Source organism: Lagopus leucura, unplaced genomic scaffold (assembly GCF_019238085.1).
Source record: "Lagopus leucura isolate 7727_CA_CO unplaced genomic scaffold, USGS_WTPT01 Super-Scaffold_73, whole genome shotgun sequence".
In the NCBI taxonomy this organism is placed as follows: domain Eukaryota; kingdom Metazoa; phylum Chordata; class Aves; order Galliformes; family Phasianidae; genus Lagopus; species Lagopus leucura.
Window position 1 is genome coordinate 41,127,925 of NW_024962252.1, and position 267,851 is coordinate 41,395,775.

Below are 267,851 nucleotides of genomic sequence, written 5' to 3' on the forward strand. Positions count from 1 at the left end.
AGCTTGTTTCTTTCTTTTTTTTTTTTTTTTTTTTTTTTTTTTTTTTTGCCATTCCAATGTTCTTCTACCAGAACTGCCTCTTCCTCACTCCCTCATTCACATTCCTCTCTGAATAGGAAAAAGTAATCACAACTTCTACAATAGGTTAAAGAACAACAACAACAAAAAGTGTAGATGGCTTTATGCAGTTCCCACACTTACAAAAATGCCTCATTTTTTCAAATAGGAACATAATTTCTCCTTGTAATCAGATCTAAAGATATCCTTAGCACTAAAAGAAATTGTAAGGACAGAGACAAAAAAAAATATCATCATCATTTCAAGGAACCAATTTGCCAAAACATAGCGATATCATTTTTCCATCTTTCTTCAAAGAAGCTTAATAGGCATTACACACATGGCAGAATCAACATTAATGCACCAAAGATAGAGCCTTCAGGCTGCATTTTTAGAACACATTTAGAGAAACTTGCATAACATACAAGAGAATTCCTATATTTAAGTTAAAAGAGTGGCACTCTGACTTTGTGCAAGTTATTAGGAGATTTTCTTTTCTAACTTCTAAGGCTTATGACACAAGTTAAAATTTTTCAACAAGCTTGGTTTCTCTGTTTAAAAGAAAAATCTCATACATATTCAAAACAAGCAAGGAAGAATACTCTGAAACTTAAAAAGAAAGCACAGTAGTTTAAAATAGAAAAACATATACATATCTCTTTTGTACACTGTTATGACAAACTATACATAGAATACTTCCAGCCAAAAAATGGTCATTTATGTTCTCATAACTTCTTCACAACTGCAATCACTACTGACATGAAAGCTCTTACTGCAACAACTCTACTAAGCGCACAAGACCCCTGTTTAAACAATTTGGTATTTAGGATGACAAAGCAAACAAGTAAAGATCATAACTGCTAGTTGAGTTCTCCACAGTTCTTAGCAAGATTGATAAAGTTTTAAGTAATGGCACTGTCAATGCCCGTTAGTGTTCCTATATTCGCACTTCCTGCCTTCCATCAGGGCAAGTCACCGAATCTTTTACACAAAGCATTTTCATATGCATTCATTCTTAAATAAAGAAATGTTACCAGAGGTTAAAATGTGCAAACACAAAAATATCTTTGCTTAAGAGTATGCAAGAGGGAAGGCACCATCTTTTAAAGAAGCACAAATTTTAATAAGGCCATTTTTATTCTAAACCACTGAAAAAGTTGCAGCTTTCCACACCATCTGGAAACTACGCTACAAAAGGAACAAAGCAGACATTAAAAACACACAGATACCTTATAAGGAATCTCAGATCTCTCTCCAGGATGATTCAAGAATGTTTCTTGCCTGACACTGTAAACCTCATAACACATTAGAAAGCTAAAAGTCTGAAAAGGAACATTTAATGTAAGCTTGTTCCAGGTATTCTAATACATAGAGAAGCAGCAGGACTTTTTTCCTTGACACTACTTGCACCATTCTTCTTTAGAAAGACAGAGATAGCCTCCTACTACCTTGTCAGTCATTGTCCATTACTTTGGACCAGTTTTAACCTGAATGCAAGTCCATTAGAATTAATGTCACTTTTCAGATCCTCTCCCTTAATCTTCCTTGGCCTTCTTCGCACATCTGAGGATTAATTATGGTCCTTCTGATGTCATCAGCAGCTCTGCAATGGAGAAGCAAGGCTGCACTACTAGTTCTCCCCACTACCTGCAAGATGACTTTACAGCTAGCCCATTTGACATCAGTCATTCTACACTTGCCTGACACCAGCACAGATTCTTTCTGCTGCAGTGGCTCAAGCAGGAGTCAGGCAAATGTAAATTCCCCCTTTATCATTTGTTTACCATTAGTATACTCCTTCCTCCAGTTCCCCAGATCAGTTTGACATAAGGCTGAACAACTGTCAGAGCAGGCCCCTTGGAAATAGAAAAGATGTGTGAGCATTAGTATCCAGAAGCATAGGAACTACTACTAGATCATTTTAACTGTAAAAGGAAATGATGTCCTGCAATTCACACACATACCCCAGCTCAGGCAATTGTTACATCTTCCAAATTTCAGGGAATATAATGCCTTGAAAGTAAATAAATTCTCAACCCTCACCCTTCTTCTCTTATTTGCATCACTGCTTCCTCTTACAGTAGCCATTTGACTCTCAAAAAACAGCCAAGGTCACTGGTGAAGCCGAACAGAAGGATGTGATGCCACTTACAGCATGGCTGGCTGTGAAGAAATAGGTCAGTGGAATACAGCTGGGCGATCAATAGGATGCTCCAGCCCAGGCGACAAAGCCAGATGCCTGTGGAAAATGAGCATCTTGCAGGCAATTACACAGGAGTCTGCAGTTTTGGTCTGAAAGAGGGAATGGTCAGGACAAGTATAAACTCAGACATTCTCGTGAACTTGTTTATCCAAATTATCTCTATCTCATCTTCTGGCTATCCACTCTCAAGCCTCTGCAGCTGGTTTGCAGTCTCCCATGAGCCATATTTTGCACCTCCTCAATCAGTTCAACAGCAAGAAGCTCCCATTTGGGTAATCTTACCAGACCTCAGGATCCCTTCTAACACCCTCCTTTAGCAATGGCAGGAATATGCTACAGGGTAACACACAGAATTTCTGCAGGTCCAGTATTCTTCTCCACAAGTTGTACCAGGGTGGGCGTCATGGGCTTGGCAGAGGGGGCTGCAGTGGTGCCATCTGTGAGTAGTGGACGGGGCTGCCCCATGCTACACACAGCTGGTGGCATCTGCAATAAGTACATGTAAGAAAAGGCAAAGTACTGCCCACAAGTGAGGAAGTGAGAGAAAGACCCGTAGATACTTAGGTCAGAAAAGGAGAAGAGGCGCTCCAGGCTCCCATGCCGCCTTCATGGCCACGGCAGAGCAGCTCTGCAGCTGAGATAGGATCAGGCCTCAGCAAGTTTCATGGAAGACTGCATCCCTCAGGAGGGACCTGTACCAGAGCAGGGGAGAAGCATGAGGGGGAAGGAACAGCAGAGATTAACCATTTGGAATAGCCACAATGCCTGTATGATCGGGATGTGCTGTCCGAAGGGAAGATAGGCCCAAGAAAGGGAGCAGGGTAGGGAGAATATAAGGGTCTTATGATTTGCATGGGTTGGTTTGTTTTGTTTCTGTCTTTGCTTCTCACTGCACAAGTGCATTTTAATTGGCCATAAATTAAGTTCATTTCCCCCATGCAGAGTCTGATTTCCCGTGACGGTGATTGATCTCTTCCCTCAGATCCCAACCTGCTGACTCTGCCATCCTGTTTTTCCCCTAGTGCTGTGGAGCAGCAAAGTGAGAATGACTGGCAGCCAGGCAAGGTGAGTCCACGATAGAAGGCAAATAGAAAGTCACTTTTTGAGTCACATAGCAAATATCCTGAATGTGTTTTAAAACAAACTGCAGCCACAGTGAGATTTTTACTGCCAGTTTCAGGACACGTCTGAGCAGCTGACAAACAAATGACAACTAGAACCAAGTCAGCATTTTTTCAGTCAAAAGGCAACTAAGCACAGAAACTAAATTAGTTTAACTGTCCTACCATTAAGCCACAGGCAAGTTATTTAATAAAAGCAAGCATCCAAAGAACATGCAAGGCAGAGCATTGGTACTGGACACATCTATAGTACTGTCCCCCTTTTCCTTATTGGTCCACAACAAACAGGCTTTGCTTCCAACAAGGGCAGATGATCATCTGCTATAACCTCAATTTTCAACCATCCTTACCACCACATATCATTACCACTTTGGCCACTTGTCCATACTTTGAACGGCACAGGTCCTTTAACACTCCTCAAATGCCTGTTGCTAAAATCTTACCATGTCATAAACAGCAATATTCAGCAGGCAAATCCTAGATGTTCAGTGCCGAAACTACAGGCGCTCTTACGCCAGCAAACACCTCCCTTGCCTCCATCCCCCACTGCAGACATGATGGCTCACGCTGCCTTTTACTACATGCTTATTCTGTGCAACTGTTTCAAATCAATGCATTCTTCTTGAAATCATTAAGATGAACTACTGCTTCCTTTCATTAAAGTTCTAAAAGGATAGAACTGTCCTCTTGTGATGTGAAATCATAAGTTGATATTTCAGTAAACATTTAACACACAAGAGGTTATAACCACTGCTATCCCTTAAGAACAGCCATATAGTACATTCTTACACTGCTAAAATTATAGCAGGGATGCCTCCCACTAGACCAAGTTGCACAAAATCCCATCCAGCCTGGCTTTGAATGCTTCCAGGGAGGGGACATAAGAGTGTACGGGTCAATTTTTCTTGTCTGAGCAGCAAAACGTGTCATTAAATCCAATAGCACCCATCTAAAAGAGGTGTGCAAACAGAACAGCACAACTTTTCAGGTAATGTGCTCCTATCACATTGAAAAGCAAAATAAAAATAGAAATAAAAATGAAGTGACCCAACCTGTTACACTTTAAGAAAAATCAGAATTAATCCATATCTGTTACTGAAAAAAATATATATATAATTTCCTTATGCAGTTACAGAGCCAAATGCCTGAAGAATTCTGTAAGCAAATTGTAAGACTTTGAGTGAAATAGAAATTCTGATCCCATATCCACGTATGACTACCACACAACTAACAAAATATAGTTGTGCTTTTCAGTAATGAACTGAATTTGACAACAAAACTGTTGTATTCCCAAACAAATACTTAAAAGCCAATACCATCAAAATCTATATTGAGGAGCTGTTGCTAAAGAATTTAATTTTGAAGCCAGAGGAATTTTTCTTCTGATAGAATATGTTTCATTCTTTAACTCTTGCATCCTAGTAGGACATAACTGTGGACAAAATACTTTCCCTTGGACAGCTTGTATTCAAGCAAAAATAAACAAACCTAGTCTGTCAATAACACAATAGCACAGGATCTTTGTAGCCATCAGTTCTTCTTTACAATGCCTGTATGGACCTTAATACTTTCTACTTCCTTAGCACAGCTACACAATCTCACAGAACAACTTCTGGACTATTTCAAAGCAAGATCAATGATTCAACCATAATGCAGAGATTATATCTTAAGTTTAAGCTCCATTGTTATGCATTAGTTTTCTATCAACTGCTACTTCCTGTTATTCTATCCTACCTCAAATTGGAGGTTTATCTACAAAAGTTTTGCTACCTTACATTATTTCTTTTACCTAACTCATATACAAATATATTTTGAACTTCACATTAACTGCAAGTATTCAAAGAGGAGGAATGGGGGCCAAAGAAAATCAAAACACATTCTCAAATCTCACAGCCTACTCTGAGAAGAAGACTCTGAGAAAGTAGCAAAAGGAAAACATTCATCCAGTAACTAACTGATGAAAACTGCTATATGAAAACACTTTGGCTCCACACGCAGTAACAAATGGCCCAATCCAAAGTCATACAGCAAATGTAAAAAATGCACATCAGCAACCTTTTTAACAATCTGAAGCTAGCGAATGGAACAAGCAGTGCACACATGTGATACAGTCTTTTAGTATTCTTGCCCCAAACACAAATTGTCAAGAACCGAGACACTGAATTCCTGCAGTTTCCATCAAACTCACTGAGATCTGTGCACTTGGTTCAGGATATCCAATCTTGGCAAGCAGCAGCACAAAGATAACATAACTTTGCTTTTGTACAGGAAGCATTAAAAAAATCCACCACGCTTCAGCAAGGCAAACATGTTATACATAGAAATTAATAATAATAGTAAAGAAAAAAAAGGAACAATGCCTTCATTCAAATCATAAGGAGTGAACATTAGGCTATTTGCAGAGATTCAGGCAGCTGCTGAGAACATCTTAGCAGCTCTTGTATTTGCAAGAGAAGCGCTGTCAAGTGAAACCAAAACAATCCCTTCCATTTAAATACGTCAACCAACCAAACACACGTTATGCAGCCATACTTCCAAAGTCCAAAATTAAAACACAATGCCAAATTTCTGAATGAAAAAAAAGTATTACAAGAGTGTTATTTTTGCACTTGTAACAGCACTGCCAAACCAAACCACCGACTTAACACTGTGATCCATTACTTCAGCAAGTAAAAAGCCTCAAAGTATTCACAGGAACTCTGCTCACTGAATTTAGACCACAATGTCTTAAAAAAAAAAAAAAAAAAAAAAAAAAACGAAAAAGGCATCCCCCCCCCCAAAAAAAACCTTAGTATCTGGGCTTACCTATACAAAAACAACCATTACATCCCAAGCACTCTTACCCATGGGCCATCTTCCCTGCCAGACTAACACCAAATTTAAACTCCCCCCTGCCAAACTGTGGGAGCCGGACTCTAATCTAAAGCCCAGAAACCGAGAGCAAAGTGATGCAAAAAATAGGATTTGAACGATCTCGACAACCGGAGCAGGCTGCAACCTAAATAATGTAAAGCAAAAAGCACAAAAGGAAACAACGAGCCTTTTGCTTAGATTTTCTATCCAATGGCACAGTAACAAGAAAAAAAAAAAAAAAAAAAAAAAAAAACACTGAAGAAGAAGAAAAAAAAAGGCCCAATCCACAGAACGTGATTACGTGGGTAAGCGCAGCTTTGCCCCGGCGCTCCAGACACAGCGGGGCGCGCCGAGCGGCACCGGGGGAGGGCCTCCCGTCCTCGGCCCCGGGCAGGCTCCCCCCGCGGCAGGAGACACTGAGCCGCAATTTAAGAGAGAAAAATACCCCGATCAGCCCTAAAGATAGAAGCGGACTAACTGCATTAGCGTCCGCCGAGCCGGGGGGTCGTTCCCCGCCACGTCCCCTCGTGGAGCCGCTGCGGCGCTTCCTTCCGCGGAGCGGGGGAGGGAACGAAGGAGCCGCTTCTCCGCAGGCACGGGCGCTGCTGCGGGGCGCCGGGAGCACGCTGCAGGCAGGGAACGGCGAGACCGCGCCAGGCGGGGGAAGGGAAGGGAGGGGAAGGGAAGCGGCGCCGGCCCCGCGGCCCCCATCCCTGCGGCCGCAGCTCCCCCATCCCCACGTCCCGGTTCTTACCCGCCCTGTAGCCGCGAGGGCCGGCGCCGAGCTGAGGCTGCAGCCCACCCCACATGGTGCCGCGCTCCGGCAACGCGGAGCCGCTCGCTGGCCGGCCCCGGCCGGGGGACGAGCGGCCCAGTCGGGCGACAGGAATTAGCGGGGGACTGCCGCCGCGGCTCGCTGCCCCCGGGGCGCCGCGGCCATGCTGCTTGGCCGCGATCGCGCAGGCGGGAGGAGCTGACCGCCCCCACCGCAGACAGAACTTGCTTTATTGCGCTGCCGCCGCAGCCGCCGCCTGGTTCTCCGGAGCTGGGAGCGGAGCGGGGCGGGGCGGGGACAGGGGAGGGAGCCCGCGGATGCTGCGGCGCTCGGGGGCGAGCCTCTTGCGTAAGCCGGCCCACGGGGAGGGGGCGCGGGGCGAGCGGCAGCTGGGGCCGAGAGGGAGGCAGGCCAAGGCTGAAGGGGGAAGTCGGCTTCCCCGGGCCCGGCCCGCGGAGCCGCTCTGGCCCCGAGAAGGAGCTGGGCGCTGCCGTTTGCGTCGAGAGTGGGAACTTCCTCAGCCTGCCCGCAGGGTACATAGAGCTGGGGCGTGAGCGCTGCACTCCGTTCTGCCTTTTCTTCCCATCTAGACTGCGATCCAGGCAGGCAAATGCAGAGTCAGTTAGCAAGGACAAGTAAATATAACTGGAAACTGAGGGGCAAAGGGAAGCTGCCATGGTGAAGGAAGAGGAGAGCGGCAGAATACAGCACGGGGTCACTGCCCGTGCTCTGCCATGCTCTCCTCCTGGAGACGGGTCTGCAGCGCAGCTGCTGCCTCGCAGGCAGCTGTCTGGCCCCGCAAATACCCGTACGGCCGTATTCCACGATGATGGAAGTGAGTTTGATATCAGGGTCATCAGTAAAGAAAGGTGAAATGCTTTCCTCCTAAATTACACCTTTTAAAGAAGTGCCCCAGGCCTATACATCCAGGCTTACTAGAGTTTATTATAGTATCACAGTTTTCCTGTACTCCCTTCATTCCCTACTTTCCTACTTCATAAGGAAAAAAGAAGTGCAAAGGAAGAAGAATCACAACTTTCCCTTGAGTAGTTAATTCTGAGCATCACAATCAAGCTTAGGCCACAGGGCTGGAAACAAAATGCTCTTGTCAGCAATAAGTCAAAAACAGTATAAAGTTTCCAAACCAAGCTGTTCTGAGGCTGCCAAAATACATCAAGAGAGAATTCTGCCACAGCAGCACTCGCATTGCTGTTGCTGGTCTGCAACTGGAGCGCAGTGCTCCCCACTGCAAAATGCCTTCTGAACCTGTCAGTGATCGTCATTGCCCAACAGATTGTAAAATTAAGGAGAAAATACTTAGGTGTCTTCTACTTTTAATGTAACCATCCCAAAATTACAAAACCCACTACTATTACCAATGTATGAAAAATTTGGACAGCATTGCATAGCACAATGGACATTAAAGGGCTAAGAAGTGAGGTGAAACAGGAGCAATTCATGCAAAACATCCACAATTGATAAATCTATGCTCAAATATGCTCAAATACTTCCTGCTGACTCAGTACATTTTTAATAGTAGCTTTTTGTCACAGAATAGCTTTTATCTCTTTGGGAGATTTTATGTTAGATTTTGATATGTCATATTTTATTTACACCTAGCTACATATTCATAACGTACTCATTAAAAGAGAGGGCTCTGAAATGGTGGAATGAGCATGTAGAAATGCTTGCATATTGTGTTGTCCTTTTTCTTGTCTGCATACAGCCCTTATGTTCTCATCAAAGATGTGACACTCTGCATTCCTCACTAGCTCATTTAACCCAGGGAGCATAATTGTTTTGTAGGTAGAGTTGTAGAAACAGGCTTCAAAAGTAAATGCTGAACAAAAATCAACAGTACTAGAAGTGGTGTGTACCTGCTCCAGAAGATTCCATCAGAATATTCGGAATGTTTCTGGAGGCCTTCTGAATGACAGAAGGGTGGAAGCAATTTCAAGATGCCACAATGCAAGAGAGTAAATTATCAGTAACATCAAGCCAAAAACATGCAACCCTTCAGCCAACAAGCAAGCTTTGATACTGATGGATGTTAGTGAGAGCAAGGCAGGTAAACGTGAGTGTAAGAAGGGGCAGTAAAAGGTGTTATAACTTGTAAAGCACTCAGGAACAAGAAACACGTGAACAGCTTTGTTTGATATTTGTATAAAGAACTTGTCTAGGTGTAAAATCTGTTGCATGCTCTTTTGTTGAGTTTGCTCAACTCTGGGTAAGCATGTGCCAATAGTGTATTCACAACGGAACACAGCAGCCTGAGAGGAAACTGAATGCCGAGAAAGGCATGCAGCATCAGGTGAGCAGAAAAACTCCCCTATCAGTGCAGAGCCTTGCAGTTTGTGATGCTGTCCTATGATGGAGCTGCAAGAATCCAGTGGCATATTGTGCCACCAGAAAGCTGTGCGCCCAGAAATGCTCTGATAATAGTTCTTTTATCTCCTTATGTGTCACTGCAGTCTTGTTATGATTTTTGGCACTGCCATTCATGGAAGCTTTATACAGTTTCTATGTATCTCAACCACTTATGAATAATATTACAGAGAAAAAAAGAACGTGAATAAAGGAGATCAGAACACAATGGGTTTGGCTGGCTGACTCACTGCTGCCACGCTGCTTGCAGAGGGAGGTTGACTCAGCAGCTTCTTGTTTTCCAAGGTGTCTGAGCCCACCCCTTCATGCTTTTAAAATGTTACTGCTCAGAGCAGAAAGAAAGAAAGAAGAAAGAAAAACAAAAAGCCCTTTAAGCAGTTAGATAACTGAACCTGGGATACATTCATTGTTTTGATTGGATTTTAAGTTATTCTTATTGTAACGGAATTAAAGCAAATAACCTGTGTGTCTGCCTGGAAACTGGGCCAAACTGCAGTCAGTGGCTTTGCTCTATGAATACATTCAGCTGGCTAATAATTTATGCACTTTCCAGAAATGTTTTGCATCTGCAGTCTGCCTACGTACATAGTTCTAGACAGGGAGCAGAATTTGTCAGAGATTCTCAAAAACTTCTTTTAAAAAAAGCTATTGGTTTGGAATGGACCTCCTGCAAAGCCAAGCATGTGCTGTTTATTGCTGCTGTGGCACATCTTTTGCACGGACCTCACTTGTGGGTCCTGAGGATATCCCAAGCCATCCTTTGAGTCTGTGCTCTCCAATCTGCAGGGCGCAACTGAGCAGATAAGCTGGGTACTGCCAGGCCATTTCGTTTGTGCCTCTGCACCTCATAACGCTTACCTGCACTAAGAGCACTTACACAAGCTTACCACCTTTTAAATCCCTTGGACTGACTCTTAGGAGTATAGCAATCCCTGTCCCAATACAGCCCCACTCCAGAGGTGTATTAAGTTTAGGGTACTCTTAGAAAGCCACAGCGTGGTGCCTTACAAGTAAATCTATGCTAAGTGGAAACAGCCGGTATAATTGTTGTGAAATGCGATGCTCTAGACAATGAATGGACTCAAGTTTCTATTGTCTGCAAAGCCCTTTCCCCACTTCTTTCCTCATGACAAAAACCCTCTTGGAAGAATCAACAACAAAAGAAAGTAATAGCTTAAGTGCTTGGCACTAAACAGATGCTGTCTCATTAATGTCGTTTGCAACACATCTTACCCAAGGATTTGTGATCTATCTCTAGGTTCAGAAATCACATCTTTTTTTTTCTTGACTAAAATATATAATGATCTAAATGAAATTAAGCTGAAATGTAACCTCCGAATGCAGTCTTTTTTCTTTGATTAAAGGCAGAAATGTGTTCAATATTTATTCTACATGCTTACTTTTGCATTTAATAGAATTAAAAGATTATTTAAAAAAAAAAGAAAACAAAAACCTTTAATGCTAAATAGCTAAACATCATTCTAGGAAAATGCAGACTATTTCCACTGCCTAATTAAAACATCAAACATGTATGCATTCTGTCAGAACCAGCACGTATGCATTCTGTGAACACATCTTCTAAATTACTTGGAAATTAAAATCACAGATTTTTCAGTTACTGATTTTTTTTTTTTTTCACTAAGCACAGAAATCATTTTCCTCCACCCACAACTTCTGAAGCTGAACACCATGTCCCAGCAAAATCTAAGCGACCTTTAAAAAGCCTTAAAACAATTTCTCCTGGTTTACCAGAAAACAGCTATGTGTGTTACAAAGCAAGATGTTAAACTGCATTGGGGGGGATGTAGCTAACAACAGCTTAGCTTACTTCATAAACTGTACCCTGCTGGTAGGGGCAGGTTGATCTATAAAAGACTGAAATGTTCCACTAAAATTACATTGCATGCACTGTATAGCATCAACAATAAACTGTGCCAGCTGGTATCTGCAAAGCAGGCATCAGGAAATAATAGTGTTTGCGCTGCTTTTATTTTTGCCTTTTTCTACAAATAAATCAGGAAGCATGTCTTTCACAAAGGAGCAAAAAACTGATATGGAATTGAACCTGCTTTGCCCTGCTCTTTCAGTAGCAGCTGAAACCATGACAGTGAATAAAATGAAGAAGGTAATTGTTACCATAGCTATGGTTTTATTACAAGCCTCCTGAAATTTTAGATTCTTCTTAATATTATGGGTTACAGAATCTGAGAATCTCAGCCTGAAAATGTTCTGGTTTAAGCCATTGCTGGAAAACTCTTGGGAGTTATGCAGTTTACATGGTTCATTACTGATGGGGAGGACAATCATATTTTTTTCATCATAAGATTTTAAAATAATCAAAGAGATTTATAATGATAATCCCATAGTCATCAACTCTGATACCACAAGAAGAATACGCTGTGGGTGTGGAATCCAGTGGCATCTAATCAGGGTCTTGTAAAACAAACAAGGAGTTTCCCAGATGTGTTTTTCTCAAGGGGAATTTTTTTTAGTTCTGCTGTTCCACCTTCCCTCATCTCTATTGCCTTCCCGGAAGGACAAGAAGGGGAAAAATAAGTGGCCTGGAAGGGGATGGAGAGAGTATTTAAAAACCTAGAGGCAGCAGGCAGCTTCCAGGGTTGGCTCCTAACACATTCCATGGCAGACTGCCTGTACTGGAACAGCCAGTTTCCTCCCCTAGTACCGGTGGAGCTCGCTAACATATTCAACATCTTTAAAGACATAACACTTAGACAAAATACTACTTTTTTTTTTTTTTTTTTTTTTCTTTTTTAAATAAATTCATCTTCTGTTCCTGTTAAATGACTTTTTTTACAGTCTTTGTGGTTCTCTTGTTCTTGAACCCACTTTAATCTCCTTCCCTTCCTATGAACTGATATTCCTTTCCTATATTCTAGTGGATTGAGATCCCTTGGTGATATTCTGCATCTGTTCTGTTGCTGATACATCTGATAAAGGTCCTATTTGAGACTTGTTGCAGCCAACAGGCTTCTGTGATAATAATAAAGAGAAATGATAATTTTGTTCTTGACAGTATTTTCTAGTATTCTTCAGACACTAAGCCAGGAGATCACCACACCAGACAGTCACAGTTCAGTTTCAAAATGGTATTACCAAAACGCTTCTTGTTTGGAATTAAGAAAATACTGAACTTCTTTGTGTTTATTTTTCTGTGCTTAAACTTATGTTAAAATGTAGGAAGCTTCAGCAGCGCTGCAGGCCAGACTTTCAATCCAACTGCTGCTAGCAATGTTCCAGTTCTTAGAGTTGACATTTTACTTCAAGACAGTCTTCCTTGACTTCATGCTACACATAGATAAACCAATGCAAAAGGATAAACAATGGACGACGTTGCTATAGCACGATTTGAAGATTTTTTTTAAACTGCTTTACGTAGATTAAACTCCACCACAAATGGGAAGCAGCTGCCACATTGGAAGCACTGAACTAGCTTGATCTGTTTAGCTTGATCTGTTTAAAATCTACCTGTTTTAAAGTCTAATAAAAAAGCACGTCCCTTGTATTCGGTCACTGAAACAAAGGATCAGATTCCTGTTTTCCTTTTTTTTTTTTTTTTTGACAAACACCCCCACTGAATTCTAAAGCTGTTGAGAAATACAGAATTGAAAACAAGTGATTCTAAACTGGACAGCCAAACAAACTAGAGATCAACCAACTAGCAATGTGACTTTATATTAATATTTGCAAATGGAAATTTCTTCCAAATGCCCATCTTTGTCTGCTGATAGCCTAAAATACGGAGTTTGTTCACTCCTGTCAGTAATACAGCCTACGAACATTACTAGCAAGAAATTCTCTGGTCACTTGTGTTTGAGCCAAACCCTGTATTACTGCAAAGGGATGAAATTTCAGTAAAGTGAAAGCACTGTGCCAGTGCTCGGTTTAGTCAGCTCTGTGCTGTCATACGCCCATACGTAATAGTCACATGGAAAAAATTATTTCATGGTCTAACTATAAATATAATGTACTTTGTGAAGACCCTCACAGCCCCATTTTTTTCTGCACTGACATTGATTCTACAACAATTGCTATGCTGATTGTACAACAGTTTGTTGCTATACACTGTAACTGTTTTGTCTGTGTTGTAATACTTTATCTCAGCAGTGAGAGTTTCTTGACTGAAATGAGCGGGTATTCCACGCTGGTAGAACAAAAGCCAGTTTAATGGGACATTTTTAAGCCCACACAGCAAGCCACTTGCAGACATCTCAGAAGCAGCCCACTCCTTGTACAACACATAGAGGCTGGCAGCCACCTGCTCCCAGTCTGCTGGGAACGTCCTGGTGTGGAGAACCGGCAGGCCAACAAAACAGCCTCTACTTTTCCTATGCCTGAGGCTGCAGTGCACTATTTCCTTCTGTCTTGAGCTTCATATCTGACACTATTTTAATAGCATTCTGACATTAAACTGACAAGCATGTAGATTGGCATACACTTTCAGAGAAATCTAGTTAACAACAACAACAACAAAAGTAGAAAATTACCTAAATGAAAAAGTGGACAGTACTAGTTTGTACTGGCTACAATGCCCATCAGATTTGTTTCACTGGACCTCAGTTATTATATGCAATACATATGAATCCACCACAGTACTCTTAGACTGCTTTGCTTTTAAAATTAACACAGACGAGAGTGTTTACTAAAAGTAACTTTGAGACTCTAACTTGGCTGTAAGCACTTTCTCCAGTATTCTACTTATAACTCATTGCTTGAGTGATGAAATTGATATAGGAAGCAATTCAGTAAACACGCAACCTGATCTTTGATCGCAGAGAAAACAAGAAATTAGGCTTGTAAATGAGCATGTTTCTTCAAATGTATATATATAACAGGTATATAAGCATCACTGCTTAAATTGTTGCAGACTGTTTCACTAATTCAGGAATCCTGTGTTTTAAGAATTGCACATAAGTGAATGCCCAAGTTTACCATTCTAATTTCTTAAATAAGGATGTCTTGTTACATCAGTCAAAATTAAATTGAAGAATCATGATTTTAATTTTCTCATTAATACAGAACATTAATACATTAATATAAGATATTCTCTATACTTCGACCATTTTGTTCTCAACTTTACAATCTTCTGGGTCAATTCGAGAGGACATTGATTATCATCTGTTCACAAGGTAAGCAGCTTGAACCATCCAAATTAAATGGATTAACTGAAGAGATAAACAGCCTACCTAATAGTTAAGAATTGGATATGTCCTTGCAAACATTACAGCATTACGCATATGCTCCCATGAAAAGAAAGTACAAAGAAAAAAAGATACACTGAAATAGGACATGAAAATCAGTATAGAAAGATAAATGAATAGCAGCATATTAAGAAAGCACAAGAGACAGTTATTCACAGGATTCCCATCTGCAAACTGCTCCAGTAAATGCTGTGTTAATTCATTCCTGGAAGCCCTTGCTAGACGACACTGCTGACTACACACTGCACAAGCATTACATGATCCTGCTGGAATACAGCCCCAGCAGCCCCAGCGACAGGATCTTTACTTTAAAAAGCCAATACTGTTAGGAAATAGAAAGAGAAAATGAGAAATAAATGAAGAGGAAATAGACAATTGTAAAAAAATAAATAAATAAAATTGCATGGAGATACTGCTTGTCTTTTACTTCTGAGTTTGAAGATGATGTGTCATCTCTGAAAGTTGAATATAATAGATCTCTAAAATAAAACACTGAAAGTGTGTAATAAACTTTAAACTTAATCAAACAGTAACATTTCCTGTACGCTGTAGTAAATGTTATTTATCCTTGAGCTTATAGATTTCGATTTAAGGATAGAGGTTACATAGAGATAAGAAAACTGAGCTCTGTAAAAAACAAGCAAAACACAGAAAAAAAAATTAACTATGGTCTATATTTAGCATTTGGTGCATCTTGCTTAAATTACTGAAACTGTCTCTACAGAAGTATTAAAATATAACTACAATTTATTGTTATTATTATTAGCATCATGAGGCATATTAAATATTAAGAACAAGGTTTCCCTTGCAGTATTTCCAGGCCAGCTCTGAAGCACTAAAAAAAGTTATAGAATTCAAATAAAACCTAAAAATTTGTAAGACACGTTGAATCACTAAGTTCCAACCATCTTCTAGAGAGTCTCTGAACTGTATTTCTCTATCTAATAGTTTCTAATATTTCCCCACATTTTTGTTAGCATAATCTTTCATATTACTTTAAAATACAATTTTAATTAGGTAAATTGGGAGTTGGACTAGATTGTTTTCATAGGTCCCTTCCTACTCTAAGGATTCAATGATTCTATGAGTGTATATATGGACTCAAACTGAACCATACAGTAAGACTCTAAATTGCTAAAACTTTATTCATTTAAAATACAAACAAGAAGTGATTGAAATGGAATCTCCTGCATGGCCCTGCAGAGTCCCAATCAACCATACTTGCAGCTGGCCTCAGATATCTTTTTTGCCATTCCAAGTAATGACTGCCACTGTATCCAGACCTCAGTTGCTGCAAATGTTCCCACAGTTCCATGTCCTCCCAGCACGATGATGACTCCATATGGAGCAGCACAATACAGACTTGCAAGCCTTATGATGCACTGTAGTCTGATTTACCCAAAAAAGGGCAGGTATGAGTTATCAGTTTAGTGGAGAAAAGGGCAAAGGTTTAGGGTCCACATGGCTCTGGTGTGCATGGAGGCTTAGCTTGATACATCTGCAGGGTGTACAGACACACTTGAAAAAGCTTGAAAAATTGAATGGACCTCAATACCAACTCAAATGATTCTGTGCAGAAAGAATAAACGCACGGGACCATAGAATAAATTATCCAATTAGTTCGGCAACTTAATCACACAGCTTACCATCCCAGAAGACAACATTTACCAAAGGAATTCAGGGTCAGGTTTTCCCCTGTTCTCATCTTCCCATCTTTTTCAAAATCTGCCTGAGAGTGGGACTGCTTGGCAAAGAATAAAAGCCGACATTTCTGAATGAGCCCTTCCCTCATGCTCATCAGTTATCTTTCTAAGCACAAAATTAGCTCCATATAATTTCCTGAGATTTGACAGACAGTCTTCCTATTATAGATCTATCTAGAGAGTGGAAGACTTTGTTCATCTTTTTCACAGCACAGAAAAGAGAACTGTCCCTGTGAACGTCACAGTGTCATACAGCAGCACTTGTTGGATGGGAAATGGATGTGACACACATCTGCTCCAGTTCAGTAAACACACCACAGTGTTCCCATTTAAATCTTTCCTACAGGACTTTGCTAAATGTACTTATTAGCTGCAGAATTGTCAATTCCTAATTTAGTAATCTGAGTTTTTATTAAAAATGGAATAATATAATATAATATAGTATTATATTATATTATATTATATTATATTATATTATATTATATTATATTATACAGTGATGTTATTATTAATAACCAGTTTCAAGTCAATCGTTTAAACAAAATTATTCAAAAATTTTACAGGGAGAACCAAAACAGTCCAATTACTAACTATGCTGTGCATAGCTATAACAAAAAGTGATGAAGAATGGGTAAGATATACAATGAATTTACAATTACTGTTTTCATGATACTTTTAAATACTATTTTCTGAATGCTTTAATTCTACAGTACAGTATGTACAGTTGGCTAATAGAGAAAGAATAATCACACGTTTGAAAAGAGGCTTTTACTGAAGGCAGCTTCAATTTTTCAAACACCATGTGTTTTTCTTGCATGGCAGAATATCAGCTTGCCTGGTGAAATTATGTTTTCCGTTGGAAAAAAGAGAAGGATGTAAGATTACAATTACAATTCCTCTTGGCTGACTTAAACAGAAGTATTGGTGAGCATCTCTGAAAGGAGTTCTAATAAAAGCAGCAGAGTTAGTTGACCAATAGCTATACAGATATGTTGTTTGCTCTTGTGTTTGGAGACTGGTTCAGTCTCCAAAAAGGAAAAAGGAACTTCAAATTAGTAGCTTGCTAAATGAGATTTTGGACCTTTAGCAGATGATAACAAAGAGTCGTGGGCAATATAGTATAGAGATTGTCAGCATCTGTAGAATAGCAGCTCTGGGAATTAAGAAGACAGTTCTGAAGTAACATCAACTTCTAAACCACATTTAAAGCCTAGTTAGCTTTTCAGAAATAAGAAACAGGCTCCTGGTAGGAGGCCCTGAATTTTCATTTGTCTCTTGAACAGCTGGAAGTGCACTGTTAATTCTTACCAAACAACAGCAGTCAAATACGATTTTGAACAAAGAAACATGTATCAGTATTATCAAGTTATGCCTTTTCACAAAATTACTAGTGTCAGGTTTGTGAGTTTTCGTGTTCTCTTCAAGAAGTTGCGAGTTCAGAAGCTGTTCAAGCTTTTTTGATGTGAAATTTAGGCAAATAAGCAAGTAGAGTGACTAATCTTTCTTTTCTTGTTTCCCTTAAGGCAATCTGGACAGTCAGTCCATTTTGGGGGCCCACTTCTGTTCCAAAAGGAACTCTTTTAGGTCCTAAGTTCTCTTCATATAAAATTTAGTAGGCAATAAAACATAAAGGTAATTTGCCCGCTCCAGAAGAATGCAGTTGCTTTAGAAAGAGAGAATGAAAGAAAGAATGGCAAAGAACAGAATAAGGGAGAGAGTGGGTAAAGAGGCAAGAAAGTGAAAGAAAAAGAAAAAAGGAAAAAAAAAAGTAAAGAAAATGAAAAAGAAAACCAAAAAAAATGGAAAAATAAGAAATGAAAGAAAGAGACAAAGGAAGGAAAAGCAAGCAAGAAAGGAAAGAAAGAAGAGAAAGGGAGTAAAGGAGCATGAATGAGAAGTCTTCTCTGACAAAATGCAGTTTTGGAGAATTTTCCTCTTAAGTTTAGAAAGAGGGAGAGGGAAGTTTGGAGAGCAGCATTATACTGATTCCTCTTTGGATTAATTTATAGAATTAGATGTGCAGATAAATTACATACATGTAACTGTAAGCAAAATCAACCTGGAGATTACAAGAATCAGTAAACTGTACAGCCTCCAGAAGGCTCAGCTGTTCTTGTCTTTCAAAACACATCCTTGCTCAATGCTCTGCTGTTTGCTTACAAACTGATATCTTCTTTGTGACGGTAAACACACAAAGAGAAATTCAAACCAAGAATTTGACACTGCTCACTGGCTATGCATTGGGGTTTCTAAAAAAGAGGAAAAAATCCAGCTAGTCTGAAAGCAAAAGGATATTTCCTAAAGAATTATTTCCCTCCCCCAGTTTGTCCTTCCGTGTATGGATTCTTGTTAAATGAGAAAGATAAAATAGAAAGCCACAGGAAAAAAATATAATGGACATATTTCCTTGTGGGCATTAATATAACCTACTTTAGCTACCTCATTCATGATCTGTCCTTGTTTCCATTAGAAGCCACAGAGGTCTGCAATTCTGCTCGTAGTATCCCCCCTGGAGTTAAACACTCAAGCACCACACAATCTATATTTCTGTAAATCTGTATTTCCAAGTGACTAGATAGTACCACATGCAAACATTTTCCTACTGAAGACCTAGATTGTACAAACTAAAATTATTCCTTCGCTTTCTGCATGTTTCTATCTGAACTATTGCACATTGCCCAATTCAGTGATCACAGCAATAATCTCACCTAAAATGATTCTCAGGAGAAGTGTGGGAACAAGATAGGTGGAGCCTGTTTTAGCTCAAATGAATGTTTTACACAAGCAAGATCCAAGAAAGGATCAGAAACTTTGGCTCAGCAACTTTCTAAGCTAAGTGCAATTTGAATTTTTGGAGATTGAAGGCAGGATTCTGAATAAAGTCTAATACCTGCTAATGCTGCACCAACTGCATCTAGAAAAGTTCAGATGTTGTTTTTTGGGGGGTTGTTCAGATCATGTAGTGAAAGAGAGTCACAGAAATTTGGTTTAAGTTGCTTTGTAACAAGTCAAAGTTATTTTGAAGATGAAGGCTCGTTAACATTTGCTCTACCGTTTTAGGTTTGTTTTTTTTTCCTACTGACTGAATGTCAGTCCAGTCATAAAAGATTATTTTTTTCCTTCCTTTTCTACCTTGTGATGGCACTACACGGTTGGGTATCCTCATCTCTCTGATACATTCACCAATACAAAGAGAACTCATGCTTCTGTTCTTCCAGAACAGTCCAGAACAGCATTGCGTGCAGTATTCCAACCAACAGCATGCCTCCGCTTCTTAATGTAATGCAACACCAAAAGCACTGAACAGCAGTAAAACAAACACTTAGCAGCATTTATGGTTTAAACACATTTGAAACAAAGGTACTAAACCGTTTTACAAGAATAAACTAAGTTTCACAACTGGAATTTTACAGTTCCCACCACAAAGATTTTCCAGTTACACATATTTCTATTTCAAGTTTCAGCTGGGTAAACTAAGGTATATGCAGATCCTAGGAGTGTATCTAATGAAAACAATCAGTTTGTTTAAATTGTTTTCTTTTTTTTTCACAATTTAAGACATAACATATGCACAGATCTCCAGTGAAGGTACGGTGGTTAATTCACATTCTCCTATACATGAACAGAGTCCCATATCTTTATTCAGCACAGGGCTGGCTTACTTCAGCAGACTAGCACATATTAGCAAACTGTAAAGGAATGCAGCAGCCTATCTCCTATAAAAACCACTTGGCTATTTAAGCCTATGCTGCACTAGAAATAGACTTATATCTTACAAACACCATTAAATGTCAGAGCATATCATGTATTCATTGCATCTTATATTATTTTTCAAATGAGATTATATGTACACCCTACCATATAAAGCTAGAGAAATATTCTCATAAATTATTCACTTCTGTATCGAGGAATTTATACAGTTTCTGAATCAATTTACAGACTATGCAGTGAAGGTCAAACTGCAAGGGTGGAGATTCAGAATTTGATTTGGGTCCTACTCCTGTTTCAGTGACTGACTTACTGCTTGTTTTTCAATGCTGCCTTGCACTGGGAGTTCGCTGGCTCTGCTTTCTTTTTTCCTGTACAATTCTCATTTGATGTCTCCCACTTGCAAATGGTGAGATAAAGCCACCTCTTATTTTGCTTAAACTTTACATCTGAAATACTGTTTGCTCTGAACTGCATAAAGACAAAGAGCAACAGTATGCCTTTATGTTCATCCATCCACTGCTCAGTAATGTGCAGGCAAGTCACCAGTCTGCAAACCTTCCTTCAAATGCTACCTTCTTTTGGCCAAGTAAGGGCCATAATCACTTTCAGTGCCTGGACATATAGAGATGGTTCAAAAATGGTAAAAAAAATTACACTTTATGCAGGCAGGCAATGAAGCCTTAGGATACAATCCTGTCTAATCAATCTGTTTTGAATTGCCTGTGAAAAAACAGATGCTTCAGATTGCACAGTTTTGCACACAGAGGATGTGATCTGATCTTTTATGCCTCCTCCTCCAGTTAAGTTAGGTTTTCACACCGACAGCAGAGCTATTGTGTGCATGACATTTAGTGCTGGAAATGGATGCTGTATCTTGGCAATGAAAGGAAAATCTGAGCACAAGCAATGAAAAGATATCTTCACAGTGTTCCTTGGTCTCTTGTTAGTTATTCAGTGTAGGGCAATTCAGCACAGAGGAAACACACTGAGTGAATGTCAACGTTCTCAGCTCTCACAGAAAAGAAAAAAAAAAGAAAGAAAGCCAAAACTGATCTAAAACTGAATATGGACACTGAGTCTGCCAGGCCCCAGATTTTCAGTGCATACCAATTAAGAACTTTCTGACAGCAAAGAAATCCCAGGACCCAACTGGGGTTTATTTGGGAAACATACAATTTCAATCCAAGAGAGCAAGTTTGATGTCTGTCTTCAGGTCACATGGAAAAAAAAATTAACTACTTTGAGTGAATTGTATTTAGATGTAGATTTGTAATTTGCAGAGGAAAGCACAGTCTACAACCTAGAAAGCAGTTTCTAGAAAGCATCCCAACCAGAAATTCCTCAACTTTTTGTACCCTCATTGAGAACAGAGTCTGTTGTTTATGTTTGACTGGATCCCAAGAAGTCAACACTGGCTCTTTGTGCAGGTGCAGCTCTAAGGTGTTTATGTTCATCAGTAAGGCTTGCTTCTTGCCCCAGACTGTGGAATATGGCTTTGGAATCTAAATGGTTTGGTTTTATTTTTATCATTTTGCCCATATAGGAACATGGACAAGTAACTAAGGTATTATGGGGTGGCTGAATGTCAAATGCAAGAATAATTATCAATTTCTGTATTTTCAGTTCTTCAGTGCTACAGGACATGGAATTTTATCCATGCTTTTGGGTTCCTCTTACACTGAAATATCTCAGTCCCTAAAAGTTGTGTGCCCTACAAACACAGAACTGCAGAAATTCCAATACCAGTAACAATGGGGTCAAATGCATTGAATTGATTAAGCATGCCTTATACTACATAAGAGGGTGAAATACTCATGATTCTTTCTTTATCTGTCCTCTCTTTATCAGTACCCTCTCAAGAGAGAGAGCCCCTTTCCAGCTGAAGAGTCATGCACCAACCGCTCAAATGTAATTCCCAGACCACATCCGAAATGCTGTGTGTGTGCCCAGCCCCTTTGTGCAGCCTGGAACAGTGAGTGGACCAGAGACATCTCCTGTTTCTGCTTGCCACAGACTCCATCAGCATCTGACAAGTGCATAGGAGTCTCTTTTTCTTGAAACGGTTTCATAGATAACCATCTGGTGACGTACAGAATATAAATGAGCCATAGAGCAAAAGTCATTAAAATCTAACCTACGTTACTCATTATAGTGTATAATAAGTTGGATTTTAATCTAGATTTGCTACTTCTTTCAAGACAGAGGCCAAATAAAATTAAATAAATTGTCCAAAGCACAAAATAGTTCTTCCAGTCTTTCAATCCTTCACCATGTGGATGCCATTCAATAAGGATGACACTCTTCTCAATGAAAAGTATTGTGTAATGGTCATTTCTATATCAACTTTCCTGCAATTGGGTTGAAAGGTGCTGTCTAAAAAACCTGCCCAGCATTTATGCCCTATAATTTTCTTTATTTTTTCATATCTATATCTTGAAAAATGGAGAATGTAAGCAGTCCACTAAGGTGACAGTTTTGCTCCTTCTGCAGTACCATACCTTTTAAATGTTAATTCCAGCATCTGTAATTTTTCATTACATTTTTACTAAACTGATTCTAGAAGTCAACAAGCAATGACTATACAATGCAATTTTAAAACATGCACAAAAATATTACTATCCACAAATGTTTCTGTGGGAAAGTAAAGCTGTAGCAATTTAGTGTCACAGCACTAGAGTGTGAGGCTCTTGGCAAGTTTTTATACTGGATAAGCAATAAAATAAGGTTATCTAGAAGCAGCTGAGGACAGATAAAGTGAAATATTTAAATAGGCCAAAACCTAATCAAAGTGCTTGTTTCATTAAATATGTTTGTACGAGTACTAAAACCCACTAAGAATGCACATGAATGTAAACCCAGACAGATGCATTTACAAATCAGGTTCCAGGTCACCAAACAAAGGATGTTGCCATTGCACACAGCCACTGACCTCTTAAGTGTAATGCATAAAATGTTAGCCTGATTTCCACTAAGGAGTTGACATTGTTTTGAAAGCTCCATCACACCACAGGACCTTACATCAATATTGACATGTCTGTGCAGTAACAACCACTTAATACATAACAGATTTCAGACTTGAGTTTTCACCCCTAGATCTCTCCAAAAAGAGGGAAGGAATATTAATGGAAAGCCATTGTAAACTGTTCTTTTGGGCAGTGCACTTCTATTTGCTTAGCTTTCTGCCAAGTGCAGCATGAATAGACAACTGCAGTGAAGGTCCTACAGATACTACAGAGAGGAGAGAGATCCATCAGAGAAAATGCCATCAGGTGATGCAAAGCAGAAATGATAGGGCCAGCAGGGCCTAGTCTGCCTCCTTTGCACCATCAGAAAGTCGTCTGATGTAAAACAACTGCGTTATTAATGTTCTTCACATTATATCCAACCATGACACATATAGGCAAGGACCACAAATGATGGTTTTATGGTTTTCTGTTTTCAGTAAATTTCCTATACTATTCAGATTGGCATTCATACAATTAAAAAAGAACCAACATCAAGAAATCTCTTTCTCTCAGACATTTCCATGAAATGTAAACTTATTTACACAAACAGCATTTCCAGTGCAGTGTTAACTCTAAGAAAATAAAATTATTTTTAAAACCATATCTGCCCATTTCACAAACTGAATACAGATTTCACAAAACTGAATGAACCTCCAATGACACACCACTCCTAGTTGTTCTGAAATTTGTCAGATAAATTCTCTTGGCTTGCTTTACCAGAGGAGTCACTGCATATATTCCAGCTCAACAAATCACTGTGTAATTCATGATGGGTTATCAAAGAACTGATAGAAAGCATTGTATGCTCAGGACTAGACTAAATTTAGAGAGGAGAGGTACGAACATCACACTTTCATTGCTAAACTGGAGTTACTAGTGCCCTTACTAGTGCCTAATTGCTGGGAAAATAATGAGTTTTTTTCCTGGAAGGAAACATCAAGAAACATTTAGATTTGAGCTCATTCTCAGGCAGATCCCTGGATCTCCAAACAGCTGACTTGTTCCACTGCATCTTGAAAAGCTTGACTGAAGTCCCTGGCTCCAGAGATCCCTCAAGGCTGCCTCCCTGTACTCACACCTCAGTGGGCATTCGCCCCCTAACCTGCCTGGGGACCCCATGTAGCTGGGGTAGCCTGGCAGTGCACCAGGCAGCGTGTGTGAAGTCACCCCTGAGCCAATCTGCCTCTCTGCATTCTTGTTTGCCAAACTTGCAAGCAAAATGGACGTATTGCTGCAGTAAGCCTCAATTCCTGTGCATCAAGCAGTTTTTTGCCTGAAAGTCCTGCCAGCAAACATGCAGGCAGTGATCCTGCCAGATGGCGGAGAGCCGCTTTGAAGGAGCAAGGTGTCCAGACAAGAGGTGCAACTTTACCCTAAGAGAGAGCAGTAGACTTTCTGAAGGGAGACAAACTCTCCATGCACCAGGGTGTGCCCAAGAACACTGTCCAGTCCTCCAGAGACAAGAAGGCTACATGTTGTCTTTCAAGCCAGACTGGCCCAAGAATTGCTTATCACAAAACATTTTCCCAGGATGAAGGGCATTTTTAATAGCTTTTTGCTTTAAGCACTAGAAAAAGCACAGCTGGGAAGAGATATCTGTACACAGACTAATGGTAAGATTAGAGAGCAAATGGAAAATACTCAAAGATAAATCTTGCCTCTGTAGCAAGATATTAAAACATACATAGAAAATAAATGTGGTACAAACACATTCATGATTATTTTTTCTAGGGCACTCACAAAAGCTGTTTTATTTGGCAGTGAGTTTAACAGTCACTCATGTTGTTCAACTCTACCTTCAGATAACACTGCTGAATTAATTAGCTATATTATTTTATCTGTCTGCTTCATGGTGCTTCTGCAGGAAATACAACCAAAGCTATATGCACCTCCCATATTTGCACACTGTAAAAACAGTGGAACAGAAACAGGAAACCCTACTCCTTTTAATTCTGCACAGCCTAATGCATCTCTGAAAATAAGAGCACTGAACAAAACCTTCCTGTCACTTTATCTTTTGCTTCCATTGCAAAGATTGAGAGCCCTTTAGGGAACAGATCAATGAGAAGAATCCCAGCTGCAGAACATGCACCGGCTCCGCAGCAGACAAAGGCTGCAGTCTGCTCAACACCACCAAGTCTCTATAAGTTCTGTTTAGGAAAAGTCATACAAGCATCTCAGGAGAGATGCACTGTTTACTCGAGCTGTGCCGACCTTCCATCAGTAGCTTTATGGTTGGGTTGTTTTTTTGTTTTTTTTTCATTTTACATCATTCTTAGCTCTGAAATGAGCTAAGGCTTATGTTCAAAATCCAGGGACCTCTGTGAAAGGTTTGAACCAGATCTCTACATAAAGCTTGCCAATCCAAATGTGATTTTTCTTCTATATTTTATTATTTTTTTTCTCTGTTGAAGTAGCTCACATTTCCTGTAACCAGTCTAAGCACTAATGCAGGATTTCCCTTATAGGTTCAAATATTTCACTTACCAGCTCCTTGAGAAAATGGGTCACCTGTACTGAAAATCTTCCGCTCCTGCAGCCTTTGCTTCCTCAGCTAAATGGAAGGTACGTTTCATTATGAAGCATGAAGGGCCCTACCAACTCCTCTGTGTGATTTGAGATTGTGAAAGTGTTTTCTAAGTTTCCAAGTTATCTAAGAGCCAAAAGAAAGACCATACAAACCCTGGGATCTAAAGGAGGCCAAAAGAAGCTTAATAAATCAGACTCCTCTGGAGAACTTCTAAGTCTCCAGGGGCCTTGACAACAGACCACAAGAAGATAAAGACCACAAAATAGAGTAAGATTATACTTGTAAATCCTATTCTAAAATGCCCTACATAAAAAAAAAAACTAGTTACTGTAATCTCAACATAAAGAATTCACTACTTTTAAAGACTCTTTTCAGAAAGGAAACACTAAAATACATTTTGTGTATTAAGAAATGTTGGATTTTTCATTTTTTTCTCCTATAGCTATTATTTTATACTCTTGTAAATGGAGTCTTTTTTTTCTTTCTTTTTTTTTCTTTTTTTTTCAAATTGCAGACAAACTTATAGTATCTGCATAATGGAAACAAAGCACAATTAAAATCACAGAACCATATTCTGCATGTGTTTTGTAAAATTGTAATTTAGCCTTACCATTTCCAGCACTGCATTACAGAGTCATGGAACAAGAAAATAAGTCCTCACCATAGAGGTGAAATTGATACATATTTGAAAGAAAGTCAAGATTCATCCTCCAAAAAAAAAAAAACAAAAAAACAAAAACCAAAAAAACAACAACCCTGTTTCAAGTCAGGGTGTTTAGTATTTTTTTCTTCTACTAATACTGAGTCAGCTTTCAGTCAGCAGTCATGTTGCTTTAGGTTGAGGAATAGAATGAGTGGATAGGAATACCTCCATACCCAGAGAGTGGTGGTCAATGGCTCAGTGTTTGAATGGAGATCAGTGGCAAGTGCTGTTCCTCAGGGGTCTGTATTGGGGGCGGTTCTCTTTAATATCTTTATCACTTACATTGACAGTGGGATCGAGTGCACCCTCTCCAAGTTTGTGGATGACACCAACCTGCATGATGCAGTCGATACACTCGATGGATAGAATGCCAGCCAGATAGATCTAAACAGGCTTGAGCAGTGGATCCAGGATAACCTCACAAAGTTCAGCAAATCCAAGTACGTGGTCTTGCACCTGGGCAAGGCAATCCCCACTATCAATACAAGCTGGGGGATGAAAGGATAGAGCACAGCCCTGCTGACTTGAGGGTACTAGTGGATGGCAAGCTGGACATGAGCCAGCAATCTTCCCTTGCAGCCCAGAAAGCCAATAGTATCCTGGATTGCATCAAAAGAAGCATAGCCAGGTCGAGGGAAGTGATCCTGTCATTCTGTTTTGCACCAATATATACTGCAATATGGAATACTGCACCAAGATGTGGAGTCCTCAGTACAGGAGAGACATGGCCTGTTGAAGCACATTCAGATGAGGACCATAAAAATGATCCAAAGCGTGGAACACCTCTCCTATGAGGACAGGCCAAAAGAGCTGGAGCAGTTCAGCCAGGGACACCTGATAGTGGCCTTTCAGTATCTAAAGAGGAGCTACAAGAAAGCAGGGGACAAACTCTTTAGTAGCCTCTGTTGTGGTTGGACAAGGGGAAACGGTTTCAAACTAAAAGAGAGGAAATTTAGATTGGATATAAAGACGTTTTTTACAATAAGGGTAGTGAGGCACTGGAACAGGTTTCCCAGGGAGGTGGTAAATTTGTCCTTGGAGACATTCAAAGTCAGGCTGGGGCTCTGAGCAAATTGCTCTGAGCAATTTGATCAAGCTGTAGGTGTCCCTATTCATTGTAGTGGAGTTAGACTAGGTGACATTTTAGGATCCTTTCCAACTCAAACAGTTCTATGATTCTATACTTTTTTATCTGGCAGTGAGTCCACAGACATGGTGATGTATGTTTCAGACACATTTCCCCTATGAGGAACTTGATCTGAGCACCCTCACATCTGCCAGTGCAAGAACCCAAGATACATTAGGCATTCAGCAGGAACGGTGCTCAGATTTATAAGGGCATGTAACAACTGAACAAGGGAAAATGGTTTTAAACTGGAAGAGGATAGATTTAGACTAGATATTAGGAAGAAATTTCTTTGCTGTGAAGGTGGTGAGACACTGGAACAGGTTACCAGCAAGGTTATGGATGCCCCCTTCCTGGAAGCATTCAGTAGCACAGTTCCTTCTGCGAAGTTAAATGATGAAGCCCCCAGGAGGCTGTTAAAAAGAACTAGGTAAGATATAGATGCATTTCCAACACTGATAAAAATCAGGATGGAAAGCCAATAGGGCAAATATACATGGAGAGAGGAACACGCTACTGGAGAGACTGCTAAGGACAGGGGTGGCAGGAAGTCTCTTCTCCCCAACTGCTGCAGCTTCAGATAGAGAGTGTTGCAAGGATATGTACAGGCTGGGTAAGGTAACACTCTAGATAACCTTATGCTTTTTAACCAAAGGGCATCATTCAAAAAGCAGTTAGTTCATAATGGCGCAGAAAGCAACCTACTCACAGCTTCACCAGCAGCTACTGTGTAGAACACTTCACCTTCACTACAATTAAGTCATTGAGAAGAAGAAAAAAGAGTTGGTATAATTTAAGATTTCCCCCGAAAGCAAACAGTTATACATTACTATAGAAATATTTGGTTATTTGCTGAAAACGTGAACCTTTGCCTTGAAGTATATTTTTTCATAAATGTCAGAGTACTTATGTATCAGCAGGAAAATTGTTCTGTGAAAAGGCATATTTGTCATGACACGACCTTGCAAATGACACCTTGCATGACATCAGATTTTATTCCTGGCTGTCTGGCTGCTAGAGAGCCAATATTAAAACAATGCTCTTTTTAAGATCATTCTTGAATAAAAAGGTGACTTTTATAATTGTAAGGCTATAGAGAAACAAACAGCCTGTTTAAAAAGAACTTAAAATGTGGCACTTGATTAATGACAAGTTGGTCAAGTGTTATTTAACAACCTCTGATAATAATATTAAATCCTTTTCATTCTGTTTTTTATGTCAAATTAAAATCATCCTACTACAAGCCCATGTACATCATGTGTGTTTTTACCTCTTCACCTCGGCATTCAGTTTTACTAAACTATTTAGTTTGGTTTTAGCATTTAAATACCAAAGGAAGTTATTAGACCATAGAAACCACACCTTAGTAGATATGATCTACTAATTAAACACAGATTAATTATTTCTGCATTTATAGCCTTGACTAGTAACAACAAGCTGACCTTCATGTCTCTTCCATAGTCAACACAAAGAACTGTCTGGGGTGCTTGTTTATTCCTTTAGAACTGCTCTCTCTGAACAACCCCCCAAGCTTTGGCTCTTTCACAGTTCAGGGAAAGGTACTGGCTGCCCTCACAGCAACATTCTTGACTTCTCAATGCCTGGATTTGCAAATAACTCTGCACGTCCTACAAATAGAGGAGTTTAGGCTGAACAAAGAATAGACCAAAGAAAGAGGCCTCTCAGCTCATCACTTGGCTTTAGTTGCTTCCTCAACTTCCAGCAGCATGAGGCAAAAGCTCCTTGATGTACAAGAAGCAAGCAGGGCTTAGTAAACACCAATGGCAGATTCCTCCAGCCAAAACACAAAATGCTCCTTGAATACCATGAAAGAACCATACGTCACCTTTGCATACTAAAAAAATACTATGGAAATATAGTAGAAAATTGCAAATAAGCTGTATATTCACATCTCAGCTAAACACACACAAATACTTTGTATGTATTAATGTGCAAGCTGAGCTAAAAACTATTCAAGTTGGTACAGTCTGCTGTACCTTTTGAGCTTCAGCAGTATTTAAAGCAGAAGAACTAACAGGTTAAGGTGGGAACAGAAGAGGGAGGCACTGCACCCCAGTAACCCACATGAGGATCAGAACTCAGCTCTTCTCCAGGCTGGACCTTCCATCTCACTTTCTTCTGTGCAAAAGCTGGATGAGCTGTGCTGTGGTTCTGGTGCCAAGCCCTGCTCCTCAGTTCAATCACCCACTTTCCTTCTTCAGAACTTACCACAGCCTAGGGACTGCCCTAGCCCTGGCCCCAGCACAGCAACCCAGTCTGTGTGTGCCTCCTGAGTTCCTCCCAAACTGCCCTGTGGTCACCACAGTTACACAAATAAAGGCATTTCCAGTTTAACAAACTTCATTATTTTTGAGTTAAGTCTTGTCAAGTGCTTCTTCCTCGTGACGTAACTAATAGAAAATTCCAGGAAATCATTCATAAAACTGAGGAAAATATGAGTGGATATTTGGTCTGGCTGGAGGCAGGACGGTCTTGGAAGGCACACTGGGATGCTGCTCCAAGCTTTCAGAACTCTGTTTTGTCATAGATTTCATTCAGGATATGCGGTTTTCCTGTCACCTAAGTCATGGCATTTTGCCCATTTCTGGCTCGGTGGGAGGAGGATGAGATGAATGCCCCGTGCTACAGCCCAGGCCTCCTCCCTGCGTACGCTGCTGCCAGCCCACAGGGCCCAGCACAGGAATGTGTGGCTGTTGGAACACAGCACTGCTTCTCAGGTCGAACAGCAGAGAATAAAAGGAGAATGAAGCAGAAGGACAGTGCTAAGGTCTATTGTTATCTCCCAGGCTTTGCCACGTTTATTTGCTCCACAAAATTTTCAAAGCAAAAGTTTTCTGCTACTCTGTAAAGTCTCTTGGCTAAGGCTCACCACACAGCAGTACCAAGAATGCTAATACAGAATTACTCATCCTCGTTGTTTCTAGCAATACCACTCACCGGAGAAGTGCTTATTTCACACACGTAAAATAGATTTCCAAAATAAATGATTTAAACACATATTACTATTCTTATTTTAATACTGTGCTGATAAAGAAAAACAAATCCCCTTAAATAATAATGCAGTAAAACCGTACTATATTCTATATATTGAATACTATATTGAAAGCTATCAGAAATCAGAAAGCGTACTATATTGAAAGCTATCAGAAATAAGTGCTAGAAATATTTGTGTACCTACCAGCATTCCTGTCACTGGGCACATAGTTTGTGCTGTCTGGAGACTAATCCTGCTTATTGTTTTTCTGCTCACTTTCTCTCATGAGCCTGCATGGCTTCCCCATGTTCTTTCCTTCTCCAGATAATAACAGTCTCCGTTCAGCTTCCTCCTCTTTCTACCTTTACGACCACTTCGAGGATCGTGCCTTTACCCTCTGGCTCACCTTCACTCTGCTAGTGTTGTTTGCGTGATTGCTCTGAGGAGAATTCCTTTTGCTGCAGCTTCCTGTTGCTATGTGACCTCTGTGCTGGTGTTCTGCTCCACTGTGCTGTGTGTGCCACACCGTGCCAGGTCATACTGCGCCATTCTATGTTATGCCATGCTGTGCTATGCCATGCCATGCTGTGTTGTGCCATACCATGCTGTGGCAAGCCATGCCATGCTGCGTTGCCTGGCCCTGCACGCCTGCTCAGCCCTTTGTACCCTGCCCTTCTCCTGCACTCTCCAGGGCTCAGCTTTATCCCCAGCACTTTGGGAAGCTGAGTCACTGAGAGTGGACTGCATAATTCCAAGGAGTGAGGCAGTTCATATGAAATCCAAAGGTGTGCTTGTAAAGAATAGAAGACGCTGCGGGAATAAAGACACCTCTCAGTCTGAAAGTAAAGGTCTTTTAAGGTTGTTTTTTGCATAACTGCTTGCAGTGCTTTGTTTTGTAAATTCAAATTTCTATAATAATATAGAATAATTCCTATTATGTGAAACTGTAACACCCTCCATGTCACACAAGCTTTGAATTACGTGCTGAAAGCTCCAATTGCAACCACTTGAGCAGCAGGAGGGTAACTACAAAGTGGCTGGCAGCAGCAAGAGGCCTGGTTTGGTTGCTGGGAACAAAGTCATGTTAGCAGAGGGCTGCCAGAGTTCCCCAGCTTGGCTGGAAGGCAGAGCTCAGCTCACAGCTCAGCTTCTGCTGCAGGTTTATCCTAGATTTTGACGGGTGCCTCAGCAGCGCTGCACTCCCTGACTCCCTGCAGGGACAGCTGGTAGGCACCTGGTGATGGTATTACTCGTGCCTGTTTGTGTAGGAACCTCATGCAGCAGTGAGGGTAAAAACATGTGGTGAGAGAAAAGTGCATTCAAATAATGCAACTTCGCACACCCACACTCAAAAAAGGAAAATATTTATAAACAATTCTGCCTTTATTTATAAAGTTTCCATGGTTCTCCTTTGTCAAATTCCGTTGTGCTTTCCCTGAGACAGTTCTTACGCTGCACTTATTCTCTGCCTCTAATTTCTCAGAAAGGAAACACAATTTCATTCAGAGGCTTATCAAGGACAATGCATTTATGTAATACATTTTAAGGCTGGATATTAGAAGGGGACAAAACAGTGTCACAGAAGGCCCCATGTCTATGCCACAACAGCTTGAGGCACTGCTGTATCAGGTAATGCTACCTGCTCCAGTTTGGCTGTGGTGAATGAGGCTACTGCATGGAAGAGAGGTAGAACTGGTCAATCAGTTTCCCTGAATGTCAAAAGAAGAGCAGCGTTGCATCTCACAAGAACTAGTCTGGTCCTGTGCAGACTTATTCTCGTACATAGCACGCATTTAATGTGTCGGGCAGTGTTTCTACCTGCTCTGTGAACGTCGTTTTTACTGATTTGCATTGCCGTTATGTGGAAAATGGTGTCAAGCTGCAGGACCTTCCCTGCGGATTAATGGTGGAATAGGAGCAAATGCTGGTTGATAAGTAAGATGAAGGACATTAACTCAGAACAGTCAGTAAATTCTTAGGAAGTGTCCTGACCTCTGTTGTTTATTGTTATTAAAAATGTGGAAAAAAAATCCCATGCATTTTTTCTGTATGACATAGCCATCACTGGTATACAGAATATATGTTAGCAAGTCCTTTGGCTCTCCCTCAGCACTGCAGTCATCATAATTTGTTATTTTGAGAAAAAGATGCACAGATGTGCTGGGAGGACTGGGGGAAGGAAATCATTAGTTCTTGAAAGCTGCACTCAGAGATCAAGGTTCAGTTTTTTCATTTTCTGAAAAGTCTTTGCATCCCCATAGCTTCAGTTTCTTAATTTTTATTGTCATTTCAAACTTTAGACACCAGTTCTCTGAACTTCACTCTTCTCCTTGGAAAACTCCTATTAAAACTCCTATTTCTCAAAAGATTCACCAGAATACAGCTATATAGTATTTGTGTGACATACAAATGTGCACAGGAGGAAATGAGAGCAGAAATACATCATCAGCCTTTGAAAAATATCTTTACTGGACTCATAACCAGGAAGCAGCTACGAATGTATGTGGTAATGGACAAAACTAAACCTTTGCTATCAAAGGGATTTAAAAAGTGGAAGAGCATATGAGTCAGGTAATTACATCTACTTATTACTTTCAGCTCTTACTGAGATCTTTGCCTTACAAATGCTTGTTCCCTGTGCATTTCACCTCAGTATGCATTCCTCCTATCAATAACCTTTATGGATACTTTACTGACACACTTTTAAGAACTTCTCAGAAAAGGCTTTGGCTTGTATGAGGGCTACTAAGATTTCAGTACTTTATATCCTTGTTCCTCCCAAGACATCACTACACAAGCTATTCCAAAGAATGCTTACAAGGTGGCACCACTCTTGGTGCTCATAAATCTAAGGACAACTCTTGGAAAAATTAAACTACGAAGACTCTAAGCAATACAAATTAATTAAACAAGGTAGAGGAATATTTTAATAAATGCCTTCTGCCCACACAGCCCATCTATACTTTAAAGATAGAACAGCCTGGGTTGGAAGGGACCTCAAGGGTCATGAATCTCCAGATTCAATTCAAAGATAACGCTATCATATTTCCATCAGAGTCAGCAGTAGATGCAATCATCTTCAAATACAATCCTTTGCCTCCTGGCAGACTCTTGAAAAGGAGATGGAGGCATAACCAAAGCCTGACATGACTAAGAGGATGATGAAGGCTCTGCATAGTCCAGCCCCAATTTAGGTAACAGTGATGCACACTGGAAAATATTTTCTCTTTAAAAACCTTGGTAGCAACATTTTTAGATTCAAAACAAATGATAGAACTATTTTAATAGATCAACTTTAGTTATAGTGCCAGGAAGAACTGATGAATTTCACAGATATGATACTGTCATTTAGAGGGGGGCCTGAATTGCAATATATGATACACTTTCTGTCTTTTTCTTTAATCCCCTTTCCTACTCTCCCAGCACTGCTCACAAAAGTTAAGTAATTTACTGACAATGAAATCTGATTTTCTACATAACTTTTCCTGGACATTCCTAAGGGTTTAGTAAATCACAAGTTAAAAATTATTGATATCTCCTTCTGTCGAGGCCTTGCATAAGACAAGACCGCCTTTGCTGCACAATTCCTCATGATTTCTTTTAATAATTGCTAACCTATGTGAAGAAGCGGCCATAAGCTGGAAAGTGATGCCCATCAGCCCTGCCACTGCCCTTAATATCCACATAATTCTCTTTATCTCCTTTCCAGAAGGCCACTGTTTTTGCCATGCCTAGAACACATTGATAAGCTGGCCTAGTAACACAGCAGCCTGAAGAAGCAGTTGACTTTCCTCTTCAAATCTACATTCTCTCGGTTTTTTTGCACAAGAGATCCTTTTTGCCATTATTATTCCATTTATGAGCTTCTCAAGGAAGACCAGGAAAGCACTGGGAGCTAACAGATATCCTATCTACTGTGAGTTTTCACCTCATACTGGTTGCCTGGTCTGGGCTGTTGATTAAGATCACTGACCTCATAACGTCTGAAAAGTTTCTGGGAATCAACACTGCCAACCTCTAGTGATTCCAGAAAAAGGCTTTATGAACTCACAAGTGACGTGCTTTACCAAAGCAGACCAAACAGCTTCCAAGTCTTGTCAGCTCCAGACATGGAGCAGCAGCCTATTTTGCAAATAGTCTTCTCTGAACTGTGAATCTTTTGAGAAAGACTTAATCTCACTGAACAGCCATCTTATGGTGACTTGTGCAGCTCAACAGCTTGCCTTTCTTAGGTACTATTTGCAGAATTGATTTCCCTCATTCTTTATTTAAGAATCATTTGTCTTTCTGTGTATTACATAACACGTGACTTTCTGAACAGCTCCTTTTTCTATGCATCATCTTGCTCAGAACCACGTACTCTCTAGACCTTGTCTTCCTGAGACTTCTGGCCAGTGCTCTTGACTTCCTCCAGCAAAATGCAATCCTCATCATTATCATGCATGCAAATTTTGAATATTTTGAATGCTGGATAAATTTTGATTGTTTTGAATATTTTCTTGAGACCATCAAAGACAGCATTAATGATCTCAAGCCTGCCAGGCAATACTTCCTTCTTTGTCCTCATTATTTTGAATACCTCTCTCAGCTTGAATATCTAAAAATAACTTTACAACGTCAAAGTTCCTGACAGATTGGTTTCTTTTCACTTTAGCTGTTTGCTCAAGTTTTCTGCAATGTTTTTAAGGGTTTCCCTGCTTATTATGCATATGATTCTTCAGTATCCCACTGTATTTTCACAGGCCAGGATATCTTCTAATATCAACACACAAATATTTCTTGCAAACTGCTCTTCAGACTCTTGCTTTGATTTCCTGAATCATGCAGACAACTGGAGAGGATTTCATATATGTTAAGTACACGATGGACACAGAATAGCCATCCCCTGAGATGCCCTAATACCTTTTCAAGATCTTTAAAAAGCGAATCTGCATGTGGCAGTCACCTGGGTTTAGGAGAACGCAATGCTTATAAAATCCACATTTCATTAATTTATAGAAAAATTAATAATAGAAAAACAAAACTCAAAGGCATTAGACAAGAAAGAAATATTTTTTTCTATATATAAATTACTCTGTGTAAAAACTTTGCAGAAGCATCTAGTTCAGAACATGCGTGAGTTTTATGAGAGGTATAGCAAAAAAAATCTAATCTTAACTTACACACTTTATCAATAAATAAACATGTGAATTAGATGAGCACTGGGCAGGCAGACAAGTGCAGAATCGTATGGCTAACTAAATGCATTATTTATCAGCTAGTAGAGCTTCTGTAATACAACCCTGTACATTGACTTATTTATGAGGTGCAGGAAGAAAGACACTGAACTAGTGTATGAACAAAATACGTTTTTATATTCTGCTAATATGCAAACTAAAAATAAAACTAGCAAATATGAGCCAAAACGAGGCCATAATGTTCTATCCACACTTTAAGAAATATTAACGCAAATATGTCAAAACAAATGAAGGCAGGCACTTATAATAACTGTGAAAGATGACACCAAGCTTCTGGTTTCTCAAACCACCAAGGAGCTTGTGCATTGCAGGCATCAGGACTGAGAGCTTCCCTTTATATGAAACTCATCCTCCTCCTAAGCAATGATGGCAAACCATTCCCATTACTGCCAAGCTTGGCACAGATAGAGATTTGGGTTGGCACTGCTAAGACAAAGCTACAGTAATCCTTTAAATTAAAATTTGTCACATGACATCAGGAAGGTGACTCAGAATGCAAGTTTTCTCCACTCTTCTCTGTCCTCTTGGCCCTGCTGGCAGTGCCAGTGGCGATGCCCATCAGTGCCTATTCTTACTGTGGTCTGACAACAATCTTTTTGCAGAATCACAGGAAAGGATGGAGACCAACTAGGATTGAAAAATATCCTCTCACTTCTTTAAATCAGAGTCAGAGCGCTGGTACAGTATCAGTAACTCCTGGAGAACAGCTCTTTGGCATCCCACTGTCTGGAGTTGAATTTCTAATCCTGTAACTGAAATACCTAAGATTGCCTTGCACAGTTCACTGACATGCAGAGCAATGCCCAAAGGATACACTTTTCTCCCACTTTAACTAAGAAATGGAAATGGAAATTAGTTCCTATTACTGACATTGCCTTCATAAGACTCTGGTTCTTCATATGAACTACAGGAATCTTTTCGTGCTTTCATAAGCCACTGCACATCCAGTTACTGATATTTTAAGTTGGTGCAACTGTTTAGGATAGCATTCTAGTTTGCTTAAGTTTAGGCAGAATTAATTTTTAAAACAACAACCCCAACAAAGAAATTCAAAGTGTCACTGATGAGCATTCAGCTAAATTATTTTCTCAATTACCTGCTTCATACACTAAACTGTAATAATTTTTACTTTCATTTTCTTGCATTTTTTAGTTTTCAAGTTAGCAGCTTTCTTGCATTTTCTCAATCTCACTCCTTGCAGAAGTGATGACTGAAGCTTTGCATGAGTAAGCTGAAATTTAAAAACTGAAGACCAGAGATGTGTTAAAACAGGAAAAGTTTTTAGATGAGGGGAGAGAAGAGAGTAGCAGGTATTTTATCAGCTATAAGGAGTGAGGGCATGTGACATAAATGGTTTCCTAAATGTTCAGACACTGAGGAAAACTGAGTGCAAAGAAGTTACTGAGGCTCTCTGCTGTAACGTGGCCTGAAAAGAACAGTCTTTATGACTTGCTCTGCTTTGGCGAAGTTCCCATATTACCAGCAAAACAACTGCCTAGCAACGCAGACTTTCCCACAACATTTCCTCACACACATTTTATACCCAGAAAAAACTACAGCACCTAATATTCTCTCTAGATAATCCCCTTATTTTAGAGCTATATTTAGTTCTTTGTACACATTTGAGCTCTAGCTAACAGGGCAATTGCTGTCATGACAGACACTGCAGGCAAAGTCAACCTAGTCCTATCTGTGCCGCAAGCTGTGTAGTAACTGTGCACCCAGAGCAGGTTATCTGTGCATCAGACAGACAGCAAGCTTGCTGCTTCCCTCCACCATGTTTCCCCTAACAAAGGCAGGAAGCCATGACTGCTAGCAAAAAATGTACAAATATCCTTTCTATTGAAAAATCTGTTTCGTGAACAGAAAGGGAGGTCTCCAGCTTGCGCTTCACAAGGCTGGGGAAGGCCAAGTGAAGACATAAATAGTTCAGTAATTTAAAATACATGCTGGTTTGAACATGTGAAATTCTTTTTTTTTTTTTTTTTTCATTTACTGCCTTTAAGGAACACTTACAATCATACAGTAGATATACTAGTAATTATATTTTCTTATGTGATATCTCAGCTGCAGCAGCATCTTGCAACAGAATATTTAAGCTGTTTTCCTCACAGTTTCAGCAAGAGTTGCCTTTATCCTTCTACAGCTGATCCTGAGCAACATACTGATAGGACTGCTGAAAACCCCACCCTACCCCTATGTTACATGGAAGCACAGGTCTCTTCGTCCCTCCAAAAGACATCACTGTCTGAGAAACACTGTAGATAAGCTGCAACTGGCATAAATGAAACAGCACTCTTAATCATACACACAGAAATTAAGGCAGCAACTTACTTGCCGTCTTCATAACTTCCTCAGGAACACTCTTTTCAAATGAGTTCAACAGGAAATTGTGGTAATTAGGGGTAAGCTGCATGCCTGCAACTTAAACCACCAGCTGCAAAGCGCAAAGGCAGCCAGCACTGGATTGGTGAGCTACAAGCAACTGCCACCTCCCCTCCTTGCACTTTACATTTAAATCTTAAACAAGCAGCGTGTGGAGAGAAGTTCTTTTAACAAAGTTCTACATGAAATATACCTGTGAAAAGGCTTGATTGCTCCTAATAATAGCTCTATGCTTGGAACAGTAATACCTGTATGAAATGCTCTGAGACCTAAAAATGAAAAGCATCCTGGATGTCCTATCGTTTATTATTGAGTTTATCAGGAGTTGTGTTTTCTGTCTTTACTAAAGGCTACATTGACCTTTTGCTACCTCTTGGTCACATAGGTATGAATGTGAACAAATAGGGAGAAGTGGGCTGAGGCAGAATTTGGTCAGCAGTGATTCAGGGCTCTGATTCTACCACCTTCTTGCAACAGTTTCATAGAATCATTAAGGTAGGGAAAGACCTCTAAGATCATCTAGTCCAGCAACTGCTCACCTACCACTAATATTTCCCCACTAAATCATGTCCTTAAGTACCACAGCTACCCTTTCCTTCATCACCTTCAGGGATGGTGACTCCAGAATGTCCCTGGGAAACCTCTTCCTCGTCACTCTTTCTGGGAAGAATTTTTTCCTGATATCCATCCTGAATCTCCCCTGGAACAACTTGAGACCATTCCCCTTAGTTCTATCACTAGTTACATGCGAGAAGAGGCCGACCCCCACCTTGCCACAATCTCCTTTCAGGTAGTTCTAGAAAATGATAAGATCTCCCCTGAGTCCTCCAGACTAAACAATCCCATTTCCCTCAACCACTTCTCATAGGACATGCGACATGTGCTCCAGACCCCTCACCAGCTTTGTTCCCCTTCTCAGGACATGCTCCAGGGCCTCAATGTCTTTCTCAAAGACATTTAACACTTCCTTTTTTTTTTTTTTTTTCTTCTTTTTTTTCAGTTTTGAACTGAACACCCTACTGGAGGCGCGGCCTCACCTGTTCTGAGTACAGGGGGACAATCACTTCCTGCTCCTGCTGGCAACACTATTTCTGATACAAGTCAGGATTCCATTGGCCTTCTTCACTACCTGGGCACACTGCTGGCTCATGTTCAGCCAAGAACTGACCAGCACTCCCAGGTCTATTTCTTCTACAGTCTTCCAGCCACTCTACTCCAAGCCTGTAACATTGTCTGGGGTTGCTGTGGTCAAAGTGCAGGAACCCGCACTTGGCCTTCTGGAACTTCATCCCGTAGTCCTCAGCCCATCAATCCATCCTGTCCAGCTCCCTCTGTAGGACCTTCCTACCCTCAGACAGATCAACACCTCCCCTCTGCTTGGTGTTGTCTGCAGTCTTTATGAGGGTGCACTCAATTCCCTTATCCAAATCATCAATAAAGATATAGAAGAGGACAGGCCCCCAATGCTAACCCCCCAAGAAAACCGCTAGTGACCAGTCAGTAGCTGGATTGAGCCCCATTCATCACCACTCTCTAGTCTTGGCCATCCAGCCAGTTCTTTACCCAGCAAAGAGTGTGCTTGTCCAAGCCATAGGCTGCTAGCTTCTCCAGGAGAATACTGTGGGAGACAGTGGCAAAGTTCATAGTAAGGAGACTGCTAGCTGAAACCATGCCAGCTTCCTTCAGCCTTTAAAACAGGAATGACAATCTGTTTTTTGTTTCCAAATTAGCATCTAACAGATGCAAAAGGCTGCCACTAATATCCAGCTCACAGAAATATGCATCTAACACTGTGAACCCATGGAAAAGCTCTGATAACATCTGATACTGCAGGCAGTTTGGCATGACTTTAATAACTGGATTGCCTCACCAAGGTTTATACTTTCAAATCTGCATTTTTGTCAGTCCGTTAGCAATACCATTGGGTGATTAGATAAGGTAGAGACTAGTGGCAGTACAATCAAATAGTCATGAAACTGGATGAAATGCTGTTGACTAAGTCATAATTGTAAGACCAAATTCTGATTGTTGTGACCCCTGAAGAATTTAGCAGGTATGGTGTGGCTGTAGAAGACAAAAGAATTACAGAAAGGAGCAGTTGCACAGAATTGCTGAGGGGCAGAGCTAGCCTACAGAGTCTGTGTTTCTGGGCATAAGTCAACAAACCCACAGAATGCCCTTAGGATTACAGTCGGACTTTGCAGGGTGAGTTTTTAAGGAAAAGTATTTGTCTGTAAGCTGAGTCAGCTCCATGGCATAGACTTCAGGTCTGGCTTACGCTGTTACTTATCAGACTAAAAAAAAAAAAAAATCACTAGAGATACACATGGAAAAGGAAACATCTCTTTTAGCTACCAAAGCAAGTCAGCATTGCTCTGTTGCACGACACAAGTAAAAGGACATAGAGGCTCTGGGAAGGAAAAGTTTGCCTAGTTCAGTGAAACTGCATCTGGTTTCTTTGCATTTTCCCCTATTAAACATACCATAGTCCTTCCTTACTGCATTTTCAGACGGTTTAAGCAGTGCTGTCTGGAAAAACATAATTTGAACCTCTTGCCTCCACCAAATGCACCTACTATGCAGAATAGTTGCTATCATGTTCAACTCTGAAACTTCTTGAGGTAATTCAGAAGGTAAATACAGTGACATCTCCAGACCCGTGCTCCCTACTATCTTCTTATCAGCAGATATGTGATATTCAGACACTGTTTACTCAGGGCAGGGAAGAACAGTGAGTAGAGATATCTTTGATTATTGTGTATGCAGAGGAGGATGCACGACTGTGAGATGAAGAGGTTATAACAGGAGATCTGACAGGTACGAAGTGAAAAGGCTGTAGTCTGACACACCAGTCTTTCAGTAATTAACCTAGAGCAAAAGGTCCTTTTGCCATTGAGTTTCATCTTTTATTTCCTCTCTGTGTTTCTCTTGCTGCCTTAACCCTTCCAGTAATTTCTTTTCACCTAGCTCTTCAATTTCTAGCTTGCCAGGTTACTCTTCTTGCCAGAAGGATTTCTAGCAAGTAATGATATAATTGAAAACAAAATTAAAAGTATTTTTACGTCATAATTGTCCCCTTGTTCCCCTTTCTCCCATCTTCTTCCCTTCAAAACAAAATGTTTCATGCAACTCTTTGGAAGCTCAGGAACTTCAAAAGTCTCTACTTCTGTGTTTTTTTGTTTTTTTGTTTTTTTTCCTAGTATACCACTATAACCACTATATCAATATACACTATTATATACTATACTATATACTACATATATATATATATACTATATATACTATATATATATATATACTATATACTATAATATACTATATACACAAAAAAACAGCAAGAGGAAAAAAACATATATATATTTTTTTTCCCCCAAGTAAATATTGCTAAATCAGTAACAGAAATTAATCCAGGACTCCTGTTTTCTCTTAGCCTGTCACTCTCCTAAGGATCACCAATTCTGGTTTGCTGTAATGCACGGAGGTAACAGAACAGCAGTGTGAGGGAACAGAGAGCCCAGCTGCTACATGCTAGGGATCAGCTTCACAAAATGGTGCATGCATTGAAACAATTGTCTTTCAAGTAACCGGTTTAATTTAAACTCCAGAGCCCAAATCCCTGTGTGGAATCTACAACAAGAAGAGAGGCAGCTGAACTGCTAGCAGGAATACTTCCAGCCTGAGCACTGCTGGGGGTTCAAATGCAGGTCCTGATGACTGTTTGCCTACCTGCCTGTAAGATTCCCTGGACGAGCTGGGTCTCATGTTCCTGTTTACTCCAAGCAAGCATTTCCACCTTCTCTATACTCACAGATATGAACTCTTTCCTGAATCTAGGCACCTGTGCCAGAACTTCTTCACAAGCACTGTCTTAGTTGTGGACTATTAAGAATTAGAGATCTTATCTTATCACACTTGTTGGAACAGCGTATAAAAGGTCCAAATTCAATTTTTACCTCCTTAAAAAAAAGATTCCAAACTCATATTTTCCTATCAAAATGCTGTTATTGTCAGATGCTGGAACAGAAGCGTCCAACATTGATGACTTTAAATGCATATTAAAATTCCTGTTTGACTGAGAGCTACAAGTCATACGTAAAGAAGTGGAAGCAGTTCACAGGGAAGCGATACTAACATAACTCTGGAAGTTCTATCAACTTTGGCCTCAGTATCACCTGATTCTTCACTTTTTCCTGCAACACTTCACCCAGCTGCATCCCAAATGCCATTTTGCTTCTGCAGTTATGTGCCATAACTATGTAAATTGACTTGGAGGCTCCATTTATACTTATGAACATTGTATTGCTTAGGATTCGCAAACTAGTGTTTTAAACAACATCTGATGAGATTCTTTTTATTCTTCCTGTTGAAAACACTGGTCTTTATTATAAATATTTACACATCCACTGATTCTCTCCATAGCCATGAAGTTTAAGCTTTCAACTTTCAACTTCAAATCCATTTATTGCTAGGATATTTGATGTAAAGTATTCACAGGAGTGGAAAGAAAAACTGGAGACTTCTTTCCCTTCCCCTATCTGCACAAGTTGTGTAGTCACAAAATTATTATTCAGCTGTATCTTTTTCTTATTGTTTTGTAAAGCTGTTTATTTTGAATTAGAAGAGATTGAAACTGCCTCATCCTATAACATCCTACACCTAATTGAAGCATCCCTATGAAACGTGAGTTCAAAAATCACAAGATGAACAAGTGTTTAAACAGAAGTTTAAATGGGGAAAGTACTTGAAGGATACATGGAATTAAATTAATTGAATAACAAATAGACCTAATCTTACCAATGAGCTCAGCAAATATTTGCTTAAAACGAAAACCTCAGCATAGTTTAGATATGTATGAGGTAGCAACAGACTGTATACAAAACATGAATTCAAATCCTAAGAGAACTTTTTTAATGGAAACTTGGCACACAGAAACTCCCATTGGGCTGTGCAGAAGTACTGCATGGCTTTGTGGATATGAATTTTAAATCAGATACCCAAATCTTTGCTTTTTCTGATGTAACACTCTTGAGGCTAAATGAAACTCTGAAGCATTTTTCCTTACTAAGAGATGCATCTTCTCGTGAGATTATTGGAGCTTACCTAATGCCATTTTCTCTTGGGATCCAGGCAAATGTTCGTATGAACACTGGTAAGGAAGATTCCTACTACCACTGATTGTATTTGGATAATTTTATGTCATTACCTGCCAAAGCATGAATCCCTCCATTGCATTTATCCAACAATATTATCTCAGTGAGACATTTTCCTGTCCTCATCCAAACAAAGGGGATTGATTGCAAATGCAGCCATTTTCTATTTGCAACAAATTCAAACAGTTCTCAGGATGATCAGATCCACTGCATTAGACCTGTAAGTTAGGTCTGTAATTTAGGTCTGATAATGAAGACTGTAGAGGTTCACTGGGCTGAGAGACAAATACCCGTGGGCTAAATAATTGCTGTCAACAGTCATTTTTGACATACACTGAGTGGGAAAAAAAAAACAAAAAAACAAAAAAACAAATTCCTACTATAATTGTGGATCTCTAGAACTGATAGTACTTTCTGTACTAAACAGATGCTTATGCAAGTTTGTTTTACTGGTTAATAAGGAACTGTTTTGGAATTCAGTCTTTTTGTTATGCAAAGATCTTCCTTCACATTAGCTATTCTCATTAAGGAGCAACAGTCCTGAGTAACATTTATTAAAAAAAAAATAAAAAATTCCTTTTTAGTTTGTTTCTTCAATTAAATTCAGTTGCTTCATAGTGTGGGAACAGACAAGGATAAATTTAAAGCTAAGTATAACATGAAATACTCCTTTTTAAAAAGGGAAGCATTTTCAATTCAAAGCTCCTCTTGAGGAAGAACCTCTGAAAAAAATATCTGAATCACTGAAATGTTTTAGGGTGCTTCTCCTCCACTTCTTGTAAAGATTTATTCCCAGCAGTACATTTGCTAGTTCTTTGCAAACTAATGATCTGAGATCAATACTAGATACTTCCTTTTCAAATTCAAGAATGGACATTGATTTCAGCCAGTTGGAATACAATATCCAAACAATTCCTCATCAAGTTCTAAGAAAATTTATTATCACAGCTAGAAATATCACTCATAACAGAAATTCCTATTGTGCATGTTAAAGAAAAGAAGGAAATAATTTTCCAGGCCCACTGGATTGATTCAGATCATTGTAAAGAAAAGATTATAGGCTTAGATGAGTTTTAGAAATGTATCAATGCTAACTTCTTACTGCAGAAAGCGTATACAACATAAGCAAAATCAATCACTTTTGTTTTATTTACCTCAGCAAGGAGGCAAATATGGGATTTCTATCAGACTGATGTATTTCCAGCATTTTCAGTTGTGTACCCACATGGTTGAAACTACCCTTAGCACTCAGAGTAATTATTTAACTCTAGACTATGCTTCTTCTATTTTACTTTGCCAGCTCCTTATCTGTTTGTCTTAACCTCTTGCACAAGCCTATGTACAAGCTCAAAATCTATAAATGTCAAACTTGTCTTACTCCAAAAGTGAAGAGGAAGGGTTACACTTCTGTGGTTCGCTCTTCATAGACATTCTGTTAAGCTCATTGTTTTCACTGATAATGTAAGTTTTTTGTTTGTTTGTTTTATTAATTCCTTGAGGCCTGTAGAGATGACACTGTAGAAAAAGAACTCTAGATCCTGCTGTACATTATTCACGTTGAAAAAAATCCTTAACTTGACCCTATTTGCTTGCAATTCACAGAACCCAGTGCAAGTTGTAGCATTCCACAGGTTCCTTTCGAGAAGAGATTCGTTTGAAAGACTTCTTTAGTTAGTTGTAGATAATTTGTAAAAACCCAGCTAAAATACAGGTACCAAATTAATCTTACAAGTCAGGGAGGCCAGCCTTGTTCTTCTTTTATGTACATACAGAGTACCGATTCACTAAAAGCAACTCTTCTCTAATGGGAGGAAAACGTAGAACTCAATTTTAAAGTAACTGTTCAAAGAAGGAATATGTTTTGAACAGTATTCTTTTATTCACACAAAAGATTTTTTTTAAAAAAGGTGAGTTGAAAGACTTTTAAAATGGTTTTGCACTGATTTAGTAAACATAACATCATACACTGACATCAAATCTGTTTCATTAAGCATACGTATCCACTTTAGTTAGTGACAAAATATAATCTGCAACATATTTAGATGCTCAAAGTCCTTGACAGAGCAGGACACCCTATGAGAATCTACTATCATACATATATAAATAATTATTCCTGGGAAATGCAAAATAACATGTAATGTGAATTTAATGTGAAAAGTTTAGCCTCCCATTAAATCACCCCTCAACCCACTTCTTTTGTCAGAATTTAGATCAGTGAAGAGACATACCAAGAACACTTATAGGTGTAGTCTAAACATCAAGGCTTATTTCTAAATGTGTTTCACACTTCTAAGTACAAGCATATTCTGTAATTCAGATTACATGGCCTTTGCAGTAGCAGGATTTGAGATACAAGTATCAGTCAGAGATTTCCCTTTAATTCAATTCTAGTTGCAGGCCAAACCTTCTTCCACTGAAGGAACAAAGAACTTTTCACTTAGTGGGACGAGAAGTTACTTTTTCAAGAAAATAGTTTCTACATTCAGAATCTGCTCATGCACGAAGCGTTCACTCATGACCTTTAAAAGGATTTTCTTGGACAAGAACTGTTCTCAGGGTACATGAATCATCCCTAGATTCTCATTCTGACTTGTTCAGTGACACCTTACTTGCCGGTTAACAGCATCAGGTAAGATTTTTCTCACCTAAGTGATACAATTAAAAACTGTTATGATGTTTCCCTTTTTATCTTTAGCCCCAGCTTCTCGGTCACAAACAATCTTTTAATCACTGGTTCCTGCTTAGCACTGGAAGTGGGTAAGGTATTTTGAGTACTAGCAAGTGATCACACCGTGTATTTAAAGCACATATCACTGGAACGCTGGCATTAACGGCCTGCCTCCCCCATCCACTAAGTGCCTTAGTGATAGTAATTCCTGATTTTTAAAGATACACTTTACATTTTACACCTATTAACATATGCTTTCAATGTCATGAAAGTTATTCATTAAAATGACAAAAGCTTTTATTAATAACCAACAGAAAGTGACGTGCATAAATTGCTATGCATATGCACAACCTTGCAATGACAAAAAAAATGAAGCAATTAACTTAAAATGCAATCCTACAGCAGACTGAGGCACTTTCTCACTGCCAGTGCCTCAGTATATGGTATGCCCGTATTGCTCACTGTGTTACCTTTACATAAATAAGACTGCTTTTTGAAATAACTATTTCCCTAGTATAAATACAAATGAATATGGGAACACCCATCCAGGCCAACTCATTTGTGCCTGCTGGTTGATGTTCCCAAGTAGAAGTTATTCGTTAAGAAATACGGTGTTTTGACATCTATCAACAACTCCTATTAATAACGCTTTGCCGTAGGGTCTTTATGCAACTGGTGTGAAAGGATTCAGGCTAGGACTGCATAAGTTTCCCACTGTCTCAGAGCCAAGGTGTATTTTTTATCATCTGTAAACCATTGATTAAGTGAATAAACAGAATTACAATGATTGACTGTTTAGGTTAAAATGTTATTCCCAAGATTTTATTTACGGAGAATTCCTTGTGGGAAGTAAAATCAATTCCTAGGCGACGGGCCGTGAAAAGAAAACAAAGTGCAGAATATGAAAATGCTAAGAAGTGTGTACGTGCAACAGCTAAACACCAAGCATTCGGAAATTGAACAAAAGAAAGACAGGAAAATTAACTACTCCTAGTAATATTAAACGGGTACTTATTCTTCACTTTTTGGCAGTCACATTGCTGTAGTATATTCACCTTGGCATTTCCAAACAGGCCAATTTCTGTGGTACATATTATGCCAAGGAAGAATACAAAAGCAAAGTGCAAACTCCTAAAGAGATCCATCTGGGTTGACCCTTTTCACATTTGTCATTGGGGTTAACAGCCAGAGGATAAAAAGCCAATCCCTATTAGCTGCAAAAGCATATTTATCGCTTATTGAATTGAATGTGTTTGAAGATGCAAAAATTTACCAGCAGTATAGCAAGCAAAACAATGGCATTTGGGAATTCTTGCTCTACACTGACAAAAATTTGGTGTGGAAAGATCTGTAAAACAACTTACCGGAGGTATTTCATCATAACAGTGACAGCAGTCAAGTCTGACAGTCCCTTTCCTTGTCTGTTCCCTACAGAACATAAACAGAAAAGCTTATTACCAAAGATATTCACAGGTAGAGCAATTATTATTACTTACAGACTGGTGAATGAATGTCTGCAAATTTTCTTTAATGATCTCTTAACATTAGTATGCTCCTTATTCCCTGTTAAAGTTTTGTAGAACTGGTAGCTTAAACTTAAAAGAACTGACAGAACTCAGAAATTATGTATGTGTTGTAATGTGGATATATTAATAATGAGATACATAGAGAAGTTCTAATATCTCCAAATAGTCTGAAAAAGTAAGATGCCAAAACATACTTTAGTACTGATACAACACTCGAAGTGCACGAACATTATTAAAACAAACAGTCCTGACTCTCTTAAAAAAATCTGTCAGCTGTTTAAGATGTGCTAACTCTGTGCTATAGAAAATAGTTAAATCTGCATGACAAAATAATGCAGGCAAACATCTCCATAGTCTATGGTATCAGCTGCCCTGTTCTGCTCTCGTGGTCTGTCCACGTGCACTCCACAGCACGGCAGGGCTCTGCAGCAAGTGCTTGCTCTCCTGGGATTTCAGAATAGGACGCTGCTGCTCACACTTAACAGATGAGAAGCACATTGACCCTGCTGCAATTAAAGGCAGATTATAACTTAGAATTTAGCTTCTGCAGTAAGCCAGAATTACACAAGCAGCAGCAGAGTGACTTCACTTAAGCACTACAAGCAGATGCCTGGCTAAAATCAAATATGGCCCAAAGAGAAAAATAGAGAGGTAGAGAAAGAGGAAGGAAGATCAGTGAAGGAAGGAGGAAGACATGCATCAACAAAAACTGGTCATTGTAACCCATATCTTTAAAAGTAGAGAGCACAGGAGCCAGACAAGAAAACATCCAAAAGAGGAACCAGAAGCCAAATGCTCTGCGTAAAAAGGCCCAAATAAAAAATACCAATGCAGAGCTTGTGTGTCAGGGCCTTGCTGCTGCCAGACCCACACATTAGGGGCCCACTACCCCATGGCAGAGCATGTGGCAGCAGCTGCTGCGCTGGACCCAGCAGAGGCTCTGACTCTGCCTCGCTCTGTACTTCTGCAGCTCAAGGGCTGCATTTCATTTCCACTTAAATACTGAGCGAGGGATTTCACTGGAATTGTTACAACTACTTACAGGCATGAGGATAGCAGGATTTACTGTGAACAGCCTGGAAAGACCAAAACAACAGTTGTTTTGTTTCATTTAAAAAGCTGTTAGTTTTTTCAGCTCCAAGGAAATTAAAGAGATGGCAAGAAATGAGATTGTACAGATTGCCTAAACTGGTGTTAATTACTTTTTAATCACTGAAAATTAAATTAGGCTTGAAATATACATTATTTATTTCCTGTCTGTGTTGCCCAAAGATGGCGTATATTGAATTATAATTACAAGAATATGTAATTATATCCTTATTAGAATCTATAAGAAGTATATTCTGGATAATGAACACAGAACTCAACAAATTTAGAGCATGATGTATTTAATTAAAACAGATGTATTTAATTAAAATAGAAAATGGCATAAAATGCTATCTTTCATCCTAACTTATTTTTCTTTCTTACCGCTTTTCATCTTTAAATACCCTGAAGGGGCTGTTTAAATGTTTCCAAAGCATTGCAAAGATTTGTTTCCCTGCTATTTTACAAGCTGAAGAACTTTGGTCATTTTTTGACTCCTTTGACCATCAGGGGTCATTCTTACATCTCCAGGTACTGATGACTGGGACCTAGGAAGCTTCAGGAAGCACGCACTGTAGGTATTCTGTTCTGCTCCATAGCATTTTGATGGTCGTAGATCTTTCAGTAATATGTGTATTCTTGGCATTTAGAAAATGAATCTCATTTTAATTAGTGTAATAGCTTTCCTTTTAATGGCATTACATTTATTGCATTTTGAAGGAGCCAAGCAGCAGTCTGGACCTGCTCCCACAGAAGTAGATGTCAGTATTAATATTAGGTAGAGGAAGAATATAGCTCAGACCTAAATATTTCTTAAACCTTTCATCACAGTAGAGTCCAAAACTCAGAACAAAGAACACATTCAGAAGATTCAATTTTAAGTGTGACATGTTATTCCTCAGAAACTGCTCCCACGGGTAGTGCTCTCTGACACTGCTTTTCATCCAGGCTAAACAAGAAGTCAATCCTACTCTGTCCTACCATACACAAACATGCTGTACCACTTGTTTTTCTTGAAGTTCCCCTGGTCTGTCATCTTATAACTTGAGTTACAATAAAAGCATCAGTTACCCTACTAGGGATTTAAATCTCAAAAGCTTCGGAAGAGATTTTGATCAATTATGGATGTTTGCTAGAGTTTCATTCACAGTTCTAGGGCTGCTTGAGTTGCTAAAATTAGTCTAATCTTTCAACTTGAGAGCTTGGCCTTTCTGTCACAAGAATCACAAGGTTGGAAACGACCTATAAGATAATCCAGTCCAACCGTCTCCTCATCACCATTGCCACCACTAGTACTAAACCATATCACGCAGCACGTCATCCACATGCGTCTTGAACACTGCCAGGGACGGTGACTCCACCACCTCCCTGGGCAGGCCATTCCAGTGCCTGACCACTCTCTGAGAGAAGAAGTTCTTCCTTATGTCCAACCTGAACCTCCTCTGATATAACTTGCGGCCATTGCCCCGTGTCCTGCTCATTGCCTGGGAGAAGAGGCCAAATCCCTCTTCACCACAACCTCCCTTCAGGAAGTTGTACAGTGCAATGAGGTCTCCCCTGAGCCTCCTCTTCTCCAGACTGAACAATCCCAGCTCCCTCAGCCGCTCCTCATAAGGTTTGTGCTCCAGACCCCTCACCAGTTCTGTTGCCCTTCTCTGAACACACTCCAGGATCTCAACATCTTTCCTGTAGTGAGGGGCCCAAAACTGAACACAATACTCGAGATGCGGCCTCACCAGTGCTGAGTAGAGGGGGATGATCACCTCCCTGTTCCTGCTGGCCACACTATTTCTGATGCAGGCCAGGATGCCGTTGGCCCTCTTGGCCACCTGAGCACACTGTCGGCTCATGTTCAGCCGAGCATCAACCAACACCCCCAGGTCCTTCTCTTCTTCACACTCATCCAGCCACTCATCCCCAAGCCTGTAACGCTGCATGGGGTTGTTATGGCCAAAATGGAGGACCCGACACTTGGCCTTGTTGAACCTCATCCCATTCACCTCAGCCCAGCGGTTCAGCCTGTCTAAATCCCTCTGAAGGGCCTCCCTACCCTCAAGCAGATTAACACCACCTCCCAGCTTGGTATCATCTGCAAACTTGCTGAGGGTACACTCAATCCCCTCATCCAGGTCATCAATAAAGATATTAAACAAGGTCGGCCCCAGTACCGACCCTTGGGGGACACCACTTGAAACGGGTCGCCAGCTGGACTTCACTCCATTCACCACGACCCGCTGGGCACGGCCCTCTAACCAGTTCCTTACCCAAAGAAGTGTATATCTGTTCACTGTATATCTGTCAGTTGCTTTGCATCTTATTTTTAATAGCACTGGTTTCTAGTTGAATAGATCCATCTTGGATCAAAAGTAATGGATTCGCCCTTAAAGGCATTGGACTGACTGTCCACTTCTTGGATGGTCAGGCAGATGTTCTACAGCTGCCCCAGAGCCCCTTGAGGGTCATCCTGAGATGTGAGTGAGGAGGAAAGGAGCACGCAGGCAAATGCTGGAAGATGGGAAGAGTTAGGAGCAAGATGGGTGTTATTACAGAAGAAGATAGTATCTTTGGCACTCTGCTCCCTCCTGAGAGTTAGGTGGCCCTAGGCTACAAGGAAGAAGAGCAGCTATTAAGATGGGCAGAAAAGTGGCTGCTTGGAGGACAGCACAGGCTCCTGTAACCTGACATGATGCTGTGAGCAGCGTTCAGCAAATAAGAATGAGATGTGGTAGAGAATTTAGGATAACCTGCAAGGAACCAAGAGTCTGCTGAAACACTGCTAGGGATTCCTTTTTTCCTTAACAGCAGTATCTTTGTTTCTTAACTATGCTAATACTTTTAGAGGCACAAGCAACACAAGGTTCACAAGAACATTTTGGGTAGTACCAGAAAAAACTAACCATGATGGAGTTGGGGCATTTGTTACATTTAGTTTAATATATCCGGCTCAAGCATTCTGCTAAAAATACATGACAAAATCAAAGCATCCATATAACTGGTAACAACTTACTTTCAAGAAGCAACCATTTGCATCAAGCTATACAGAAAGCCAGAGGAACTGCTGTCTCTTCTGTCTCTCTCAGAAGAGATCTCTTTTGTGAGTTAAACCAAATTGCTAACCTACAGACATAATAATAATACAAATTTACTTTTACCCTTTCCTTTTCAGTCTGCACAAAATAACTGTCTTGGTTCTAAAATGAGGACTGATTTATACCTCAAGCTAAATTCTTCAGGAAAACTGCATTTAAGAAAGATCAGTCAGAGAACCTGAAAGCTGATTACATTAGCAAGCCTTGCATCAGCTGACAGTCATCAAAAGGGGTGGTGCTGGAGACCCTATTTCATACCTGAATCTCAGGTTAAAGTAACAGTAAATATTTGATGGCCCTCCATAGCAAGTCTGGGATGCCTTCTTCCAATGAAATGCTAGTGTGAGATGCCCACCATTCCCTCTTGTACTCCTGGACAGTGTCTCCAGGAGTTTTCTTCTCTGTGCAGCAAGACTACAGATGATAAAAATGATTTATGGAGATCTCTCTAGATATTTGCTATACTCCAATATATCAATAATGGCGCAAAAGCTGTGATTCAACGTACTTTGAAACTGCTGGCAAATAATAAAATAATTTGATCAGGAAGTACCCTAGAAGGTCAAATACCCATTTCTGCTGCTATGAACTTGGACACTTACAGCTAAATCAGGCTGCTCAGAGCCACATCCAGTCTGGCCTTGAATGTCTCCAGAGATGGGTCTTCTACCATCTCTCTGGGCAAGAGAGACTCCATTGCAGTCTAAATCTCATCTTTTAGTTTGAAACCATTTCCCCTTACCCTGTCCCAAAAGATCCCACTGAAGCATCTCTCTCCTTCTTTCCAATAGCCCCAAATCTAGGTGGACATTCTGCATACTTCTGTAGAGGCCCAGACAATATTTAAAAGAAGGGAAAATTCAAATTGTTGATCACCTTTGTTATAATTAGAAAGATTAATGCAGCAGAAAGGCAATACAGGAATGTAACAGCAAAGGGACCAGTGCAGATAGAATGGTATTTCATAGGAAAAGTAAAGGTGCCCACCCATCTCCAAAGGTCTAGGCTCCCAAAAAAGACTCCACAAGGGATGAATCTCCAACCAGAGATCATTCCACAGTGCCATTCAGCTCATAAATGGGGTCTAAGAGAGGTGCAGCCAGGCTCCACCTCTCCTGGTTACACAGGTGAATTGCCTTCACCTGTGCTCTCAGGGCTGACCTGGTGGTCCTTTCCCCAGGTGTTCAATCAGTGGTTCACGCCGTGACTCAACAGTTACCATACACCCTTTAATGCCTGGAAAAAGAAAAGCCTACAATAAACAGAATTTTGTGGAACAGGTCACAATCCACAATGGAGAAAAAATGTCCATCCTCCTCTGGACTACCAAAATGCTGGAGGAATTACATATGAAGTACTAAAGCACTAACCTACTCTGACAAACTGCAATTCATGCAAAGCCAAGAAGAGGTTGGATGAATGTCCTGAATGAATGTCTTGGGCTTCCGCATGTTTTCTGGGCTAACAAATAGGAATCAAACAACTTATCTAGTGACTTTTAAGATGCACAGTCTTCTGAATGTCTCATGGAAAGGTACATGTGAATTCTTGGTAAAGATGAACACTGGTATGAAAGGGATCTAATAATGAAATAAATCCAGCATTAAGCCACATATGAATAAAAGTAATATATTCCCACAAACAGACATTAACTGGGACAGAAACATTATTTTTTTTCTTTTTTAAAAGCCTCAAACTGTTGCCCTTGACCGTCACTGAAGATGAATGAAAGACAAGAGAAGAAACTTCAATTAAACAAATAGAAAAGTGATTTGCATCCCATTTGCTGACAGCCACCTAACACTGTCTGGCAAACAGCTACCAGTCTGTGTAAGAAATCTGTTCAGTAAGGGAGGAAAGATGGCTACAGATGGAAGCGGTTGGATGGGGGGAGCCCAGCCAGGTGGTGACAGTGTGGCTTCCTCAGGAGTTCCAAGATCTGAAGAAAAACGATGCGCCAAAATCTTATTTTCCATAAAAGCATGACAGGATTTTCAGCCATCTGCACCCCACTGTTCTCCTGAGAGACAGCAACCTTTGACATACCAGCTTTCACTAAAAGAAAAGGAGTGGCTAATTCGATTTCTAAGCCATTAATACTAATCTTTTCACAGAGCTGACGTTAAGTGTGACTTGTCATCTTTGCTTCCCCTGCTGCTTTGTATGTCTGTGAAAACTGGAGCACAGAATTGGATGCTGCTGCTCACACTCACTGGAGTTATCCCCAAAAGGCTCTGTGCAACCAGAACTAACAAGAGGAGAGATTTCTAAATCTCAGGCCAAATGCAATCCTACAGGGATAGAGTTTATCGTATAGGATAGTAGATAAATTCAGCACATGGTACTTTGGAAGGAGTCACACATATTTACATGGGAACTCAATCTGATGCACAGTTTAAAAGTTCTCTCACAAGAATTGTGTGTTGAAATCTACAGAAATCAGAAGTGGTTGGGTTTTTTTTGTGTGTTTTGTTTTGTTTTTCTGTGTGGAGATGGGCAGATTTTGAAAATAAGGCTGTACAAATAAGCTCTGTTGCTCACATAAATAAAAGCAAGTAACGTCTACTCCATTGCAACTTTAAATCTTTAATGATTCAGCCACATATTGGTAATACATTTCAAAATATCATTTTTTCTTCTATTCAGTTCAGTGGAACAGAGCAAGAAATGTTACAATGAAAGTATCTCTGAGCCCAGATTATTCAAGGGAAGGTTTGTAAGTAATGTGAACCCTCAGCAATGACTTACTTTCTGCTCTTTCATTTTCTTCTCCAGCTCACCAGCTGAGGATAGATCAGTGTCAGCTATCATCCTAAACATATTTTTGAAGTGTTAGAGAGGAAAAGGAATGCTATAACAATACAAGATCTACTGGTAAAATGCAGGAAAATGAGTTCAGTGTTTTAACAATCCATACATGATCACTAGGGAACTCCCAGGCAGGTCTCACTATGACAAGCATATTGCAACAAAACTTTTCAGCATTGGATGTCTTAGAGTGTACAAACTTAAAAGTTAGGGTTTTTTTCAGATGACTTATCACTGCTAATATCTGCCCTATATGAAAACCACTCTGTGTAGATAGTTACTGTGCTGGCAAACAGAAAAGCATGAACAAAAGAGGAAGAAAGAAGAAGGGAATCAAGCTACCAGAGGAACTATATGTCAGTGACGCAAGTTAGTGCTGTTTTTCAGATCCATTACTGGGAGTTGTGGTAAAAGCACTGACTGATTGCCTTGGAGCATAACAAGATGAGCATGTATTTAAAATGTCAACAGTGTCAGCACTCTGTCCCAGCTCAGGTTTCCAGGGTGGCTGTGTCTTGAGTTGTAACAGTGACAGTAACTATGAAGCAATATCAGAGAACAAGAGCATAGGTTTCTCACATAAGCTTCCATTAACGATTTGAGAAGTCATGAGGTTCAACAAAGCCAAGTACAAGGTCTTGCATTTGGGTTGTAGTAACCATCACTATCAGTACAAGCTGCAGGACAAAAGATTAGAGCAGAGCCCTGCTGACTTGGGTGTACTGGTGGATGGGAAGCTGGACATGAGAAGCAATGTGCCTTCACAGCCCAGAAAGCCAACCATATCCTGAGCTGCATCAACAGAAGCATGGTCAGCAGATCAAGAGAGGGGATCCTGTCCCTCTACTTTGCTGGTGAGGCCTTACCTGGAGTACTGTGTCCAGATGTGGAGTCCTCAGTACAGGAGAGAAATATGAACCTGTCAGAGTGCATCCAAAGGAGGACCACAAAATACCTCTGGGCAACCTGTTCTGGTGCCACACCACTCTCACTGTAAAAAATTTCTTACATCCAACTTAAATCTACCCTCTTTAAGTTTGAAACCATTTCATCTTGTCCTATCACAACTACTAGCGTCTGTTCCCTTCTTTCTTGTAGCTCCCATTTTAAATACTGAAAGACCTCATCTCATATCCTTCTCTTTTCCAGGCTGAACAGCACCAACTCTCTCAGCCTGTCCTCAAAGGGAAGTGTTCCATCCCTTGCATCACTTTTGTGGCCCTCTTTTGGACATTTCCAACAAGTCTGTGTCTCCCCTGTACTGAGGACTCCACATCTGGAGTTCTCTGCTTATTTATTTAGAACATATAAGACCTGTTACCCTTTACAGAGAGTATCAGGAATCAGAGTAACACTAGACATCCTCATCAGCCAACTTTGATGACATAGCCCAGCACATACACATTTAAACTTAGCTACATGTCCAGGGCATTCAGTTACTAATTGCTTCATAGGTTTGTCTCTTATGCCCACCAGCCTCAGCTACAATTTAGCTATTTCCCCAGCTGAACAGTGCTAATGACTTTGAAAAGCAGATAAGTGGAAGATAAATTCCAATTGGTAGGTAAAAAAAACCCCTTGATCTAAAATGTGGTAGAGCATATCTTTTTAAAGTTTGAACTACTTATACAATGGACAGCTGTATCTGCTCAGCGTACAGGGAAGGTGACTCCCTCACACAGCCAATATTAGCATTCCACAGCATGCCGTGTTTATGGATACCCTGAGAGAGAATTACGAGACCAGATGAGAAGCACTTTCTGAGAAGCTGGTGCAGGTCAACAAGAGCATTAATTAAATCTGGTAGGAGGTTTCAATGGAGAAATTCCACTTGACAGGCACAAATCATTGCCATTTCCCCAGCAAACTGTTGAAATGCTCTCTGCCACTACAGGTAGACCCTAAATCATATAACAAGCTAACAATTTTAGGATACAACCTTGGGCTATCCATTCTTAAAAAAAAAAAAAAAAAAAAAAAGCCAGTCCTTCCTCTACATTTTGGAGACTGAGACAACTCCCAGGTATAATTGCTTTATTGATCAGCATGAGTTTAGCTTTGTTGTTGGTCACTGTATTTTTCAGTCTTGCTTTTCTTATTTTGGCTACAGAATTGATTGCTGATTCAGATTGATTCAGATTTAAGAAATTAGCTCCCATTTTCTGGTTTAGAGTCGTATTCCAACCAAAGACAGAAATTGGTGTTTAGGTCAGGGGAGGGTGAGGCATTCATAGCATTTGGAAAGAGAGGACCAAAATGAATCAAGGGACATACAAAAAATTCTGCCTGTGCTAGAGAGCAGTCTGCTGCTCTGCAGGAGGTAACGCCATATAGGACTGGTTGGAGGAAACCTTCAGCGTACTGCAGAGGGGAAGTTCACAATGTAGGAGTTGTTTCTCCTCCTTTTTCTTCACTCAAATAAATGAGTTGCCAGGAATGTAGGAGCCAGGCAATATCTGTATGAACAGTTTTGTTGCCTTGGCTCAAGGAATGATCAGAAAAGTAACAAGTTCTAAAAAAAGCATATTCTTAGAAAACACGTCATCTGAACAGATGCAGTGCTGTTAAAGTTCACTGGATAAACTAGGTTTTATTTTCTACAGCATCTCTTTAAATACGGTAACAAGAAGTCAGCAGGTTCATGGGTACGTACCCACTGGAATGTTTTTCTGAGCATTAATAACTGCACAGCTCGAGGTTCCAGCTATGCAGGCCAAAATAAACATAAAACAGTTTTTTGTTTCAATCTTGCATGTAACCTCTGGGAATTGCATTGAAACTTCCTGTTTTCCTTGCTATCTACCATGCTTTTCACAGCCTACAAATGCATGCTAGGGAAGAGCTTCAAGGGAATTACAATTGGAAGGTAACCAAGAAACAAGAAATCAACTTGAGAGTAGTGCAAATGGCTTGAAAAACCTGCCTGTGATACACATACAGAGTCTTGTGAGAAGGAAACCATTCATCTCTGACCCCATTCCGAACTGAATGTATTGAGCAGTGAGGTCCTTGTGCTGAACCTCAACACAAAGCTATGCTCCAGCAGCTCCTGGATTCTCACAACCTCCTCCACCACTTTCTGGGTCTGTGTGTGTGGACAGAAACAGAAATGGTGTCTCTGCTCAGGGATTTTAAATAGAGCTGGAAGCAGACTCTCATTTTGCTGAAGAATGGTACTTCTCCACGTACAAATACTTTGATTGAGCTTTGACAGCTGTTACTTTGCTTCCTCTTTGTCCCTGTGTGTTCTCTGTTATTTTCTTTGTCCCCACTTCAGCACAGGGGAAGAAGAGTCCTCAGCGCTGGGAATGACCATTAATGATTTTGTAAAGATTAGATTTCCACACTGTAAAAAAACCATGATCGTGGTGAACAGAACCCTTGGTCTGCTGTTTCACAGCAATCCAGATTTGATATTGGGGACAGCAAAGTCCTGAATGATTTAATGTTTCTTCATGTACAAAGATCCAAACTGACTGCTCTTCAGAGGCTGCTGCTTTGCTTTGTGACAGGTCCCGATGTCTGTGAAGTAACTTAAATCCCACTGACAACCTGCTGAATATAGCCATTCAACGAGCATAAAAGTTGAAACACTCCATGCTTTACTTCCTCATTTAACAGAAGGAAACACAATTTTTAACCAGCAGTGAAAACTTATCTCATGCTCACAGGAAACTTAAGAGGGATTTGGTCTAAAAAATAATAATTGTCATATTTCCCTATAGTACATAAACCTCATGAGTATCTATAAATCTGCTCCACTTTTTGGGGCCCCAATTCAGCAGTAAACTAGGGCACTCATTTACGACCCATTTTCTATTATTAGGAATAAACCATTTTTGCATTAGTAACAGATACCAGAGACCGATGCTGCGATAACAGGAAAGACAACATATTGACATTCAGTGCAATAAAAACAGGTGCACAGAAAGCTTTTTTTTTACAGGTTCTGGGAAGCAGATGGTCATTATGCCATTATAAATAAATGCCAAAAAATGTTAGGTAGATTTTTTTTCTACACATCATGTTTTTTTATCCATGTTTCAAGGCCTCTTTTAATCATGAGAGCAATTATATATCCTGCATAAATTCCTAATGCAAGGGATTTCTAAAAAGCATTGATTAACAAGGCCACATTGAGCCTGTGTTAATAAACACTTTCAAAACATACTATTGTAGAAAACATGCCTATGGTTTTATAATGAGTAGTCCCTAATTATTAATTCTTACCAATGCTACAAGTGCAGGGGGCTAGAAGTTCTGAATCCTACCCTCCCTGCTCCCCTCTATATCATTCTCACATTACTCTGCTTGAGCAAAGAAATAAAAAGCAGCAAAGTGCCATTTCACTTCTACTGCAGTCTGACTTTTCAGCAGATCATTGTCAATTTGAGTCAGGCTCTCACCTCCAGAGCAATGAGGTAAGCACCAAATGATGGCATTTAAGACTGAACAACTTGATGTGCTTAGCATGATGTTTAGTGCTAGACCTTCTCCACCCACCCACACGTCGTGACTGCACGAGTGCAAGAAAATTAGAGCATCTCCTTTTAAATGTACGTGCATCTCTCTCAAGGGCCCTCCCTGGAAGATCTGCCAGCATATGATGTGTTTCATGCTGACAAGGGATCCCAGCTATTCAAATCTCACAGCGTTAGTCACTTTCACACCCTGCTCCTGTGGCCATCCCTGGCTTCTCATTCCACCAATTCCACATTACAGCTGTGCATCCTTCCCTCTTCTCACATCCACACGTGGTCAAGGATGAGTTAATGGGCAGGATTTCTTCTTCATGTGTTTCCACATTATCTCCTGTTTTTTTCCAGTTCCCCTCAGCATCTACTCATTCTTTAATAGCCTTGTTAAGCTTGGTGTTACCTGTGTCACCTGGGAAGAGTACAGGGATGCCGTCCGGACTTGCAGACGTGGGATCAGGGAAGCCAAGGCGCAGGCAGAACTGAACTTGGCAAGGGACGTGAAAAACAATAAGAAAACCTTCTACAGGTACATTGCCCAGAAGAGACAGGCCAAAACGGGCATACCTACTTTGGTAAATTTAAAAGGAGAACTGGCTTCAACAGATGAAGAGAAAGCTGAGGTGCTGAATGAGTTCTTCACCTCGGTCTTCACTGGTGGCCAGGATTCTAGTCTTTTTCACGTTCCTGAACCCTGCATCCCCAAACCTCTATGTGGGGACCAAGGAGGTAAATCCCTCCCCACTGTAAGGGCAGAGCAAGTCCGAGAGTGCCTCCTTAGACTGAATGAATACAAGTCTATGGGGCTGGATGGCGTGCATCCCAGGGTCCTGAAGGAGCTGGCTGAGGTGGTTGCCGAGCCGCTCTCCATCATATTTGAGAAGTCGTGGCTGTCAGGTGAGGTCCCGGATGACTGGAGGAAGGGTCATGTCACTCCCATATACAAGAAGGGGAGCAGGGAGGACCCGGGGAACTACAGGCCGGTGAGTCTCACCTCCGTGCCTGGGAAGATCATGGAACAGATCCTCCTGGACAACATGCTCGATCACATAAAGAATGAGCATGTGATCCGAGACAGCCAGCACGGCTTCACCAAAGGAAGGTCATGCCTAACTAATCTTGTGGCCTTCTATGATGGAGTGACGGCATTGGTGGACGAAGGGAAGGCGACCGATGTCATTTACCTGGACCTGAGCAAGGCCTCTGACATGGTCCCCCACCACATCCTCATCTCCAAATTGGAGGGAAGTGGATTTGATGGGTGGACGACCCGATGGATAAGCAATTGGTTGAAAGGCCGCAGACAGAGGGTGGTGGTCAATGGCTCTATGTCCAGGTGGAGGCCGGTAACAAGTGGTGTCCCCCAAGGGTCTGTCTTGGGACCGGTGCTCTTTAACATTTATTAATGACATCGATGAGGGAATTGAGTGCACCCTCAGCAAGTTTGCTGACGACACCAAGCTGAGTGGTGCGGTTGATACGGTGGAAGGAAGGGATGCCATTCAGAGGGACCTCGACAGGCTGGAAAGCTGGGCTCGGGTGAACCTGATGAGGTTCAACACGGCAAAGTGCAAGGTTTTGCATTTGGGCCGGAAGAACCCCAGGCACCTGTACAGGCTGGGAGGAGCGGTCCTTGAGAGCAGCTCGGCAGAGAAGGACCTGGGGGTCCTGATGGACGAGAGACTGAACATGAGCCAGCAGTGCGCTCTGGCAGCTCGAAAGGCAAATGGGATCCTGGGCTCCATCAGGAGAGGGGTGGTCAGCAGGGACAGGGAGGTGATTGTCCCTCTCTACTCGGCTCTTGTGAGGCCCCATCTGGAGTACTGTGTCCAGGTGTGGAGCCCTCAGTACAAGAAAGACATAGAGATTTTGGAAAGGGTCCAGAGGAGGGCGACTAAGATGATCAGGGGGCTGGAGCACCTCCCCTATCAGGACAGGCTGAGGGAGTTGGGCTTGTTCAGCCTGGAGAAGAGAAGGCTGCGGGGTGACCTCATTGCAGCCTTTCAATACCTGAAGGGAACCTACACCCAGGAGGGAAGTAAACTCTTCAAAAGGGCTGACAATAGCAGGACTAGGGGAAATGGATCCAAGTTGAAGGAGGGAAGATTTAGGTTGGATGTTAGGGGGAAGTTCTTTACAAGGAGAGTGGTTAGGCCCTGGAACGGGCTGCCCAGGGAGGTTGTGGATGCCCCGTCCTTGGACGTGTTTAAGGCCAGGTTGGACGGGGTCCTGGGCAACCTGATCTGAATGTGTATGTTTGGTGGCCCTGCTAGGCAGGGGGGTTGGAACTACATGATCCTTGAGGTCCCTTCCAACCCGGGTGATTCTGTGATTCTGTGTGATTCTGTGGTGTTACCAAAACCTGGGCTGAATAGACCTCTGTCAGCCATATACATGACACTATTTTTAGGCATATTTGTCCTGATCATTTCATGTCTCTTCATTCTCCCCAAAGCCTGTATACTCACAAGCAGTTAAAAGATTAAAAGAATGTGTATGGAAATTTTGGTCTTCACTTCAACTGTGTCTCCCAGCACTTCTGTTAACAGTTGTTCCTCTCTTTGACACTTCAGCTCCTGCTGGAAGCAGTACTTTTGTGGGGCATCCAATTGCCTGCTCTTCCCCGGGATGAAAGGTGTGTGCCAAGGAACATGGCTGTGCAAGGCTGAAAAGCTGTCTTAAACCTCTTTCTTCACTGTGGAGGCCTCCAACAAGAACCATGTGACAGGCGGACCTAAATGTATTAGCACTGCAGGAGGTGGAGGCCAGAACAAAGCAGGAAAGCTTCTCTGCCACACAGAGCCTCTTGGACATCTCTCTTCCAGAGAGTAAACCACCAGTTGACAGTGTCTTGGACACTTATGTATATGGCTCATGTATTTTTAAAATCAGCCACCCTTGTCTCTTTTGAGATGGTTTTATTCAAAATAACACTGATCTAGCAGTTTCTAAACCTTTTCCCATGGGCCCTGAGGGGGCAATAAAGTTGAGCACCAGCCTAGCTATGAAGAGGCCAAGAGATCACAAAGCAGAAATCTCAATGCAAAGAACAAGGGAGACTGATGTGACTGTGCTCATCTCTGATGACGCTCGGTTGGCAAAGACAGGTGGGTAGATAACGATGCTGTATGAACTATTTAACAGATTACTCTGATTTTGGTAAAGCTGCAGCAATGAGGACAAACCAAATTTGGACAGACCTTTGTGGAACAAAAGGTGGGTCTCATTGTTTTCTGCAGACTTGCTATTTCTGCCTGGAAAATATCTTTGCCAGCTTGACTGAATTAAAATACAGCACTACCAAGGAACTCGGAGTTCCAATGAAGCTTATGTCCTTGGCTCGGATGGAGTTACTTTTCTTTGCAGAGGCTCATATGCTGCCGTGTTTTGGATTTGTGCTGAAAACAGTGGTGATAACACACTGATGTTTTAGTTGCTGCTCAGCAGTGCTTACAATGAGCCAAGGATTGTTCACATTGTTCTCATGCTGCCCTGCCCGTGAGGAGCTGGGGTTGCATGCACAAGGAGCTGGCAAGGGGCACAGCCAGGATGTTGCTTATAATCGGGAAGACAAATGTCAATGGCTTGTTGTGCTATAAGGCATAAAAAGATATATAAAACAAACAAACAAACAAAAAACACCTTAAAAAATCCCAAACAACAACAAAGAAACCTCAAAACCAGAATTTTCATCTTTATGTGTTTCTCTAGAGCAGAAATAAAGATGAGTAAATCTCACTTTTCTCATTCCTCTGTTTTTTTTTTCTGCTGACATATGCAATGCAGACTGGATCCAACATGCTCATGAAATTTTAAGGGATCTTCATTACAAAGAAAACGACCACAGTGTTCTATTGATATGCACACTCTGGGAACCTCGTCTCTGAAGCTTTGAGCTTCTTTGACTCGCTGCTTAAAACTAGAGAGAACAATAATAGGACAGCGATGTGTCAGATCGCATTTATTCACGATCAGCTTGGTTTTAAACCTATTTTTTTACTCGTGTTAGAAAAAGCTGCACAATTCAATTAGGATTTGACCATACCAGTACTGATGCCACAGGCATAACCTGCATACCCCCAGGAAGTACAACCACTTCTCTGCTGAGAAGCCTGCTGCACAGTAGCACAATGGTTTGTGAGTTTCTAAAAGCTTTTAAATCACAAAGGTTCAAAGTAAAAGTGCATGTGGGGGGGGGGAATGCCACTCCTCCCAAATCACAGAAGACTCCACCTGAAGTACGCAGCATAATTCAGCCCTCAGCTCTGCATCTGCTCAGGCCTTACCCAGCCATCCTCTGCACTCTCCCTCCCCGCCATGTACCGGATTTAACCCTCTCCTCACACCCCACATCCCACTTCCCTCTTCCAGCTGACTGCCAGTACCCACACACACACTGTGTGGCTGCTCTGCAGGGATACAGCGGCCATCTTTGTGGGGAGGAGATGCGGGGGCAGCCATTTTGTGGGTGCTGGCACAACATGGTGACCATCTTGGCTCATGGGAAACGGGCAAGCTGGCCACTCTTCCATCATCCTCAGGGGTTAAAACACCCAGAGGACATCCTCTACTGGGAAAGGATGCTTTGTTTCTCTCACAGATCTCATGTTTGGAAGGCAAGCTCATTGGATAAAGCTTGAATAAAGTATTTTAGAGCATGCTGGAGAATAACAACACTGGTAGTTGCACAGCTACAAAACAAGAGAAGGCATTAGGGGCGATGCAGAGCAAGAGAATAAAAGAAAAAATACCGAATGCAGTGATCAAATTTACCTTCTTAACACTCATCTACGATTGACACTACCCTGTAGATGTTTGAAACAGGAGGGAGGGATATGCCTCAGAAAAGAAAGTGATCTAGCAGATTTAGTTCTTCAGGATATTACACAAGATCCCAGAAATTAGCCTTGCTGGAGAGTATGTAAAGGGGAAAATGATGGTTTGAGAGTGTGAGGACTTCCAGACTAATCAGATAAATACCCAAGCTCTACCTGGCACCAGTTCAGAAGGAGAGGAGCTGGGAGATGCGCAGGTTGCAGGCTGATGGCATCAAATGGAGGTTCTGCTTTTCTATCCTTTGTGAGATGTCACAATAGTTTGTGGCAACACTTGAGCACATTTAAAACGCACAAATAAATATGAACCAGTTTAGTAACTTTTTTTTTCTTCAGTATGACAGTGTATCAACGTTTCAATATTTGTATACAGTAAATTTCTCAAAAAATAAGCCTAAAGCACTGTTTTTGCAACTAAACAAGTGGCTGGCTTTTCAAATATCCAGAGTGCCTGGCCAACATCACTAACTGCAAAGGATGCTCTTGGAAGCAGATCAAAAAGAGGAGGGGAAGAGAGGAACAAAACAGATTGTGGAACCAGATTCTGATTTCTGATTATTTGGGCACAACACAGTCACAACACACCCAGAAGTTGGTGACAGGAAGGTCTGAATGGCACAAAATAGCTCCCAGCTCTGTTCTGTCCACAGAGCAACATACACAAAGTAAGCAGCCATCAGCAAGAAAACATTTGCTGCTTTCTTGTTTGCAAAATGAACAGTGTTCTCTCCTGCATCTGGAGGCTGCTGAGTTGGGAAGGAGTACATCATGACATTAATTCTTTGGCAGAACAAGGAGTTGTATCAAGGGCAATGCCACACACTGTTTCAGATGGGCCTCCATCCCACACACAGCAGCAGCTGCTACAGGACTGTGCAGCTACTCCTCTGAAGGACTACTCCCATTACATCTCTACATCCATTAAGCGAGAGAAAGAAAAAAGGCCCCCAGCAGACCAGAAATTTTAGTGGTGTGACACTAAAAAAAAAAAAAAAAAAAAAATTAAGAAATTAAATGCTATGTCTTTTCTGACTTTATTATAAGAATGAGGGCAGCAAGCATGGTTTTTTACAGGTTCCTGAGGTTTTTGAGCTTCAGGAAATTTTGAACATGGAAAATGAGGCCAAAAGGGAGAGATAGCAAAAGGGTTTTGCTTTCTATACTCCACTTGCTCGGTACTTCTGCTTCTGGGCCTGTGAAAGCTGCAATCTGCTTCTTTGCAGAGACAAAGGTTTAAATACTGTGAACAAGAGACAGGCAATGATTTTATATATTTTTTTCCAAGTTAGCTAAAATATAGACAAATAACATCTAGTGAGTATGCTATGTTTATATAAAGTTTATTGACTATATAAATTAAGGGCATATGGAGGTTGCCCTTCATACTTCAGATTAGATGAAGTCGTATGCGCTAGAATGATGAAGTAGAACATGGCCACTCCTTGATGGATCTGAAAAGTGAGGGAAGAGCTGCTGGCAGAGAAAGGAGAGGGCTTAAGCCTAACTCACAGTGTTTGCCATCCATCTGCCTCACCTCAGGCTGGCTGATTTGACCATCAAAAGGCACACTGAATTCACATACATATGTTTAGGGAAATATCTTTGCTCATTTGCTGAGCAAAGATTGTTTTCAGTAATTCCTATGCTGTGACTTTTTATAGCAAAGCTGAATAGAAGTATTTTAAATAAACGCTGTGAAAAAAAAATGCTATGCCATCCGCTGCTTTTAAATGTAAGTTGAAATTAATTTAAATGTATAAATTGTTTTAGAATGTGAGAAGAGACTTAAAAATGCCTCTGTGCACAGAAAAAAATCTGCTATGATTTCAATGTTGAGGATTGTGAGACATGAAAGACAGGAATTCCTAACAGAAGGGAATGAAAATCACCGAAGGATTTATCTGTCTCAACCAGCATTTTACCAGAGCATCATTTCTGAGCCGTGCCATACGTCGCTCCCACGAGCAAATGAGATTTTGGAGCTCCCTCTGCTGGATGCATTTACTTTCCCTACGTACATCTACAGAAGAAACTAAACCCACAATCTTTTTAGAAATAAAGTGCACGTTTCACATGTTATAGGAAGAGATAAAAAAAGAGTATTTTTCCTCTGCAAATGTATGTCAGCCAGCAATGCTTGCTCCACAACTGGAAAATATCATAAGAGAGCGTTGAGGATTGCCTGCATTATCAATGGGATTGCTTTTGCTATTTTTTTTTTTTTTTTATATATATGAGAATCTGTATCTATAGAAGAGCCTTTGTTTTTTATCTTGTTTCCCATTTTTTTTCTCTCTACAAAATCAACTGGGACTCAATAAATTACTGTTTGTTTAAAAATGGAAAAGGACATTCTCAATAATACTGCTGCAGAAACAGGCCCTAAGAATGGTGTTAAATACTGCATTACTCCTGACATGTGCAGTAGAGCCAACTCAGTTACGATGAATTTGCATCTAGTAATGTATCTGTAAGTGCAATTGGGCAGCGCCCCAAATGCCTGGTTTGGTTCTTGGTGCCCTGAAAGGCTGACATGTTGCAAAGAGAGCAACCAGAAGGGTTGCAGCTAGGCAGGGAGCTGTTTCAAACAGCTACCCAAGGATGGGATGAAGCATGCTGGAAAAGGAAATCTCTTTCTCTAACAACCGTAAAATATTTTAAACAACTTCTTCAAGCAAGACTTTTGTCACTTTTATCACCTCTGCAAGCATTTCCCTTTCAAACAGGCAAGGCTGCTGCCCTTGGCTTCTCCAGCTATCTGCTGTTTTCCTCATAAAACAGCATACCACAGTGACTGCCCAGCCAGGCAAGTGAGGAACATATTTGGCACAGCTTACTGGCAAGCCTTCATACACACGCCTCCACCGAGATGTTTAAAAAAGATGTGTTCCAGATCCAACATTCACAAGTTGCATGTAGAGTCATTTATATACATATATTTGTATGCATTCTATTCATCTATAATGGCTGCAAGCTCGTAGTGGAAGAGGCAAAAAATGAAAGAGCATTCTTTGGGATGGTGTGGGGGTGCTTTCATGCCTTCAGGAAGCTGAGCTACTCCACTGAAAAGAGCTCTATAAAAACAAGAGATTGAGGTTGTGAGGTCAGCAGTGAAGAAGGTGGAAAATGAGGAGGAATGGGGCCACTGAGAAGGAATAAGGGGCAGAAGAGAAAAGGACGTGAGACAGCCCAATATCACAGGCTGCGGAGAAGAAGGGCACCTCTGCAGGGAGAAAGGAAGAGTGAAACCACATCTGATAATTTTTTTCTGAGAGCTCTCCTTCCCCCTCAGCATCAGCCGACACATAAAGGAACATTAGAAGTCACCTTTAAAACATTTTTCTGAACAGGCAAAAGAAGCGTCTGATTCTTTTCAGCTTCTTGTTACTTTTCATCTATCAGTCCCATAAGTGCAAGTTCTCCTTTTGCTAGGTTTAAATGCTTTGCTGAAAATCTTAAGCTCTACATAATAAATCTTGGTCATTGAAATTACTCACTGCTATCTTTTAAGTATTGCCCATATCAGCAGGGCTAACCTTATGCCAGCACAGCTGCAAATAAAGAGCGTGGCTTAAGTCAGTACAGTACTAAACAGACCACATTCCACTTTAATTATTACATTAGACTTTTGGATTTAGAATGTTATTTTAGTGACATCAGTTCTTTCAATATGAGATCATGTCTGATAAATTAATCTAACTTTATTTAGTTTACTCTGTTCAAAAAGAATAGCTATAGGGATGTAGCCTCCAGGACAGCTGTTAAGAAACTAGTATTTATTTCCTGAGTGCTGTTACTTGACAGAAAATAAACAGAATGGTAATATCACCATTTGAGGTTAGGGGTCAACGTCCATCAATCCTAGGAATTTCATCCTCTCATCCTCTCTACGTATCCTCCCTTTTTATGTATAAAAGGCAAGTGAAATACATGAGTATTAAATACAGCATGTTACAGAAGGGAGAGATCTGATAGGGAGAGCAGAACAGATAAACTGGGTCAGAAGAGAAAAGACTGCTCTTCCTTTTATTCAGTACCTATTCTCCCTGGAGTTTGATGGCTTACTGACCAACAATTTCTTCATTGTTTCCAGGCTGCTGAGCTGGTTTGTGGGTCTGTATTATCCTACTTTTAGCTTTATATTATCCTGCTTTTTGACTTTTTTTTTTTTTTTCTTTTTTTAATAATGTTGAAGGAGGAGGGAGATTCTTGACAGCTGCTTTCTCATGAGAACTGCCATATTACAGGAAGGACGCCTCATTGTCAAGTTATACTCATGCTGTTAACTATGCAAATTCCTAACAGATAAACTGAGGCAAATAGGGATTGCACAGTTCAGTGGTAAGTACTGTTGTTGCCATGTCTCAGAGGTAGGCTCCTGGTAGCCATATTAGCTAAAAACAATTAAAGTCAATTTCCTTCTTACCACTATTTCCTTTTCTGTTTTGTAGACACCTGGAAGAAAGGAGTGCCTGCTTGGATGGCAGTTATTGACTATCAGAAATAAGCATTATACAGAGAGAGTGTGACAGAGTATGTAACAACAGGACAACAGTTCATTTAGATGTATGACAGTGGCTGTTGATGTTTCAGCTGCTTCTGTTTGATTGCAAGTCTTGAGCAACTACACAGTCTGGAACATGTTTTGGAGGAACATAAAACAGAGCTTACCTTGGGCAGGTTATTAACTTACACAAAACAGAGACAGTCCTTGTCCTCTTCGTTTTGACAGTGCTTACTCTCACAGCGATGCTTTAAGAAACATACAGTTCCAAGAAGCTGTGAGCATATAGAGCAAAACATCTATTTTTATTCCAGTTCTATTTTTACATCAAGTCCCCAGTGCTTGTTGTTGCAGGGAGTGTAAGCTACACAAAGCCTGCTAAAAATAAGCACATACAGAGTTTTTAATACTAGAAAATAAATTGACTCACTTCATGCAGGAAAAGCATATCATTCTGTTTAAGCTCTAAAACTAAACTTAGCTGCTTTGGGGCACTTTTCCTTTCTAGTGCATTTATCACAAGCTCTCCTCTGTTCTCCTCAAACCTCTCCCCCAAACACCAGCTTTGTCATCAGAACCTTCTGCAACCTGACCCAACAGTGAAGGCATAGACTTTTTCAGATCCCAGGATGTTCATGAATTAATATGAGCCAAAAGCTTCCAACTGGAGTCTCTTTTATCTCAGTGGGTTCACCACACTTCAGCCTTACCAGGTTGGGAAAGCATGTCATTGTTGAGCATCAAACTTCCACCTCCCCAAAGCAATAAATTACAGAGTTGTGTCAGTGATTGTATGAGAGTAAATTCAGGACAAATATCATTAACCAAGATTTCTCTTTGTGAGGGAGCGCTTTAATCCCTATATTGCAAAACAAGCGTATGGTTCTTCTTTTATCTGTCTTTGGGAAGAAAGTTGAGCTGGTGCCCTGTGCACATACTGATAACCTAAAAACCTTAAATTCTGCAGTGTATTTAGGCTCTGGGCCTTGTATGCTCTGCAGCAAACCTGCTCTCCTGATTTCACAGATGAGTTCCTGCCAGAACCCTGCAGTGCTGCCTTCTGGGGTGGGCATCCAGATTCCTTCCATGGAAGTAAGCCTATGGCCTAATGAGAAGGATGGTGCACGTGAAAGCCTCATGAGGACAAAGATGAAATGCCTTGGGGCAAGCACCCAGACCCAGGACATAGGAAGTGCTCCCACATCCCATAATTCAGCACAGTTGCAGGTACCTAATTCAGATCTGCAAATTCGTACTGTGTGCTTTTCAAAATGTTCCTGCCCACTCCTTTTTTTTTTTTTTTTTTTTTTTTTTTTGGATGATTTATGTAGGCAGTTGCACCAAACCACAGCCAGAGTAAGAGATCTCAATGCTTGCAAAATACCCTTTTTGAAAACTATCTCTATCTGCAGCTTTGGCTGTGCCTTATAATTCAGTTAATGCAATAATTACCGTAAGTCTGACTGCCGCTTCATTTTCTGCATGTATTTCACTGTACTGGTTTTGATTAATTTGAAGCCCAATGTCTCTGCTCCTGCTCCATCCTAGAAAACAGACGCTCCAGTTCCAAAAACAGACACCTAAATTTAGTAAACATTTAATGCTCATCTCCTGCACAATTTAAACTGACACACTGACCTAATTAGCATTTTGGCATCACAAACACTCAGCCTAGGGAGGGTGGCTGTTCTGTAGTAGTAATAGGAACCAGATAGTTTTTGTACTGTTTGCCTGCCTTAGTCTCCTCAAGTACAGCAGCTAAGAGGATCCAACAGTGATGGTTTGGATGAAGAGGTAAAATGAGAATGGAATAAGAGTCCTGTCAGCAATAGTTTGGGAATCTTTGGGTTCACGGAGCAAATGTTTTTACTTAACTTAAGATTAACTGATACAAATGTAGTATATTAGAAGTAGATATAAATGTAGTATATTAGAAGTAAGAATAAATATTGTATTTGGATTTTTTTTTTTAAAGGAGCTCTATTGCATTTACATTAAAGCCCTAAACCTTCTTAATAGACTAAATAAGATGTTCTCTTGAATTCATCTTTTAAAATTAGTGTCTGACAAGAACAAAGCTGAGGAACCGTGGGCAGTTCATCATAAAGCAGAAGCAAAGAAATGCAAATGTGGCCACTTTTGTAAGGGTGTTACCTTTGTCATAAGTTGCAGGTAAATGCATATGATGCAGGGGAGTTGGCAATGCCACTCTAAAGATCAGGGAAACTGAAGAGACTGAAAGCTCCATACGGTCTTTTTAGTAGCTACAGCTTATCACTGGTCTTATGGGATTGGCCAAAGCTGTTTGCTTATAGTTTTAAAACATTTGTGCATTGCCATCACTAAGAGAAAATAAGAATAAATTATCTTCCACACAGAGAGTCTCTCAGTAACACTGAAGAAGCAAAAGTTTACAGGAGCATTCAGCTCAAACCTGGTTTTCTACCAATTAAGGCAATGTCAACCAGTTTAATGCTTACACTAAAGAATATGCATGCTACTGAAGAAAGGCTGAGAGGTCCCAAAGCTTTTGTGCAGCTGCCCCTATTATACACTGTGCTAATTTCCCTGCACCTCCTTTTGCTAAAGGAAAGAATTAAAGGCAGAAACAGTCTATGATTCCTTTCACCGAAGTGATCTGGAAGGACACCAACAGGCTCATTCCATGACCATGTTGTGGTTTTTAATCTGGGATTTTGACAATGATTTCCAGGAACATTTCTGCTTGCTAGGATAAATTCTTCCCCTGTGCTGAGGACAGTGCAATGCGAAAAGGGTCTGAGTCTGAGTCTATGCCAGGGAGGACTCTGAGACCTATTCGATTTTTTCAGTGCTGACCTGCTCATGAGGAAAGCACTCTGTTATTGCCTCCAAGTTTTGTGTCCCTTCACATAATCCAGCACCCATCATAGAATCAGAGGCTCATAGAATCATCTAGGTTAGAAAATAACTTTCAGATCACCAAGTCCAACCATCAACCTGACCTACAGCATCCAATCACTAAGCCATGTCCCTTAGTGCCATGTCCACATCTTGAGGCTGTTTCTTGTGACCTACTATTTGTCACCTGGGAAAAGAGACTGACATCCTTCTTGCTGCAACCTCTCAGGCAGTTTTAGAGCACAATAAAGTAACCTGTCAGACTCTTGCCTGGATTAAATGACTCCCATTGCCTCAGTCGCTCCTCAAAACACTTATTTTCGAGTCCTTTCACCAGCTGCATTGCTCTTCTCTGCACGTGCTTGAGCAACTCAACATCCCCCTGGTAATGAAGGGCCCAAAGCTGAATACAGTAATTGAGGTGCAGCCTAATCATATTAGAACTAATTCTAAAATTAATAAAGCATATGTTGACACTAGCCAAGGCACCTTATTGAGGTATCGTGTGCCTTGGTTTGAAACAGGCTATTTAATGTTGCATTTTGGCTCTTCATTGTCTTTTCTTTGTTAAGTGCAATGGATGTAGGCAGTAAGGGCCACAGTGCAGATGTACAATATAATATGAAAATCTTAGCATATTCTAAGTAGAAGATCTTACTATTATACCAGGATTAATTCTTCAATAAGCAGTAGTATTACAAAGACCTTTTAAATTATATGACGAGCATGTCAGAAAACTACTTCTCCCCAAAGAAATGCGACATCGTTTTTCTGTTGTGATTCCTGGGGCCAGGGGAGAAGCAGTGTAGGCAGCCGCGGGGTTCAGCGACCGAGTACCGAGCAATAGCCGCCTCCCAAACACATCGCACTCTGCAGGGAAAGAACTGATACTTCGGAGCTCCCTCTGCTGGTTCTGCATCAACTTTCACTCCAAAGTGGTTTCCCTTCTCCCCACCTGCTGATTAGCACTTAAACAATTGTTTCATGTATCGTATTAAAAATGAGAAATACCAATGCATTGCTTATAAAGGCATCTAGCTGGGATAATTGATATTACACTGGAAAAAAAACTGACATTCTCTTAAACAGGGAAGAAAAGGCTTCTGCTAAGTCTAGTTTACTGGGCTTGCATGGTGTCTGCAGAGGAATGTTCACTAGAAACACATCCCCTTATTGCCCCATGCATCCATCCATCGATCACTGATATCCGCTCATATCACTACTCTAACATGCGTTGGTCTGCTGTACTCAGTATAAACAAAACACACATGAAGTAGGCACTGTGAGAACACTGCAAAATACCTCAAGCACATAACACTAAGAAACTAGGAATAGGTCTTTATACTCACTCTTCATACATTCTGCATGTTGCATGGCCTAGAACTTCCCTCATTTTTACTCAAAGCATTTTCCTTCTACTCCCCTGTATGTAAATTATATTATGGAAGTGAGTTTGCTGCCCAAAGCTGCAGGCAGGTTCAGCACACCAGACCATGGAGGCACAGGGATTTCAGGCGTGAAAGCTAAAAAGCAGCTGAACAAATGAGAGAATACAGACACGCACAGGAAAACTGCATGTCCAAGGTATTGTTCAAGTTCTGTTTCATCTACCAACCGTCAAAGAGAGCTCATTCTCCCCTGCAAAAGTTAAAGTTTTCTACTCCAACTGTTTTATAATTAATTTATAAATAGCTTTGACTTTAAAATGTAAAGTTTCATACTGCTCAAATGTCTTCTGAATAGATTAGGGGCTTCTGAAAACAGATGCTGGAACTTTTCTACCTCATTCTGCGTAGCTATCACACCTTCTTCAAGTTAAGCCGCAAAAAATCTTATCAACGTGAATTCTGGACATGATAAATTGCTTATGAAAAACTCCAACTGAGTGGTGTACACCCCTCAGTGAGGCTAATAAAAGGCTGATGGGAGACCCACCGTGAAATTTCAGGAATGGCTGATTAAATAAAGCTAGTATTTAATAGAACAATATCACTCCAAGCAAAAGCATAAAAGCTCATAGCACCTCTCAGGGGTGATTAGAGAGAGAACTTTTCAGATGCAAACAATGCAATTCACCTTTTTTAAAACCACTGAAATAGTAAAACAAAACAAGACAAAGACAAGCAAGCAAGCAAACAAACAAACAAAAAACAGAAAACCCCCAAATCTCTAGTATTTTCTGTGCTCACTGAGAGAATGGTGCATTTCTCATTCCAGTTTGATGGAATAAAAAGTTTCTTGCAGGAGCCCGGAAGGTACTTAGTTCAGAGTACTGAAAACTGGATAAGGGACTGGGAGCCACATGCTGCCAAACTGAACCCAGTGAAGGTCATCATGCTGCATTCACTGGAAATGATCTTTACAAGTCTTGCAGACACTGCAATGACCCCGGGGTGATTTGAAACTTTTCAGTCTTCCTAATGTTTTGTAGTTTATTTAAAATGATTTGGGGTCATGTCTTCACTATTCATTTAAACAAGGAAAAGACTTGTTAGTCACATTACTGGCTAGCTATAGAGTGGAACAGTTAACTATAAATATTCAGAAATCGTAAACCAGATACCACAACTTATTTTTTCTCTTATAAACATTAATTTGTCAAAGCTTATGTGTCATTCCTCCTGCCCTGGCTAAAATAGTAGACTAGATGGCTCTCAGCGTTTCCTCTGGTGCAGCTTTTAAAAAACATTTTATTTATCTTCATCTTTTAGCCTTCTTGTTTCACATTTCTGAGTTTTTCCGTTGGCATCGTTATCTGTAGGTATTGCTCAGAATGAAAGCAAAGACTGCTTACATCAGTACAGCACTTGGGATTTGATAAAGGAGTGGCAATAACACTGTACCACTGTGACCAACAGAGGACCCGTGCACAACCGTTTTGAGCAGTGCAATGCTGATCCAGATCCACCAGCTCTGCTGAAGCGCATCACTCAGTTCTTACATCAATGTGTAAATGCCTACTACCCTAATTCCTCCCACCACTGAACACTCTCCCCACTGAATTTTGGAGCTCTTAGTGGGGCGTCCTAACGTCCTAACAGCTGAGGTCAATTTGTACTCTGAAAGTCTCTCTTAAAATATCACTCCAGTACATGGACGCCATTCACATGTCCACACACAAAACCAGGCATTCTTACACCTCCACTGGAGGTGAATAGAATAAAGCTGCCATCCTTTTAGTATACAATGGATGCGAAGCTGCTTGCTCCCCTGGTCTAGATCCTTACCTTCAGAGCATGAGCCAGGCTAGAATCAGAACCACATGTGCAGCTGCTTCGAGAGCTGACTCATCTCTCTCACGATGAAGATGCTGCTTCCATCCTGCGTGGTTTCGTTTTGACAGATGAGCAACAGTTGGTGGAAGTTGGTGCCTTGAGACTGAAGATAGTGAATGGAGACGGGAAAAGGCAAATGGCACTTCTGGAAATTAGTGGTACACTTACCTAATGTCTGGCAGTGAAAATGAGCAACACATGAATGCCACTGAACGTGGAAGACAATCGTATCTGGGAATTTGCAGCTTCCACCACTCCTGACAACCTGCTTTCAACTGCTGTTAAGTGTGGAGTTATTATGCTGACAGCAGCAGGCTGATCTGGGTCCTGGTTGCTGATAGGCAGAACGTGACAAACTCCTGTGCAGTCACAGTTGCTCAGATTTGCTGTAGGAGCTTTCCTGTTGGGGACTTGCTCAAACACGGCTTCCCTTTTCACATAATCCTGTTGCAGCTCTCATGACTACTGAGTTGGAATTAAGAAATGCTGCTGGTTGAAATTTGACTACCCCAAAATTTATCTTTTCCTGACCTGCACTGTGGAAATAGATTTTTTTCGTACAATATTTACATGATTACACAATACATGTATGTTATGCACATATTATTGTATTTATTCTGTGAATAATTGTTTGCAGTGGTAAATATACACTTTTTCAGAAGAATCAAACCTGCTTGATATATTTGCAGTCTTTTCTAAAATAGCCATGCTCTTCACTCAGCAAAGGACAATGTTAGTCCTTGGAACTAGTAACATTCTTCTGCCTAGTAGGAAGGAAAGCACTGATAAGCCAGGGAATATCAGATATCAGAGGGAGATGACATAATTAGCATTCATTATTAATGAAGCTATTGCCTCATTCACGTGAAATACTGAACACTTAATACCCTGTTTACCTCATCTTCCCATCAATGAATACAATCCCTCTGTGGTGTTATATGTCTTCACTTGGGAGATCCGTTCCAGTTGAACCCATTAATTAGAAGTTTCAGTTCTGCTTAGGTTGACTTTGCTTTGCCTTTGGCTTTAGTTCACTGTATAATTCTAGTGCACATCACATTATGGTAAGTAACACAGCAATGCACATACCTGATAACAACTATGACACTGAAGTAACTGTCCTGAGATTAACACGAGCAATGAGCAAACTCAGCCATGTAGGGTATTTTTTTTCCTGCTTATTAGTTATTTAGAACTAAAAGCAGCACATAAACAGGAATAAAACTAGTTGGCAGTGTAAGAATGTGTTAGCAGAGTAGCTGATACCCATGGCACATACAATCTTTTTTTGTTTGTCTTCTGCCACATTTTTTTGTGTCATATCTAATATTTTCATGATGTTGGGAAGGAATTCAAGGCTATTTTTAAAGATGTTTACATGGCAAGTGATTCCTATTACAAGTTGTTTTGTGAGCTTAAGAACTGAATATCAGCCTCAGAATTGCTTTAAATAACAAGGGTAATAATTCCCATGGGAGTATCAAGGACTCCACTGACGTTGCTGGACCAGGCAGTGACAGCAGTCCTGAACTGCAGAAAAAGGCAGCAGTGAGGGCCTGGAAGGAAGGGGGTGAGGTGAGGAGGAAGCCACGAGTGGCCAGTGTCCAGGGGAGGGGGAATGCAGCAGCAGCAATCAGAGTCTGTGTTTGGTACAACATTAAATTACCAACCATCTCCAGCAAAGCCAGGCTGGTCATGAACCACAGCTTTCTACTTGTAAGTGCTGTAAAATCCTGAATGTTAAATACCACATACCCTGCTGCCTGCATTTCAGGTAATACTGAAGGATTTAAATTGATCACTAAATGTAATTTAATAGTGCAACAGTTTAAGTTAGAGAAGTCAAAATCATTGTAAGAAAAGTGGATTGAAAAACAGATGCTTTCTCTTGTTCTGCCTTCACATAAACATCTGTGGACTGCACTGTTTGCCTCAGACAACACCTTTTCAGTGATGCCTACAATAGCTGGGTGACAAACAGTAGAATGCTGTATGTATAGCATGCTGAGACTCCTCTGCAAGTGAAGTGATCAATACCTGAAAATAGAGTGAAGGCGAATTTAAAAGCATCATTAAAAAGATTTTAAAAAATAAAGGCATGGAAAAGTCAGGTAAAGACCACAGCAGAGGTCTGGAAATAACTGCTAAGGGAGACAAGGCGGACCTTTCTGAAAGCTGACTATAACGTCCCTGCACCTCCTCTTTGCTTCTAACTGGAAAGCACAGGTGTCAAAGTGGTATTAAAAAGCAGCGACCTCAGAGCCACTGGAGTTTGCACAACTCGTTCTTGATTCATTTTGGTTTGCTTTTCCAATTTCTCACGTCACACTAATGGAGAAGCAAATTTCCCAGATCTCAAAAACTCGGCTCAATAAACAAACAGTTCCATTTTATAAAGTAATGCACTAATTACTTCAAGAGACAATTCTCTCTTTACTGATTTAATATTGTCCCTCAGAAATGACTAACCATTAAAATACTGTAAAGAATGATAGGATTCAGTATGCCTACATCTTCCAGGATTTTTTGATTTAGATACCTAAAACACACCTAAATGGCAGACAGTGGCTCAGTCATGCTCTTTTCAGGGCTGCCTAACTTTGTCAACAATTAAAATGTCTTAAGTGATCTAGAATTCACAGAATCACAGAATCACAGAATTGTTGGGGTTGGAAGGGACCTCCAGAGATCATCGAGTCCAACCCCCTGCCAAGGCAGGTTCCCTACAGCAGGTCGCACAGGTAGGCATCCAGGCAGGTCTTGAACATCTCCAGAGAAGGAGACTCCACCACCTCCCTGGGCAGCCTGTTCCAGTGGATTCTCTCAGACATTATCAGATTTGTTTTGATATGCTCAAAGGCGTCGACTTTTAATCGCCCGAAGAGAGGTGCTGAAAGGCAAAAATGGTCTTAGGTTCTCACACAGCCTCAGCAAGTATGGAAGTGAACTAGTATTACCTTCTTGCTTTCCCTACTTCTAGAATACAAGTTTCATTAGTAAGGAAGGTAGCTGTCTGCATTACAAAGCATCTCACTTTTTCCAAAAATACAGTTACCCTAATTCACTATGTAGTTATCCTGGCCCTCAGGCAGATTTTACAGCGCAACAGATTTGATATTAGCAGGATATAAAGATAAGAACCTTCCCAAACACAACACGAGCGTGGAGAACATGGAGAAGACGCCAACCCTGACCATAAGTGCAATTTTGTGCCATTCTGATTCTACTGATTTCAACAGGGATCTGATTTCCAGTGCACACAGAGATGGAAGTCAACCAGCCTCCCACAGAACTCCCACAGTTCTTTGGAGCAACAGTTAACAGAATTTTATATATCAAATTATTCTAGAAGAGGAAAGCGTCATTATTGTTAACAGCATTAGAATTAGAATTCTGATTTCTGATTCAAGATTTCTGACCCTGGATTCTTGATCAAGTTTCAGTGTAGTCACAGCATCCTGTAGGAAACATTTTGTTTTCAAGGGCAATACAACCATAATCACAGAGCACCCTCATCCTGTCTCTTCGGGAAGGAGCAGCACTGGTGGCTCTGTGCTCTAGGAGAGAGGTAGATGAAGTCCATTGCTTTCGTTTCCAGCAGAGTACTACTATACAGTCAGTATGGACTACAACGTCTCTGTCATTTCTCAAATTCCTAGCAGTAAGTCACCCACTGCAATTACTGTTTTCATGATTTCACTGCATCACACTGAAATACTTGGGTCTTACCACTCCCTCTCATTTCCTGAAATTTTACACTATTTTAATTTACCCAGTTTCAAGGGAGCTACTGCTAATTTTAAACAAATCAAGAAAAACAAGACCTTCTTTGTGCTACTAGCAAGACTCTCAAAGGATTTACTGTGCCATAAGCAACCATTTCATTCTCTGTTTACCTTGTAGGTAATAACAAGAATATTCTGTGGAGAATTCAAACACAGAAGAAACATACCTGACAAGTCACGGAAGGAAATTCAAGGCTTGCCTCTCTCTGTAAACACGTAATACACTAGTAGATTAATTTCCAATCAGACAAATGAATTACATAGGATTGCAGCATGCCACAGAAGATAAACCGTATCAGATGTAAACTGATGTAAACTAGTAGTGAAACAATAATTATAATTTAAATAGTCAATTAAACATTTTCTGAGGCACAATTAAGTTGTGCTAGGTTAACTATTCACCATGAAGCTAGGTCTGAAGTGCAGTTTATATGCCAGGGCTTAAAACCTGCATTAAAGTTGCTCTGATTGCGGAGAAGTTCCAGTTACCTGAAATTTGTTCTCTCTGCCATGAAGAACTACCTGTTTATTACAGAACTGGGTTTTGATAAAATGACCCAGAATACAAACATCTGAATCAATGTATTTAAAACTGAAATACAATAATAATTTAAAAAAAAAATTGGAAATAAAAAGCCCTAGATACATATCTTCAACATCAGCAGTGTGATAAGGAACACAGTAGCCAGATATGTAGCAAAGTTGTTATGATATTGATGATATGGGGATATTCAGCACAGCATGATGATAAATCACAATATAGCTAGCTATGCTGAAAACAAACATATATAGGGAAACAAAACATAATGACATAGCTTTCAGCATCATCATTTTTCCAAAGTAGCGCGGTCACTCAAAAGGACAATCTGTATCACACATAGTTCCAACTGCTACGTGAAAAAAAGGACAATTAAACCTGCTTTTCTGCTAATGCCACTGTACTCTGGATATATGAAACATTTGAGCCTTTGGGTTAAATCAGATCATTCAGAACAGTCAATCCACATTAGCATTCTCGGGAAGAGTTCAGAAAATGAAAAGCCACATAAGGCCTGTAGTACACACAATCTTCAGCTGATGTAAAGTATGCAGCCCTTAAAGTATGTTCATTGGTATCAACAGGCATTCAAGACTATTTTTAAATGCTTTAGTAACCTATGGATACTGTTGATACAACTAACAGAAGGATGTAGATTCAGAAAAGCTATGTGTTAAGTAATTTGGAGAATACACATGTTACAAACTTGGGTTTTTCCTAACCTCTTAATCCCATTCATAAAATGCACTCTTAATCCCAGTCAAAGTCTAATGCAGCATCATCCAGCTCTGCTATTGAGAAGAGAGATTTTCGGGTGACCGCACTGTCTTTACTTGCGTTTCCCAATGCAAAACTCTTCCTTTTATTAGGATTGCTCAGAGGCACCTTCAGCGATGGGCTGTGGCTTTCCTTGTTGTTAGTGTCAGTCTTGACAGTTGGTGGAGTTTCTGATTTTGAGTCAGGACGTGACACAAAGCAGAACCTAGAGAGGTTTTCTAATGTGCTGGAGCACACTCTCGCTGCGCTTGGACCACCAAGCTTCTCCTCTCCATCTCTTCTTTTTTCAGTGGGTGGAGGTGACACATCAAGCGTGACATCAGAACGCAGCAGTGCATTTCCTCCCATCTCTTTCCCTAAGGCCTGACTCAGCTGCTCTTCATTCCCTTTATTACCAGTTGATTGCTTTTCCAAACTCTTTTTTCCTAAGCGAGTCAGTGTCATCTTGTGTTTCTCAGGTGGGCAGCAATTTTTTTGCAGCTGCTCTCCCTGGAGCTGCTCTCCTGGTTTAACAGTATTTTCACTTGGAAAAAGGGAAAATTCTGCATTTTTCTTCTCAGAAGAATGATCATGATTTGTCCTCCGTCTGAAAGAAAATTTAGCTAGTTTAACTGCTGGAGGACTTTCACTGCCAGTAATTTCTGGCTCATGAGAACGCACTGTCTTTGCTTCCTTCCCTGCTTGACCTTTACTTCGTTTTCTCATGGAAATTACTGCATGTTTTGCTGCTGCAGATGCACTATTATTTTCATCTCCTACTACTAAGTCTGTATCACTTGAAAGATCCAGCAGGCCAGACACAGGTAATACTGAGGGAAGGGTCTTTGCTTCAGAGTTCTGTGTGCTAGTAAAGAATCCATGTGATTTCTCTGCGCGCAGCCTCTGCAGGCTTTTAGAAACCCAGTGTGTAATAACTGATTCCTGCGTACTGGCACTTGTTGACGTTGGGTCTTGAATGTTTGCTTCTGAAGAAAAACATTTGTGTTCCACAGTCCTTTTGCTGCTTATCTCAGAACCTTTGTCTTGCTCCAAAGAAGCACACAGAGTAACAGTTGTTAGTGAGCCTCTTATTTCATTTTCTCTCCTTGGCATTGAAGAATTTCTTTCCTCTGAAGAGGAGGGCTTAGACGTGGATTTTAAAGCCACATTATCTGGAGATGTCTTCCAAAACGTTTCTTCAGCATCAGTGTTTCTGTCCTCCAGGCTGTCAAACCATCCCAGGCTGCCATCATCACCTCTCTTGTTAAGGTTAAGCAAGCGTTTTGTACCTATGTTATTACCAGGTGTTGGGTTGCATAAGGTTTCTGGGTGTTCATCTCCTTCACAATTGCTTTTGGGCAAAGAAGGCTGTGGACAGGAGTCAATCTTTTGTTGATCTGAAGGTTCTGACTGAGACTTTTGCTTTGACTCAAATGTATTTTTGCTCAAGCATCCTGTAGTAGCACTGAAGCTTGTCTCTTCGGGCTGTAACTGGCAAGAATTTCCTTTTTGTAATCTGTAGAATGAAAAAAAAAAAAAAAAAAGAAAAGAAGCAGTAGTCAGTTATTTTTCCAGTTTTCTTCCTTTATTGTCCTAACAATGATTAGTATGTATGAATGGTGAAAAGCTACAAATAATGTTCAAGTATCTGAGTAACTCAGTTTCATGTATAGCTCTCCAGAAGCTGGTGTTGCAGTCTGAGCTCATTTTGATATCTCAACACCTTCTGCATTAAGATGCAGAATTTAGAGTTCTTCTATTATATGACAGAAAACACTGTATTTGAGAGAAAATACTATATTGACATATATTTTTAGAAATCATTATTTCAATTATTTACTAATAGACCTATTCTGATAGAATGCACTTAAGATTTTGATGAATAGTTACAGAAATGACCTTATTCACCAAGATGTGCTGATAGATGCTTGTTTTATCAAAATATGGTTTAGGGGAAATACACTGGACAAGTCTTCTAATACAGAATGGACTGGTTTAGAGAATGTTCATTAAGTGTTCTCTAAGTTACTTAAGAGGGTGGAAGAAGAAATCATCTTAATTTGCAGTACAAGGGTTTCAGGGAGATATGGAGAAAACCTTTACGAGTATTAGGATGGAGCAATAATGGAACAAACTACCCAGAAGCAATGGGAAATCCCCTTCATCAGGGAGCCTGAGAAGAAGATAACAGAAGGCCCTGCCAGAAAGGTCAACTGCAGACCTGATCCTACTTTTGCATCTCATCTTCCATCCCACACTGTATTTCAAAAATCCTTTGTGAACACTTGTTTCTTAAAACAAGATTTCTTCTGCCTATTGGAGATACCTCACTTTTACCTCCTTTTATTGCCACTGTGCTTAAGGTCCTTACTATAAATTACAAAATAAGTCTGAAAAACATCGGAATGAAAAAATGTGTTTTCCCACCTGTTCTTATTCCCTTAGCTTTAATAATATTAATCATTTGTATTCTTTTAACAGCAAGAAACTACAAGTTTCTTTAAAGCCTGATCTCATCCCATTACACAAATATTTGTGTATTTACTTTGTATTTATTTCCCACCAATCACAGCGTTCTCACAGTTCCAGTGAGTTAAAGGCTCTCTGTTAGAAACAGAAAATAGACTTTCCAGAGGTTACTGCAGTGAATTGAAAACTAGAGTAAAAACTGAAAATTTGTGTATAAAAATGGAAAAATTCTACAAAATAACAGAACTTTGATTCAGAATTCTATTTTTCATTAAAAGAACAGCATGAATCATAAGCTCAACACAAAAGGCGGCAAAAAAATACAAAGCAGATCTTCTGTTTTCCACCAAGCAAATAACAAAATGTTTTACACAACCACATGCTGAGATACAGAATCTTGTACCCTAGTAAATTCAGTTGGAATTCACCTGAGTATAGAATTGAGATATATGATGGGAACCAATATAGGTTGAGCTAATAAAATTATTGTTGCATTCCATAACCCAGAGAGAGAAATGATCTTGTGATGATCTCAGTGTTACTTTAATACAACGCTTATTCACGTCCTCTAAACAACAAGCCCTTTCCCAAGGTCAGATTGTGTTTTTAGACTCTCCCTAGAAATTATTGTCAAACGATTCTTTTTCTCTGTTGAATTATTTTGTCACTGCAAATACCTGTCAAGTCTTTGTAGCTCCTTGTGCAAAAGATGTTGCAGCTCCAGTCGCTCCAATATGAGTTCACACTGCATTCGGTACTGTGCCATTGGGTTTTCTGGGAATGAGGTGTGTAAGGCATTGATGGCTCCAAGAAGTGCACCTCCCTGTGGCACCAGAAGAGATTTTGAAAAACAAGTTCCCTTTATTATTTAGCATCAGATTTAAGCAGCAGAGACCATTCAATACAGAATTCTCTCTCAGATATTTTAAAGCTTAACGTGGCAAATGTTTACTGAGGAACTCTAGTGACACAAAGAATCCTTTTAGATCTGTTCCAACAGGCAAGGTTGCTCATACGCATGGAATAATTTTATGCTCAAGATTGCCATTTACTCCTCCTCAGTGCCTATTTTATTTCTTTATAGAAAAACAGAACGTCCATCTACGGCTTGAGAACATCATTATTAAAAACAGACATTAGTAATTAAAAGTAGGCTTCCAAATAACTTGTAAAAATTCTGTTCATGTAAGCACCTTTCATAATGGAAGATGTTCTGACTGCTAATTTTTTTCACTATTTTTTCCTATTTATTTAAGTGGAAAAACCTGGGTATTAAGGCTTGTCAACATGAGAGAAATCAAACTGCAAAAATATTTTTGAATAGATGTAACTATTTAGGAGTAATTCCACACTTTTAATCTTGTGAGAAATGAAGTAGCTTTTATATGGCACAGAACATCTGCACAAAGTGATTTGTTCCACACAAAATGTTCTACTACAGCTCTTTGGGAAAACAAAACAAACTAAACCACAAAAACCACACACCTGTTTTGCCACAGATTAGCCAGCATTTACCATTCCTGACTAATCTATAAAGCTCAATCCAACTGATCAACAACATGTTTATCAAGCACCAGGAAAGCAGCAGCAAAAGAGGACAGTCTCTAAAAGCAGAAATTGCCATACAGCATTTCGTGGCCCTCAAGTTTTCAATAAAGGCAGCCTCCAGACATAGAGATTCCGAGTCGATAGGCTGCCCCTATTGAAAATGTGGTTCATGTGATGCTGTTTGTGGCAATTAGGTTTTTTTCCATTTTGTAATTTTAGAAGTTCATTTAAAAAAAACCTCATACTGAAGCAACATCACTCACATGGCTAATTCAAGCCCCCTAAAACCAGTATTAAGCAATATTAAAACTAAGGTTGGCTGTGCAAACATTAATGCATCCTACTTAAGTTATTGTTTGTTTTTTTCACAGATCATTTAAGTATATAACAAATTTGTTCTATATAAAAGAAGTTACGAAAAAGATTTTTGTATGACGCTTGTTTGTTTCATAAATCTATTTTATTGTGAGTTTTTCCTTATTTGTTTCAGGAATTGTAAATTGTACAATGAGGCAGGGGCTGTAGAAATGAAAACTTGGTCTGTTGGTTAGGACAGCTAAAAGCTACTAATGAAAATGAGATTCAATCTCTGTGCTAATTTCCAGTTCTTATGAGTCTGAGTGAGACAACCAAGCAAAGGTTTTGAAAGGCAATAAGCTCCTAATTGGAAGCTTGATGTGGTGTGTGCACAGAAGGAAACTGCTGTCAGTAGTGAATGTGCTCAAACACTCAGAGTGCTACTGCTATGAAACTAAGCCCAAACCATTTTTCATGGGACATGCTTTAGTGGATAATTTCTTCTTGCATACATCAGCTCCAAATTACAAAACAGGAGTAGTACCATCCTGTCACTTTACAATGACTGCATGAATATAAATTACTATGTCTGAAATACACTGGAAATGAATTCCACAGAAAAGCACATGAAAAAAATAGAATTCTATATGTAGAACAGCATTTGAACAGTAAGTAATAAAACACTGAGCAAAATATTGACAAGGAGTAGTTGCTTTTAGCTTGAATACTGTCAACTTGTGATGTAAGAATCCAGTTGGGAAAAAAAAAGGAACACATGGTTATATATTTCAAAGCAGATGCCCAATGGGTACAACTACTCCTGCTCTCCCTGAGAAAAACAAAGGTGAACAGAGGCTAAAACAAACAGACAAACAAAAAGCCTCAAAGAGTGGGATAGTGATGAAAATAGGATAGTACTCCTTCTCAAGTAGGCTCACATGAAATATCCAAATACTCCCCTGAGAACTGTGAACTTTGATTTTACACTGGTAAGAATATATTTTTTTGTAGAAGTTGGAAAGATGACACATAAGATAAAATTTGCTAAGCTGAAAGTTGAACTGAAAGGTGGCAGCCAGTCTTTTAAGAATGACATTGGTGCTTCTGCATTTCCAAACTCATTCTACAATTAGGCAGGAAATGTAGGATGTATCTACACATAAAAACATTTTTTTTTTTATTCAGGGATAAGGAACCACTTTCTGAAAAGAAACCACTGCATGTTGCTTTTATTTAGATTTTAAGAAATCAAAGTAATCACTTCCTTTAAAAATAATTTCAGTGATTTATTTATAATTTTCAAGTGGAAAGTAAAATTTGGCCTTAAGTAGCAGATCTCAAGTTTGCCAATTCTTAGAAAAACACACTTCCTCCTAAAAGTGAATGAATAGAACAAATATGATGAGCACACAAACTGCTCCCAGGTAGTCTCATACAGTCACAATTCAGGGACATTTCTCCCCAGCACTGATTAGACATATGCTTGTTATGCAAACCGCAGCCCTCAAGGGACAAAGAAACATGACAAAGTGACCCGTCGTTAAAATAGTACCTTTTTTTCCTACATTTATTGGTGTTGACTACATACAGATTTACAGATGGCAATATACATTCATTAGTCTCCACTTTTTGATCTGTCATGAAAAAAAAAAATCTGAGTATTTCAGGTTTCTTATATCTCAAAATCATACTGATGCGAAATCAGTGTCCCAGCAAATTCCAACATAAGTAATTAGTTTTATTTACAGTTAACGCTTATGTGGTATCTTCTGCTCTTTCAGTTGGATACAGTGTTACAGGTTATTTTCACTGGGATGCAGTACTGCCATTGAAAAGCTGAGCTCTTCAACAGAGTGCCAGATGAACAACAGCAGAGAGGAATAATCTTCTGTGACTTACTAAGATCAGACCTTGCAGTATTTTTTAAAGACAAATTCCATGTGCAAAAGTGCACAGTAGATTATCTGTGGCACAAACTGCAATTAATCTCTCAAGCTTCATTGAAAGAGAAAGGGGGATCAGAAGGGCCACCCCTCGCATGTGACTTTGTACATCTACCTCAACGCACTTTATTTCAAATAAGGTCCATTTCCACTTCTGCAAAAGTCTTTAACATATTTGAGCTAATGGATGCTATAAAAATTGCTTTAATTTTGACCTATTCATATCAATCTATACAGAAATAGAGGATGCCAGTTTGGACCAGACCAGTGATCTGTGCAGTAGAGTATCTCTGGCAGAACCCAAACCAAATAATTCAGAAGTGCAAAACACCCCCATGTGAAAAATACAGGATAATCTACTTATGGTTACTTATTTTCTACTCCAAAGCATTAATCTTTATTTCTCTTTAAAATTTTCTATCTGAAGGAATACTGTCTATTTTAAATATATTTTAGAAGTAAAAATATTTTCCAAATTTCCATTTAAAAAAGCCTCTACCAGATTCATGTCCCTTTTTTTCTGCTCCAAATCTGCCTCTTTTCTTTACATTCATTATCCCAATGATGCTCCAGTAAATTATAATGTAGCCTTCCACATTCTTTCAATGCCTGTTTTCACTTTTTTGTTTCTTTTAACTTAGAAATATTACACAAATCCATGTGATAACTAGAAAACACATTTTTCAACGTATGGCAACCAACGTACTGAACTATTAAGGTTTCTCAGAGTAAAATTATTTTCCTAAAAGTTCTGTGAGTTTCAGTACCACCAACAGCATGTTTTAAAATACTTTAATTGCAATGCAAAGTGTTGATCTTGGCAACCAACGGAAACTTTCTCAAAACGATTGGTTCTCTCATGCCTAGTTCATGAGCAGCAAGGTAATGACAAACAAGAAAAATTCATCAGAGACTATTAAAGACAGCGATGTAATAATTTTTCCCTCAAACGGTCTTTAAAATGCAAATTATTATAGCATAACAAAATCCACTTCATCCAGAGTTTCCATTATAACCTGTGTTTAAGGATTTCTGTCATCAAGATGGACCAAACATTAATTGTCAAGGTCTCTGATGATCTATTTTCCATGATAACATGAAATCTTCTCGAAAGAGATTAAAGGAGTTGGCATATATCTACATGATAAATCCATTAATGTGGTATTACAGCAATTACAATGTCTGCAAGAAATCTTACCTGCATAGAAGACTCCATCACTGATACCACAGTTACAGCATCTTCCAAAGTCACAGTATCCCTAAACATCAAGCGTGCATGAGCTAGCAAAAACAAACGGGCACTGAGAGTATGAGTGAAAGTACATTAGAAGTTAAAAGCAATTTTTGTACTACAAGGGAGATGATATTTCTTCAAACTTCTTTAGCTCTTCAAACACTTGTGTATGGATCTAACTTAAACATCAATACGGTCCTTTTGATTTTGGTGTTAATTCCAATAGGAATCAGAAGACTTAGTTTTACAAATAAAGAATGTAATGTGCTTCTGAATTACAGTAACAGGACAGTTTGAATAACACTACACAAAATGCTGTAGTTGACATAAAATGCTAGATATGGCAACAAAGAATGGGATATAATTTATTATATGTCAGAAAAGACGTAATTTCTTCTAACTGCTCTGAAACATGCTTTTCTCTACATAGCTATATTTTTTCTTGCTTTCTTTTCATAAGACAGCAAAACAAAACTGATTTTTGCAAGTGGATATAATGCAAATGGAAATAATTTTCTACATGAAGCTATCCTAATTGGCTGTGGAAACATGGTTCCTATTCAGCGTGAGAAAGTTTAATTAATACCATCTATAAAGTACTTTGAAAGAATAAAGTCCTGTTAGAAGTCTCAAATATGAGGCACACAAGAATATAAGAAACCTTAAATACATAAGTAACATGTGGAGCTTAAAGAATTTATACTTAAAGAATCTTAAGACTTTATTTCAACTAAATAGTATCCCCTGAAAACTGAGACCAAAGTATAAACATCTGATGCAGAAAGTACTACACAGCTCACTGGTGTATAAAAGCATGAAGACCATTTACGATTCTTTATACAAAAATACAGTACATTCTTTTAAATTCACCTTGAACATAGTCAATATGACATTTTAGAACATGAAATCATGTTAAGATAGAGATCTATGCTTCCTTTGTTTTTGTTCTTGTACGTGAAATATAACTTGAATTTACAGTTGCAAATGTTGTAGTCCCTACTGCAAAATACAGACTTGATTACTGATACTGAAGGAAACAAAAACGTGCTGACGTTCTACTCATTTCAGGACAGTTCTCAATAATTGACACCTTTCATCAGGCAGAGTAGAATGGCAACCCAGGGCTCAAACTAAGAAAAATGATTCCTGAGATTTGCTTTTCATAACGACATATATCTTTGGAGACTTTTTTCTCTAATATAATTCCTTCCAGTGGCTTTAGTCTTTATTATGTCTGTGAGAACAGTGAAATTAAAACTGATATTGATCATCCAAATACAACACTTTTTCCTACATTCAAAATCTCCAAATCTCTTTAGATCGTAAAGTAATACAAGGTTCATCTACCTGTATCTCTATAGAAAAGCTGCTACTCCACTCACTGGCTATAATTAAAGTTCCAATCTATTCATTTTATAAAGGTTAATTGGCAGCCTAAAAATAAAATTGTCCCAGCCTTACCTTCTGCAAGGCGTATCAAACTCTCCAACAAGCGAATGGTGGTTCGGGCAGCATTCCGGCAGTCGCTCTGACGCTGCATTTGATAATAGCGTACAAGGATCAGGTTGCTCTCATCAGACAACTTTGGCTGTATCCTTTTTATAAGGCAGAAGTAGGTTTTCATCTTCTCCATGCTCCAGAGCCTTTCTGATTTGCTAGGGCAGCCTGCGTAACGACTGCCTCGTCAGTAAATATACGACAGATAGGAAGCCCTTTCCTAAGGATTACTGTTAATTAGGTGGGTGAATATAAAGGACATTTTACTGTATTTCTGGGGCCTTTTGGAGTGCCTGCACATTAGTCCTTGAGGACTTTGTTAAATTCCAGTGTGGAATGTTGCATACCACCCAATCCCTCCCCTAACACAATCCACAGCAGAGCCTGCAGTAATTTCAACAGCAGTGCTGTCAGGCTCACTGCCCACCAGATGGTACGGTTGTTATTAAGCACTCCACTGCTGTGTAAAATGTAAAGTGCCACGTGACTGCTGTACTTCCTCTGGCTATTTTACCTGCTCCAAAGAAACCAAAGGCTACCTGCCCTATTCTGAACATTTTTTGCAGGGATACATTTTGGGAAGGGAAGAAAACGAAATAAGCTACCTGAAGGAGTTCCTCTAATCACTTGATCTCTAACGGGGATCAAAGTCATGCTCCTAAAGCAGATGAGGGGCTGGTTAAAATCAAATCACACTGCCCTTCCTAATTTCACAGCATGCAGCTTTTGCACACTGCTTAAGCACTCCATGAGTCCTGTAGCACGCGCAGCTCAGACTTGTTCTGTCTGAATTAAGTTTCCCACTCACAGCATGTAAAATAGTATCATGTGTAGGATCTGCACATCAAGTAATAAGGCCAAGATGGAAACCACCCACTTACTGAGCTGGGCTGATGGTCTGATCACAGAGTAAAGGTAACTATGGCGTTCACAGATCACCTCTACTAATTAATCAGTGATCTCTATCTTATTCCTACTAGAAAGACAACCACCATCACAGGCAACTATCACAGCAAACACATGAACACCGATTCATGCAAAACACTGAAAAATAAAATACTAAAATGAAAGGTGGGGGGGGGGAAATAATTTAAAAAGACTGATCTTACCTTTATTTTGCAAGATGAAAGACGAAATGATGCGGTCCCACTCCTCGTTCTTTGTATCTAGTAACACTAAGACCAGGTCAAATCTGCTCAGCAGGGGACTGCCAAGAGCTATGTTGACAGAGACAGACTCAGTAGGATCATAATGGCCTTTGGGGTTTGTTGCTGCCAGTATGGTTGTCCTTGTATTAAGCTTACATACCAAACTAGAGAGAAGTAAGATGAACAGCTGAATTAAGCTGGGAAAGGTGAACAATTCCAAAGTGTTAAGAACAAATACCGTGTTTTTATGTTATAAAGACCACATCTTACCTTCAAAGAGTGCTAAGAGCTAATCAATACATATAATTGTTGTAGTAATGAATATTACACACAAAGCTTTTCTCAGTCAGAGAGAATAGGAACTAAAGACTGTACTCAGCACATCAAAAGTAGCTAGGCAATATTCCCACAAGTCATTTTTCTATACAGCTGGATCCTTAGCTGATTAAAGTTAACATAGCTTTTCAGAAACAAATGTTACTTTGTGCATTCCTACGGTATATTTTTTTCACAATTAAAGGTAAATTTTGTCTTAATTCACATTTTAAGAAAGCAAAATAAAATGGAGAATATGTTTTATTCCTGTCTGTAATCACATTTTGGATATTAACCCAGTCAAACAGCGATGGCAGCCATATCAACTCTATTTCCAGGGTAACTGAGATTTTTCTCTCTTAACAATACTCACCTAGTCTGTGTTATTAAATGTGGGGCGATGTAACTGTTTCAGTTAAGGAAGCAGTTATTCTACCTTCAATTTGACACCAAGCTAGAATTTTAAAGGTAAAAGGTAAAGTTGTGGTTTGAGGTCTTCAAAACTCAAACAACTGCAACAAGGAACCCAACTAAAATACATCACTATCTCATCACGCAGAAATACTGCATTGTTTCCAACCATTTATCCCCATCTGCACTGCTGGCAAAAAGGCTGACACTTCCCCACATGAGGAGAACATGATCTATCCACTTTCTGCCTAGTATTTTTGCAAGGGCTGCATCAAAATTGGTTTGGGTGAAAAAGTATGAGTGAATGCATTTTTAAGAATGCATAAACCAAGCAAATTCATGCATACTTTAAATACACAGCACAGTATAACAGTATATAACGTAAGGAAAAGGTGATGCATTAGATGTCATACAGGCAACAGGAAATGTTGAGCAAAATCCCAAAAGAGAATGCAACAGACAGGAAGGGAAGAGGAGGTCAGTTGTAAAGTGGAAAAAATGGCAAGAGCACAAGAGGCTGGAGAAAGATTCAGCGCAGATGCCCGGAAAAAGAAAGGACGTGATCAACTAGAGGAGACAAGAAGATGTGATGGGAGCAAGACCAGAGTGGATGGGAACAAGGATGGATGTGGAAAGGATGGTGCCTTCTGAGTAGCAGACTTCACTAATATCAGCCAGGGGATGATCTGGGCCCAGACATGAGCAGCTCATAGCTGAGAGAAAGAGGTTTGAACTCAGAGATCAAACTGGCAGAGTAAGAAGCAGCAGATTTGAATAGATACTGGTTTAAAAAGAGTGGACATGAACGTAAGTAGGAATTTATATTCATGCCTTGCCCAACATAAAAGTTGGAGCAGTCTGGAAATCCAGTATTATTAGATATTGGAGAAATGAAATCCTGCTTTATGAGTTCCAATACTAACTTCACTAGGTTCCTCATTTCACATACAATTATTATGATAGCTCCCACAAAATGACAAGAACACAGTTTTTAGGAAAGAGTCCTTGTCTAAGCGCAGCAGTAGACTGAAAATCCGGAAGTTTGGGGCCCTGGGCAGCCTGATCTAGTATTAGGTATGGAGACTGGTGGCCCTGCCTATGGCATGGAGGTTGGAGCTTGATGATCCTTGAGGTCCCTTCCAACCCAGGCCATTCTATGATATGATTCTATGATAAGTGAACGAGGTATGTCTATGAAATGTCAGTTCACCTTGTTGACCAATATCACTGAGAACAAAACTACGTAGTACAATAAAGAAAACAGCTGTAATCTGTTAGCATGAAAAGCATCTCTTCAATTTGTAAGTGTACGAGAAACGTTATTTTGTCACATATGTTAACATGCCACTTACCCTGCTTTTGCTACACTGATGGTTTGTTGCTCCATTGCTTCATGGATACTGGTTCTGTCATGTTCTTTGATGCTATTGAACTCATCAATACAACAAAGGCCTCCATCTGCAAGCACCAGAGCTCCAGCTTCCAAGTTCCACTCCCCAAAGTCCTTCACAGCAGTCACTGTCAAACCTGAAGAATCAATTATTCCAGTCAGTCTTTTTCTCAGATTCAGGAGCGAACTAGAGTGAAAGAATGGGACATGGCACGCTGGCTTGTGCCACAGACAGAAGGAGAAACAGCAGGCTAACTCCACCACATATCACTACCATGCATTTCATTTACACTTGCTGGTAAAAAAATCCCACCAGTGTTATGCAGGTTAGCCCTGATCTGTAGAGCAGATTCTGCTAAGCTTTCCAAACTTAGTAATTCCTTATTAACAAGGGTGAAAAAATCAAATCTGCTAGATTAAATTGAAAACTGGGGTGACTGCAAAGCCCACAAATTTACAGAATGGTTGCATTCAGCTCTCCTTACCCACCAACTGCTTAAATAGACAAATATTCCAGAGCTGAAGAATAAAGCTTAGAAAAAATAAATAGATTCAAAATGAAATGAACAAAATGAAATGAACAAAATAAGTTTCCAGCAGGCATCTGAATGTGCACAGTGACACTGGGAGCATGGAAGGTCAGAAACATTTCAAAGCTGTGATAACGGCTGCTCACTATCAAGTATATGCAGCTCTTTTCCATCTTCCTAGTCCCTACTTCCCAGTCTTTTCTCTATCTTTAGCCCTTCTTTTTCACTACAAAGTGCTCTGCTCAAAATATCCTGGTAGCTGACAGGCTGCTGCTAGCCTGAAGCCTTCTGAAACGCTACAGCAAAGCTTGCCCAACGATCTCCCCACCCAGCACTTCCCATGTCCCAGGGAAGATGCTGCTGCCTGCTCATCTCTATGCAGATCAGTCAGAAGTTATTGGCAATATACGTTTCTTGATAGTAATTTTAGCTTGTGAGGAACCTCTTCTACTGTGCCCAATCTGGCCTTGTGTCTGACATGAAGAATGCTAAAAACGTACACTGAGCAACAGATGAGGCAACTATCAGATGGTGACACTTCTTTGTAAATACAGAAACGTAATTCCCTTTCCAAACCCAGCAGTGGTTTGGAGGACCATTAAGAACTGATGGTCTCAGTGCTGCTCTCACTGCAGACATGGCAGACTCTGCTCCTCACCTGCACGGCTCAGGCAAGATGTCTGCTCCACACCTTCCTGATGCACTCTCAAGGGTTCCCTGCAGGCACGATTACTGCCCGACCGCATATTTATTTCCTCGGGGAATCGCTTCTCGCGTTGAGAAAAAATACCTCACACCCCCAGCCCCTGGCATGGCTCTCCCCAGCGCGGCGGCGGTCGGTGACATGTCACCGCTGCCATCCCCGCACACGGCAGCCTAAAATGGCCTCCTCCCCGGGCCGCCTGTGCTCGGGGCGCGCGGCGCCGCCGGAGGCCCTTCATTACAGCACAGCCACGGGATGACGGTTTTTAGGAGGCCGCTCACACAGCGACCCCCGTGGGGCTGCACGGCGCAGCTGGCGCGGGCTCGGCCGGGCAGCCCCCAGCCAGCACGTACCGCCTGACACGTCGGGCTCGCAGAAAGAATTAAACAAGCAATAATAATAACAATAATCCCCGGACAAACAAAACCAGCGAGCGCACAGCACATGGCGGAAACCCACGCGCGAGCAGGGGCGCGGCCTACGGCAGCTGGGGCCGCCCCCCGGCTCCGCGCTCGGCCCCGCCCGCTCGGGCCGGCCCCTCCCGTGCCGCGCGGCCGTTGGCCGGCGGCTGGAGGGCGGTTGGGCGGTTTGGCGGCGGTGGCGGGCGCTGGCCGGGCGGGGGCGCCGAGCCGCGCGGCGGGGCCGGGCGGGCGCAGGAGCCTGTCTTGCCGCCGCTCGGCGGTCGGCTCGGCTCCGCTCGGCTCGGGGAGGAGGGCCCTAGCCCAGCGCGCGGCCAATCCGGGCGGCCGCTGGCGGCGAGCAGGGCAGAATGGGCCGTAGTTGAGTGAAATAGGAAAGCTGCGAACAGTGTGGAGTGCTCCCGGTGTAAATAAAAGGGGGGAAGAAAAGTTTCCCCGAGTCGCGGCTCTGCAGCCTCGCTCCGACGGGGGCGCGGGGCTTCGTGCGCGGCGGAGACCACCGCTCGGGACTTTGCCGTGCGGCGTTCACGCGCTCCTCCTATTGTGTTTTTTTCAAAATATGGCAAAGGTTCAGGTGAACAATGTAGTGGTGTTGGACAACCCTTCTCCTTTCTACAACCCTTTCCAGTTCGAAATCACATTTGAGTGCATAGAGGACCTGTCAGAAGGTGAGTACCGCTCTCCGGACGCGGGTTCCGCGGCCCCGGGCCGTCGGATGCGGGGCCGTGCGGGCTCCCCTCGGCCCGGGCCTGCTCCCGCCGCCGCACGGCTCTCCTCCCCGCAGAGCCGTGCCGCCACGCGGGGATGCGGAGCTCCGGCAGGGCCGACCGGCCCGAGCCCGGCGGGGAAAGTTAGCGGCGGAGCCCTCGCTCCGGGCTCTCGGCTCCGGGGCCGCCGCTCCGCTTCGCTCCCCGCCGCGCCATCGTTGAGGCCGCCTTCAAGTTGCGAGGAACTTGTTAGAGTGGTGGTAGCCATGTTGCCAGCTTTGTGTGTGCGTGGGGGGGCAGAGCGGGAGCGGGCGGACGGGCAGGGCGCCGCGCGGCCCCGCGACGCGGGAGCTGAACTGTTGCGCGGTCGCACCGCTGCGCCCGGGCAGTACCCGCAGCGCGGGCAGCGTTTCGGAGCGAGCGGTGCGGGGCCTCGCGCTCCATTTTAACACTTTAAAAAAAAAAAAAAAGAAAAAAAAAAAAAAAAAAAAAAGAACGGGAGGCAGGGCGGGCAGGCGGCTCTCCGTGGGCACAATGCTCGGGGCCCGGCGGGTGGCGGTCCGGGGGCGCCGAGCCGTGCCGGGAGGAGGGGGAGGCGGCAGCCACTATTTTTGGAAGTCACTCGAAAGTTACCGGCTGCCGCCGGGGGAGGCGGCCCGGCACCGCCCTGCACGCCGCCCCGCGGGGACCCCGGAGCGGGCGACGCGGCTAAGAGTCCCTTCTCGGCCAGGCTCACGTCTTCCCGTCTGCCCGACGGGCCGCGAGCGGCTCCCGGCCCGGTCTGGCCCGGCTCGCTCGGCAGCGTTGTTTCTTCGCCGCCGGCAGGCCGCGCCGCGCCTCTCCGCGGGAGGCGCCCCGAGAGTCCGCGCGGGAACCCCCGGGCGGGAGATTCGAACGCGGCGGCGCACGGCGAAGGAGACTGCGGGCTGCGCGGCGGCCCCGAGCCGGGGCGGAGGCCGCTACGCCGGAGCTGCCCGGGAACAGGTGCCGCTACCGGCCCGGCCCGATGGGGCCCAGTGCCGCCTGCTCGCTGGGGAGCCCGAGAAAGCGGCGGGAGGCAGGGAGGGAAACTTACAGCAATGGAGACTGGGGACGTTTCTGTCCCTGTTTGCCTCTCTCGGCACGGGTTTCTGCCACTGTTAGAGGCAGTGGCAGACACGGAGGGTTGGCCGGTGCTGTCAGGAACTTTGAGAAAGTCCTGTCTGCGTTTGGGTTTCCTCCAGGCCTCTGCCACCCATCCTGAAACTGATCAGCATCTCAGCTTGAGCAGCCTGCACCAGTGAGCTAAGTATCCACCCTGATGCCTGTGGCTGCTCCTCCCTGCCTCGGGCAGTCAGGGCTCACTCGGGACAGCAGCACCTGAATTCTCACACGCAGTGGCACATGTGGCACGCAGCAGTGCCCCCAGCAGAACAGGACAGGGCATCACCGTGCCTTTCCTTCGTTGTGTGACTGCTCCTCACTGTGTGCATTTAACACTGCGGTTAAATCTGGATGGTCAGATTGCTAATTAGCGCTGGCCCAGTTCAAAATTCTCAGTTCCCCCATCTGATAAAGGTTAGACTACAGGATACAGTTAGGGTAAGCACTGCTATTTTTCACGCTTAAAAATGAGATTAAATAGCTTTTTCCAAAAGAATGAATTGCTGTCATTTCCTTAGCATTTGTGTACTAATGTCTACTCTCCTGTTTACAGCCAGCCATGTGTACCACTTGTCTTAAAACTAAATTCTTTGAGTTCACTTCCCCCCATTTTTAAATTATTCCATGTCATCGTTACTCAGCAGTATCAGATCAAACTTTTAAAGGTATAAGTTATCTTTCAAAGGCATGTTTTTCAGTACTAAGTATTACTGGTTTAGAATGAGAAAGTGATGGTATAATAGCCTTAAATGATCTAGCCTGTAAGTCCTCACTCCTTGTACACAGCAAACTGCATAGAATCCAACAAAAGGTCATCAGCTGACCCAATGAGCGCCTGCAGTACCCAAGTAGCTAACACTTTTGGGGTGCTTTTGGGGTAAACAGAACCTCTGATGCAGAACCTGGTCAGTTGTGCTGTGCTGTTTGAAGGGTTACGATTTCATTAATGAGGAAAAACAGTTGCAATCCAGAATACTGGAGACAATCCTGCAGATGGAGGAAATTCTCATTACGTGTCCTAATGAGTAAATGGACCCTGCCTGGTATAGAACAACCACAGCTTAACCTGCCTATGAAAATAGTGGGACTCCTGCAGTACTGACTGACTAGAGAAAGGTGGTGGGGTGATTTAGTTCATGAGGACTGGGGAAAGCATCATCTTCCTCCCCCTGATGAAGGCAAGTTTCGTATCCTTTATACCAGTTGCCAAAGAAACAATTTTAAACTAAGCAAAATCATAGACAGTCAAGAGTGGAAGACCCTTAACTGTAATGATAAATAATGTTTGTTATTTAATTCTTGTTCTGCAGATTTGGAATGGAAGATAATTTATGTGGGTTCAGCTGAAAGTGAGGAGTATGACCAAGTATTAGACTCTGTTTTAGTAGGACCTGTTCCTGCAGGCAGACACATGTTTGTATTTCAGGTAAGTTTTGAATTAACTGTTTCTAAAGGAATTACGTTATTTTGATCCTTAAAAATGACTATCGCACTAAGAGGCACTTGAAAAGTAATAGCTTGAAAAACTTTCAGTCAGCTCTTCAGGTATCACACACCTTTCTTTAAGATTTATACTTTGCCCCCAATATTTCCATAGCAATATTTTCATTTGTAGTATCAATATAAGGTACACTGATAAAGGCATGGTTCCTGTAGGTGATGATAATTTTATATAATAAAATAACAGAATGTGTTGGGCTGCAAGGGACTTACGCCCACCAGATTTGAACCACCTGCTGTGAGCAGGGTTGCCACTCACTAGATCAGGCTCATAGTGTAAGTCTCAATTACTTGAAAACTTCAGGTTCTGAAACTTTCAAATGAAGAATTCTTTTCCCCTGCCTTTCAGGACACACTGAAGGAATGAGTTTAGGTTGGAGGCTATGTTTATTAACCAATTATTTGTGCGAGTTGAAATGTTTCTGTTTTGTTTTGGAGCCCTATTTTTTTCCACACAGAAAATGAAGATGCTGTTGATCTTGTTCATCATGTTCATAACAAATGCATTGTATATCAGTAGTTCTTCTATTATCAAGATGTGATGTACTGCACTATTTTCAGTCAAGTTACAGAGAGTCATCACTGACAATAACGGGGAGGAGCAGGGGGCAAGTGCCTAAAAAACTCTTGTGTCATAATAGGAGGGGCTTGAAAATTGAATTTACTGGCCTTGCAGTTCCAGTAGAATGGACTCCTTTCCATTTTAAATGGATGTGAGCGTTTATAAATGACACTAAAGCTAAACTAGGAGTGGGCATGCAGGCATCTTGCTTACATTTGAATAGGTAAGAGACTGAGTTGGTGTGTTATTATAGTGTCCCTTTTATTTCTAATTGAATTACTGTTGGTCTGAGTACATCAGACTTCAAAACCACTGGATTTCAGGTGAGGGTAGGATTTAGCTAACGTTTATGTAAGAGACTATCAAAAACTGAACTGCTGTAGTAGGCCTGTGCTGGTGACTAAAGCTACTTTATTCACCAAACTAATACTGCCTGGGAGATGGAGAGAACAAGGGAAGGGCAGAATGGGGCACATTGCAGAGCTGCAGGAGGCATGTACATAAACCAAAGAAGTGGTCTTTGTCAGGGTAACACAGCAAAAAGACCTTTGCAGAAACGCATAAAATTTTCAGCTAATAATATGCTGTAGACTTTTCTAAATACAGAAATCACTGAAATAGCAAATAAAATGGAGTGTCACACATATAATACTGAGGGTGATAAAACTGCCTTTGTGAAAAAGGAGCTGTGTATCAGGTTGGTACGTTAGTCTTGCATACAGAAAGGTGGCAAACTGTTGTGCTTCTCAGACTTGGACAATTAAATTCTTAACATTTTAGAAGATTTCAATATTAAAGGCATACTGCCTTGCCTGTTTAGATTAAAATACCAAGACAGAGCTAATGAACCCTGATGCCTTCTCTCTCTCTATGCATTTGGGGATTCTTTTGGAGATTATAAATTATTTATAATCTTATGGGGAGATATGACTGTACACTAATTTAGCTACTTTCTAGTAATAGCTAAATGCATATCTGTTGTCTTATGTGGAAAGGCAAGATAATACAACATATGCATTGAGTGATTTCATAAAATCCTTAAATAATTATTAGCATGAGAATGGCACGTGAAGACTGTGATTTTTTTACGTGGAAGTTAATCTTGCTACTTCTTTTTGCCTACCACAACATCTGTTTGCAACCACTCGTGTATCCCTGTGTATGGCTACCTGTTCCCTAGGGAACTGGGAGGCTTTATATCCAAGGCAGGGAGTTAAACATTTGAGAAAAGATAGCAGATTGTTTTAAGAATCACGTTCAATGTCATTGCCACTCAACAAAACAGTAGTCAGTAGCTAAGTAGGACTAGAACAGTATTTCTGCAAGTTCACAGCTGTATCCTATCATAACATATTATGGGACATGAAATGCCAGTGGCAGTCAGGAAGAGCTGAAATACCATGTTAGGTGCTAGCTGAGTAGGGAATTAGGGAATTAAATGGAAGAGCGTACTTTTGCAGTGTATTATTCTATAATTGCCTACTGTGGAATTTCAGGTGATCACATGGCCCTAGGCACTGAGTAGGATGACTGAATGTAGCAGATTCATATATTGGCAGTTCTTGTGTTTTATTTTAGCCTCTATGCTTCTTTTCCTTGGCCACTCCCCTGGACATGCTATAAAGTCATTTGGTCACTGCATGCTCCCTTCAGGGCTGGGGGAGTCTACCCAGTTCCCTGGTGTATTTATACCCAAGAGGTCCAATTCATTTAGCTGTTCTGTAAAGTGCCTGTAGCTTCTTCTAAAAAGCCAGACTGGTTTGAAGGCTCAAAATTGAAGTAGCAAAGAGCAGAAGTCAATGATGCATGATTACTAGCTCCTGAATTTCACAGTGCTAGAGCATATAAATACTAGAGAAAAACAGGGATGAGACGGATAGCAAAAATTAATGCCATTCATCCTCTGTCTTAAGGCAGGATTCAATACACCTGAACTATTCTAACATAATTAATACTAATTTATACTCAGAACAAAAGTGTTCATTATTAGCTTTGGACTTGCCATGCAAAATTGTAAACATGAGTCTTTTTCATTTATTCTTAAATTGCTGTTAGTCTAAATTTAGAGGAGGAGGTACCACATATTTATCACCAAGTGTTTGGTTAGAAAGCATTTTAAGAGACCAAGGTAAACTGCATTTTATGAAGTAACCTTTATTGATTATTAATAGTTACAGTACTACAGAAAGTAAGGATGCTGAGGAAAATTGTGTTAGTTGCCTATGAGGACTGTACACTGGCTCAAAATGTATGATGGCCCACAGCGGTCAGTGCATTTAACTACATGCTAACTTTTTTTATTTTACATTACATTACATTAACTACATTTTAAGAAACGTAGGCATGTGGAAGCAGATGAGAGAAATAGTTTGTTCCTTTCCTAGACTTTTGGGGGATAGTCCAGACCTCACTGTAGCCTGTGCCTGCTTTTGCTGAAATACAAACTATAGTCTGTATTTGTAAGATGTTAGTCATGTTAAAAAATGCGTACAAATCAAGTCAACCTAAGAGGTATGGAAAGACATACTTCTACTGAATTACTAAGGTGGGCTAGAGAATAATGGCAATGTAGAATTAGAGAGCTATTGGCACACTTGTTCAAACAACAGCTCAGCTAATTATGTATTGAAAAGCAGTTTTGGATCAAAGCTGTCTAATCACCCTGGAGAAATGTCAGCACACGCTATTACTCTGTTGTAAGTAATTCCCTCTCTAGAGGGTACCATCCTAAATTCAGGGTTGATTTTTTTTTTTTTATAAAAGCAGGTCTGCTTTCAGGTTAACTTGAAAGAAACATTTTAAATTTACATACATTCTCTGCTAAGTTCTGGGAGATACTACTTGAGATTGCCCTGCTAGACAGACGTACGGTGTTGATTTTATTCTAATAAATCTTTCCTTTTCTCATCTAGGCTGATGCTCCTAACCCAGGGCTTATTCCAGATGCAGATGCAGTAGGTGTAACAGTTGTGCTAATTACATGCACATATCGAGGTCAAGAATTTATTAGAGTAGGCTACTATGTAAACAACGAATATACTGAAACAGAACTGAGAGAGAATCCACCAGTAAAACCAGACTTTTCTAAGGTAAGGCACATCCAGTCTATCTATTGTATGCTTATAAAATATTTTTAAGAATCAAACTCCAAATGATCCTATAAATTACGTTTCAATAACACAGAAAGACTGGGGGACAATGTGGAAGTACCATGTATTTGCCACAAATTTGGAGAACATTCAGAAATCAGTAACAATTTCTGCTAATTTGAAGCTTTGTTTGGATGTCAGTATGAGTTTATACTCCTGAAAAGAAATAGAGACTGGGTTCCCTCTACCTGAATCACTGTTGACAAAATGGCTCTGTTCTTTAAAAAAAAAAAAAAAAAAGAAAAAAAAAATTCTATAGGACAGGAAATTGGGATCTGAAATTGAAGTTTTAATTCAACACAGTCCCTACACAACTATTCTGATTTTCTGCAAAGCAGAAACTGAAAAACAACCTATGAAAAGAGAGAAGATGAGTAACCTGGTAAGAGCAGGTTGGATGACTATTCAGTTAGTGGACAACATGGTCAGAAGTTTATATTTTAACTTGAAAAACATAGTTACTTCCATGTTAAAAACTGAACCAGCAGTAGAATAAAAATGAGATGTGAAACAGAATTGTTTGGAGGAGAAAAGCCAATTAAACATCAAAAACTAGTCAGACCAACTCCTGTGGAACAAACACAGAAAGTTCTGTACTGTATCCTGGCTTGCTTTAGTAAAAGATCTTGTGGAATTGGAGTTTTCTCTTTATGAAAGCTGATGTGTACATGTTCATGTCCACAGTGGTCATGATTATAAAAAAAAAAGGGCTATTTCTCAAGTTCATATGAATTATACAACTAGGTATATGAAGAACTGAGTGGAATAATGTATGTATTGTAATGACTACAGATATAATTCCCATAGTCTGAAACAGATCCTCAAACTAACTTAATTAAAATGGTATGTAAACTGTTTTTTAAAAGTTGCTGATGATTTTCTTGCTTAACTTTATTTTCAAGGATCAGATGCTTTAAGTGTACTCAAAATTCACAGTTACTGTTGATTTTTGATTCTTAAACTTATAATCTGTTCCTTTTTATTTATTGTGTTATTGAAATCTTCTGTTATTTTTTGTGAGAATGCTAGAATAACTCTTTAAGCAACTGAATTTAGAAATATCTTGTCATAATTCTGTTGTTTTTTTTCTAAATATAAAAACTGCTTGCATGAAAAAGAACAGCAAAAGCTATCACATATTTGTACAAAACAGTCTTAATATGACTTCAGCACAGAACTTAAATGTGCAAGAGGAACGTAAGGTCATTAAACACATTCAACTATTGATGGGAAGCAGACCTACCAGGTCACCTTAGTTTGCATAAGAGGCTGGGAAATATTTAAAAAGAGCGCTTCCTTGAGGAGTAAAATAAACATTACTAACAAGGAAGACTTTTTCTATAACCAGTTTCAACTTTAATGAGATAAGGGGTCAGTTGTGATAATTTGCCATCCTTCAAAATTAACTGTATTCTTCAAAGACAAATAAAGGCCAACTATAAGTATAAAATGTGACCAGTCTCAAGGTGTGCCCACTACCAAATCAGAGTAATGTTTTTTCACTTTAAGATGAATCAAAAGCATAGCCATTTAATGTAAGGAAAAGCTTTTCTCTTAAATGAGGAGAAACAGTTGATGGAAGCAGTAAAATTATGGTAAACACCATGAAATTGATGCAGAATTTTATCAAGTCATGCGGCACACGGAATGTTTGTAGGAGTAGTTATTTGCTTTAATAAGCACTGCCTAAAGTAAAACCCTTGCACGTTACTTGCAAAGTTGTATAGTCTTGAATTCACAGAATACTTAACTGCTTTCTTAGGAGGATGCTTTTATTTTGCTGGATTGGATATTAAAGCAAATGGACTAGTGGTGTATTTCTGTAAGCATGTTTTTATCCATATGTAGTAGCTACAGATTTGCAATTACATTAACAAATTATTTTGCACATATATGGCTGCAGGAGTAAAAGGAAAAAACCTATATGAATGTGAATTCTGATTAGAGACACAAACACTATATAATCCATTTCTTTTCTTCCCACCCAGCTTCAAAGGAATATTTTGGCATCTAATCCCAGAGTCACAAGATTCCACATTAACTGGGAGGACAACACTGAAAAACTGGAAGATGCAGAGAGCAGTAACCCAAATCTACAGTCACTGCTTTCTACAGATGCATTACCTTCAGCATCAAAAGGATGGTCAACATCAGAAAATTCATTAAATGTTATGTTAGAATCTCATATGGACTGCATGTGACTAACCACCATCGTTTTGGTACTGTACATGTATTAAACTGTAAAAACAACCAGAACTATTTCCCTCAGTTTCCCTAAGTATATAGTTGACAAGCAATGTGAAGAACTTGTTTTAAAACATCCTGTAGAAAGTTTATAAAAAACAACAAAAAAAAAAAACCCAAAAAACAGTATTTGAGCAAATGGTGGAATATAAATACAACTATTTTTAAGTAATTGCTTTTTTTTCTCTAACTTGTTACTTTGTTGGTCTAAATTGAACCTTATTAAAGTATGCCTATTCTTCTCCCCTCCCCCTTTACTTTGTAAGCACTGATGAAAACAAAAAACCCTGGAAGTTGAAATAGTCAGGCAAAATGAAGCAATAATGCTATGCTGTGTCCTTATCTCTGATACCCAGATTGCCAAATATAAAGTGCCCTTTAATTAAACACCTGAAGAGCAAAGCTGTTATTAGAGAAAGTACAAAGACAAGTGTTTGCTGCTTTAAAAAAAAAAAAAGCCCCCAACTATCCTCTCTCTTTCTGCGGAAGTGGACAGCACAGTATAATTCTAGGTGCAAGCTTCTTTTCATTTCACGACACACACTAGTTACTTAAAGCATGCAATTTGAGGTATACCATCTGTTATCTTCAGTTTTAGGACTTTTCTTAATCTCCTGCTGCTATTTAAACTGTTTTTTTGACAACAATGTTTCATATGGATTTAGGTGGGTATTTCACGAGAAAACCCTTTTGCAGCCACTGAATGGTATACATAGGTGGTTGGAAAGACTCAAGCAATTATTAGAAAATTTAATTGTCAAAAGGAATAGCATGAGCACCCCCCAGAAGTGGCTCTTCTGCAAGATAGTTATGCACAGTTGCTGGTTCATACATTGATTTTTCAAGTATGCTAAGTAATTTTAACTTACAGTAGCGAGTTCAGATGTTTTCTTTCAGTTTTTTGAAAGATCTGAAATTTAAAATATTTCAGTTTTTTGTTGCCCTTTAAGGGAAAATGATGCACTGGTATAAATTAAGATTCAGACCCTTTTGTGGCAGGCACTTCATACTCAAGAATGCACTACCTATCCTGAAGGTCTTGCAGTGACACATTCCTTATTACCTGAGGCACCGTTGGAGATAAAAAAGAATGAGGCAGTGAACTGTAAAGACTTAAGACACTGTTATGACACTAACAATTCAGTTATTCTTTCTAAGCCTTGTCAGCATTATAGGTTTACTGTGACTATATATGCATTTAAAATTGTAATCTGTCATGTCAGATTACAGAAATAGTGTTCTGCTGGTTACTAGTAACCACACAAACTGTGAATCCTTGTAGGTTCCAGGCCCTTAAAATGGATGAATTTCATGATGACTTGGCAGAATAGCTCTGAATAAAAATAGAATGCTTTCTCTTCATTTTCTGCATTCTCTAACAAGGATGAAGATGTCCCAGTCAGTTAGCATTTCTGTCTTTCTCACACAATTAGTACAATTGTCTTTAATTTAAAATGTATACTTTCAAATTGCAAAGGAAAGACCTGATGTGGATGTTACATGTGCATGTTTCTTTCTTGCATCACAACACAGCAGAGCATACGGTAGCTGAATGACCAAATTGTATTGAGAGCCGTTAGTATTTGGAACGCAGATTCTAATGTGATACTGCAGAAGTCAGTATGTCTCAAATGTAAACGTTTAACATAGCCATCTACTGAAAGGCTAATGCTGGTAGCTAATGATGTCTGACTTAAGCTAAAGCTATTGTAATAATATTTCAAACCTCTGTTCCTGCTAGTAATTGAAAGTATGATCAGGTACAAGCTATAACCAGGATCCATCCACCAGTAGCACAAAGGCATTTTAGAAGCACGTGCTACAGAGAAAGAAGCAAACTGTTACTGCCATTGCAGAATCAACTACAAACATGGTGAGCAGAACTACGTCAATCAGCCTGCAAGCCAGTTAATTTAGAGAAATTCAGAAGGTGAAGGTATACTGTTTAGAAGAAAAAAAAGGTTAACTGTACTTGTGAACTTCTGTGCAGTGAACTTCAATCTGGACCAGATGTCATAATGCTGCAACAGAATATGGCAGCCCCTCTGTGATACTAACTTATAGCTGATCCATCAACTGCAAGAAAAAGAATTGCCATGCTGTGTCTGGTGACAACTGTAAAAAGAACCACCATACCTACTATGTGAGCACCTCACAGTCTTTTTGAGAGGAATTGTCTTTCTATGCTTTCCAAAAGATAGGAAAGCTCTCAGGTTTTCATCAAGCCTGTCCAGATTGTAGCAGTCCACACAAACTGTTTTCTGTATTTGCCACATCTTCTGGCAAAACCATATTCCAGAGATAAGGAATTTGAGTATTCCAGATGCTTTAGGACTAATGATCAGGTGACATCAAAGCACAAAATTAGTGGCATTAAAAGATACAGTGAATATACTGCACCTCTATAAAAACTTATCTCTTATCTCAGAACTTTTCAGGACAGCAGGGCTGCTTACCAAATGTAGACAGGTAGCACAGACAGCAGAACATTATAATTTCAATGCTGAAGACAAGTTCACTTACCAACAAACTTCAATTTACACAAACTATCAACATGCAAGAAAATGAAAGGAATAGTGATGCATCTGTTGTACTTGTACCTCAGCTACATAGATATACTCAATTCCATTAGAAGATTGTCATAACATTCATCAGAGATTTTTCATATACAAAAAAACAGATGGATCACACAAGGCCTCGTTACTGATGAAAGATGAGGTTATTTTTCTGTTCAGCTTGAAAAAAAAATACACATTGTCCCTTCATCTTACAGTCATTGTGATTAATTAATGCATTATTCTAATTTGAATTACTATGACATTCAGAGTTGGAAGGGAGCAAATTACTCTAGCTCCATCATAAGGGAGACTGGTGAAGTGTAACCTCCCTAACCGCTCTGCAAAACACTACTGATAATAATACTCTTTCTATCTTCAGTGCTCAGAATGTAGCTACAATAACCATAGTCACTTAGTTTACAGCCTATCCTGCATTTGTGACTCCTGAATGAGTCAGAATGTCAGAGACAAAGCTGACAATGTGACAATCCATTATTTTTCTTTGGAAGGCCTCAACTGCTGGTTATCCTGAAGTCAGCTGACTGATGGCTAACCCAGTTGCATAGATAGATAGATAGATTGCTTACTGCCATCTGAAATTGGTGGTAAGGAAGAAAAAGGAAGAAAAAAAAAAAAAAAAAAAAAATCAACCTTGTGCATGCATACTCCATGCTAATACTCATGTACAAGAGATAGAAAAGAGGAGAGTAACTAAATCTTGTAAATTCTGTCTGGACAACTCCAGTTGATCTTTCACTTCCTTAATTACCCTGCTACTCATCTGCAACAATTACTCTGCAAGGCAGTAGCCTGCAAGTTCAGTGGGATAGATTCTTATGTTCTGTTGAGAGCCACAAAAGAAGTTTGGGCTGGAGATGGTGTGTTACATTTGTTGCTTGCTGGAGGGTTCTGCTCATGGTCAGCAGGGAAGACAAAATGAAACCGCCAACTACCTGTAATGGCAGACAGTGTATGAGGAACTGGTCATGTTAGGCCTTCTCATTTGTATTTATGTTTCCGGCTTAAGTTCTGCTTCATAAGAGCTGGTCTTGAAATATGAGATTAGATGTGGGCTGCAGAAGACAGGTGGAGGTATTTTCGCTTGATTTTCAGTCTTGGCAAAGAATTTCTAAGACAGAGAAACCAGCTGGAGTCACTATGGAGGCTACTTTCAAGTTAAACAGGGTTTGTATCTAGAATATAAAGACCTCTCAGAAGCAAAGGATGGGATGGAGGGAGGACACCCATCAACATTTCTGACTTTTGCTAATACTGGCTTGGAAGCATGGTGGGCAGTCACTGTTCATGGTATGGGTGATGGGACCAGCCTCCAGCAGACAACCGAGGACAGTTTGTGATGCAGAATGGCAGTACCAGATGTAGGAGATAACAGCTAAGCGTTAACAGCAATGATAAGAACTGGCTGAAATGTCAGGAGTTCATGTGTTTCCCTCTGAAAGTCCGCTGGACCTTAAGATGATAATAAGGCTGATCTTTCCATATGAAGGGTCCTCTAGCTTGTTCTATCTCACTAGAAAAGTACGGCAGACAGCAGTGATATAGACTGGGAAGAAGCAGAAGGCTTTATGGTACAGCAAAGGGAATCCTAAAGTTTTGTAACAGAAATCAATAGAATGATATGCCTGACATTTCAACAGCAGGAAGAAACCTCTCATGAAAGCCTGCCTGAATGTATTCTGCCAAGATTGTGACTTCTGGTCAACGCTGTTGATAAAGATGTTTCTCCGGCAGTGTTTCTTGTCCCTCCTATCTGGAGGTCTTCAGAAACAGGTGTGAACAGACTGATATTTTTGAAGACAGAGTGCTCTAATCTGTTACGTGCAAGTAGCAACTGTCTCAGGACAAGGCCACAGCATTACTGAAAGGAAATTAAGGGAATATGCAGATCTCCAGGAGACACTGCTCGAGGGATATTGCATTTCTCCCAGGAGCTTTGATCAAAATTCCAAAATTCACTCCTTAAAGAAGTTTAGTAGACTTCCTAGAGAGTTAAGGCCTCCTCAACTTGAGGCCTAACTGCTTAGGGAACAGCCAGTGAAGTCATACTATAAGAAAAATATTTTCAACATACATGCTGACAGAAATTACTACGAGTTCATGTACAGTTTTGAATATTCAGGAAAATAAGAATCGTGTGTCAAGAGTAAACATGCAAAAAGACTAGCCTAAAGGCTACATCTCAATAAACTGATCAGGGCCATAGTATGGATCCGAGCACTGCCATGCTATTATCCTCAGCAGTAAATTGTTAGCTAGCATGTTCCCTGTCACTGCCTTAGCCTGTATCAACCAGCAAGTGCCCAGAAACAGCTTGGGGATCTACGGATTGGGAAAAATGTCTCCCATTTCAGTACGTTGCGTATCCCAGGATTCTGATAACATATACTCTATTCATAACTGTAATTCTCAGCAAGCACTTGGAAGTGGTTTCTACAGGATGATAAAAGAGAACAGGTTAGCATCTGAAGATCACGTAGCAGGGAAAGGCTTACAACAAGAAGAAAAATGGTTGTTTACCCTTGAGTTTGTTGCCTTCAGTGAAGAGCACTAAAGGAGCACATAGTAACAAAATGCTGTTGGCATCAATATGGACAATGACAGACTTTGCAAAATGTCAACAAGAGGCAGTACTCTGAGGGGGCTCTGTAGAGGCTATAAGAGGAGATGCCAGAATGCTGTATTTCATACAGCTCAGGAGGGCGTATTGTACAGAACTGGAAAGTAGGAGAAACAGCTGATAGTCTCCCACATTTTAGACAAGCTGTTCTGAACATAGTTCACAAAATTCTTTATGTAGTCCATCTGTGGACTGAACAAAACTCTCCAGAAATTTCAACAGCCAAGTATGCACTAGAAAATGTCAGCGTGACTGTGGCCTGAATGCCCACGAGCTTCAGACCCACCAGCAGCAGGCATGTGTGGGCTGCAACCCCTATGAAGTCAAACACACTGAAAAGATTGCTGCAAGGCTCCAGGGAAAAAGGAAATATTTCCTTATTAGTGATTATCTCCTCCAAATACGCACACGGAGTACTACAGCTGTGAGGACTGCCAAGCATTTAAATTCAATAGTAAGGCAGAAACAGGGAGAGATTTTGTTAAACTTCAGTAAGTCTCCTTCTGGAAAAGTACGTACCAATACTGAAAAATTAAGGGCATATGAATGACTATCTGTCATTCTCAGATTGGAAGCAGAAAGAATGAACCAGGTCTTCACAAAATACGAACATTCTGCAGATAAAAAAAATGTGAGATAGGTGGTTCCCATCTTTTACTTACAAATCAGAAAGTCCTCTACTCTCAAAGGAACTTTTTCCCACTGAGACGCTGCACGTGGGTTGACCTTGTGACTGATAAATTTAATGGAAGATATGACAAAGGAATAAAGCTTGGCTCCTTGTAAAAGTCATAAGTTTGGAGAGAATTATCAACAGAAAACTTGTATTACATGTTAGCAAGAAAGGCATCCTAATAAAACAAGTAAACTCAGCATGCTATCTAGTGACTGAAAGTAAGGTTCTGTTTTACCCACAAATAGAATGGATTACTTGTCCTTTGGAAAAGTTATTTGCAGTAAGCTGTCAACTTGAGCCTCTCAGTGAGATAAGAAAGATGAAGCTCTTCAATACTGATTCAATTAAAAAAAAAAAAAAAAAAAAAAGGATAAAACAAAACAGGGTGTTAGCCAGGATCATACTTTCTGAATCAGCAAAGTACATCTGATGAAGCACAGATTTTGTTTAAAAAGCCTTGGGGGAAGCAAGGTTTGAACCTGTTTGAAAGAGTGGGGAACTTAACAGTAAATGAAGCTAGAGTTGGACTGCTTTTTCAGCAATTCTGCAAAGTTAATTCTAGTTAGGTGTAGATAGGTCAACAGGTTTGCAGCAGACAGATGACACTGCAGGGCCCCAAAGAATCGTACTGGATCTAAAAGGAAACTTTTCCTAAGTAGAACAGAAAACAAAAGGAGTTTTGGTAAAAGAGGTGCATTAATTATCTAGTACCATGTCCAGGCATCAAGAAATGCTTGTATGGAAAAATAAAAAATTGATACAACAGCTTTGAAAGAAGAATTCCAATGTCCCCCAACAGCTACCACCAGATGCACAGTGAATACAAAGTATGTTAACATAAAAGATCTTATCAGAGTTTGGTGAGTTATTGGCAGATTTGTCTGAAGAAGGAATCCAAGTATAAAACAACTTTTAGTTTATCCAGGCTTTTACCAATTCATGAGTGTGTCTTTTGGCATATGTAGACCGTAATCATAAAGTCAGTAATAAACTCCAGTACAGACTACTTTTGTATAATGTAAGGAACTAGGAGGAAATGGAACTTACAGATTTAGTCTTTCTACTATGGAGGAGAAAATATTCATTAGGAGTCTCCTCTAATGAGAAAGTAGAAATTGGTAATTTGAAGAGTGCAATTATGACAAGAAATTTAACACAATTTTATAGTACTCAAAACTCATCATTTGGTGCTTCTGCATGAACAGCAAGTTGACAAAATCAACACTAGGTACAGCTCCAAAAATATTAACTAATAAGACACTCCTTGAACAAGGAGGGCAAAGAAAATAAGCTCAAGCTACATCCAAACTCTTGGGCTAGAAATTAATGTTTTAGTTCAAATGATGAAAATGTTCTCTACAATTAAACTATGGTTAGGGTTTCTGGTGAGATATTCAAGTTTCATTCATGATAAGGGTTCTTGAGAATTTCAAGGTGGAAATTTAACACACCTGCAGTAAGATTTCAGGAAAATGAAGGAGATATAGTCTTTTTTTTTTTTTAAATATAAAGAAAAGTGAAATGTAGATGATCTAAAGGTCTAAAACAATCCTTTCACAAGATGAAACTATTATCTCCAACACATAATTTCAGTTGATTCTATTGCATGTGTATCACTATAAGCTTGTAAACTGCCATATTGGTTTTCAGGGAAATGTCTTTGAACATAACTGTCACAGCTGACCTGGAAACCAGACCACACAGAAAATGAAGGTGAAGTGGGAAATGTGGTGAAGAAGGCAACAGAAACATCAGAAGCCAAGAGCAGCTGACACAGGGAGATTACTCCCAATAAAAGCGGGCAAGATTGCAATGAAATTCATGACAAAACTTTACTCTAGGTCACTGCCAGTCCCTGGGCAAAATTTTAATAATCCAGCCTGTTCTTAGTTCTTAACAAAGAGCAAAACGTAGACATAACATTATGCTGAGCCAAAATAGTTTCTCTTCAGACACATTTGTCAGTTGTTTGGGTGGAAAATCAGGGGCACATGTATTTCAAACAAGAGTGTATGTGCTCGTTCCACTACCACTGAAATAGTTGTCCAAGCTACAGAAGACACAGCACACACGTACGCGTAGCTTCAGAACTGGCAAACATTTATTATCTGGTTTTCCTATGTATAAATAATGCTGTTTCCAAACAAAGTGAACAGCAGTATCTGAGAAACAGTTAAGATACACATGCTGGCTGAAACCTTCTCATTTTTGCCCTTAATTATTTCACTATGTACTAGCAATATAGTCATTTGCTCAAATGAAGTCATTTGCAGAGGTGATCTGAGCCAGCATATTGTCCACTGAAAAGTCTGTAAAGATATCTAGCATTCAGAGGCAGCTAGGACATGCTTAAAGCTTGTCAGACTGTTTTTTTGTTTTTTTTTTTAAATAAACTTTGCTCTCTGAAGCATTTTTATATATCAGAAATAGCTCCTCAACACAGGGGAATATTTCCAGAAAACAAGCAGAAATCAAACTGGCAACCAGCCAAAATATATAAAACAACACAAGAACATATATTCCCCCGAACACACACGTTCAGGGGAAACCACATGATTCTAGCACATCACACAATGTGAGCTCTGGAGAGAATGTCACATTTGTCACAGCTGGGAGGAACACTAAAAATACAGATCCACATCATCCTCTCCTAGCAAACCAGTGAGAGATACCTCTGGATGGGGCTCATAAGGTTCCCTGTTAGAAGCTCATCACACTGCTCCATTGATACAGCACAAGCAAGACTGCCCTTCTGCAGAGACATGGCATGCCTCCACCCAGTTTTTTGCTTAAACTGTACTCACACAACCCGAAATCGAGAGGTAAAAGGCCTCTCTACATTCTTTGCATTGGAGTACATTACAAAGACTTCCAAGCGAAGAAGCACATACCTGCACTTGTAGATCCAATTCCTGCAGTAAGCACAGACCGTGGTGTAATCTTTACTGCATACTTGAGAAACTGAGATTTCCCTGTTCCTGGGTCTCCAACTAACAGAAGATGCGATTCACCTTGGGGGAAAATATTGATGTAGAAGTAGATAGTACATATACAGAGAAAAATATATGCAGAATGCTCTGAGTTAAATAATAATTCTAATTCTTCATCTCACATTTAGCACTACATAAGCATATTTACATACACAACATATTTACAGGGTGTGATCAATATATCATTTAATAAAAGCGCAGTTTTATTGTTGTACCCAAACCAAATACTTACAATGCATTATTTAAAAAAATAATAGCAGGTATTTGACAAAATTTCCGTAATGCAAGTTCTTACATTTTAGAATACTCCTTTCTTAGACTCAGCTCACTCTTTAACGTGAAACAAAAGGATACCATGGCTTAGTCGTGTTTTCACTATTCAGTTAGTTAAATCACTGAAAAATGACCTAATAAAATTATCAGGTTGTTTTTCTTACTAATATTGTTATATCACCCACAGTTATGCAATTCAGTGATTCCTAAACAGTGTAATTACATAAGTAAATTATTTGGATACTACAATCTCAGGGAAGTGAGATTGTCACCCACAAAACATTATTACCTCTTCAATTCAAACTATAATTTTATTTTGTTGCTGGAGCACTAAGAAGATCCTATATTTGAATATGCACTCGTATTACTTTAGAATTATTATGACCTACACAGATTCTGACCTGTGTACCACCTGGCACATGGCATATTTGCCATCTAATAACAACAGAAGGAGAATCAGCAGGTGAACAACTTACAGTAACAGATCTAAGTGAGAAGTGCTGACAATCACAGATGGAAAAGTCTGGCATAAGAAAGTATCCTTTAAATTTTCCTTTCAGTGTACTGTAGTGATCCCTATTAAGAAAATATTAACATTCCACCCTTTGATGCCAGATATCACTGGGAATATTCTACTAGAAATAATTTCAAAATGTCATTTATGCAATAAAAAGTGAAGTTAATGTTTGATCTAAAAAAATTGCTATTAACATTCCACCTAATGGAATCCTGAACATATGTTTTTACCTGATTTTATTTGAGAAAAATTAGAATTAAAAAAAAGGAAGTCCAGTCATCCTCTTTATTTTCTGTTTCTGTAATGGCAACTGAGTCATAGTTGCCACCACACAAAGGCTTCAAGTTCCTCCTGTTTGTTGCCCATATTGTGTGCATTGGTGAGATGCACTTCAGCTGTGCTTCTTACCTCACCCCTGATCTCATTATCAATCCCCTAGGCTCATCTCTAGCAGGCCTGGTTTTATTCTCTTCCCCCTTCACATCTAGTTTAGAGCCCTCTCCACAAGCCCTGCCAGCTCCTGAGCAAGGATCCATTTCCCCCTTTGAGGCAGGTGAGATCCATCAGCAGACCTCAGGCCAGCTGCTGAGTAGACCACGCCATGGTCAAAGAACCAAAATTCTTGTGTTTGCACCAGCCTCTCAGCCATGTGTTTATAAGAATGGGTTTTCCTGCTCCTCTCAGTGTCCTTCCCTGCTACCGAAGGAGTAGAGGAAAATACTACCTGTATGCCTGCTCCATTAATTAAGTGCCCTAGTCCCCTAAAGTCATTTTTGATAGTAGTCAGGATTCTGTCAACAACCTCATCACTGCTGACCTGAACTATTAATGAAGGGTAATAATTGGAGAGGCAGATCAGACTGGGGAGTTTTCCAGAAATATCCCGGGCCCCAGGGAGGCAGCACATCTTCTTACAGGTAGGGTCAGGCTGACATGTAGGGCCCTCTGATCCTCTCAGAAGGAAGTTGCTGACAACAATCACCCTTCTTTCCTTCTTGGTGAAGGCAGTCTTGAGGTGTGGAGTTGATTGCTTCACCCCAGACAACCTTGACCTCCCACCACATCTTCACTCACCTCTCCCTTTGGTTCCAGGGCCTCAAACCTATTATGTAGAGGAACCTGGGGAACTGAGGTGGGTTGAGGTGGGGGTTGACTTCAGCAAAGCCTTTGACATTGTCTCCCACAGTATTCTTCTGGAGAAGCTGTCAGCCCATGGCTTGGACTGGTACACTCTTTGCTGAACAAAGAACTGGCTGGAAGGCTGGGCCTAGAGAGTGGTAGTGAACTGAGTTAAATCTAGCTGGCAACCAGATACAAGTGGTGTTCCCCAGGGGTCAGTGCTGGACCCTGCTCTCTTCAATATCTTTAGTGATGAACTGGATGAGGGCACTGAGTGCACCCTCAGTAAGTTTGCAGATGACACCAAGTTGGTAGGAAGTGTCAATTGGCCTGGGGGTAGCGAGGCCCGACAGAGGAATCTGGACAGGCTGGAGAGCTGGGCTGAAGCAAGTGAGATGAAGTTCCAGAAGTGGCAGGTTCTACACTTTGGCCACAACAACCCCAGGTAGCACTACAGGCTTGGGGTAGAGTAGCTGTAAGATTGTGCAGAAGAAATGGACCTGGGGGTACTGATTGATGCTCAGCTGAACATGAGCCAGCAGTATGTCCAGTTGGCCAAGAAGGCCAATGGCATCCTGGCCTGCATCAGAAATGGCGTTGCCAGCAGAAATAGGAAAGTGATTGTACCTCTGTACTCAGTTCTGGTGAGGCCACACTTTGAGTACTGTGTTCAGTTTTGGGCCTCTTACTGCAAGAAAGACATTGAGTGTCTAGAGTGTGTGCAGAGAAAGACAACTAAGCTGGCAACGGGTCTGGAGCACAGGCCTTATGAAGAGCAGCTGAAGGAGCTGGGATTGTTCAGCCTGGAGGAGTCTCAGGGCAGACCTTATTGCTCTCTACCTGACTACCTGAAGGAGGTTGTAGTGAGCGGGGGGTTGGCCTCTTCTCTCCTGTAACTAGTGATAGGACTAGCGGGAATGGCCTCAAGTTGCACCAAGGGAGATTCAAGCTGGATGTTAGGAAATACTATTTCTCTGAAAGAGTGGTCAGGCACTGGAATGGGCTGCTGAGGGAGGTGGTGGAGTCACCAACCCTGGAGATGTTCAAGGAATGTTTAGATGCTGTGTTGAGGGACATGCTTTAGTAAGAACTATTGGTGACAGGTGGACAGTTGGATTGGATGATCTTGGAAGTCTTTTCCAACCTTGGTGATTCTGTGATTCTATGGAAGAATATTCAGCATTAAAAATATAGCTCTCAGTCACAGAAATGGGGTTATTATGCTTCTGAAACCTTACTAATTTGGGAAGAAGGAGGAATATGGGTGAAAATAGCAATGGGAACAATTGTTAGTACACAAGACACTATCAGAGACAATACTAACCTCTGATTCGAGTTCCTGTAGCATCAATCCTCTGCACACCACCAGCAAGCACCATGGCTACAGCCAGCTTCACCAGGTACAATCCAAACACTTGAGGACATAAGCTAGCCAAAATTTCATTCCTCCCTAGAACATGAGCAGAAAGTGGCACTCAGCACTGCCCTAAGAATAAAACTTCATTTGTCATGGATACATATATCCCTGCACTGACAAAAAAAAAAAAAAACTGGGCCTGCTCTTCTTTCTTTCCTTCTTTTCCATTTTTTAAATGAAACTCAAATGATTGTTTGATCCTAATGTTCTTAATTTTAAGGAAGTTAAATATTCCACTGTCACAGGCAGCAATGCCAATCCTATCACAGTTTAAGGATGGATGGATGATTTAGGAAAAGACACTAACACAATGCCATCACACAACTGCTTTTGTTTCAAATAAAAGTGTAGAGCCTATGAAGAATAAACTTTATTTTTTCCACACTTCAAAATATCCCCTTGAAAACTGGTGTGTTGTACATTTAAGAAAAATAAGAAAACAAGTTTCCATGCAGGCATAACACAGTTCATTTTCCTCATTATCTTGACCTTACTTCTTCTATATGTTTTTCCTCTCCTCCTCCCCTCCATAGCCTCAAAGAGCAAAAGAGCACTTCCATCTGCTATGGTAATTTCGTTGGCTTGCCCTTTGAGATTCTGATACCAACAGCACACAATGGATCGCAGGATTCATGTCATACATTAATTGCACTGTTACAGCGCATAAAACAAAGCAACCGATTTCGAGTTCCTAACGTTTTAAATTTGGATACAAGTATGTGGTACTGGCAAAATAAGTAGGCACTTCATAATGACTTGAGGCTTATATGCCTCTTGTGGACATCTTTGAGGAAGTTAACATATTTTTGTCCAAAAATGAAAAAATTCTAACTTTGGTCAGCCATGGCATAACTCAAGATTTAACTCCATAGTTGCCTCTATTTGACTTAAGAGTCATCTGCCTTGTCAGTGATAAACAGCCCAGAAGCTCTGCTTCTTCTTAGTATCCAGAAAAACCAAAGTCACCTGTATAAGCTGTCTTCTCAGGACATACCTAGTACACGGCATCAGGAACTGACTAACATGAAATGCAGAACTGGCTACCATTCTTTTTTGGAAAACAGTAAACATACACATACAACCTGTTCTGAAATAGCCTTCACAGTAGACTCATCAGGTACACTCATCTCTGCCCTCAGCAGAGAGGATACTAATTCACAAAAACAGCCTGAAAGGAACATCTCGGACAGCCAGAGTTCTTCCAATTTCCTTCCCCATTTTCTTGTAGCCACTTCACATCCATTTAATTCTGAATTACTAGTATTGCATAAAACCACATTGCAGGCTTCCAAAAATCATCTCAAGAATGAAAGACTACCTGGGACCATCAAAGTGGATCCTGACTTACATTCCAAAGTTTCACAACAGAGTGATAATAATTGTTCTCACTCCAAACAGTTGGAGGCTAGCAATTAAACTACTTTCTATGAAATGCAATTCTGAACAATGTTTACCATTGATATAATCTCTGATTTCTCACGTGAGCAATCTGATTTGTGAGGGAAATATTGATACCTACTCTTCTTCCATTTGTCTTTCAAGGAGAAAGACCAAGTTCAAAGTTTTAAAAGATGGTGCTATTTTGAGACAGCTCAGTGACATAAATCCCAGTGTCACTGGGATTTACATCAAGGGAGAAGAACGGAGTCCAGGGCACAACTGGTAATTGCTAGGTGGCAGAATGTAAACCACAGTAAAATTAGGAGCCAGCATGCTGAACATTCTGGCTGTTGGAAGCCAATTTCAAATCAGAGAGTCTCTCCGTATGTGATGTGAGGCTCCCAGCACTTAAATCATGGGGCTATACATTCCAGAGTAAGGCTAAAGATGGCGTACACTAAGCTGCTTGGCAATGATTCAGAGCTTAAGTTGGGATGCAGAGACAATGAGACATCTAGCCCCAGAGTTAACAGCTATGTTACTGAACAGCTAAGTTTATCTGGTCCACATTACTTCTAATGGGTATGCTTTTTCTTTCATGTTTATAAAGCACCTATTTTTTTTTCCTTCTTTCATTTCTGGCTAATAAATAGTCCAGAAAACACTTGACTAGAAATCTCAAAAGAAGACAGATCAGAGAAAGATGTTTGGTGCTATTATTTTAAAATAAGTATTTTATATTCCTCTACTGGAAAAAATGTATTTTTGGAGGAACTGGTGATAGGAATATATGGGGAAATATATGCTCAGTCATTGTATCGTCACTCCTAATTTCATCTACTTTAAAGCTTTCAAGCACTAACCTGCTAAGGGATTATTCCTATGCTTTTCCCAGAAGTCTTCAAATTCCTTGCGGACTTCTTCGTCAATTATTACACCTGCTAGTTGCTCATTATTTACTTTAATGTAGTTGGCTTTCAAAACAAGCTCCAAGTCACAACGTGCATCCTGATGGAAAGGTTTCCATCTCTGCATTACCACTCCATACACTGTGATGTCATCTCCTGTGGGTAACAATAAAAATTGGTTAAAAAAAGAAAAAGGAAAAAAAAAAGGTAAAATCTATTACGACTGACAAATATGTGGCTGTGTCTGCAATCATGGATAATAGCATAGTTTAGACCCCGTGTTACAAAGTTAAAAAGAAAACCAACAAAAAAATATACAGAAAAACAAAACAGCAATAAAAAACAATGCAGTTTTTAAGTCTGAAACAAACATTAGCTAGATTCCTTCTGTCTGTAGTAGGAAGCTACAATGTCCTTCTACTTCTAAATTCCTGAAGTTATACCTACCTGTGTTTCCTCTTTTCTAAAAGAGCAAACATTTACTTAACCTTTGATAACTTCTGTGAAGAATACCAGTATCACACATGAACTTCTGGCCACAGTGTTGTCAGACAGTACAACCAACAATGAGTACTGAGTTTCTTGCAGGGATATAACTGAGAATTTTTAGTCCATTCTTATTTAATCTCTCACCAATTAGCTTCCTTTTGGAAGACAAGCAGCTTTTACCATCTGCAGCATCCCTTAGATAGGTCAGTTTGCACAGTGTTCCAAACCTACAGACAGGACATCACACTGCAGGTATGGCCCAATCCATTTCCTCAAAAGGCTTAGGGTTCTTGTGCTAACAAGCTTAGCATATTTCAGTGCATCACAACACTTATTGAAACTGATCAGTCAAATAATCAAGATATAGCATGTAGAGAGATATACAGTGCTTTCTAGATCAGTCTTCAACTGCCATGCTAACTTCTAAGCTGAAACAACAACACGACAGATAAACACATCTCATTAAAGAAACCCTCAGTGCTGACAGACTGGTTGGCAGAGATCTCAAATGGAAGAGTAAAAACACTTATGGTACAATTAAATGTAATGTACACTATATCCTCACCAGATTTGCAACTGTCCACTAAGTCATCTTCCAGAACAACCACCATGCAACGAGGGATGCTTCCGACAGACAGTCTTTGAACCTAGGAGAGAGGAAGGAATAGCACTTATTAAGAATAGCACCTTTCAAAAGTCATTTATTGCCACTTTGGCTTGAAGACCTTTTATCCCTTCTTGGAACTGAGATCAGTCCTTGCTTTTTCTCATACAACTTACATGGTAAACACACTACTGCTATCAGGAGTTTAAACATGGAAATTTGATGTTGATAGTAATGGAGACAGGCTTGGGTATTAAATTAGCTGAAGGTGCTCAATGCTGGGAGGTGCTGAGTAACTTCAATATCTTGCTGAAAAAACCTCACTGAGAGATGTCATTTAAAATAACTAATTTTTGTTGTTGTTGTTAATATTTGAGATATTTTTCAGACACTTATCCAGTAAGTAAAATTTATTTTGATTTCTGAAGTATGTCCATGGGTTAGATAACCCTTCACTGAACTATATACTGAGAGATTATTCTCTACCTTTTTTGTGGTATACTGTTAAAATTTGGCAGATTGAGATTTAATTTACACCTAGGTGTTGAGAATTAAATTTGCACATGACCAGATGCATGTGTATTGACAAACGTGCCACTAACCATTGAAAAGACTTTCCTTTTCTTTAGGGTAAATATGCAGATTTGTCATGGTCTATTTCCAAAGAGAAATTTTTCCATTTACAATTAAAGCTCGCAACAGTTAAAATATCCACTGCACAAGAACAAGAATCAGAAGTACCTCTACATTTTACATACTAGAACTCCAGATTTACTCACTGTCTTGTGCCTAGAAAGGGTAATTCACCCTTGTCAGTATCTAAATGGCCACAGGCAGTTCACATCACTGTCAGCACTGGTGGAACATGCAGTTACTCGCAGCACTAAATAGGAAATGAGTGAAGCTCATTCTTGGTTTAACACTTGGTTTAACATCAGCTGCCACGTACTCTGCTTATCCTCAGTTTTCATACACTGTAGCTTTTCCTGCGCCTGTTTTGTCTTACGTGCTACTGTAAAAAGAGCCCTGACTGTCATTTCTCCAGCTTAACTGTCCTTGAGGCTGTTCACTCAGAACTAACTTCAGAAAACAAATGCCAATTCTGTGAGGAGCACATTTTCAGTAACTGTTGATATGATTGTTGATTGGAGGACAACATTTACAGATACCATGTACTGACCATACTGTACCCCTACAGTTGACCTTGGCTACCACTGGGCTAGCTTTATTCCTTAGAAATAGCATAGAATATCATCACCATTCTCAGTCAGCACTTAGAGGAACAGCACACACAGTGATAGAAGGATTCAGCTCTGAAGTTCGATCTATGTCCTAACCGTCAGTGTTTCAGATGATCTTCAATATAATTAATACTTAATAATGGAAGTCTAGTCAACATATGCCTACTTTTTTTTTTTAACTCTCTGACTGAAAATCCCTGAGAGGTGGATTCTCTGGCTTCTTGTAAGCTGATCAGCCCTCCCTTTTAAATAACAACCTGTAAAACTTTTCCACTTATCTTAGCATGTAGAAGTTTTACATGAAAACAGGATAAACTTAATTCAGAAGCACAGTTTCACTAAAATTAGTGGAGATGTCTTATTCCAGCATGAAATTAAGCCCCCAAATACATTTCTTAGCAAGTTCATTTTTTTTTAGTATTTGAGACATCTACACTGCAATACCCTCCCCCTTTCTTGATCTTTTTTTAACCTGCTCCTGAATTTTGATTTCTTGATAGTCTCTGCAGCTGGTAGGAGAGGAGGATGTTCCAGAGAGGCAAGTGAACTTGGTTGAGTTGCAGCCCTCTTCATTCAAGCAGGCTGATGGACGGCAGAAAGCATAGTACTGCTCAAAGTCAGCCTTAGCCACAAAAACGTGTTTGCACTTATTGCAGATGTAGCTCCGCTCAAATTCCAGCACTTTCACCAAACTGGTACGGATGACAGTCCCAGTGACAGACAAGAAGTGACCCACATCCTTGGTCTTAGGAATGTGCTCTCGAGTCAGCTCTGGGCAAACGGGCAAACCTGTTAAATCAAAGTACATGCAGCATGAGACCACATGCATGAAACATACTTGCAGTGCAATTAAATAAAGAGACTGGGAAACATATCTGACCTATTAACATTAGCTATAGCTGTTTTGTAAATACAATTCAACAATTCATCTGTCACAGCATACATGTGATTAATTGGTCTTCAACAGTGAAAAGCATCAGATGCTGATCACAATCAGAAAATATGGCCATTTTACTCGCCTACTTTCGTCGACAGCTTAGAAGTCACAAGCAATTTCCATTCATGAAAAAAGATCCTGATGCTCTCAGGTCTATCAGTTCAAATGATCTGCCAATGTCCTTGATTCTCAACTGGTTTATCTTAATTACAAACTTTTAGCTATGTTTTAACTGTGGTTCAGAATTGTTCCCATGGTTAAGAAAAGCACAGTTCTGCATCTTGTGGGTATTCTCAAGTCTAAGCAAAATCTAAAGCCACAGTACACGAGCACTTGACCTTAAATCCGCATTTGTGCACCAGTAAACCTGAAGCACGTGGAAGATGTCAGAAAAGGAATAGAAAAAGGTTAACAACACAACCAGAGTGAAGTCACTTCTCTGTTCAGATAAGTGGTGCCAAAATTTTCGTGGCACTTCTCTCCTATAACTCCACTCCAACAGCCAGCTGTGCTGCATGGATCCCACCGCTGCGTTCATCGCTACGGGCACCACAGCAGAACAGCTGCTGAAAGCCTGAGGAAGATGAGTCTAAATCACCTGCCTGCAAAGTCTTTATAAAAATAAATGTCCTCCAGAATGCACTGCCTCCTCAGAAGTTATTTTACAAGAAACCGTAGAACTTAGTAAATATCAATTTAAACAAATTATCTTAATAAAATTTCTTACAGTTTTACTTCCGAAATGAAGACAGAAAATGGAGATGTAAATATAAATCTGCTGGAAAATGATTCTTCTAAGGGGACCAACACTATTTGTGTATTTAGATCAAATCTGCTCAGTAGCTTTGGCTGTTAAGAAAAAAGCAGAATGTCCTTATTTCAGTACGTCCAAAATCAAATCTTTTGTTTCAGACACGTTGAAACATTCAGCTTTGATGCTTTTAAGCAAAGTGTTTGACTTTTTGCTTCTGTTTAAAGAAAATATTATTAAACATTAAGCTCATTATAGATTTATTAAGGAAGTAATTTGGAAAAGAAATGAACTACTATGTAGAACTGGAAACAAAGTAATTTTCTGGTTGACTGTAACAAAGCCATTTATAGCTTCTTCCAAACCTGGCAAAAATTCTTATTCTCCTACAGGTTTGTGTTTTTATTCAGTTTAGTCAAAAGGAAATAAAAGTCAAAATCCGGTGTTTCTCAGATTACATCAGAGAGCTGCAGCCCTGTTGGCAGGATATATGCTATGACTGTCCCAGTGAATAGCAAGACAGGAGGCTGGACAGGGAAAAAGGGAGCTTTCGCTCTGATTATATCAGACTGCTTGACAAACTATTTGAGTGCATGTCTCTTTGAATAAGCTTTCGTGTATTAGTAATAACATATAAAACTGAACTACCAGCAGCAGCATGGCTATCAACAACTGATGTGAGCGCTCAGGTTAATGGTAAGGAAAAATCCTGTAATGGATTTGCATCAAGAAGAGAAGTGGCACAATTGAACTTGTACAGTGCTGAAATTCAGATAGTTGCACCTTCTTCTCTCCTCAGGGAAGGAGGGGTAACCACCCACTGTCAACCACTGCCTATTCACACCGCCCGCATCCTTCTCTGCGCTCCTTAGCTATCCTGTCCACATCAACACGAGTGTGCCAAGATTGCATTCTTATCCCTAACATAAACCAAACCGCTTTCCCTCACTCCAGCTCAAGCCTGCAAATGCATCCTAGAACACTGCAAATACAGTTTTCACTTGCTCATACTTTTATTAGTGTACTGAATGGTTCAGTATTCTGTGCAACGCAGAGGACATCCTTGCACATCAGGCAGACAGCAGTTGTACACCAACTGCATCTTGCAACAACCATCTGAAGCAGGTCACAAACTGTTGTGCTTTTTCTTTCCTAAAATCATGGACAAAATGATTTATGAGAACCACAAGGTAATCATATTTCTGGTGTTTATATTTTAGTGTCAGCATTTTTAGTGAAACATACTGGATAAAAGCACATTCCCACAGATATGATTCATTGAATCAATCACAGAATGGTTTGGTTGGAAGGGAACTTTAAAGACTGTCTAGTGCCAAACCCTCTGCCATGGGCAGCAACACCTTGCACTGGATGAGGTTGTACAAAGCCTCAGCCAACCTGATTTTTACCACTTCAGATGATGAGACAGCCACCACTCCTCTGGGCAACTTGTTCCAGTGTCTCACCAGCCTCAAGATAAACAATTCCTTTCTTATAGAAAACCTAAATCTGCCCTCCTTCAGTTGAAAAACATTGTCATTGTCCCTTGTCCTGTCACTGCAGGCCCTGCTAAAAAGTCTCTCCATCTTTCTTACAAATTGCCTTTATAGAATAGAAGGCCACAACGAGGTGGCCTTATGCAACCTGCTTGCCACATTTCTTATACAGACCAGTATACAATGCAAAGCACAATCTGCTGGCTCCTATCCAATTTTTTATCAGCCACCATCCCAAAGTGCTTATCTGCAGGGCTGCTCTCAATCAATTCATCACCCAGTCTTCTGATACCGGGAATTACTCTGATCCAGGTGCAGGACCTTGCTGAAGTTTCTTATGAATTCCTTCTCTCTCTAACAATCCATCAATCAAAACGATACATCTCCAATATAGAGGCAAGAAAGGGGGGCTATATCGTGGGGGATCATGTCAAAGGTCTTAAGGAGAACAAGGTAAATGACATCAACTGTTCTTCCATTGTCCACTGATGCTGGTCACTCCACAGAAGACCACCAGACTGTTCAGGAACAATATACCCCCCCAGTATCACTAGCAGAGATTTCACTTCTTTAATTAAAAAACATTTTTCCACAAACTCCTGGGTTTACCCAAAACAGAGCTGGGGCTGCCACATGCATGCTCTCTACGTTCAAGCTGCCAATAGACAAATGATCATAAAGCACTCAAATATGGGGCAAAGGAGGGAAATGGTAGTCACCATCTCCTGCCTTTGCAAAGTGGACAGCTCCAAATAGTCAGTCAGCAATGACAAGACGGGACCATGCCACCACCAAACCCAGTTTCCTACAACAGGTGTTTTAACTTCAGAACCTGCACTTCACAACTACCGCACCTCAAAGCCAACAAAGTCTTCCCAACAGTGAACAATAATGGTATATGAATTTGTAGCAAAAAAAAAAAACAAAAAAAACCAACAATAAAATCCATTAGTAAACACCATTCTTTCCAACAGTTCGTTCCAACAAGTAATTTTATAACTACTAGTTAAGCATAAATTTTAACTAATTCAGATAAAACTACAAGACTACTTACCCTGCCCATAGCAGGGGAGTTGAAACTAGATGATCACTGTGGTCCTTTTCAACCCAGGCCATTCTGTGACTCTATGACAACTCAAAATTTGGACTCCGCGTATTCTGAAATGTGGTTGGAGCCGCAAGCTACGAGGAAGTCATAGGGCAAAAATGGCTAGGAACTGTATCCTCCTCTAGAACTTAGAGCTAGATCTTCTAGCTGTCAGGACAAACAGCCTGAGAACAAGAGCTGGTCTGAGGAGCTTTTTTCTCATGAGAAGACTGCGGTTTGAGTCCCGACCCTGTAACAAACATCTAACCACTGCACACATACCATAAGGGACATGTGCACGGCCTATGTAACTCCACTTCACATAACCTACTGACAAGTGCCACAGCACAGGGAGAGTCAGAAAGTCCAAGGAGAAGCTGCCTCCCTGCCCGCCACTCACCTGAAATCCTGGCGTGGAGGTTGGGCTTCATGCGGAGCTCCGGGGATGGCGTGGCAGCCTGCAGCACGGCCACGGCCGCCCGGCGCAGCGCTCCGTCAAAGATGGGCAGCACCTGGCTGGGGAAGGCGTTGAAGTACTCCCCGATCTCCATGTTGGTCTCGAACAGCGTCAGGGCGTCGACAAGGACCGGATAGTGCGCTTCGTCGTCTCCCTGGCGCAGGATGCCGAGGATGTCGTCCCGGTGGTGCTGCAGCAGGTAGGACTCGAACACCTGCCCAATGAGGCTCACCTGGTCGGCGCGCAGCGCCATGCCGAGCCTGCCCGGACGAGCAAGGTAAAGCAGTTAAAAGTGAGAGGCTTCGGAATCGAGTCATGCGGGAATCTACAAACTTAGGAAAAAGCTCGCGGCGGAGCGAGGCCCAAGCAGGCCGGGCCGGGCTGGGCAGCGCGGAGCCGCCACGGGCACCGGCTTCTTCCCACCCCCTCGCGAACGCGAGGCGGGATGGCGGTTCCCGCCAGACGACGGCCGCAGGCGGTGCTGCAGCCCCCGGACAGCCCTCCGCGCGGGGCGGCGCCGCGCTCCTCACTCCCGCCCGCCCGCAGGGCAGCCGCCGCGACAGGGCCCGGCCGGGGCTCTCCCCGCCCGCAGTGCACAAGTGAAGTCTCCCGCGCTCGCTCGGCGGCAGCCGCTGGTCCCGCCCGCCCGGCCCGGTAGCGAGCGGCGCGGCAAGATTTGAACGCGGCGCGGCCCGGCAGCGCGCTGTATAGGCCCCGGCCGCGCTCCCCGTGCATCGGTACCTGCAGCGCGGGCTTCCGCCGACCCTCTGGCCGGGTCCCACCGCTCCGTCAGGCGGCGGCGGGAGGAGCGGCCCCGTCCCCGCCCCTCGGAGCCGGGCCCGGCAGATCCGCCCGCTCGGGGCCGCCCGCGGGGCTCGGGGCCGCCCGCCGGCGTCGGCGTGAAGAGTGCGGATGTAACTTCTTTGTAAGGAAGTTAGAAATTAGCGATGGGACAAGGGGAAACGGCCACGAACTGAAGCCTAGGAAGTTCTGCACAAATGCGCGTGAGAACTTCACAGTAAGGGTGACAGAGCACTGCAACAGGCTGCCCAAAGTGGCTGTGGAGAATCCTCTGGAAATATTCATGTCCTGCTTGGATGCCTACCTGTGCAGCCTGGTCCAGCCCCTACAATTCTGTGAAATTCTCTGTTGAGTTCCTGGCTCTTAGGCTCTCCCACTGTTAGCTTGTGTTAATAGTAAAGTCCCATTGCTTTATCAAATGGCCTTTTGCTAACTAGTTGAATGGACCTTCCTGCAAAAGCACTGCTGAAATTTGCACTAAAATAAATCCGTCACTGAAAATACGGAACTGTTTCTGACAAAGCATCTAGGTGTAGTATCAGGCTGACCCTGTCTCCATGGTACACTTTCAGTGTCAGTTTTACTCAGCCTAAAGTGCTGTCCTGCAAGGTACCAAACCAAGCTGCTTCTTTCACAGATAATGTTGGATATTAGGAAAAGAATATTCTTAGAGTGATAAGGCTTTGGAACAGGCTGCCCAGGGAAGCAGTGGCGTCACCACCCTGGAGGTGTTCAAGAAAAGGGTGGGTGTGGAACTGAAGATTATGTTTAGCAGGCTTGTTGGGGATGAATCAACAGCTGGACTAGAGGTCTTTTCCAACCTTAATGATCCTTTGATTCTATGTTTCTGCACAACAGTTGGGTCAGTACGGTTATCTGGTTTCTTGTATGGAAGAGACAGACAGCAGTTGGAAAAGTTAATTACAGCTACAGAGCAAGTGAAGGTTGCAACTAAGTAGTGGTTCCTAAAACAAACAAACAAACAAACAAACAATGAACAAACAAAATCCTCAACAACAATAGAAAACCCAACCAAACAAAACAACTTAAAAAGAAGACAAAAAATGAACAACCAAACCTGCCTGAAATATTTATAATTGTCAAATGATAACTAGTAATAACTATGTGCTTCACATATTAATGAAGAAATATTTAGTCAATGAAAAATCCTCCCACAAAAAGTTCCCCATTGTCATTTGGAAATCCAAAGGTGGCTCATGGATCTAAAACTGCTTTTTAGTTTTACAGAATACAGCGTGTGCCATGGAGCTGGCAATGTCTCAAGAGTACAAGAACTGTCAGCCAATGCAGTGGTCGGTGGTACACATTCAATAGGCAACTGGGATGCTGTCAGCAGGGCTGCATGTGTGCTGAGATGAGCTCAGGGATCTCACAGGTTAGGTGAGGATTCAGACTAAGCATGATGAATGAAATTTGCTGCTCATTTGACAATAGCGCTTGAGCTTACATGCTACCTTAGTTTCTTTTCCATTGTCAGGTGCAACTGTATCTGCCTCTCCTATTTACAGGCTGCAGTATGGTTATGTTTCTCTATGCAGCCAGGCACCACAGCTGATGGTTTCCAACTGTATTTACAATTCAAGGACTATTGTTCAAGTTAAAGTTCTAGCTGCCCTCTGAACTCTTCAGCTGGACTGTAGGGTTGAACTTGGTAGACTTGATCATTGAATACACTTCGTAATAATAAGGCCAGATTTTGGTAGCTATTGTGGAATTATACTTTTATATCATTAAGCCTAGCTCTTCTTGTTTCCTAGCAACACTGTTATCAATACTTCTGGCATTTTCTGCTTCTCACAGTGTTCAGCCTGCTGTTGACAGCAACCAGGCCATGATACTACGAAAATAACTGAGTTACAATGTACAAAAACTCTTAACAGTGTCCAAGCCTTATGGTGCAGTTTGAACAGTAGATAAAGCCTGAGCTGTCTAATTGCATTAACTCAGTAAAGGAGTGCAGCAAAGGAGCATAGTGGCAAGCTGGGCAACAGGTTCAGTTGTTAATAGTCAGGCTGAGCAGACAGGCTGGAGAAGTTCTGTTTCAACCAGGCTGCCAGATTTTGTTACGTGATCCCAGTGCTGTGTACATGGGTATTTCCAATTATTGCAGAGTATCTAAAAAAATGAATACTTATAAATAATAATTTAAAAATACGCTGCAAATTAAATTAAGTGTTAAACTGAAAAGTGATTTTGCTGTACAATTATACTTGAAAATTTTGCCAGGCACTTCATGGAAAAAAAAAAAAAAAAATGGAACTGATACAATCAATGCTCAATTCCAGAAAGTAGCTAGGCCACAATTCTAGAAACTGTATATTCACTTTCAGTAAAATAAAAATGGCTTATTGCTTGTCTAGGAAAAGCAATAAAGGTACTGTTACTAGATTACACTGAGCATACCATGAGAAGAGCAACATAACTCCTGAAAGTCATTCTGCATCTTTCAAAGCTGCTGTTTTTGCAAATTGTATTTAAAAAATAATAATAATTGGAAAAAAAAAAAAAAAAAAAAAAGGATAGGCTAGGATTCCTTACATCTACATTTAGGCAACTAAGGCACTTAAGTGGGCTGTTGCTCTACAGTCTTTGTACAATAAAAAGAGGTACGTGTGCTTATTCACTCCTGAAGCTTGGGCGGTTGGACTCGATGATCTCTGGAGGTTCCTTCCAACCCCTGCAATTCTGTGAAGCTGCCCGCCGACTGCAGAAAAGGTGTTCTTTAGCTGAGTGACTCAGTCACCTTCCTTATAAGCAAGAAAGAATTAGTGAAATTTATCTGACTAGCACTGGAGTCATGCAACCATATTCATATACATCTTAAAATAAAGGAATTGTAGAAAATCCTGAACAAGCCTGATTTCTAATGTTATGAGTGTATTCTGTATGCAATTTATTGCCAATATAGTAAACGTAGTGAAGTAACCAAAAAAATTGTAGTAGGAAGCAGTCAATCAGATAAAGCAATACTAATTGTAACTTGGTTTTTCAAATGTGTGGGGGTTTTTGTTTGTTTGTTTGTTTTGTTTTTGTTCTTGTTTTTTTTTTTTTTTTTTTGTTCCCCCTCAAGTATACTTTCCTTTCAAGTACACCTTGATTTAGCAGAGGGTTTTTGGAATCAGGGTAGTATGGTCAGGTTGTGGTTGGACCTGATAATCTTTGAGGTCTTTTCAAACCTGAACAATTCTATGATTCGATGACTCCAGGTACAATTTCTGCTGCAGAACAAACCCATGCAGTTCTTGTGACATAGTTCTTCATTTGTGGTATGAGAGTATGAAAGTAAAATGGAGCATTTTTCTGCTAACCTGGAAGATTCACTAGATTTCACAATCATCACGGAAGTAAATTAAGCAATCCAGACTGAAGGGCCAAAGTTCTGCCTGAAGGCAGATTATTATGACGTTCTGATTAAATGTAGCATTCTTCTGCGTTTTGCCCTGGTGTCGAGTATAGTTTGTTACTTCCTTCTTCCAAAGGAAAACACAGTAAGGATTAAACTACATTACCTTGTATTTGCTCTTTGACTTCACATTGTTAATTTCTTTCTGGATAAAACTGTTCAAGGTCAGAGGTGCACTAAATCCTGATAATTAGATTTACGTCTCAGATAGCAAAGAGAACTCTAGAGAGTCAAGACATTTCCCCCACCATTTTAAATAGTACCACACAATTTCACTCTAATTCTGCCCCTCTTTAACTCAGAGGTGCCTGCTGAACTAAAAGGAGAGCAAGAAAACACCCAGGAGTTAAGACTGTGGACTGCAGAACTGGACACCAGATACTGCAAACAATGGTATTGTGATAAGTCAAGTTCCTGTATTAATCCAAAGCGTCAACTTCTTTTAGGAAAGCACACTACAGAGTTCTCAATGCCATTTGATAGAAACTCATTTTTTTTTCCTAGTTTCTTCAGGATGTTTTTTAAGAGACTGATTTGATAGTGAAACAGCTGCCGACTTTGGCAGACGTGGCACCTTCTCAATTTTCTCCTCCTTATAAAAACAAATTCCTGCTAGTGAAAAGAAACCCTGGGCGCACCTTTTACTGAAGTCTAAAAACATGAGCAGTTAAAGTGAATGCATACATTGTCATCTTACAAATATTGTTCACTCTTACATACACAAAAATACAATGAAGTGGAGGATGGGAGAAAAAGGCAGAGCCCTTTATAGGCTTTGCAAAGTGTGCAAGAAAAAATACACAACACTCACTTCAGAACGTTATAACAAAATGAGCTAGTGTATTTTATTTCAGTAACAGCCAAGAAAACTGACATTTTGCCCAATATGGCTTTCTTCTAAAATTAAAAAGTTGCATATTACCTCCATTTGAGTGCACCAGCTACAGAAAATCTCCATCTTCAGTTCACAGCAGCATCACCAGAGTACAGCTTTCAGTGGATTTTTCAAGCAGAATTATAAGATAGAATTTTTAAAATGTTCATTTAGAATATTTTATATTGTTTATATGAAAACATACAAATTTTTCATTTATACATATACTACATATAAAACTCATTGTAATTAGCAAGTATATTCATCTGGGTATTTACCTTTGTGCATACAGGGGGAAAAAAAGTATGTAGTTAGGGCTTCAGGTGAAATATTAAAGATAGAGACTTTAGTATATGCTAACTAAAACCTTATTTAAACAACTCAAACAATTGTTCCTGCTTTTAAAAGATAAGAGATTTAGCTTAAAAATACATTCATAAAACAAAGAGACAATTTTCTCCCTGAGACTACCAGTGTGAGTTACTTTGTGGTAATCATTGAATGAAAAAAATATAAAAGAGACAACAGGCTTTTCTATATGCCGCAGCAAATTTCTGGAGCAACACCAGAATCAAAAAGGTGTAGATTGGAGAATCATGCTCACTAGCTGAAAAAAAAAAAAAAAAAAAACAACATGTTCATATATTAGACATTAAAACTCTTAATACAGACAACTGAAGGTAATTAATTTTTAAAGATCTGTATCTCTAGTGCGTATAAATGGCAAAAAGTTTTTTGAGTTTGATTATTTACCATTTCAGACATGAATTTTATCTAAAGCAAGACTTTATGCCCCAAACGTAGACTTTTGATTTATGCAGAGATATGTAGTATGGTATTCCACAGGTTTTACGCATGTCTTTGTTAATATTCATAACATAAATGCACAATTTGTGTGAACAGTTGCTGTTTCAATCCGATGACAAGATGTTAGATAATAACTAGAAGGTAAAGTCTCATGGGCATCGGTTAAAGTGTCAAAAATCTGTCCCAGTCAAAAAATTCCAGCTTCTTTTTTATGGCCTTCTTACTCTGAGCATCTACACTGATTTCCACAGAATTTATATTCTTCCTTTTAAATGTTAGAAAGGGGACAGTTTTTAAAATGCTACAAAGTAACAGAATAGAACTGGGATGGATTAGACATACTCTGTCCAAATTGGAGAGAATTTTTCCTTTCACAAATTACATTGTATTTATAACAACCATGCGATTTTTTTGGGAGGAAGCCTTACCTAAAAGAAAACACATTTATAGGAAAAAGGGGGAAAGCATTACGTTTGTTCTACCAAAATTTATTATGTAGTAATTACAAAGTTTAAAGATCCTTCCATCTTAAGTAAAAATAATAATTACACACATTATATAATACCATGTCAAGTGATTTCAACAAATATCACATGAAATACAGTGCATTTTCAAATCAGAAAGACAAATATTTTCTCATTCACAGTGTTTGACAAATTACAGGAAAGCTTGTTCACATGAGGGTTTACTTAAGGTCATGCTCTTATAAACAGTCCACATCACGCTGTGCCACAAAAACAAATCATCTCTCAGAATGTGAAGTATCGGGCGAGCCACTCCTGGCGCTGTGGATCTGGTGAAGCCACTGGTGAAGCATCAGTCTGAGGAGGGCTAAATTCACAAAAAGAAAAAGATATTAACCCACAACTAAATGGAGTACCCAACTTAGGAGGAAAAGATTCTCACAGAGAATATCAAGTGCAGAACAATCTTGTTTTTCCTTGGATTCGTTATCAGCGTGCCTCTGGATACAATTAATGTCTCCCTATAGAACCTGTGATCATCCACTCCATTGGAGAGCATCAGCAGCACAGACAAGTCAATTCAGAAGCCACGTTACAGGGTGGGCAAATAAGATTTTGGGAAATATAATTTAAAATCTCCTGAACAGCTGTATACCATCAGAAGAATAAAAAGGGCTTTCTTGGAAAAGTGTGTCTGTAGAAGGTCCTCTTTTAGCATCCTTTTCCTGTGGTAAAGTTAATTTTCAGAAATATGATGCAAGCATCATATTTGTAGACATGTGCTCACAGAGACTGGTTGGTAACACACTATTTTCATACTTTACACTGATCACAGATATATGCATGAACAGTGCAAGTGATATTTTAAATATTCCAATATACTAGGGAAAAATAAATTGCTGCATTGCAAACAATATTTGATTCCCCTTTGAACCATTTAAAAATCTCACTGAATGAGCAAGAAAACAGTTTCATAATAAAATCAAGTTTCTTCATCAATAAAAATCCATAATAAAATAATCCCTACTGTATTACTGGGTAATACAACACACAAAACAATTTGGAATGGAAACTCTAGCATCACAGTCCATGAGTTCATGCACATGCATGATAGAGGTATCTGAGCACAGTCATGCACATCACATGCACAGGAAAAATAAGAAGGACAGTATTTTTGAAAAGTAACTGTTTACTTGACATAGACTTTTCTTTACTTATCTATTTTGCATTCTACTTTTGGCTTCCTTGAATGGTAAGTGGTTGCTGGGCATGTGGCCTTCCACATTAAAACAGAAAAAAAAGGGTAAACAACCACGTGTGGATCTGGTAATTACACACTGCTTTAAGTTGCCAACTTGGAGGTAAGAGGTCAGTACCAACTAAATACAGCACACAGCACTTTTTCTGTGCCTTTAATATGTAGCCACATAAAGCAAAAAGTTTAAAATCCCACCTCTAAGAAACCATTTTAAGTTAATAATTCAATTCATTGTATCAATTCATTAGAGAATGACTTGAGACTTCAATGCTGACTTAGTTACTGGAAGCTCAGCATTAAGCATTCAATATACCCTTCCTGTTTCTGCAGTAAAGTTTGCCTGTGATTTGTTATAGGTGAGGAAAGGGGAAACACAGAACATTCACATAGCACAGAAAATCGTTTTCTAAATAAAAACCATTATCACACAATACTGAATAAAAGAAATTCTGTGCTAGTAACAATTTCTAAATGACAACCAGCAAGTAACACAAACATTTAAAACAATTGTTCATATATGTAAACAATTGGAAGCACATGAATTCTGTCAAGGTATCTAGAGAGGTTTTCAAACTTCAAGACTTATGAAAAAGTGAGAATATACTTCAATAAGGTCTACAATAAAAAGGAATACTATAAAGAGGTTACAAATATAATGTAAAAATTGAAAATTCTTTAACTTGTACCTCTGAAAGGTTCATGAAGCAAGTGGGATTCAATACAAAAGCAAAATTTTCCAGAGTTAAGAAAGAAAAAAAGGTTGGTGAGGCAATGCTCACCTCAAAAACGTCTTGGGCTCTTTGGGTGGTATTGGCTGTGGCAGTGGTTTGCTGCTGTTGAACTCAATATCGTGGATGGGTGAGTTAGGAATGGGGTCCAGGCGGTTAGGATGTCCATTGCCCACTCCGCTAGATTCCAGAGCACTTAGATTGGGGACACTCACAAACCTGTTTGTTGACTTATCGTTCTTCTTCTTTTGCTGCATTAAAAATAACAAATATAAGGAAGGCTTCTTGTACCAGGACAGTTGAGGAAATCTGCAAATTTAGGATTTTTTTTTTTTTTTTCTGGCTTTTTATTGAGGAGAGGGGGAAGCTGGATAGGAAGGAGAGCAGCCGGGGCAGAGGGGGCCTTTTCTTTTTCTTTTTTTTTTTTTTTCTTTTTTTTCTAATTGTAGTTCTACTGTTTGTTTTGACCAGAACTGAACAACACGATTTCTTTTTTCCCCAAATTTCTTATTAAGACCTACTATAATCAACAAGCACATTATTTTTAAAGATTTTCCAATATAACATTTTGCTCTATTTTAAAACATCAAAGATAGTAAGCTTTCCTCAAATTTACCAGTTAGCCTGTTAAGCTTTTCACCTTTATGTAAGTCTTGTTTTGGTATTAATGGAATAGCTTTACTGTCATATATAATCACAGCAAATTTCAATGATGAAAAAAACAAATCTCTCCAACAGGTTTCACCTCATTACTGATGTACATTTTGGTCAGTAAAACAGGAGCCTAAAGAAGCAGCTACATTTCTTTTAAAGTACTTATGCCCCCAAAGTTAGCGAGCATTATAACAATACTGTTGAAGAAGGTAATACCGAGTGAGAGCTCTGTTCCTTGCTGAAAGTAAAGGCTGGGCTTCTAGTGCTATTCCAGCTAACGCTTCTGGGCACCAGATGGCGCAACCGAATATTTTTTCTTTCTTAATACTCCTTATACTACAGATAATATTCAAGGGACTCGAAATACTGACAGATTTTATTTTGATATAATTGTTCAACTTTCCATAACACATCATACAAAGGAATCGGAATTTATCGGCTTTTATAGATATTTTAATGTATAAAGATGCTTCAAATGATTCTCTAGGTCTTCAAAAATAATTGACAGAATACCATGTGTGTTTCCTGAATTCTATTGAATATTCCATGTCAATGATAAGGATTATTAAAAAAAAAAAAAAAAAAAAAACCAACCCTATTTTAAAAAAAAAAAAGATTCATTTCTTCTCATGAATCATCTATTTACTGAGTATATAATCAATACTGTCAGCAGAAGAGCTACTCTATTCATTAGTGTCAGGAGTTCAAATGGAGACAGAGTCCTATTGCTTGTTTGTTTGTACTCTTCTGTTTAGTTCTCTGCTAGCTTTGATTTCAGTACCTGCCCTTCCAAAGCTGAGAGGTGAAAGTGCTACTAGTATAGTGCAGTGGTGCATACCTTTGTAACGTAAAATTAAACATATATATTGAACAGAAGGCTATACTAGAAAAATAATCTTTTTTAATCACCGCAGTAGAAAACCACTAGCTGCAAAAGCTTAAACTAATTCTTCAGGCTGGAGAAGCAAGAAATAACAGCATCATAGGAAAACTGTTCAGTAAAACTAAAAGTAGTCAAATGTATGGAAAACAACTGCAAGGTATCATACAGTGCAATTAAAACTGTGTAAACCACACTGTAGTTAAATCTGTGTGCTTCATAAGAGGCCTTATTTCTGCAAAATGTATTTATCTCTATAAGTGCTTTGAGAAACACTACAGATTGTATCTTATTTTTTATAGAGCACACTACACTTCCAAAGCAGTCAAATCTGGAGTAAAACTGTGTGTATTGTTTCCATGAAGTTCATGCAAAGTATTACAAAACATCAGATTCAGCAACATAATACTAAACAGATCCATTGCATAAATTTGAGAAATTCCAATACATTCTGCAATGGTTGTAATTTTGCATTAAAGTGCAAAGCTTGCATTAATTAATAACTTACGTTTTTTTTTAATTATTACAGAGAGAGTGAAGTTTTCAGTTTCTCTTAATCATTCTCTGATAAACATAGTATGTGCCTTGATAAAGTAACATGTTCCACAGATCATGAAATGAAAAACTAAAATGTTCTGGCATACAAGACTTTTTTAGAGTCTTAATTTTAAGTGATAGAAGCTTATGTTAAAAATACATGAATTATCACTATGGAAATCTGATGTTGAAGTACTTTTCCCAAGCACGTCAGATTTCACACAAAACACAAGTTTACATACTCAGTGATTAAATTTCTCATCTTTATAAAGGAGTGGTTCAGACAAACTTACAAAAATTTCAAACAACTTTTCACACAACAACAAAGAATTCAAATTAGTTTGGACCTCGCAGAGACAATATCAAGACTACTAACTTCTTTTATGCAAGTATGCATAAAAGTTAGGTATCAGCAGATACCTACTTGCCAGAAGTGCTGGACTCCTGAAAAGTGTTGGAGAGCATTGACAGTTTATGGCAAAGCTTGTGCAGATATGAAAATATGATGATCTGAAGTGAAACCATAAAGCTTAGCTAAATAACACAGCCTGATCTCTTAAATGACAGAGAGAGACCATCCTATTTGTTCTGGTTAATCCACTTAATTGATAACCAAAACTAGATCTTAGATAAAATTATTCCAGTGTCAAAGAACCCTGAACTGCGCAAGGCTATATTGCTTTATTTGGTATATCTTGATTTTTTTGAACTCATCCCATACGTGCCAACATTTGTGGCAGTCTGAGTGTCTACATATAATCTTCATAACTGATACAACCGGGAACAACACTGCCTAGAGAAATCAAGACAGAAATTCTGCTTACCCTAAACTGGGCATCTACTCTGAGCTGAAGACCACTGCACACCATGCTTCCTTAATTATTAATCAATTATCTCTTAACTGTAACAGGAATTTAGGCACATAGTGCACATGTAGATTCTGATATGCAAATATGTTAATCATCAATGCTGAATTCAATCTTGACCAGTCTTTTTATGATATCCACTTCCTAAATGCATAAAGGTTGAAAGTTGATTTACGTCTTCTGCTTCCCTTACAGTCCATACCTAGTTTATCCCTCCAATTCTCTTTTTCCACTCAGTCTCATTCCATGTCCTTCTCATACTCTTTTTCTTCCTGTTTTTGCCCCTATTTCTTTTCTTTCATGTCCCCTTTCCCTTTCTAGCGACTTTCAATCCTGTGCCATCTGAAAAAAAAATTGCCTTTTCCAAAATAGCCAAGAAAAACAATGAAAAATAAAACTAATTTGGGATGTCACTGTTATCTTCTATTATGTGCTATATTTCTGCTCTCTGTAGCCTTTCTATCCCTTTTCTATTTTGATTTTACAGTTTTGCGAGGAGGAACTGTGTTTTATGTCATACATACATACATACACCAAAGAAAGAAATACCTGCACAAAAATCAGGAAAGACAAATGGACAATGATGTTCCTTGTTTTGAATTCGTCTTTAAATAAAGACCGATACATGCACACACACATTTTTTCTTTTTAGTATATGCTATCTTTAGATCTCTTATTTTTTACTTTAGCAATGAAGTCCATGGAACATACCTTCACCAATGGATTAATAACACCAACATTAGGGCTTGCATTAAACACTTTGTTGTAGTTAGTCTCCCTGTTAACTAGCTCCAGCTGATAGAACTTTTTGTCCTCCTAAAAAGAAGAACAAACATAAACTTCTTTTTATGCATTCTCAATCACTTAGTGGCCAAATCTGCCTATAAAGTGATTTCAAATAAATTTATGCTTATGTTTTTTTTTAAAGAAACTCATACTTCTAAAAACTACATTTCATTATTATGTTAAAAATATTATTATATGTAAATATTAAATAATTTCTATTTATGCAGTTCTGTTGTATATGTTCTAATTGTGCAGTGGTAAATATTCAGTAAAAATTATTTGAACTTCCCAAATTCCTTCTTGCTTCTGAGTTAGAATCTAATCAGATTAATCTGAGCCAGGCTGCCAGGGTGTGACTTCAGGAAACTCAGTGCATCAAGAAATTGAATCTCTTACTAGATATTTCTTAGAACCCTCTCAGATAACTCACAGAATAGACTATTTCTTGTATGGATTACATGGCTGGCTTCTTAGTCCAGGACTGCAGATAGGATAAGTCTGACCAAGGTCATACTGCAGTATATTTTTGTAATAATGTATTATGTTTGATTGTGCAAAATTCTGTGTTTAATGAGTTTACTGTTATGAGATGGTGGAACGACAGGGACGATGTGTTAAAGAATACAAAAACAAGCTATCAGAATTGGTTCTTTAGATGCATTTTGAACACTTTGAATTAGATTAACATTTGTACTTATTCAGATATTGAACCAAGAGAGCATAAAAGTCTTACGATCAATTTCTTTATGAGTTGGTCCCGTTCTGCAATTAGGTCTTTCAGTTCTGAGATAAGCTGCAAGTCTTCTGGTCTTGATTCTCTGTTTTTATATTTTTCTTCCATTTCTTCTAAACTTTATAGGAAAAAAGAATACCCCCTTTAGCCTGATCAAGCGCTAAATGATGAGTGAATCATATCTTTCATTTATGCAAAAGAGAATTCAAGTAAAAAAAATAGAAGACATTTTTTACTTGAAGTAAATTAATTTCTGTGTTATCACTTAAGTTTTGGCTAGTTGAAAATAACAAAACCCAAAATCTGTCTACAGTAACTAAAATTTGGGGCAAAATTTTATAAACTTCACAACCTTTTCATGCAAGCAGTACTAGTTGTTAGAAAAAAGGCCTCTTGGAAGCCAGACTGAAAAGAAGGCACTCACAGATAAAATGAAAAACGTGTACAGTACAACTACAGAACACATAACTGAGACTGGTTATTATGCATGATACAGGAACAACATTGCATTATATTTAATATTAATGTAAATTTTAAAAGTAAAGTTTTACTTTTAAAATTTACATTAATATTAAATATAATGCAATGTTGTTCCTGTCACTGACAAGTGATTTGGTGAGGAAAAACCAAACAGTATGATTTTCTTTTAATAGATGACTACTTCAATAAAGTTGCATGCTTGTGATACTGGAGAAATACATAAATCTGGCACCATCTTCCTCAGTTCATGTGGAACGTACTGGGACAAAGATATCCAAGAGCAGTGAAGACTAACAGGTAACTAATTCCTCTCCCCAAAATCAACTTAATACCATTAGAGCTGAAATAAAGGAATGAGCTGTAAGAGAAAAGCAATAAAACCTGGATATTAGGATATCTGAACTAAAAGAAATGCCACGATTCTTAAAAAAATAAAAAATAAAATAGGAAACCCAAAATGCTTAGTGGTAAAGCATTAAAGGAGAGAAGTGAAATAAGCAGACTGAGAGACGAATTACACAAGTAACTGCATAAATCTCCATGTTTCTTCTTAAAGAACAAATTTCGAAGCACCTGATGATTTCAAATAGCTGCATGCATTTCTGAAACAAAGAATGTTCATAATGCTAAACATGGCTCTAAAGGAAACCACTAAAATACTAGTCTCACATACTCTGCATTCATGTAGTTCATGAGCATGTACCAAATTTCAGAAGACACTCAGATGAAAAAAAGTGTTCCTGAGAAAAACCAATGAATTTAAGGTGTTCAGTCAGCTCAAACTTAATTCCACAAGACACACTGAAGTGACCATTTTTCAATTTAGATGGCTACTTTCTCCTCAGAAACAGCTTCATAATTCTTTGATTTGCTTCTGAAAGCACAGTGCACATTAGATTATATTTATAACCTTCAAATAACCTGTACATAATTTGATGGGATTATGTAATCTCTTTATATAATACATTATGAATGTGAAAAAAAAAAACCCTTTTATTTGCAGAAAATACATTTGACTCAGCATAACAAAAATATGCTCAGATGACTTAATTTTGGGACATACATTTTATGCTAGGTTAAGCTGCTGTATACAGATGCCCAGATTGTAACACAGTGATGCACAATTCACAGAACTGTGCATATGTGTACAAAGGAACAAGAAGCAGAACTTCCTACAGTTTCTGAGTGCTCAGAGTGTTAAGACAGAATTAGATTAATTTATGCTTTACTGGCCATTATTAGTTGATATTTACGTAGAAAAGTTTTCTATCATATACTCGCAACCACTTACTTTCTCTACCATACATGTTGCGCTGCAAATCCAAAATCTCTCACTGACCACTTTTTTTTGGAAAGTTCTCAATGTCTTTTGGAGCCCTAACCAGAAATCTGAGGTTACAGACCAAATAGGTTACATCACAGACAGGGAAAAAGAATGAAGCATGTGGAAGACAAGAAGACTGACTAGACGACATATAACTACACCACTTCTCCTCAGACTTGGTCCAACCACAAGTGGCATTTTGTCTCAGAGGCACTCTTTAGTATTATGTTAAGACTGTATAATCAATTTCAGTAATTAATTTTCCCTGTGTTAGCAAACCTGATAATGTTTGTATCACTCACTTTGTATAATCACACTTAACTAATTACTACCGTGCTACTTTGTAAACTTGCCGAAGAAAAATTTGTACTCTCAAAAAAACATATATTAATGTTTGAAAGAAACTCAAAACACTTGAAATCACATTTTACCCAACATTCTAAGAACTGCACAGACCTAATATTTTTCCTATTTCAATTTTTTTTTTTTTTTTTTTTGCTCAAAACATTAAAAATTGTCTTTGCTGAACTATCCTAAAGCTTGCAAGAATTGTGCCAACAAATGCAACATTAGGCCCCATATTCGAGTGAATTTTTTGCACCTCAGTACCTCTGCAACATCTTCAGTAACTCATTGACATCAGAATGAACTAACTTTGACTCAAACGCAGCTACATACAAACTTTTTTAATGCAACAAAACTTACGAAACTTGTAAAGCTGAATTAATTTCCTTGAGCAGCTCTTGGGTCTTATTAAAATCTGCCAGCATGCTTTGTTTCTCTCTGATGTGATCTGCTGTCAAGACATCCAGCTCTTTCTCATGTTTCTTGCTTAAATCTTGCTCATGCATCCTGTTTAATTTATTTTTTGTTAAAAAAAGAATTATTCTAAAATCAGACTGCTTTGTTCATCACAATTTTCTGCCACTCTTAATGGCTTTTACACAATACCAGGCAACACAGAAAGGAATTACTGATTCATCAAAACCCACTACTTACTGTCCTCCAATCTCCTAGCTTATTTCATTGAAAATGCATCTCCTTTAATGCTTTTTAAAATAAACAAACATAATGAATTAAAAAAACAACAGCCGGACAACAACAACAAAAACACTTAAAGTGGACTATTACTAAAATGCACCAAAATGCTTTACTGAAATGCAGCTTAACTGTATGGCAATATTTGCTAACCGTACCAGTACTGGGCATAGCCTTTCTGAATGAAAAATGACAATAAATATCATCACTTGATTAAAATGATAAATTAAAAGCTGCAAATGGTGATGTGTCTTACAGATAACAATACATTAGACAATACATGTTTCAGTTTGGAATGGAAAAAATCATACCTGATCTGTTGGTTAGATTCACTGCGTATTCTGAGGACTTCTTTTCCTTTAAACTCTAGTTCCTTGGTCAATGCACTTATATTGTCATGAAGATGCAGAATCTCTTTGTCCAGTTCAGCTATATGATGGTCTCGATGTCTCAGTTCATCTTGTAGATCTGATATTCGGCATAAAAATTCTTTCTCCTGTAAGTAGCAGCAGCAAAAAGTATAGAGTTGCCTCTCAGAATCACAATCCTTGTTTGTGGAAGATAATAGCTGACCAGAATTTTCCATACAACACTTAATTCTTTTCTATTGCATGCAAGCACAAATAATGAAGAAATCAAAATTAGACAACATAAAAATCTGCTCTATGAGAGAATTTTAAAAACTGTAATTGCCACTAAAGTTTGTGTTCGTTACATTTTCCTTTTGCCCATGCACACAACAGAAACAAATATAACTAAGAATGACAGGGCTGGCACTTGGCAATTTCTACCTCTACAACAAATGATATGGGTAAAATCATAACTGATTTTCTCTTTACAAAACCATATAGAAGAAAAAAGTAGCATAAGGTGTGTGCCCTCTGCCAATGAAAACAATGATTCAGAAATTTAATAACTAATGTATATATAAATACAAGAGTCATAAATATTTCACAGCTCAATACATGCCAAATTACCCACCTAGGTAAAATACTTGCCTAGACATAAAATGTGTGTTTGTACATGTTTGTTTTTTTTTACTTTCTTGGTGCAAAATATCCCTTCTACATTATGTAATATTTACATTGTGTCCAATAAATCAATAAAAGTCATTATTTTTATGCAACAAATTCCTATACAGCTAACATCTGAGAAGCTCATCTAGATCCTATCCCAATGGTTTTGACAATGATTCTCCTCAGTGTAGAAACAATCTGTAGTAACATTAATTTTTTTTAGGGTTTCCCATTTCCATCCATTTCACTTCTTAGTTTCACAGTAATTAAGCACCATATCGTTTGTAAAGACAGAAAAGCTGAGGAGATTTCAAAGTAGTTTCATGCATAATTTTGTTTTGTGCCTTCACACATCCAGGAAATACAAATATATCCTAATGCACAAATTTTACTGTATATCCTTAAAGATAACTCCCTTTCTTCCTACAAAAAGACTATATGAAAGTTACAAGAAAAGGCAGTGGAAAAGTTATGTCCTGTTTTGACTTCTATGTATCTAGTGCAGCTCTGATCCTGTAAACTGATGGACAACTCAACACATTAAAACACAACTGGTTGCTTTGTCCTCAGTACAACTAAAGCATGTTCTTAGCAGCTTGCTGTACTGAGGTTAAAAATACTAGGATTTGGTTGGATCAAACACGTGCTCTTGAACTTTACTTTGTTTCTTAGACATTTAGGTGTCTCAAGGCTTAAACACAGTATACTGAAATTACATCCTACTAAACCCTCAATGTTTTCTTTCATGGCTGACAGCACTACATTTTTGTCTGTGGCGCTCATGCATTAAAATGCACAGGGAAGAAGTAAAAAATAAAAGGCTCACCCTTGAGCGTCTTTGTCTATGCAACTAAAACTGCTTCCTATAACAACATACTTCTCAAAGCACGACATCTCTGGTACTGGGCTATTGGGAAATAAATTCTGAAATGCCTATTCTGTATTCAAATAAAGAAGTGACATTTTTGCTTTGTTATTTTCAAGAATCTGCCTTCTTTTCAATACAGATGAAGATGAATTTTAATTACGAGTGGAAAAAACTGATTTCCGCACAAAGTAAAAAAAGGAACAGATAGAAGCGAAGGAGTGTTTGCTGCTGATAGCAATGGTAGCCCATAATGGATTTCAGGTTTTAGTTTTTATATAAGAAACAAGTTGGAAGTAGTTAGGTTTCTTAAGAAGCTAATTTATCTTTTCCAAGTTGGCTCCCGAAAATAAAAAATATTTTAAGTTCGAATTAATTGTTTGGCTTTAAGTCTTAACCATAGGCTTTAACCAATGTCTTAACCACTGGCTTTAAGTCTTAACCATATCGTTCATATCACTTTAACTTCTTAACCACATTACTAGTTAGGAGAGAGAAATAGCTTTTCCTTTTTAAGTCCTGCTGGCTGCTGAGGAAGAGTAGAATTTTGTGAGAATCTGTACTTTCCTCCCAAGGAAATTCAGTGTGCTCTCAGATGGCTGCACAACTCTAAAAGGAAACTGCCCTGATACAGCAACCTTTATGAGGCTTCTATCAAAGTTTGTCGTAAGAAAAAGCTATGCAAGAAAGTTCAGGTGAACAAGTAGGGATGCATTACCTGCTGGTTGGTGCAGACTGACTCTGAAAGATTAAATTCCACCTTACATTTCACAAGTTACGGCCTCCAGCTAATAGATAACAAATACCAATTATACAGTTTTATCAGAAATTGCTATTAGTGCCTCCTACCTGTCGTCTGCCAAGTTCTATGCTTCTTTCAAGTTCCATTTTAGCAGCTACCAGTTCTTGCTGATGGTTGTGCCTCAGTTGGTCAATTGCTGCCGCATGTTGGTGATTTAGCTCTGAGCGCAAGGAAGCTAATTACCATGAAAAAAAAAAAAGTTTATTTTGCAAATGTTATTTGTTAATTAACAGTAACAGTCAAGCTACTGCAAGTACTGCTGCTAACCTAACACACACTCCTTATGTTAGCCACATGAAATTTCTGTTGAACAGATTGAACTCACTTGAGCTCTGCAACCACAAAGTTTTAGACAGATTTATTTGGTACTAAAATACAAGTTATTAGAAGATATCTTAGAATTATGAGTTCCCTATCTCTCAAAAGATGGTAGGTTGTCTATTGATCTCCAAGAGCATGGCCTATGATGCAAAATATTTATGGCCAGAACTGAAAACAGGACCTACTTTTCCAAATGCAAATACTTGTGTATTTGCTGTTACTTTGGCATAGGTAACAGAACAATCATTCTTCTTTGCATATGGATTTTATTATGTACATACTCAACCACCTAGACCTACAGATATTGAAAGCTCCTGTCAAAGGAAGCTTGTAAGATCTTTTTAAAAGAGCAGGTACCCAAATAAGATCTATAATGAAATCTTATTTGTACACTATTGTCACTATTTGCTTTGTTCTGATACTTTAATACAGGTTTGTCAGGATTAAAAGGGAAAAATCTAACTGGAGAAGAGTCTATTTGCCATCACTGACATTGCATACATAAGATTATTAACAATTTCTTCACTAACAATTTTCAGATGTCATTTACTTTCGTGCTCCATATTCCTTGTAATTAATTTATATCTTTTAGATATTTCGTGATGACAGAATATTTTTTTATACCTTAGTAATTACTCTCCACTTCTTTTTGTATCTCCAGTGTTCTTGTTTACCAGACTTTGTTATCTGGATTTTTCACTGTCATGGATTAAACCAGATGAAGAGAGAGATTTAGGATTTCTTTTTCTGGATTTTAAGAGAATTATTTTCTCTATCTTAGTGACATCCATGGCTAGATACATGCTAAGCTTTTACTGTCAAGCAGAAGCGAGGATGAAATGTTATTTTTCAGCAGTAATGCTTGCCTTTCTAATTATTTATTGTTCTGCTTCAGAAAAAATCTCTTTGCCTCAGCTTCCTCTGCCCTGTGCAGAATTTGGATATAATCCTCAATTCAAATCTTCTCACTCAATTCACATATTTTTGAAATGCCTATATTTATAAAATTCCCACATTTATTAAATTTGTACTTTGCTGGTAAGATACACATCGATTGCCTTTTAAAACATTTTGTGACTCTCTGCTTACTTAACAGAAAACCCAAGAAACTCAAGCACTTGTTATGGTTCTTAAACAGATCAGTTACTATGATAATATTAACGTGTCTATTACATATGAACTAAATTCAGTTAGGGCCTATAAGACTTAATTGCTGTTTTGTTAGTCATCATCAACTCACTTAAATTAAATCTACCGGTTTCAGTGGGCTCTGAAATAAGCCCCCATATAATAAACAGTTACTAACATAACACTGAAGTCAGATTCAGGCAGAATTTAGAGCATAGATTCCTTTATTTATTTTACACCTCTATTCTCAACAGTAAAATTCTACCTATACAAACTCAGCTGAATGGGAAGCACAGTTCACAGACATGCTGATGGGGCATCCCTGGAGCTGTTCAAGGCCCCAGGCAACCTGATCTTGTACTTCATCTAGTGCTTGGTAAATGAAGTGGAAAAGATGCTGAACTAGTAAAAGATGACAGATTTCTGGCAACGAAGACAAGCTCACCTGGCAGGAGTGAAATTTTATGCTGATGTGCATTGTACAAGATAAGATTTTCATTTCTCAGAGGAGAATTGTTTGTACCTAGCCACAAACAAAGAAACAAAAAAAAACAAACAAAAAAACCCCACAGCATTCCCACTGATAACTGATTGACACATTACACTGACAGAGAAAGCTGGCATTAGACAGAAAACAGTGAAATCAGAGGCCTTCAAAAAATGTATCTTTCTACATATATTATTTTACAGCTTATATATCCTGCTTTTGGCTGATGTTGAGAAATAAAAAAAATAAATAAATCTACGCTTGCATTTCATGCAGTTACTTTTTCTCTGCAGTGTTTCTAAAATTTTATTTTTTGTTTCTTGTGTGAAAAGGAAAATCATTTCTGTACACTTATCTCCTATTTGCAGTGATGCCATTTTTTCTTTTTCACACCTTGTCATTTCTATGTCCAGACTACTAAAATGCCATAGCAGATATGATCTTCGTCTTCTCTTTCATGTTTCCTACCTTGCACAGGAGTCTTTTTGTCTTTCATATTGATGCTCAGTATCATGCCCTCTTTTCTACTTTCATGAAATTTCTTCCCACATTTTTCCACCCTCTCCATTTTATCTTATACCACCATTTGAGTCTTCACATCTCATAGACATTTTCTATTTTCCTCCATAAAACTTTTCTTACATGTGAAACTCCTAAAGTCTGTCCAGAACATCTTCCTTGCCACATTCCAATTCCTTTCCAAAACCGATTTGTGCTGCTTTGTTAGCAGAAAAAGTGTGCATGCATGTGTGTGGCAGGAGAGACTCTCTAAATTATAGATCTAGCAAAAATCCAAAACTACACAGAGGTATTCAAGTGCTGTGGAGTAAAAAGTATGGTACTTTTCATTATCTTATTACATTATCATCTATGTACATCTATCTTGCATATGTTGAGACTGTGTTCAAACATAACTTGCTTGTGAAATCCCTGTTTCGTTTCTGGAACAAAAAATAGCATTTCATCTACATTATTGAGAAAATAAACAAGGAATAAGCACTGTTTTCCTATGGTTTTGTCTTATTTATTGCTTCATATTCCTTAAACTGGCTGAAGCATTGCATCCTTCCAAGCACAGTTCAGTTTCTTCCTGCAGTACAAAATATAATCTAATTTCAAATTCAAGTATCAATGAAATCACTAATCAGTGTATTGCCCAAGTATTTCTTTACTTCAGAGATGGTGTGTTAGGGTTCATACTCCTAAAAATCAGCGCACACAGAAATCCAAGCAACTACCCTGTCATTTCATTCTTTAATTTCCCAAAAAATACATTATGAAATTCACTTGCTTAATCCTTAAAAATAAAAATAAAAATAAAAATTAACAGCAAGACATTCAAAAGTGAACAAGTTTGACTTACCTGTTAGAGCTTATACTGATTTTAAGAGGAACTACGTCAAAACTGAATGGCACTACAGCGATATTACGTACATTTATATACAGGTAGGTCTGTGCACGCATGTGCATGAGTAAATATTTATAAAAGTAGAAGTAATGTTTTCAGATCCAACTTCAAGTTTGAAAAAAAATTGTACCTAACATAGCTTTTCCTTCATCCTCCAGCTCAAATCGCAGAGTCTGAAGTTCCTGTTCCATCTCCAATTTGAAACCTTCCATGGCTTGTTTGTGTGTTTCTTTCAGTGCCTGAAGTTCTTCTGAATGCTTTTGTTGTAAACGTTCTTCTAATTCCTACAATATCCAAGTGGTCAAAATTAATTCTAGAGTAGCCTTGGGAATTATAAAATATTAGACAATAAATTAACAAATAGTGTCATACTCTAGAAACTATTAAAGAAGAGGCACTGATGTTGCTCATAGTATCTTCTCTCACTAAGTTATTCAGCATTGGGTGCAAACAACTAGGAAATTCATTGTGAAGGTACACTCCAGATCAGAACTAAAAAAATTAAAAAGATGTACACACTATTAAGCATTATGCTCTGTATTCTGTATTTTCATTGTGCTAGAACTTGTGTTAACTGCTTTGCAACTTGAAAGATAATTTTCTTCTCCATTTCTTTTTAAAACCTTCATGTAAACAAAATATCTGAGGTGTGACATTGTTCTGAAGTGAAATTACTTTCCGAGTTGCAAAACTGTTCACCCCATTTCCAACACAGCAAAAATATAGAATACATTACAAAATGAGTCAATCATCAGGAAATGCCAGAAAGCACATATAGAATTTAATAAATATGAGATAAAAATAAACCCCTTTTAAATCAAACCTAGAATATAATAGATGACAGTCTCAAAGTACTGTTAAGAAATGTGCGTGCAGGTAATAATTATACATTCACACACACTTATACTATAAATAGACATAATAGTGAGTGCATACATAAATATGTGCAATTATATAACTATCAACAAGCTGCTAGAGTATAAAGCAAGGTATGAAATAATGCCAGTATTAGAGATGACTTTCAATATGTTCTAATCAGATCTAACAGGACAATAATGTTACTGTAAGACTCATCATCTGAAAATAAAATTTAGTAATTATGAAAATACTTTTCCTTACTAATTTTCCATGTGTATCTAAGTTGCTAAATTGGCAACATTTTCTACATAGTAAGGAATATCCATATTAACATGCCTTTTGTTCTTGCTCTTTTGTTTCTTCCATATTTTGAAAAGCAAGGATGTGAGCTTCCTGAAGTGACTTATGCCTTTGCTGATGCTCTTCTTCTAATTCCTGGATCTCCTGAGTCAGCCTCTGACGCTCCTGACTGAACTGGGCTTGCAGCTGTTGTAAAGAGCTCTGTGACTGGGAAAGCTGCATCTCCAGATTCTGCTTGAGCAAGGAGATCTAATCCACAGAACAGCAAATATTGATTAGTTATTAAAATTAAACTAAACTAAACAAACAAAAAATAAATAAGAAAACACTTGAAAGTTAACCAGAATATTAACTACAAGGGGCAAGCAGTCATCCACTGGATTTCTTGTTTAAGTTATATCTCAGGGATATAACCATTACATTACAGGTAGCTCCGTAAGGGTCACCAGATTGATATACTGATACTACTGTAAAACCTATAGCACAATTGTTCATGGTCAAATTATTGAAATTTAATTCTAACTTTTGTATGAAGATCAATAAAAACAACACTATCAAGGTCTAAAATCAAGTGTCTGATTGTTAGAATAAGCTACTCTTCATATCAAGACTGCATCAATTCTGTATGGAAAATCCTGCAGTTCATAAAGGAGTATAGTTTGTGACATATAGATTGATAGATTTAATTTAATTTTTAAAATGTTTTCATATGGTACGGTCTTATTTTATTGGTCTCTTTTTGATTTTAAGAGACATGGTGGCTTAGGACTCTACATGACAAGTGAAATAGTGCAACTTGATGGATGCCTTTTCTATTGTTAGCTCAGCAGTATAATAATAATAATGATTTTTTCTGCTGTTTTTTTAACACTGAAGCAGTCTGAGTCACAAATACTCATTTTCTTACATGAGTATTACAAATTATTATTGTAAATGATGCTTTTCTCTGAACAAGAATCTTAATACATTATAGCACACAGCACTCTTTGAAAAAGTCTCATTTTCTTTTATGTAATATTTTTACACTCTGTTCTTCACATCAAGAGCATCTTCTCAGACTGAAAATAGTAAAATCTATCTTCTTCAGAAGCAAACAAGAAAGATGTATCCTCAAATCCTGAAAACAAAATTTTACTAAATGTGAATTTTGTTGCAATGACTTAAAGGAAGGGAAAATAAAATTGTCACATGACAAAGAATTTGAATTGGTAAGGATTTTTTTCAAGCCTCAGAGTTATGTCAAATTTATTACAAATGAAAAGTATGATAGTGTCATTTGAATCAATGTATCTTACTTATCTTTATCTTTTGAAAAATTAACAAAGACATTGCAAATCAATTTACAGAACATTAAAATTCACCAATTAACAAAAATGTAATAGCATATCAGGGACAACTTGCAGCATGAGCGTTATTGAACATGTTTTTTTTAGAAGGCAACAGCTTAAGCATGTTTAGAAGCAAGAAGCTATATTTAAAGTAAAATTAGCAATAAAGTAAAACACGCAAATTAATTTGAATGAAACAACCACAGCTACTTGCACTTCAAATTCCTCAGGTTTTTGTATCTGGTTATATATACACACTGGCTTCCATGTATACTATATCAGTAGTATTTTACTTCAGACAACTTTGAGGGAAATTAAATATAAGTGAAGGAATATAGTGCAGGTTGATACTGCATTCTGTAATCTGAACTATACATGCAAAACCTTTTACTGAGTATATTAAATATAAATCACACACAAATTGTAAGTCAGAGGTTTTTCTAATCTACTATTCTCCATCCAGAAACATCCAGCCCTAGTTAATCAGGGAAAAATATAAGGCCAAGAAATACATGTAGGTATCTTGACTACAAAGTCTACCACTATTCCTCATTATTTCTTAAACCCAAATAAGTGCTTTTTAGACAAATTCCTTCCTATCCTAAAAAACTTTGTAGAAGCTGCTAACTTGCCATCTTACTTTACATAAAACTGCAAAAGAAAGTATATTGAACGTCAGTAAAATTTGTCTGGTTATCTAACTTTACTGCAGCAACACTGAATTTAATTCCCATCTTTCAGCCTGTTTCTTATCTATGCAGAAACTCTCCTTCTGTGTCATGGAGTTCTAATTTGATCAAAAGCCTCATCACTTCTCAGCTGACTCCTTGCAGTGCACTCCTAGTCAGACAAGCCAATAATGCAACTACATATCTTCAACTCTAGAGCTTCACTCTGCTGATGTGGTTCAATCTGCACCACATCCCTGCCTGCATGGCCTACTATGAATTTTTACATATGCATTATAGCTCAGTATTGCAATGGGCTACTGATTTCTCTCCTTCTCCAGAGGAGACAGAATAATATCTCCCTTATCTAAACTCTTCTTTGCCTTCTTCACATTCCTATCTATTCCTACTCACAAAATATTAAATATCTCTTTCCCCACCTTTCTGCAACCTCATACCTATCTGGCCTATCTGGCCTTGCCTTGTCTTTATTTCCTCTTTCTCCACAACACTACACCTAGCAGAACTTGCACCCTATCTAGAGGTCTGCTTTTCCCTTTTGCCATGAAGTAACTTCTGTGCTTATTTAGATTACCTCTAACCCTATTTAACCACTAACATAGACTCTCAGGAATTTTTTATTTCTTTGTTTTCATAAGATCACTATTACAACTTGGTCCTAGCTCATCTACTTCTCATTTTCAATTAATTCAATATGCTAGTATCTCTACCCTGCCTCTTTTCTTCCTTTACTCTTCTTTCTAACTCCGTTTTCAGAATCATGGGAATGAGCAGTAAGGATAGGACAGCCTTAAGAGATTATTCAGTCCAATTTAGCACTAGTTGGAACTTTACATACAAATTACTGTTCAAAAACCCTACACAAAGAAAATCCAACCATTTTCACTCAGATAATCTTCCTCTGAGTGGCTGTGACAGAAACACTGAAATACTAGACAGACATTATGTGCACTCATATTGCTTTCACCACATATCTGCCCCTTTCATGATCGCAAAAACAGAGAATCTTAGGGACTGGAAGGGACCTCTAGAGATCATTGATTCCAACCCCCTGCCAAAGCAGGCTCCCTACAGTAAGCTGCACAGGTAGGCATCCAGACAGGTCTTGAATATCTGCAGGGAAGGAGATTCCACAACCTCTCTGGACAGCCTGTTCCAGTACTCTGTCACCCCTCACTGTGAAGAATTTCTTTCTCATATTGGTGTGGAACTTCCTATGCTCCTTTTTATGGCCATATGATGGCTTCGAGGAGGTATAATTCTATGGGAAGTCCTGCTCAGTCCTGCAGAACCTCAGTAATACAAAAATGGCACTCTAAAAAGCCTTTCATGGTAACATTCAAATGGAATGGACTACAATTTGATATCTTAGTCAAATTTGTATGGGTTTTTAATGAAGATGACAAAAATAAACATGTTTTTGCTTGAAATTAAATCTCTCTCTTACATAGGTCCCTGATCCATAACTCTTACTGCAACATTTATGAACCTTTTAAGCAAGGAAAGTCATTTCTTTATTGGAAATGTATGAAACAGTTTAAATGAGATGTCTGGTAGAAGTATGACATCTGGCTGGGAAGCCATTTTAGAAGAACATCCTTCCCAAGAAGGGTTTGGACTTTCATCAGATTAAAATGACTGCAAAAAATAAGTTAATCTCTGGGGAAGTCTATCTGTGCCAGTAGACTATATAATAAATTTAGGACAACAAGGTTTAAATGACTAACAACCAACTCAGATTAGCCTACAAGTCTAGTACAACATGTTTTTTTTTTTTTTAAAAAAAAGAGTTATTTTAAGAAGAGTACATCATTTTACTTGTTATTTTGGATATACATATACTAATGCACTTAATATTTTTAAATATCAGTGTGTCTCTTTGCATGTCTATATATTTTTGTATAGAAGATTCAAAAGAAAAAATGAATATTATTCTCTAAATTTTCCACACTTTCATCTAAGGTTTTCAGCATATTAAAAATATTGTTAAGAATTTAAGAAATAAAAATAGAAAGAAATAATATAAGAATATTCTGGCTATGTTTATAACTTGCACTGCAAAACTGCAAATTATAATACATCAATCTCATGCTTTGCAGAAAGCTCTGCTATACACATTTGCACTGCCCACAAGCTTGCTTGCGTTAATGATGACGCAAAAAATGTTGCTTATGTTATGAGCACATATATGATATATGATGTCCAGTGATACATACGTTTACACAGATGGCATGGATGCAGAACACAAGCTTTTGATGTCTAGCAGCAAACATGTTCTCCTCTCCAAAATTATTAAATAATGTATTTCACAAGCTAAAAGCTTTAAAGCAATAATACAAGATATGCAAATTCATTAGTGCAAACATGCCCTATTTACAAGTTGTAAGTGCAAATCACTTACATTGCTGATAGATTTATGCAAAGCTTCACCGAGACAGTGCCGCTATGAAGAAAAGATCACAGGAATAAAGGGAAACATTCAGAAATCAACTAAGTAAAAGAAAAAGGGATAAGGAAGGGAGAGTAAAACATAGAATATTAATTATAGTGTGACCAGGGAAAAATAAATTGAAAACTATTTGGAAAAAGTTTAAATGAGTAAGTTGCCTTGACTTCACATACTAAGTACTGAATATATAACAAAATGAAGTATTTTCCTCTGTTATTGTATGAACATAAAGCACAGCATTAACTCTTCAACATAATAGTACATTATACTTCTGTATTATTCAACAAAACATTTTGGAAATTGACCAATGTTTTCTCCTTTATGGAAAATAATTCTGGGAAGAAACCATTAAGTGCATCAATTTACATTACTGTTAGAAAATGTAATATATTATAGTTAAGGATTCAACCAACGGTGAACTGTCTCTCTGAAATCATAAGCATATTAAGTGTAATATTAAAGATCAGATTTCACTGCTAAAAGACAGAAAACTACTTTAGTCTGCAATGAAAACATACTACTATTAAAAAAAAATTAGATTGAGATGGGTAAATAGAAGATTTTTTTAAAATCCTAGAGGAAAATGACTTACTGTCCACCACCTATGACCAGCTTACATTGATGCTGATTACTAATGAAAAACAAAAATACAAATAGATCACCAATTAGATGTTCTATATGTAGTATTACTGATAATATGAATCATATGCATCTTTCATAAGTAAGCATACATAATTGCTTGTGTGTTTATACATAAACATGAATTATGTAGATAGGCACATATGCACAGTGGAATCATCTTAGTTGAATTAGTGGAATAATTTTAAATCCAGCATGACCAATTTCCCTTTCGGCCAGTCAAGAAGACTGCTTTCGCAATGGGACAGCAGGTATTTTTACAGTACTTTTACACCAGCTTGGAAGACTAGGCTTGGGAACTTTTAGATAATACTTTGTCCAGATCCAAAAAGAAGAAAATAATTTCCCTTTCTTGAATCTACAAATTGGAATAACTGAGAAAAACATAATAGTGGAAAATACACTGTTACTTTATTAAAATTGTAGAAGAGTTACCTGCAACTATTTTCTAATCAAGTCTAGACTATTCTTGTGTCCACCAGGAAGCATCATACTCCAGTAGACAAGAGAATGCAATAGCTCAGATTTCAACAAATAATGTTACCAGTGCCGACCTGAATAGATCTAACAATTTTTCTATTCTGTTTTGTTCAGGTTAGAAGCTCTTAAGAGCAGGATTTAATCTTTACTAATTAAACATTCAGTTTCCAAAACATTTAGGACTTAATTTTGACTGACTCATCTAGGCACTACTGTAGAAAGATTACTAGAGTACTATATTAAATTGCAAGTAAAAATATCTTTTTGAAGTCTATTTTGAGTTCTATAAATAAGAACATGTAAAAAGAACTGAAGAAAGCAAGAATTGCCCCTGCTGCTCACAGAATATCAGATTTCTTTAATCAAGAAAGAAACTTGCTTTGCTGACAAAATGGCCTTATAACAGAACATCTCAGTCATTTTATCACCATTTTAATACATGTGATGACCAAGTTTCTAAGTCTTAGGTCTGGAAACAGATGGAATAAAAACGAATTTTTTGGTGAAAGCTTTGGAGTAAAACTCTCCAGTTAAGTTCCATACTTAAATTTATCACATACTTGCTTACTGAAATGAACAGTCATTGATCTTCCATGATGACTGTTCCAGAGCAATCATTCTGTAGCACTTTCTTCAAGAAGGAAACTTTATTGCACCACTAACATTTCCATTTTAATTCAGTTGCACTATTTCTTGCAATACATCAGTTTACTGGATGTGTGGAAGTTCTCACATTTGATTGCTTCTATTCGCTAAAAATTACCTTTAACCACATTACAGAGGCTTAACACTCAACATCAGTCTTCATGTTATTCAAAGATGAGTTATGTAACTCTTTCTCACTGTACTGACTACAGACATTTTGGTGTCAAATCGTGTCAAGATCTGACTATAGTACATAATTTACTGAGTTTTCAAAAATGCTGCCAGCAACAGCTGTTGCTGTACTAATGCCTAACTTGATCTGTTTTATCAAAATAGATCAAGATTACCATATCTATACATTGTTTTAAGAATGACCTCTGATAAATGCTGCTAACCTTTCTGAAGAGGAAAACCTATGTGCATCCACCTGGTATTAGTAAAAAAAAAAAAACCTACTTTGTCTACTGAAGAAGATAAATGGACTTTTGGCATAAGTCCATTTTATCCAACTATAAATGATAATGGTAATGAACATTACTCCTAGTGTCTGCTTTTTTCACTGTTTTCGAGCCTATGCAAAAGCTATTTCAGCACTGGGCTTGAAGGGATCATGGAGGTGTTTACCAATACTCTGCAAATACATGATCAGTTATCTTCTAGAGCAAACATGAAGCTATGAGTAATGCTTTAAACTAGACTGTTGCCAGAGTCTTGGCCTTACATTGAGGGAAAGACCTATATTGTTACAAAGTCAAAATTTTATCTGGGAAACGGTATTACTGCTGGATTTGGTTTAGATTTCTGTTACCGGTTTTTGAAGTGTAAATGCCAAGTATCAAATTAAATTCTTTTCTTACTCATGCATTGTTAATTACATACTGTACTAAGAATTTAATGTTCTTTTCATCTACTGATGGTAGAATTAAAAAGTCTTTTAGTCACCTCCAGATTTACTAACTCAATTCCAAACAAAAGCTGATAATGTTTCATTCCAATTAAAAGTTTATGATAAGGCAAATTTATTTGGAGATGATGGCATCACTGTTTCAAGCATCAAACTAGATGTGTTTTTTAATTTAATTAAACACAGCATCATGGCAGATGAAATTAAGTGGTGTCCAAAAGAGAGATTAAAATGAATTCCACTAACACATTGGTTCTAAAACAGAGGAACAAAGTTAACATCTATTAGTATTCCTACTGCATCCCAGTGAAAATACTTTGAAAATTCTTGATTTGTTCTGGGACTGTTTGGTCTATATCATATCTCTTAATTTTACATTGTCTATAATGAATTTCCTACATTAAATTCAGAATCTTTTAAACAAAGAACAAAATAAACACCATAGCTAAAAGCTTGGAAAAATAGATGGTACATCTGGCTGCATCTCGTGCATTTGTTTTTGTTCAAGCTTCAGAAAAAACTTGTCAATCTCCAGGATCATATCTCTGCATAGAGTATGGAGTCTGGAACAAAGGAGCTGCCTTATTAAGAAGTTCAGTCATGAAACAGGGAAATACCCCCAACAGATGGTCCTCTGAAGGCTGCAATGACTCTGAATTACAAGATTATTCATATTCTCAATAAATCCCAAAGGAATGAAGCACAGTCCTTTTAAGATCACTGTATTCAGAACTGTAATCACTTGTGACAAGTTTGCAATAGCTGTAGAAAGCTTTGCCCCTTTGGACACAAAATTCCACAGAGAAAAGAAGAGACATAGAACTTTACACTGACTTAAATGCAAGTCCCCTCCTTACTGTAAATTCTGTTTTTATTCTTATGGATTTTCACATTTCATATTTGTAAGTACATTTTAAATCTTGCCCAGAAATCCTATGGGAAGACACTATGCATCCACTAGATGTCATACTAGCCTTACCAGTATTACCAAAAACAAGAATGACGACAGTTAGGATGGACAAGTTGCTTGAAATTTACATCCTACTTGATTCTGACTGACAAGCCTTTACCCAGTTTGCTCATGACAAGATCAAGTGAAAGGAAGAAGGGTACAATGATCCTTAATCTCCCTTCCTTCAGGAAATGGATGTATAAGTATATGCAGGTTTTCTCCAGTAGAAATTTCCAGCATCCATTTGACAGCAAATCTTCTAAACCGAGGATTACCCAGACTGTAGAACAAACCATTAACCCTTTTGCTGAGGAAAGAAATTAGCATTTCCTGATTTTGCTTATGTGGGCACGTGGTCTCTGAACACAGGGCAAATAAAAACGTAATGCCCTCAGGTAGAAGACTGGTCATGTATAGATGCCCATAGGAGCTTTATGACTTTTCTACAGCATTCTATTTTCTGAACAAGAATATTTTCAGTGGCTTGTTCTCAAGACTCTGTGAATGAGCCTGAAATTTTCTGAAAATTCTAGTTTGAATAAGATCTCCATCAAAAAGAAATGTTTATATTTTGATATCAATAATTTTATGCTTACTTTGAGATTAAAGTAAGCTTAGAGAGGAAATCTCACCATAATAGAAACAAACTCTGCATGGAAAATTTTCACTATCTTTTCAAAATAGTTTTCAAAACCCTTTTCAACTTTACAGCAGAAAAAATAAATAATAAAGGGCGACCAAACCAATATGTATGCAATATGTATGCAATATACTCTTGTCCATTTGCACTTTTATTTCCATTACTGTACTCTCATATCTATTTAAAAATGATGGCATCTTCATATGCAAAAAGTTGACAAAGTTAGAAATAAGAATTTCACATTAATACTTGACAGATAATAACATGAAAATATCTAAGAACTGGGAAAAAAAGCTGACAAAAAGTTTCTTTTATCTTACTGAACAAGCGTTTTACTGAAAGTAAAATAGACAGAAAAACCAATATTTGCTCAAATACAGAAAAGATAATCCACAATCAACACTCAATTCAATTTACAGAAAGAAACATCACAACAAGAAATATATAAGAATATGCATTTCTTAAACCTTTGCATTTAAATTCTCCTCACAATTGATAGTTGCAGAACATGAAGCAGCAAAACACAGAACACACTCATGCTTTAAAAAAGAAAATTCCTTCAATTTTGTTCATGGTGAAGTCCTCTCAGCAGTGAAATTTCTTAAGAAATAAAACATTAAAAATGCATTCCACAGCTAAGAAAAATGGAAAAGAACCACTACATCTGAATTTCTTACATATTTCATGAAGGAACTCCTATGTGGATTGATATAGATGCACTTAGTAAAATTTACAGGGGAAAAAATAAAAAGCACTCTCTTTTTATGCTTTTTATCACCATTTCTTGTATCAGAGATGAGAGCTACGCACAAGATAGACACTGATCGAGTTAACCTATCAACCACAAATCTAACAGTAGATGGTAAGCGAGGTTATACAGCTGGCAAAAATGCACTTAAGCATTTGATCAACTGAGAAGCATTTGCTCTGAAGGGAATTATTTTACTTGTAACAAAACTCTCTGTTATAAAACCAATAATCCTACAAGCATTCTAGGAAAGACTACTTAGACAGTAACGGCATAAAGGCAAAAACATTATCTTACTTGATGTAAAAGCTAGATTTCATATACCAAATTGGCAACAACTAGTAGAAGGTAGAAATTTGGCAAATAGTATAACATAATAAAAGAAAACCTAGCATATTCTATGGTCATAAATTGTTGTAGTTTATTTATTTATTTATGTAGATACTGTTGCCATTGATAATTGTGTCTTTTCAATTACTATTCTGGTGCAAATCAAGAGTATCCTAAAGAAGGCATATTCTATTCTGTGTTTCACAATGTACCCACAGGAATGAAAATTTATAATAAACTTAGGAAGCACCACAGTATTTTCTAGAGTAAAAACCACATTATTATCAATGATAAAATATAATGTTCAGCGTGAAACAATCTGTGAAAAATAATACTTAGGTCCTTTAAACTTGGGTTATATCTGTCAAATACACATTATTCATTTTTGTCTAGAAGTAATTTGTTACAGTTCCCTCCTTCCCCCAAATAATTTGTGTTTTATTAGATTCTTCTGAAATGCCTTCTACCTCAATATACTGAAGAGAAATTAATTTATGAATTAAACCTTTCTGAATAGCATTTATACAACAAAAGGTCAGGATCTAGTCACTTTCTCAACATAAAGAGCACAGACCACATTTTCTGCCAAGTTGAGAGTTTACAAATGATTTTGTAGAGAGCATGAGCCTTTGCTCTTGTATTATTTTGATAAATGATTGTACAGTACTGCTGTACTAGACTAGACTAGAGCAATGCTTCAGGTGCAAAAATCCAAACTACAGAAAGATGAGTCAGAACCTTGCTCTATTCCCAGAAATGATATGGATTTTCAGATGAGTTATAAATGCTTCTTCCAACTAATTAAGACTGGGACCACATGTAACAAATTTACAGTATCTTAGGGTGTTCTACTTAGCATGTTTGAGAGGAAACTGAAATGAAAAAAACATTCTTTTGACAAAATTAAACTGAAAATTGGAATTCTTCCTAATATCGCTGACTTCATACACATGTACATGTAAAAGAAGAATCTCATTTCAGTACTGCACCAGTCTGTTTAAAGTAAACTATAAACTCTCTGGGGCTGTCTGAGATGAGCTTATTGCACAAATTTTTAAAGTGCTGAAGTAAGTCCAAGCAGAACAATAACATGACTTTGACTGATGCAGCCAAAGTCTATAGTCAACTCTATGTTGTGAAACGCATACTAAAAAAACCCCACTCTTTTCCACACTGAAAACACCATCTTTGATTTTTTTCCATAATGAAATGATTACATATGTAGATAAAGAGGAAGCAGAGGATGTCTGCAACCTTGACCTTACCAAGATTTTTAACATTCTTGTGTCCAGCTGTAGCACAGTTCAGATGGATAGACTGCCAGATAAGAACTGACTGGCGTACAAAGTTCAAAGGGCAATAGTCAATGGTACTCTACTTGAAACACTTCTACAACTAGAGTTTGCAAGGATTTTTTTTTTTTTTAAATTTTTTTTTTTAAGGTGCCTCTGTGTTCTGAAGGAGGACACAGGAATTATCATAACTGCATCTGTGGATGACAGCTGGGGGGTGCTAGAAGAGGGGACAAAATACACTGAAAGGCAAGGGTACTATCTAGAGTGGTTAAAGTTGTGAGCGAATAGGAACCTCGTGAAATTCAACAAGGACAAATGCAAAGTCCTTCCCCTGGGATGGACTAAGCTTCTGCACTGGTACATAGTGTTTTACAGCTCCGCTGCACATAATCCAGTTAATGGTAGGCTAAACATGACTCAGCAGTAGACTCTGGCAGCAACGAATGCCAGCAGCATACTGGGCTGTAGCAACAAGCAGTAGTTTCAGGGAAGTACTTAGTTCCCTTGACATGGCATTTGATGCATTTCACTCGGAAGGAACACAGTCTCTCTTCCTCCAGTTCAGTCATCTTTGTTTGCCCCACAATAACGCTGATAAACTTGAAGACATTCAGAAAGGAGCCACTGTGAAGATGGCTGGTACTGGAGCATGCACACTGCAAGAACAGGCCAAGGGAACTAGGTTTGTTCAGTGTAAAGAAGCAAAGGCTTTAGCCTTCCATTACCAAGTTAGCGAGAAGATGTAAACAACCTCTTTACAGCAATGTATAACAGAAAATGAGAGACAACAATCATGAACTGAAACAGAGGAGGTTCTGATTAAGGAAAAAAAAGAAAATTACTGTGAGGATAATTAAGCACTAGACCAGAATATTCAGAAGGGCTATAGAGTCTTCATGCGTGGTAGTGATCAAGATCTGGCTGGAAAAAGCCCTAACCAACTTGCCAAATTCAACATTGACTCTGATTTGAAAAAGAGATAGGACTACATAACTTTTCGAGGTCTATTCCAACCTCATCAAGTCTATGATTCTATAATTCAACCCAGTACAACTGTCCTTTGTGAATGCAATCAAGAGGAATTTACTACAAATCCGTTTCTCTAAGAGTTAAGTTATCCATCATTGACACTATAGTCTGAAATTCTCTCCCTTCCAGAGGTAATGGATAAAATGTAGAAACTAATTAACTGTAAACGCTTACAGATGTAAAGCTTAATTCCATACCACCATCAATAATAATCTTTCAGTCTTTATGAAATAACTACCCAACTCAAACACTGACATGGAAAAGCAACACTTGGATTAAAAATACAACTGAAGTCTCTCTTGCTTTTGTTTCTTGTTAGTCCAAAGACGCACGCTATTCATAAATGATGCAAGTTCTTGGTACAGTGAAAGGAATTTAAAAAAAAAAAAAAAAAAAAAGTTTTACAGAATATGCAGTTCATTTCTTCACTCACAAACTCTCCAATAAAACTCTTGTTACAACTGTAATAAACATGTCATAGTAGCTGAGGGATGTTTTGGCCTTCCAGTGACCTGTACATTACTTTATTGTAAAGATATGGAATAACATCAAGTCTAAAGTATTAGCTTTGGTAAATAAAGGTGAGCAGAGAGACAATAAACAAAAATAGATAAATCTTACAGTGAAAAGGTGAGACTCCCACTACCTCAGGAAAAATCTTCAAAAGTTTTATTCAATTTTAATATGAAGAAAGACATTAGTATCATTTTAAGATACCTTTACCTCTCGTAGAGTTCAATAATTAATAGGCTTAAAAAATCATTATGGTAAGAAAATACTTCTCAAAGAGAGATGTCACAACTAATTTCAAGTAGCTAATTGGTAATAAAGTGACTAAATTGTAATGACCTTCAAATTCTCAAAGGGACCATATTACCTGGTCTAGAAGATCTTCAACTTTTTTTTGCCATCCATCCCTGGCTGCATTTTTTTCACGTTCTTTAAGCTGCAATAGTTGAGTCATAGCTGCCTTCTTATCTTCTTCATGCTGAAGTCTCAGCTCTTCACGAAGCTTATTACATTCCTGTCTAAAAGTAAAGGTCAAATAACTAAAATTCGAGAAGTGAAAAAGAATTAAGAGTTCAGCAACAAATGGAAATGCTTAGATAATAACAAAAAGCTTTGTTTTGCTTTTCATTTGCTATTACATTTGCACATAATACCTACTTTTATTCCTTAAATAAGAAATAAATACTAAAAATCAATACTTGCCGAAGATTTTCTGTCCATTTGATTTCCAAGTCACGAGCCATTCTGTCAACTTTGAACTTTTCTTCTTCTCTCATGGCAGCAATCATTATCTCATGCTGTTGTCTCTCCTGGTCTAGTTCTCCCTGCAAACACAAACTTCACAATAGAGACTGATCAGCAGCAAAAAAAAGTATTTCAAACCTTACATTTATAAACCTAACATTTATATTTCTATATTTACATTTCTAACAGATTTCAGTTACAACTGGCTTACAAAACTTGGACTATTACTTTTTCACTAAGTACCTTCTGATTAATGCCTTACTTCCATTGCATACTTTTGGAACATATTTCCTCTAACATGTAATAAAAAGGAATTTCCTAATAAGTAATTTTTGAACTAATATTTTCCAAGACAGCCATAATAAACTGCAGAACAATTTGTTAGAAAGAATCTCAAGAGGTCTTCCGATTCTAATCAATGCAAGACCAACACCAAAATTTGAGCAGGTCAATCAGGTTCTTGTCAGATTTTTGGTTGTTTTGTTGTTTTTGTTTTGTTTGTTTGTTTTTTAAATCAGGAATTAGTACCTGAATTACAAACTTTGAACAATCTGGATTAGATACACAGTTCACGTCTCTTTTTATTTCTTGACTAGCAGGAACACAGTCTGAATACAGAAAAAAGCAAACAAAAAAAACCTTCGGAATTTAGAATTTTTATCCATTTCTGTTCAGATTTTACCATTTTAAATCGTATTACATACTACCAAGATTCATACTTAGAAGAATATCTCTCAGCAATGCTTTCTTCATTCACGAGAAGCAACCATGGCCATCTACATGTTAATCGTTTTTTTTTCAAAAGATAATTTTTTTGTAGTATTTTTTCATTTAGTTTTAAAGATCTCTTAAGAAAAATGTTGTGCCACTGAACATTTAGAGAAATTTTTAAAAATACTGAGAAAGTAATAAACTTGTATGAAGTTGTACATCCAATGGCCACAGCTGGAGAAACAAAACGCACACACACACAAAAAAAAAACAAAAAGTCCACAACAGAACAAAATCCTGTTTCAAGCTGTTTCTTTGCAGAAAATAACACCAGTTATGAAATCAGATTCAGGGATCATTTTCTTAAATATTTGCTGCTCTATAGAATCATAGAATAACTTAGGTTGAAAAGGACCTCAGAGATCATGTATTTTCAACCCTCCTGCCATGGGCAGGGTCACCAGTCACTAGATCAGCAGTGTTACATCCAGCCTGACCCTCCACACCTGGGGCATTCACAACCTCTCTGGGCAAATACTTCAAATGCTTGCTATGATCTTGTAAATGTTCTCCATTTACTGAGAAAAAAATATATACTTAGTATTAAAGTTGATGAGTTACTAACAAATTAGCATTGTTTCAGAACTTTACATTCATATCTGATATTCTCTTCCTTAGAAGGTAATAGTAATAATCCTCACAGTGTAATCTTACATCTTATTTTATTGTGATTTTAATGACGGATAGTGTAGGTGAAGGTAGACAAACTACTTGGAGTTCAGTTCTTTAGAGTCTCGTGCATTTTAAAAGATTTGTTCACGCATGCTAACTCATGTTTGTTTTACTATTTTCTGAGACTGTCTTGTATCTGTAGAAGCTCTATATCTTATTTAAACAGTGCCTAGGCATAGAAAAATACCTATGATTTAAATTCTGCTAAAAAAACAACAACAACAACAACAACAACAACAACAACAACAACAAATACATTCTCCTTCCCCATTTTCTCACTGGAAATAAAATGGGAATTAATTTCTAATTATTACACAGCAGAAGAAATATTAATAAAGATTTTAATGTCTCAGGTGTGTAAGAAGTGAGCTGACAAACTGTGGGACTAATAAGACCTTTTCATCTCTGGAGCAAAGGTCAGAGGCCAGACAAGCTACTAAGTTGACAAAGATACTAAGTTGACAAAATATTATGATCAGACAGATGGGTTGTTTTGTGTAAAGAGGTTACATTTTCTGGATATAAGTCTGTCATCTTCTGAAGTATCATTGCATATATCTCTAAACTATTCTTAAGGACCTTCTGAAATCTGAGCCCAAAATAAAGACTGACCATTATTTGGGGTAAACATGGTATGATGCAAGACCTCTAGGGAAAGACAAAACCAACAAACCAACCAACCAAAAAACAATAAGAAATTTTTCAAATAACTCTATAACTGGAGTCTTGTTCTGTGTATTGTTTAGCATCTATTGTCTGGATTAGGAGTGGCTTAACACAATCCTTTTTACATTCTCATGAAATTCTTACATTCACTCAAATCCCTGAAAAATTCAACTCTGGATATATTTTGCACAGGCATACTTTGGCAGCTAGAGTTTATATTAACTACAAAAAAAGCACTACAGTTATATTAACTATCAAAAATGTGTTTGCAGCAACATGCATCAAACATTAGAAATTTTCTTTAGAAAAAAAAAAAAGATTTTCAGATTTTTCATTTTAGCTGAGAATAAGAAGTAAAAATGGTTTTTTAATGGAACTATATAAACCTCTTTCAATAATGTATGAACTATAATATGCCTTTCCATTTTAATAAAAGACTGAAATCACTGCAATGGTATTTTGCACAGTTTATTCTCCAACATTATGTTTACCTCAATATTATATAGAGAATCTGTGGTCTCTCGCAGTCTTGCCCTAGTTAACTCTAGCTCTTTCTGTAGTATTTCCTGAGCTTCTTGAAGACTGGAGATATGTCCTTCTGCAGTACCAAGGCCTTGTTCACTTTTTCGTACAAGATCTTGCAGACGACACACCTTCAATATATAATTAAAAAAAAAAAAAACTAATTACATAATTATTATTAATAACAGCCAAGTCAACTTGGTTTCATTTCCTTCTATCAATTTCTAATTCAAATTATCTTTTTCTTTGCACAGCCTGTTCTATTCTCTTTTAATATCACTTAATCTTTGTGTATTAGAGCTAAATTGTAATATACTGCAAGTTAAACAAATTAAACAAGGATAAAAGGATTTCAAACATTAAACAAGGAATGAGGTTACACAAAAGTTCTGAAATTAGCACTATTTTTACTGTGAGAAAGCACATTTGATGCAAATTAAAATAACAAGAAACTATTATGAAATACATAAACAGATAAAATTAAAATTAACTTGTGCCAATATTTATGTTCCCCGTCTTCAGATTGTCCATAAGTTAGCCATTTAAAGCTCAACCTAATATCTGTTATGTGACCATATCACAGAGACGTAGAATCAAGTTGAAAGGGATCCACAAGGATCACGGAGCGCAACTCCTGACTCCACAGAGGACCACCCCAAATTCAAACTCTTTGAGAGCACTGTTCAAATCTTCATGAACACCAGCAGGTTTAAGGCTGACAATCACCGTGGGAAGCCTGTGCCCATGCCCAAACAAATTCTGGGGAAGAGCCATTCCTCAGTCCTCAATCTGATGCAGCTCAACACCATTCCCTGTCACAAGAGAGCAGAGCTCAGCGCTGCCCCTCTTCTCCCCTCCTGAGGAACTGCAGGCTGCCATGAGGCCTCCCCTCAGCCTCCTCTTCTTGGGGTTGAGCAAACCAAGAGACCTCAGCAGCATCTCATACATCTTGCCCTCTAAAGTGTTCACCAACTTTGTAGATCTCCTTTGGATGTTCTCTAATAATTTTATCATTCTTACATTGCAGCCAAGATTTTGGCTTAATCTGTGGTATTGTTTTCCACGGCATTTTCATTTGTTATTAACTATTACTGCTAGTGATCTACACACAGCATCTGCAGTGGTAGTAGTAGTTATGCTGTTAGTGATTACTCTAGTCTTCCAAAGTTTGATGTTACAAATTCTTGCACAGAGTGCTGGTGAGAAACCACAGGCTCTGTACAAAGTCCACCGAATAGTAACCAAGAGATGATACTGAGGTATGTGGAGTCACCACACAACAGAGATAACCTGTCATCCTGCACAGAAGAGCCTGTAGACATATCATATCTCCTGTGTTTCTCAAAGTATGTAATTAAGGTACCCATATTCCTAACTACTCATAGCAATACTTTCATGTTTGGCTGACTGTTCCTCAGCTCTCCATCTGTAAAACAATACTACACTTCCTTTGCTTTAAGAGTGTGAACTAGCTATAAAAAAGGGGAAAAGTTTTTAAATGTGCAGACTGGAAAAACAGAATAATGGCAGGCCTGCAAGACCAAAGAACAACAGCTAAAAGGAATTTAAGATTTTAAAGAAGCAATAGCCTATCATAGTCTCTTTCTGTTGATATAAATATCAAGGCACAACTGTCTTAAAAGACTAATTTTTGGTTTCTGAGTATGAACAGGCAATAATAACTGCTGTTTTTGTATGTCAGCAAAATTACATGCAAGTACTATTAGCTACTCTAAATGCACACAAACACTCATCCATCCATCCCCACCCACTCACACACACACACCTAGAACTCTCTCCCACTTTAGGCAATCCCATAAAATGTTGAAGAGGGACTACTCCTTTCTCATCAGCAAGGAATCCCAAATTGCTTTGGCATGACAGGTGTTAGAGGAAAAACTAATATCATTTTAAGCACTTACCTCTAGGATCTTTCTCAATATATGCAAACTAGTAATTCCCTACAAAGCACTTCTAGTTAGAGGAGAATCCCTACATGGAAAACTGCTCCTAAAATTGTATCAACATCCCTGAGATACATCATTACGTACCTGGCAGTACCACATCACTTGCAGTAAAAATTAACAACAGTCCTACAGATCAAAATGATAAGGAAATCTTATGTAATTGTGCCATTCATGAAGTTTAGACCTAGTCCATTAATGACAATGCACTGCTGATGACTGTTTAAAATGACCCATAGTCACGTTACCAGAAATCCTTTGCAAAAGATGGCCAGTACTTAAAAAGAACCAGACTTGCCAAAAGGTCTTGACTGGTCAAAGGTGAAAGGAAGAGAAAAAAATAAATAAATAACAACTAAAAAGATAAAAAAAAAAAAAAGGAAAGTCATCCTAAGACATGAAAAACTTGGTATCTTGACTTATCAGAACTCTCAAAGAAATATCAGGCAAGCATTTAAGACAATAAGTAGCTTTTTTTTTTTTTAGCAATTGTCCTAATGAGGCTTTCCCCATACTTTGGCTCAGAAAGGTGCTGCTAAAAATGCCCCGTGTCTAATGATGGGAAAGGTTCAAAAACAACCTTTTCAGTGGAGATGCCAGAACCAAGTTAACATCCACAGAAAGTGATAAATACATGCCTACTCTTACATATGCTTATTCTTAAAAAAATTTTAAAAAAAAGAAAACAACAACAAAAGTGGAAGAAGCAGCTGAAACATAAGAGAAAAATCTAAAGGCATGCTAGACATTTCACAGAGAAGTTTGTCTGAGGTCTGTGAAGCCACTTTCAATTGTCAGCAGAGAACTAAAACTGTGAAGTACTTGCCAACTGTGAAGCTCACATACTTCAGATAAATATAGTGAGAAAATAAAACAGATTGCCTCTGTACTGCAGAGCAGATTTATAGACCACCCCAAATTTAATTTCTGCACACTTTCTCTCATTCTCCTAATATTCAAAATATACTATATTATATTTATGCTCAACTATTAAATAGCAGATGGCACTAATTTCCTATTTTGGTTTATGTTATAGTTGCCTATTCCTCAGCCATGCTTATGTATTTGTTTTGTTTTGTTTTTTTTAACTCAGTGTACTGACTGATTTTCCAAGATAAAACTTTTGAAATGAATGTATAACTGTTTAGCTCACACATAACAAATGCACTGTATTTTCATCAATTTAAATGTTGGCAAGCATACTATCAAAGACAGCCAGTGCACTTTCAGCTTCAATTAGTACATTTTCCAACATCTGAATTATTGGCAAAGGGAATCAGAGCTACAAAGGAGCCACTGTTTAACAAGGTCTCACAACTGACTTAGCATCACTATTGCTGAACTCTAAAGATAATGACTTCCAAAATATAGTACATGTACACTTTCAGAAGTTTTCTTCTAAAGAACGTGTAACATTTGTACAGGTTGCAAGCCAGAAGAATTAGAAAACTACCTGCTGCATCCAGATCTAGTATGGTACTAGAATATGTACTACTGCAAAAAAGTACTTAAATTTATGCTTAAATTCAAAGTCTGTTTTAAAGCATACATGAAAACCATGTATGGTCTCTTGAACAATTAAAAAAAAAAACTAACAAACAACCGATTACATAAGAGCAAAAAGAAAGATTTAAACTAGCAGGTTTTAATGTATTTTAAACTCAGAGTAAAAATATTTTGAGAATATGTTTAACCTAGACTGCATATATCAATATATTAGTACACTGTAAATAATTTGTCTCCTTATAAGCTAGAATGGCACACAATCTTTTGCTGGAAATATAGGAGGTACTGCTCCAAAAGTAACTTGCATAGCTAGTGGTGGTGACTATGCTGAAAAATAACATTTTGTAGTTAAGAATGTGCTCTTTACTGCATGCTAATTATGAACCAATATGGCTTAAATATAATTCTCCCCCCTCCCCCCCTTTTTCTTGACATACTTTGTGTAGAGATCTAAATATCTAATGAGAAGATAAGCAGAGTTAACACAAGCAGGTTTGTTCTCATCAATTTTTTTTTTATACTTTTTTGTTTTGATGTTTTTGGAGAAGACAATTAATCCATTGCTCAGAAGCAGTCAAGTAACTTACCGTGCTTGACAAATATTCTACTTTTGATAGAATTAATACACTACACAGACTCAACACTGTAGTCCTGTAGTACTGGACTCTAAGCACAAATTAAGTACAAGATCATTACTGATTAAATGTACAGATGATCAAACACAGAAATGTTAGCTGATACAATTAAGTTGACTCTTGCCTCCTGATTGGCAGAAGTCAGTTTCGTTGTCAGTTCTTCCCTCAGGTTTTCCAGCTGCTGTCGAAGCTGATTCTTGTCATCCTCCAAATGCAGTTTCTCCTTCTCAAACTGCTGCTCTAACTCCTTCAGAAATAAGAGTAAAAGAAATATCAAGCACACCTGCAGTAAGATTACAAAAAAGTACAAGTATAACACATGACAACTCTTCATCCTGGCAAAAACAATACTCCTTATCTCAAGCAGGAATTGTCATTTCCTCCAAGTGTTAAAACATGAACATTTATGTCCAATTAAGACGGAGGCATTAATTTTTCAATTTGTCATCTAACATCCTTGATTAACCACAAAATAAAGTTACGCAGGACTTCCTTCTCAATTACTCGTTTCGCTTTGCATTTAATTAGAAAAATCATTAGAACCACAGCTACTTACTTTCACAGTTCAGCCTTCTGTTAGTTCTGCAATTAAAATAAATTCTATATAGAATTGAAAGAAATCTTGCTTTCAATTTCAGCTACATGCATATAATCAGCTCTACAAAAATTGAATGAAAATTGTTAACAACAGAGTTCTGAAAACAGCTCTGTTGGATGAGCTATTTTTCTCTTACGTGAGTTTACATTGTGCCTTTGTTGGAAGTTTTTTTGCTGAAGAAAAATGTAATTTTATTTTTCAGATTTACTTTATTAATATTCAGAATGAATTTTCAGTCACATTTAGACTGAAGTATGTTAAAACTAACAGCTTTATTACATATTTCAATTGAATAATACATAACTCATTACACTACCAAGCCACCTTGTAGACAATTAAAGTTGCCAAGTAAGGTGCTCCAGAGCCAGGTAAATACAGGACTCTAATGTAACAATCTATGCCACTACTGGCTCCCTTATTAACTTCCTACTAGGAATTCAGCTATAATGCAAGGGTAAGCATCAATTCACAGCATCTGTGAATGCCTTGGCTCAGACTTCTAAGAAATCAGTAATATCTAAGAAGCAGTTATGAGAAAATACATAGACCAGAGACTTGCATGACACAAAAAGCACAACTGAAGCATCAGTAAGATTCTGGAGAAAGGAAGATTCATAGCTCAAAAATTCAAGAGGAAAAAGATTGTCATAAAAAGGTATAAAACTCTAAGGAACAGCAACATATTGTCATCTGGCTCACTCCAAGAAGAAATGGAGGCCAACCCTTCTTTATCTGATTATTCATGCTGGTGGTGAGCATATTAAGCCTAGTAGTTTATTAACTCAAGCACTCTATTTATTACAATATACTATAATAATTTATTTCAAGCTGTTTGCACACAGCTTGAAATAATTCTGTTTGATTGTGGTAAAAGCTGGACAAAGTGACAAAATAGAGGGCTGTATTTTGTATAATACACTGCTATACAACATAACAAACATCTGCTTTCTTTACCAGGCCCAGATAACTCATCACATGACAAATAATACTTGTTAAGTTAGACTTGCTCTGTTCATATCATGATCTGCTGTTTGCAAAATTTCACTGGTGCCATTCAGACTCTATTCTGATAGCTCAGTAATTAGATTCTTTATGACACCTCTCAGTTTAGCTGTGCAGTACTGAAAAATTATTAGCATTTCTATTTTCATCTTTTTATCTGCTGATAAGCTACAGAAATGGCAGCAGTCCATTCTACAAATGGAAAAAAAATGATGCAAAGAAATTTAAGTTATTTCTTCAGGGTTCTATTCTCATTCTTTAGAAGTCTCTTCATGCCCCATTCTTTCCAAAGACTACCAGATGACTTTCCTAGTCTTTCAGTACCAAAGAAATCTCCACTTCCACTATCCAAAGGTTTCTCGATCATGCTTCTTCCACAGATTAAACTCAACACCTCTCACCATCTGATACCATCTTTTTCTCTATTGAATTACTCAAAACCCCCAAATTGTGATTCAGGTCATACATTCCACAGAGGAGACAGTACAGTGATTAAGATTTATTGAGATCTAGACGCTGACATCCTTATATAAGTTAACTTCCCCTGACTAGAATCAAGTTTCACAATTCTCACATTTATAGTTAAAATAGGTAACATCTCTAATTTCACGACTTTTAAGAACAACTATTTTATGATGCCTTCTGTTTTACTCTCTACATTAGTTTTAGTAACTGATTCTTCCAAAAAATGTTTTGGAAGGTAGCCAAGACATAATGAAGTAAACTAATAAAGACATCATTGATGCAAATGTGTTTTACAATAACATAAAAGATGCAAATATTTTCATCAGTCATATGGAAAGACCATTACATACTGAAAGCTAATTTAATTACTTACAAAAGACAAGAGTGTCACAGTGTCCCTCAGTAAGTTACCTTCCCTAAGCATCAGTGACTACAGCAAAAACATTTTTCTCTTATCCCAAAAGGCCAATTCTATAACTGCAGCAAGCCTTTCAGTTTCAAGATGCTGAAAAACTGATCTTGAGTGAAATATCGACCATTCACGGGCCACAAGAACTGGAAAAAGATGCCTGTTAAATTAAGAAGCAGTAGTCCTCATTACAATGCTAATTGTTTTGAGTTGAGAATTCTTCTCTATAAAGAGAAGAGCATGAGTTTTCTGTTGTTGTTCTCTTAGATATATGTTACTTTAAAAAAGACTGAGCAATTTCTTCAGAGTGGTTCAACAAATCCGCAGATAAAATTTGCCTTTCATCAAAATGATGCACTATGGGGTTCAAATTATACCATCTGCATTTTTTGAATTTGTTTGATTATTCAAAGAAAACAAACCTACCATCTGCAGTTTTTTCTTATCCTTATTAGCGTTGCTGTGTGCAGCCTCGATTGCAGTATGGTGTTTCCACGCCAATTCTTCTAATGTTTTTGAATGAGCCTCTTTCAACTGTGCAGCCTCTCCTTCTAACCTTGCTTGCAGTTTTACCAACTCCTTCTCATAATATTCACGCTGCGTCTCCCTTGCTTCATTTACTTTCTATAAAAGATGGAGACAAAAAAAATCATTTGTATTCAAGGGTAACAAAATCCTACCACAATTCAAATAGGAATGTAGAAGGAAACTAAGAGGAAATACATAAAACTTTACTGATAACATAAATCTAAAAAAATTAACTTTCACAAAACTGAGCAGACACTAAACACTTATTAATTCAGTAAGCAAGCAAAGAAGCAGTTTAAGTATATCCAGGCAAACAATATGTCTGTATTAAAATTTGGGTTTTGTACTATTTAATCTGAAGAAAGAGCAATCAGGTATCAAGTCTGCAGAAAATTTCAGTTCATTGTTTTCAAATATATACCAAAGATCTTTAGAGAATCTTTTTTAAAGTTATTTAAGCACTTCACCTTTCTCTCTAACAAGACACTTTTGATATTAGGTATCTGTGCTTATCATAATATGTAAAATGATGCCGTTTTTAAGATGTCTGAAAGAACATGAACAGTATCTAACCTAACTTTCCTCTGTTCTCACTTTACAGTCTACATTAGTTATTCTATGTTGCAATGTAAGGTACACTTGAAACAAACTAATACTGGTCCAAACCAGGTCAAACTTAAAAATTAAAACATACATTTATAAGGAAAAAATGAATATAAGTCTTCTGCTCTTATACAGCTGAAGCAAATAAGTTGTCTAACCTTCTCCAAGGCCAGAATCTGCTGCCTTTGTCGCTCATCCAGACTCTGTGTTTTGCTTTGTAATAAGTTTCTTTCCTCTTCCAGTTGGGATAGTTTTTCTTTTAATCTAGACTTTTCTGATTCCAAATCTCTGATTGTAACTTCTTGTGTCATCTGGGTAGCTTGAAGCGTTCCAATGTGACCTAAAAACAAAACTCTTTAAAACCTCATGTAATTGGTCTTGTAAATGAAGTACACATTCATACCCTAATGACTTCTAGAAAAAACTTTAGTGGAAATTTTCATGTGGATCTCCACACTCACTGCAATGCTTACTTCCCCTCCATTTTACTCTTTTTTATTTTTATTGTTAAAAACATCCAACAATTGCAGAGTCTTTGGCGTTGGGGCTCCTTTAGTTTCAATTTCGCTGCTTCAAAGTTGCATATTGATTCCAAGAACACAGAAGTAGGCAGGACTAAGAAGATGCACAATCAATCCCAAAGAACTAACCTCACCTAAAACCACGCATTTTTACCCCATAATAAGCTACATAAAAGAAAACCAAACACTGAAGTCCAGTGGCAAACACGTGTTATCAAACTCTTAATTTTAATCAGCATGCAAGGAATAGCAACTAAAACTAAAAGCTAAGCAACTAAAAAGCAACTAAATATTTGCAGGTCAGAGGCTTGCTTTTGATGCCTTTTTGTTTTTTTGGAGGATCAGCATCCCATTTGAAAGCTATGACTAAGATTATCTTAACAGGAAACATATTCCTTTTAGCTATTTAAATCCAGAAGGACCTCATAGTTTTTCGGGTCCCATATGGCTTCTATATTGTCAAAATACAAAACCTATCCTTTTCCAAGCCCTTACATGCATAGTATGTATGTCCTAAGCATAAAGCTCTCCAGATGGCAAATACAATTAGTCCAATCTATGAAACTGCCTCATTATTTGAAGGAAAAAAAAAAATAAAGCCTTGATACAGGCCACATTTACACATACCATTCAAGGGCTAGGCCATATGTAGCCATCTGTAATAGTAACTTCAGAGTATTTGCAAATTAATGCTGTGAATTATTTTCTGTCTCCAAGACCAATTGATCCAGTCTGGCAACATCCCAGCCCTCAAAAGAAGGTGATCTTATCCCAACTGACACTTGGGAAGGACCTCCCCCCCCCCATTTTTGCTAACTTCTGGAAAATAATCAGATGTTTCTAAGATTGCTCTAGTCAAATAAGGCCAAAGATAAGCCAGGAGCTTATTTTTAGTCTACCTACAGCACAGTTAATGAAGTTCAAGTCCATGCCCAATCACATGCCCAAACCAAACAGTTTGCTACAGATACAATACTAACGAGGTAAAAATCCACACATGTACAATCAAGTGTTAAAACAATTTATATGTCATTTCATATGTTATTAAGCACAGAGAAGTCAAGAAAACAGCTATAAAGAAAATCCTAACAAATTTATTAACAAATAAACTACATATCTTCTGAAAGCCGAGGTAAAGCAAAGTACCACTGCCTCAGCGAAAGCACAAAGCAAATGAAAAGGATGGAGAAACAGGAATAATGTTTTTTTTGGTGATTACATGGAGAACACACAGATGCAATATAGAAGCATATTATACAAGTGTGATGAAATCATGACATGTAGTTAATGCAAGATGATTCAAGGCCTATAAGATATATACAGAGCACACAAAGTAAAACATTGTACTTGTATACAATTAATTACACATACAGAAAAAAAATCCTAAGTGCAAACTATGCAATATCAAAACAGTTAACAAAAGAACGCTTGTCAGAAACATGATTTAGTGGAGGGTTGTTAGGATAGTATGGTCAGGCTGCAGTTGGACTTGATGATCTTTAAGGTCTTTTCCAACCTGAGCAGTTCTATGATTCTACGAAGAGCATTAAACAGTCCTTAGGCATGCTAAACCTCCACAAGCTCCAAAGAAAAAAGAAATGCTAGAATCTGTAGATGAAGATCATTTTTTAGATCACATTACTAACATACATACTGGCTTTGAGAACAAGATCAGTGGCCTGCTGTTGTAAGCGCTCTCTGGCAGCTGCTAGCTCACTTTCCACTTCTTTATGTTTGCTTAGCAATGACATCTCTTCCTCCTTCACGTCATCTAGCTGTTTTTGAAGAACCTATAGGAAACATGGTATAACGTCTAACTATATAGAATAACACTGAAATGAGCATTAGGTGAAAATGTACAGAAAAGACCTGTCAGCAAACAAATTTTATTTCAACACAAACTGAAATCTAGTAACATTAACATCATATCCATGATGTGAGCTTCCAAAAATATCATAGAAGATATATGGCATGACAAGGAAGCGTAAAGCAAAGTGCAATAATATTCAGAAATGTATATGAAAAATAAACACAGTGCACAAATTTTCAGGATCCATTTGAGAAACCTGGTTTCTCATATCTCAGAGTTCTTCAAACTGAAGAATACATTAGATGCTTACAGCAGTTTTCAATCTCCTTAATTAAACAGATTGGAAATGGACTTTTGGAAGACCCTTTGAGAGACTGGAAAAAAAGACTATTCTGTATTCATCTTCTGATACAGGAATAAGGGAGTCTTCTTTTATCTGTAGCCATTACACAAGATAACAGCAAAATAGTTCAAAGGATTGGCTGGAATTAGATTATAGATGGGAAAAGTTGATGATATATCTCAGCTCAAACCAATGAGGTCCTGGATTCTTTCAGAATTGCTATAATTATCATATTTAAGATACTTGCAAACGTTACTAAAACTGCTCGAAGTGAGATATTTAAGCTCTTCCACAGAGATCTTTATAACTAGGCACAGTTACAAAAAGCGAGTGGTATTTCACAGATACTTTTCCTTTAAGGACAACATACATAGTCCTATCTCTCTGCTGACCAAAAGGCCTGTCTTTGTATGTCAGGGATGTCTTGTCTGGGATGTCTTGTCCTTCTTTATGGACAAGAAACATTAGCACTGAACAGCAACTTCAGAATCAAAATAACTCTGAACACATATTCAGCATTTCAGTTACTGTCTGTAAAAACATCACAGAAGGCTCTTTTTGTTATAAAGCCAGCAAAGCTAACATCCAGAAAGTTTTTGTTTTTTTTTCTTCTCAAAAAGCCACTCTTCTTAACACTCTGGATGCTTAGGCCAGATAGTCACCAAAGATCTCTATAACCACAACTGCACTGAATACAGAATATTCATCCTATTTATAGTCTGTGCTATTAAATTTCTGTAAAATATATTAGGCTGCTTCTTAACTTTTTCTCATCTTTTCTAGCAAGTGTTTCCATTTATCAGCATAACAACTTACACATTATCAGTCATCAGCATCTTCCTTCCCCCTCTGAACCTTTTGTTCTGGGAGGTATAGATGAATTTACATGGAGAACTAAGGAAAACATACTTGTGCAAGACTTTTTTTTTTCCTGTTCCCTAAGTAGCAATGGTTTTGAATACTTTGTTCAGTACACTGTACTTCGGGTAATATGACTGGAACAACCAACTTCTGTTCATGCATAGTGGAAAGCAAGTCATTTTGCTTGTACAAGGAGAACAAAACTTTCCCATGATTGGGATATCTAGAGTCTACTGGAATATAAACAAATATATATTAATTCAGACTGGGAAAACTAAATAATATAAATAAAATATCTAGAGTGGATGAAAAACAATTATGAATAGTAGAAAATTCAGTTTACATGTTTCAATCATCTCGGTGTAACAGTCTGGCAGCCTAAACTGGAAAACGAAAGAAATAAATAAACTCATTTTTGGAACAACATAGGATTGACCTCACCTGAACATTGTTTTCTGCTGTACTAAGAGCCACCTGAAGTTTTTGGCATTTTTCCCGAAGACTGGCAGCTTCATCCTGGACCATTTGCAATTCAGTTTTAAGTTTTCCCAGATTCTTCCGTAAAATACTTTCTTGATTTTGAAACTCTTTCCTTAGCTCCACCTCTTTTTCTTTGCAAGCATGCAGACTTTCAGCTGTAAAAAGCTGGGATCTTTTCAATGAATCAAGTTCGTGTTCATAGAAGGACTGTGCTTTGCTGAGTTTACCTTCATAGTCCTCAATGAGTTTTTTTCTTTCCAGTCTCAATTCCTCAACTTTATTATTCAAGTCTTCAAGTTCCAGCCTGTGCAGTTCCTCTAGCTTTTCTTGCCCTTTACTCAAGGTTGCATTCTGATTCTGTTGAGTCTTCAGAAGTTCTTGAATCTCAAGCCTATGTGCAGCTCTCAAGTCTTCCAGAGCTGAACGCTTGTCCTTTTCATATTGCACTTGCAACTGTATGAAACTTCGTAGCCTTTCCTCAAACTTCTTCCTGATCTCTTCTACTTCTCTTGACATGGTCACTACACGTTGGACATGCTGGGCTTCTGCACAGAGCTGCATGTCTTCCACTCTATCCTTATACGCTTCAAATTCAGTCAAGGCCTGATGTTTCATTTTTTTATGATCCTCCAGTGACTCCTCCAAAACCTGGATCTTTCTCTTAAGATCCATTTCTTCTGCAACTTTACTTTTATACTGCAAGATCTTCTCCCTTGTCTCTGCAAGAATTTGTTGAATTTCTTCTTCATGGGCATCCTTAAGGGCTTGGATAGCAGCTTCATGTTCATCATTTTTAGTGTTCAAAGCATATATTACCTACAAACATGAAACAATAATATACTCAGAAAAGACATTCTGGCTAACTGCTAAATAAAAAATAAAAATTAAAAGCACCCTAGGCATTCTGCTACTTTGACAACCTGGCATGTTTTCCTGATACAAGAGAGACACCAAATGTTCTTATGAATTTGACTGCATAAATTCTGTTTTAGTCATTACAATCTTACACATTTTGTGGAACAGGCTTTCTACAGTTTGCAACCTATAATTTTGCTGATTAAAAGTTTGCTTTTATATCCATGTTGTTGCTGTAAATTCCAGCGGTGAAAAAAGCACATTATACATATGAAAAACAAAACATAATATTTGAACAGAAGTTTTCTGCCAGAAAATACACACACAACAATACAAGACAACAATATATGCTCCAATTTATTTTCCTGCAGCACTAAAGTCCGAATCTTGAATTCCTGCTCTTCAACTGCTAACTATTCTTAACTATTCTGTTTTAGACACATCTAAAATGCCAACACTGATTGCTCTGCTGTACAGACCTGTAAGTTGCCCAGATACAAGTTGCTTTTAGACAGTTCATCTATTATACAACCTGTGTATCCAAATCTCCTAAGATCTGAGGTTTCTAACTACATAAGCTTGATAACCTTCCAGCTAGTCAGTTAGTTGAAAAGGGAGACAGCAGCTTGGGGAGTCAAGGGAGCTAAGTAGCTGAAGCTGGTTGAGAAGCCAGCAAAACTACTCAACACTGGGTGAAAGTTCTAGAGTAACTAGATATATCTCATGCGATGTATCAATTGCACAACACTGTAATTTAAAATAAAAAAGTCACCCTAATTCTCACAAACGTACAGAAGTGTGTGCATGTTTACAAATACCTCAGCGAAGAAATTATTCATACTGTAAAAAATACTATGAGATTGTCAGCTAACTATCTTAATACCTTTTATACAAAACAGCATAACTAATAAGAGTCTAACAAAATGCTGTGCGATTCAGTCCACAGAACTACAGTAGCATTAGTAACAAAACCAGTAATGACCTTTTTATGCCAAGAATCAAGCACTGAACTATTTAGCTCTACCACGTGGAGTACAACTGAGGAAATCTTTTTCTGCATTAGCAGAAAAAAAGAAAAGCAGAAAAAGTCTTGCATCAACATGGAATACAAACAACACTATTTGCAACTGTGGCTGAAAGACATTTGACTATTTAGCTAAGAAACATTTTCAGCTCCAAACCAGATATTATATCCTTACATGGCCAGCTTCACTTGGGTCATTTGCTCCAGCCAGCAACTTAGTCATGACAGAATGAATATTTTTCCCCAATTAAAAATACTTCACCTTAATACTAGTATGAGGTGCCAAATAAATTCTGCAGCACAGAGAATATCAAAACAAATGAGTGATTTATTCTTTTGAAGTTAACATGAAAATAGGAACTGATACCTTTTAGAAAAACAACAAACTAACATGTCCTGCACAAACAAATTTTATATCTCTGGTAAACCTTCATTCAGACTCAACAAATGGACTCCTGAGAGAGCACTTCATTTAGCCTCATCCAGGTGACATGCCTTATTCTCAGTATACACTTTGGCACAGCTGCCAGTGCATGTTGATGCTTCAGCCACCAGTTTGAAACGCCCCAAGACTGCACCTCTCTTTAATAAGCTGCAACAAAACTACAATGACAACAATAAATTGTTCATGAACGTTCTTATTAATGATTTGGAACACACAAACCAACAAGCCTGACCTACTCTATCAGCAGGTAAATGAGAATTGAGCTGTTCAACACAGAAAATACTACGAAACAATAACAAGACTTTTCGAAGGACAAGTCATTACCTACAGATAAAAGGGGGATACAAATAGAAAAGTTGAAGTTTACAAAATAGTAGCATTAAAACAACACCTTCCAGGAATTACCGTACTGCTACAAAAAATTAATTCATATGATCTACTGCAGTCCAGAATGAACACTTTCTCCATAACAATAAGCAAAGCATTCATTTTCCTCCTTTTCTTCCTCTCTGTTGACTGGTATGAATGGTTGAATGGTAAGTAAGTAAGTATTTAAGTTTGGCTTTACTAGATAAATATCTGCTCCTTAACACATTAAAAATATAGTAGCTTTGAAGTATTTTCCTGTAGGATTTTAAAAAAATAATTGTTCAGAAAAGTTCTCCACAATTGCAAGTACATTCAAATAAATGCATTACTAACAGATATATGAAGTAGACAGCTGATAGCAACATTTTATTCCTTCTCATGCATTATTACTAGCAATATATTGAACTCCACAAGATAAACTCTGAAGCTTTTTCCATATAACAACTGAAGTTACATTTTTAATGACATATTTTTCTTTAATTGTAATCAAGAGACAATCCTCCACAAAGCATTCAACAGGGAAACCCAAGTTACTGCTAAGTGTAACACACACACTACTCCCTCCTTTTAAAAAAATCATAATATGTATGTCCCTCCCCACCAAAACCTATGCATGTCCATATCATCTCAATTTTTACTTTTCTTAAATAAAATTCTTTTAACTACAAAGAGTTTTTGTTCCCTAGGGAAAATACAGTAAATATAGATGCTTTGTCAGTTCAGTTCTTTGTGTCGCTGGCAACGTAACAAGACTCCTTAAACCCAGAATTCAGGCCAGGATTGCTTGGACACCACTGAAATAATGGAAGAAAGAGCATTTGTTCTTTAGCCATCTGGTCTACTGCAAGTCTTCATAAATGCTGGGCCAGCACATTAAGTACACAATACGACAAACAGGGAAGCAAACATATAGAGTCTGCAGCTGTAGCATCTCCCTCCAACAGCATCTCTCCAAAAAATCTAGTCAAACTACACCACTCTGACTGTGCCTAAATCCAAACAGAGCAAGAACACGGCATTCCTCTCCAGCCTTCAAAATATACCCATGTACTGGGCTCTACCAAGAGGCCACTCCTGCAGCCTTGTAATATAAACCTAATATACATACCAACAGAGCTAAGTGCATTTCATATGTGTTTTCTTTTTCTGATAGAAATTTAAGTATTTGCACTTGTTAATTTGCCCACTGGATTTTCAACAAGTTCCTAATACACCTCTTATATTTTAGGCAGTCTTCGATCACAGCATAAGGATAAAAAACACACTAGGACACTATGAAAAGATTCCAACAAATTAAATGCAGTGTAATTAAAATGAAACTTTGGTGACAGTAGCATATAATAACAAAAGAAAACATCCTTGAAGATAAACACTCCAAAAAGAAGCAGAAAGGAATAATGGAGTGGTTACCTAAGTATTAAATAATCACAAATTCCTTTGCACTTACTAAGAACTTAACTTACTTTCTACTCCAGTAACAAACAAAACACATCAGAAAACACAAGGACCGACACAAGCTAAAGAAACCCGAGTTTAAGGCAATGCAAAGAATTACATATTCTTTCAATCCTTTCTCAACATAAAAAAAAAAGCAATACAAGCTGCCTTACTTAAGATGCACTGGAAAGAAAATTCACATCTGTTAATACTACATTGTATTCCACATAGACATAAAACAAGCTGAACTCTCTAATCGATACCCCACCCCCACAATCTATACAAGACTTTGACAAGTGAAATATAAATAATAAATACAACTCCTTCTCTTTTCCAGAATAGAGAAAATTAAGCCAAAAATAAGCTACACAGTCTACTGTACTACATAGTTTTTGTTTGAAAGAAATACAGTTTTCTTTAGAAAAGAAGCATAAGGAAGATATACATTACATGAAGGTGTAACTACCAGGAAATCTGCTTCAACATCAGCTACTTTCTCCTGGGACTCTCAGCAGGTAACCCACCATTTAAGGAAGGCAAACACAGGAATACAAGACCAGTTATGCATGCACCCCCAATTTGTTATGCAAAAAATTAGATACATGAATTAGAGAGTCAAACTAATCAGATGACTTTAAGCATGCTTATTTTTACAGCTAAGAACACATAGGAGTTGATCAAAAAGGACGGACTGTGACAGAAGGACAGAATTGCAAAAGTTATCTTACACAATCCTCTAATGAACAAGATTAATTTAGGTGTTCATTCTACACACAGGTAAGAATCAACTATTTCTTTAGAGTAGTTAAACATATATTTGTCACTACAACCCAATGTCCTTGGGTTGGGCAAGGCACAGAATAATTGCCAACATCATCCAATTAAAGCTCCTTTTCGGTTCTGGAATATTAACCTCTAACAATCAAGTTATGTCAGGCACAACCAACACAAATCATAATTAGCTCGAGGCAATTTGCTAAGATAGTTAAATCTTGAGAAACATACTGCAGCACCAACAACAGCAAAAAAGATTTAGTGACAGATGTACAAATTCTGCAATCTGCCTCCCAGTGAGAAAGAAACACATTTAACTTCTAATCATCTAACTAGAATATGGTTGACACATCTGCTGTATGATTAGTCCTCACTGCAAGAAAAACAAGCCAAAGGACTACTCCAAGTTATGCTTTAGTCACTGAGCTGCATTTTCTTACATTTTTTTTCTTTAATATTTGCATAATTTAACAGAATTTTCAGGTACAGAAAGCCTCAGAGAAATTTAAGCCAATATGTCTGTACTACATTTGTTTGTGGGTATTTGGAATCTGAAGCAAGGCATAGACAAGTTCTCTGAGCTGAGCAACTGACTAAACATGATAACGTTAGTTTGCTGTTGGCAAAACAAAAACACATAGCAGAATATTAAGTGCAAAGCTTCCAAAAAACAAAAAAGGTAAACACCTTTTTTGATTAATCATAAAAATAACTGTTTTTAAAGCATTATATAATATCTCAAGATGCAATTTTCTCATTTCTTTTGAGAGCTATGAAGAATTTCGAATCTAACAGACTTTATATAACTTTCAGAAACAGCAAATTTTCTTTTAATAAATTTGACAAGACGCCTTTGTTTTTGACCTTCTAAGTTCTTATAAGGTAGGAACGTAATTCTTTCAGAAGACTTAGATGATAAGTCCTGAAATAAATCATCAAGTTTTTTGTAGAATATTTTCTAAAATAGCTTCAGGAACTCAAACTTGAATGCATCATCTAGAATTTTGATAGTCTGAATAAAATACTGCTTTTCACTTCAATATTTTCTAACATAACTTAATTTACTAATCAACAGAATACATGGGATAATATCAGTGCTATTTCTCAGTTTCACTTTTCCATCTTTCCATCATTCTTTTGCAGAAGCCAACGCCAAACAAGGTACCTACATTGAGGTAAATAATTCACTGTACTTATTTTCACAGCATTCAGTGTAATGAATGTAGTAGCTCACAACATAGACTACGTAGAAGCCTTGGACAACTGTAGTTTTATAAGATGAGTCTCTATGGAGATAAAAGGGTAATCTAGTGATTTGCATAACAGCAGATAGAAATGATTTGCCCCTGACGTCACTGGCAGTAAAGTTAAAACAACGAGACTGCCCTGCGCTCAGCACCACGGACAGCAGCAGTCAGCGGCCCTTTGCAGAGCCCCGCGTTCAGTACCGCGGACAGCAGCTGAGCCTGTAAGAATTCCTTTTCCATGCCCGAGAACAGCAGAGGCTGAAGAATTATTAGCAAATCCAGAGCCCAACACAGAATGTTAGTCAAAACTCCAATAACGAGGCATGCTCACCAAAATTTGATGTGGGTACATCTCTGACCAGCATTTCACTTTTTTTTATATTGTCCAGTAAGAGGACATGTTATTACCGCCTCCAAGTTTGCCAAGCTAAGTTTTCTGAAAGTGGAAAATTAACTTTCTCACATGGCTAGTGAACGTAGGCCCATTAGAAATGCACACGCACACAAACACACGTGCATGTGTGCATATGGGTACTTACGTATAAAATAATTGACATTAAAGGAAAAGATTTATTTTATTAAGCATCTATAAAGAATAATCTGAAGTTTGGACTGTAGCGGCTGCGACTTGATAATCTAGAAGAAATTGTAAACAATACAAACCAATGAAAATTACTTTTGTTTTAGGCTCTGTGCTTATGCATAATATGGAAGAATACAGAAAATAGCAAGGCCTGCCCGAACATGAATACAGTACAGTGTTACACTAGATATTCAGAGGTGAAGCAGAACATACCCAATACATCAAATTATGAATGATCTACACCATTCTGTACAGATACACACAACAAATATGAAGCAGAGCATGAAACTAAATGCAAGACAAGAACCCAAGGAATAGAGATAATGGACACAGTGGTTGTTTCCAGATCAGCTCTAAGACTTCTTTCATCTATTCGTTATTACTAGAACAATTTATCACCATCTTCATTTCTCAAATTTTAAAATGACAAAGACAGTCATTAGAAATTACTGCAGTACATTTCAGTACAAGCTATCCAAACATACTTGCTTTCATTCTGGAAAATATTAGATCTGAGAAGGCAGTCTCAGACATACCCTTTGCTAAAAGTTACAGCTTTCATTCGTATCATGAGCAAAATCATCATTCAATTAATAATCTCTGGATTACAGCACACCTGTTTTCTAAACACATTATAGTTCAGATTTCTGGAAATCTGACCTAGTTAAAAGGAAACTGGCTGAAATAATTTCTTTCATCTTAATAAAAAGTAAAATAAAAAACGTTTATTTATTTATTTATTTATAGCCATCACCTCATACTTTTTATATTAGCTAAAAGTTTGTGTCCCATTTAGCAAGGACATCTTGAACAAAAAGGACTTCATGAACTTTTTACCAGTGGCTGTTTGCAAAGGTTGCCATTTGGAACCGAACCAAGTGACAGCCTAGGGAAAAGGCTGTTATGTACAAGCTTCTACACACAGTTTAAAAAGCCAATGTAAAGAAAGAAAGAAACAAAACCAGATAAAGCATTAAATAGGGTAACATGGTTAATTGCTTCAGACTACCTTTCTTTCTTCTGATTATTTCCTGAACGTAGTGCCTTTGGTTACTGGTATGACACTGATGATGTCATACAAGACTACACAAGTCTTGCTTACCACTGCCAGCCTTGTACAAGCCAAGAAACATACACATCTGATTTCATAGCACTACGTAGAGGTTTACTGATAAATAAGTCTACAAAAATAAATAAATAAACAAATAAAATCTAGCAATTAAGGTAATAAACCTCCCCTTGCCTCCTCGTTATCAACTCCAAGAGAGTGAAGTTTTCCATGTTGGTTCTTCACAAGAGACTTAGAGATTACCAAGTTTCCCCTCCCCATTGAAAAGAAAAAAGAAAAAAAAAGGGAGGAGGGGAGGAGGGGAGGAGGGGAGGGGGGGAGGGGGGGAGGGGGGGAGGAGGCAGAAAAAACAAGTAAGTACGATGCTAAAGTTAACAACTTCTGCTTTTAAGTCTGAAGAAGAATTCTTACACAGTTCCATCTTTGTCCTTAAACCATCATAGCTACAGAAAAGTTTCTCCTCTGTGAATAACCTTTGCTAAGACCACAACTACGGTAGACAGTAAGGATGTAGTCAGAAAACAATGTGAAGAGTTAGAAATGGGAGGTGGAGAAAGTGTATTACCAGGATTTAAAAAGAAAAATCTTAAGATATCTGCTTCAGAAATATCACCTTTGTTCCAATTAAAACAACATAACTTCTCTTCCTACATTACTAGCTGGAAACATACACAAAAATTTTGAAATTCAAATCTGTAGTCAAATCACACCCTTTTTGAAATGTCAGTCTTTTTCATGCAATGCTGGAGCTATAAGCAAACACTGGCCTACTGCCAGCATTAACAAACATTGGAGAGATGACATAAGGTTGCTTAAAAAAAATGAAAAATGAATTTTTTGAAAACTGTTGTTGGCATCAGCTACCATATGATGACAGTTAATGTCAAAACATTTTTAGAGGCTCTTTTAGATTCTCATTACTTTTCTATTTTTAAGGGCTTTTCTCTTAAATTCCCATATAACCCTATCTATAATGAAGCTTATGTGAGAGATTTAGCTACTTTGTTTATTGAGGTTGAATAATTTCAAATAAAAACTGACAAAGTTTCTCTAGAAATACAACATTTTAAGTATTCTCATTAATAAGCTAAATCCTATAGCTACTGCCATAGCACTGCGCTCTGCGTTAGCTGAGGGAGAGAGATCTCTAACCTTTCAGGCCAAAAAGTTCGCACACTAAGGACAAACGTGAATTAAAGACTACCAAATTTGTCATTTATTCTTTGAAACAGATATACGAGGGCTGCTCTGAAAGTAATGCCTCCTATTTTGTTACACTGGCCCACAGTGTCAGAGGTGGATGTTGATGGTATGGCAGCAGAGGTTGAACCTTCCAACCAATATTCCATTACATTGCTGTGTGACAGATGGGCAATCTGACAAAAGTGTCTTATAATGGAAGCGAGTATAAAGGAAGTCTGTGTCACTGAATTCTTACATGTTTAAACAACTGCACCCACTGACATTTGTCAGTGCTTGTTGTACATTTATGGAAGCACAACAGTGGAGGTAGTGGGTGGTGCATCAGCAGTGACAACAGTGACATGAAAGACAAGCCATGTTCTGAATGATCACACACAGCTATCATACCACAAATTGAAGAGTGCCTCAATCAGTGGATTACAGTCAGAGAAAAAACAGCGTAGGGAGCCAAATAACTGCTGTGATGCATTGAAAACTGTGATATTCCAATTGTGCCTACCATAAAGTTTGTGACAAGTAGGTCCCACAGATTCTCACACACATACAGCAAGAATGCCCATATGCATGTTTTTCAGGACCTACTGAAAAAGTACAAGGCTGAAGGTGACTGTTTCCTGGATCACACCATTACCAGTGATGAGATTGGTGACACCATTATGAATTCAATTCAAAACAGCAGTTCATGGTATGATATATGAATTCCTAATTGAAGAATAAGTTGAAGACGCAGACCCCTGTGGGAAGAGAGATATGCAATGTCTTTTGAGATCGGAACAATCCTTTCAGATTTCCTGGAAACGAGACAAATGATGAATCCTGATCGCTACATCACCACAGAGACTAAGCTGAAGGCTTGAACTTCCACAGTAAGGCCAGAGGAGAAGACAGACTTTCTCTTGGAACATGATAGGGCCAAGCCAGTTTGAAGACTGTAAAACTCCACCAATTTGACTGTACTGTCTTCCTATGCCCACTATATAGTCTCCTGACTTCCATCTGGGCCAATGAAGGATGGAGTGCATAGGCAGTATTTTCCCAACAGTTGTGCTATCATAGCAGCTGTGAAAGAGTGGGTCATCACTGCTGGTGCAGATTTCTGCAAGCACAGCACACAGACTCTTTTTCATTGCTGGTCAAAATGCATAGCTAATGGTGATGTCTGTGTTGAAAAAACGTGTTTTGTAGCTGAGAATTTGCTCTGTCAAATAGTGTTGCTGTGTTCTTTGCATCTGTTACAGCTTCCATGGAAACAAATAGAAGACATTTGGAGTAACCTATATACTCCCACATGACCAAGAAAAATGCTAAGTATTAAAATATATTTGCTAAGAATATCTCTTTAAAATAGGATGACAGAGAGGAAAACAAAGATGAAAACTATTTTGTAAATTTATACAAGAAGCGGATGGCAGAACTAGTCTGAAGAGTCCCAGAATATATTTTGTTTACTATTTTATCTTTTTTGGAGTCATCCCAAAATTTAACTATTCTGCTCTAGGCATGTAGCAAGGGAAAACACCAATTTTGCTGATTTCTTTTTCTTGTTATGAACTTGACCAGCCTAATAGGAACTATCACTGTAGCACACCTGTATGGCACTTACAGACTCTTCCTTCAATTCATCTAAAATTTCTGCAACTAGGATCTAGGAAATTTCCACAACCAACTCAACATTCAAGATTCTCACCACATAATGCCAGAGTGGATCACCTAAAGTACTTCATTAATGTCCATAATTTATGTTGACATCACAAAGCTTGCAGAACAGATTTTGTACACAAATTTAAGACGTGAATTTCTCAATTACAAGCGCTTAAGCTAAAAACTACAGCATAAGAGCTGTGGGGAGGAAAAAAAAAAAAAGAAAAAAAAAAGAAGCACCAAAACAAGCCAGCAAGACCATTGAATTTGTACTCTCCAACTAATGGTGAAAATGAAACCTACTCTCCCATACTGACAGGATCAAAGCAGCAACTTAATTTTTTGTTTCCTATTCCAGTTGTCTTATGCAAAGTAATTAAAAATACATACGCATATTTTCATCTGCAGCAAGCATAATTCAACATCGCATTAGTACTTGAGCACGTAGTAGTACAAACACATTTGCAATCTCATAATCACAGCTTATTTCTTTGTGGCTTTAATCTTTGGTGTCAGATGCTACTTTATCCCCGTACTGGTACACAGATCTTTCAAAATGTCTAAAATAAGGAGCTTATCCTGAAGAAGAAGTCCTAAAATTGCTTCAGTTACAATTTCCACAGTTTTTAAACATGACATGAGCATCATGTTATTTTTTTAAAGCTGAATTTCTAGCTACTGACTTGTTTTACCTTCTCCTGTGAGTTAAACATATTAAAGTTACATCAAGCTATATTTTTTTCAAGAGTAAAAATGCAGTTAAGCATTTCAGAAGCATGCCCAGTGAAATAGAATTGCATTTTGTTTTGCCTCACTCTGAGTTACTGAATAAAACTAAGCATTAAAAACACTTCCTTCTTGGTATTCTCAGATGGTTTCAACCAAAACATTAAATTCTCTTTAAGTAATGTGAAAATATAACACAAGAATTCTAACTTTGTAATTTTACATTCACTTAATGAATGACCTCCATTTCCTATGGGGAAAGCATTTTCTTCTGCTACTACTGACAGCTCATAGAAGATATACATAGATCGGAAAAAGTACAGAGTCACATTTCTTTTCTCAGAAGATACAAGCTGCCCAGTTAACTATGCCCCCTATGTATTTATATTTCGTTTCACTGCACTGTGCTGGGGATTTTGTTTTGTTCAGATAAAATACCTGACTCCAGTTCTGAATCCACAGGGACTTGATAGATCTTCAAGACAGTTTCAGAGAAAAGTATGAAGATCAAAAAAAGGGAGGGGATGAGAGGGGAGGGACAGCTGGAAGGCACAAGATTTTATATAAAGATATTACACAATTTGATGTACATACAATGGCATACTTCTTAATAAGTTCCTAGAGTACTCAAAAGAAATTCTATACATACAAGTGAGTAAGCATCTGACAGAGCCAGACCTGCAGAATTTGGCCAAAAGACCTTCACAGAAGCACTCTTACATCTTTTTTCACATCATTCAATTTGGATAGCTTATTTCCACAAATCTTCTGCAAAGTAAAGTTAACTCTTTTGACAGTTAACTCTTGTTTATAGAAATTAAGTATCATGTTTATTGTTTTCCCTGCAGCTAGATTCCCTTCATAGGCTTCACATCCGGGAGCAGGTGGAAACTTCTTCAGGGTAAAATATAATCCTAAAGCTTTTTCTCTCTCTCTTCTAAGCTCCCCTCTCTGAAAGTCAAGTAACAAGCAGAAACACCAGGCTAGGACCTTCTAACTGGAAAACTGTCAGGATCTGCACCACTATCAGTGAAATTAATTTTTTAGAATACTTTTAAAAGTAATCTTTAAAATTCTTTATTTTGCTGTTGCATTGGGTACAAGAAGAGTATTTTCATTTTGCACCCTATTTTAAGTTCAAAAAGATGGTTCTCTAGCCCAGACCTTTGGTTTGTGAGGATCAGCAAAAGTCACAAGTTTTCTCCCTAAACCTTTAAAACAGAACACAGACACAGAAAGTAAAATCTCACTGGACTCTGCAAATAAACAAACATGAGAGTCCAATCCCACAAAAGCCTAATCCACCAGTAAGATCTTTGTACAATCACAGCTAATTTACACTTATTGAAATACATAACCAGAAGGCCACTTGTAGTAGCTTCTATCTGCAGCATTCTGAAACCTTCAGCATGCACAAAATCTTTAGAATGTTAAAAGAACTCTATTACAGATCATAAAAGATCTTATGAATGAGGCACAGAACTTACTTCTACCCTTCCAATACAGAAGTTCAAAGTATTCCAGCACTATGCATTTATATCCCCATTTAACTCATACTTGTCTCAAGCCATCTGACATACACTAACTCACAAAACACAGCACAAATGTCTAGTGATGCGGACCTCATGGGTATACACACACGGTATCACAACAGAAATGGAACTCTGTTTCTGAAATCACCTAAAAACTGATGGGTAATTCCTAGAAAAAGAAAGGGAAAGATATCAAAGGGCACATAGAAGTAAAAACTGTTATCTGAAAGAATTCACATATGTAACTGGCCTTAAGGTAAATCTAAAATACATTTACGCTCCCCAGGTGCTTGTTGCACCTTTCAAGAAGCACAAGTCTGTAGCAATATCTTTAACATTCTGATTCATAACTCAAACAAACCACAGTGAATTTTAAATTGATTTAAATTCTTGTTTTCTTCTTAAAATATTAAAATTTTAATTTGACTGAAATTAATATATTAAGACATCTGAACTTACAGCCCAGCCAAAATACCCCTCAGTCATCAGTTTTCCAATAATGTAAGGTGCATGGTACTCCACAGTAAACACTATTTCACTGATCACCTCAGCTGTGCATAAATTTGAACTATGTCTCCACTGGGTGACTGCCAGCATTCTTCATTGTCTCTGTTTGTGGTTCCAATGAAATGTCACCTTCATCCATCTTAGCCTACACTTGAAGAATGCTAGCATTCCCCCATAGTGCTTTTAGAGATACCTGTAGATGTTTTAAATGTGTAATTACTGACAGTTGATCCTTGTGTATTCTCATTAAGAAATGTAATCTGCCCTTCGCTTCCTAAATAATGGTATTCACTTCTTGTCTTGAGCATTACACAAGGGAGATTACACCACCTTTCTTTCTTTCATTTTTAAGTTATTCTGAATAAATCTTAGCTACAATCAGGTCTGAATTGTGAGGCCTGCCAGCCTTAGTATTACTCCTTTAAAACATGTTCCAGTTTGACTACGGACTTTAACAAAGATACATTGTATTTCCTATACTGGAGATGCCCTAAGGGAAACTGCGCCCGGCCAGAGGCAGCCGGCGGGGCAGGGCAGGGCAGGGCAGGGCAGGGCAGGGCAGGGCAGGGCAGCCGTGCTGTGCCAGGCCCGGCCTCTCGGGTGCGAGCCCAGCCGCATCACGCCGCCGAGGAGCGGGCATCGTTCCGCTGGAAGAACCAAGCTCAGGAGATGACCTCTCTTCAGCGAGGCTAAGCCGAGGTGGCAAGACGATGAGAGGGGCAGCGCCTCACCCCTTCACGTGTGAAATGAACAAACGAGGAGAAGCGGAAAGAAAAATAAGAAGGGAAAAACACCCGAGGCAGCAGAGGAGCCCAGAAGCGAGGACTGTCTCACCTTGGTGAGCTGGGCGATCTTCTTGCTCATTTTGAAGTGCAGGTCCGGGCTGTGCTCGGCTCCTAGTCCCGGCGGGGCAGAGCCGGAGCCGAATTTCCCCGCTCCGGGCGCGGATCCGCCGCCGTAGCCGTGCTGCTGCTGCCAGCTCATCCCCGGGGTCGCCATCTTCACCACCGGCCCCCGCAACCGCTCGGCATCCGCCGGCGCCGCTGGGAAGCCGCGCCGAGGCCGCCAACCGCCGTCCGAGAGCTCCCCGGCCGCTGTCCGCAGCCTCCGCGCGCGGCCCCTCAGCGGGCGGGGGGCTGTGGCATCGACCCCGCGGGGGGCCGCTGCGCGAAGCGGCACCGGCCTCTCTCCAGCGGCTCCTCCGTCCCTCCCACCCGGCACCAGGCGGGGAGGCCGGCCAGCCCCGGGGCAGCCCGCCCGGCCGGGGGATGAGCGAGGGGGCCGCCGGCCGTTCCCGAGCTGTCGCCGCCGCGCTGTTTACGCCGCGCAGGTCGCGTCACTCGGCAGCCCCGCCCGCTGCGTGCCCGCCTCGGAGCCGCCGGCGCCGCGCGCGCCTCCCAGCGAACAGGGCGTCCGCCCCCCGTCTGTGCCCGTCGCTCTGCTGCTGCCCGCGGCAGTCGGCCGTTGGGCGATGCTCCGCTTTCAGGCTCTGCTGCAAAGGGGATCTGTCGGGCGTAGAAGGCGTGTACGGGTCTAGGTATATATACCCCGTCGTGGCAGGTCTCGGGGTGCCAGAAGCTTCTCACTGCCTGAAAACTCACTGGGGGGTCATATGGGGCTTAGGACAGAGCTCATCCGTACTGGGACGGCTCCTGGCTCTCTTACGGTGCCCCCTGGATATGCGTGAGGGAAGAAGTGCCATTTTCTCACAGCAGAGCAATAGAACTGTTTGAGTTGGAAGGGGCCTTTAAAGTCCATCTAGCCCATCCCTCCTGCAACGAACACCTAAAGCTAGATCAGATTGCTTAGAACCCCGTCCAGCCTGACCTTGAGTATCAGCCTCCAGTAGTTGTAGTAGTTGGTTGGAAGGAGTAACATCTTAAAATTGAAACGAGTTGAGTAGGTACAATGGCTGCACAATTACTTCAGGCACCCACAGATGGTGGAGTAACCCAGCTTGAGAGGGGAAGGCAGGCACAGGAGTTGGTCGGCCACATTTCCTACAGACACAGCCTCTGTAAACTGCAGATACAGACCACTGAGTTGATGGGATGAGTGCAGAACAAACATCCCTGCCAGGAGAAATTCACAGCCAATTTTAGTGTAAGTTTTCATGCGGAGATGACTGCTCTCTTCTTCCATTTCCAACCTCAGGAGAACAGCCACCGTGTTTAACAATTTAATGTCTCTTTGCTAGGCTCTGGCCTTAGGAGAACATAAATACATTAATGTGGTTGGACATGTTGGATTTCTAGATTAGCAGCCTCTGCACTGATCTTTTAAAAGTCCTTGATATTCTCTATACTTTTTCTCTTTTTTTTCATTTTTTTCTTTTTCTCCTTTTTTTTTTTTTTTTTTTTTTTTCTTTTTATTCTTTTCCCCTCCCCTTTCCCCTGCTCTAAAAATCTCCTATTTGCATGGATTCTTTGTAGGCATACAAATATCAACTGGTAAATGACTAAATCTCCTACTCAACATGGATGCAGGGAAAAAGTATTACCTACAATGTGAAAATGACAGAAACCAGTGGAAAATGAGGCGAGGTTGAATGGGGGCCCTGGGCACTCTAATCTTGTGCCTGATATAGTGAGTGGTAACCCTGTGCGCGGCAGAGGGGTTGAAACTGGATGGTCTATGAGATCCCTTCCAAAACAAGTGATTATATCATTCTGTGATTCTATGGGTAGTGAGGAATATGAGGAAGTCCAGATTACAAAACAGTGTGTCTCAGTCATAGAGGTTCATACTTATGTAGTATGATAAATAACCAATTCAATGTGAATGGGCAGCGCAAGACAGGCTGTGATGCAAATGAGATTCTCTGATGCACAGATGGGGCACTAAAAAGAATGTACAAGTAGGTTTTTCTACTTTTGCATACAGGATATTTGTGAGAGTGCAACTGAAATACTTGCGTTGAGGTCCAGTGTCTGCAATTTCCACATGCCAACACGCTGGAAAAAAATTCAGAAAAAGGGCCAGGAAAAGTACAAAATTTGGGAAAGGATTCGTATATTGGAGGACTTAGTAAACCCAACTGTTTTAAGGAGTCTCAAAAGTGATTTAATCTCATTCTCCAGGTAGCTGCACTGTGTTGAGCCCCAAATTTGCATTGTTCAGAAAATTCTGACACTGATTTATTTTTTTATTTTTTTCATTCTGAGGTGGCCCATTCTGGCAAAGAGAACAAAGGACAGATGGTGCTTATCCAGGCAATGATTCATACAGATGAAATATAAGAGGTAGAAAGAGTATTAGGAGCATCTGTATCAAATATGTGTCCATAGATGACATCTATGAATAGCACAGACTGTTAATTCAGTTTTGTCAAATTAAAAAATAATTCAGTGACTAAGAATGATTTTCCATATGTAGGAAGGTCAAATTACTAATTAAAGCAGCAGACTGATTCCAAAGACTTGGTTTTGGTTAATGGTTTTGTCTGGCTGAATGTGTGACCTTAAGCAAGCTTCTTTAACTCCTGTGCAAAAGAGTACTTTGCTGTACCTAATAATGACTCTGCTATTAAGGAATGTCCAGTTAAAATTACTGCTGCCCTTAGAAATCTCAAAAGTTACAGGAATTATTAGCATTTTCATTTTATATGCACATTTTAAATTATTATTTTTCAAGTAATGTGGTGTTTTGAATTTATCACAATTTCTTCTGAGACAATGAGCTTTACTGTTTTACTTTTCATTTTCTCCTGAGAAATGTACACATTTGCTGTGATTCATATTGGCCCCAAATTATTGTTTTGAAGCATTTTCAAGTGTCTTTCAAGTATTGTTTTGAACCAGTAAAGTATGTTTATTTTTGTCTGTCTTGTGTATTGGGTTGCCAAATATTACATTTTGTCTAGGTGCTCTTAAATTCAGGACGCGATTAAATATAGTATGCCTTTTTTTTTCTTGTCTTCTAGTAGCAGTTTTTGTATTTAAAATGTTTGCAAGCATTACTTTCCACCTTTTATGCCCTTAGTGCTCAGATGCCGACTGCTCAACCTCATTTCCAGTAATTAATTTCCACTTGTAGCATACAACCTGTTTTCTTCATGGTTACTGTTGACAAGAGCAACAGCAAAATAGCAGGGACCTTAGTGCTTTTTTCCCTTGGTGAGATTTCATGTCTGTCAATGTATTAAGGTATGCAGAGATCTCACAGGGTTTGGGCTGAAACCATCCAGAGACAAATGAGGAGACAGTGCTTTGTGTCTGCTGATGGGTACGGAAAAAGACTGAATGAAGCTGGGCTTTCTTGATGTGTATTGCTGCCATAAGAGCTGTAAAGTGAAAACTTTAGCATCTCTTGTCACTCTCTTATGTGAGTGACAGACAGTTTATTTCTATCCATTTTCTCTAAAAGTGTAGGCTCGGTGTAGGAGTGGTCTTGGTGTATATATACATATACGGAAGATTTTTAAGAATCAAAAATACTGTTAGTAAAATTATGCTTTTAAGATTACACTTTTATATATCTGTCATGTATATATATATACATATATGGAAGCATACATGGAAAACTTACCATGACTTTGTAGTTTTGCTTCTTCTGTTGTAAAAATCAACAACTCTGCCTATATGAAAATCTACCTCTACTTTTTTTGTATTTTCCTGCATAACTATTTGTCTCCATCTTTATGTTTGGTACTCATATGTTTCAGTATGTGTGTCTCTTTTCTAAAATAATGAAATATTTACCATATTACCAGAGCTTGAAGTCTAGGAAAGAATTTCATTTAAATTTTAAGTGCTTACGTTAATGTGCATTACAATTTCCATGTGTACAAAATGCTTTGTTTATCTCATCACAGCTTTGACTAAGACAAATGTGTGCAATCACTGTATGCCTAAGTTTCAAGCCAAAGGCACAAAACCCCCTCTCTCCTTTATAAAGTGTTACAAAGACTAAGCTGGCTTTGTAATAATGTCTTTTGACAACTCCAGAGATGTCAGAGCAGCTTTTACAGAAAGGACAATTAATAAGAAATTTGACCTAGCAGTATTTGCAAGTTTATTCTGTTTAATTTGTAAACTTCCATCAATAACTCTAAACAGTGAGTTTTCAATTATTTTGCAAGTATGTATGAGTATAAATGCTTTTTATCACAATTCTCATTTTCATTTAGTGGTTGAATTATTCAAGTATTTAATAACTAAACACTTAAAACATGGAGACTCTTTTAAAAACAAAACAGACATTTGTTTCTTACTGAATGTTAAACCATGCATTTGTTGTAGACACAATATGAGTATATATGTTTATTTATTTTCATTAAATAACAATTCACCATTAAAAAATAACATGAAATCTTAGCTGATATTTCTACTTTTCTAGTTCAAATAAACCGACTAAATCCACAATGTCCTACTTTATGACAAAAACCTCATTGCCAAGGTTGAAGTTAATCTATTATGCTGAGTTATCTGTGTGAGAAATCATATAAAGCAATGTTTTAAAAGTCTGAAAGTAACAAGGGACTCTTCTTTTAGTTGCATTAAATTGTATAAAGAGGGGTGAATTTACTTTTTGATTTTCAAAGGTCAATTAATAGCCCAAGTTATTTTCTATGTTTGTAAACATACTAATGAATAATATTTCAAATAAGCAAATAAACAATGGGCACAAACTGCAATACAGGAAGTTCCATATGAACATGAGGAAAAAATTCTTTACTTTGAAGGTCACAGAGGACTGGAACAGGCAGCCCAGAGAGGCTGTCCTGTCACTGGGCACCACTGAAAACAGCCTGGCCCCATCCTCTTGACACCTTGCCCCTTAGGTATTTATAAGAATTGATGAGATCTCCTTTCAGTCTTCTTTTTCAGGCTGGAAACAACCCATGCCTCTCAGCCTTTTTTCATAAGATAGATGCTCCATGCCCCGATATAATATAGGATATAAAAGTCTTTATAGTCTTTCACATGAACTGCAAAGATTTAAAATTTTAGCTATCCCTTCAAATTTCTTTTTAATAGCTTTTGTCATTTTATGTTGTTCTTTTTTTAAAATTATGCATGTTTTCTCAAGCAGACACACACACACACAAATCTAAACTAGGAAAACTGGCAGCTCAGTTGAGAGAATTTAAGAGGAATAACAAATGGGCAGGAGGACGGAGACAAAAAGCTCTAGTTGTGTAAACCTGGGCCCTTTAGGGTAGTTTTGGCCTTTGCAGTGAAGAATAGGAGGCCAAAGAACTTTCATTTTGGATGAAGTCTGCTAAGCAGGGCCCACACCGGGAATTTCAAAGACTTTAAGGGAACAGCCATTCTTCTTGCTAAACCTGTATGAATCATATTTGTTCTCCACTCCCTGAAACGCAGTAGACCAAACACTGATCTTAATGTTTCAAATCACTCTCTAGATTTAGACTGTAGATAAATTTAGTGATGTAAACAAAGCTTCATTTAACATCTCTGTTCAATTTATTTCAATATAATTTCTCTTCTGTATACATATTTCTGCACACGAAAGCACAATTTTATCAATATTTGTTAAATTTAGTATATTTCTTATTATGTTGACTTTTCTACTGCAGAAGAGGATCCAATTTTGCTTTCTTCACTGGACTGTAAACTTAGCTGTCCATTATGCTGTTATCCAAGGATGTTAGAATATTTTGTTGTTGTTATTAATCATTTTTATTATGGATAAAATGGCAAAAATGACAAAAATTGAAGTATTAATTAATGGATTGATTTAAAATTCTTGATCTGGATGTTCAATCTTTTACTTACTTATGTTTCTCTGAAAATAACTTGGAGACTGTTCAGAGTCAAAAAACAATATATGTCAGTTAATTCAATTAGTATATTTGTGTTTATATTCGTTATGACGAAAGCACTTCTACTGAAAGGAACAACAACCTCTGGTATATTGTCATACCTTCTTCCAGGGTTGCATATATTTCCAGCCATCCAATGGTTACCTCAACCATTTTAAGCACATGGCATTTGCCATGGTGAGCTTGTGGGAGTGTGGTATAATCCGCTTGCCATGTCTTCCCATATAATCATGCTAACTTCTGTAATGCTTCTCTAAGGACATAACTGCAAGTGCTGTGAGTGAGGCTGAGTGGTGTTTAATGTAAGTGTTACAAAACACTCAAAAAGGGGACAAGTTAAAGGAAATTTTCCATGTGCTTTCAGTAGTAACTGGTAAAGATAATTTTCTTATACTAGTATGACCTGCTCAGTTCAGCCCTGATGTTACTTATATATGCAGGATTTGCTCGTACAGACATATAATACCCTTGTTTTCTTCTTGGAGGAAAGGCAGCTTTGTAGGCTAAAATACAAAAATAATTCTGACTGATAAAAACATTATTCAGAATGTTAGTCTATGATAAACAATACTAAACAATTGTGATTGAGAATAAGACTTACAACACTGACCTTCCTGGGAAAATCTGGCTGATGATGTTTGTTGGTTTTAGCATAGTTATTGCCAGCTGGTGTTTATCACATCTGTTATGCATCTTCAGGGAAAAAATCATCAGTAGGGAAAAATGGCTACAGCATCAGCCCACAGTTTAAGAATTGCTGCTCTCAGCAATTTAACATTAAATGCCTGTTCATTATAGGAACACAAGTATAGAGTTAAGCTAAGCTAGGATTTAATTCACTGCTTTCTATGCTGGCTTCCATATGTACTCATTCTGACTTCAGGAAGCCTATAAAAGGCATCCACTCTCACGGATTACATGAATGAAGTGCAGACATTTCTGTCTTCTTGAGGTCATCTCTGGACGGTTGGATGCAATAACTTAAAGCCACATTGAGTGGCAAGTCTTATCTACAGCGCAAGCATGGCACCATATGCTGCAGGACTACCAAGGTTTTCCTTCTCCATCATTGCCAATGGGGTCATTTGGAAGCAGATAGAGAAATGTTCCACAATAGGAAAGTTCAAACAGATGGCTGGTATAGCTCTGATCCTGCCCTCAGGGTTATTCTGCAAAACAACAATGACGACATTTGCAAGCTGTATTTCTCACTATAATGGTATTGGAAACTGAAAGATTGATTGCTTGGAGGGTTTTACTTTGAATGTGAATAATTAATCTCTGACATTGGTTCAGGATTTTCTGGTCCACACAATTATCTTGGGTCTATTCCCTGACATACATGACTTTTAATCGCTGCATCTTGCCAATGAATTTGGGGGGAACTGAACATACATATTTGGACTCCAAAGAGCATTTTGGTTATGCTTTGAGAAAGAAGATAGACTGGTATCATCTCAGAAAATTAAGAGTGATGGATTTATGGTTTTGTTAAAATTGGGTCGAGGCTCCAGAGGCTTTGTACAAGTGTCAATTAAAGATAAAAATTCAAATAAAAATGTCTTTTGTAAAGTTTTCTATCCCCTTCAAATACTTGAAGGCTTCTCTTGAAATGAAATTTTTTGAAAACTGCAGCATTTTAAGATGAATTTGTACATACATGTTGCTGACTGAAAGTTATATTTTACAAAAGTGTTCCATAAACATTATGGTTAAGGGAGGATAAAGAAGAGCACTTAAATCATTACTGATCTCCAGAATCTAGCTATCAGAATGTTGTACTTTGATATAACGTAGTCCCTTGAAACTGATTCTGAAATACTTTTAAGTTTTGTTGACTGTACTGTTATTATTAGCAGAGGTAACGTTTTGAGGCCTGCTTGCCAGTCATCCAGATTTGACTCAAACAGACTTCCAGATGATCAGCAATGTGGATTAAGTGCATCAGTCCCAAAAATATGCCACTATGCTCAAACTCAACACAGCGGCATCACAGCCTGCATCCAGAAAAACAGTGGGGCCCCAGATCTTAACAGGATCCCAAACAGCTCATCAATATTTAAAAATTTGGAAGGGATCAGAGCTAGTGTTGCACAGTTCTGATTCTGGACAGAAGTAAGAAATTTGCTTTGAGAATGAGCGAAGTACAACCTCCTCAAAGTCTGCATTGACATGAGATTCAGTGTATTACACACATAGTTTCATCAAGGGCATAGCATTCTGCTTGGTACATAATCAGACCAGTGTATAAGCACAGAAGTATGTATATTTTTAATTATTATGGAAAATGTTTCTTATTCTGTTGAAAAATGTTCTTGGGAGTAAAAGAAATGATACAGATTTCTCCTATAAATTTAGGAATTATTGCTTATAAAGTTTAGGAGCAGGCATTTTCAACACACACACACAAAAAAATGATGGCTATGTTTTTTCACATATACTTTATAAAACATTCTTGAGCATCTTTTGAAAATTATTATAGTTAGGTCAAGATTGTAAAAATTAAATATTAGTGGTAGTCATTTCTACATAAGCGTTCACTTTTTACTTTATTCCTTAGTTATAAGTGCCCATAATTTCTATAATAAAATCTAATTTACTTGTTTTTTTGGGTATCAGGAGAATAAGCTTGATATCACTAACATTGTTTATATGATAATTTAGTTACTCACAAGAGTTTATCAATTTTCAAACAAATCCATATTTTCAAAATTAAACATATCCTGATCTGTAAGATTGGAACTAAATGAAATATTTAAAACCAAATAAAATGCACACAACACAGCAAGGAAAGTTGCAACATCCAGCATTGGATTATCAAGATTAACTGCATAAGAAATTAATTAAAATAAAAAATTGTGATGAAGTAATGTAGAATCTCTGGAATAAAAACCTTATGGACAAAAAAAGGAATTCACCCCAAGTCTTTATCCACTTAAACTCCAGGATCATAGCCTCAGTTCAGAAGTTACATATTTACCTTTCAGAATCCAAGTAATCTGAGATCAGCTTTTGCATAATATTCACATATTCTACCTGTGTTGCTCCAATAGCAATACCTCCTACGTGATTCCAGGGAAGCTGCAACAGATGCAAAGATCACAATAACACTATTTGATAGAGCAAATTCTCAGCTACAAAACAATTGTACTCATTGACATTCATCAATGCTTGCTGAACACTCATGAGGACCAAACAATGCATGTGAGAATAGTGAGGAGCTGTTTTTCAACATAGATACCACCATTAGCTATGCATTTTCACCAGCAATGAAAAAGTCTGCATGCCGCACTCTTAAAAATCTGCACCAGCAGCGATCACCCACTCTTTCACAGCTGCTATGATAGCACAATTGCTGGAAAAACATTGCCTGTACACTTCATCTTCTATTGGATGGAAGTAAGGAGGCAGCAAATGCGGACTATGTGATGGGTGTAGGAAGACAGTGCAGTCAAGATTGGCAGAGTGTTTTACAGTCTTCAAACTGGTATGGGACTTGGCCCTATCATGTTCCAAGAGAAAGTCTGTCTTCTCCTCTGGCCTTACTGTGGAAGTTCAAGCCTTCAGCTTAATCTCTGTGGTGATGTAGTGATCAGGATTCATCATTTGTCTGGGTTCCAGGAAACCTGGAAGGATTTTTCCTGTCCCAGAAGACACCGCATATCACTTTTCCCACTGAGGGCTGTGTCTTCAACATTTTCTTTGGTAAGGAATCCACTTGTCATCATTCCATGGACTTGGACTAGTAATGTTATCAGCAATCTCATTACTTGAAATGATATGATCCAAGAAACAGTCACTTTCAGCCCGGAGCATTGGTACAGTAGGTCCTGAAAAACTTGCATATAGCATTCTTGCTGTTCCTGTTCCTGAGAATTCGTGGGACGCACTTCTCACAAACTTTGCGATATTGCAATTTTTCATATAGTTTCATATAGTTTTCATATAGCCATAGTTTCCAATGCAATAAAACCAATATTCTGCTCCATATGCAGTTCCCTGGTCATAATCACTGATTTTTGCAAATCAGCTGATTGAGATGCTCTTCATTTCATGGCATGATAGCTGTGCATGGTCAATCATAACATGGCTTGTCCTCACATCACTGTTGCCACTGCTGAAACACACCAATCAACTCCTCACTATTCTCACATGCACTGTTTGGTCCTCATCAGTGTTCAGCAAGCATTAATGAATGTCTATGAGTACAATTGTTTCAGCATGAAGGAATTCAGTTACACACCCTTGCTCCTTAGCACTTCCATGTCAGATATCATTTTGTCATACTGTCCCTACTCTACCACCTGTTGCACAGCAGCAAAATTTAACAAATACTGGTGTTAGTCTTCCACCAACATCTACCTGTGATGATTTGGACCAACATAATGAACTCAGAGGCACAGTTTTCAGAGCAGCCCTCTTATAAGTTAGCTGTAGACATGTGGTATTTCTGGATATTTCTGCTGCCTAGATTTTTATATATTCTGTGACATTCAGGAAATTTTAGAATGAAAGTCACTCCGAGAAATCATAAAGGAGAGCAATGAAGATATTTATTTGAACCAATATGAAATCCCAATTTGAAAGAAAATCAAGTATTTGTAAATTTTATGACATCAATGTCATAATCTTTGTATTTAAAAGTCCTTCACTTCTCTCTAAGTACTTTGAGGAGTGTTTCTCTGCAACTTCAAACACCAGATTTTTGCTTATAAGATTTTAAATCCATACTTACAGTGCATTTGCAATAGAAATTGAGGATTGCCTTCCTCTCACTGAAAATACATGACTTTTTAAAAGATTTTCTAGAATGAATGAACTCCATGTCTATGCAACCTTCATATTCCCATACACAATGCATCTGGCTGCTTCACTTTTTGCCATGGAAGGTTTTTAATGCTAGACTACACTTCCTTGTTTTTGACTACCTAAAGAAATTTTGGGAAATTATCTGGGAAAATAAAGATGCTTCACATACTTATATTATAAATAGTATCACTTCTCCTAAAAACAGCTTAAATTTCCAGCAGTTGGTTTTACTCAGGGGAAAAGCATTTGCCTTTCAGAAGCTTGTTTTTTTTTTCAGAGCCAGAGCTTATGAGGCAGCACAAATAGGTCCAACATAGAAGCAAGTAACTCTCAAATTGGCATCCACCCAAAAGAGAGAACAAGGCCAAGTAGATATTGAGAAGTAAGGGACTGATTCTACTCCATGTAGCTGTCATACAGTGTGTACTCCGGAGGCATGTCAAATTTGCTAGGGCAGGAATTGTAATAAAAATAGGCTCAGATCAACTCCTGCAGAAGTAGTGCAAAAAAGCTTTCTTCTAAAAGATAAATCTCCATAATATTCTACCTTCAGGATCACATCTAATTCATATCTGTGTGTATATATATATATATATATACACACACACACAAAGAATACTAACCTGTGCTTGCCCAACTGGACAGTCATGTTAATAAAAACAATTTATATTATGGTTCATAACTACACAATATGAATATGTAGATAAATGCAGATCATCAGTTTGTACTGATACGTACTAGAATCTGATATGCATACCCCGAAATAAAATTCTTACAGGAAAGAGACTATTGCACAGTCTTTGTTCTATCTTTTGGAAATCTGGAACATCTAAGTCTAGTAAAAGATGCAATTCATATTCAGGGAAAAAAGATCTAGATTTTGTTGTCATCTAGTAGATCTGTAAAGCATGAGAACTACAGGAAGACATACAAAGATTTTTTTCTTTAATTTAAAATGTTTTAATTCTTCATACAAAAATTAATATTTATTTGATCATAATACATAATTCAGCTGCTCAACTCTCATCGAACATCACTCAGGGATAAAAGTGTCTGATTCAGAAATAGTGCCTGCCCCCCGCACAAACTCAGTTTTCATCATGGAACAGCTCCTCTGTAATTATCAGTCAACCTTATAAGATTATCATGCATTCTCATTGTGTTTGCTTTGCCAATTACCTTATATTTTTCATTCTTTTCAGTGATGAATAACGAAGCAAAATGTACCTCTGCCTATTTTTTATTCTAATCCTCACTTTCTTTAGGTAGTGTGTATACAGGTAGTTGAATTGTATATTTCTTGTTAGTCATTTGTAAATATTTTGATGTAATTCAAAGAGTGATATCAGAGCTAAGATACTCCAAATTAGTGTTTGGGTTCATTCCCTCAGTGGTGGAAAAAGAGAATTCCATCTCAACGTGATTACATCATTGTATTTTCTTGATTGCTTAGCTTCCTCAGAAGAAAGAAAAATCTAATTCCAAGTTGTATTTGACAGAACTTGCTTAGCTTTGTGAGATCAAAGAGTTAAGAAAAAAATCACTGAACTTATCAAACAAGGAGTAATAAGATGATTATTTTCAGCTACTTCTCTTATAAAATCAAGATGTCCAGGAAAAAGTTAGCAAAATTTCTATTACGGCATCGAAGGTCTACTGATATCTTCCATTGTGAATTGAACTAGATTTCTCCTCTGCATAAATGTAAATTAATTTCTATGCATGTATCTTAGAATTTCTATAATGTGCTACCTAGTGCACTTCTGTCTTTCTAAGTATCAGAGATCCATGCTAAAGAAATGAATGTTGTGCCAAACACCAAGTAATTTTAAAATCCATTTATAAAAAATTACTTTTAATATTTTATGTAATGTGCTGTTGAAAACACGTTCTTCTGTCATTTTCATAAAAATAAAAGAGAAAGCCATATGCAAAAAAAATGCATGTTTACTCAAGAGAGATGATTATTTCTGCAGCTCCAATTATTTCCATATTTGAGAAAGTAAGTATGAAAAATGGAATGAATTTGACATGGCTGAAAAAAAAAAAGAATAATAACCTCTATTTGAATTCTTCCTCAGTTAGCACAGTAGTGAAGATGGCTTCACCAGATGCTAGACCTAGAACCCACTTAGACAAAATGTAATTTCTTCCTAAAGGAGGAACAGTCTATCAACATTGTTTTAGATACAGAATATTACTGACAAATCCCTTCTAACATACACAGAACACTGCAGAGTTAGTAGTTCTAACAGTGCAGAGCTAATTTAGAACCTGGGCTAATATTATTATTATTATTATTATTATTATTTGCTAGAGTAGCTAGTGGAACTGAACATCGTTTTCTTTTAAAGACAGTTTCAGTTCAATCTGTATCATCTAGAGAAAACTATTTTTACAAAGCTGTTAGAAGTTCTTTCTAGTATCAGTTTCATGTTATGATCCCAAGACAAGCATAGAGAAGAAGAACAGATCCGGGAGACTAATTACATAATACTAAGTTAATCAAGATTTGACATCTTAGCAAGTGAGAAATCCCTATAATAATTTTACATTACTTATTCACCAAGAATGACAATCTCACTATTATATAATGAAACAAAGACTGCTCTTATTCTTGGATCTTGGCATTCTCTCTTTGGTGCTTCTGTACTTCCTAAACACTTCAGTTATAACCTATGGCTCTGTGCAAAAACATCTCTTTTCCTTTCTCAGCTTAGTACAGCTAAATCTTTCCTCAGTTCCCACACTGTGTTAACAAACCAATCTTCCATCATATATCTATAAAAACTTTTTCATTACTGTTTTGTAAGCTACAAATACATATTTTTCTTCTTTGCAACAATTATTCTGTATGCCTGTACAGCATATCAGCATATTTCAAAACAAATGATACAAATTTAAACTTTGTAGGGCAACTTTTAATAAATGCATCCAAAGTTATATTCCAAATGACTGTGAGAAATAATATTTGCAGCATTTTCTGGTAGAATGACAGCTGAAAAGCAGGACTACATATCATTCATAGAAATAATTGATATACGTCTATGGTAATTCATTTTAGCATAACTTAACTCTTCCATGGTTCTGTTTAAAGGCAATAAACTTGTCTAAGAATGAGAGCAATGTCATGTATTATAACATCCGAAGTTCATTTCATGGATTTTACTTCCCCTTACCTCTTGCAAAGAAAAGAAAGCCAAAGTTTCACATAAACACTGAATATTAAAGCAAGGTTATTTTTGCCTGATAGTAGTTCTGCTCTCTAATAGATCTTACATTGTCCTGTGGAATTTTAACATTAGACATCTAATTACTAGCCCGTATCTCCAAGTCAGCTAAGAATTCCTTTGTTAAACCCAAGGGCAATCTACTTCAAGTATGTTTCTGCTAAGTAGTTACAGGCAGATCAATCATTCCTAGACAGCTTTGTAATTCCAAGTAATAATAGATTAATTAGGAGAGACTTTCAGAGACTTTGTGGTTCAACCTCCTACCCCATGCAGGCTCAGATGTGAGGTCGGGCTTTGCCCAAGTGGACTGGAAAACCTCCAGGCATAGAGGCTGCACAGCTTCCCTGGGCAGCCTGCTACACTGCCCAACTGTTCTCTGGAGAGAAGGTTTATTCTTACATCCATCTGAACCTGTCTTGTTTCAATTTATGCCACTCTTTCTTGTCCTGGTATGCACCAAGCCTAGCTCCATCTGCTTGATAACTCCCTTGTAGATATTAGCAGGTTGTTGTTAGATCTCCACTAAGGCTCCTCTTCTCCAGTCTGAGCAACCTCCAATGGTACGGTTGCAAATCCATTCTGACTAGCCTCAATAGCAAGCATCAGCAACAAGCACTAGATCCCATTATTTATAGTTTTTGTTTTGGTTTTATTAAAGCACTATCTGACACGTATGCTGCCCTTGAGTTCCTTCTTTTGTTTGGACCAGTGAATACCACTTTTGGTAAGCAGATGTTAGGGGAAGCAGCTGAATACACAGTTTTTGTCCTGCAACCGCGACGCATATAGTAGTGCCTGACTTACCCTCGTAAAACAGAAACACCCTCCCAGAAAAAAACAATATCCAAAGTAAAAGGTGATATTTCTAAAATAATGATTTAACAAAACACAGCTATTTAAGAATACTGTGCCTTTGCTTTTCTTAATTTAAAAACTGAGGTAATTCTATTGGCAGAGTTTGTGAACAACTGGAGGACAGGATTGAAATAGAAATATGAAATATAATGAAAAACATAGAAACAGATAGACATACGCATGAAGTTCATGCATGTTGTGCAGCATGGTACTTTAGCATGAGATTGGGAGTTTAATATATTCTAAGTAAAAAACAATACCCAGTTCACATCCTAGTGCCACTTGGACTAAGATAAACTAATACCAGAGAATTGGATCTTGTTAGTCACTAATTATCATAAATTTCACTCCTGTGAAATGTTAATTGAGGAAACAAAAATATGTTCACAGTAGTACAGTGCCAACAGAAGTAGCAATTCATAAGATTTCTTGCATAAGAAAGCAAGCAAATTGATTGTACAGAATTGTCCTCCCTGCCCAAATTAGACTACTTCAGTGTAAAAATAGGTACAAAACAAAACCAATAATCATCAATTAATGAAACAAAACCAAAATTAACAGACTAGAGACGGAATTTTAGAAGGTATGAAATGTAATCAAAAGAGAAGAAATATAACAAATGTGACATGATAATGACCGTTGAATAAATGTATTTTTTTCACATAGAATCTTGTGAGAGTTTATTTTGTTTTTTGAGAATGAACAAGCAAGAAGCATGGATAAATCTGACAGAGACAAGAATGAGAAGATAAATGATAATGCATCGGTTGGCAGCCTGCCACTAGCACAGGTATAATTAAAATGTATAAAAAAAAAAAAAAAGGAAAAAACGCCAACACCTGAATAGAGTCTACACTGATGATGGGAATTCCATGTAATGAAGGACTTCAATTACTGGTTAACTTCATGTCTTGAATTTCTTTATAACAGTTCTGATGAACCTCATATTTGGGATTTTAGTTATGCCTTATTTGTAATTACAATAAAGTCTCTCTTGAAACAATTTCCTAAAAAAAGAAAAATCAAAATCAGTTTTTAGTGGGTTCCCACTTTCTCTATAAAAAGTACATCATGAAAATGGAATGGAGTTATATTACAGTTCTTCCATTCAGCTCAACTTGCAAATCAGTAGTTCTAATGAGCTAGTCTGAGTAGATGTAGGTAATACATTTAATCAAATGTATCAAGAATCAAAAAGATTTGAAAATGTGATTTAAATGTTCAGCTCATATTCCAAATTATAAATAAATACTTGATGAGGTAAACGAGCTGCAGAAAAGAGACAAAAGGCCTAAATTTCCTTACTAGAAAAGTCTATCTCCAAATCAGTAATCTCTTGCTGTAAATGGAACTTGAACAAAAGAAATGTAAAAGGCATGCTTTATTTTTCTGGAGAAATAAATTATTTTCATATTCTGACATCATCCTCACCTAACTAGACCTCTTCAAATCAATTACACAAGACATAGACACCAAGACAGTCAGCATCCAAGATCAACAATCTCTTAAACTGAAAAGGTAAAACTTGTTTTTCTTACATAGATATAAAACAGAAGAACTTCTTTCTCTATGGCTCATGCTTCACAACACTTCACAGTACTTGCTAAAAAGCCCAGGATCTACAAGATAAAATCAGGCCATTCAATGAAAACACACAACCTTTCTCATTGCAAAAACACTCTTTTAAACAATCTGATCCAACAGAGTTTCCAGGAAAGCCACTTGCTCTGTCTTGGCAACAGAAAAGTAAAGCATAAATCTAATAGAGGGCTCCAAACATTTTCAGTGATAACACCCACTCAAGATTTTTCAAGGTAACATGATAATTAAAAAATAATAATAGTGTTACTTGGGTGCCTTTTCCTGCTCTAAAACTTCTTATATACCGCTTTCAAATTTCAGTCTCTCTTTGACTTGTCAGAGAATTTTAATGCTGCTCGGTGGTGAATATATAGGATGAAAGTAGGTCATTTCAGTAACCTGGGGCTGTCTTTGCTCTGTCTCAGTGAACATTGTTGGGCCGTGGTGAATGAATTATTTCTTTCCTTGACTGACAATAGAAGGAATTATTTTAGGAAATTTTATGCCCATTTTAGCCTGGTTATATATTATTATATAGTCCCCTTCAATTTGAAGACAGGGGCAAATACAGTTGGCATTTCACCACGGAGACTACCTGGAGGAGTCCCAGAAGAAACAGTCTTTGCTTTTATTCTGTTCAGTGCCTATTTTTATACCTTTTTTCTGTGAACAAGCAGAAAGACCTTGAGCCCAGATACCTCAGTAGCAGGGGCCGCGCTCTGGGCCATCCATCCTAAGGGCGAACAGCTGCGTGACTGCCACCAAGAGGACAAGAAGAAAGCACACAGTATGCATCACGCTTCCGAATGACATTTTGTAGTCTCTTATGAGAAACGGCGGCACCCTGGAACCCACGACCATTTCCATGCCATCTCCGCAGGACGCAGCACTACGCCGGCTGAGCCCTACCAGCTGCGCGCATGAGCAGCGCAGCGCACAGCAGGTGGCTGCTCTCCTCTGCTCTGCTCTGCTCTGCGGCGCTTCTACGTTGGGAAAACCACTCTGCTCTCTTTGCTTTGTAGCCGGTGCTTGTTTGTTACTGCTTCTTGTTACAATACAGAGCCTCTGCGGGGGCCTCAGAAGCGTTCAGAGGTTCTTGGAATGCTTCAATATATCTGTATTTATCAGGATTTTGTTTGTTTGTGGTTTACTTTTGATTTTCCATGATTGGAGCTGAGATGCTTCACCACAGCACTATAGCTTAGTGTGAAGATCCCCAAACTGCCTGTCACAATTTGGTTAATGGTTCTTAAATGTTATGTCTGGAAGGGCTGAACTGGAGCTTCTGTCTGAACAGGACTTGTTTATTCTGACTGATTACAACCAATCTTTTACAATGCATGTTATTTATGAAATGCTTTCGTGTCAGGTCTGATAAGTACCAGGTCCATCTGAAATCTGAAAGAACTAGCCAAATTGAGAAAACAAATTTTTATCAGCTCCAAACCTCTTCTTACTTTGAGGCAGACCACACAGCTTTAGCACAAACAATTGGAGACTTCCCAAATCTGGTCCTTCCATCTCCCACTGCTCTGCTATACAACAGATTAATTTGTTCAGTCATGGTCTAGCTGTGCACCCACCCACTTACAGCTATTCTTATAGAAAATAACTTCCTTTCCCACTGATGCACATAATTTGTGTCTTCTGATAATTGTATGTCTGATACACAGAGAGAAGATAATAATGGATAAGTACTTCAATTTGTTTCCTGACATACAATTGGAATAAAAAGGCTATGAATAAAGTTATGTCTGTATACATTTGTCTAAACAGCAAATAAATACATAGAAATCTTCAAGTACACTATTCAGTAACATCAGTAATTTTCTGACTTTATCACTGGCTGAAATGGCATAAAATGAACATAAATACATTCCATGAATGGAAAATACCTATGCATATTCATAGGTATAATTATGTTTGTAAGTTACATTATACAACACGGGGAGCACAGATGATCCTCCTACTACCACTTTCAATGTTATCAGCCTTTCTCATTCAAAGACATTCTGAATCAGACATTTCTACACATTTGTGATTTGTTTTCTTGTCTATTTTATCCCTAACCGTGCCAATTTTCAGGTGCCCAACAGCAGTTCCTCAGGTCTACAACCCACTGTAGTAAGAACAGCATGCTTCTGATAGTCGCTTTTTCAGTTTCACCTGATGTTATTGTACCAGCAAATGTGCAGATAATCAATCTCTATCCACACTCTCACTGTGTGTCATCATTTGATAAACTACTGCTATATGTAGGTGTGTTTCCTTTCCTGAAAAGTCCTAGCTTAGTTGCTTGCTTATCTGCATTATGGTATGAACCATCCTTGTTGACAGTCTTTGAATCATTCTCCAATTCTGCCACATACTATTTGAGGTGGTGATACTAAGGATGCACACACAACTGTTCAGATGGAAATTAATAATTGATTTTTAAATTATATCATACATTCTGAGTGTTACAACTGGGGAATGAAGGCTTTTTTGTAGATGCAATTAAAATGTCCAAATTACACACTAGACTGTGCTATCCAGTTGTTCTAAAGAATGTCTTTTCTTGCTAAAGGGAACATTCATTGATTTCTGTTTGGTAATACTGAGACTTCAAAAATTCACTGCTTGTAGAGCTTAACAGTTTACTCAAACTAATAAAGCACACAGAGAAGAAAAACAGTAATTAGTCATATATTTGGTATTCAGATGCTTAAAGAGACAATGGGCAAATGCATGCCTGCAAATTACAAGAGTTATTAGACTCTGAAAAACTTTCTGCGAACTCTGGGGAGTACCTAGCAACATTTACAACTTTTACAATTTGTATTGAAAACCTGAGGAACTGAAATACAGAACTTCCATAATTACAGAGCTGTATATTTTCCTATCTACCTAAATTAATCTGAAGTTCATCTATATTCTGAAGTCCCTGAAGAGGCTGTAGACAGTGTGCACTGTGTATTCCATCTCCACACAACTGCCTGACCAGCAGCATATGGCTTCCTTGGGGGCAACTTGAGGGCAGACTCATTAGATGTGTCTGACACTGTGTTCATCAGTCAGGTGTGTTGAAGTGGCTTTATTCCCACATGCAGCAGGTAGATCTAGCTGTGTGAATTCATGCATACAATTTTGAAGTTTACAGAACCCCTCTTCAGAGTTACCTTTGGCAACAGGAGAAAAAGTTCCAGCAGAAATTCCTTTGCACCATTAAGTAGAAGGGTACCTGTTCACATACATAGGTGTCAAGAAAGCATAGCTCATTTTCATGTCCATAAACATGCGCCCTTTGATTTATTCATATTCCATTAACTGATACCATTCACATCTTTTCTTGCATCTTAGAAAGTATAATGTCTTGAGATACTATGAGTGACTGTATCCTACACAGAGTTCATGGGAATCATATAGGTGGAAAGTACAGAGCACATTAAAATTATCGCTAGAAAAGAAGAGCAATGAAAATTTGCTGGCAAATGTAGGTCACTTATTTGTGCAAGCAAGTTTTACAGTTCACTGCCTAACCTCCTGCCTTTTTACCTGAATAGGATTGTGTAGCAAGAACAAAATAAGTATGTGGCACATAGACCGTGTTAATCTTATTTGGATACATTCCTCTAGAATGAAATTGAGATAAACAGCTAGGTAATAAGAAATGTACTGGACCACTAACACAATTAGACCAGTGTAAGTAAACAGGATTAAATAAGTGGTATAAAAGGCCTCAAACTTGCTTAGAACTATTGCAAATATATAGATGTATTATTTGTTAATTTTCATGCAGTCATGTCTTTTAATATTGCATTCTAATGTACAAGCACAAATGGGTCTTTTTTGTCACTATTGTTAAATAGTAGCAAATTGAGTTAATCTTCAAAGGATATTTCTTGCACGTGACAGTAAGGTAATACTTCAGTATCTAATTTTGCTATCAACTTCAGTCACAGAGATTTTTCCTATGGAGACTCTTAAAAGTATATATTTTCAGGGAACAACTTTCCACAGGTGTATTGCAAAAATAGAGAGGTACCAAAAATTCCACAGGTTAGTGCTGAGTTTGCACTTTATTATGAAAAAATAAATGCCATCGTCTTCAAAATATGCACTGATGAAAGACTATGGCAGTGAAAGTAGGGACAGCTCAACAGTGTGTGAATTGATCTATTCCTTCTGCTGGGTACCTTTTCTTCCCGAAAGCAATGCTTGAGGGCCTCTGATACCTGTTCAGGGAGCATGAAACACAGCCCAAGAGAAACCTGTTCCTCAGTTGCCTACTAAAATGTGTGGTAGAGTTTGTGCACGAGTTAATGTTCACACCAAAACCTCCCAGCGTGTTCCTGCCTTTTTGAGTGCCATCATCTCAGTTTGTGAGACATTAATTCTGTCAGCCACTGAGCAGTGTGACAGGAAGAGATGAGGTCTTGCTGTCCTGGCAGGGAAAGTGTTCTGTGACCTGTGTACCTTGTTAGAGACTGCAGGCCTTGCTGTATTTCTGACTCACTGACTACAGGCAACAACTAGCTGCAGCCTGAAGCATACAATGCTGACAGTTTTAAGTAAGTCAGATTTTTCAGAAAATCTATTTTGTGAGCAATGTGGCTCCCTGGTACTGTAAAACCTCCTTTTAAAAAGTGTCAGCAGATATGTATAAAAATGCTTGTGGTAAAAATAAATAAATAAATTATATATTTGGTAAGTTAATAAATAAATAGGCGTAAAATAGAAAAAGAAGGGGAAAATCCTTCTTCATTATGTATATTTCTGGCTTAAGATAGTGCTGGAAATCACATCTGATGTGTATACATGGCTTTAAGAGAGTTGTGCATTTTGCTGGAAAAATATTTAAGATACACAAATCTCAAGAGAAAATTTTTTTGTATTTATTGTCTTGTATACCTTAAAATACAGCTTTCCCTAACACTGTACTATTTATAAATTCATATTCGTAAGTAATTTCAATATAGTTACTCTGAGAAAAATGATGAAATATGAAAAAATTACATTACATTACATTACAGAAAATTACATCATATGAAATAAAAGTAAAATCCTCAATTGCCTTTTAAGGTGCCAGTCTCACAGGCTGTATTTAGAATGTAAAATAATATTGAAATTACAAACATGACAGTGTCAGAGTTCTTTTTTTTTTTTTTTTTTTTTTTTTTTACGACCTGCATGTTGCCAGGAAAAGGCATTTGCTGCTTTTGTGTCGCACTTCACAGCCATTAATACTTGTGTTATCCCCACAAATCTGTGTTGTAACGAAGTTGTCAGAAGGAACTTGCTGTTCTCTTTACAAGGAACTTTTCTCAGAAATCTGTGGCAATTCCAGAAAAAAAAAAAAGTAATTGCAGTATTGCAGTATGAATTAGCAAATCTGTAGGTACACTTTGTATATTGAGAATATTTTGTGTGACAAATGTGACATCTGCATGTGCCATGAAACCTTTCCTTAGATCAGCTCTAAAGCTGGGACTATTCAATTGTCCTATAGTCTGTAAACAAGATGACTGAGGGTCAAAAACTAAAGACACAAAAACTGACTCAATAAGAGAGGGTTTTAATGGTGATTCAGGCATAAATTTTGAAGCATAGTTATTTCCTCTGTGGTTAAGTTAGTTAGGGTTCACACTAATAGCTTAGGCTACTGGTCGGGCAGTAGAAACCTAGATGTATGTTCCCTTCTGACATTGCTGCTGTTGGAACAGCATCCCCTGGAACAGAGACACTGCAGATACCTGAGGATTTACATCCCCATACAATATTTGTCAGGGAACATTTGTCAGAGCCTGAAGAGGTTACAGCTGCATAGGGCAGGGTGGAAAATTTTGAAAAACCAAGTACTGATGAGGAAAGAGGACAGAAATCTTTATCTGCCTAGGGCAGCCAAAAACCTTGCATCAACTCTGCTCTGTTTTAATACAGATTTTATTCAGGTTTTGTTTAGTTTTCCCAGGGAATATTGTGACGTACATTTGTGTTGCATTATTCTTTGTGTTACTATTGGCTCACCTAATTCATTTTGGGGAAAGGCATTCTTAGCAGAAAACATTTTACTTTTCAAAATGCGAAGCGCATTAACCTAATAAAATACCCTCTGGAGGAGTCTTGAACCAAAAAGCCACATTGTTTCATGCACTGGCCCCTAGCAGTTCCAAGGTAGTGTTTAGAAAAGGTCATTGCTGCTAAAGTACATACCAGAGGAAGTGAAGGAAAAATATTATAAACAAATAAATGCGTTAAAATTATTTGCTTTCAAAGCAGACTATGGGAAAGCTACATATCTGAAGATTTGTCAGCATTCACTGTGGCATTAAGGGTCATGGTTTGTGACGGGACTCAGCAGGTCAGGTTAACAGTTGAACTTGATGATCTTGAAGCCTGAATGAAGCTATGGCTCTGTAATTTACTGTGAAGGTTCGACAAAAGATATATATGAGTTTTCTTTCCTAAAAGAGCTGCGTATGTTTGTCTGTAACTTGCTGAGCCATAAAGGCTATAATACAAAATAGTGCAAGTTCAGTGCAGAGATGATAATGTGAAATATCAAGAAGCTGTAGTCACACAGTACCACCTAATAAGTAAAAACAGACTTTTGTCACTGTGCTGCAGTTCAACCAGTTTGTACTAGCCCCAGAGTTGTTATTCAAGATACAAATCAGGTTGTGTCTGGAACATACTGTGTCAAAGAGTGATGAGTGAAGATTAGGTTACCTCCAAAAATGCCAGTGAAACTTCAGAGCTTTATATTTCTCATTACAAAGTCATTAGAAGTCTTACTTAAAACAGTCTTTCTGCTTCAGTTTTGGAGTAAGCTCTTCTCTTCCCTCGAGGAGCTTGTAAAGAAGCAATATTGCTAACTTTTCATAATCAGATATGAACTGTCTTGCTGATATTTTCTTGTCATGCCTCAGAGAGAGGTAGCCGCTCTCTAAGGAGCCAAAGCTGACCCCAGTGCACTCTCTGCTTTCATCACCAGGCACCGTCTCACAGGATCAGACCATGGTGGGGGGAGCTGGGAGCTGTAGCGGGTCCACTGGTAGGTCCTGACAGGAGAAGTGATGAACTATCAACAGGGTTCATCCGGGGTCTTCTGGCAAGAGCTAAAGGAGAAGAGGCAGGATGCAGGACCAGAGATCCACAAAGTGGGTCCAAAATTCATCTCAGGGGCAGGGCCAGAGGGAGGACTGGAAACAACTTACAACATGTAAGGTTGGGTAGCTGGTACCATAGGTAGCTGGTCTATGCAGGAGACCAGCTACACTCAGTGTAGGTCCACATGCAGCCAGGAGGCAGAGCCAGAGCTAGAAATGGAAGATTGGCATTACACCAGCATAGCCCAGGATAAAGAGGAATGAGGTTCCTGTGCCCATGGGCAATGCTGGGGGGAGGCCCCAGATGAAGTTGATAAGGGCCATTTAGGCCTATATAGGGGTGCCCTCAGGGTTCTGACATTTCCAACAAAAACGTTTTTTAGTTACCTTCCCTTCATTCCTAGTTTAGTACTGACCACTCTTTGTTTAGTACTGCAAACTGATTGTGCACAGAGCAGTAAGTGATTCTGCTGAGCAAAACTGGGTGAGAAAAATAAAAAAAGAGCCTTGAAATCCCTTCCTCAAGAGGAGGACATGTTAAGACAAGATCTGCTTGGGTAGTTGCCTACAACTATATTGTTTAACTTCTCTGTTTCAGAAAAGCACAGAAATAAAGAGACAAATGTTTTACCAATGAGACAAGCTTGTTCCCTTAGTTCACAGCCATTAAACAATTTCAGACTACCTGGAAATACAGTATGGAAAACACCATTTAGGCTGTACTCTGGGTAAAATTTTAATTGTTCTTCAAGATTACTTTTTTCACTAATGTACAACTAAGCTACTGGGTTCAGATGTATTTAAAAAACATGCCTACCCCATTCCTTCCCCTCCTGTTTTCAGGGTCCTATGACTGTCAATTGAAGAACACTTCCAATTTAGTGATTTCATTATAACCCTATCCTTTGGTAGAGTTCATGCACTATGCCACACCAGCTGTTTCTTCTGTGAAAGCAGAAGTGGATTACTTTTAATTTCCACACTTCTCCTTTCACTGAGCCACTACTTACATTTGGCTTTTGTCAGCATACAGGTGTTGAGGCTAGACTCCTCTCTGGAAAATTTGCTGTCTCTATTCTGACTGATAACTGTAGAAGTAAACGTCCTCAGTGAGTGTCCCCTATTTTGAATTAAATTGTGAGACAAGGACATGTAAGTGTCCTGTGTTACCAGACTTCCATCCCCCTGCTGCTAATTGCAGAACTACAGGGACTGCTAGAGGGTTTGACAGTGGACAGGGGCTATGTGCAGCCACTACTCACTGTCATTTTTTCAGGGACTCTGTGCAAGTGATTGGCACGTTCACTTGGAGAGCTGTCATCTCTCATAATCCACTGGCGCAAATATCTCAAGAATAGCTACCTCTGAAACATCTATCCTGCATTTTTTTGTGAGCAATGTCACCCTCTAATTTAACAAATGTGTTTCCAGCTATTTTAATAGCACTCTTTTATTTTTAACATGATAAAGCAGACTCTTTCATATTTCTGTATGGATTGAATGTTACCTGGGCGAGATTGCAAATATATTTGAGGCTTTGCTGCCATCTGCAGTTGAAATCTAATATTAATCCCAGTTTACTAGTGACCCCTGCTCCTCAGTGTCTTGAGACTTTCATATCTCAGATGAGCAACAAGACAAGTTTTAATGAATATCACTGCATCCTGAACTACCGAGTGCTTGTTCTAGCAGAAGGGAGGGTAAAAGGTTACATAATGTTATATAACTTCTTCTGTCTATACAGTACACCTCGATGGTCTCTTCAGATGTCTTTTTGGACAAATTATGCTCCTTCCAGCATGTAAGGATTCATAATACAAACTCCCATTTAAACTTTGATCCTCTAATGTTTCAGAAGCTTTCCAATTGTAACACAGAGCTTTAGTAGGTAGGGATTGAAAGCTGTACATCTCCATTTTCTAAACTGGATCATCTATTTGTTTCATCCCTAAAATAAATAAGAGGAAAGTCAGTGATGTAACAGAGGTCTTCCAATACTACTGCACTGAGTTTTCTCATTGAGATATGCAATGTGTCCTAGTACACAACAACAAAGCTTTCATGCTGGCATAGAGCAGAATAAGAAAAGATTTCTCTAAGTAAACTGAATAAGATTTACCTCTTCAGTACTGTAATCATTCTAGCCACCAGAATATTTAGAAAAATATAGGTGCATCAAAGGACATTTGGGATAATTAAAAAAAAAAAAAGCTAAATATTTGTCTATATTTTTACCATTGTGCAGATAAGGTAAACAAAAAAGTAAAAGAGAAATTCATATTGTAGTTCTTCATACTTATTTCTACATTTATTTGCAGGAAGTAAGTAAATATGTAAAAGAATGAGAAGAATACAAGGGAAGTGAGTGGATATAGTTAAGTTGGTGTCGTTAACATATTCTAGGCATAGTATATGAGAGAGGTCCTGAAAGTAATGTCTCCAATTTTATTAAATTGGTCTATGACATAAGAGGCAGAGGTTGGTGGTATGGCAGTAGAGGTTGAATCTTCCCATCAATATTCTTTTAAATTTTGTTACCACGCAACACATGGTAGCAAAAGGACCATCTGACAAAACAGTATTTGACATGGAAGAGCGTATGAAGCAGAGGTATGTAATTCAGTTCCTCTATGAGGATAAGATTGCACTCATTGACATTCATCAGTGCTTGCTGAATGATCATGGAGACCTAACAATGGATGTGAACACACTGAGTTGAATGGTGCTTTTCACTAGTGGCAATGGTGACATGAAAGGCAAACCACATTCTGAACAACCATACACAGACATCACATCACAAAATGAAGAATATCTTGATCAGCTCATCCATGTGATTTAGTGGACTGTGTCCAGAGAACTCTGTACAGAACTGAATATCAACTTCAATGCGTTGGAAACCATGGTGTCAATTTTGGAATTTCACAGAGCTTGCAACAGGTGGGTCCCACAACTGCTCACATGCGAACAGAAAGGGCACCATGTCTGAGTTTGTCAGGACATACTGAACAAATACGTTGCTGAAGATGACAGCTTCCTGGATTGTATCATTACTGGTGACAAGATTTTGTGTCGCTACTATGAGCTAGAGTCAAAATGGCAGTCCATGGAATAACAACATGCGAATTCCCCACAGAAGAAAAAGTTGAAGATGCAGGCCCTCTGTGGATAAAGTATGTAAGAGATTATCTTTGTCTCAAAGCTTTCTGGGGACACAGATGAACAAGCCCAGGGCAAGGATTAAGAAATCCTTTGTCTGGAGAACACTTATGGGCAAGTCCTGGGCAAGGGTTGTAAACTGAGAGACACAGATGGACAAGGCCGGGGCAATGAGGGAGATAAGCTGGAGCTTAATGGCTGTGAAGCAGTCTTTTGAGTAGGCTTATCTCAAGGAAGACAGCCATCTCAGGAGGTGCTGCACATGACTCTTACCCCAAGCACCCAAGAATGCCACGTTGGCAGGAGGATAAAAGAGGAATCAAAAACCATGAGGTTTAGTTTTTCTGGCAGCAGATTCCTCATGAAGAAGAAAAGGTTTCTGCGATGAGAAGCCTCACAATCTGCCTTCCTCCCCCCAGACTTGCTGTGCGCTCTACCATGATGCTGAAGAAGATCAAAGGCATCTGCCATCAGATTCCTCACAACAGAATTCCTGCATGTTAACAGACCCTCCTGGGCCTGCTACCTGAGTCCTGCTGCTTCCTCCCGGATTGGCTCTGCAGCCTCTTCCTACTACCTGCTTGCTGCCCAAGGCCCAACACGCTGCTGTTTCCCCACTCCGCTCTTTGCCTCAGCCCTTCAAAATGTCATGCAATAGGACTGCTGTTGGATCCTGGTGGTGACTATCCCCACTTTACGCGATTCTTGCCTCTTTCCTATCTTTTCTATTTCCCTCCTTCCCTTCCCAGTTTCCCTGATTAGGATTTATAATAAACTGGTTGGATCAACATTTGAACCATTGTTTCTTAATCTCACACGCCAGGTATACAGATATTAAAAAGAGCCTCCTCTCCCTCCTATAAATTGGAGCAAGACAAAGTGACACACTCTTTTTTTTGGGATAGGAAATACATGATCCTTTTAGATTTCCTGCAACCTAGAAAGCCTTTGATTGTTACATCATAACACTGAGTAAACTGAAGCCTCCAACTTCCAGAGTCAGGCCAGAGAGGAGGACAACTTTTCTCCTGTAACACAAGCCCCATACCGTTATGAAGACAGTGAAGCACATTGCCAGTCTTGGCTGCACTGTCTTAACACATCTTAACACATATAATCTGGCTTTGGTACATTCTGACTTTCATTTATGTGGATCAAGAAGAAACGGACTCTGTTGGCAATATTTTCCCAGCAGTTACAACATCACAGCAGCTGTGAAACAGTGGGTCATCACCTCAGGTGGTGCAGATTTTTACACAGAATTTTATTGCTGGTGAAAGTGCTCAGCCTTTGGTGGTGACTATGCTGAAAAATAGTGTTTTATAGCTGAGGTTTTGTAGTAGTGTATTTGTGTTATTGTGATCTTTGTATCTCTTTTAGTTTCCATGGAAATAAACAGGAGGAATTACTTCTAGAGCAACCTATATAGTTACATATTTCTTCTCAAATAAACGCAGTTGAACAGTTTCAAGTACTTTGATAAAAAAAACTAGATCTGACCATCTGCATAAAACAGCAAAATATTAATTTCTACTAGATTTGAAGACTCTCATGCTCCCAAAAAGGAATTACATCCCATTACACAGGTATTGGCTCTAGCTTCTCTAACACAGCACAGTTACAACTCAAAATCTCTGTACTTGAGAAGATTTGCTATACAAATCTTTGAATTTCAGATCTTTGCAAACCATAGCAAAATGAACAAATATTGGAAGTCCGATCCTTCTAGACTGTAAATCATCATTTTTCTTCTGAAGCAAATGGAGCAACAGCACTGATTTGCAGAAATAGAGGATCCAGCCCTGGATTTTAAGTATTTCATGAGCTCTTCACTCAAACTGAGAACCATAGGTGATGACTGAAATAATAGTTCTCTTACTGCATACTATAATTTGTGCTCTTTAGCCCAGTTAGAGTACTTAAAGAATCAACAAGTACAATAAAAGTACAATTTAATAGTGATAGAATTTAATAGTGATCAGATTAAGTGTATTAAATTACTACAGAGTAATCATTGAGTGAACTACCAGCTTCTTTTTGCAGTCACAGAAAATCAGTGTCTTAATTTCTGACAAATGGTGATTGTTTCTTATGCATATAGTGCACAGATTAAATGAGAGCAACTGAATTTTTGACAGTTTGTGTTTTTCCAAAGGATGCTTAACATAGCAATCTTGAAGTTCACATAACAAGAAATGGTTTCCATGCTGAGTTCAAGGTCAGAAACTGTATCCATTATCAATCCAGTTTCAGTGAACGGTCTGTATGGTCTAGAATTTGTCAGAAGGAATGCCAGGGAATCTGGGAATATTTCTATTATTAGGAAGCTGGATATAATTGTGTTAATATTTATTTTCTCCCTGCACTGTTCATGGGAAGACTGTATAGTCCTCCGATGCACAGAACTATCTTCAGCATCAGTGAATCATGGAGATCTCTTTTTAGCTATGCTGTGAGACCTTGAGTAAGTCGCTTACTTTTATTATAGTATTAAATATTAGGTCTTCACAATAATACCTGGCTGACAATTGTATTATGAGGCTTAATTGATTAAAATGTTCAGAAACTTTTGACTTCAAGTCATTTAAAAGCTCTTATTATGTATTACATGATTTGACTAATGATTAGTACATTCATGATTAGTACATTCAGAATTCATAAAAATTAGCTATAAAGTTATCTTCTATAAAATTATGCCAGTATATTTTTTACTATAATGCATTCAAATTTTATCTTGAAAGATGATAGAGCAAACCATTTTCTCCAGATTACTTTAGTAAACAGTATAGCCAAAAGATATTCTCACATAAACTTAAATTTACTTATTTCCTAAATTCTTAGTATATTTAATAATATCCTGAACAGCCTATCAATAGATAAACGACTACATGGAAGTACATTATGTTCTGTGTAACAATTCTTAGTGAGCACAGCAAACCTTATTTTGAATTACAAATTTCCTGTGATCAGAAAGTATTAATTTGTGACTTAGTTTAATTTCTTACATCTACCATAGACCTAGCATAGGTAATTTGAAAATTCAGCTTCATTTAGATCCGAGGTTTTGGTCATGTTTTTAATTTTTCTTTGGAGCAATATTTTTTCCTGAAGGAAAAACTTTTCTCTCATATAGAAAAAAATACTCAGAGGAATCCTTCTGACCAAGAAAATAACATCAACTAACAAGTCATCAAGCTAAAATGCATTAGAGTGTGCTGTGGGCTGGAGTGCTAGAGGGAAAGGTGCAAGAGCAGACTAAAACTAAAGCCTCCCAAAATATGTCTGCCACCACTTACATCTTAGGATAGAGAGTCTGTGTTGCCACAGGATTTGCTTTTCAAGGCCCAGGATAGTACTTGGGGCTGTGGGACACAAGACATGTCTCCAGCCATCTGGTGGTTGCTTCCGCCGTCGTAACCACATGGCATACACATGATGAGTTTGTATGAGTGTGATATAATCCACCTTCCAGGCTTCCCTGTAACTATATTTCAGTCATTGCCCTCCACACCAAACTCCAGGGTTAGCAGAATTCTGTATTGCCAGTTGAAATCATTTATCTTTGCAAGAGAAAGGTGACAGGACTTTTCCTAAACTGACACTGATTTTATACTTGTGCCTCCTCCTGGAGTCTGAGGCTGGCCTAGATGCATGCTCTCCCTGAGCTTCTGCTTCATTCCATTTGCTTTCCTTTCAGGAAGCTGTCAATAAAGACTGCCAGAGAAATCAAAAACTCTCCTTTACTTATGATTGACAATGGTTGTACGTGAGAAGAGAAATAAGGAATAAAAGATTAGGTCATTTGAGAAGGATGGGTTGCCTTCCACCACTAAACTCTGTAAGTACATGAAAGCGAAAAGGAAGGAGGAGAGGAAGAAAGTAAAAATCCCGAAGTGTCATCTAACTTGCAGATTAGAAAAGAGAAATAGTGGCAATTATGGTAAAAATGATAAAAGTAACATGCTGTGTGGTGTTGTCTTTGCAGGATCATGCTCTACAAAATGCCCCTGTTACTCCGCTCCAGTTTCTCCAGTCTCTGAAATCCATCCATTACTTACACATTTCCCTGACAGAAACTCCCTCTGCAATACCTGCACTGTGAAGTGCAGCAACATCTCATTCTGTTATAGCCACCTGCAGCCCTGTGCCACCAGCAGTTCCTTGCCACCTTGTCAGTTGGCAGAGTTCTCAGCATTGGCCCAGATATTTCCTAGCAGCCCTGTTAGCTTTTAGGGCCTCTGAGAGGTTTGGACTTTAATGTCTGCTCATTTACATTTTCTGCTTCCTGGACTGGGTGTGTGAATGCAGTCAAAGATCTATAGTGAGCCCAGCAGTACACGGCATACCCTGGGTGAAGAAAGAGCTCTCCTGGTCTCTCTGGATGAAGAATTCGCTCAATTGTAGCATGATGTTGGGTTTCATTGTAATGTAATTCCATTTTGGGAGCTCTGTTATGAATAAACTAATAACCTTGCAGCTGCCATTGTGAGTCTCCCTACTTTTGATTATAGCTCAGGGCTAATTGCAGAGGGTAAATGGGGCAGAGCCAGAAGAGGGAAGAGCTTTAAAAGCTGAACAGCTGGCAGTTACTGAGGCAATAAAGCAATAGAAGGAAGTAAATAAGGATGTCTAGAAGAAACTCATTCTTGAAGATTTCAGCAAGATAGGTTTTCTAGAGGGTATATTTATCTGTATGGTTATCACTTGGTTTTATGGAAATTTGCACACTCTTTGAGAGCTGTGCGTTGACACAAAAATGGAGACATGGCAACTGAAGGTATTTGGATGTATTTTACATTTGACAATAGTTCCAGAACCTGCTGGATATAAAGAAGGATCAGAGATAAACTATGTGAGAGTGATGAAACCTAAACTGTGAAGAGCTAACTAACTGAGAGTTGGCCAAGCATTGCTCTACCTGACCCAGTTTGAAAGAAAAGTAAATAAGGAAAATAAGGGATTATTGAATCAAAGAATTATTTGGGTCAGAAGGGACCTTGAAAACCATCTGGTACCAGTCCCTGTGATATGGGTAGGAACTCTTTCTACTAGACCAGTTTGCTCACAGCACCATCCAGCCTGGACTTGAACACTTCCAGGGTTGAGACATCCACAGCAACAACCCTGGACAACCCATTTCTGTGCTTCAGCACCCTCATAGTAAATAATGTCTTCATAATATCCAAATTAACTTATAATTTATACAGTTGTTCTAACCCTGACAAGGAGTTTCTTCTCATCTTTCTTAAGAGTCTCTTCTCCTTTAAGTACTGAAAGACCACAATAAGCTCTCTTCAGAGCCTTCTCTTCCCCAGGCCAAACAACTCCAATTCTTTCAGCCTGCCTCTGTAGGATAATTTCCCTAGCCCTCTGATAATCACTGTGACCTCACACGGACATGATCCAAGATGCACATTCTTACACTGAGAGCATCAGAGCTGAACACAGTGCAGCAGATGTTCATGAGAATAGAGCAGAGGGGAACAATCATCTCCCTCACCCAGATGTCATGCTTCTTTTGATGCAGCCCATGATATGGTTGGCTTTCTGGGCTGCAAACATACATTGATTGCTCGTGTTCAGTTTTTGTCCACAAATACAGACAAATATTTTTCTGCAGAGCTGCTTTCAGTCCACTCATTGCCCAGCCCTTATTGATACATGGGGTATATAGTAATACACTGCAGTAGAAAAGGGCTAGCAATTAGAAGTAGTGTTACTATGACAATAAAACAAAGAGAAGAGTGTACCTTCAATCAAGTAATGCAGTTAAATATAGTAATGCAGTTAGAACCCATTTAAATGAGGCTGAAATCAAAGCTTCTGATGAAAACCTTTGGAAACGTAAGCTTATCTGGTGAACTTGATTTAAGAAACTTAGATGCAATCCTAAGATAATGAAAAATAGCACATATGCTACTAAACATAGTAATGTGATCCAGATAGCTACAGACCTGTTTAACTGTCAAAATATGTAAGCCCTCATAACCAATCAGGATTTGAAAGAGTGGAGAGCTTATTTTCTTGAAATAACTTAATTTGTTTAGTTTAAGTATAAGATTGGAAAGAAAATTGTTCAGCTATTAAAGTACATTAAGGTAGTAAACATAGGGATAGAGGATATGTTTAAGTTACAGGATATGATGATAGCTCAAGAACAACTTAGTATAAAGTTCGTAAATGCTGAAAGAACAATCACAGCATTAAAATTCTGTGATAGCTCACCAGAAGGATTAATGGGACTTAGAAGCTGTATAGGATTTGGCTGGTACTTGATCAGCTGCCAAAATAACTTGCGCCTATGGAGACAGCAGAGGTCAAAAATTGACGACTTCGAAACATAAGACTGAGAAGGACATTACATTTCTAGGAATACAAAGAGAATAGTTTTCTTAATAAAAAAAAAGACAAAGCCTACATAAATCACTCTCATTCTTAAAACACAAACAAAAACCCCCACATTAATATTAAAGGTATATTATTTCTCCAAGGGAGCTAGGACATCTTACGACACCAAAGGAGGTAAAAGGTATTTATTATCAGGAAAGTGTAGACTCAGGAAATTTCTGAATCAGAGTCTGCACAACTGCATGGCCTTCTACTCTGAGGATTTGCATGGTAAATGATTATATTGTCTTGGCCTAAGGGAAAGATACCTTCAGGTGAAAAATTGCTCGGGTTGCTGGTTTTGACAGAAGACAGACTCTCTGCAGGAATCCTTTTATCTGAAGGACAGACTGAATCCAAAATAGATGCAGTTTTAATAGTTGAATCATCCATGCCCACTTAAAGCCATTACTAAGATCACATCCTACTAATGAGGCAGTGAGGTCTTTTGTGTGTTTCCTCATATGATGGAAAGAAATGAACATTTGGTTCACTCTTGCACCTCCTGCAACACCTGACTACAAAGTTGCAGCTTTAGGATTCTCATTTGAGTACATTCCCATGCATCTTAGAATTTAGTGGGTTTCTAGTAAAACAACAAACAAGTCAGCATTTGACTTAGATCTGTGCACCTATCAGAAGTTATTCTAAATATTTGCAGCAATGAAAGCTTCCCTAAACTTCACAAAAATGCTCTGCAGTACCCATGATCTTATATATGTATAGTTGAAGGAAAATCTCAGCTCTGCTTCTGAACTCAGAAAGAACTCATATCTTTATATAAAACAAACTAAACATGTATCTCAGCTGACAAAGAAATAAGTATGAAATAAGTACGCTGTTTTAAAGGCTGCAGTCTCATGAGCAGAAACCAAAACTCTTGTTTTATGGAAGGCAAATAATAATTTACCAAATTAAATAATAATAAATAAAATAATAATGTACAAAAGCTCTGCCTAGGAGTTTGCAGCTACTGCTGTGAAATCCTCCCCCCTTTTTTTTAAATACTTCATATGTTTTATTTGGAACCATTTTTAAAAGAAGTAAGCACAGAAAATAAACATGTGCAAAGCGTTAATTCAGCAACAGTGTTTGAAGTATCATCTGAATAAAACACTGTACTACCAAACTTTGGTAAGGGATGTGGTAATGTATTTAACAGGATTAAATAATATTTTTTTCCTTTCCAAATAAATTATAAATGTCACAGTTCCGCACAGATGAAAAAATTGAATTAATTAGCCTGTCACCTGAGAGCTTTCGCCCTTTCTACAAGGGAATGAAGTGATTTGAAAGAGTGCTGGAAAGGGCCCTCGTTCCACTTGACCTTTCCAGAGATGTGGCAGACAGATCGATGGGGAAGTAACTGCAACAGGCTGACACCTTGTAGAGAAGGTATGCTTCAGGAATCAAGAGTACCTAAATAAGTTATAAAAACACGGAGATCTACTGCCTTGTTTTATGAAGAGGTCTTCTGTTATCTTGGTTAATGCTGAGTTAACTTCCAATCACTTTGCTGATTTTTTTTCCTCCCTATTTATTTGGTTGTATTTAATTATCTGCATCATTGCTAGAATAAAATTCTTTGATCTGAAGCATCAGTGGTGCAAATTGTAGTTGGGATTGTAGTAAGAATAGTAAGATCTTGTAAGAATTGAGGTCTACTAGCTCTTCCAATCAGGGTAGTTTGGTGCTGCTATGAAGTCCAGGCTCTCTATAGGATAATGATAGAGCTGTTTTTTCCAGTAAGCTTTGATCCATTGTTTCCTTGTTGACAGAGAAATATAGAAGAATACAGAGAAGGCAAGCTGTTGCAGTCACCAGCTTGTGTGCTGGATCTCTATTTAGAAGATGAATTCCATTGACTAAATCCTGCTTTGGGTGGTGAGGGAAGAATTTGAGAACCTTCCGTCTACCCATTTTCCATCAACCAAATGTATGTATGTCTGTAATCTTTTGCTTATAACCAGTAAGCTCTGGATAGTTCACTAACAAAGAAAAGCAGCATTTATTGCTGTATGGGCAAGCTAAGTAGCAATGTTGATGTTAGCAGCCAGTCCAGGTATATTTCTCCTAATCACTCTCAAAACAGACATAAATGCCACAAATTACTCAATAAGGAACCTATAAGATGTTTCTTGGATTGTTGTGCAATAGTGGAAATAAGTAAACTGTGACCACTTTGCTAAAATATAGTTTTCCAAAAGCTGAGAAGCATGTACTTGCATACCCCATTGTGGGTACTGTTAAATCACTCAGTGCTGCTTTGGAGCTAAGTGGCAGTACAAACATGATTTACATATCTATGTCTATAACTGCAAATAAAATGATGCCTGGAACTTGAGTACACTGACACTTTGTTTTTTTACCATAGTCCATGGTTCCTTAGGTAGATCAAAACGTGCTCTTCTAACATAAAGCAAGGCTGACCACAATATGGAGTCTGAATGCGGCACAACTACTCTGCAGGGAAAGAGCTTTAGTGATATGGATGTAGATTTTCAATAGCAATTGCTAGAAGGGTCAGAGAAAAACCTCTAGAACTGTTCAGTTTTTTTTTTTTTTTTTTTTTTTTTTTTTTTTTTTTGTCTGTGTGTGTTGGGTTAGCCAACATCTCTGGTCACAATAGAAAACCCAAGACAGGCTGAAGCTGACTGCAATAACTCAGCTGTTTCCTAATGCGTATAATAGCAAGGTCAGTTGTCTGTAAGATGATGCTTAGTCTCCAGGCCTTGCTTTGATGATTTTTCAGTCCTAAAATTAAATGTTTGGTGAAGATTAATAGAATGAATTCTGCCTCTGTACAAACTACAAATGTATCTCACAGCTAATGCTGAGCCATGTGCTTTTGTACTCCTTTGTCTAAATTCATCTTAATTTCCTCTTATTAAACATTCATATAACTTAAACAAGGAATAATAGGCTGTGAATTTACACCCATGCCCCCTACAGTGGTGATCAGCTACTTTTGTGTAAGGCGAGAAACAAAGATTTATAATTTTTTTCACATTTGTGGATCTAACTCTGACAAATCGCCTTGAGGGTGTAAGATGAAAGATGAAGCTGAAGTGGCTGGATGCTGAGTCCAAAATTATACTCATCAGTTTGAAAGTTCAGTATTCAGTGATTTGATTTAGGACAGGAAACTAGATACGGACAGCCTGCAGACTGACTCATAGGTTATTTGTATAAGCGAGTACATTGTGAATGCCATTTGTTACAGCAAGCTCCACTTCTCATGCGACACTGCTAGGAGTTTGAAGTCTCATCTGCTGAGAAATTATGGTTTATAGCTGCTCATTTTCCAGATATCAACTGCTCTGAGGCAAAGAGTGAACATATTCAGAATAATACAAATACCAAAAGAAAAAGTGTGCCTGGCCTTGCTCCCTTTGTGTACCCTCCCGCAGCAATTAATGTACAGATCTGCAGCAGTATATTGCTGTTTTTCATCTCTCCTGTTGTCTTCTTTACCTCACAAAAGCTATACACTTGAAAGTAGCTGAATGAGTCTTGTGGGTGCTGTTGTTCAGGAGATGTCCAGCTACTTCATTGCTGGGCTTTGTGCTACACTCTTGCCCTCTTTGTAGTATTGTTCTGCAAGTAAGGGAAGTGCTGAATGACTCAATTTTTTTTGATTCCCATTTCTCTCTTTAAAAAAATTTTAACACTGAAAAGACTTCTCAGAACTTGTGCCTCCCTTAGCAGTCAATCTTTCTATATAGAAATCTTTGGCTAGACTGTATTTTCTCAATTTCTTAGCCACCATTTATTATCTCTTCTGCATTGAAGCATAATCTTTTAAAATGAGTTCAATTTGTTTCTGCTGTGTTTTTGTAACTTCTCCTATCATCTATGGAAATGCCCCTGTGGAAATAGGAGGTGCCCCTGAAGTCCAAGTCTGAAAGCGATTATGGCAAAGAAGAACATTAACCGACTGTACAAAAGTACCTGTAAGTTTTTGTTCCAGAGATTATTATATCAGATAAAATGGAAAATAACCAGAACTGTTGTTTTAAGAGAAGCGTTTACTCTGTATTTCAAACAGAACTGTAAACATGCTAGAAAAGAAAACTTTTTTTCCTGTTAGAACCTGACATAAAAACACATGGTCTAACAAAATGTTAACTGGTCTTCCTCAGTAAAAATCTCATGATGCTTGATGTCCTGAATTACTGAAATAAGTACTGTACAGATCAGTCACCTGTACTCCAAACATTTGTTTTTTAATGCCTTCTTTATACAGTGGTCCAGCTTAATTTTTGAACTAGCCCAGTTTTAACAGTCTTCAGGAATAAAACTGAAGTCTTGATGAACTACTAAATCACTGTTCTTTTAGGAGTGGTGGGATTCTGCTCAGATGATCCAACGTGTTTAAGAGCTGCTATTATCTTCATGACCTTTCAATGTAAAAGAATAATCAATCTGACTCTCAGTTCCTGAACTTTCCAGTTAGTACACGGAGGTTAGATCCATGTGAAAATGATTGCTGGACACCAGCGCTGTCAGGATGAAACAGGCAAAGCATCAGGAAGTGCCAAAGATAAGTGGACAATAATTCCACATGGAACTCCCAACTGCTAATTTGGAGCCTCTTGGAGAGAAGTGTCACCTCTTTCAAAATACAGGAAGAGCAAGCTGGTATTTAGTGAAGAAAAGTTTAGCGATGTTCTAGGCATTTCCTTTATTTGAAAAAAATAATAAATAAATCAGGAAATAATTTCCTGTATACCGTGAAGTCATAGATAATAGCTGTGCCCTCTGGCTTTATGGATTTGTATGAATGAATAAAAAAACCTGCGTGGCTTTGTACATATTGCTAAGCCTTATAAATGAAGAGAACGAGAAAGGACTATACTAGAGTAACAGGAAGATGTCCTCTGTTATGTGAGAAGCTAAGGTCTGCATCCCTGCTACAGATACAAGTTCTGAACTCAAATATTCTGAATTAATAAGCACAGGCTAGGCTGGACTGGTGAGTGAGTAGTGGAAAACCGGGAAATCAGCTTACTAGCGTGCCAAGTGCAGGCTTGAATTGCCACCCCACACAGGCTTGATAGTTTTTTCCCTGGTTGAGGATATTTTAAGTAATGCTTATTATTCCCAGCTTGATTCTGCCACATGCATTTTCTCATACAGTACCCTGCAGTGGCACTTCTCATGGAGTAGAAAGTGAATGAGAAATATTGAGGTCTTTGGAGATTCACAGCACAGCCTTTGTGGACTTAGAAACACTTTCCTTAACTTGTGAAAGCATATATATATATATGTATGTATATATATATATATACATATATATAAAGTGCTCCTTTCATTTTCAGTCTTATATCTGGGAGCCAATTGCAGGCTATTCCTACTTCTGAAGACATGAAAGTGCAATAGATTGCATAGCATGAGCTAGAGTTTCTGATTTTATGTGGAAAAAACTTCAAGTCTAGTGAAAATTCCACAATAACATCTTCAAGTATCTCCAAATCCTGTTACAGTTAAGCCCTATAACAAACTTCACTTATCACTTTGTTGTCAAATAAAATATAACAACTGGGAAACAATGGCCAATACCATACTAAAACAACATAACACTATAATACAATGGAAAGCGCAGCAATAGCAGCAGTATGGCAAAGTCCCCGGCTACAGCAAATGAGAACAAGCACAACTGCAACAGTCAAGGACACAAAAACAAAGGGAAAAATAAGCTGCTTACCTTTAATAAGGCCTCAGGTAGATACAGCTCTCCAACAAACCACCCTTACCTCCATTACCAACCCTTAAATGAAGTCTGGGAAGGGGTGAATCCTGGCTCCACCCCTTCTGGTCATTCAGGTACATTGCATGCAGCTGAGCTCCCCTGGGTTGGCCTTGCCTTCCCCACAGGTGTTCAATCACTGTTTCAGGCCCTGACTTAGCATTTCTGCTACAGATGTTCAAAGTGGCGACAGCTAACAAAGATGGAAGTCAGTGCCACAGATGTATATTTAGGCCTGGGATTTAGAGAAATAGACATCTGACCCCCATACTCGTTTACAAATTATTAACAAAGACAACAAAAAGTTTATATTAGGTTTTACATCTTTTTTCAAATTTATCTACCTGAAGTGAATATCTGATACTAAGATGTCTGCAGCAATCTAATAAGTGGTATTTGATCTCTTGAATGATATTGTTAATTCATCTCTTAGAATAGAGATCTGATTTTAAAAGCCATTATACAAATTAATGTATGAATAAAACAAACAAACAAACAAAAAAAATCCAAACTCTCTTTCTTGATCTTGTGTGTTCATGAATTGGACTTTAACCTGTTGATTCAATTAAACATCTGATAACAAAGAAAATAAGTGGCATTCCATACGTGAAAGCTCTTTTCCCAAACAGATGAACTACCAATTGTATAGAATAAGTTATATGCAAATGTATTACTACTTACATCTGTCCTGATTCGCTGATTTTTTTTTTACACTGTTCTGCAAGAAATTGCAAATCTTGAACTTTATTGCAGTAGCATAAAAATATTTAAGCATCTTTTACATATGCTTTCTGTAAGGGCTACAAGGAAGGATAGGTTTGTGCTAAAAGCGCTAGCCATGGAATTATTCACTTGACTATCTCCTCCTATCTCCTCCCTTTTTTACTATGGACAAATTAAGCAGGCTAAGCTTTTTTTTTTTTTTTTTTTTTTTTTTTTCTCCTTTCTTCATTTGGGACTTAAGCAATATTGCTTCCTTTCTGTCTTTCCCATATACTCTATAATTTGAGACAGAAATAATTTCTTACAAATTCTATACAAGATAAACTAATGCCTACTTCCAGGCAGGCTACAAACTAAGCTGTTTCAGCTGCTGTTAATTTTCTTATGTTTTTATAAATACCATTTAAGATTTCTTTAGGTAAAGCCTCTCAAATAGGTGGTTTTGCTGTAGTCTATTGGTCTATATCCCTTTCTCTTTCTCCTACTGGTTCTATCTCTGACTTTTTTTTTCCTTTTCAGTGATGTTACATTGCCCAAGTCTAGAGGACACACGTGTGCAAACACTGAAAAATAGTTTTGCTCTTATTCTCTTGCAGTGGCATAGTCTTTGCTTCTGGGAGAAGTCGTTCTCTTTAGAGGATACTTGCAATTACTTCTACTTTCTACTTTCCATGTAATGCTCATATATTCTCTTCTTAAATTTTCTGCCTTACATATGTAATTCAGAATAGAAGAAACAGAAGATCCTCAATTTTTTTTTTATCATGTAAATTTGAAAACATAAATCACTTTAATATAACTTAATCACTTGAATATAAACTAAATTAATATAAATTAAAAATGATGGTGTACAAGAGGCCCTCTTCATCTCTGTAAGTGTACAGTACTGTAGTATTAGTAGCTTTCTTCTAATTTTACATGAAATTGAATGATCAAAAAAAGTTTCAAGCTTGAAGGCCTTGCAAGTGATATTTTAGAAGCCTGATTGTCTTTGAGAAAACCCTCTTTCTTGGCAACTGGAGGAAACAGGAATTATTTCCTTTGCTTATAACTGAAATTTCATTCTACCTGTTTGGACTTTGCAAAATATTTTTCTGTTTCACTTTAAGGTCACGGGATTGGTTATTTTTAATTATTTTATTGTTCTCTTTTTCCTGCCTCTTCAATCAAATGGCAATTAAGAGACAGAACAAGATTTCAGCCAGAACCTTGTTACAAACTATTGATGTGAGACTTACTGAGCTGACAAGGACAGAACTGCCTCCAAGATGCTACTGCTTCATTTAAAGTTTTTTTTTACAGTGCTGAGTAGCAGTGCTATCTGTGAATTGGAGATATTGCCCAGTTTGCATCAGTTCTAAATTTTCCTTCAGTTCTCCCATAGGAAGAGCCTAATCTCACCTGTGCCTTTCCACAGCATACTACTTTTTCCGAAGCCTGCCTATACCAATCTCCCTGCTGGCCTCATCAGAAGTAAGAGAGATCTTTAAGAGTATCAGCAGCTGTAATTTGCTTCTACTCATTTAAATTCAGAGGTCCTTCTGGAGTTTCCATAAGCTTAAGGGAAAATACTATTACTCTGCTCTGAGTCAGATTTGCAGTGTGAAACCATCTCTCCACTCACACACTCCACACATTGTATTTTACAGCCATTGTCTTGATTACTAAGCTGCAATTGATTCACTAGGCAGCAAATTGAAAAATTATCTCTACGCTTCTCTGTAAAATTACCTCTGATAGCAGGTGCATTAGACAGTGCTTTAGTGCTAGCAGAAGGCTGTCAGGCTATTGCCATCTCTGCCAACTAACTCTCACTGCTAGGCAAAAATTGAAGTCCTGAAACATTCTTAGGAGCTACAGCCACTGACTGATTCCCTCTAAATAGTGGGAAAGTACAGGATAGCATGTTGAGAGAGAGGGAAGTAGTCAAGATACTATATTGAAGTAAACTCTGTGCTTAATTGGCCTTAAGAGTAATAGTGATTAAAGGGATCTCACATCAAAGTTAGTTAGATAGAGCAATCTCCCTTCTTATATCAGAATATATGGATTATAACCCCTATAGTGAACTTCTCCTCACTCACATGTGCCTCTGACATCTTCATCAGCAGGAAGAGGCATTCCATAAAACTCAGGCAGTAGCTTTAGAGCAGAGCAGACAATAGCTTTGCACAGTGTGTGGTGAAGAAATAGTGCTTGGTGTTATAGGTGTTGCAGATGCTAAAAGTACAAATAAGTTTGCCTGTGTGTCTTTTTTTTTTTTTTGGTATCTCCATGGAGTATACAAGGGAGTTGCAAACTGAGTTTTGTATAACAGTACAATGTTTTCAACTATCTTGACCAGATAAATACAGATCTTTGAATTAGAATGTAATTGAATCAAATAATGGAGATAGGACCAAAAAAAAAAAAAAAAAAAAAGGTGAAACAGAATTGTTTGAGTTGGAAAGGACCCTTGGAGGTCATCTAGTCCAACTCCCCTGCAATACATGGGGAGATATGCAGCTAGATGAGGTTGCTCAGAGCCCAATCCAGGCCTGACCTTGAACGTCTCAAGGGATGAAGTATCCACCATCTCTGGGCAACAGTCTTAGTGTAAAAATACTTCTTCCTTATATCCAATCTAAATCTCCCCTCTTTTAGTTTGAAAATATTTTCCCTTTTTATAAAACAGCAGACCATACTAAATTGTCCATCCCCATCTTTCTTATAACTCCCTTTATGCACTAAAAGCCTGCTGTCAGGTCTCTGGAGAATTCTCCAGGCTGAACAGCCCCAGTCCTCTCAGCCTGTCCTCATAGAGAAGGTGTTTCATCCCTTGAATCACTGTTGTCCTTCTCTAGATGTGCTCTAACAGGTAAATGTTTCTCCTGTACTGAACACTCCACTCCAAAGTATTTTTACACTAAGGGTGTTGAGACACTGGAACAGGTTGCCTGGAGAGGTGGTAGACGCAAGTGATGTCTCACCAGCATGGAGCAGACAGGCAGGATCTCCTCCCCTGACCTACTGACTATGCTTCTTTAGATGCAGCCCAGGATATGGTTGGCTTTTTGGGCAGTGAGGGCGCACTGCTGGCTCATGTCCAGCTTGTCATCCATCAGTACATCCACGTCCTTTTAGGCAGGGCTCCATCCTCCACGTCCTTTTAGGCATCTCCATCCTTACATCCACCAGATTGTACTGTAGCAGGGGTTGCCATGACCCAGGTGCAAGACCCTGCACTTGGATTACTGAACTTCATGTGAGTCACCTGTACCCACTGCTTGAGCCTGTTTAGGTCTCTCTGAAAGTCATCCCATCTATCAGACAGATTGATGGCATGACATAGCCTGATATCATCAGCAAACATGTGGTGGGTGCACTCACTCCTACTGTCAGCGTCACTGGTGAGGATATTAAAAAGCACTTGTCCCAGTACAGAACCCTGAGGTACACCACTTTTCACCAGTCTCCATCAAGACATTGAGCCATTGACCTTCACTCTAGACAAGATCTTGCAAGCAGTTCCTCAACTGTCAAATAATCCACCCATCAAATCAATATCTTTCCAATTTGGAGAGAAGGATGTTATGGAGAACTGTGTCAAAGGCCTTAAGGAAGTCCAGATATATGGCACCAGAGGCTCTACCTTTGTCCACTGATGTAGTTATGCCATCATAAAAAGCAACAAGGTTAGTGAGACAGGAGCGGCCCTTGGTGAAGCCATGCTGGTTGTCCTATATCACCTCCCTCTCTTGCAGGTGCCTTAACATAGCTTCCAAGAGGATCTGCTCCGTGATCTTCCCTGGCATAGAGGCGAGGCTGATTTCCCTGGGTCATCCTTTCTACCTTTTTTAAAAATGGATGAGACTTTTTTAATTTCAGTCACCAGGGACTTTTCCTGATTGCCATGATTTTTAAATTAGCATTGAGAGTGACTTGGTGACTACATTGGCCAGTTTCCTCAAGACTCTAGCATGCATCTTATTGGGACCTATTGACATATGGATGTTCATGTTCCTTTGCTTTGCTTTGCAGGTTCTTAATCTTTGCTTATGGCAGGAGGGGCATTGCTCCCCTAATTCCTGGCTACCAACAATTCAATACAAACTTTGCTCTGGGATTTCAGGAGGGATTTTGGTACTGAAAAGGCTGAGCTGGATAAAATTAGATTGTAAGTGTGATACTTACATTAAAATTTAAATATTTTAAATTAAATTTTAAACCTTTAATTGAGTTAAGGTAGTGGTTTCATATAAGAGATAAGCAGGATGAAATGTCTTTCAATTTAGTTTTAAGAAGATGTATTTGAAAACAGTGAAGCCTCAGGCAGGCTTGTGTTGAGAGCCAGAGGGAAAAGAGGATAAGGTCAAAAGGCTGGCTAGATGTTGGTGGTATGTTTTCGTTTAATTTGGAAAATGAATATATTTGCAAGAAGGAACAACAAAGGAGCAGCTCTGGGTCAGAGGACCAGGGAAGTTCTTGTCTTCTGAGAGCTATTTTGAAGACGCTATTGAGCAACAGGAGGAGAAAAGCAATGCCTGCCTTCTTAGGGTCAATGAATAGCGACTGTTTTTACACAAGAGTGCTTTTTTTCCTCTAGGAAAAATGCTATCATTGATGTAAGTGAAATTGTTGGTTCTATTCTACAGTAAATTGCATGTACCAATGGGGATTCATGTGAATATGTGCATTACTCATGTCTCATGGGGAGTTTCTAGGGACTGTGATTCTAAGGTCTCCAAGTAGATTCAAACCTATTATAGTCTCTACTGTGCTCCTTTAGCCTCAGAATTCCTCTCACAACTACAATGTCTTTATTTAGGAGATCTTATTTGTGTGCTTAGGCAGGTGCGTGCTTGTATGTTCTGGCCCTTACAGCTGGTGAGAAGGCCACAAGCATCAGCAGAAGTGACCTTCCTAAATTGAAGATGATGGTGTGTTTTTATCCTTCTGCTTGGCATGTCTGGGAGCTATAACAGTAAAACAGAAGAATGTCTTTTTTTTCCGTCCTTCCCTTCCACTTCCCACCCAAACAGAGCTTAGCAGCCTGCCAAAGGGTGTTTGGCTCCAGCAGTTGTGTAGTGACCCCTGGCCAATTTATAAACTCATCTCTGCCCTGGGAAGGAAGGGCTGACACATGCCCTTGTGTTTTCCTTGTGTTTTCTCTTTCAGTGCTTTCTGCTTGCTTTTCTTGCCAGGCACTTTGACATCCTGACTTATTTTACAATTACAGCAACTTGCTGCTGAGAGCTTAATGAGTACAAAAGGGCACTTATGATTTCCAAACATTGTAAGGCAAAATAGTGCTGTGGGGGAGACAATCTAAAAATGATCAGAAACAGTGGAACACTGAAGGGTGAGCAGGGTGGTGCAAAGCCACCTAGAAATATCCACCTGCCCTGAAATGACTTCGCCTCACCTGAAAGTCCATCTGTATTTCAAATGTGCTTAATGGCTTTAAAAATGTTGGTGCAGTGCTAGCACAGTGCAAAATCTTACCAACCTGAGCTTGCTAATTTATGGTGGGATATCATTAATGCTTGGAAACCTCTTGAGAAGTAGTCTGCTTTCTCTGGACTCCAGATCATATTACCAAATGAATGAATGCTTATCACTGTGGTGAAGATCCTCTGCCTTCTTACACTGACAGGATTTTCAGTGCTTTTGAGATATGCAAGGGAAAGCACATTCCTCCAGTTGTTTCAGAAAAGTATAATACTCAAATACAACCCAAATGCAGGAAACCTACATATGTAACAGCTCTTAATTTTCACCTAAAGGCTGTCATAAAGAAAATGTGGGCTACTGAGGCAGATCTAATGACTTTAAAAAGGTAAACAAAATCACCAGAGCAGAAACAACAAGGTCCCCATGAATGTGGGGGATCACCTTGGTGTTCTGTTCCTTTCTCGATGTGCTAAGTGCAGTTGAGGGTGCATTTGCAGGTTGCTCTGAAAGCAATGCCTCCTATTTATTTCCATAGAATCTGCAAGAGATACAAAGAGCACGATAACACGATTTGATAGACTAAATTCTCATCTACAAGACACTTTTTTTTCAACATAGTCATTGCCATTAGCTATGCATTTTTATCAGAGATGGACAAGAGCCTGAATGCCATGCTCATAAAAAATCTGCACTGCTATCTGGAATGTGCTTGTCTTTCATGTCACTGCTGCCACTGCTGAAATGCAGTATGCCTTGCGGTGCTCACATCCACTGTTTGTTCTCCATAAATCTTCAGCAAGTGTCAATGAATGTCAGTGGGTGCAAATTTTTCTGCATAGAGGAAGTCAATGACATACTTTTGATTTGTGGGCACTTCCATGTCAGATGCCATGTTGTCAGACTGCTCCTCTGCTGCTATCTGTTGCATGATAACAAAATGTAATGGAATATTGGTGGGAAGGTTCAGCCTCTTCTGCCATACTGCCAACATCCACCTATGACATAATGGGCCAACATAATAAAATAGGAGGCATTACTTTCAGATCAGCACTCACAGAAGCCAGTTTTGCTGAGATGCTTTCTCCTAGCTCAGACTGCTTACCAAAGGCTTCCCTTCCTTTCCTAAATGGTGCCGGGAGAAATCACAAAGTTACAGTAAGCACAGTATGCTCAGCGTGGCTCTCTATGCTTCGGAAGCAAATCATGATATCTCGGGCTCTTATAACTCATTTGCTGCTCGCATAATGTAGAGTTTAGTCTTCAGAGACTCCTAGATCGAAGTTACTGTTATTTGGAATTGCTCAGAAGGACAGAGGGTGGCAGCACAGCGCTGCTGGAGCTCACTCGCAAATTGCAGAGTTGAGGCAGCGCAGAGTGGGTGTAAAACATTTCATACACAATTGCTTCTAATTAAATGCACACTTTTTGTGGTTGTTGTTGTTTTCTTTCACAACAGGTATTGTCTGATAGTTGTTTTTTTGTTTTGTTTTGTTTTGTTTTTTAATTTTTATTTAAAACAATGTCCTTGACTTAAGCTTGACTTAAGCTTAAGTTGTGAAGTTGAAAACTGTGGGTCATATACATAGGGTATGTGAACAGAGACAAAAATTGCCTCTAGGAGGTTAATCATGAAACTCCAACTTATTAAATGCTGCAAAATTGTTGCCTGTTCTGCTGATGATAGGGACATTTCTTAACATAAAGAAGAGTGACAAGTGCAGATGGAACTGAGGCTGTGGCAAGTTCTGAATTGGGGAAAGAGTGAAGAATCTGCAGTGAGAAGCACTGTAGGAAGTGATCATGACTGTGGAAGAAGATGTATTTCAGGGAGCCTTATGATGGCTTCAGTTTGCACATTTCACCCATGGGGAAACAAAGTTAAGATGTTGCTTAATGTGCTGCTGGAAGAGACTGGAATTTTCTGGTGTTGAAGACTAAAATTTACAAAAACAAACATAAGCCACAAAACCCAAAAACCTAAACCAAAGCCATATCTACATCTACAGCCAGATTTGGAGAATTCACACAATCCATATTCCTCTTTCACATTCCCAACTAAGTGAAATGAACTCACTAGGCTATTGGTAGTGTACTACTAAAACATGCATGGCTAAAACATTATCCATGAAACATTTTCTCTGTTCTTGTAGGAAAACAATAAGTAGAATTACTGAAGCATCATCAGGAATTGTTAAAAATGATAAAAGGCTTCCTGCATGAGTGTCAGAAATTGCTTTGAAAGGAAGCCTTGCCCATTTCCTATGTGAATAGGAAATGTCTTTGTCTCTGGTACTTTGTATGAGATGGCAGACACAAGTTTTGGAGCAGACTGATTAAAGCCCAAAGTTCTGTATTTATCAGTTCTATATTGTTTTAAATTGGTGATGTGATTTGAACCTGTGTTATGCATTGATTATGTTATCTCAGACTTGAAGAAATTTTCAAGTTACAATTGTAACTACCAAATTGTTTTTGATGGAAATCTGTGAAGGTAAAGCATAATTTATGATTTGTGTTATAATAATAGCTTAGTTAAAAAGAGGAAATGCATATTTATTTATTTTTTTAAACATACATGCGCAGGACAAATTCTACAAATAACTTTTTCCTCATTCACTTTGTTTACCACTTCAGCACTTCACTTAGATGAGATGTTACATTTTGCTTTTATGTAGGTTAATTTACTTAATCTTGTCTTGCTATGTTTTGGCTAATCAGAAAATGAATCATAATAGTTTTTTGTGTGCAGATGAAATTATTTTATGCCTGATAATCTCAGGAGAGATTATTTCAGTTCTGAATCTTCTCCAGAAGGCTAAGTAGCTTACAAGGAAGCAGGACCAATGTGCATACTTACTTCATATCAATCATGATTTTAGTTCAGAACAATGCAAAAGAATGTCTCTGAACTGAAGATGTTGTATTCAGGGAAATTCAAAAGCTTTTTAGGCGTGGAAAAATTATTCCCACCCAATAAACAATGTAAGAGCTTGGTAGGCCCAAGTCCAATGAAACATGGAAGAATGGAAAGAGAAAGCAGCCTCTTCTACTTGACTTTTACTTGTATTTGTGATTCCAGTCAATTTTTAGAATCTGTTTATAACACCATCATTGTTGTTGTTGTTTTTTTTTTTATTTTATTTTGGCTGGCAATGCTTTTAACTGTAAAAAAGAGAAGGGCATCTCCTACCTCAATTCCTTTTGGATGTTAGCTCTCTTATCTTTTCATACAGGCACTACAAATCCTTGAAATGACAAAGGTCAGCTTTGAACAGACTAATTTGTACTATTAAAAAAGAAAGTAGTATTTAAAAAGTCAAAACCTGATTGATAGAAATCACAGCATGCATTTTCATTGGAACTGTACACTATAGAAACACAAAATCACAGAATTACTCAGGTTAGAAAAGACCTTCAAGATCATTAATTTCAACCACATGTATATATAAAAAGAATCTGAAATGTTTCTGAGAAAATCTTTTCAGTTGCCTCTCTTAATAACAATTTGATAATCTCCTGCAGTTGTGTTAACAGTGATGGAACTTGTGTATTTATTTCCCTGACATTACATCTCTTATTTACAGTCTGATCTTGACAAATTAGAAATAATGTTGAAAGACATAGGTCTGACAGAGCATTTGCTGCAAATGTAGTTTTCTGCTCTGTGTGAATCATTGTTTTAGAAAAGCTTTCTTTGCTAGAGGTTGGGCACATTGTGCAGTGTGTTTCTCCAAAACATACAGGTAGCTATTAATTGCATCTCATGGCACACACTTCCATCTCAGCGGGAAGGGGTTATACAAGCTAGGAAAGCACTTGGTATCTGGCAGGCTTGCTTTCTAGCAGTTAGAAAGCAGTAAAGTTGCCCTGACTTGAAACGTGGAGTTCCTTATCTGGAGAAACCTTTGTGATGGAAAACGTCGAGAGAGAGACAGCCCCGGGCTGTAGTGTGGTGGCACTGGTTGGTGTTGACAGGCAGATGAATGCAGTAGCAGCCACCTGCATTTCTCTGCTGCAAATGAAGTTTTCTTAGGTGGGTTCAACTTGTGCCAGGAGGCAGAGCAGCTCGTCAGGATTTAGTGAAGTGATTTTAGCCAAGCTCAGGAAAACTCCAACACTGTGCCCTTAAGTTCTGAAGATCAAGAAGCATTCTGAAATAATTGTTCCCAGCGGAGACTGTAATGAGCTTAGGCTAAACACATTAAATAATTGTAATTCCTTATTGTCTAATGACACCATTTACAATAGCATTTGAGATCCCAGGTAACTGTATTAGATCAACTGTCCTCTATTTCATCAAAACATCTATTCCTGAGAGATATATCATTTTATAACTGACCACGTGTAAGTTTTCTGTGTTTCAGCATAGCAATCTGGCTTTCTTTTGTTGCCATATATATAGACAAGATAATTCTTTGAAGGCAAATTAGAGTATAGTTTTCAATATAAAAATGTTAGGTAGGGCAAGAAAAACAAAATCTTTTGAAATTATTCAAGAAAGGAAGATCTTTATGAGATGCTATATCAAATCTAGACAGACTAATTGCACCATCCCAGCATCCTATTAGTAACTGACTCATGGCTGAATCTTTCTTTTCCCTACCAGTCCTTTGAAATCTTCTTCCTTCAATTAGTCTCTGAAAAGAGATCAATAAAATAGTTTTCTCTTGTAACAGTAAAGATGTGTCTAGACTCCACAATGGATAAAGTAACAGTTTGTCTGCAGGAATGATGAAATTCTCACTCTCAACCATTGTAATATGTCTGTGGGGCTCCCAGTGTGACTGGACCATCCTCATGTGATGTCCTTATATCTACACATATCTAGGATTTTCTCTTGAAACATTTGCAAACAAATTGAAGAAGGCTTATGAGAGCAGTGATGTTGGTTGGAAATATTGTGCTGTGTTCAATCCCATGATAAGGGTAAATTTAAGTATTTGGAAAAGGGAACTGTTTAAAATAAGGGTTTTTTTGTTTGTTTGTTTGTTTGTTTGTTTTGTTTTGTTTTTTCTAGATCTCTTCTCTTACTTTGACTCAGCCCCTAAATTATATGAATGAAGTCAAGAAATTTATTAAACTTCGAGTTTTCACAAGCACTGTTCTGTAGTTGTTCATTTGTGTAATGAACAGTGAGCCTGTGAGAGACTTTACATCTTTTTCAAAAGAAAATGATAAAGATAATAGTGGAGGCACCTGAAACACAGAATGCATGAAGATGACCAAACCTGTTCTTCCTAAGTACTTACAAGATGAATAATTACAAGCCAAACTCAGCTGTAAGACAAGTGAGTCCCAGAGTAATTCCTTCTGGAAGAAATTGTAGATATGCCTCACCTAAGCTTGAAGATAATGCAGAGCTTGGAAAGTAAGAGAGTTTTATGCATGGACAGTAAAAATGACTTTCATGTTGATGACCACATCAATTGTTCAGGTAAACTTTAAGTTAAGCTTCTTTCTTTCTGCTTTTAAATACAAACAAATTTGACAAATAGAAATTATCTGCAAAATTCATCTGGGTTCTATAGTCCATAGCTGTGTAGTAATGAACAAGCTTGGATTCAGAAGTAGCAGCCCGGCAAGGCTACCAATGAGATCTTGATTCTGCTTCCATGGAGGCCAAAACAAGGTCCTTAAGATCTACAGTAATCTGCCCAGATGCATGGCAGAGCAGAGAATGGCATCTCTTCCACTTGGAAAGGCAGTGTATTCACTGGCAGACTCCCCAGAGAGTTGATCCACATTTTTATTCACTAGTCATAGCTACAGCAGTCACCCTGTAGTTAGAGCAGATGACTGACTTAACCTACTTAATGATGTTAGAGCTGGAAAAACATTGCAGATCTCCTTATTCCTCTCTGTTTGCCTTGGCTTTCTCAGCTTCGCTGGGGAGATAACAGCAACATTGAGGTAACCAAATATTTGTTCATATGAGTACATTTCTTAATTAGCAAAGTTCTTTGAAAAACTGTCTACGGTAAGTGTTCCAGCAACAAGAGGAAGCCAGAAATTGTTTCCTCTGGCGTTTAGTCACCTCTTAGGATGAAGCCACTAATTTCTCCTCCTCCCCATTTAGCACACACATTATGTAAATAATCCTAACAATAAGCTGTCTGGAGTGTCTTATTGCTTAATTAATATGGTTTAAATATTATGAATAAATAAGATCACATTCAGATTCTGAGTATAGTAAAGTAAAGGGGATATGATCCAAGATGGAGTTTCAACTCCCTTCGCATCTGTTCCTCTATTTTGTTGGATTAATTTTATGTTCTAAATTAAATTATTCTTATGAATCTGTTTCCTCTGATGTCTGCCCTCCTCCCCTCATCTTCTCATCATCTGTCTGCTCAACTCCTTTTGCATAGGGAAATAAAAGCCACTTGACAGCCCAGCTGGCTGAGCAGGTCTGTGCTGCTCCCTGCATCCCTCATGGGGCTCCTGAACGTGAGAGGTTTGGAAATCTCTGGGCTGGTTGCTCTCTGTTTTCAGATAAATGCACTCTTCCCAACTGGCATTCATTGTTATTTTGATCCATGTTCTAATTAAAAACTTGGAAATTTAAGATCAGTTGAATTAAAGTGGACTTATTTTTCAGTAAAAGATCCTGGTCTTCCTCTTCTCTCTGCCCCAAAATAAAACTCAAATACAGGAAATTCTCAAAGCTTTGCTTATTTCTGCTTAGTGAAGGAGAAAAAGTTGTTAAAGATTTATTTTCTTTACCTGATTCTCACAAATACACATTATATATATATATACACAATAATTTTGTTTTCCTATCTTATGACCTTTGTCTGAAGACAAGCTTTCTTTTTTCCCCCTTTTTTCTGGTGACCTGGAAAATGTGGCCACATCACTTTTTCTGTAGCCAAAAGTTACATACATATATTTGAGGTTTCATTTTTATTTCCCTAAATTATAGATCCTTAATGGAATTAATTGACCCTCTCTCTGTCTGGGAAAAGGAGCTGGCATGCTCTGTGTTTAAGGCTATCTATAAATAGTCTCTCCTTTTTGTTTCTATGCATTTTTGAGTACTTAGTCATGTAATTGTCATTGAAACTCAAGTGTTCCATAGTTGGGAAAAAACTGTTGAAATCTTCCTCAGGGTTTAGAAAACCCTTAGAAAGGGATAAACTAACACAGGATGACTAAATGAAATTTCAGAAATTAATTAGATGTAAAAAGTCACTGTTTTTTTAGAAGCGTTGTCAGACCATGGTCTCAGTGCTGCCATGTCTCAGTGGCGGACAGGTCTGAAATGTTGTAGAGGTGTTGGATACATTTAAAGAGTGAAAGACAAACACAAATACGTCCTTTTATCTCTTCAGGTTTTTTGTTTGTTTGTTTGTCTTCACCTTTTAATTTATTTGATGTTATTCTTGCAGTCTCACGTTGCAGACTCTTGATTACACAAAACTGCTTGTAGAGTGGTCTGTATGGCTTTACAATTTTGCTGCTTCTTTCAGAGCATGTCGGTGTGGGCAAAGGGAGAACGCAGGAGGATCCTGAGCCTGCTCCCATGTGCTAAGAGGTGTGCTGTACCTGTTACTTCAAGATGAAATGTCTTTTAGTCTGCCTGCTGAAACTGAAGATGTTTTTTTTTCCTGTTTAAGAAATATTAGCCATAGTCTCTACACTTTTGAAATTAATTTCTTTCTTCTACCACTACTTATGCTTATCTCTTTGCCTGCAGTGAAAGAAACAGCAACTTAATGCAAAGGAAATCACACCTGATTTATTCGCACTTGTATAAACAGCATGTATTTCTTCACATGCAGGTAAATGGAATTATAAAGACAAGACTTTGTGAATAAAATTTTGAGAAATGAGAGTTCACTAGTAACTCATTTACCATGACAGGAGATGAATAGAGGTAATTTAGTCTCGTAAAAGTAAAATTGGCTCATGTCTTACATGGGAGTGGGAGAAAGAATATTGTTTAGTGGCTGGAAAGCAGCACAGAGTTAAGAATTGGCAGCTGTGCTGAGGGGGATTGTCTGCCCGCCTGCATAACCTGGGTGAGTCATTTTGTGTGCCTGGTGTAAGTGCTCCCTTTTGTAAATACAGGTCTAATTTTTTGGTGAGTTCCTAGAGGGTTTTGTTCTTCACAGTGTGAAGCATGAGAAAATAGGACTCAGTGTGGTGCTGGTCTATTGCTGTGTTTTAATAAGAGTTTCCCTCTCTCTTTTCTGCTCCTGTGGTTGATATATTTGCTCTGTAAGTGTTTTTCAGCCTTCAGATCTGTCCTGGGCACAGTGAGAGCAGAAAACAGGCTTGAAATTAATCCTAAAGGAAAAGCAAATATCCCTTGGTTTTAAAGATATATAATAGTTGGATGAAAAGATTAGAGCCTGCAGGACTAGGCATGATGAGGTTCAGATGAAGTACAAGATCCTCTAAGGTACCTGCTTGGACAAATAAGCAGGACTGGGGGCACAAATGAAGTGTGCCTGGGAGGATATTTCCTCCAAAAAAAAAAACACCAAAAACCCAAACCAAACAAATGGGAAAAAAGAACAACTCAAAAAGCAAAGAGAGTCTGAGTAAAACTACATGAGGAAATTCCCTTGCTAGCAGAGTGCTGGGGAAAATCCCTGAGCTAGGTGATGGTCAGGGCTGCTCTATGGTTCTGGCTGGCCAATGGCTCAAGGTCTAGAGCCACTGATGACCAGAAGTGGGAGAGACTGGGCAAGAAGGAGGTGGCTGCAAAAAATGTGTGAAATGAGCAAAGAGGTTTTTCGTAAATTGTCTGGAGCAATTGGTTTCCCACTATGTAGGAAGAAGGCAAAGGGTTTTGTTGTGGTTGGTTTTTATTCTTTTTTTTTGTTGTTAATTTTGAAGGTGAGACAGAAAGAGAAAAGGCTGTCAGTGTGATCTACCTAAGACTGTCAATGTGGTCTACTTTAGGCTGCTAATATGGCCTACCTGGATTTCAGTAAAGTCTTTGACACTGTCCTCCACAACATCCTTGTGGAGAAGCTGACTGCCCATGGTTTGGATGGGCGTACGCTCTGCTGGGTGAAACACTGGTTGGATGGCCGTGCCCAAAGTGTTGTGGTCGAAGGAGTTAAATCCAGTTGGCAGCCGGTCACAGAATGGTGTCCCCCCAGTGCATGGTACTGGGGCCACTTCTATTTAACATCTTTATTAATGATCTTGATGAGGGGATTGAGTGCACCCTCAGTAAGTTTGCAGACACACCAAGTTGGGAGGGAGTGTTGATCTGCCTGAGGGGAGAAAGGCACTACATAGGGACCTGGATAGACTGGATTGATGGGCCAAAGTTAACTGTATGAGTTCCAATAGGGCCAAGAGTTGGGTTCTGCATTTTGGTCACAACAACCCCAGACAACCCTACTGGCTTGGGAAGGAGTGGCTGGAAAGCTGCCTGATGAAAAGGGACTTTGGTGTATTGATGGACAGTTGGCTGAGTATGAGCCAGCAGTGTGCCCAGGTGGCCAAGAAGACCAATGGCATCCTGGCTCATATCAGGAATGGCGTGGTAAGCAGGACTAGCAAGTAATCCTGCCTCTGTACTCAGCACTGGTGAGGCCCCACCTCAAGTACTGTGTTCAGTTTTGAGCACCTCGGTACAGAAGGGACACTGAGGTGCTGGAGCAGGTCCAAAGAAGGGCAACAAGGCTTGTGAAGGGTTTGCAGAATATGTCCCATGAGGAGAGACTGGAGGAACTGGGGGCTGTTTAGTCTGGGGAAAAGGAGGCTGAGGGGAGACCTTGTTACTCTCTTTCAATATCTGAAAGGTGCTTTCAGTGAGAGTGGGGTTGGTCTCTTGTCAATGATGACAGGTGACAGGTTGAGGGGAAATGGCCTGAAGTTGTGCCGGGAGAGGTTTAGATTGGATATCAGGAAAAACTTCTTTACAGAAAGGGTTGTTAAGCACTGGAATAGGGTCCCCAGGGAGGTGGTTGAGTCACCATTCCTGAATATGTTTAAAAATCGTTTGGATGTGGTGCTCAGGGACACGATGTAGCAGAGAGTTATTAGAGTTAGGGTAGTTAAGTTGTGGTTGGACTCGATGATCCTTAAGGTCTTTTCCAACCTGAGCGATTCTATGATTCTATGATTCTAAGAGGTTTGAGGTTAAATTACATGGGTGCTGACATAGCCTTTGTTCTTAGAAGGGTCAAGAGTATATGCTTCATAAAAATCAAAAATTCAGTGATTCCACATTGCAGGTAATGTTTGCTTAATGGTGTTGAACAGTTTAAATAACAGAAGTGTCTGTTTTCTGCCTAAGAATATAGCTTTCAGCATTTTCACTCTCTTAAGAATGAACACTAAGACTGATCGATTTCTATTTTGGCTCACAAGAAGTTGTTACTCTTGGTCTGTTTGAAGACTGGTTATAATAATCTAAAGTGAGGTTGCTAAATAATAAATAAATAATACGTTAATATAGTAAATAATACGTTAAATAATACGTTATCATTAATTAATTTAATTATATGGTTCTGTTTTCATTTTGGAGGTGTTCTTAGTTTCCCTGAGTAGCAATGATGAGCACCAAGTTGTGTACTCTTAAATAATTAACATGTTATTTCTGGTAGCTGGAGACAGTGAGATGACTTATGTCTCTTTAAAATGTTCCCCTGAATTACTCAGAAGATGCTGCTGTGTCGATAGCACCCTTCTGCTTCTCTGCTTTTAATCTGTTCATCATGCTGCAAATCTGTAAATAATGTTGTTTACAACATTTTTTGGTTCATTGCTAAGCATGACAGCCAGCTTTGGCCTGGGACTCGCTGAAATCGGCAGTGATCATTCTGGACCAGCACTAATCTGATCACTTTGCAGGCTGGGTTGTGTGATACCACTGGGATTTCAAAAGGCTTTTCAAACCTAGCTAGCTGTAAAAAAAGCTCAGAGGCTGGTCTGGGCAGGAAAGAAAGAACCAAATGAGCTGGAGGAAATGCCTGTTTATCCCAACATTTTAAAGGTCTTGTGCATCTGTTTCTAAGATGTTTACTTCAAAAAAGTCTGTAGCTACGTACTTAATAGCAAATGGGGGCAGCAAGGGGTTAAAGCAGGCTGTGGAGTCACTGAGGCTCAGCAGAGAGCCAGGGAGATGAATAAAGACTCATGAGTGATGTTTGCATTGAGAGCAATGAACAACCCATGACTGCTGTTTCCAGAGGCAGGAAGGTGGGGGAGGGAATTACTAACTCATGGGGTTTGTTTCTTTTGCTGTGCTAGAGTAAGACAAAAACTGATTGTAATATAAAATACATTTTAATAAGTAAGTGAAAGAACGCATGCAAGAATATTCTCAGCTTTCGCAGGCAAGCAAATTCTTTTACACTAACAGCACCCACAGGTACTGTGGGAAAGCACCAAGCCCATGACCACACTGTAGAGTGGGAGGTGAATTGTTGCACAATGAGGGGACAGAAGGCAACCTATAAATTCTGGCTGATATCAGAGTAATGATATATACATATTTTTTCTGGCTATAATTATCTGGTCATATTTTCAATGGTTGACTTCTATCTTGGGGTGATCTCTAGGATCTTGCCCTTGCTATGTTTCTCAGGCCCTAAGGAGGAGGAATCTCTGAAGTGTTAGTGCAATTTCCACTGCAGTTCAGTTCTTGGTCTGCTCAATGGTGACTCAAAGAAGGGCAATGAAAAGGATGAAGCATCTAGAGAAACAAGTTGCATGAGGAGCGGCTGAAGGAACTGGAATTATTTAGCTGAAAGAAGCTCAAGTGAGACCTTATTTCTCTCTGCAACTACCTGAAAGATGGTTGTAGTGAGGTAGGATCAGTCTCTTCTCCCAAGCAACAACTGACAGGACAAGAGGAAATGGCCTCAGGTTGCACAAGGTTTCAGTTGGATATTAGGAAATATTTCTTTGCAGAGAAGATTGTGAAACACTGGAACAGGCTGAAATAGTTGAATCACTATCTCTGGGTGTATTTTAAAGATGTGTAGATGTGTTGCTTAGGGACATGGTTTAGTGGCAGATTTGGCAGTGCTGGGTTAACTGTTAGACTTGATGACCCCAGGGGACATTCCAACCTAAATGATTCTATTGTCCTTACCCTGCTTTGTGGTTTGTGCAAATGGAAGTTTATGATGTTGTCTCTTCTCCAACATGGTGCTTTCTGCAACTCATTTTGCCTTAATCTTTTCACCACTGATCTCCTTATGCCCTTATCTTGTTTGAGAAATCGACCAGTGACTTAAATTTATCATATCTTCTGTAGCAAAAAACATTTCAGAAAGAGAATGTGTCTGCATAACTTGTTCCATGTTTAAGGCATTATAGAGTATAAATAGTGGTTATTAATAATGCATCTCAAAAGGGTCTCTTATCTGACAAGTGTAGTTTTATTTTAATATATAATATTTATGTTGTGCATGTAAGTGTTCTGACGTATATTTTATAAAATTAATGGATTCTCAGAAAATGGAAGTTCAGTATTATTCCTGGCTGTTAAATCTCTACTGAGAAATAGAAAGAGGCTGCAGGATTTTGCATGCAGATTATGAAAGGTGGAAATCATACTTTATAGATGCTAGCAGCCAGTGCTGGGAGAGTCTGGAAAAGAGCCGGAGATGTGATGGATGAAAATATCTGAGAGTGATAGTGAAAATAAAGCTCCAAATTTTGTTGAAGCCATTCATGTGAAGACATGCACGCTTTAACTAAAGAAGCCAAATATCAGTTGAAATGGAGTCACTGATTTTTTTTTCAGCTGGTACAACACAGTTCTGAATTATAAGAAAATGTAGAGTTTGCTGAAAGTGAATAAATCCACACAGTGTTTATCTTCTAAAATAACTGCATTTTAAAAATAGATCATCTGTAGGATATTAATAAAAAGAGAAGACAAAGTACCTATGCTTTCTTTTCATAGCGCTCCCTAGGCTATATCTGCTTCATAAATTTCCATGTAAAATTGTATGAAATGTTTTCTCTGGGTGAAAAATTGACTTCACTAAGGTACACAAAAACGGGAGTTTAGCTGCTGACTTAAATTGAGCTGGTTTTCCTCCTGAATAAGTTACTTTAAGAGAGAAAAATGCTCGTTGATGCAAGAAAATTTCCAGTTAGCCCACCATGATGACAGTGTATGTACAAAGAGAGGAGACTGAGTGCCTCAAACAACTTGTGATTCTGAACAACTAATTAACTCTTCAGTCAGTCTATAGTCACTTCAATGTGAGGTTGTTTCTCCTCCTCTGTTTGCCTTTGTACAGAAAGTAATGAGAATTATATGCTGAGGCTCTATGCTAAAGTCTGTCATATCTTGCTGCAGAAGTGGATATTTGCAAGGATTGCTTACATCTGTAAATATAGTGTAAAACACTAACAGTCTGCGAGATTTTTCTTCTTTATTGAGAAGCACTCAATTTTTGAATTAAAGTAATATGTGGACAGCAGCATTTTACTGGACAAATGTATTCGATTTCTGATCCAAGAAAAAAATCGTGGAGTACTTTGCTGGTTATTCAGAGATAAATGTGAAACAAGAGTGCCAAGCTATTTTTTTCTCTGTAGCTTCAATTTCCTTTAACCTAGTATAGTTTTTCAGACCTTTAAATGTGGGTGCAACACCAACTGGCTTCACTCAAGAACTGAGTACCGCAATGGAAATTTTACCACAGTGTCAAGGGCCATTGCAGAAATTGCTCAGATCCTTCCTGGCTTAGAGACCCTGGGGAAGCCTGCTGAGTAATTGTTCATTATGTAGGTCCTGCCTTATCTTCTCCCCCTTATTTGCATCTGTGGGTGTCAGGAGAGAGGTGATCAATAAGATGATAAACTCACTTTTTCCTGTCTCTGTCCCATTGGACCATAAAGTTGTATTTTAGTTAGTTTTCTATCTGTCTGAATTCTTACAATACTTACGGTAGAAAGGTGCTTTATGAGAAAAAGAGGAAATAAGTTTTCTTAAGAGACTTGAAGGTTTTTTTTAGCATTTTTCTTTGAAGTTCCTGTGCTCTCAGCCTGCTAATTCTCCTCCTTTCTTTCTGTTCTCCTGGCATTGGTTGCACACAACCCAAGACACTGAGCCCAGGTTCCTGGGCTGCATGAGCAGAGAGTTGTTTTTGTGCAAGTTATGCTTGGCTTGTGCTTGCTTCTGGTCAGCGTATGCTGTACTGTGGCTCCCACTCAGATAGATCAGTGTGGTGAGAGTTGGTTTTCCATTGTAAAGGCAGTGGAAAATGCATATTTGAAGCTACTTTTTGGTAAATTCCTGCTAAATGAAAGAACTGGAGAAAAATAAAGCAGTGCTCTTACTTGGGATGCAGAGTTTCCAGAAAAATGTCCTGGCTGCAGCAAGCCTTAGGTGAGCTTGCTTCCCTCTGGCTCTGGTTGGAGTGGTGTTGTGTGTGGCCCCTGGCTTTGTGGCAGCTGAGACTCCTGGACACCTTGATCCTGTTTCTGAGCCCTGCTCAGACAACATGTAAGTAGACACCACAGTGGGGCAGAGAGGTCATAGAATCATAGAATCATAGAATCACCAAGGTTGGAAAAGACCTTCAAGATCACCCAGTCCAACCGTTCACCTATTCCCAGTAGCTCCCACTAAACCATGTCCCTCAACACAACATCCAGCCTTTCCTTGAACACCCCCAGGCTCGGTGACTCCACCACCTCCCTGGGCAGTCCATTCCAGTGCCTGACCACCCTTTTTGAAAAGTAATACTTCCTCAGATCCAGCCTGAATCTCCCCTGGCGTAGCTTGAAACCATTCCCCCTGGTCCTATCACTAATGACACGAGAGAAGAGGCCGACCCCCAGCTCACTACAACCTCCCTTCAGGAAGTTATAGAGAGCAATAAGGTCTCCCCTGAGCCTCCTCTTCTCCAGGCTGAACATTCCCAGCTCCTTCAGCCTCTCCTCATATGGCCTGTGTTCCAGACCCCTCACCAGCTTTGTTGCCCTTCTTTGAACACGTTCCAGGGCCTCAATATCTTTCTTGCAGTGAGGGGCCCAAAACTGGACACAGTACTCGAGGTGCGGCCTCACGAGTGCTGAATATAGGGGAATATAGGGGTCCAGGAGGGTAGGACACAGGGTGGCATTTTACAACTTCTAGTGACATTTGACCTGCATCTTTCACGGACCATGTAAGTACCTGAGCCTCTGGTTGTTTGGATGGATTTTCTGGTCAAAAGATGACAGTATTTGTTACAGGAAAAAACATTTCTAACTAAAAGTTACATTGAAAATGGTGCATTGCTGAGGAGCTATATGTTCTTACAGACAGCAAATCTACTCCCTGAGCTAGCTGTGCCCTCAGTTTCATGTGTAGCAGCAGTGAATAGAGGACATTTCCTTATGATTTGTACCATAGTCTTAGTAGGTTTCAATTCCTTTCAGACTGAGCAGCAGCCCTTCCTTGAACAGAAGATGCCTGCTACAGTTTAACGCAGCAGATGACGGACTAAGCACCACCCAATCGTTTGCTCACTCTCCCCATTCCCAGTGATCTGGGGAAGAGAGTCTGGGGTTAAAAAAAGTAGAACTTGTGGGTTGAGATAAAACTATTTACTAAGATATAGAAAAGGAAAAGGTTGGTAGTTATGACTGTGTGTATATATGTGTGTGTGCATATGAATGTATTTAACAGGTGATGCACAAATGATTGCTCGCCACCTTCTAATCCAACTAGCCCCCTGAGCAGCAAAAGAGCCAGATGAATCTGCACTTCAAAACTCTTTCTGCTTGATGTCATATGGTATGGAATATCCATTCAGTCAGTTTAAGTCAACTGTCCTTAGCAGCAGCTATAAACATTGGTGTGTTATAACTGCTGTTTTTCACCCAGAAACAAAAATAGCATCATAGTAGTCACTCTGAAGAAATTGTCCTAGCTGAAACTAAATGCTTCAAATTCACCAGTGATGGCTCCAAAGTGGTCACAGCCTCCTTGCTACGTGGTTTCAGGACAAAAGGCCATGCCATTGGAGTCAGCTGGGTCACAGGTGAGAGACTGGGAGAAGGGAGGCCAGGGGACACCAGTGACACAGGCAGCCATACCAGCTAGCAGCAAACTCTGCCTTATACAGGCAGAACATGAGGGAATAGGTCCCAGTTTACTGAGCCACCAAGAAAGAGCTCTAAGTCACTTGACCTGGCTGGTTAAGCCTCTTCTCCCTTTCCAAGAATCAGCAAACTAAACGTGTCTGGATGATAAATTCCTTTTGTGAAATTTTGAGTCAGTGTGTTTTGCTTTCCTTAGACTTCAGTGATCTGATATTTGTCAGCTCCTACCCAGGATGCCTGTTGCAGTGTTAATGTGTTGTTGCTGACCTTGCCATCTCTGGGTGGTGTCTCTGGGACAAAATGTGTCCCTCATGTAGCTGTAGGTTGAGCAGTGTTATATAAACTGCGGTGACTGGAATTGTCATGAAAAATATGTTTCTGTAGCTAGTCCTGTTTCTGCTTACTTATGTACCACGGAACTGCAGCTTAATATTTAAAGTAACATAATATTTATTTATTAAACAATGGAGCCAAAACACATTCAAATGCAAATATAAATCCTTGTATATACAGCTTTGGCTCCTCCTTTTGCTTCGTCCCTACAGCTCTGCAGTTCTTTGCAATATACTTTTGAAATATGCTGCTGTAATATTTTAAATAGCACATGGAAGGAATGGGACAAAGCTTAAGGTTCTGGTGTGCAATATGTAGCAAAAAATTTTCACATCATTTTTACCATACAATTGGACAAAAAAACCCAAGAGTATTAATCTATTTTTATTATCTCTTTTCATAGAATCACAGAACAGTTTGAGTTAGAAGGGACTCTTGTAGGTAATCTAGTCCAGCTCCCCTGCAATAAAAAGGGACACCTAGAGCTAGATCAGGTTCCTCAGAGCCCTGCCCATTGTGGCTGTGCAGCTGCAGCTGTGACCTTGAATGTCTCCAGGGGTGGGTTATCCCACTGGGCAACCTGTTTCAGTGCTTCACTGCCTTTACCCTAATAAACTTTTCTCTTACGTCCAATCTAAATCTCTCCTCTTTTAGTTTGAAATCGTCTTCCTTTGTCCTATCACAACAGATCCTGCTGAAGAGCCTGTCCCCTTCCTTCTCATAGCCCCCCTTTAGATACTGAAAGGTTGATACCAGGTGTTTCAGATCTTTTTGTAAATTGAGTGATTTAAAAAGCAAGACAGAAGTTGCACTAATTTGTAAGAACTGGGAGAAGATGTTGGCTGTCTTGAGAGCAAAGAGACTTCACAGGAGATCACAAGTTAGAGGTCTGGGCAATCACCAATTGTAAGAGGTTGAATGAGAGCAAGTGTTGGATTCTTATTCTGGGAGGGTGCAACCCTGGGTATACATTCATAGTTGGGGAGAAGAGGCTAGAGAGCAGCCCTATGGAAAGAAATCTAGGGGTGTTGTTTGATGGCAAGTTGAACATTAGTCAGCAGTGTGCCTTGGCAGCCCGAAGAGCCAACTCTATCCCAGGTAAGGGAAGGAATTTTTCTGCTCTGCTCTGCATGGCCTCACCTCCAGCAGTGGGTGCACGTTTAGGTGCCAGAACATAAGAAGGGCATAAAACTATCAGACAGGGTACAAAGGAGGGCTATGAAGCTGGTAACAGTCCTAGAGGGCAAGCTGTATGAGAAGCGACTCAGGCTCCTTGATTTGCTCAACACTGAGGAAGCTGAGGAGAAGCCTCATGGCAGCATGCAGCTAGCTCCTCATGAGGGGAGTGAAGGGGCAGTGCTGACGTGAGGAAATGGCATGGAACTGTGTTAGGGCAAGGTCAGGTTGAAGGCTGGGAAAGGTTCTTCACCTTCGGATGCTCAGGCTGCCCAGGGCAGTGGTCACAACCCCAAGCTACTGGAATTCAAGCTCTCGGACACTGGATTTAAATCTTGAGTACTTCTGTGCGGAGCTAGGAGCTCAGCTCCATGATCCTTGTGGGTCCCTTCCAACTCAGGATATTCTATGAGTCTATGACCAAGTCCTGCATCTAAACTGTTGATGAAAACATTGTAGAGAACTGGCCCTAAAACAGAGTCCCATGGAACCCCACTGGTGACTGGCTGCCAGCTTGATGTAATTCCACTTGGTATAACCGTTTGAGCCTAGTCCATCAGCCCACTGGTCACCCATTGTACTTTGTCTAACTTATTGTAGGATCACTAATTTGCAGCAGCAAAATTCTTCAAATATTTCACATGGATTACATAATAAATAATGTTGGGCTCTTCTGTCATGTGTGCCTCTGACAACTTCTACAGTACCAGCAAATCACAGAATCACAGAATCACAGAATCACAGAATCACAGAATCACCCGGGTTGGACGGGACCTCAAGGATCATGTAGTTCCAACCCCCCTGCCTAGCAGGGCCACCAAACATACACATTCAGATCAGGTTGCCCAGGACCCCGTCCAACCTGGCCTTAAACACGTCCAAGGACGGGGCATCCACAACCTCCCTGGGCAGCCCGTTCCAGGGCCTAACCACTCTCCTAGTAAAGAACTTCCCCCTAACATCCAACCTAAATCTTCCCTCCTTCAACTTGGATCCATTTCCCCTAGTCCTGCTGTTGTCAGCCCTTTTGAAGAGTTTACTCCCCTCCTGGGTGTAGGTTCCCTTCAGGTATTGATAGGCTGCAATGAGGTCACCCCGCAGCCTTCTCTTCTCCAGGCTGAACAAGTCCAACTCCCTCAGCCTGTCCTGATAGGGGAGGTGCTCCAGCCCCCTGATCATCTTAGTTGCCCTCCTCTGGACCCTTTCCAAAATCTCTATGTCTTTCTTGTACTGAGGGCTCCACACCTGGACACAGTACTCCAGATGGGGCCTCACAAGAGCCGAGTAGAGAGGGACAATCACCTCCCTGTCCCTGCTGACCACCCCTCTCCTGATGGAGCCCAGGATCCCATTTGCCTTTCGAGCTGCCAGAGCGCACTGCTGGCTCATGTTCAGTCTCTCGTCCATCAGTACCCCCAGGTCCTTCTCTGCCGAGCTCCTCTCAAGGACCGCTCCTCCCAGCCTGTACAGGTGCCTGGGGTTCTTCCGGCCCAAATGCAAAACCTTGCACTTTGCCGTGTTGAACCTCATTAGGTTCACCCGAGCCCAGCCCTCCAGCCTGTCGAGGTCCCTCTAAATGGCATCCCTTCCTTCCACCGTATCAACCGCACCACTCAGCTTGGTGTCGTCAGCAAACTTGCTGAGGGTGCACTCAATTCCCTCATCGATGTCATTAATAAAGATGTTAAAGAGCACCGGTCCCAAGACAGACCCTTGGGGGACACCACTTGTTACCGGCCTCCACCTGGACATAGAGCCATTGACCACCACCCTCTGTCTGCGGCCTTTCAACCAATTGCTTATCCATCGGGTCGTCCACCCATCAAATCCACTTCCCTCCAATTTGGAGATGAGGATGTGGTGGGGGACCATGTCAAAGGCCTTGCTCAGGTCCAGGTAAATGACATCGGTCGCCTTCCCTTCGTCCACCAATGCCGTCACTCCATCATAGAAGGCCACAAGATTAGTTAGGCATGACCTTCCTTTGGTGAAGCCGTGCTGGCTGTCTCGGATCACATGCTCATTCTTTATGTGACCGAGCATGTTGTCCAGGAGGATCTGTTCCATGATCTTCCCAGGCTCAGAGGTGAGACTCACCGGCCTGTAGTTCCCCGGGTCCTCCCTGCTCCCCTTCTTGTATATGGGAGTGACGTGACCCTTCCTCCAGTCATCCGGGACCTCACCTGACAGCCACGACTTCTCAAATATGATGGAGAGCGGCTCGGCAACCACCTCAGCCAGCTCCTTTAGGACCCTGGGATGCACGCCATCTGGCCCCATAGACTTGTATTCATTCAGTCTAAGGAGGCACTCTCGGACTTGCTCTGCCCTTACAGTGGGGAGGGATTTACCTCCTTGGTCCCCACATAGAGGTTTGGGGATGCAGGGTTCAGGGACGTGAAAAAGACTAGAATCCTGGCCACCAGTGAAGACCGAGGTGAAGAACTCATTCAGCACCTCAGCTTTCTCTCCATCTGTTGAAGCCAGTTCTCCTTTTAGATTTACCAAAGTAGGTATGCCCGTTTTGGCCTGTCTCTTCTGGGCAATGTACCTGTAGAAGGTTTTCTTATTGTTTTTCACGTCCCTTGCCAATCCCTGTGCCCTGGGGTTATACTCCTTGATAGATCATTTAATGGTCAGAATGTGATAATATAATTTAATCATGTTGATGATTTATTTATATTTTTGTACTGTTAGGTAGTAAAGACTAATAGTAGCTCTGTGCTATGCTGAATGATAGTGTGAAGGCAATGCATAACTGAAGTGAGAGGACAAAATGTCAGTAATGAGAGTATTCTGTGAAATATCAAAGTGGAAACTGAAAGACAAAGAACCTACCACAAATCCACCATGAGGTGAGCACAGAAAGTTTGGAAAGCGTATGAGAGTTTCAGAGAAGGGCTTCCAAAGGGAAGGCTGATCTACAGTGACTTTAATCAGAGGATGAGTAAGAGCTGATGCAGATAGTGGAGCTGATAACAACGAGGCAAAGCAATGGTTTCTGAGCATGGTTGAATGCTAAGTGTGCTGGTCTCTTAGCTGGACCTGTTCTGCAGCTGTATCACATGTGGCAGTCACCACTTTGCACACGTGAAAATGCATGAAGCCAAGAGGAAGCAAAAAACTTGTTTTGAGCTTTCTCCTGATAGGCATGCATGAACTCTCAGACTGGGAGACTGTTCCCTGGGTTTGGCAGTCTGCTTTTTGACACTTGACATCTTGACTAACAGTCACCTCAGTCCTAATTCCTTTCCTTTGGCAGAAAAGAAACTACATGAAACATCCAATTACTGCTCAAGCAGGAGACAAAACTGCACGTAAAAGTCAAAAGTCAAACCTAGACTTGTATCTACATCTCATGTGCTGCAGTAGTTTTTGTTTAAATTGTTCGTCAAGCAGCATTTTATGTGACCCTGAAGCCAGCTACAGGCAGGGGCTGCTCTCTGACCACCATGAAGATTGTGCATGCACAGCTGTGCTGGAAAAATGAAACACTAGATCAAATAGCTACTCTGAAAAATACTTGCACAGGTGCAATGAGTAAGTCTTTAGATAAAAATAGATGCTCCTGAGACTGTTCTGTGAAATCATGCAGTTTATTTTACTATCATCTTTCAATGACGGTTTCTACTAGTCAGAGAAAACAAGCTTATCTATGAGGCTTGGCTGTTATTTCAAGGTTTAGATGAGAGATGTTAATGGCACAGCCTTCTGACACAAAGTGTAGTTACAGTTCTTATGACAACTATTCCTCTCTCCTTTGGAGCACGGGCTAACAACAGTGTTTCATTACGCGTTGTGTAGCACTGGGCTCTTTGACAGACTTGTCATCTCAACCCAAGTACTTGTTCCTAAATGGCATTTCTAAATGGCACTTTGCAATGTGAATTTGAGTGACTGACCTTCACTTTGCTTTGCTTGCTGTCTGACTTCCAAGCTTCCCACTTTCATTACTTTCTAGCAAAATACATTTGGGAGAACAGATTTCTTTGAATTCTAGGAACTGATTTTTGTGGCAGTGATTTTATGAGCTAAAATTAATTGAGTATTAACAAAAGGATCCAAACAAATACAGAGTACTAATCTGCGTGTAACCAATCTGCTGATAAAAATTTATGAGTACAGCAGCCAAACCAGGCTATGCAGCAGGTTACTGCAGTTACTTCTGCAGTGTACTTAGGAAAAATTAGAACAAGTTGAACAGATATATTAAAAGACTTTATTCACATTAGAGAAATTTTTACAAATATAAGTTCTTAAAAATTAAGCATCTTGATCTATTATGTATTTCATAATTTCAGGATTTATATAAAGATGAGAAGACTAAATGGAATATGCACAAATCAAAACCAATTTAAATGTCTCAGAAATGGAAAATATGTATGATGAAGTCACCATAGAAACAGTGAGCCATAGGACATTGCAAAAATCTGTGTACAGTCAACAAATATGCAATACATATTTCACAAATGATCAGAACATTTTTTTTTCCTCCCCATGAAACAGTATGGTTGCCTTTTAAAATGATTTATTTCTTAGGACTTAACATATGCAGATTTAAATGTGTTATTTTGCTACAGAGAAGTGGAAAGAGGATAGGCAAGTGTGTTTACACAAAAATTCTACCTCTCCATAATGCAATTTTTTTTTGGTCTTATGAATGAGTGGGGACACAAAGCAACCATTGCTAGCCACTTTCACACAGCTAGTTAAGTGAATGGGAAATAAAATGAATGTTATCTCAGCAATCTAACAACGGCTGGTAAGTAGTGACTGTTTCAAAATGATCACACTAGCTTTGGTGTTTTGGGGTTATTAAAAAAAAATAAAAATAAAATAAATATATTCTCATTTTATGAAAAGTTTTCTTACAGTTGGCAGATCTACACGTTGTACAATCTTCTCGTCTACTTACATTTGTTTACAAAAAGTACAGTATAGTGCAGTTTGTACATACAACCTGAATACCAATACCAGTCACATCAAATTTGTGCTCTTTCAAATCATCATAACTATCACACTAAAAAATATTCATACTGAACGTCTGTATTACAAGTAAACAGTTCTGACATGTACTTAAGCACACAGGACCCAATGCATACAACAGTTTTGTGTTTGCCTGCTTTTTGAAACAAGAAGAGCATATCAGGCTCTCCATTGTTTCTCTGAAGCTTATTAAATAAACACAAGATCACTGGACACATCTGGGGGGAAGCATACCACTGTTAAGAAAAACATGTAAAAAAGAGGCTTACAAAACGCATTTCTCAAAGATTGCTTTTGTCTGAGTTATTGAAGTCATTTAACTGATACGAGGCCCATAGCAGCACCTGTGCTATCGTGTGGTAGGCAGCAGCAGGTGACATAATAAAGATAAATAAGACAAAAGTATAATTTTTTTTCTTTTTTTAAGAGGGAAGATAATTGTGTACGTAGAGAGATAGCTATCATTTGTCGGTTGTTGGGGGGAAAAAAAGCTCCTTTATAAATACAGTTTCTGAAGCAATACAATGAAATACTCCAGTACTTCACTGGAAGTTACAAATTTTGGATTACCAACATGAGCAGGAATTCCACTTTTCAACAGAGGAGGGCCAAGGGTTCCTTCTTCACTTACTCTCACGCTGTTACTGAGACATGAGAGAATCCATATTTAATAATACTTATGCAGAAGAGCAAAAAAATCTCAAGCCAACTTATAGATTCCATTCAAGCAGGCTTTATATTAGGCAGCTGTATATATGTTTATACTCATTCTCCCTGCTCTGGGTCGCAGAGGCTCAGTGGAGTTCTTCTGTTAACTTTCATGTATGACTGCACAGCTCTGCCAGGCCTTTGAAAGAAGAATCAGTGTCACTGGAGATACTCTTGCCTTGCCCCCTGTAGAAATGTCTTTTGCAGCTCACATGGCAGACTTTGTCTTCTCTGCCTGCAGTGGACCACATAGGCAGTGCTGTCTTAAACACTCTGGAGGGTAAAGTTCATGGGTCAGCCTCCAATACACATAAAAATGTAATGTTATCTTTGCTTTTGGATTCCACATAAGTAAAGCCTACTCTGCAAACCTCTATCAGTAGAGAAAAAAGTAGTAAAATGTACTCTGTAATGCCTAAACAACCATGTTTCCTCAGCTCTGATTAGCTACTCTGGATACGTGTGATAGACAGCTTACAAGGTTTAAAATATATAACTGATTAGAACCATTTGTTTTGTTGCAGTCAAATCAGTTCATAATGCACTTTCTCAGAATGGGAAGCCAGGTGTTGTACTCTACTCAAAATGTATAAAATTAATCCTTTCACTGAGTAAAAACATTTGTAGACTTCAAAACAATGTAAGACACTCCAAGCTACATTTAAGTAAAAGAAAGAATTAATTGTGCCTGATTCTTTTTCCTTTGGTGATACCACAAAGTAAAACATTTTTGGCAAAACTGTTACCTTTCTCAGTAAACTAAGCTTCTAATCTAAGGACTATTTTACAACATATTGCATTTCTGACACTTATAGAATCCAGAGTAGATGCTTTCAGAGTTTTAATTCTATGCTGGATAATTTCCTCTCTGGAAGAGACAGATTTTCTTCAAGGCATCTGAATACCTGATTTTATTCATAAAGATACATTAAATTGCTTTGTGACAATAAAGTACAAAGACTAGTGTTGAGTTTGAACCAGTCTGAGTGCTTGAGAAAGTCACAGAAAACCAAATTGTCTCTGGCATAATTCTCAGCTTAACTTCAATGATAAATTCATTGAATAGTTTTGTCTTTTTACCATCTAAACAAATGAAAGCCATTAGATTAAAAACATAAAGATGGCGAGACTCCTTTTCCTAATAAGAATGATAATAAGAAATGATTATCTTACTTTTACTCTATATATGCCTGACTAAAGGCATCAGGATAACTCCACTTAGAATCGGGAAGAAATTATTTACTCTACAGGAATATTCTAATGAACACTTGAAAAACTAGTGTGTTAACTAATGTGCTAAACTCATAAATCTAGTTGAGACTAACTCCAACATATACTGCAGTTTCAGAGTTGTGTCTGCATGAGATGAAAATATTCCTATGTAGACTTCACTGACAATGAAATACATCAGATAATTTACTTTAATGATAGACCCGCATAAGAAGAGGCTGTCACAGTTACAATATTTGTCTTGGATGACACACAAAACAAATTAACATAGAACAAAAAAAGAAAAAGAAAAAAGCTCTTTATATAGTTAATTCAATATGGCTTTTTGCAACATGGCAAAATATTACAGCTTAAAGCAGACATCTCCTCATGGAGGAGAAAAAATTTTGCAGTCAAATTAAAAGTATAACTGGAAACTAGTAACATGCAGATCCTCTGCTCTTTTTGGCCAAGATTACACTGCAGACTAACAAAATCTGGACAGATGTATTTCTCTTCTAAAAAGTGGTTCAGCTGATGACTGAAGTTTTATGAGTCTGGGTCCATTCACAAATATTTACTGTTAAAGAAAACAGACTGCAAAACATTCGATTTACAAATTTAACTCAAGGATTTAAAATCAAATCACATGCCCAAGTCCAGGAAACAAACATAAGGAATGAAACAAGTTAAAACTCAATCTATTTTTCTTTTTCTTCTTTACTCCCATCCTCTTTGCGAAGAATAGGGAAGGGATGAGCCTCCGTGTTGAAGACCCAGTGCTCAAATGGAAGAAGATCATCGTCAGAAAATAGCAAATATAAGTATCTGGCAAGAAAAAAAAGAAGCACAAAATATGACTATATCAAGAGAGTGGAACAACAATCATTTTCAAGAGAACATGAATGCCTGATTTCCGTAGATGAATCTATCAGTGGAAACCACTGACAAAACAGAAAATATTAAGTTCTAGCATAATAAAGTTTAGCACAAAGCTACTCCACTCAGGTTGGAGTCAAGGGCAATAACAAGTGGAGACCAACAGCCCAATTCCTCTATTTTGATAGAGGAAAAATAAGTTTAGGTCATCAAGGTTGAATACTACTTTATCTCACTTCCACTTTATCCTTTGTAATGTTATTACGTACTATTTTGACTGTATATAACAATTATGTATATATATTTTCCTCCTGAATATTCAATTTATCAAGGTGAAGTAATGGAAATACTATAATCCAATGCTATATTACTTTTGAGAGAAACATCTGGCCTAGGAATTCTGAAGAATAAAAGCTAAGTCCTAGCACTAGGACCAAAAGATTGGATAGACATTTATTGAGATAGGGTCTATTAAAGCCAGCAGTAAATCAAAATAAATAAATAAATAAATAAATCTTTTATTCAGTATAATGGTACAGGGTAGTAGCTTCTTTAACATGATTAGTAAAGACAACTTAGGGGTGAAACTCTCCTTGCTAAATGAAAATTTATTCTGAATCACCATCATTCCGTGAAGGCTTTTCACAGAAGCACAGAAGTTGGAAGAGACCTCTGGAGATCACCTAAAGAAAACTTAATTCACTCCATTAACAATTTTGGAGACAGTGGTACATAATAAAGACTTTTACTTTTTTCCTCTTAACAGGATGCATGAGCTTACCATGCAGCTTCGCTTTTTTTTTCCCCCCTCACTCTGCAGATTTAAAATGGAAAGTGATATATGCTTCTTACGTCCTCTGCGTTCTCAATTTGTTTCCCTAGTGTTGGCATATGTAACTAGAAACTATCAATGCTTGTAGATGTAATTTGTCACCAAACGCTATTGAGTTTCTTTAACAGAAATAAAGATAATTTTCAAGAGTCATAGAATTTACTTTACCGACATAGAAGAGGGGAAAAAAAGGCAATTTGGCTTCCTGTCACCTAAGAAAAGCCCTACTGTTTCAGTCAGATTTTGTTACAAGAATGTCAAGGGTACTAATGATAAATACTTGTCTGTAGAGATGATACACAGAGCTACTTGATATTAATGAAAGCAACTTTCTTAACTTACTTGAGTGTCTCCGAAAGGAAGAAACTTTGCTGCACATCGTCATGGCTTTCATGATTACTATAAACATCTCTAATGCCAGAATAGCCACCATCTACTCTGCAGTGTTTTTCCAGTGCCTAAAGACAGGTGAGGGGAAAAAAAAAAAAGTTTAATAATATGAATAATCTGTCATTTTTTCATTGTTTGAAAATAACACTGTAACTACCATGAGTTTCTGACAATTTTTATTTGATCAAGAGCTAAAATTAGACAGAGCTCTGAACAGAAATCTCTTTAAAACACACATGTAGTTTTACATTAAAGAGAATCAAAATGATAAATTCATAAATGAAGTAAATACAAGCCAGTTTTCAGAGGGAAATGTATACTATTCATTGTTTTCTTTTTTCTATTTTTGCTAGCATACCTTCTCTGTCATAGGCTTGTCTGTACAGCATTCAGAGATCCTGTAAGACACCTTTCCTGGTCGTATTTTACTGCTTACAACTTACTGGGATTGAATTGAATGATGTGATTAAGATCAGTCTTTTCTTTGCCTTTCTTTTCCTTAGTTTTGGAAAGGGGAAGCCAACTGTCCATTTCTTGTGTAAGTTCTTAAGGGTTTTTTTCAGTTTTTCTTTTTCAATTATTTCATTTTTGATAGGGAAACATCTGATATTGGGCTATGACTGTATTTCTTTCTGCTTTAGGTCCTATAACCTTTCTGAAAAAACCTTTGTTTCTTGTTAGGCAGAAAGCTATGTGACTAGACAATGTAAATATCCTGGAGAGAATCTACAATGATTTAATTTACCGACTCATTATTCAAAAGCAGGTCCAAATAGTTTTTACTTCTAAATAATTTCTCACAAGGAAAATGACAGTAAACATGATGGCTGACTATATCTATTCAGGACCACCCTCCTCTGCAACATACTGCTCACTGTGAAAATAGGCATGGGAGTAACAACATTCAAGCAGAAATACCTGGAGCTTCATAAAAACCCCGAGAAGGATATGAAAGGCTCTAATCCCATTAGACAGCTAGTTCCTCCATTTCTGAATTTATTACAAATATCACTGAAGTGACTATGAGATGTACAGATTTTCTTCGTGAAAATTCTGCTCTGTATTTCAAATCACATATAGCAAAAACTAATGAAAAGGCAGAAGGATACACCCGAAAAAAAGCAAGCAGGCAGAATAAGTGTTTTCTGATGAAAGATGGGACTAAACGTCACTAATGATTACTGAAGTATCTATCACCTCCGCCTGCTCTAAAAGCTGTTCAAGATCTGTGTCTTGCTGTGAGTAGATATCCTGTATTTCCTCGATGCTGGAGGTATGGTTAGCTATCTGCATATATTTAGCTTGCACATCAGGCTCTCTATAGCTTTCACTGAGAGTAAGCTGCCTATTGTACATGTAAAAGACATTTTTCTCCAGAAGAGACCCTTTAAAATATAACAGGCCTATTTTTCTTCTCTCTGTGTGTTTAGGTTCTTTAATTTTCCTGGACAGTTTTACTAAGTGACAAATATACTTAAGTTTAAACAAGTAATTTCCCCTGGCTGGTATTCCTTTTCTCTCATCTACTTGAACCTGCAATGAATTCAAAATGCTGAATCTGTGCCTGGATTTTCAATGTCAAACACAAGATTATGTTTTCTGAGGCCCAGCAGAAGGAGAACTTGAAGGATAAAGCTAGTATTCAAGGAAGCATCTGCATTCTAATCAGAGTGAAGCAAAATAAAACAAATTACTTTTTGGGGTTTATATGCTCTAACATGTAGTTAGAGCTTTCCTCATGAGGATCACCAGAGTTAATTGTAGAGAGATACCATACACACAACTGAATACACTGCTGCGACAAAAAATAAGAGATTAACTTGCACCATTTTGGCCCTTTGGTGGTATCTGCTTTGTGCAAATGTGGATCATCTTACCCCTGAAAGCTACTTTGCACTACACTAATGGGAAAAATATGTTAACATCTGGTATTAGCAGCACAAAAAATATATTTGTTGTTGTAGTCACTCTTTATCTGGCAGGAATGTCCTTTTGCTCCTGTGCCTTCCATTTCAGAATAGTGACATTCATACTTACAGTGCATCAGTGGTAGGTGAGGAGAATTGACTTAACACATTTTAAATTAGTAGACCTTGGAAAATGAGAGTGGCTCACTTCAGTTATGCTAGTAATGGAAAACATAAATAAAGTGGGAACCAGCTGTCAGTCTCAAAGTCTCATAAAAGAAAAAAACAAAGGAAGTGCTATGAATTCAAAATGTGCCATAATTATAATGCAGAAAGGGAGACATTCATGAGCTAAGCTGATAAAATCTTTCTGACTCAGTAGAAGTGGATTTTGCTATTGGTCATCATTGCATTTTCTCCAGAAACTGAAGTACATACAAAACAATCTTGGACAAACTGAGGCAGGAAAGCAAGCCTCCAGAGTACAAAAAAAAATTGGAGAGACAAGAGTGTTTTTTTCAGACTATGAAAGTTAGAGAATGAAAAAAATAGATGTATTCTGTGTTGTAGAGTTTAACAGTTCATGATCATGGCACAGGTGAAGCCTCTTACTGCATGGGGACTAGAAAACAAACATGAATTATTACTGTCAGTGTCATGAGCTGAAAAAGGACATGAAATACCTAAAACTCAGCATTTTCAGACTACAGCAAATGGACTGATTGTTACCCCTCCTTTTTTTCTTTTTTTTTTTTTTTTTAGGTCTCTGCTTTCTCTTAATGAAAACAGTGCTGGTAACTGGAATTCCCATATTCAGTGGGTAGGGAACACAAGGACGGAGTGATGTGTCCTCCGGTGTAAGAATGAGCAAGAGTGAGCAGAACTGAAGGTGTTCAAGAAACATTTATATGCTACACAAAGGGACATGATTTAGTGGGGAAATACTAGTGGTAGATGAATAGTTGGACTGGGTGATCACTGGAGGTCACTTCCAACCTTAGTAATTCTATGGACTTGTGAAGTAGTTGTGGTAAACTATCATGACACATGCTGGAACCAAAAAAAAAAAAAAAAAAGCAACATGAAGTGGAGCTGTATGAGCTAGAAACATCAAAGAGAAAAAGAAAATATTTGAAACCTACAGATGACTGTATAGCTTCTGCAAGATCTGTTTTTGTGAAACATGCAGCTGTACATTAAGACAATGGAAGATGGGCCTGCACAGAATGAAACCAGCTGCATTTGCCATAGATGGGCTCTAAACCATTACTTTAGAGCTAGACTAAAGTAGCCACAAGAATGTTAAACAAGGAACATAGGGAGATCAATAAGAAGGTAAATAAGTATACAAACTTGAAATAAACACAAACAAACTGAATCAGGGTAAAGAATAATAATAAGGAAAACATTGTAATTGTTTATAACAATATTAACATTGTGGGCAGCAACAATGAGTCAGGAAAAGCATATGGAGAAGGAACACTGTGCACTTGACACTGCTGAAGCCTAGTGGGATGACTTCCATAAACAGTGATTTTAAACATTTCAATTATAATCTGTCTGGGAAGAATCCAGTACGAAAATGTAAGCATATGGATGGTGTTAGGAAAGAAGGAAATATGGGAACAGCACTCTATAGTAGAGGCTTTTGGAGAGGAAAAAAAAAAAAAAAAGAGATTTGGAATCAGTAACTTAGCAACATGTCATTTAAAGACATATACAGCTAACACCTGAAGATAGTAAACACATCATCCTAAATCTACACCCTACCTAGCTAAATAGAGTGTTGACTGTAGATATAGAATTGCACAGAATATGCAAGAAATAAAGAGTTGGAAATTAGTATAGTTTCACTATGGAGAGCTGATTTTATCACGCATTTTATTCCTCAAGAGTATCCAATAACCAAAATTGAAATGCTCTTTTTGCACAAGTTTGAGATACATTCAGTATCTCAAAGAGTGAATATAGAGTACAATTACAGATTTTTGTTGCTCTATGGGGAGCCAGGTAGCTGCAGATGTCATGTTGCAGCCAGGTACATGGAATTGTAATGCAGTAATAGCTCTCCAGTACGGTCTCACAGGGACAGGTAATTGTGCAACAAGTTAATGTATTCTTTCCTGACTGTAGAGCAAGCTTCCATGTCTACTAGAAGGCCATTCTGAAGAGTTACAATCATAAATTCCTAGAAGAAAGATGTGTTGGACAAACTGACAAACAGAATGGTTTTAAAATCCCAGAAGGCAATAGGTCTGCAAAGGACTCAGGGGTCATTGGTAAGAAAACACTGTGAAGAGTTTTGATTTCTTTCTTTGTATTTTTCTTTAGAATATAGAGCCACAAAATTAGTACTCTTTAGCCTCCTTAATCTTCTCATAAGGTCTCAGTCCACTTAAAAATCTCAGACAAAGAGTGATAGGCAGATCCTTTAAGAAGTGCAACATCAATGTGAGGAGAAAACAAGTGAACTCTGGAAGCATAATATAAGCCCATGCCTGGAGGACCAAATAAGGTAACTCCTATGGTATTCACGTCCAACAGTAAGATTGATTAAAGAATACAAAAGGCATGAGAAGCCTGACTGGCCATGAAGAACAAGGCAAAGAACTCTTTAACTGCCTCAGCCTTCTCCACGTCTGAGGAGGCCAGCTCTCACTTCCCATTTCTTAGATGGGATACAATCCCCTTTGCCTGTCTTTTCTGCCCAGTGTATCTAAAGAATCTCTTCTTGTTGTTTTTCACGTTCCTCACCAAGTTCAATTCCATCTGCACCTTGGCTTTCCTGATCCCATCCCTATACTATAGAAAATACACTTCATAGAACTTATTTCCATGTCCAGGACTCAAATACATCATATTTTCACTTTCCGTTCACATGCAGCAATACTCAGCATTTTGAGCAGAACATTCAAATATGACTTTGATCAGGGAAATATTTAATAAAGAAAAATCGCAAGCTATTTTTCAGGTATAAAATACAAACAGGAGATGAGTCAATCAAAATTATCTTATTTCATTTAGTAAATCTCTGGAAATGTGAGTTGATATTACTGATTTAAAATGATTACTTACTCTTCAACTGCTAAGTAAAATCCAGATTTTGTTCGATAGCTCACATAACAAGATACTAGAATTTAGTAAGAAAAGAATCCTCTAGAACATTACCTCTACAGCTTCCCATGCCCACTGCCTGTACTTTGGGTCATGAGTAAGTCGCCACATGTACATGTAGGTCTCTATGACTTCAGGTCGTAGGATGTAGTATTTTTCATTTTGTCTTGTAGCAATGGCCTCAACTCCACCATCAAATCTGAACGCTTCTGGCCCCAGTTTCATACCTACCCAATATAAAAACATATGCTGAAGTAAAGGCATTCAAAGGTTTCAAATCATGTAACCTGCCAAATTAACTATAATTTCATACCACACAAGGCATGCTACCTAAAATGTTTATAATTTTTGACAGATACTACAGCAGCTTCTTTTTCTAATATTTTGCAAATAATTCACAGTGCTCAAGAGCTATTTTTTATCAATGCCTTAAACAGCAGATCCAGTTTGAACAGCAATGTTAACATTTGCATTCTGAGCAATTTTATATAATTAGCAACATATTTGGTTTTCCTTAAAAGACGAGGATATTCATTTTTCTCTGTTAAACTTGATAATACACTCTAGGATCTGAAATGCTGCCAGGGGTATTTTTATAAGATGAAAGAATCCAAAGAAATTTCCTGCATAGAGATTCACTTTCTTTGTGCAGTCCTTTGTTTGCAATAGTGTACCAATAGAATTGAGAATATGTTTTTTGCACATAAAGCATAAGTAATGATGCACAAATGAACAGATCCCCTCCCTCACTTATATTTGGCTATGAAGAAATTGGTAACATGGAAAAAAAAGCTGTAATGCTAGTTACTACAGTGAGTAGCTATAATTCAGATGTACAGAAATAACTTATGAAACAAAGCATCCATTCTTTAAGTTACTTCTGAATCAAAGCAGCATTTTATCAGGGAAAGGATGAAGAGTTTTTGCAATGATTCAGCTTTTATTCACCACTGTGAATTAAACACTGATGGCTGCCTTCATAAAACCAAACTCTCTGATACTGTACTTACTTGTACGATCATAAGATTCATGGCAAGTTCTAGCAATTTCAGCACCAAGCTCAATGTGATGGCCTGTCTTGTCACTGGGTGCTCCATCCGCTCCTAGAGCAAACATGCCTCCAGCAAAACAAGTCAGATGTCCCATCTTGTGTTCGAGCAGTCCACCCTTCCACTCAGCGATGTATATCAGTCCACTACTTGATTTTCGAATGAGGTGGGTCTCTATGGCCTGTGGAAGCACATTATTTATTACTATTAATCATCAAAAGTTACCACTCAGTAAAGCATGAAAGACCAAGACAGATAACAGAGTGACCTTAAGACCATTTTATAGGTCAGTTGTTTTTTTTTTTTCTCTGTGTTGCCTTCGCTTATAAGATAAAATGGATGGGCTGGCACAAATTCAAAGTGTAGCTAAATCAACATAGATTAGGATACATTGATATGATGATTAACACTGCCACAACTTTCAGCAACTTACACAGTATATCTTATACAAAAGGCCTAAAAAATAAAATACCATTTTAATATTTTTCTTCTCCTTCCTAATTTGAACACTTTCAGATAATTTCATTTTTAATGGTGATTAGCAATTACTTTAGCTTCCATATTTCCAAAATGAACTCTGAGAACAAATTTGTTTATTGATATAAATTTATGTGCATTATACACAGGTCTAAATTCATATTCAAAACATCTGAGTCAGTGTACTAAACAATGCTGGGCTTTTGGGACTTTACGGCACTCCCAACCAAGACCAATGAATTTCCCCCCAGGATTGAATTAGTCCATAATCAAGAGCAGAAACTCTGAGACTTTCAGGAAAAAAAAAAAAAAAAACAACAAAAAAATAAAAAACCAAAAACTAAGCAGAAGAAGGAACACCTCTCTGGGAAAGAATTAGAATTGTGTGCTGATAGCAATGTCTGGTCACTAATTACTAAATCCAGAAAAACATCCATATGTTTTCAGAGGAACAAAATTAAAACAATGGTAGTGATGCAGGGGAGCACATTAATTAAAAACACACAGAGAAATTAAGTTATTGTCATTAAAGGGTAGTGGAGAGGAAATTAACATCTCTATCACACGTTCAGTTTAAACACCAGTGTTCTGGTTTGTTCTATTGAAATCATGATATCCAGAAACAGTACTGAGCGTGCATTGCACAAGCGAAAGAAAATTAATAAAGCATCAGCAGAGAACCGTTAATAAAAAAGCCAGGATTAAAAGCAATGTGTAACAATGAGAAAGTATTGATTATAGTTATTTCTTCCCATTTAAACATCTGTAAAGGTTGTTCTATAAGCATGAAAAAACCTGCTGTAAATCAGAAGCATCAGCAGAATAACTCTACAAGTTTTACTTACTAC

The 267,851-nt window shown here is 38.7% G+C and overlaps 5 protein-coding genes across 7 annotated transcripts in view; 1 reads left to right on the forward strand and 4 right to left on the reverse strand.

Moving 5' to 3' along the window:
- The window catches only part of CEP85L (centrosomal protein 85 like), a 142,765-nt gene extending 104,790 nt beyond the window's left edge, over nt 1–37,975 (reverse strand). The window contains exon 1 of one of the 2 annotated variants that reach the window (XM_042880487.1): nt 37,958–37,975. In XM_042880487.1, coding sequence (XP_042736421.1) covers nt 37,958–37,970 — 13 coding nt within the window. In that variant the 5' untranslated portion in view covers nt 37,971–37,975. Of the gene's footprint in view, nt 1–6,988; nt 7,052–37,957 lie in introns of those variants that run through there. The other variant, XM_042880477.1, reaches the window with a different exon arrangement.
- Nucleotides 37,976–78,730: 40,755 nt separating this feature from the next.
- Nucleotides 78,731–124,899, reverse strand: MCM9 (minichromosome maintenance 9 homologous recombination repair factor). Its single transcript, XM_042885114.1, has 13 exons — nt 124,872–124,899; nt 124,074–124,390; nt 119,875–120,191; nt 118,123–118,204; nt 117,024–117,224; nt 114,688–114,813; nt 111,356–111,475; nt 91,598–91,772; nt 89,481–89,683; nt 88,336–88,539; nt 86,839–86,921; nt 82,530–82,675; nt 78,731–80,899 (listed from the first exon to the last, which is right to left on the reverse strand). The coding sequence occupies exons 2-13, from the start codon at nt 124,381–124,383 to the stop codon at nt 79,378–79,380; spliced, it is 3,489 nt and encodes a 1,162-aa protein (XP_042741048.1). The 5' UTR covers nt 124,384–124,390; nt 124,872–124,899; the 3' UTR covers nt 78,731–79,377.
- Nucleotides 93,591–102,921, forward strand: ASF1A (anti-silencing function 1A histone chaperone). Its single transcript, XM_042885129.1, has 4 exons — nt 93,591–93,955; nt 96,448–96,563; nt 100,112–100,288; nt 102,337–102,921. Exons 1-4 carry the CDS (start codon nt 93,847–93,849, stop codon nt 102,547–102,549), a joined length of 615 nt encoding a protein of 204 aa, XP_042741063.1. The 5' UTR covers nt 93,591–93,846; the 3' UTR covers nt 102,550–102,921.
- Nucleotides 124,900–129,875: 4,976 nt separating the features above from the next.
- Nucleotides 129,876–189,118, reverse strand: FAM184A (family with sequence similarity 184 member A). The gene is made up of 18 exons (XM_042887166.1): nt 188,954–189,118; nt 174,669–175,523; nt 172,868–173,003; nt 170,851–171,032; nt 169,988–170,185; nt 167,212–167,334; nt 162,952–163,113; nt 160,310–160,431; nt 159,975–160,125; nt 147,006–147,218; nt 145,942–146,095; nt 142,515–142,642; nt 140,096–140,280; nt 139,452–139,598; nt 136,943–137,060; nt 136,135–136,239; nt 132,538–132,737; nt 129,876–130,867 (listed from the first exon to the last, which is right to left on the reverse strand). Exons 1-18 carry the CDS (start codon nt 189,116–189,118, stop codon nt 130,786–130,788), a joined length of 3,426 nt encoding a protein of 1,141 aa, XP_042743100.1. The 3' UTR covers nt 129,876–130,785.
- A 66,539-nt stretch (nt 189,119–255,657) lies between these two features.
- Nucleotides 255,658–267,851, reverse strand: part of MAN1A1 (mannosidase alpha class 1A member 1) — a 132,811-nt gene continuing 120,617 nt past the window's right edge. For both annotated transcript variants that reach the window (XM_042876209.1, XM_042876218.1), the window contains exons 9-12: nt 266,488–266,707; nt 265,532–265,704; nt 260,409–260,524; nt 255,658–259,183 (exon numbers count right to left, since the gene is read on the reverse strand). In XM_042876209.1, the coding sequence (XP_042732143.1) occupies nt 259,057–259,183; nt 260,409–260,524; nt 265,532–265,704; nt 266,488–266,707 (636 nt within the window). In that variant the 3' untranslated portion in view covers nt 255,658–259,056. The remainder of the gene's footprint in view (nt 259,184–260,408; nt 260,525–265,531; nt 265,705–266,487; nt 266,708–267,851) is intronic.

Bases quoted from the DNA above. Each gene is read 5' to 3' on its own strand.
- FAM184A (XM_042887166.1), bottom strand. From the start codon at position 189,118: ATGGCGACCCCGGGGATGAGCTGGCAGCAGCAGCACGGCTACGGCGGC. The intron at 175,524-188,953 runs GTGAGACAGTCC...TCATGTTTGTAG, and splicing joins AGATCGCCCAGCTCACCAAG to GTAATATATGCTTTGAACAC. The intron at 170,186-170,850 runs GTTAGACAACTT...CATCTTTTATAG, and splicing joins AGATTCTGGCCTTGGAGAAG to AAAGTAAATGAAGCAAGGGA.
- MCM9 (XM_042885114.1), bottom strand. From the start codon at position 124,383: ATGGCGCTGCGCGCCGACCAGGTGAGCCTCATTGGGCAGGTGTTCGAG. The intron at 114,814-117,023 runs GTTAGTGCTTGA...CTCATGTTCTAG, and splicing joins TAGGAATAATCCCTTAGCAG to GGAGGAATGAAATTTTGGCT. The intron at 89,684-91,597 runs GTAAGTGGCATG...ACTTCTCTCTAG, and splicing joins ATCAGTGTAGCAAAAGCAGG to TTTGGTATGTAAGCTTAATA.
- ASF1A (XM_042885129.1), top strand. From the start codon at position 93,847: ATGGCAAAGGTTCAGGTGAACAATGTAGTGGTGTTGGACAACCCTTCT. The intron at 96,564-100,111 runs GTAAGTTTTGAA...TTTCTCATCTAG, and splicing joins GACACATGTTTGTATTTCAG to GCTGATGCTCCTAACCCAGG. The intron at 100,289-102,336 runs GTAAGGCACATC...CTTCCCACCCAG, and splicing joins TAAAACCAGACTTTTCTAAG to CTTCAAAGGAATATTTTGGC.